The 284,636-nt window shown below is 26.6% G+C and overlaps 7 protein-coding genes and 3 long non-coding RNA genes across 38 annotated transcripts; 4 read left to right on the forward strand and 6 right to left on the reverse strand.

Annotated features, from left to right (window-relative positions):
* Positions 1 to 48,870: 48,870 nt before the first annotated feature.
* On the reverse strand, positions 48,871 to 62,552 carry LOC135927248 (uncharacterized). The gene is made up of 3 exons (XR_010572014.1): positions 62,413 to 62,552; positions 62,303 to 62,372; positions 48,871 to 49,136 (listed from the first exon to the last, which is right to left on the reverse strand). It is a non-coding gene; the product is annotated as an uncharacterized LOC135927248 (long non-coding RNA).
* A 33,372-nt stretch (positions 62,553 to 95,924) lies between these two features.
* Positions 95,925 to 96,707, forward strand: LOC135927144 (uncharacterized). Its single transcript, XM_065463094.1, has 3 exons — positions 95,925 to 96,105; positions 96,147 to 96,411; positions 96,497 to 96,707. The coding sequence occupies exons 1-3, from the start codon at positions 96,033 to 96,035 to the stop codon at positions 96,633 to 96,635; spliced, it is 477 nt and encodes a 158-aa protein (XP_065319166.1). The 5' UTR covers positions 95,925 to 96,032; the 3' UTR covers positions 96,636 to 96,707.
* An 18,044-nt stretch (positions 96,708 to 114,751) lies between these two features.
* On the reverse strand, positions 114,752 to 192,196 carry LOC135927626 (PP2C-like domain-containing protein CG9801). 9 transcript variants are annotated; one of them, XR_010572126.1, is made up of 14 exons: positions 191,225 to 191,285; positions 190,750 to 191,066; positions 174,980 to 175,509; positions 151,638 to 151,760; positions 148,459 to 148,643; positions 148,168 to 148,294; positions 147,963 to 148,073; positions 136,319 to 136,553; positions 135,677 to 135,759; positions 124,086 to 124,252; positions 118,521 to 118,575; positions 118,409 to 118,477; positions 117,568 to 117,674; positions 114,887 to 114,928 (listed from the first exon to the last, which is right to left on the reverse strand). XR_010572126.1 is itself a non-coding variant. In XM_065463737.1 (13 exons), the coding sequence occupies exons 2-13, from the start codon at positions 191,055 to 191,057 to the stop codon at positions 114,786 to 114,788; spliced, it is 2,286 nt and encodes a 761-aa protein (XP_065319809.1). In that variant the 5' UTR covers positions 191,058 to 191,066; positions 192,141 to 192,196; the 3' UTR covers positions 114,752 to 114,785. The 9 variants fall into 9 exon arrangements, 8 of the variants coding, with proteins under 8 accessions (XP_065319809.1, XP_065319807.1, XP_065319808.1 ...); XM_065463737.1 differs by lacking the exon at positions 191,225 to 191,285 and adding an exon at positions 192,141 to 192,196 and having other exon boundaries at positions 114,752 to 114,928; positions 118,409 to 118,575; XM_065463735.1 differs by having other exon boundaries at positions 114,752 to 114,928; positions 118,409 to 118,575.
* LOC135927627 (uncharacterized) lies at positions 191,253 to 192,276 on the forward strand. Its single transcript, XR_010572127.1, has 5 exons — positions 191,253 to 191,384; positions 191,444 to 191,531; positions 191,580 to 191,621; positions 191,670 to 191,711; positions 191,760 to 192,276. It is a non-coding gene; the product is annotated as an uncharacterized LOC135927627 (long non-coding RNA).
* A 703-nt stretch (positions 192,277 to 192,979) lies between these two features.
* LOC135925873 (uncharacterized) lies at positions 192,980 to 196,127 on the forward strand. 10 transcript variants are annotated; one of them, XM_065461416.1, is made up of 12 exons: positions 192,982 to 193,150; positions 193,193 to 193,360; positions 193,415 to 193,474; positions 193,612 to 193,671; positions 193,809 to 193,868; positions 193,961 to 194,020; positions 194,075 to 194,119; positions 194,161 to 194,220; positions 194,272 to 194,301; positions 194,341 to 194,379; positions 194,424 to 194,483; positions 194,527 to 196,127. In XM_065461416.1, exons 2-12 carry the CDS (start codon positions 193,279 to 193,281, stop codon positions 195,138 to 195,140), a joined length of 1,170 nt encoding a protein of 389 aa, XP_065317488.1. In that variant the 5' UTR covers positions 192,982 to 193,150; positions 193,193 to 193,278; the 3' UTR covers positions 195,141 to 196,127. The 10 variants fall into 10 exon arrangements, with proteins under 10 accessions (XP_065317489.1, XP_065317493.1, XP_065317488.1 ...); XM_065461417.1 differs by lacking the exon at positions 194,075 to 194,119 and having other exon boundaries at positions 192,980 to 193,150; XM_065461421.1 differs by lacking the exon at positions 193,961 to 194,020 and having other exon boundaries at positions 192,980 to 193,150.
* A 1,817-nt stretch (positions 196,128 to 197,944) lies between these two features.
* Positions 197,945 to 199,399, forward strand: LOC135926875 (uncharacterized). Its single transcript, XM_065462808.1, has one exon. It carries the CDS (start codon positions 197,945 to 197,947, stop codon positions 199,397 to 199,399), a length of 1,455 nt encoding a protein of 484 aa, XP_065318880.1.
* Positions 199,400 to 203,463: 4,064 nt separating this feature from the next.
* On the reverse strand, positions 203,464 to 205,689 carry LOC135926421 (uncharacterized). Of its 3 annotated transcripts, none has more exons than XR_010571865.1 (6): positions 205,554 to 205,689; positions 204,524 to 204,598; positions 204,104 to 204,475; positions 203,976 to 204,047; positions 203,758 to 203,874; positions 203,464 to 203,712 (listed from the first exon to the last, which is right to left on the reverse strand). It is a non-coding gene; the product is annotated as an uncharacterized LOC135926421 (long non-coding RNA). The 3 variants fall into 3 exon arrangements; XR_010571863.1 differs by having other exon boundaries at positions 204,104 to 204,452; positions 205,554 to 205,681; XR_010571864.1 differs by having other exon boundaries at positions 204,104 to 204,452; positions 205,559 to 205,574.
* A 244-nt stretch (positions 205,690 to 205,933) lies between these two features.
* Positions 205,934 to 210,538, reverse strand: LOC135926429 (zinc finger MYM-type protein 1-like). 10 transcript variants are annotated; one of them, XM_065462307.1, is made up of 11 exons: positions 210,429 to 210,538; positions 209,966 to 210,220; positions 209,712 to 209,885; positions 209,601 to 209,660; positions 209,433 to 209,510; positions 209,341 to 209,394; positions 207,910 to 208,223; positions 207,578 to 207,867; positions 207,384 to 207,534; positions 207,040 to 207,341; positions 205,934 to 206,995 (listed from the first exon to the last, which is right to left on the reverse strand). In XM_065462307.1, exons 2-11 carry the CDS (start codon positions 210,218 to 210,220, stop codon positions 206,649 to 206,651), a joined length of 2,025 nt encoding a protein of 674 aa, XP_065318379.1. In that variant the 5' UTR covers positions 210,429 to 210,538; the 3' UTR covers positions 205,934 to 206,648. The 10 variants fall into 10 exon arrangements, with proteins under 10 accessions (XP_065318379.1, XP_065318380.1, XP_065318381.1 ...); XM_065462308.1 differs by lacking the exon at positions 210,429 to 210,538 and having other exon boundaries at positions 209,712 to 209,756; positions 209,802 to 209,885; positions 209,966 to 210,355; XM_065462309.1 differs by lacking the exon at positions 210,429 to 210,538 and having other exon boundaries at positions 209,715 to 209,756; positions 209,802 to 209,885; positions 209,966 to 210,354.
* Positions 210,539 to 211,197: 659 nt separating this feature from the next.
* On the reverse strand, positions 211,198 to 216,769 carry LOC135926876 (uncharacterized). Its single transcript, XM_065462809.1, has 4 exons — positions 216,620 to 216,769; positions 216,094 to 216,468; positions 215,760 to 215,985; positions 211,198 to 211,325 (listed from the first exon to the last, which is right to left on the reverse strand). Exons 1-4 carry the CDS (start codon positions 216,767 to 216,769, stop codon positions 211,198 to 211,200), a joined length of 879 nt encoding a protein of 292 aa, XP_065318881.1.
* LOC135926877 (uncharacterized) lies at positions 216,766 to 219,123 on the reverse strand. Its single transcript, XM_065462810.1, has one exon. It carries the CDS (start codon positions 219,121 to 219,123, stop codon positions 216,766 to 216,768), a length of 2,358 nt encoding a protein of 785 aa, XP_065318882.1.
* Positions 219,124 to 284,636: the final 65,513 nt, after the last annotated feature.

Genomic DNA, 284,636 nt, shown 5'->3' on the forward strand with positions numbered 1-284,636 from the left:
TTTTGGGATTTTAAAAATATTTTATTTTTTTGACTCATTTGGTGTAAACTAACTTATATTAACATAAAATGAAAAATTTTTTAAGTTTCCATCATTATTTATGGAGTTATGATGTGGATTCTCAGTTTAGTCAATTTTTTAATTTTTTTTTAGATTTTTGGGATTTTAAAAATATTTTATTTTTTTGAGTCAAAAAAAATAAAACATTTTTAAAATCCCAAAAATCTAAAAAAAAATTAAAAAATTGACTAAACTGAGAATCCACATCATAACTCCAAAAATAATCATGGAAACTTAAAAATTTTTTCATTTTATGTTAATATAAGTTAGTTTACATTAAATGAGTCAAAAAAAATAAAATATTTTTAAAATCCCAAAAATCTAAAAAAAAATTAAAAAATTGACTAAACTGAGAATCCACATCATAACTCCAAAAATAATCATGGAAACTTAAAAAAATTTTCATTTTATGTTATAATATAAGTTAGTTTACACCAAATGAGTCAAAAAAAATAAAATATTTTTAAAATCCCAAAAATCTAAAAAAAAATTAAAAAATTGACTAAACTGAGAATCCACATCATAACTCCAAAAATAATGATGGAAACTTAAAATATTTTTCATTTTATGTTAATATAAGTTAGTTTACACCAAATGAGTCAAAAAAAATAAAACATTTTTAAAATCCCAAAAATCTAAAAAAAAATTAAAAAATTGACTAAACTGAGAATCCACATCATAACTCCAAAAATAATGATGGAAACTTAAAAATTTTTTCATTTTATATTAATATAAGTTAGTTTACACCAAATGAGTCAAAAAAATAAAATATTTTAGAAATCCCAAAAATCTAAAAAAAAATTAAAAAATTGACTAAACTGAGAATCCACATCATAACTCCAAAAATAATGATGGAAACTTAAAAATTTTTTCATTTTATGTTTATATAAGTTGGTACCAAATCAATTAATCCAGAGCGAAAAATTATGCTCCTATAATTGATATTATTTTTAATTAAAAACTAAAATTATAATAATTTACGCCATCTAGCGGAATTTATTTTATGATATATAAAATATTATGGGTGTTTTATTTTCTATATAATAGATCTGTTATACATATTATAAATTTATAAACTACAATATCTTTTCTATTCTAATTTATATATTTAAATAATTTTAATTTTGGATAAATTTAATTTTTATAATAAAAACCTTTTTTTTTAAAGTTTTTAAAATATAATTGATAGGCCATAAATAAATTTTACCTGTTAATTCTCAGTTTACCTGTTAATTCTCAGTTTAGTTACACCCATTCAGTTTAGTTACACCCCATCACAAGATACTTTTTTATGATAAAAATCTGCTAAATATTTTATTTTTTTTCTATCACCATCTGAAAAAGGTTGGGAAGGCTTTGGTGGAAGTAATATCTGCAGATTGGTAAGTGCTGCCTGATGAATTCAAAACCGTTCATTTATTTGGGTTATAAATGTATCTAATAAAGACATTTATTTTATAATACTCTTCTACTAACCCTATATTAATGTTTGGACGATGAGTTTGCCTTGCTTCAAGTCGAAGGAGACAAATATTAAACTGGTATAGCTCTGCTTTTGACTCAATAGTAACATATAAAATATGAAATTCTTCATCAACATTAGCCTTAATTTCCTCGAGTTCTAATAAAATGCTCTCCTCTATTCTCATCGTCTCAATCAAGTCAATGTCGTTTTTGAAAAGTATTACATAAAGTAGTTGTATAATTAAATAATTTATTAATGCATTCTAATGAGAGAAAAAATTTAGTATAAATCAAATAATTTGCTAGCTTCTGAAGAAATATCTATTTCAGGCCATTGTAATATTTCAGTATAAACATTAATAATCGTCTCTTAACTCCATAAAAGTTATTACTGCTTGATGGTGAAGACTCCATCTCGTTGGACAAGCTTTTTACAATTTCTTTCTCCTTGTTGGACAAGGAGTTTCAGAAATAATTCTGTTTAAAATATTTTGTAGCTTGGGGTATTCCATTAATGCAAAATCCCCTAATTCTTTAAATTACAAGACCACGAAAATTCTTCATTATCATTATTATTGAAATTCAAGCTTCCTAAATCCAAATGGCTACGTAATTCTAGGCCATACAATCCACAATATAGAATGACCGCAATCGTTAGTTTGATCTTACTTTTTCTATTTTAATCCTATTTTTGTCAATATGTAATGAAATGAGAATCATAACTCCACTTTGAATTAATTTGAAGAAATCATCAACAACTTTTGTGATAATTTGTTTTTTGATGATTGTTAAAGATTTCTCCAGCAACTTTATACTTGTTGAATGGAGTCTTAACAAGATGGTTAAGCTTAAATAAATTTCTTCCATCATATCTTGGGCCAAACATGACACATATCTTGCAATCCAATGTCTCAGATAGAGTATGCTAGCCATCTATTAAAATAGCTGTTTTGAAATTTTAACTTTTTATTAGCACATAAAGTTTGTGAATATTGAAAATTAAGGGGTAAATCTATTATTAAATAAAATATTTATCATAGGTATCTTTAATACCTTTTTAAGAAATATATGTCTTTCATAGGCTAAATTAAATGTTATAAAATTATTTGTAATTTTTTGCTTTTTTGTAAGATAACTAGAATTTTCATCATCATCAATAGGTTTAAAATTTCTTATATCCATAATTATTATTTGACTAGAAATTTGAAAATGATAGATAAATATTACGCCACTAGAAATTGGAAAATAATAGATAAATATTACGCCAAGGAAAACTTGAAATGGAAATTAATTGATAACATAACTTAGTAAATGAAGGTGATTAATTTAATATATATTTAAAAAGAAAGAGATAGAGATAAATATTATAAAATATAAAAACAATAATATTTTGTCTAGAGTGTGATCAGAAATTATCTGATTACCTTGCTAAATAATTTTTGCACTTGAGAGGTGGTATTTAATTTTCTAAATCTGTTTTATGTTTATACACCCAAATATTTTATATCCCAATAAATTAGATTCTTTAATGCGGTAACTCTTTATTATTCTTCAATTAAAATATATTTAATTTATTTCCACTTTTAAAGACGCGTCAAAAAAAATATAATTTACAATCCAAAATTCCAAATATAAAATTCCAAAAAAAATATAAAAAATAAATTCCAATTATGATAATTTTCCCTTTTTTTTTGTCTTTTATAGATTCACAAAAATAAATATATATTTATTAATAATAAAATAGAATAAATTAATTTCTAAAACAATGATGACTCATCTAAATACAATATTAATTTATATAGCGATGATTCATCAAAATTACAAATTTATTTTTAATCCTATGATTAGACAAATAATAAAACAGAATAATTTGATAATTAATAAAAATCTTACCCTTCTTGACACGCCCCCTTTTATAATGAGCCCAAGTCCCCCTCATCGCTCTCTCCTAGAATCCCCTCCAGTTCCTCATCCGTTATGAGGAAATTCAATATATCACCCACCTCTCTGCTGAATATTCCATCCGGGTCCCGGTCTACTCCCTGCGCCTCTTCCGTCCTTGAGTTCATGGGATAGGCATCCACCAACTGATTTCCCCCCGAGGTTTCTTCCGAAATGTCCACCACGGGCCATTGCATCTCGCCCAGAGATAGCGGAATTGGGTCTGCTAGCTCTCCCTCCGTTTGTCGTAGGATATCTGCCCTCTGGCCCACAATCTCGGCTACCGGTCGCATCTCCGCCGCGGCTACCAATCTGATAGGACATGATACCCGGTACTCCGTTTCTTCATTTCCGTTTCGACTATCCAGTGGGCACCTACTCCGTACATGGCCCCTTTGTTGACATCTGAAGCATCTCCGTGGATCCTCCAATGGCTGTACCCGGGAAGATGTTCTTCTTGCCGTCCTGCGTTCAAAATTAGTTCGAGGCCGAATTATTAGCTGGATCACTGTATCCCAAATATACCATATTTTATTTTTCGCCATTTTTAAGAATTCGGATATTTGTATCAGTTTTTCTCCACCAATAGAATTTCCAGTAATTACGAGAATAAATTACGAAAATAAAAAGAAATATTATTTTATTTTCTTTCAAACTAATTCTAAAGTGAATACTCGTAAACAAAATTTTTTTTTATTACTTCTCCCATATATACCCACGATTATTAAGTCATTCCCCCTTTTTTTAAACTTGGCACTGACATTCCCGAATTTCGAACATTTTTCCCAAATCTTTGACACATTCTAAATAATTTTGTAATTTATGATCTTGGCCTTTACCACATCATTCTTTTTTTTCTTTACTTGGCAATGACATTTTCAAATCTCAAACATTTTCCTCGAATCTTTAACACATTACCGATAATTTAATAATTTATTATCTCGGCCTATAATTACTTCATAATAAAAATTCTTTTTAATTGATCGATTTTGCCAACTATTCCGTTGTCTTTAATTTTTAAATCTTTCATTCCTTTCTTCGCAAATTTTTATCTTTATTTTATTTTTTATTATAACTTTTTCCACCTGCTTCCCCAACTCATCTCCTTTAATGAGCCCATTTATAAATTTATCTTCTTCTTTTTTTTTAACACGCTATTAGACGGCGTCATTTTCACAGCTTGGTATATATTGCGCGTTAACATAGAACATATTTTTCCTGCCCAAATTGAGCACTATAAAAATATTACATCCCAATACCTATTAAATCTCCCTACAGATAACGATTTCCCAAATTTATTCCGGGCTTCTTCCAGGATACCTATTCCATTGCACGTATATATTGAGCGCTATAATAGAGCAATTATTTCCTCGCCCAACTTGAGCACTATAAAATATATTATATCCCGATACCTATTAAATCTTCCTTTTAAATTTCAAATTCTTTTATACATGTATTTCTTTTCACTCATTTTCGATAATATATCGCCCAACTTCATACCCCCGATCGTAATCTTCCGGGCTCCACACCTCTTTTCAACTGATCCCGATGTCGTACTCCCTCTCTTCCATCGGCGAACCATACTCGACTTAACTTGTTCCCAATGTTTTCCACGATCCTCCCGGATTCCCATTTCCTGGTAGTTCCATATACTCTAGCCCACACGGTTTGACCCACTATGAATTCCAACATCTCAATTTTCTCCTCTTCCACTTCTTGATTCGTGTCCCGTTTTAATAAATCTAGTAATATTCTTGTTCGTCTCCCCAAAAACCTTTCTGCCGGAGATTGTTCCTCTCCCTTTCGACAGTTGTTGTAATAAGCTACTGCTACCCAAATTTCCTCCAAACTTTGATTTTCTTAACCAATTTTTGACAATCGACACCATTCGTTCCGCTTGACCGTTCGAGCTCGGATGATATGGTGGCGTCAAAATATGTCTCTCCCCGATTTCCGCACAAAAAGACTTGAATTGTCCACTTATGAAGGCCGGTCCTCCATCCGAAACTATTATCTTAGCTACTCCGAATCGAGCCCACAGATTTTTTAGCATCTTTACCACAACCTGAGTTGTCAATCCTCTCACTTCCTCGTATTCTACCCACTTGGAAAAAGCGTCTACCACTAGAATATATATTTTGTTTTCGAAGTCGAAGAAATCAACATGTATGCGCTCCCAGGGTCGTGTAGCCTTGGGCCATACACTTTTCTTGTCTCTGCGAGGCATCGGGGCCCACAAATTACACATCTCACAGCCTCTGGTTATATCCTCAATTTCTTTATTCATTCCGGGCCACCATACATACTCCCGACCCCACTGTTTCATTTTCTCAACGCCCTGATGTCCGGCATGAATCATCTTCAACACCGCATCCCGTAATCTGAACGGTACTATACCCCGATTCCCCCGTACCACGCAGTCATCTACTATCGCTAATTCCTTTTCTATGTACTTGTAAGATTTATCTCCGTCTCGCCAAGATCTGCGCCCCTTTATGCATGCCTTGACTCAGGTCAATTCCCGATCTTTCAAGGTGGCCCCTTTCAATTCCTCCCACGTTACCGGTCCTCCTTTGTTATTTTGACCATCGTTCTAATTAATCCCTGCTCCATCGATTCCTCTATCTCTTTCAATTTTCCTTCATCTCCCTCTTCGCCCGCCCCACATCTTGACAGAATATCGGGTAAATTAATTTTCTCTTCCCCGCCGATATTTGAACTGCTACGTCAAAGCTCCCTACCAGCAAAAGCCATCGTTGGAGTCTTGGCGACAACATGAGCTCTTTGTTATCTTTCCTGAACAGATGCACCAAAGGTTTGTGATCGGTATAAATAACAAATCTACACCCAATCAGATACTCCCTACATTTGGTCAATCCGAATATTACCGCCAACGCCTCTTTTTCGATCACTGAATACCTTGTCTCCGCCGCCCTAAATATCCTCGAGAAGAATAAAACCGGTCTTTTTATTTCATCCACATAATGCAATAACGCCCCACCTACTCCCTTGATCGACGCGTCTACGGCCAGTAACACTTCCAGGTCATTGTTAAAGCACATGAGAATGGGTTCCCTTCCAATTCTAGACTTCAATTCCTCAAACGCATTCTCTTGCTCCTCTTTCCAGTCAAATCTTTCTCCCTTTTTTAACAGAGTATACAATGGCGCTGCGATCTGAGCGAATCCCTCGACAAATCGGTGATAGTAATTCACCATTCCCAAAAATGCCTGGACTTCTAATTTATACTAGGCCTCAACATATTTGTAATTCCGGTCATATTTTTATCCAATGGTCGCACCTCCCTTCCCGTAATTTTGTGCCCCAAATATACGACCTCCTTCACCCCTAACACACTTTTTTCGGCACTCGCTCGCAAACCTTTTTCTTTAATCCTCCGGAACACCTCTTCCAATCTTTGTTCGTGTTGCTCAGGAGTTCTACCCATCACCAGTACATCATCCATGTAATAGAATACCCCTTCCATTCCTTGAAAAACGGCCGCCATAGTGCGCTGAAAGATAGGAGCGGATAGACTCAATCCAAACGGCAATCTACAAAATGCAAATAGCCCTTTTGGGGTCGTAATAGTCAATAATTTCCTTACCTCCGGCCTCACTCGTACTGTAAGTATGCATTGGAAAAATCCACTTTCGAAAAATATATACTCCCCTTTAAATTGGCCAATATTTCTTCAATTCTGGGTAACGGATACTTGACCTCTACTACCCAGGGATTTAGCGTCACTCGAAAATCCACACATAAACGGAGTTGGCCATTGACTTTCTTCACGGGAACCAACGGAGTCGCCCATTCACTATACTCCACAGCACATACGATGCCCTTTTGTACCCATTGCTCCAATTCAACTTCCACTTCCTTCCTCTACTCAAATGGTACTCTCCGCAACGCGCAAAATTTCGGTACACATCCCTCCTTTAATTTGATATCCACTTCATAATCTTTCAGACAGCCCAACTCCTCATCAAAGATCTCTTGATAAACATCCACCAATCTCCGTATTCCGTCTTGCACCCGGATCAATTCATCTTCTAATTCCTCACTGCTAAACTCTCGATCATTCTTCTGATTCTCCCTTTCCATCACCTCCTGCGACTCGATTTCCTCGTCTCTTGTTTTCCCATATATTATTGCTCGATCGACAGTATCCTGAATATCGGTCCACTCCCATTTCTTCTCTTCTTCCCTCTCACGACCATTATAAATCGACTTCCCTAATCCTTCCCGATAACCCCTCTCCACTTCCCTATGACTATCCGCCTCGATTTCTATCCTATAATTCTTCGCCCCTATTTCCCCCTTAGAATTATAATTATTCGCCCCTGTTTCCCCCTTAGAATTATAATTATTCGCCCCTATTTCCCCCTTAGAATTATGATTATTCGCCCCTATTTCCCCCTTAGAATAATAATTATTCGCCCCTATTTCCCCCTTAGAATTATAATTATTCGCCCCTGTTTCCCCCTTAGAATTATAATTATTCGCCCCTGTTTCCCCCTTAGAATTATGATTATTCGCCCCTATTTCCCCCTTAGAATTATAATTATTCGCCCCTATTTCCCCCTTAGAATTATAATTATTCGCCCCTGTTTCCCCCTTAGAATAATAATTATTCGCCCCTATTTCCCCCTTAGATTTATTTGCCCCGATTCCTCTCATATAATTATTCCTTCCTCCTCTTCCCCTCCCATTCTCCCCAAAGTCTCTACTCACATTATCTCTCCTTACCTCCTCCTCTCTGACCCCTACAGCCCTACTTCGCACGTCCCTCCTCATCTCCCCTCTTTGTTCCTCAACCCCATCTCTTTCCCGATAAAAAATACTCTCTATTCCCGGCAATATTCCCAAATTTTCATCGACCTCCCTCTCATAATATATATCCTCACTAGTCATGGGCACAAATATCCCCCACCATGAAAATACTCCCAAAAAACTATACCATGGACCAATTCGTGTGATCCACTCCCATCCCAGCACCGCTTCTACCCTCCTATTAATGATCCATAAATCTAATATTTCCATCTCCCCTTCCCTCATCACCTCTATTTCAACTCTTCCCATTACTGCCACTTGTGACCCATCGAACTGCCGTATTCTCAAACCCTCATTTGTTATCATTTCCTCAGGCCAAATACTCCTATACCTAGCATAACTCATCACTGAAATAGCCGCCCCAGTATCAAAAAGCATAGGTACCATATTCCCATTAAAATCTATCATGACCCTCGGACAAGGATCATGTATTATCTCCTCCTGCATCATATTTACGCATCCTGGTACATTTATTTTTCCTCGTGAACACACCTCCACGGCTCTTAATACTCGGCACGCCTTGACCTGAGTCGCTATTTTTTTACTATCATATAGTCAGCAATTACTGCAATCTCTCGCTACATGTCCCTGTTCCCGACATCTAAAACATTCAGCGGTTTACTCTCCAACTCCTTGCATCCTAGGTACCCTCAGCCCCTCCACTCTGGCTCTTTCAATAGATCGCACAGTTGAAGTACTTTGTCCCGTTCCTCGTTGTGGAAATCCCCATCTGGTGTTATAATTCCCCGTATTACATTCTTCTTTATTATGACCAAATCTTCCACAGGCACATCGTAATTTCTCTTGTTTACCCGGACAATAAGGGGATATATGTCCAAATTTTCCGCATTCGAAACACTTTGCTTCCCGACAATCCCTGACCATATGTCCCTGTCTTCCGCAATTATAACAATTCATTCTCCCCCTTACTCTAGAATCAAAGTTGGGTCTCATTTCTCCTTTCCTTCCTTGAGAATTTTCTCTAGGTCCCCTATATGTCCCCAATCTCTGATTAGTATATGAATCTCTCCTTTCAGGCCTATAAGTTAATTTATCTAATTCGCTATCCGTCCACCCATTAATTAACTCCTGCACCGGGAACCATGTTACCTTTCCCATAACATCTTCTTCTCCATTATGTCCTTCTATTGTCAGTGTCTGCCCCTTTATTCTCACACTTCGACTTCTCCTCATCCTTCTTCCCCATATTAAGCTACACATCCATATTACTAGTATAATCAATGCCCCAAAAATATTATGCTGTATTTCTCAGTATTTTACAAATTTTAAACTCCTCATCATCACTCTATAAAAAGTTTATGATCAATTTCAAAATAAAAATTTTGGTTATTTGCAATGTCAACAGATAAGATATTATTAAGAGTGTAAACAATCCAATGATGCACATGTACATCTACAGTTAATAAGTTTAAAGATATGACAACAATTTGGGCAAATTTTGTGTAACAAATTCACAACTTGTAAAATTTGGGCAGTACTTTCGTACGATAATAGTTTTTTTCTTTTTTGTCAAAAATGGACAGAATTTACGTGTAATTTGACCACTCTGTGTACTTTAAAAAAAAAACGTGTTCCACAATCCTTCAACGCTTTCCCTATCAATTAGGTTTCAACGTTATTCCGTATATACAAATTTTCCTATTTTCAACGTTATTCCGTATATACAACGTTTTTCTTATATTCAACGTTATTCCGTATATACAACGCTTTTTTTATTTTCAACGTTATTCCGTATATACAACGTTTTTCCTATATTCAACGTTATTCCGTATATACAACGCTTTTTTTATTTGCAACGTTATTCCGTATATACAACGCTTTTTTTTATTTTCAACGTTATTCCGTATATACAACGCTTTTCCTATTTTCAACGTTATTCCTTATATACAACGCTTTTTTTTATTTTCAACGTTATTCCGTATATACAACGTTTTTCCTATTTTCAACGTTATTCCTTATATACAACGCTTTTTTTATTTTCAACGTTATTCCGTATATACAACGTTTTTCCTATATTCAACGTTATTCCGTATATACAACGCTTTTTTTATTTGCAACGTTATTCCGTATATACAACGCTTTTTTTTATTTTCAACGTTATTCCGTATATACAACGCTTTTCCTATTTTCAACGTTATTCCTTATATACAACGCTTTTTTTTATTTTCAACGTTATTCCGTATATACAACGCTTTTCCTATTTTCAACGTTATTCCTTATATACAACGCTTTTTTTTATTTTCAACGTTATTCCGTATATACAACGTTTTTCCTATATTCAACGTTATTCCGTATATACAACGCTTTTTTTATTTGCAACGTTATTCCGTATATACAACGCTTTTTTTTATTATCAACGTTATTCCGTATATACAACGCTTTTCCTATTTTCAACGTTATTCCTTATATACAACGCTTTTTTTTTATTTTCAACGTTATTCAGTATATACAACGCTTTTCCTATTTTCAACATTATTCCTTATATACAACGCTTTTTTTTATTTTCAACGTTATTCCGTATATACAACGTTTTTCCTATATTCAACGTTATTCCGTATATACAACGCTTTTTTTACTAATTAGTTTTCCCACGTTATTCCAAAAAAAAAATATATTTTCCCGTACACGACGTCTGGGGTGCCACTTTTATGTTTATACACCCAAATATTTTATATCCCAATAAATTAGATTCTTTAATGCGGTAACTCTTTATTATTCTTCAATTAAAATATATTTAATTTATTTCCACTTTTAAAGACACGTCAAAAAAAAATATAATTTACAATCCAAAATTCCAAATATAAAATTCCAAAAAAATATAAAAAATAAATTCCAATTATGATAATTTTTCCTTTTTTTTTTGTCTTTTATAGATTCACAAAAATAAATATATATTTATTAATAATAAAATAAAATAAATTAATTTCTAAAACAATGATGACTCATCCAAATACAATATTAATTTATATAGCGATGATTCATCAAAATTACAAATTTATTTTTAATCCTATGATTAGACAAATAATAAAACAGAATAATTTGATCATTAATAAAAATCTTACCCTTCTTGACAATTTGTATATAAAAAAAATTATCAAAATTGTTCATTTGAGTATTTTAGGTTTAAAAATGCGTCAATACAATTTATTAGATAATGCATCTTTGTTGAGTATTCATTAACAACGTTACCAATAGCCTATTTAACTTCTCCAATTAAATTAATAAAAGATTAGAACATAAATATTTTATTTTGCTTTCATAAATCTTAATAATCTTCTGTTGTACAGTTGTAAGAGCCGTTTGATAGATTTAATATCAGACTCTTTCATTTTTTGAAAATTATCCAATATTCTTGCTATTAATTTACCTTAGTCATATCATAAAGGAATTATTCACAAGAAAATTTGCTGAACTGTATGAATTATACAATTATTATTTTTTATCAGCTAATTTTTGGACACCTGCTACTGATGTTGTAGGATTAATCAACTCATAGGCGTAGCTGGAGGGGACCAAGGAGAAATTTGCCTATCGTAAAATTTTAAGATAATAAAAATCCCCCACTCCCTCTCTCATACATAAATGTATACCTATATTACTAAAAAAGAATTTAAAGCAGAATTAGTAAAAGTTATTAATATTTACAACGACTTTTCAAAAAGAAAAAAAAGCAATTCTATAAAAAAAATAAGTGAAAACCCATAACAATTTTTATAAACATATAATATAACAGAAGGACAACAATAAATTGACCTAAAGACTTCCAATAAAATATATGGTGTAAACCCTAATAGCCACCCCTTCCCCTAAGCAAAATCCTGGCTAAGCCTTTGAATCAATTTAGTTTATTAAATTTAATGGATTGAATATGGCCTCTTCTAGTAAATCAATATTATCAAAATATTATGGGCGCACTAGCCTTTATAATCCCAGGGAGCAACTAAAACCACCCTTATCCCCTATTTTCCCATTTTTCCCGGCCTTCAGGACTTTTTAAAAATATATTATTTTTAAATTGAAATTTGCAAACTGAACTAATATTAAATTTTATATTTTGTCATGTATTATCCATACATATTAATACTTTCACATAAATAAAACAATACAAGACATTTGGTAAGCTAAAATTATATTTTTTAATACAAAATACTTATCTATTTGTTACTATTAAATATTTGCGATTGCAAATATATCAAAAAGCAATAAATATTTGTGATTTCGAATATAAAAAACTTTATTATTAAAAAATACTAAAGTGTTTCCCCTTCATTATCCAGAATACCATTATATGGATTGTTGATACTGCCAATCAGGCTATAGCATTTTAATCTATGCCTATATTTAATCTTATCTTTAATTACATTGGAAAATTTATTAGAATAAGAGATATCTTCAAATTGAGCCTCACTTAGCTTATATTGTTTCACAAATGAAATATCTTATATATTAATTAATTTACCTATTTTCTTTCTCTTAAATTTTTTGCTTTCAATGTTTATAACTCTCAGAACTACAATTACCCTTCTTTTAGTATCTAAAGCATAGTTTGAAATTGCAAAACTGCATTTTAAATGTACTTTGTTCAACTCAAACTCTATCATCGCCTCCTTCCTATGTTTAAAATATTATCAACATCAATGCTTCTATTTCCATTATTTAATGCATATCAAAATCAATAGCTCTTCTTTCTTCAATATCTAATTGAAGAAAGAACGAAGGACGTCGTCGGAGAAGAAGTATAAATATTATTTTATCTCCTTTTATTTCTCTTTTTTAATCAACTATTTATATATTTTTTACAAACTAAAATTAGAATATAATATTAAAAAGTTTAAGTTATAAAAATAAAAGTATCACTAAAATAAAAATATAATTTGAATAAGTTAAATGAATGCGCGTTACATAATAAACATATACTATTTAATAACCAAAATATATAATATTAATTTCTATTAACATTCTCCCTCTTCTAAAAAGCCTTCCCATAATTTCATCTAAGAAGTCAGAGAGTTTGTTGTCCAAGTGGTTTATCGTTTTGGTCATCAAGTTGTTTCATAAGTCATTGTAATCGTTGGCTTGTCCCAATCGTTGGTTTGTTTAAATCGTAAGCTTGATATCCTTATCGTAAGTTGTTTCCATAAATAATGATTTTGTTATATAGCTTGCTTGGTATTACTCAGTTGTTATTATTATCATTTTTCAAAATTGTTATTATCAGTAAGTTGCGAATAATGAGAAATAATAATTCATCAAGTTGATATAAAAATTTTTTGCGTTTTAGTTATTTTTTCGCGTTTTAGTGTTTAAATTTATTTTTATTTATAAATTAATATTTTCAATCCTGAGGTTAAAATATTATTCATATTTCCCTCTCTTTAAGAAAAATTTTTAATTTCACACCCTAGTTTTAATTCAGTAAGTGTTTTTTTTAAATAATAATTCTTCATAAGATAATTTTTAGAAAATGATTTTTCTAAAATGATGATGTTTTACATTGTTGTCTTCAAGCCTTTAAATTTCAAAATCTTTTTATCACATTTATTACTTATTATTTTAATTTTATAATTTTCTAATATCTGCATTATTCTATTTTTTTATTTAATCATGATTTTTATATATTAAATCTTTTAATTCATGTTTCAATTCAATTACATTTTGATAAATCATATTTCTTGTTTAGGATTTTAATGGTTTAACTTTGTAATATTTTTAATTATATCTAAGAATTCATCTTTAGGTAATTCAGTTAATTTACACAATTGGTCATAATTCAAGAAATCAAAAATATGAAAAATATCAATAGGCATTTCACTAAGAAATTCAAAATATCAATAGGCATTTCACTAAGAAATTCAAAATATCAATAGGCATTTCACTAAGAAATTTAAAATATCAATAGGCATTTCACTAAGAAATTCAAAATATCAATAGGCATTTCACTAAGAAATTCAACTGTTAATTCATTATTAAGTAAATATTTTTTAAGGCTTTTTATGTATTCAAATATGTCCATTATGATTGATTTACATTTAAGTTATTTTAATAAGTAAATTTACAACATGCCTTTATCTCGGCATAAAATTTTAATTTATAATAACTTTTCTTCTTGCGTTGATTTAGAATTATTAGTAAATCATCATTGGTCTCACTATATAGAATTCATAACCTAACGTGCAACTTCCATTGGTTCTTTCTAGGTTGTCACATTAGATTAGGTGTTGGTCATCATATTGCAGTCCACCACCCAGAGCCAGGACACCATGAAGAAGCTTTTGGCGTGAAAGAACGTGCTAGGGAATTTTCTTGGTTCTTGGTCATCTCATTAGGTTAGGTAGTCATCTCGTTCAAGTCCACCGCCCAGAGCCGGGCACCATGAAGAAAGAAAGAAAGGAGGACGTCCTTGGAGAAAAAGTAAAAATATTATTTTATCTCTTTTTATTTCTCTTTTTTAATCAACTATTTATATATTTTTTACAAACTAAAATTAGAATATAATATTAAAAAGGTTAAGTTATAAAAATAAAAGTATCACTAAAATAAAAATATAATTTGAATAAGTTAAATGAATGCGCGTTACATAATAAACATATACTATTTAATAACCAAAATATATAATATTAATTTATTAATTTCTATAATATAACACTAATAATTATAAAATAAAGAATAAAAGATGTTTTAATTAAACATACTTTGTTCAACTCCAACTCTTTCATTGCTCCCTCTTCTTTAGTCAAAATGTCAACATCAAAATTTTTCCATTTTCATTATTTAAAACATTTATCTCAAAATCAATATCTCTTCTTTCTTCATTATCTAATAAATATAAAATAAATAAGTAAAACATGTTTTAATTAAATCTAATTTAACTCCAACTCTTTCATTGCCTCCTCTTCTTTTGTCTAAAATATTATCAATATTGCTTCCATTTCCAATATTTAAAGCATTCATTTCAAAATCAATTCCTTCTATCATTATTATCAATGAGTAGAGTTATAACAAAGTAGTTTCGTATACTGGTTTGGATCCTATAAATTTTTTTAGGAAGAGGTATAGTAAATGAAATTTAAAAATGAGTAATATAGTTGATTAGTGATTTTGAACTCGGCTAACACAAATCACAATATTAAATTGGATTTATATTATTTTCAATTAATAAATGATTATATTTATTTAATTGGGGTTATTTTAAATAAATTAGGCTTCAACCAGCGTATGCATGACAGGGTTTTTACTGGAATCAAACCCTCCTCAAAAACCTATATTTACCCCCCTAAATTTTTTTTGCTATATTCCCACATTATTAATTACATTTTTTATATTATAATGGTACTCCATTCATAAATTTTTAAAGAATAATTTAAAATATGAATACTCTACTACCAACTATCAAAATATTAAGAATCGAGTCATTTTTTAGAACTTGAATTCAATTAATAATCCCCTCATTTACAATGAATGCATTATTATAGTATTTGGTATAAATGAGTTTATTGATAGTATGCATTAGAGGTGGGCGTGGGCCTAATTTTTTATTCACGACCCGCCTGCTCACGGTGGCTTTAAAAAAAATTTACGCCCATTCATACTTATCATTAAAAAAATTTTGACCCGACCCGCCCGCTCACGACAAGCAATATTTTGATTCACGTTGTCACGCCCGAAAATCCACGGTTTTTTAAATTTTTCAAAACTATTGCTATAATTTTACACTTTTTTGAATCCATTCTATTTATTTCCTTAATTTCACAATCCATATTAATAACAAAAAATAAATCCAATCTATAAATCGAAATTTATTTAGAAAAAGAAGAATGTCCATCTATTTTTATTTCAATTGTGTACGCCTTTCCTTTAATGAGAGATTGGCTGGAGAAAATAACCTTTCACTAGAAGCCGAACTTGCAGCTGACAAAATTTTACTCGATTATTTTCTCAAAAAAGGAAAATTCCTGCTTCCAAAACTTTAAAATATTGTCTTGTTATTTATCTTATATAAATCTTTCAAGTTCATTCTCACAGCTTTCATCTGTGATGTTAATGCATCATCAGAACTAAAAATTCTCTAAATTTTTTATTTAGAATATACGGTCTTTTATGAGTATAGGATGAATTAGCAAAGTGATAGTTGGTATTGATCATTTAGAATATACCGTTTTTTATGAGTTTAGTAAAAGTCAGAAAAGTTATATATGATAGTTAGCATCGACTTATGCATATCATCTAATTTTATATCATTTAGCATTTTTAAGATTGTGTTATATATATCATTTTCTTCTTTTATTAAAAACTTAAGTCTTTTGAAATTCGGATCTATGATTAGCCTAACTTATGTAGTGGTTGCATAATAATCTTTTAAAAGAAATCTTATTCTGTATTTTAAGGTTATTATAATTGTATCACGTTCAGAAGGTTAACAAAATTTTATTAATTTATGTTTCCATAGATAAACTTCATTTATTATGGGACGAGAATCTGCTCAGATGATCCGAGCATTCTTTAAATATTGATAAAAATTTATCTAACTCGCATATGATGCTGATATCATTGTGGCTAATCTATTTAATTCTTGCTTGCTAAACAAGTACACTTGTATTTCAGAATATGATTTAAAGAAACTCTGTATCATGATACATACAGAGTTCCATATCGTTATTCTTGCTATTACATCTTGTTTAAGGGTGTTGCTTAGTTTGCTATTAGCTGTAGATTGTTTGAAATATTGTACTATTTTTTTTACACCATTTATATTTAAGGCTATTTCAGTTAAACAATTGTCAAAAATATAATGCATAATATTATTTAGTATATGGCATATACATGCTAGCGTTTCGTCATCTCTGAATGCACTTTTTGCTCCGTTATCACTCACAAATTGTGTTGTTAAACGGCTCGTTTTGAGCCGATTTTTAAAAACGGCTAATTCAATATTTTATTCAGAAAAATATTGCCTAAGCCTTGAAATTTCGCTAATTGATGTCTGGACCTTTATGCTATCTATGAGCAAAATCTTCAGGCTTGCGTAATATTATTTTTAATAAAATATTGAGTTAGCCGTTTTTAAAAATCGGCTCAAATCGAGCCGTTTAACAACACTACTCACAATTATACATTTATTTAATTAATTTTCTACTTCTGTATATTTTCCTTAAATAGTATTGACTACACTTTTAATTTTGACGTTTTTTTCATCTATTGCCCTTGTAGCCAAAACAAATGTTTTTAATTAAAATCCTTAATGATATCCTATAATGGTTAAAAAAACTTAGATTTTTATAGTCATCCGTCCAAATATCAGTGATTAAGTAATTATTATTGATCATGCTTTTAATCTTAAATTTTATTTCATGGTATATTTTTTGACCTATAGTATTCATGAGAGTTTTCCGGTTCACAACTTTTATATTTTGTTATCCATATGTAACACCAACATTTATCTCTTGGCCTAGCTTGTAAAATCCTTCACTTTCTGTTGCTTATAAAGATTGAAAATCTTTACAAATAAAATATAACTGACTTTTCTGTAAAAGGTTTAAGCAAAATTTAGCATAAAGTCTCGCGATAAAAACACATAAACATAAAAAGAAAATAGAACTAACGAAATGAATGCAGAAGATTTTTAGTTTTCATAAATTATTCTATTTTTAAAAAGAGCTAAATTAAATAAGAAAATACATAATATAATTATAAAATTGCAAATTTATATTTATAAAATAATAATTTTAAAAATTAAAATTTCCGTGATTCACGGGAATTTATGTTCACGCCCGATCACGCCCGGGAATAATTTTGGAAAGGCCCGTCACGCCCAGTCACGCCTTGGAATTTAAAATTTATTCACACTCACGCCGTACATGACCCACCGTGCACGATGGGCACGCCAGCCCGCGCCCACCTCTAGTATGCATACCCCCCTTAAAATTAAATTTAAAAGAATAGCATGATATTTATTCTTTTAGAAAATAATGTCTTTGATTGTGTGTATATATAGATTTGGTCGATTATTAGCAATATCATTTTATACAAATAAGTCTTTAATAAAAGTATTAATTTATACAGCAATACATTTGCCTTATTTTATCTAAAAATTTAATAAATAACACCCCAATAAAATAATCCTACCCCTAGCATATCCCCTTTATAAGCCGACCCCCTACCCCCCTCAAAAAAATAACATGCAAACTGTTCCTACCCCTCCTCCCCTCCCCCTCCCCGTTCATAACTGTTACTACCTGATTGATATTTATACATTATTATGTATATAAATACTTTTTATTTGTAATATAATATTTATTTAGTATCAAATTTTAAAAACTATTAATTTTATAATATGAAAATAAAATGATTAATTCTAAAAAAAATATATATATAAATAATATAAAATTATTATAATTATGAATGATATTGATATTCCATTTAAATACATAGAACTTGATTGCAATTCTTAACGTAGTAAATCTAATAAATATAGTCTTATTAATTTTTTAAAAATAATATCAAATCTATAGATAATCCATAATTGAATTCTAAAAAAATGGTTCAGGGGGAAATTTTAAATTTTTATTTCGTTCAGAGGGCTATTAGGAAACCAATAGAAAAATTTCATTTAAGGATATATTCAAATTTTTGAAAGGCCTGAGCTCCTGTGTACACTCCCCCAGTGACGCTACTGCAAAATATCTTACAATTTCTAAAATTTTAGGTGTGGGCATTCTATAATTTAAAAAATTAGATAATAATTTTATTATAATTATGTATCTTTACATATTTTTTAAGTTGAAGCTATTTAAATTATTTGAGCGATATTGTCCATCGCTATTTCACGCATCTAATATTAAATTAGGTTCAAAAAATTGTGAAAATTTGTAGAGAATAAATCTTTAAGAGCATTTTTATTAAAATTTTTGGTTAGAATCTGTCTCAAAATTATTTTCCAATATTGATTGACGATGTTTTATATTTTAAATAATTTGATAAATTATAAATTTAAATCAAGGCCATAATAGAAAATTTATAAAAATATAAATAAATCTTAATATTTTTTTATAGTGAATATTTATTATATGTTAAAAAAAATAGCGCGTTATCACTATTTTTTTTAGTGTACTATCGTTATCGCTATTTTTTTTAACCTAAAAAACGCGTTATCGATCGATATCGCTATTTTTTTAAAGTAGCGCGCTATTTGCCAATTGCCAAAAAAAGAGTACGCTATCCCTGTCACTATCTTTTTTAAGTATTAGCTAAACGCTAAAAAAAGAGCGCGTTATCACTATTTTTTTTAAGTAGCGAGTCATTAGTTACGTTAATAAAAAATAAGGCACTTAGTAATTCATCAAAAAAAAGGAAGAAAAGAATTTATACATGCTAGAGGATATTTTAAGAATACGGAACGGAAAGTAACAACTAATTGATTACAACTGTTTTTTAATTTTAATATTTAATAAACATGTTTAATATTTGTTAAAAAAATTTAATAAAGGGGATGGGGGAGAGAAAGTCAAAGAATTTTGTATTTTCCTGGCTCGACCCATAATAATTTTAATTTCGAATAAAAATATTTCATATTTCCTAGATCCTTTTTCACAAGTTCCCCACCCTGACACGTAAAAATATTTTGCAGAAGTTGTGATGCAACTACGCATCTTTTAGTTTACATATGTTTAATCCTGTTGCTCTATTGAATACCCAGTATCTACTTTTCACCGAAAAAAATATATGATATAAATAAAAATATCTGGCGTCAATGACTGAATTTTTATGTCAATCAGTTTCGTTAATATCCTTTTAGTATCATGGACAAATTTAAATTTATATTTTTACCAATTCGTAGTTATTGTATTAGTAATCCAATTATTCAGCTGGATAAAAATTTGCCTAATTCATTATTGGAAAATGAATGCTTTTCTAAAATTTTGAAGAACAAAGATCCTAATCGACTTCTGCTTCCGCGCGTCGATTTAAAAAATTTAATGCAGAATAAATTTGAATATATAAAATCTATTTCTAGACGTTTGACTGTTAATTTTAATTCACAAGGAATTTTAACTTTAGAACAATTTAATTATTTAATTAATGTGTGTATTCCACAGTATTTAAAATTAAGTAAATTATATAAAAAAGAAATGAAAAAGTATAGATTTACTAATGTTCCTGATGGTTATCATGAGAATATAAAAAAAGAAGCAGATGCCATTGAATCTCTTGTATTCTCTCTTGCTTTTAAATTGCCAAATATTCTACTTGATAATTTTAATCATGTTGATGTACATCTTGATGAAAAGATTGAACTTAATTATAATATTAAGAAAATAACAAATTATGTTTTAAATAATCAATATGGGGATAGAGCAATGTATAATTTAGAATTGGAAGATAAAATAATTAAGTATTTTATAAATAAACAATTTAATGATAAAGATTATAGTAAAAATAACAAATTTAATTTCATTTCTACACCTGATTTGTTAAAAAGGACCATTATTGAAGCATGTGGAGAAAATATTTTTGAAACCATATCAGAAACAAAAAATCTGGATGGCATAGTTATAGATATTGGTAAATATGAAAAGGAATATAATATCAATGAAAATCATCCTGAAAACTCAAATCAAAGCAGCAATATAGTATATAGAGAATCATTTTATTTAAGTCCTTCCATTTTATGTCCATTTGCAGCCTTTTTTGCTAAATCAGCATTTACAACCTCAGAAAAAAAATGGCCCATAGCATTTTTCAATGTTGCGAATGTTTATCAAAATCATATACCTACCTATGAACTTAACAAAAATAATGAAAACTACACAAAAATATGCCAAAGCATACCATTTCAAACAAAATGTGCAGGTTTATTTGTCATTTCTACAGATGCTGTTATTAATCAGAATGCTTACCAAACAGCCTTCTCCATTATGAAAGATTTTTATAACTCCTTAGGAGTGAATTACAGAATCAAAAAAGCACATGTAAATAGTATGAAAAGCATAGATTCATTCAAGTTAATATTCCAAATAGATCTCAGGGGATTGATGGCTACCCCAAATTTACAAAATATGACAAGCAGTCATGAAATGTTTATAGATGCTGGATATTTATCATGCATAGGTGATCATGTTAGTCAAAGACTAGGGATGATGGGGAAGCTTACTCAAGCAAGTCAAGATCTTAAAAGTTGTGGCCACAAATCACCATATTTTTTTTTGCATTGTGTTTATGGGCAAATAGTTAATATACCTCTCTTGGCCGAAGTATTGTTTTCAGGATCTAAATAGTCAACCTTCCACTTTTATATTAAAAAACTCTTTGATTTTAAGTAAACAGATAAAACTACAAAAAAATTTCTTGTTCTTAAGGGTTAAAAATCTTTTTTGGCAAGGGTTTAAAAAAATATACCAATTTGGCATTTTATGATTTGTTTTTCAGTTAATATGAAATCTTTTCATATAACTTTTAAAATTAACTTCTTTATTCAAAAGGAAGATTAATTTTATACCAAAGAAAAGGAGGATATTTTTGATGAAATATATTTTAGTTTGTAATGTATGCTTGATTGACAAAAAATAAAAATTGTAACTATTTTATTTACCTAATAAGTAAAGCTAAAGTATATATTAAGAATGTATAAAAAATGTATAAAAAATTACCTGAAATATTAGTTGATGCTTAAATATTAACTATTTTTTCTTTCCAAATTAATAACTATTTTATTAGCTAATCCGCAAAGATTGAAGGGTGAATCAGATTTTCCCTTTGTTTGATGAAAGATAAATCAGAAATGTTACTTCATCTGCAATTTTTTTTCACTCATGACCAAAAAAATTAATATTGAGTTTGCATACCTTATTAACAATTAGTTACTACTCTACAAAGCCTGCTTATTATTATAATAGAAATTACTATTTTATGTATAAGCTAAAGATGATAAATATTAGGGCTCCCAGATGCTTCTGTTTAGTTGGGATATCCCCATATTTTTATATGTCCATAGGGGATAACAAAAATGCACCTTGCTCCAAGATATGAGTGAAAAAATTTGTCATAAAACTATGCTTCATTTACACCCAATTAACAACTTTGTTAAATATTTTAAATTTATTTACAATTATGAATAGTTTTTTTAAGTCCCTCTTGTTTATATGAAAATTAAAAAGTTTTTTTTTACGTTACTCTTTTGCTTAAATTACATATTAATTAAAACATGGCTTTTGTGTTTTCTTTTAATCATGGGTTTTTCATACTTTTTGGGATTCCTTAGTAAGGTATTCATTAATTATAAACTAGATAGTTAGGTACCTGAGCTCCTCCTGTATCTGATGTATAAATAGTTACAAAAGGTATAGGGTTGGGTTTGTTTTATGTTTATTCCTACTTATATAAGATAAAAATAACACAAATTCTCTTCAAAAAACGTTCTTTTTTTAGGGATCCAAACCGAAACGAATATCGGTTCAGGTTCGGATAAAAATAATGGTTTAAGGTTCGGTTCGCAAAAAATAAAAATATCGGTTCGGTTCGAACCTCTAAAAACCGGTTTACATTAGGAATATGTATCAGGAAAATTTTTTTTTTATTTCATAATTAAAATAAAAACCATCATTTTTATTAATTGCACATTATAAAATAATATTTAATTTATAAATATAACAAATAAATATATCAATGATTAATTTAAATATGAACAATTACTTAAATTTTTTTTATTAAGCTGCACAATTAATATATTTTCAAAATTCGTCTCACTCAAATTACATCTATAAGGAGATAATATAAATTTAATTGTTGAAAAACATCCTTCCACACTAACTTGGGTAGCTGGCATTGCCAGTATGATATCAGATTTGATGTGTCATTTATAATACTATATGTAAATAATTTATATATTAGATTTAATTTTTTTCATTATAATTTATAAGCTTAAAATATTTAAAAAATATTGCAAAATGGCAATACACTAAAGTTTATAAAAATTATGACTGACGTTTATCAATCAAATGTGATTGATAATAATTTTTAAAACAATTTGAATATAATTAAAATATTTGCAATATACTACTAGTAATAACTTACACATTATTTTATAAGCATAAAATTATGAGACTCGAACCGGTTCAGAGGCATTTTAGCGGTTCAGTTCAGGTTCGACTAGAAATTTTTAGAGGTTTAGGTTCGATAAAAAATACAGGTTTTTAGCGGTTTAACGGTTCAGGTTCGGTTTGGATCCCTGCTTTTTTTCACTTTACCTCAATTTTAATTTATAATTGTGCTTTTTATTTTCCATATAAAAGGGACTAAATTTTATATTTAAACAATCTTATATTTTGTATGCTTAATTTTTTATAATGGTAATTAATTAATTTTTTTATTCGTAAATTTAGAAAAAGTTTGATAAAGTTAAAATTATTTATGCGTAATTTTTAATTAATAAATGCTTTAATTCTCAAGTTTAATAAAAGTTTTATAAGTCAATCGTTTTAGTATAAATAAATTGCGTTTTAAAAGAAATTCTTAATGACTCAATAGATCTCGAATGGACAAGGATAGAATGTCTCCTACACCTAAAAATGAAACTCCGCAGCATTGCTGTTCGCTCCCCATGTAAAACTAGGAGATGGGTTTTGGGGGAGCAAAGAGAAGGAAGAAATAAAACAAAGATATAAGAAGAATTCTAAAAAAATATATAATAAACACTTTTTGTAGCCACATTGGCATATCTCCATAGCAATTATTATTGCCAAATCACTTAGACCTTAATTTCACTTCTCTGAATGTCAAAATCAGTATTTATATAAATTTTACCTTCCTCGTTATTTTTAAAGTTATTTGAATTTTATTGACACAAATGAGCAAAAATATACATTGCTAATATGTTAAAATAAAATTTCAGTGAAGATGTACCATAGATAAGTGACAATTGTCATAATCGTTATTTTTAAAGTTTTTTGGCGCAAATGAACAAAAATATAAATTTGATATGTTAAAATAAAATTTCAGTGAAGATGAATCATATTAAGTGACAATTATCATAATCATTTTTAAAGTTTTTTTGAATTTATTTCACGCAAAAAGGTTAAAATATAGATTTTAAACTGTTAAATTAAAATTTCATGAAGATGTAGCATAGAAAAATGACAGTCATATTCTTTATTTTTAAATTTTTTGAAGCAAATGGGTTAAAATATAGATTTTAAACATGTTGAATTAAAATTGAAGATGTACTATAAAGAAGTGACAATTGTCTTAATCGTTTAAAGTTTTTTGACGTAAATGGGCTAAAATAAATTTTTCTAACATGTTAAAATAAAATTTCAGTGAAGATGTTCTCTAAATAAGTAGTAATTGCCATAATCGTTATTTTTAAAGTTTTTTGAATATTTTTGACCCAAATGGGTTAAAATATAGATTGTAAAAATGTCAAATTAAAATTTCATGATGATCGAACATAGGAAAATGACAATTGTTAATCGTTATTTTTAAAGCTTTTCAATATTTTTTTAAAAAATCATTCAAATAAATATTTTGTTTAAATTTTATTGAAATAATTCAGAAAAGTGCCATCACAATCTACGTTCTTTAACTTTCTTATTTTTTTGAGAAATGTGTTGGTACCATTTGGCGAAACAAAAAAACAAATGGCAATCACTCATAATCGTTATCACTTTTATCCTGCTTATTATTTGATCAAATATGCAAAGTGATTACTAAGGTAGGTTGTAACTCATGTTAAATTCTAAACTTTTAAGTTATAGATTCACAATCTTATTCCTTTAATTAATAAATTTTAATTCTACATCTATTAAAATATATAACCTCGCATTCACAGTTAACAAATTTTTTGTAAACTCACGGCGAAATCGTGCTGAGTCTTCAAGGTAAGATTTTTATGAAAGGAACGTAAAAAGTATATGAATATTATTTTTATCAATATAATATGATACAATCAACTTCTTATAAATTTAATGTTAAGATTTTGAATTTTATAATAATATGGTAAAAATTGATTACAGTCTGTATTTCTATCCATTTGCGTCGAAAAACTTTAAAAATAATGACTATGACAATATCACTTTTCTATGCTATATCTTCATGAAATTTTAATTTTACATGTTTACAATCTATCATTTTACCCATTTCCGTCAAAAAACTTTAAAAATAACGATTATGATAATTGTCACTTATCAATTATACATCTTCATGAAATTTTATTATAATATGTTTAAAATCAATATTTTTACCCATTTGCGTCAAAAAAATTTAAAACTTATTATAAATATGAAAATTTCACTTTTCTATGGTACATCTTCATGAAATTTTAATTTAACATGTTTACAATCAATATTTTTAACCATTTGCGTCAAAAAATTCAAAAAGCTTTAAAAATAATGATTATGACAATTGTCACTTATCTAGGGTACATCTTAGCTGAAATTTTATTTAAACATGTTAGCAATACTTATTTTAACCTATCTTTATCAAAAAATTCAAAAAAAACTTTAAAAATAACGATCATGGCAATTGTCATATTCTATGGTACATCTTCATGAAATTTTAATTTAACATGTTTACAATCTATATTTTTACCCATTTATATCAAAAAAACTTTAAAAATAAATGACGATTATGATAATTGTCACTTATCTAGGTACATCTTCACTAATTTTTTAATTTAACATGTTAGCAATACTTATTTTTGCCCATTTGCGTCAAAATATTCAAAAAAATTTAAAAATAACGATTATGACAATTGTCACTTTTATATGGTACATCTTAATTGAAATTTTAATCTAACATATTAAAAATATATATTTTTGCCCATTAGCGCCAAAAAATATCTAATATGTTTATAAGTACCGAATATGATAATTCTCATTTTTCCAAGGAACATCTTCATTGAATTTATAATTTAACATCCTTACAATATAAATTATATTTTTACCCTTTTGTGTCAAAAAATTTTTAAAAATAACGAATATGACCATTGTCACATTAAGATAATACCCTTAAAAATATCATTTAAAATAACATAAAAAAATTTAATATAAATATTTTAAAAAATTACTTAGAAAAAACCACCTCTTTTAATATACTTAAAAAGATAGATAATTTTACAAAAATGATAAAATAAAAGATTTACCTAAAAGATTGTTTATTTATAATATAATTCACAAAAGAATTTCTCAAAAAAGATTTATTTACAAAGAAGATTTAAAATGCTTATCAAATCAAAATATGTTCAAAAATCTTTTTGAACTTCAAAAAATTTTTTTTTGTTTAAAATTTTGGGCGTAAAAATCAATTATAAATTGTAAAAAAATAATATTACAATAGCAGCATATCATTTTTTGGTTATATCACTTTGGGAGGTATAATATTTTTATATGTAATTTTTTTTATGTTATTAAAAATTTTCTACAAATTTTAAAACGTTAATACAAACTAAAAATAAAATCTCGCCGAAAGATAAAAAAAACCAATGTTATCGAAAAGAAACGATATAGTGGGGTAAAAAGTAATTTGATACATAAACATTTTAAAATTACTATTGTATATATATATATATTACATTATCATTTTAAAAGCTAAAATTATATCAATATTTAAACAGCTAAAAAAAAATATTTTGCAAATTATAGGTGCTGAACTAAGAGGGAAAAGGGAGTTTTTCGAAGAAACATTTGTAGTTCCCCTTTAAGATTTTGAATTGGATTTTTTATTTAAGAGATAGGGACTCGATTTTGACCCCTGTCCTTAATGCAATTCTTTTACGCAATTGATTTAAGAACTTTAGGGATTGGGGACCGGGGTTTCCCAGGACGCTAAAAATTAGGGGAATAAATATAAAAGAATTAGGGAGGAATCGATATTTTTTAATTGACTTCTTGGAGTTCCAAGGGGTCGGTATTTCCGTTAGCCGGAAAGGAGGTAACACACGAGGCATCCCAGACAAGTCTTTTGCCGCCGTGCCAAGACGTCAAAGACATGCCGTCGGAACGCTTACCATCCGCATTTAAGAGACCTAATGGCCCCAAACTATTGGGGAAACTGGCCGAAATCAAGCCTTTGCCTATTAACCTATTAAGGTTGTCGTGCCTCAGAAAACGGCCACTGGCTTTGAGGCAAGAAAAACAATGTCTAGAGAAGGGATCAACCTGTTTTCGACAGGTAGCACAGGTGTCCATAGAAGGGATAAGGCAACCAAGCCTATGGCCAATGGCAGTTTAAAACTCATCGTCTGTGAGTAACGTTTCCTTTTTACCACTCGGAATCGCGTCTAGCCATTCATGGCCGTTAGAATATATTTTTTTCCGTTTCTGAGCAGTTGAAGGTTAGTTAGATCGGGACACAGGCAAAGATTTTCAAATGCGCATTGAAGCATTGGGACCAGGAAGCTCTTTAGAAGACTGGAAACTGGCTGCTCGGATCCTTGGATAGCTAGAGTAAGCCACTCTTGTTTAGCTGAAGATAAAAGGGGATCGTCCAACTCGATAAGCGAGGAAATAGAATCGTTAAAGGAAATTTGAGATAAAAGAAAGCACGCAATTGCCATTAGCAAGGGGGGTGAAAATCCAAGACCACTCTGGTAAGCGGGCATAGAGGCGAAGGACCAATTTAAATCGGGAAAATTTAAGACTAAAAGGGATTTGATAAAATGTTAATTTTAATTCGAAGGCCTTAAGGAAGGGTGTTATACTGGAAAACCGGGGAAGATTTAAATATGTATAAGAATTTCGCTAGGAAAAGACATTTTTTAGTGAGGAAAAAGAACTGATGCTTGGGAAGATGAAAAAGATTCTTGAGTGAATTGAAGAGGGACTGAATCAAATCGTCAAAAAAGTTTTGACAAAAGGAAGTTGAAAAGCCGATAGGGGAACCTAAAAGACAGAGTTCCTAGTGTGGAGTAATTATAAAATCTGGGGGAGGGATAAAATTCTTGTTGTTGAGGGAAGATATTTCGTACTTCTTTCTATTTAGGGAAAGACCAATTTTAGAAACTTCCATTTCAACGTACTCTATGGCCAACAAAACATTAGATAAAGAGCTGCTAGATATCATAAATTCAGGTCTAATTTGAAATCAGATTTTAAATTTTTAATCAAATCCTGAATTTCTATGGTAAAGAGCAAGGGACCTAGTGGATCACCTTGCTGAATCCCCTCTTCAGAGGATATGGAAAATTCCCCGAATTAGAGTAATGAAGGAAATCCATAACAGGAATTAAGGAAATTACAGTATTTTGAGAAATGATGTAGAAAAGAGGGTAAGAACGCGCTCCTATGGATGCTATTAGTCTAGCTTGCAGAAAACCTTATCCGCCTCAGTATTAATAAAATACGCGCAACATGTGAGGCTACTTCATACCCACCCCTCACTCTAAATCCTAACTGTGAGGGAAATAGGAGGGAACTGGCCTTAGGCCGGATCCTATTTACAATAGCCTTGGCGAATAATCGACGAAAGAATGACCCTATGGCTATGGGTCTAATGCCACCATCTGGCTTGGTTAAAGAAACAAGACGTGCGCCAAAAAGAATAGGATGAATACAAAGAGGAACTTCGCATAAGAGGATATTATTGCAATGTTCAGTTAATGATTTCAGCAAAGGGTCAATAAAACCATTATCAAAGCACTGAATTAAATCAATAAAAAAAACCAGGTCTGAAACCGTCCAACCCACCTGTCGTCCCTTTTTTGAAGGACTTCAAGCACTTAAGTACAGGTAAAAGGAATAGGGGAAGAGGCATGCGGGTGAAGTTAAAAGGGGAAGCCAAAGGATATTTCTCGAGAAGTTGTTGAAAGATAGTAACGTTGATAGGGGAAATCGTATCATCAGAAGTCAATATTCGGGCAGCGCCGTTAATATCTTCAAGATCTAATTTTCCAGATATCAATTTACAGCGGAAAGAGTTGATTTAAAGAGTTAGATAGGATAAATTCATCAATAATAGTATTACCAAAATTAGACACCTTTTCCTTAATTGAGGCAGATAAGTTATTTATTTTATTTTTGGGTTTAACTAGGACTCGAAAACAAAACCTAATCAGGTCGAACCATAAGAGTATTGAGGAGAAATCTGAATTCAAATTATTTATAAGAGACGGGAGGAACCTTGAGATCGACTCTCGGGCAGCTATAGGAATCCTAGAAAGAACTGGGGGCTTATGCGAATTAAGAAATAAATCAATAAAGCTTGAAGAACAACAAACCGGACTGAGGTCATACGAGTGAGGAACTCTAATAAAAGGATCTGGGCGGGAGGAGGGGGAATTTTCCAGAACTGGGGCAAGCGGGCGAACCATGTTTCCTAAATACACTATTTAAATTCAGCGAAATTATTTTTAAGCATACTTGGCAACAAGAGTTTATCATGGGATGGCTTTGAAGGGGAGAACACAAAAAAAATATATTAACTGATATAACTTTGAATGGGAGAAAAAAAAACCAAAAGATATTAACAAGGGAAATGGGGGAAAAAAATCAAAATTGAAAAAAAAGAAAAGAAATATACATGATGTTTTTTCTACAAATTTTTATTTAAGATATTTTAAAAAAGTTTTTTCTACAAAATTTTGTATTAGGGGTAAAATATAGGAATTCTTAATTCCGCAGTATGGGGAAAGTAGGGGATGAATTTTGCCTACATATGTAATTTTTTTTTAAAGATATTTTAAAATATTTTTTTCTACAAAATTTTTGCCAGGTGAAATTTTGCATTTTAAATTTTTTTGGTGATAATACTATAATTAGAAGAAGATCCCATAAATAAAAAAATATTTAGAAGAAAATTACTAAATGCCTACAAAGTTTTTAAAGGGGGTAATAGGGGTAAGGTAAATTTTTGGTAGATGAAACTTTGCATTTTAAATTTATTTTGGTTATAATACTATAATTAAAGGAAGATCCCATAAATAAATAAAATTTAAGCAACTTTAGGAAAATTAGCATAACTTTTTCTGGAAATAAACCATAATCTAAAATTTGTATTAGGGGTAAAATAGACCCCACCTTTGAAGTTTAAGTGATTTTTTTAACCTTTGTAGTGAAGAGTTAAATCGAAATATAGTATTAAATGACGCGATTTTATTCATTAAATTGAAATATATTATTGAAATTTATACAATCATTAATAAAATGAATTATCAAAACGATTTAATAATCGATATTTAAAATATCTATATTCAAGAAGATATTCATGAATATTATCCCGATCCCCATGTCTTTTATAGTTTGCTTATAGATCCCGCCACAGCCTTTCGACTTTTTGGGTGTGCGATCTGTCATTTGGATCAACAAAATTTTGCGAATGATTGACCCGATATTGGAAAATTTGTTTGTTCTAACCGATTATATTTAAGATAAATAGATTTAATTTATTACCACTAAATAAAAAATTAAATTTGTATTCAAAATTCTCCTACCCCCCTTCCCTCCCACATATATAAACGCTGCAGAATTAAGAATTAATAAATTTTACCCCTAATACTAAATTTTGTAGAAAAAACTTTTTTAAAATTTCTTAAATAAAAATTTATAGGAAAAATGATTTTAAAATATCTTAAATAAAAAATTAAATTTGTTGGCAAAATTCTCCTACCCCCCTCCATCTCCCATATATAAACGCTGCGGAATTAAAAATTCCTATATTTTACCCCTAATACAAAATTTTGTAGAAAAACTTTTTAAAATATCTTAAATAAAAATTTATAGAAAAAACTTTTTTTAAATATCTTATAATAAAAATTTCTTAAATAAAAATTTGTAAAAAACTTTTTTAAATTATCTTTAAAAAACTTTTTTAAATTATCTTTAAAAAAAATAACATAAAATAATATACCACCCGAAAGTGGCAATAACCATTTTACTAAAAATAAATAAATAATAATTAATGCTAGGCATATCTTACGGAACGCTGACGGATGATAGTCGATGCAAAATTTTTGACTAATTTAGTTTTAGCCGATTTTTAAGCTAAGCCTAATTAAGTTTAGCCGATTTTTTTCACTTAAAATATGGGCTAAGCCGTTTTATAGTCGGTTAAATTAGCTGATTACGCAACACTAATTTGGTCAATTGACAAGTCAAATATGTTCAAATAAATGCTTTTCAAGATTATTAACTTTATTTTATATATAATAGTAAAAAATGAATCTATATAGGATTAAATTATATTTTTTTTGAATTCTATAATTAAAAAGGCGAAGAGATAAAAAGTTTAAAAAAATTATATTTATATGGATAGTTTAACCTTAAATGGTGGCGTTATCTTAAATAGTGATGATACCTTACATGGTGGGAATTTAGCAGATAAATGAAAATTTACGGACTTATCCATAAGATAGAGAGAGTTTAATATTCTGCTATTTTTATATTTGTGAAGCCAGTTTTCGTTTAAAAAAGGTAGTCCAATTGAATGTCAATATAAATATATTTTTTTAACATTTTTTGGCAACAAGAATATAGAGCTAGTTGATCGTTGTTGCTACCTTGATTCTATTGAAACACTATCCTTTAAGGAGATTAAGATGATATTTGAAAGGGGTAAGCATCTAATAAGGGTAAATGGGGGGGGGGGGGGGTGTAGATCTTTCAAAGACCTGCAGGCCCGGCTCTAAACTTGACCTGAGAACACTTGCCTGGCCGTATTTTAATTTTTTTTTTAAAAATACTCGTGCCAGGCCGAATATTTTAAAATTGAAAAAAAATTAAAAAATTTTTAAAAATCCGGGCCATGCAAATAGTATCTCTGCAGGTCTCTGAGATTTTATTTTAAAATACACAGATTATTGAATATCGACTAATATATTGCATTAAATAAAAAGTTCCCCACCCAACAGAAATTTAATTTTAATAAAATTTATACCGTGTTTCAAAAATTATAATATAAGACCAATAACTACAACAACTATTGTTTTATAATAATTCCCTGATTAAATATTGCAATTATAAAATTTCAATAAATGTTGATATTAATACAGTAATTGCTAATGATTTAATGGAGCAAGGATAATAATTAGACCATTATAATTAAAATCTCAGTAATTTATAGTGTAGGTAGCGAAATATTTTTGTAAGTTGGGTGAGTTTGCCTCCAGTGCATTTTATGTCACGTAGACTAGAGGTCTGCCTTTGACGGATTTTTATCACTCCCGCTCTTCTAAGTTAGGAGCGGGTTGAAATTTTTTAAAGAACGGGTGAGTTAAGAAAATAATTTAAACTATGGGTGTGCGGGCAGTTACAAAAATTTAGAACTTTTATTTGTTATTTAAAATCATTTAAGTAAACATTTAAAAAAAAATTCTCCCTGATATTTCACCATTTTTAATACCAATGGATTTGATTTGCATATAAGAATATAACATTTAGAGTTGTTAAATGGCTCATTTTGAGCCCAATTTTAGAAACGGCTAACATATTTTATCCAGAAATCATTACTCAAGTCTGAAGACTTTTCTCATAGATGGCACAAAGATTTGCATCAGCGAAATCTCGAGGCTTAGGCAATATTTCTCTGGCTAAAATATTTAGTTAATTATTTAAAATCGTCTCAAATCTAGTGTTGTTAAACGGCTGAGTCAAGCCCGCTTAACCGAAAACTCAGCCAGTTTTTAAGCCAAAAATTTGGCTCAGGCTCAAGCCGGCTCATTAACTCAAGCCTTTAGCTTAAGCCGTTTGCTCACTCAAGCCGATTATTGAGGCGAAATTTATTTATTTGAGATTAGTGTTAGTGTTGCCAAACGGCTGAGCCAAGCCGGGAAATCTCTAAACTCAGCCAGTTTTTGAGTCGAAAATTGACTAAGATTAAAGCCTCCTCATTGAGCCATTTTAGTTGGCTGGTTCAGGTCGGCTCAAGCCGACTAAGGAGTTGCCTCAAGCTGTCTTTTAAGTCAAAATTTATTTATTTGAGATTAGTGTTGTTAAACGGCTGAGCCAAGCCGGCTTAGCCCTAAACTCATCTAGTTTTTGAGTCGAAAATTGACTCAAGCCGGCTCTTTGAGCTAAATTAGTCGGACGAGTCGGCTCATGACTTGGCCCAAGCCGACTATTTAGCCGAAATTCATTTATTTGTTAGTGCTTTTAAAAGTCTGAGCAAAGCCGGCTTAGCCCTAAATTGCTTGTTTTTGAGTCAAAAATTGATTAGGCTCAAGTTAAAAGGAAGATCCCATAATTAAAAAAGATCTACGACACATATTGCATCGGTATGGCAGACTCTTGTTTTTTTTCTACCAGCATTATGAAATTGCAAAAAGTATATTGTATTCATGTGGATAATAATTGTTATTTAGGCAAAACTCATTCACAAGTTGCTTAATCATGAGTATAACACATACTTTAAGAATATTCATTTTAAAAAAAGACTATGGATATTAAATAATCGGAACCAGCCATTTTAAATATCTTTAAAAAAATGATATATTTAAAAAAAATAACATAAAAAAAGGATTGATTTATTTTTTATTTATTATTATATTGATTTGTTTAATGTAATTTTATAAATTATTTAATATTATTTATTCTTTTACCCATGCTATAAATGGAAAAAAACACAAATTTAGAATTTATAAATAAATTATTATTTAGACTCTTCAATTTTTAATAATATATTATTTTTTTGTTTTCAAATTCTATTTGTACATGTTATTTTATTTTATGGGTAAGGTATATAAATTAAAATATAAATCATTTTTTTCTTTTAAGCTAAAGATATTTAGATAAATAATCTTTCATTAACTCAACATTTAATTTCTTTATTTTTTCATAGAATTTGATGTAAATATTAATTAATTTTTTTTATTAAACATTTTTAAAGGTGATTTATATTAATATTAAGTATTATTTATGAATTTTTAAATGTGGTTTTTTTAATATTAATATCAGATAGCTACAGAGGTAATTTGCACCGCCCGAATTTTTAAAATATTAAGCAATCTTTTATAATTTTATCTATCATCTTTGTAAAATTATATATATTTTTAGTATATTAAAAGATGTGGTTTTTTCTAAATAAATTTTTTAAAAATATTTATATTTTTTTCATGTTATTTTATATGATCTTTTTAAAAATATTTTAATGTGACAATTTTCATATCGTTATTTTTTAACATTTTTGAAACTTTTTGACACAAAGGGTAAAATAATATTTATATTGTAAAGATGTTAAATTATAAATGCAATGAAGATGTTCCTTGGAAAATTGGCAATTATCATAATCAATATTTTTAAACATATTAGATTTTTTTAACGCTAATGGACAAAAATATGTATTTTTAACATGCTAAATTAAAATTTCAATTAAGATGTAATATATAAAAGTGACAATTGTCATAATAGGTGTTTTTAAAATTTTTTTGATGTGATACCTAGTTTCTGTGATATTGAACAAAATATTATAATAAGTTAACATATAATTGTAATGGTCCGGGCCGACTAAGATCAATTTTTTGGCTCTGACCGTAAGGTTTCTGCTTTAAATATATCTAAATCTGTGTTTTTTAAATTCGTCTCTCGAAGTTTCGAGGCTTCAATTAAAAGATTATATAAATTCTTGTTTATACATTTTCCCCAACTTTTAGAAATTTTAAATGTTTACATGGAAGAAAAAAATATCTTCATATCAGTTTTTTTTTTAAATATCCATTTTTACAAATTTTTAAGCATAGATTATTTTAAAAAAATTATGAAATTATTTAACACTTTCAAGAAGTTCTTTTAAATATATAATTACCTTTAAAAATGGTTGGTCATACGAATTTTTTTTCAATTAGCTGGAAAATAATAAGGATTCGTTTGACATAAATTTACTCATGTCTCAATTTCCGTTTATAAAATAATTATTGTCATAGTTTACGAACATATAATTTGATCTATATACCCGTCAATCAACAAGTATTATGTACTTTGATTGGACAGAAATAATAATAATGTATTTTATTATATATTATTGTAAAAAAAATAAACAAAGGATATTTATTCTTCATTTTTTTATATTAATAAAAGAAATGTTTTTGATGCTAAATACTTTCGTTTCGAGCCTAAATAAAGGAAGAAAATAATAGATTTAAAAATAGTAAGTGTTAATATATAATTTGAATATTTTTTACTTTGTAATTAATGACCTTTTGTAAAAATCTTTTCTTTTTTTAATGACCTTTTAAATTATATTAATTTTCGTAAATGTTAATATGTAAATAGTAATAAAATAATAATATATATATAGCTGTAAAAATTGTAAATATCTTCAGTAGTAATTTTTATAAAATTAAAATGATAAATTAAATTAAATAAAATAAAATAAATTTTTTACTTTTTCCTTACCTGCCTTCCCAGAAAATATCATGGTGGTAGAGAATTAAGACGCTACAAATTATACTGAAACATGGTGAAGCTAGACGAAAGAGGATTATGGAAAATGATTTTAATATAATTCTAAAAACACGTAAGAGATGATTAAAATATAAAATTGAAATAAAATATAATAAAATTTTAATGATGAAATATTTAAAATAAGACAATAATGATATAAAAAAATTCATAGATTAATTAGAAGATTATTTAGTAAAAAAATTTAAGGATAATGAAATACGATGAGCACGATAAAGGAATGAAGTCGCACGTACATAGATATTAGTGGAAACCGAGATACGATAATTATGAAGATTCGAGACATACAAATAATTATGAACCAAGATATAGAAACAATCATAATCCTAGAGTTTATGATAATGATAGGGGGTATAATAGGGCCAGGACCGTATAATAATTTTACAAGATTTAACAATAAAAATAATTATAACTACGATAACTATAGATATAATAATAATGATAATTACAAATATAATGAAAATAATTATAGATATTATAGACATCAGAACGAATCGAGATACATACCTAGATTTAATAATAATCAGAACAATAATCAGTCATACAACAACAGATTTGACGTAAATAGAATGGATGATGATGACAAGGCAAATGATGATTACAAAGTTACGATATATCTTAATGAATTATCAATAGTCATGCAGATCAACACCGGGTCACGATGTTCGATATTGCCGATTAATATTGCTAGAAAGATAGGAATCAAAGTCTTGAATAAATCGGATACGAAACTGACTGGCTATGATGGGAAAAGAATAGAGGTGCTAGGAATCGTTAAAATAAAAGTGAGATATGAAGACAAAACTCAAAACTTAGATGCTTTTGTAGTCCAAAATATTGCAATTCTGGGAAGGACGTGGATAAAAGTTTTTGGGGACATACTTAATAAAATTGTAAATATAATCGAGGAAAATAGAAAAGTAGATAGTAAAAATTATGAAGGTACATATTACAATAAAAAGCATGAAAATTATAATTATAAATATCATAATAATAAAAACTTGAATAAAATTGAATTATGTAAATTAATACCAAATGTTAAAAAAGAAATAAATTCTTATAAATTAGAAGAAATAAATCATTTGATAACAATTGAAGCAATAATAGTTATTAAAAACAATAATGAAATAAAAATTGAAGAAAATAATTAAATAAAAAATTTTATAATTAATAAAAAATTTAAAAAAACTTTGGAAAAGAAAATTAAAACAAAGGTGATTAAATATCCTGATGTTGAAAGAGAGATTTCGTGTACGATATGGAGATCGTATGTTGAAAATGGAAGGTTTGTTATAAAGAACAAGTTAAAGAGAAATTATGATATAAAAAAGTGGTTAAATTGAAAAATAAAGGAGTAAAATTTAAAAATAAAAATAATTAAATAATAAATAAAAAAAATTATTATATAAAATGAAACAATTCCAAATATTCTTATTCTACATTCCAAATTATGATTCTTATTCTTATGAATGATTCTGATCAATTATTTATTCCATTATCATTTCAATTATTTCAAAATTATTTTATTTGAGATATATTGATCATAATATATATTTACAAACATTGATAAAAATGATAATAAATAACGAGGTCCGTGAAGTTGTAGGAACGATGTAAGGATCAATTACCAAAACCTATGCCATTATTTAGAGTCTTAATTGATCCTAATTGATCTTCAAATCAGACATCAGCGGAATCAAAGGTTATTGAGTTATAAGCAAAATAATGAGAGTGCGAAGATTTGCAGCTGTAGGAATGATTTGAGGATCAATTACCGAAATTTATACCATTATATAGCCCGTTAATTGATCCTATTGATCTTCTATCCGGAAAGCAGCGAAATGAACCGTTACTGAGTTATGAGCAAAATAAGAAAGTGTTGGCACTTTGCCAAAATCGAAAATATAAAAGATCACGATCTGAAACTTGGCAATTATTTAGGCTTTAATTTGTGCGTTAATAATTTCCAAACCGGATAACGATATCACTAACCGCAACCGAGTTATAACCTGTTTTAAAAGCGTGAAGTTGTAGGAATTTTTTTAAAAAGTGAGGATCAATTACCAAAAACTATACCAAATTGTGGTGCGTTAATTGATCCTCCAGAATCTTTAAACCGCATATCAACGGAATAAACCGTTCGTGATTTATAAGCAAAATAGAAAGGTTTTGGCATCTTGCCAAAATTAAAAATTTGAGCAATCATTTTTTTAGTTATAGCCAATATTTAGTACCTTAATTGATCCTCCGTATTCTTCAAACGGAATTTCAAAAAAATTAAAGGCTATTGAGTTATAAGCAAAATAATGAGAGTGCGAAGATTTGCAGCTGTAGGAACGATTTGAGGATCAATTACCGAAACTTATACCATTGTATAGCCTGTTAATTGATCTTCTATCCGGAAAGCAGCGGAATGAATCGTTACTGAGTTATGAGCAAAATAAGAAAGTGTTGGCACTTTGCCAAAACCGAAAATATAAAAGATCACGATCTGAAACTTGGCAATTATTTAGGCTTTAATTTGTGCGTTAATAATTTCCAAACCGGATATCGATATCACTAACCGCAACTGAGTTATGACCTGTTTTTATAGCGTGAAGTTGTAGGAATTTTTTTAAAAGTGAGGATCAATTACTAAAAATTATGCCAAAGTGTGGTGCGTTAATTGATCCTCCAGAATCTTTAAACCGCATATCAACGGAATGTTCTGAGCAAAATAAGAAAGTGTTGGCACTTTGCCAAAACCGAAAATATAAAAGATCACGATCTGAAACTTGGCAATTATTTAGGCTTTAATTTGTGCGTTAATAATTTCCAAACCGGATATCGATATCACTAACCGCAACTGAGTTATGACCTGTTTTTATAGCGTGAAGTTGTAGGAATTTTTTTTAAAAGTGAGGATCAATTACTAAAAATTATGCCAAAGTGTGGTGCGTTAATTGATCCTCCAGAATCTTTAAACCGCATATCAACGGAATGTTCGAGATTTATAAGCAAAACAAAAAGTATTGGCACTTTGCCTAAACCGAAAATAAAAAGGATCATGTTTTGAAACTTGGCAATTATGTAGTATTCAATACGTACATTAACAATCACCAAACCGGATATCGATATCACTAACCAATACCGAGTTATAACGGTTTTAAAAACGTGAAGTTGGCGGAATTTTTTTTAAAGTGAGGATCAATTACCGAAATTTATGCCAAAGTGTAGAGCGTTAATTGATCCTAATTGATCTTCTATCCGGAAAGCAGCGGAATGAATCGTTACTGAGTTATGAGCAAAATAAGAAAGTGTTGGCACTTTGCCAAAACCGAAAATATAAAAGATCACGATCTGAAACTTGGCAATTATTTAGGCTTTAATTTGTGCGTTAATAATTTTCAAACCGGATATCGATATCACTAACCGCAACTGAGTTATGATCTGTTTTTATAGCGTGTAGTTGTAGAAATTTTTTTAAAAAGTGAGGATCAATTACTAAAAATTATGCCAAAGTGTGGTGCTTTAATTGATCCTCCAGAATCTTTAAACTGCATATCAACGGAATGAACCGTTCGTGATTTATAAGCAAAACAAAAAAGTATTGGCACTTTGCCAAAACCGAAAATAAAAAAGATCATGTTTTGAAACTTGGCAATTATGTAGTATTCAATACGTACATTAACAATCACCAAACCGGATATCAATATCACTAACCAATACCGAGTTATAACCGTTTTAAAAACGTTAAGTTGGCGGAAATATTTAAGCTGTATGAACGATTTGGGGATCAATTACTGAAACTTATATCATTGTATAGCCCGTTAATTGATCCTAATTGATCTTCTATCCGGAAAGCAGCGGAATGAATCGTTACTGAGTTATGAGCAAAATAAGAAAGTGTTGGCACTTTGCCAAAACCGAAAATATAAAAGATCACGATCTGAAACTTGGCAATTATTTAGGCTTTAATTTGTGCGTTAATAATTTCCAAACCGGATATCGATATCACTAACCGCAACTGAGTTATGACCTGTTTTTATAGCGTGAAGTTGTAGGAATTTTTTTAAAAAGTGAGGATCAATTACTAAAAATTATGCCAAAGTGTGGTGCGTTAATTGATCCTCCAGAATCTTTAAACCGCATATCAACGGAAAGAACCGTTCGTGATTTATAAGCAAAACAAAAAAGTATTGGCACTTTGCCAAAACCGAAAATAAAAAATATCATGTTTTGAAACTTGGCAATTATGTAGTATTCAATACGTACATTAACAATCACCAAACCGGATATCGATATCACTAACCAATACCGAGTTATAACCGTTTTAAAAACGTTATGTGGCAGAAATATTTAAGCTGTAGGAACGATTTGGGGATCAATTACTGAAACTTATATCATTGTATAGCCCGTTAATTGATCCTAATTGATCTTCAAGCAGCGGAATGAATCGTTACTGAGTTATGAGCAAAATAAGAAATTTTGGCACTTTGCCAAAACCAAAAATATAAAAGATCACGATCTGAAACTTGGCAATTATTTAGGCTTTAATTTGTGCGTTAATAATTTCCAAACCGGGTATCGATATCACTAACCGCAACAGAGTTATGACCTGTTTTTATAGCGTGAAGTTGTAGGAATTTTTTTAAAAAGTGAGGATCAATTACTGAAATTTATGCCAAAGTGTAGAGCGTTAATTGATCCTACAGAATCTTTAAACTGCATACCAAGGGAATAAACCGTTCGTGAGTTATGGGCAAAATTGAAAGGTTTTCTCATTTTGCCAAAATTTAAAATTCGAGCAATCATTTTTTAGTTAAAGCCAATATTTAGTGTTTTAATTGATCCTCCGAATCCTTCAAACGGAATGTCAAAAAAATAAAAGGAAAGTGAGTTATCAACAATAAATATTTCAAGGTCAAATTTCGACCCGACAAATTATGGATATTATTAAATTTTATCGATTTAAAAGGCCAATGATAAAGCTCGAAAGCCTATTATATTTATAAAAGTATATTCCTTTTTTATTGATAGATCTTAACTATTTTAAAAAATATTAGAAGAATGTAAGTAAACTTGAATTACAAGTAGCTATCTAGAAAAATTATGTATTATTTAATTTAGCCAAGTATATCGGCCTTTATGGCTTGTGTACTTGTCGTTATATTTTAATCTGTCGAAGATTTTTTATGTAATATAATAGTGAAGGAATGGTGAATAATATTATGTACGAATAGTAATATATAATATAAATCAGAAAAAGCAGCAACAGTATTATTTGTTTTAATCACGATATATATTTATTATAAGCATGGGGGCGTTGTGTTCTAATTAATTAATGTTGTTGTGATTAATATCATTTTTTTATAATATTAATAAATATCCTAGAAATTATTTTTTTATTAATTATAAAGTTTAATTAATTTTAAATATTAACCAGATGTGTTAATAAATAAATTTTTTTCATTAACTAAAATTCTTTTAAAAATCATAAATAAATATTCCATCGTAATTAAATTTGGTAAGATTTTTAAATTTTATTTTTTAAATTATATGGGTACATTTAGTACAGGGGAACGTTAGGGCACTCTGATTATAATTTGAGCTATTATTTATAAGACTGGAAATTTGAGCTTAACATAGATAATTACGTCATACATGATTAGCTAAAAAAGTTTTGAAAAATATTTAGTATTTTAATTTTTACAGAAGAAGTTTTAGCATACCAAAATTAATATAAAATATTTGCCTTTATCGTTTCAAAAATCATAATAAATAGATTTTAGGAAAGTTTAAACCTATTTCCCAATCTGGCAAACTTTTGGAATCAATAAACATGAATTAATATGATTTTGGTTGATATTTATAAAGTTAGTGGGCTCGGTCATAGTTAGTCATAGTATAGTTGGGATACGCCATTTTAGCTCATTTTATAATTTTATTATTAATTTAGTATTTTGAATAATGAATAATTAAATACTTATCTTTCACTATGTTTATGATTAAATGAAATTTTTTTTTTACAATTTTTTTTTTCTCAAAATAAATTTCCTAAATTTTGCTAAAATTTTTTTTATATAGTTATTGATTATGAATTACACTATCAATAAAATCATATGTGTCATATCTAGTCTTACTGGATTATTGATTTAAAATTTTTAAATTTATTTAGACCTCTATTTCACGAGTGTCCCAACTATCACATATGTGTGTCCCAACGTACACAGAGTCTGTCATGGTTGCAAAAAAAAATTTTTTTTTTTAATTAAATTTTCTAAAAAAATATAATCTTTATAAAATATATATTAATTATTTCAAATAGCCAATACTTCTGGGATTCAGAAGATGTTTTAATTATTCAGATTAGTCTATTAATATTAAAATTATTAAGGTTTGAACGAAAAGTGTCCCAACCATCCCCGCTCTATTATCATTCAATAAGCAGGCATATTAGCTAATCTTGTTAAACGGCTCGTTTTGAGAACATTATATTTATAATAACTATATATAATCATTATAACCATATCTATTGACGAATATAATAATTCATTTTAGGCCCGACTTGTTTTTTAAAAAATATTTATCACTAAATATTGGCTTTAACTAAAAAATGATTGCTCGAATTTTAAATTTTGGCAAAATGAGAAAACCTTTCAATTTTGCCCATAACTCACGAACGGTTTATTCCCTTGGTATGCAGTTTAAAGATTCTGTAGGATCAATTAACGCTCTACACTTTGGCATAAATTTCGGTAATTGATCCTCACTTAAAAAAAAAATTCCGCCAACTTCACGTTTTTAAAACCGTTATAACTCGGTCACGGTTGGTGATACGGATACGCGGTTTGCAGATTATTAATGTGCGTATTGAATACTACATAATTGCCAAGTTTCGGATTATGAACTTATATATATTAGTTTTTGGCAAAGTGCCAACACTTTATTAGTTTGCCCATAACTCACGAGCGGTTTATTCCGTTAGTATGCGGTTAAAGATTCTAGAGGATCAATTAACGCTCTACACTTTGGCATGAATTTCAGTAATTGATCCTCACTTTTTAAAAAAATTCCTACAACTTCACGCTATAAAAACAGGTCATAACTCTGTTGCGGTTAGTGATATCGATATCCGGTTTGGAAATTATTAACGCACAAATTAAAGCCTAAATAATTGCCAAGTTTCAGATCGTGATCTTTTATATATTCGGTTTTGGCAAAGTGCCAATACTTTTTTGTTTCGCTTATAAATCACGAACGGTTCATTCTGTTGATATGCGGTTTAAAGATTCTGGAGGATCAATTAACGCACCACACTTTGGCATAATTTTTAGTAATTGATCCTCACTTTTTAAAAAAATTCCTACAACTTCACGCTATAAAAACAGGTCATAACTCAGTTGCGGTTAGTGATATCGATATCCGGTTTGGAAATTATTAACGCACAAATTAAAGCCTAAATAATTGCTAAGTTTCAGATCGTGATCTTTTATATTTTCGGTTTTGGCAAGTGCCAACACTTTCTTATTTTGCTCATAACTCAGTAACGGTTCATTCCGCTACTTTCCGGATAGAAGATCAATTAGGATCAATTAACGGGCTATACAATGATATAAGTTTCGGTAATTGATCCCAAATCGTTCCTACAGCTTAAATATTTCCGCCAACTTAACGTTTTTAAAACGGTCATAACTCGGTTGGTTAGTGATATCGATATCCGGTTTAGTGATTGTTAATGTACGTATTGAATACTACATAATTGCCAAGTTTCAAAACATGATCATTTTTATTTTCGGTTTTGGCAAAGTGCCAATACTTTTTTGTTTCTTATAAATCTCGAACGGTTCATTCCGTTTATATGCGATTTAAAGATTCTGGAGGATCAATTAACGCACCACACTTTGGCATAATTTTTAGTAATTGATCCTCACTTTTTAAAAAAATTCCTACAACTTCACGCTATAAAAACAGGTCATAACTCAGTTGCGGTTAGTGATATCGATATCCAGTTTGGAAATTATTAACGCACAAATTAAAGCCTAAATAATTGCCAAGTTTCAGATCGTGATCTTTTATATTTTCGGTTTTGGCAAAGTGCCAACACTTTCTTATTTTGCTCATAACTCAGTAACGATTCATTCCGCTGCTTTCCGGATAGAAGATCAATTAGGATCAATTAACGGGCTATACAATGATATAAGTTTCGGTAATTGATCCTCAAATCGTTCCTACAGCTGTAAATCTTCGCACTCTCATTATTTTGCTTATAACTCAATAGCCTTTAATTTTTTTGACATTCCGTTTGAATAATACGGAGGATCAATTAAGGTACTAAATATTGGCTATAACTAAAAAAATGATTGCTCAAATTTTTAATTTTGGCAAGATGCCAAAACCTTTCTATTTTGCTTATAACTCACGAACGGTGTATTCCGTTGATATGCGGTTTAAAGATTCTGGAGGATCAATTAACGCACCACAATTTTGTATAGTTTTTGGTAATTGATCCTCACTTTTTAAAAAATTCCTACAACTTCACGCTTTAAAAACAGGTTATAACTCGGTTGCGGTTAGTGATATCGTTATCCGGTTTGGAAATTATTAACTCACAAATTAAAGCCTAAATAATTGCCAAGTTTCAGATCGTGATCTTTTATATTTTGAGTTTTGACAAAGTGCCAACACTTTCTTATTTTGCTCATAACTCAGTAACGGTTCATTCCGCTACTTTCCGGATAGAAGATCAATTAGGATCAATTAACTGGCTATACAATGGTATAAGTTTCGGTAATTGATCCTCAAATCGTTCCTACAGCTGCAAATCTTCGCACTCTCATTATTTTGCTTATAACTCAATAACCTTTGATTCCGCTGATGTCTGGTTTGAAGATCAATTAAGACTCTAAATAATGGCATAGGTTTTGGTAATTGATCCTTTCATCGTTCCTACAACTTCACGGACCTTAAATAACGAGATGAACAAGCTAGAACGAGATGACCAAGCTAGTGTGAAGATGATGTTCAAGCGAATGATTAGATGATAAGGATAACAAGCTAAAATTAATGAAAAGATATGACTGAGGCTAAACAACAACAAAATATCAAATGAAAATTCTACAAAGGAGAAAAAAATTTTAGAGGTGGAAGAAGTGAACAAGTTCAAGTTCAAAATATTCAAAGTCAAGTTCAAGATTCGAAAATTCAAAGTTAAATTCAAAATTCAAAGTCAAGTTCAAAAGCGAGAATATGACCTACGACATAGAAAATGATTGTTATGAATAAATAAAATTTTGTAAAAAAATATATATATAAAATTTTGAAAGAGAAATGGGATGATCAATACAAACAGCAAATCAACAACAAGCAATGTTCAACTAACGACGTTTCAACAATGATGTTCAACCAACGATGTTTCATGATGTTCGATAATCGATTCAACAAACGATAATCAGATGGTCAAACAAACAATCTAAAGATATACAAACAAATGACTAATGGAGCAATTGAGAAACAAATGACTGGAAGTGACGATAAGAAACTGAGGAAAGAAGACATAAAAAGGGGGGGGGGGGGAATGTTAAAATACAATTTGAATATTTTTTACTTTGTAATTAATGACCTTTTGTAAAAATCTTTTCTTTTTTTAATGACCTTTTAAATTATATTAATTTCGTAAATGTTAATAAGTAAATAGTAATAAAATAATAATATATATATATAGCTGTAAAAATTGTAAATATCTTCAGTAGTAATTTTTATAAAATTAAAATGATAAATTAAATTTTTTACTTTTTCTTTACCTGCCTTCCCAGAAAATATCAGTAAGCTATACATTAAAGAGACTAAGAAAGTTATCCCTTTAATTTTTTATCTGAGCAATGTAAAAATAGTCTATTGTAATCGTTTTATTTTCATCTTAACCACTCCACCATAATTTGGTGTCACATTTTCTTTCCAAAATGTCAAAAATCCATTTGAATACTTTTTATAGTATCGCTGCTAAATAATAGAGTATCAAAGATGCCAACAGATTTATAGAGTATCATATTTTAAAATTAACTATTTAATCGCTCAGAATTAAAACTGAAATGCCCTTAAACATTGAGAATATTAAAAGTTCAGAAAAAAATCGAAAAATGAAATTGCCCAGACGGATATTCAGTTTAAAAGATAAATTGCTCAGAAAAATATATGAAATAAAATAATATTTTCTATTGATTTAAAAAAATAGTCACTATTAGCAATTATCGCGGTATTGATTTCGTGTTAAATTGACTTTGCGATTTGATTTTACCTTCTTTGTAAGATTTTCGTTATTATAAATTGCCGATAAAAGTTTCGCTGTTATGTATTAGCTCTAAAGAGATCTCGGTAAAAGCTCTGCTATAAAAAATTCTCGATATGGCCTTTGCTGAATAGCATGCAAATCTGGACTCGCGACATTTATCTATAAATCAATTTGCTTTAATAAACGTTTGTGATAAAGGTTTTGCTATGGTTTGTTAAATTTAAAACTTTTTAAGTTGAAAAAATCTTTAGAGTTATTGAGTAAAAATCTTTGAGGATGAATTTTTAATATAAATTGCAATTTCAACTTGAGAGAATGTAAAGAAATTGAAAAATATTTAGTTAAATATAAAAGAACTTTTATAAAAAAAAATTATTAAGGGATTTTTTTTTCACTTTTATCTTCCAGGGTAATTATTTTCCTCTTACCGTCTATTCCGCTTTTTTTTTAAAAAAAATTTATCAAAGGGCGCTCTAAATTCTGATTTTGCTAGAAAGAAAATGTCGTGCCCACCCTTAACCCTCACTGCTAGTCATGATGACTTTTGGCGTCCCTAAATAAAAATATATTTGACGGCCCTTTAAAAAAGGAATTTATCTAATTTTGAAAGAAGGTAAAATAAAGTGGCATTTGTAAATAAGTAGCTTAGAAGATGAATTATGTAATATTTATGCAATGACTCAATTGTATAATTAAGCATAACTTATGTAATATTTTTATTTTTTTAATTATAATTCACTTTTATTATATAAGAAACAAAATTTAACGGCCTCTAAAATATTCTAATTTTTGTCCCAGGGCTGCTGTCCCACAGCCCCACTTTTCATAAGATTTCTGCTGGTAACCATAGGCCTACAGGTCACTTTAAAATATATAAATAATTTCGTTCAAAATTTAATTATCACTAGAACGTGAGTCCTGCAAAGCTAGGGGTAATATCGGGCCCGGCCAATAGCCCGAAAAACATTAATGTTATATTTGTTTCTCATTCTTCATTTTTTCAAAATTATAAGTTTTAAAAATCGGAAGATGGTCACAACGAACCGAGCCTAGATTTAAAAGGTGGGTAGTGTTGTTGAAAACCCCGATTTGGGTAGATTTTTAAAAACGGCCCGATTAAGATTTTAGCCAGAATAATATTATGTAAGCCTCAAAATTTAGCAAATAGATGCCCAAACCCAGGGGTTCGAACCGAACCGAACCGCAAAACCGGAATGAACCGTTATGATTTTCTGAACCGTAACCTTAACCGAACCGTTATGAAGAAAATATTAAAAGAGCGAACCGAACCGTTATAAATATTTTAACCGGTTCAAAACGGTTTTAAAAATAATTAATTTTAAATTATTAACCTAAATTTAAAATTTTAATTTTCCTTGGAGGCATTTTTTAAATTGGTGATTTCTTTTCAAATTAAATATTTCTATATTATCAACATTATATATCAAATTAAATATTTTTATATTATCAACATTATATATCAAATAATACCAGGTTTGTTGTTTTTTCTTTAAATACTTAATTTATAAGAGATTAGACAATTTATCTATTAATTAGATAAGATATCTTAAAATCATTAGTGACATATTAAAAGCTTTATATCCAGCTTATGTTTTGACAAAATATTTACAAAGTGAACAATTGACAATGGGCGATTTTTATGCTGCGTGGATCAAATGTCTCATGCAAATAAAGTAGACACTCCATTTGCCAGACTTTTAGTTTCTACGATGAAAGCACGAGAAATAAATTTCAAAAATGAAGTTTTTTGCTCTGCTATTTATCTCGACCCTAGATATAATGTATTTTTAACTTTTGAAGAAAGAGAGATCGCCAGAAAACATCTTTGTAAAACTTGGAACTTGATACAAAATCTAAATAATCAGAATATTGAAATTCTAAATACTATGCCTACGTGTTCGTATTCGAAGAATAATTTAGATGATGATTTTGAAGATTTATTAAAGTCGCATGAAAGTCTTAATAAGAATAATTCTCAGGGCATCGAAAATTATAATAAATGTATAGAAATAGAATATATAATTCGGTCATTTGATAATATAGAGAGATTAGAAAAAGATACTAATCTTTTGAATTTTTGGGAAAATGTAAAGAATAGTATGCCAGAACTTTATAAGTTAGCTTTACTGTGCTAGCAGTTCCAGCTACGCAGGTCTCCGTAGAAAGAGCATTTTCAAGCCTTGTTTATACTCTCTGCGCAGAGAACTAAATTAAATCCTGAAATATTAGAAAATATTTTAATTATCCGTTCGAATTCTCTTTTTAAACCTAAATAGTATAGTATACATATTATTTTATTCATTATTGTATTTACGCATGTTTGTTTTTATCTTATTTATTTATGAAATAAAAAAAAACTAATTTGTCTAATTTATATTTCCTAAATTTAATAAAAATATCTATTAGATTATCATGGATAAATTAAATAAGAAATTATAAACTAAAAAGATTTTTCTCTAAAATTAATATATACATGGTTAATGATTAATTTTTTTTAAAATTAAATTTATAAAAACCGGAACAAACCGAAAAGAACCGTTATAAATTATAAACCGAACCGATATGATTTTTTTTAAAAACCGAAATGGAACAAAACCTTTATAAAATTTTAAACTAAAAACCAGAACGAACCGAACCGTTATACTAAACGGTTCGAAACCCTGCCCAAACCTTTCTGCCAGCTATGAGCAAAATCTCCAATATAATATTATTTTAATTATAACCAATCGGACCGTTTTTATCGACCCGGGGCTAAAAATTTTCGATTTTACAGCTAATAAATTTTACTTGGCTTGGCTTCATATTCGTATGTCTCCTATTTATATTTTTGTTCATTTAAAAATTCCATATTGAGTTTTTATTTAATTGCAAAAATAAATTGTAAATAATAGTGCTTACAAAGGACTGACTAACATATTTGTATATATTCAAATAAAATTAATATGCATATCATCAATACTATAATGATATAATATATAGTTATAGTAAATATTTATAAAAATGAAATTAAACAACTTATACATCAGTTTGTGCGTATATAAGCGGCCAATTTTAGTTAAATGAATAAATTTTATTTGTATGATACATTTTAAAATATTATTGAAACAGACATTAAAATCCATTGTCGTTATCATCAAACAGATCACCAAAGCCTATTTAAAAATAAGAGAATATAATGTACATGGATAAAAAATAAATCATATAATTTATTTATGGATGCACCAAGTACTTTTCAGTAGTGGTCCGATATTGCGATTGCAGGATTAATATGGATTAATAAAATAAATTATTCGTATGAAACAATTTTTTTAAAATAATTTTTATAAAAAAATGCATTTATTATTTTTGGTGGACAGTTTAAAAAATTAAGACAATTGTATAAATTTGATTGTATTATAAGTTATTAGGCAAAACTAATTTTTTTAAAATTATATTAATTCTTGCAATCTCATATATATTAGCCCAAATCAGGCTTTCATACATTATAGAACTATATTAAAACAATTAACCCTAACCCATATCTCTCTAACTTTCTGATTTTAATCCTAATTAGTGTTTTTAAATGGCCCGATTTTTAAAAACGGCTAACCCGATATTTTAACCAAAAATATTACACAAGCTTGGAGATTTTGTTTAGATAGCAGAATGTCGTGGACATACCAAATCTCTAAGTTTGCGTAATTTTTTTGGTTATGAATGACTTAGATGCGGGTAATTCCATACCAAATCGATAACTTTTCGGCCCGACCTTTTTAATTTCGATAAAATTTTGTATGCTCAGAGAATATCATTTGAAAGCATCGAATCCAAAATTTTAGCTTCCTAGTACTCATAGTTCCAGAGATATCAATGGTCAAAAGTGCCAAAAATGACCTTTTTTCGAAAAATACGATTTTTTGAAACTGAGATAAGTTAAAAAATAATGATTTTAAAAATATAAGTTATATGTCATTTTGTAACTCTATTAAAGGCCTTTTATTAAATATTAAGGATTTTTTTGAAATAACATTGTTACGGTTTTTATTTACGTTATAAATTTTAAACATAAAAATTCCAGGTGTTTCGCTTTCCAAATTTTTTTGAATTTAATATTTTCTTATTCTCTAACCTTATATCTATTCATAAAAAAATTTAAACTTGGGACAGCCATGGGTTTTTTAGTTATTACGATTTAAAAAATCAAAAAATAAATATTTTTTTCAAAAATAGATATCGCTCTTTTATAAAATAACGTGTTTTGTTATAATTATTATTTTTTAAAACTTTATTCCACTTTTAAACATAAATAATAAGATTTTCCAGCATTAATATCATGAAATGAGATTATTTAGCGGCGGTTATAATCATTTTTTTTTGTAAAAAATTTTAATTTTAAAAAAATTATTTTATAAATTTTTAAGATATATAGGATAAATTAAAATTCATGAAAGATATTACCTATTTTCGGTTTTTCATTAAATTTAGTTTCTTTGACGCCATGAAAATTTCGTTTTGCGATAAATTATATGTAAGCCCAGTAGCCGTTGATGGGCTAACTATTGTTAAAATATTATTTTTTGGTATGAAAAGGATGTTTTGTGCAGCTGGATAAATAAAAGAATTTGCTGGTCCTTTAGAGTGAAGAAATTTTTTACTTCATCTCTAATTACATTCACTTCTTGTACAAATCCTAACCACCAATTGTTTTCATATGCACATGTTACATATCCTCTAATCGCATCGATTATCAGATCCTCAATCAAATATATTCACGTGGATATATTGACATTCGTTGCAGTCACCAAAATAACAGGTGGGTAACGGGGGATTGCAAATCATTCTGCCTATAACATCTCTATAAGTTGTTAATGTATCCTCAACATTTTTAGTCAATGTTGCTAATTACAGCTTAAAATCATAAGTTTTATATTCTGATGTATGCTACAAACGCATACATGATGTGTTCCGCTAGCCCCTGCTAATATACAATTTTTTGGTCTTAAGCTAGCAAATTTCGAAAATCCAATTGTTAAGTTTGAATTACTCGCCTTAAAATGATTATATAATTCTTTCAAATTATTAAGAACTAACCTTTTTTGAGCGTTCACTCGTTCCCCCTTTTCAATGATAGATATGCAATCTTTTTTTCTTGGTAATATCTACTAACTTTATCAATGCAAAATTTTTTTTAAACAATATCAACTGTTTTTTTATTGAGATATTTTGCAGGCTTTCGATTTGGAGTTGAAAGACTCCCCTTTTCTTCTAAAATGATTTTGGAATTATATGCCATATGATATGTAGCGTTGAATGTCGTTTTTATTTTATTTGCGCTCCAATTAGGAGGCAGAATGGTCAGCAATTGATATTTTTTATTTTTAGATAAATTGGGATATTGTAATTTCATGTTATTGAGTATATAATTATTATCTTTCGTATCCGAATCTGGATTGTTAATTATTATATCTGTAATCGCTTTTGTTATTTTTGCTGCCTTTTTTTGAATAATTTTTTTCGGTTAGTTTTTTTTTCTTAATAGGAGATATTCCTATTTCATTTAAAGTTATTTTGATTTTATCTATTGATGTTGATGCTGTTATTTACATATTCACTATCAGAATTTATATTTTTATATTTTTTTGTGATAACCTTGGCATTTATCACAAATATAATGTTCCGCCTCAATGTTTGGATATTGTGTCATCCTAGTCATGACTTTGCGCTGGTTCTTTTTATAATTAAAGTGTTTAGATTCTTTAAAAGGATTTACGCATTATAATTAATATCAAAATATTTGCAAAATAAAAATTAATTAATATTAGGGCAGGTACATGAAAACTAGCTTTTATCTTTCAACAATTAATTATTATATTTTCTTGTATGAGATATCGGAATCTTAACTATCTTTTTAGGTAATTTAATCATTTATTATAAAAACTATTTACAAGTTATCAATATAGCAATAATAATAAGTAGTGATCTGCATCGAGCCTAATTTTTCAAGCCCGGCCCGGCCCGAAATTTTTTTAAAAAATCGCCGCCCCGGCCCAAACCCGAAATTTTTTTTTACCCGCCCCGGCCCGAATTTATTTAAATATAGGAATTAATTTTTATAATTACTCAAAATAAAAGACATATGTTATATGTCGTTAAAATCAAATATTTTTATTTTACATAAAAAATTCAATATAAAATTGATAAATTTATATATATTTAAAAAAGTTTCCAAGGTCCGACCCGGCCTGAATTTTAGGCACAAAGCCCGTCCAAGCCGGGCCTAACTTTGCAAATCTCTAATAATAAGTAAGCCTATCAAACGATCTATATAATATATTTTCCTGATTGTAATGCTGGAAAATCTTATTATTTATGTTTAAAAGTGAAAAAAATAATAATTATAAAAAAATACGTTATTTTATAAAGGAGCGTTATCTATTTTTGAAAAAAATATTTATTTTTTGATTTTTTAAATCGTAATAACTAAAAAACCCATGGCTGTCCCAAGTTTAAATTTTTTTTATGAATAGATATAAGGTTAGAGAATAAGAAAATATTAAATTCAAAAAAATTTGGAAAGCGAAACACCTGGAATTTTTATGTTTAAAATTTATAACGTAAATAAAAACCGCAACAATATTATTTCAAAAAAATCTTTAATATTTAATAAAAGGCCTTTAATAGAGTTACAAAATGACATATAACTTATATTTTTAAAATCATTATTTTTTACCTTATCTCAATTTCAAAAAATCGTATTTTTCGAAAAAAGGTCATTTTTGGCACTTTTGACCATTGATATCTCTGGAACTATGAGTACTAGGAAGCTAAAATTTTGGATTCGATGCTTTCAAATGATATTCTCTAAGCATACAAAATTTTATCGAAATTAAAAAGGTCGGGCCGAAAAGTTATCGATTTGGTATGGAAATTACCCATGCTGAATACCTTTAATTTGAAAGGCATAGAATGTTGTTAAATGACATGAGTTGGGTCGATCGGGCCCTTTTTAAAATCGATCTAAATCGAGCCGTTTAACAATACTACATGGAAAACACTTAGCGCTAATATTGCCTATACTACCAGTCATTTCTATGTAAAATCTAAAATACTTTTTGAAGCTTGGCTAATTGTTTTGGTAATACTTTTAGAAAGGTATATTACATTTTCTACTTCATCATTTGAATATCGTCCTCATTAAAAGACGAGTCAGAGTCAGAATTCATATTAAATTTTTTACATATGCGTAGCCAGAGAGGGACAAAGGAAAATCCTCTCCCCCCCCCCTTCGGAAATTAGTCTATTCTAGTAAATATCATTTTAAGCTAATAAAAATTCCTTCCTACACATCACCATGCTCCTCTCTCTCCAAAATATATTTAATATATCATATATAAAAATTTTAGAAAAAAGTGAAAAACCATAATTATTTTTATAAAAATATAATTTGGCCATACTACAAAGGTGGACCTACCAATAAAATTTATGGGGCAAACACCCTTATAATAATATTTCCCCCTACCAAATTCAGGTCTATGGCTATGATTTTGTATCTGTCTGATTCATTTATCAATATTATTAACTATATAAAATAGGCCCGTATGCAGAATCAGATATTAATCAAAATTTTAAATTAATAAGTTTATTTTAAAATTAATTTATTATAATATAACATTTAAAAATATAATTATTTGAAAATATTTACAACTATTAATTATCAATTTCGAATATCGACTACTGTTATCGGTTAAAATTGGATGAATCGGCATGGATACAAACTAATACCATGTGTATCAGTGCATCTCTAATTTTAATACTAACTAGAGATGGGCATGGCTGTGAAAATCTCCGCGACTCAATAACAGGTAAAAAAAAATTTATAAAGGTATAATTTGATAATTCTAATAATTAAAATAACCTTTTAAAGTCTTTATATAGGTTCTAAAATATAACCCTTATTATGGTAGGAATTTTTTCAGACACATGCAGAGGTCATTAAAGTTATTTCTTTTGAAATTTTCCCAGTGATAGCTTTGAAAAATAGGCCAGTCTGGCTCATTTTATTGTTAATCGGCTTAGCCGAGTCGGCTCGAACAGAGGTGACCTAAATTTTGGGTCGCGTTTTTTTCGACTCAGACTTGAAGCTTGGTTGTTTTTTTCGACTCAGACTTGAGGTTTATTTTTTTAAGGCCAATGTGTAAAAATATATTTTGCAAACATGTTAAATTAAAATTTCAGTGAAGATGTACCATAGGAAAGTGACAATTGTCTTAATCGTCATTTTTGAACATTTTTCAATTTTTTTAGACAAATACAAATGGGTAGCAAACATGTTAAAATAAAATTTTATTGAAGATGTACCATAGGAAAGTGACAATTGTCATAATCGTCATTTTTGAATATTTTTAAGGCAAATGGGTAAAAATATATTTTGTAAACATGTTAAATTAAAATTTCATTGAAGATGTACCTTAGGAAAGTGACAATTGTCATAATCGTCATTTTTAAACTTTTTTGAATTTTTTTTAGACAAATGAGTAAAAATATATTTTGTAAACATGTTAAATTTAGATTTCAGTGAAGATGTACCATAGGAAAGTGACAATTGTCATAATCGTCATTTTTGAACTTTTTTCAATTTTTTAAGGTAAATGGGTAAAAATTAGTGATGTTAAAAGTTACTTTTGAAACATAACTAGTTACAGTTATATTGGCAAAAACATAACTAGTTACAGTTACTAGTTACATTTTTACAAAAGTAACTAGCTATTAGTTACAGTTATTTACAAAAGTAACTAGTTACTTACTTTATACATCCTTCATATGCGCATTATTTATTTATTGAATGCATTTATTTAATATAAAAAAAATTAGGATAAACAAAGTATAATCAGTTATTTAAAATAATATACAATTTATTTATATAAAAAAATATCGCAAAATTGAATATTTACATCCAATATAAAAATATATATTTGCATTGAAAAAAAAACATTTATTTTTCATAAAAATTAGAATCTAATAAATGTTTATTTGCTTTTAACAAAGTTATTATCTAGGAGACGTGCTCGTTTATCTCCAAAAACCAGCTTACCTAGACTGAATAAGCGCTCTACGGGAGCACTTGATGTTAGAACAACATTATATTTAATAAAGAGTAATTTTAACTTTGGAAAATCGTTATATAAAGTAAAAGTGTTGTCATTAAATTTGATAAAGTTTTCTATAAGTTCATTATCCAGAATATTTTGGCGCTTTAGGTCAAAAAATCCAACTACATCAAGTGATGTTGGTTTTGAACATGATTCATTCGTCTGGGATTCACTTTGAGGTATTAAGGTATTTATTAAATTTAAAATTTCCTCCTTTTTTGCTTTATTCTTGCCTAATCCAAGGCCAGTCAGTTTTAAATAAAGGGTGAAGAATTGCAGCAATGATGTTGTCATTATCATAAAGATTATTAAACCTATAACATGTTATTATTAATTTATAAATAATTATTTGATTTTAGTTACCTTTTTTCAATACTAGCTAATATAGTATCCTTTAGAGGTTGACAATATTTTAATCCCTGCACATCTGCCATACATATAAGTATTTGTGTTATTGTTGGGAACAATCAGACATTTTCACAAAATTTTAAATTATTAAATTTAATTTAAAAAATAAATTTAATTTAAAATTAATTTATCACAACATATTAAAAATAAAATTAATTATTTGAATATATCTTTAAAAGTAACTAGTTACGTTACTTTTGGCAGTTATATTTCAAAAATTTTAACTAGTTACAGTTACTAGTTACAATTTTAAAAATATAAGTAGTTACAGTTATTTTTTAGCCAAAATGTGTAACTAGTTACAAGTAAAAATATATATTTTGTAAATATGTTAAATTAAAATTTCAGTGAAGATGTACCATAGGAAAGTGACAATTCCCATAATCGTCATTTTCAAACTTTTTTGAATTTTTTTAAGGCAAATGGGTAAAAATATACTTTGTAAACATGTTAAATTAAAATTTCATTGAAGATGTACCTTATGAAAGTGACAATTGTCATAATCGTCATTTTTGAACTTTTTTAAATTTTTTTTTAGACAAATGGGTTAAAGTTATTTTGTAAACATGTTAAATTTAAATTTCAGTGAAGATGTACCATAGGAAAGTGACAATTATCATAATCGTCATATTTTAATTTTTCGAATTTTTTTTAGACAAATGGGCAAAAATATATTTTGCAAACATGTTAAATTAAAATATCGTTGAAGATGTACCATGGGTAAGTGACAATTGTCATAATCGTCATTTTTGAACTTTTTTCAATTTAATTGAAGCAGATAGATAAAAATATATACTGTAAACATCTTAAATCAATTTTTCAGTGATGAAAAACCTTGAAAAAATTAAAATAGCCATGTTGAAAGATTATTTTTAGAAACCGTCAGGTCAATAATTTAGACAGAAAAATAATGACTAATCCTCAGATTACGATAAGTGATGTCTAGACCCTTATACCATCTATGAGAAAAATGGCTCTCGTAATATTCTTTTCAATAAAATAGTGAATTAACCGCTTTAAAAATCTGCTCAAATCGCGCCATTTAACACAACTATAGGGAATTAACGCCTGAAAATAAGCATAGAGCTCTATTTTAACAACATTCGTTCAAAGTTAATCCCAGTATAAATTTTAATGTGTAATTTTTCTTAAGTGTTCAAAAACTATTTTAGTACAAATTTTAAGTCAAATATTATTAAATCACTCATGTTCTCCAGTATTCATAAAAAACAACAGCCTGAAACAAGAACACTATGCTCAAAACATCTAAAATCTTTGATACATTTATAGTTTAAATATTTTTATTTAAATTATATATGATATTTATTAACATACATCCCTGTTACAATGATATGTAATTCCTTCCTGATATCGCCATAAGGTATTTCATAGTGAGATGTGCAGGTAGGTTTTATCATAACTAATAGCTTCAACGAGGAAATATTTTTATTATAACATTAATGTTTAGTCCTATACTTAATCTTTAAAATAAAATATGAATCAAACATAGATGAGTTTATGTGATAGTTAATTTTATGACCCAGTCTCTGACCATAAGATTTTTAATAATTATATTTTAAATAAAAAATACGTTAAATATAATTTTATCATCTATTTTAAAAATTAATATGTGGATGTTTGTCACCCAAGTTTCAAGCTAAATGTCCATATATTAATGAGAGTGAATCTAAGGACATTTTAGTAGGCTAATGATAAAGCTAAATAATAGAATACCTCACCAGGATACCTTAGCTATCTAGTATAGAAGATTCTTTTAGAAAAAAATATACTACTGAAAATACTCTAGCCGCTATATTATAAATCTAAAAAAAATTTAAATTAATATTTTTAATGATTTTTCTATAAAAATTTTAATATATAAATTAAATAAGAAAATTTATTTATTCGGAAATTCGGATTATACTTTCTCATCGCTAAAGTTGGGGATGACACTATATTATTATTAAGATACAATAAAAAAATATATATATTTAATATTTTAATCATATTTATTTTATTTGTGGAAATAGAGATATTTAAAAAAAATTTCAAGTATTGTAAAAAGTGGTTAATAAGACGCTACTTTATTGAAAAAATAGCGGACACTCTTATAAAAACAGGCTTTGAAATATTAATTATAATTAAAATCAGTTTTCCAAAAATAAATAAGTATTTATATGAGATAGTTTGCCCCATGAATCTTTTTCTAGGGTTCTTCTACACTAAGATATTAATATAACATGTTTTACAAAAAAGATTTTTACTATTTGATTAAATAGAGTTTAAAAATAATTATGACTTTTATCACTTTTCTATGGCTTTTGTTGAAATTTTAATCAACTAGTTTATAATTTATATTTTAACCATTTTCTTCAAAATATTCCAAATAAATTATCAACATGGCTATTTTAATTTTTTCAAGGTTTTTCATCATGAAAAATTGATTTAACATGTTTACAGTCTATATTTATATCTATCTGCTTCAATTAAATTGAAAAAAGTTCAAAAATGACGATTATGACAATTGTCACTTTCCTATGGTACATCTTCACTGAATTTTTAATTTAACATGTTTACAAAATATATTTTTACCCATTTGCCTAAAAAAATTGAAAAAAGTTCAAAAATGATGTATGACAATTGTCACTTTCCTATGGTACATCTTCACTGAAATTTAAAATGTTTACAAAATATATTTTTACCCATTTGCTTTAAAAAAGTTCAAAAATGACGATTATGACAATGTCACTTTCCTATGGTGCATCTTCACTGAAATTTAACATGTTTATAAAATATATTTTTACCCATTTGCCTTAAAAAAATTGAAAAAAGTTCAAAAATGACGATAATGACAATTGTAGTCGAAAAAAACGATCAAACTTCAAGTCTGAGTCGAAAAAAACGACCTATATTTTGGGTCGAGGTCGTTTTTCGGCTTGGACTAGGGTCGAGGTCGAAAAAACGACTTGAACTTTGGGTCGGGGTCGCGACTCGCGGCGTTTTAACAACACTAGCTCGTTTATTATTTTAGACTGGGCCTAAAAAAATTTACAGACCACCAGGCTGTATTTTAATGTATAATTATCAGAGTTGTTAAAGTATCTAGATATAAAAATGTTGTATCTGTATCTGTTTTTATATACTTTTAAAATACATTTTGATATACTTTTATTTAACGTTTTTTATATTATAAATAAAAATACTTGAATGTGAGAATGTAATTTAAATATATATATTAAAAAATATTAAGACTACTATAATAAAAAATTATATATATATAAATTCATTAAATATTATGTAAGAGTTTATCAATAAACTTGATATTACAATCCATCTCAAGGAATCTGTCATTTTTATTTTCAATGGAATTGGTTAATTTTATTTTATTATACTAATTTTAATTTATTTTAGATTAGTGTTAATAGTATTGAAGAGGAAGAAGTAATAATCAATGAAGCATCAAGTTCAGTGTTTTCCATTGCCAATTTATAGAGCATACTTTAAAATAACATCTCAAAATAAAGAAAACAAATCTCTGATAGTAAAATGTTTGCCATGTCTACCAAAAAATACGATAGGCTCATTGTCCATTGATATTTTTTGCCAAGAGATCTCAGACTTTAACCCAAACCACAGATGATTTAATAACTGCTTTTATTATATCTGGAATTCAACCATTTTCTTATTGAAAATTTTTCATTTATAAAAATGATCAAAACATTAGCTCCACAAAAAAATATAATTTGCCAACAGACAATGGTTGGTAGAATTTCACAAAGATGGGAAATTGAAAAGAAAGAAATCATAAAAAGTGTAATAGAACCATTGCTAATATGCACAATAGCAGATTGTTGGAGTGCCTATCGCAGGTATAGCTAACATTTAAATCTGTATAAAAATTAATTAAGAACAAATTATTTGAGCAGTTTTAAGAAATGTTAATTTTTAGTTCATCTTCATACATAGGAGTCACTACACACTATATAGATCCAACAAGTTTGGAAAGAAAAAATGTAGCATTGGCTTTTAAAGAATGACTGGTAGTCATACATATGCTAAATAGCAAAGAATTTACAAGATATTCTTATGCAAAAATTTTCTCAAAGTAGGTTTATTTTATTATAAACATAATATATGATTACTTATTTATTATAATTTTCAAGCCAATTGAAAATACTAGTGAATTCATAGATGATCTGGAAAATGAAGAAGCAGTTGTACCAATATCAATATAATGTCTTGATACTACTGCTCAGGATTTTGAAATATCAGAATAATATAGTTTACCTAATCATCAATGTTGTGCCAGTCACACATTAAATCTTGTTGCCACTATGGATGCCAATAGAACCATGCAGTGTAAACCATATCAGAGGGTAAAATTATAATTTTAATTAAAATATTTAATATTTTATTCATTAAATATATTGCACAACTTTAGTTAAAGAATATCCTGATATAAAATTGTTATTCATAAAATATAACACCACATTCCCTTCAAGCACCTTGGTAGAAAGACTTTTTTGTGTAGCTAAAAATGTCTTTACAGATAAACGAGGATGCCTTAATGACCAAAATTTTGAAAATATTTTATTACTGAAATCTAATAATTATTTATAATCATTTAATCATATATTTTCATATATTACATTAATATATAAAAATCTAAAATATTTTATTTATATTTTGATAAATGTGGAGTCAATAAAATTTTTAGCTCAGATCATGAATTTTCACAATAGAATCCTAATTTAGGTTTATGCAAACCTTAGATAAGAGTATAATAAACATTGTATCTGTATCAGGATACATTTTAAAAATTGTATATGTACCAAGATAACTTTTTAGACAATGTATCTGTATCCATTTAAAAAGTATCTTTTAACAACTCTTAATATTTTGTATATCACTTTTTAATACAAAAATCAGAAAAATGGGTTGAGTTTTAAATGCTTTTAAGTTCCGATTTTCATTGGGTTCAGAAAAATGCCCTTAAGCCAGGTTTGGCTCAGAACTCTAAAAATTTAAATATTTTAATTAAAATTATAATTAGTATATAATAAAATAAACTATTAAAAATAATTAAATACACTTATTTTTTAAATAGTTAGCTCATTGGATATTAAAATATCCAATTACAAATACTCACCTTAAAAATGTTAATTTATTTAAAAGATAGTATTTTTGTTGGTATTATATTTTCTTTTTAATAATACAAATTTTTTTCCCAGCAGTTATTTCTGGCATTCATTCTCATACTCACTGGCATAGACAAGAGGAGGAGGGGGTTTGGGGCCCCTCCTCCCCACATTTTTTTATTGCGAAAATTTTATTTATATTTTTTAAGAAGCGTAAAAATATTAATAAATGGTAAAAATATACAAAATCAAGCACCAGAATTACAAGCTTTTAGAATAAGAATAGATGAAATAGAAAATGATGACAGTATTTTATTTTGAAATGGCAGATTAATCATTCCATACTCACTTCAAAAAAGAGTTTTACATATATTGCATATGGGACATCCAGGTATTACATCAATGAAATCCATTATGAGACATTATATATGGTGGGTCAAAAAACTAGTAAACAGCTGTAGGATGTCAAAAACAATGCAGAGATATACCAAGTGTTGCCGTATACCATGGAAATCCGCCATCACAACCCTTGAAAAAAGAAAGAAGAAAAAATCGGCTCACTTGAAAAAAGTTTTACATATATTGCATACGGGACATCGTATTACATCAATGAAATCCATTACGAGACATTATATATGGTGGGAAGAATTAGATAAAGATGTCGAAAAACTTAAGTGTTCTTCACTTAAAAAAACGAATAAAATTTTTCATCAGCCCACTTATATTGACTGGCATGAAACCCCACTCAATGCAGACCTCTAATTTATACTAAAGTATTTTAATAATAAATAAAATCTATAATGAAATTCTCTGCAAAATTGTTATATGCAAAAATTTAATTAATAATTATTTTTAACATAGAATAAGATATATTGAGTGATCACAAAAAATGAGAAGTTTGGGGGGGAGGGGAGGGCAATTTTTTTCTACACAGAATGGATTAAACCAATTTAGAATTGAACACTAAATGTTGATAAAATTTTAAAATGCTTTCAGTCACCTATTAATCACAAATTTGGCCAAAATTTTGTTATTAATATTTTTTCATTAATGCTGGCTACAGATACTAATAAGGCACAAAATATTGGTAAATTTTAGAATTAATATTCCCAATGTTCAGCCAATTTTAACAAAGATGATATAAAAATAACTACCAAAAAATTAATTTTATTTTTTGATGACTCAGCCAATGGCCTGGAAGAAAAGAAGTTTGGGGGCAAAGCTCTCAAAAAAATTTTAACCCCCTCTCCCTATGGATAAATCCTGGCTACGCCATTGCTCGTACTATAAATGAGGCTTGTTCAGATTAAAAAACATCTTATTTATTAAATTAACAATAAAATATATTGAGGGTGGATGATTTTTCAAAGAGTTTATAATATTTTTAGTGTTTTCTTGAATCAGTAAATAAAATTGTGTAAATTATTGGTTAAAAAAAGTGATAAAAGCATATCTTTGCTTTAAAGTTTGGATACATAATGAATTTCACATATTTTGGTATAATGAATTATTCTTATTTTAATTTGTTTTTAAACAAACTGTAAACTTATATTAACTTTGTAATTCAAATTTTTCATTACAACGTATAGATAGATGAGATGTCATAATATAATCATAATATAAGTTTTAATATAGATTAATTACTGTTATCAAAATCGATATGGATCATCTTTTCATTATTAGTAAAATCTGTAAGAATATTTAAAGCCATATTCTAAATAAAAATAATTATATGAGTTGTTTCGCTAGTCAACTTCTGTCTCCATAAATGAATTAGGTCCATCAGGAAACATCTCGTCTATAACAACCATTGATTTCATTTAGTTTAAGAAAATCACACCGCCGCGCCGCCGAAAATATAAAATATGTGGATTTTAAAATAAGGGATAGTAATAACAGGTTTTACATGACATCTGTCTACAATCGAGGTAGTCCAAACGATAAGATGTTTTTTTTATTTTTAATGACTAAAGAATTTTGAATATTATTTTTCTTTAATTAAATAATCAATTTTGAAACTTTCTAAGAATAAATATTTTGTAAAATATATAGCTATATATTATAATAATGAGTCCATTCTGCATATTCTCATCAACAATTTAAAAACATTTTTTTAATAAAAATATTAAACTATACCATATGCGTAGCCAGGATTTTCCTAAGTGGGGTGGGGAATTAATAAATTTCAGGGGGTTTCACCCCTAGATCCCATTTTTAGCGGGCCTTCTGGGTTTCTTTAGTCTATATATAATTATGAAATATTTTTACAAAATAGGTTATTTTTAATTTTTAAAAAAATTATCTTTATTTAAAATATACTAAATTGGTAAAGAGATTATATCAAAAAATAAGTCTGGAACAAATTGGATATATGTTTTTTATTAGTTTATATAAAATATAATAAATGAGCGCTAAGTCATTTAATCTATTTTGCGAGGTAGTATTTCGCAAATATATTTTTAGCCTTCGTAAATTCGACAAGGTTTTTTCATTAGTACATGTCGTAATAGTGAGGCATGCTAAAATTTTGAAAAGTTTATTAATATGTGTTTACAAACACTGAGTGAATTCTTAGGAATGTCCATTCTTTTTCCAATATTTAAATTTAAATTACTTTCAATAAGTCCATACTATATCTTACAAATAAAACGTATATAAATAGTGAATTGTATTTCTAATCTACCGAGATGCTTACTGATAGAATAGAGTATAACAAAATTTGAAAGTTATTGAGCAACAGTGTATGATTCAATAAGCGTTTCTAATTTGAGTTAAAAATGTATCCATAAGTGGTATAAAAATAGTAAATCTGTAATACTCCTCAATTGATTATGTGAAATATTATTCCTATATACTTGTCTTGATCTTAGCATGTTTATTATCATATTATATGAATGTACCTATTTTGAACCATGTTAAAAATCTTGCTAAATTCACAGTCAGCATTCTTTCTTAAAATTCCTAAAATAATTATATACATATTTTTAAAATATAAGTAAATTTAACCAGATTGCAAATTTGGTACTTTTGAATGTATTATCTATAAGATAGTATAATTGATCAATAAATTAATATAATAAAATTTACTGCAGATCTTACATCAACATTCACTTAGAAAAAAATATAAATATAATGTTAAAATACACTACCTCATTGGCGTACGCAGCGGGGGGGGGGGGCAAATACTCCCTCGCTCAAAGCCAAAAAATGCAGATGCCGGATATATTTTTCAAAAATATTATTGTTTATATTCATTTATATTTTATTATATTTATTCATATCTCTTTCTTTTTAAATTTTTATATTATTACCTTTTTTATTTACTAATTTATTTTATCAATTAATTTCATTTTCAAGTTTTCCTTGGCGTAATATTTATCTATTATTTTTAAATTTTCCGGTATTATATTTTTTCACCATTTTCAAATTTCTAATCATGGATACTATACTTTTTTTTAAAAACACTGAAGATAGTGAAAATCATACCAAAAAGCAAAAAAGTATAATATAATAATTTAATAAAATTTTAACTTTAAAATATTTTTAGCAATTAAACCCCCCCCCCCCATAATAGCAAATAATGAAAGAATTGTTGAAAGAATAATTGAGAGTCAGGATATAGAGCCATCTAAAGGTTAGTTATTCTAAAAATACATTTGGGCAGTTTTATAATAACTTAGCTGGTATTATTTAATAAATAATAATTTTAGATATTTAATTTAGTAAAAGAATGAGATTGCAACAATGTGCAGCAATAATTTTTTTAAAAATAATTTTAATTTACATCTCAACATTTAGACATAAACTTAAAACTAAAATCTTTATACAAAACTAGAGATGATCATCCATATTATATAGCTAATTTTTTAGATAAAGATAATATTAGCCTAGAAGAAAGACATATACTTCTAAAAAACGTATATATTAAAGATATCTATGATAAATATTTTATTTAATAATAGATTTATATTCCACCCCTCAATTTTCAATATCCCCAAACTTTATGAGCTAATCGAAAGTTAAAATTTCAAAATAGCTATTTTACTAGATGGTTATGGCTAGCATACTCCATCCGAGACAGTGGAGCTTATTGCAAGATATGTGTCCTATTTGGACTACGATATGCTGGCAGAAATCTAGTTAAGCTTAACACTCTTGTTAAGACTCCTTTCAACAAATACAAAGATGCGGGGGAAATTTTTGACAATCATCAGAAAACAAATTATCACAAAAGCTATGAACTGATGATTTCGTCAAAAGAATCAACTCAAAAGGGGGATATGATTCCCATTTCATCACTTATTGATAAAAACAGGGTTAAAATCGCAAAAGAAAATAGATGTAAGATAAAACTAACTACTGAGGCATTTTATATTGTGGCTTGCAAGGCCTAGCACTACGTGGCCACAAGGATTCAGGAAGCTTGAATTTTAATAATAATGATAACAAAGGTAATCTTTGTGGACTTTTAAAATTTAAAGCATTAGGAGATCCTGTATTAATGGAGAGCCTCATTAGTGGCAATAAAAATGCTACTTATCTTAGCCCTAAGATACAAAATGAGATAATTGATATTTGCAACAATATCATTTTAGATAAATGATTGCTGAAATCAATTCTGCCCCATGCTTCTCAATTTTGGCAGATGAGACCACGGACATTGCTGGTGCTGGCATTGAGCAGATGTCACTGTGTGCGCGATTTGTAGATACTCATAATAACATTATCAAGGAAATGTTCCTACAATTCATTCCTGTTTCAAGCATGACTGGGTCTGCTTTAGCTGATGTAATATTTGAGAATCTTAAAAAATTAAAAGTAATAATTAATCTTATTATAAAATTATTTTAAAAAATATAGCTAAATATAAATATAATACGTGGGCAAGGGTATGATGGAGCACGTACAATGAGTGGACAATTCTTACGACTTCAGTCATTTATTAAAAAAAATGTCCAACAGCTATATATGTCTACTGTGCTGCCCATTCACTCAACTTAGCAAAATCAGATTCATGTTCTTTACCATTGATATCAAATTGCTTAGGTATAATTTTAATTATTTAAATTGAATTTTTTATATTTATATCAGGTAAAATATCTAGCATCTATGAGTTGTTTAGATACCCCAAACGTCAAAATATTTTGAACAGAATTATATCTGAAACTCATTGCCCAACAAGGAGAAAAAAATTGCAAAAAGCTTGTCCAACAAGATGGAGTCTTCGATATCAAGCAGTAACAGCTTTTATGGAGTTTGAAGAGCCAATTATTAATGCTCTTACAGAAATATCACAATGGTCTGAAAGAGATATTTCTTCAGAAGCAAGCAAGTTACTGAATTCAATACTTATACCAATTTTTTTTTCGCATTAGAATGTATTAATAAATTATTTAATTATACAACTATTTTATGTAATACTTTTCAAAAACCTGATATTGATTTGGTTGAGATGATGAGAATAGCAGAGACAATTTTATTAGAACTCAAGGAAATTAGAGCTAATGATAATGAGGAATTTCATATTTTATATATTATTGTTGAATCAAAAGCAGAGCTATACGAGTTCAATATTTGTCTCTCTCGACTTGCAGCAAGGCAAGCTTATCATCCAAATATTAATATAGGGTCAATAGAAGAATATTATAAAATTAATGTCTTTATACCTCTTTTGGATACATTTATAACCCAAGTAAATGAACGGTTTTTAATTCATCAAGCTGCACTTACCAATCTGCAGATATTACTTCCGCAAAAGCCCTCTGAACCTTTTTCAGATGGTGATAGAAAAAAAAATATTTAGCAGATTTTTATAATGAAGACGTTAATGTATCTTATGATGCTTTATTAGCTGAATGCCAACTATGGTATAAAAGATTAACTATGGTTGATATAGTCCCAAAAAATTGAAACATCTTTTAGATTATTTTCCCAATATATTGAAATTATTATATATATTAGCAACTCTTCCCATTAGTACTGCAACTAATGAGAGAACATTCTCTTCTTTAAGAAGATTAAAAACGTCGCACCTAAGAAGTACAACTTCTGAAAGTAGATTGAATGGTCTGGCCCTTTTGAATATTCATAGGCATTTGACGCCAAGCACGGATGAGATAATTGAAAAATTAGCTCAATCCCAACGAAGATTGGATTTTACATTGTAAAAATATAATGTTTCTATAATATTTTTTTTGCAATCATTTTTAATGTCTTATATATTTTTCTTTTACATAAAAAATATAATTATTCATATTTCCAACATTTAAATTTTTTATACTTTATATATAAATTTTAAAGGCTTAAAAAAATTTAAATTTCTATTATGGGTTATTTATTTTATACTCATATTCTGGTTATATCCACTTGATATTTTATAATTCAGATTTATTTAAAGTATTTATATGCCACCGGTTATATCCGTTTAATATTTTTTAATTCAAATTTATTTTTATATACCGGTTTATATATTTAATTTTTTATAATTCATATTAATTTAAATTTGTATTTATTAGTCCTAATAAATTTATGTTTGATATTTTTAAATATTTTATTTAAAAAAATTTTAATTATCCCCCCCCCCACACCAAATTCCTGAGTACGCGCATTCACTACCTAATGGGACTATCTGAATGATAGAATCATTTTTCTCTAGACAAGAATAATCATTATTGTTTCAATAATCAAGAGACAAAGCTATAAACGCCCATCCCATGGGAAATAAGAGGAGAGGTAAAAAGCCCATGCCTGATTAAATAAATTGATTATAGAAGAGTGCTATGTTAATATTACTTTTATTTAGCATTATGAGAACCTAGAAATAAACATATGATTAAATAAAATAAAAAATACTAGTATAATAAATACAATAACTTATCAATAAAACTAGTTCTTTATATCCAACTTTGAAAATAATCAACATTCAATATCTATCATACCAATTTATGATTTACATTAATAAATTATAATAATAAAGAGAATTGATACTGGGTGAACTAAAATTTTAAAAGTTATAATCATTATGTTAAAATGAATGTAGCAATGTTTTGTTCTTGTAGAAAATTAAATATTAATAGATATGTTTATAAATTTAACAAATATAGAAATATTTTTTTCATTTAAATTCTTTAAAAGATATTTTATGGTATCCATATCAATATTTTATCATCTTCTGTAAAGTATATAATTCACTATTGGTAAAAATTATTTGATTGTCATACGGTATTAGATAATATTAGATATACTGTAAATCTACGACACATAATTGTAACATTTTGATGTTTTTTTAAGGATTGAGGGATTAGAGCCGTTGTTAAATAAAGAAAGTTTAGAACTAAAATGATACTAAATGTTTATTAAATAATAAGATAAAAACATAATCATAAATTAATATAAATTAAAATTAAAGATTAAAAAAAATTAAGTTCGTAAAATCATGATCTAATCCTTTATTCAAAATTATAACATTATCAAATTAACAAAATTATAAAAGTAAAAATAATAAAAAAAATTAATAAAAAATAAAAAAAAATAAAATACAAAAAAGTTAATAATTATAAAAGATTATTTTGTATGGTAAAAATTGGCCTTTTTATACTCTTTTCAATCTTCTTATAACTAATATTCATAACTATTCAAATATAATATTTTTATCACGCGTTATAATAATAAATCCAAAAGAATTCTTTATGCAAATTAAATATAAAGTACAACAAAATCCAAAAGAATTCTTTATGCAAATTAAATCTAACATTTACAACAATAATAATCCACTGTATTGTGCGTTAATTTTTTTTAACTTAATTTATAATTTAATTTTATCAATAATTTTATAAACAAATTATACTTTTATTAAGAAAAATAAATCAGAATTATTCCCTTTATAATTATATTTGATATTATATTATTTAATAATTTAATGGATCTATTAATAGTAATTATAATGAATTTCACTTTTGTCTTAAGACTTTTCTTTGGCTTATATTTCATTTCTTAAAAACATTTTTGGTTTCATCTTTTTTATATATAAATGCTTATTTTTAAGAAAGTAGGAATTATAGTCAATAGTTTTAGTTTAAAAAAATATTAACTTTAACATTCTTTCTTTAATTATTGTTTAAGATATATGCATAAATTCTTGGGGTACAACGCAGGGTTGCCAGGTCAAAATTATCAAATTGCGGGAGTTGGTATTATGCGGGAGAAATATGAAAATTGCGGTAGAAATATAAAAATTGCTAAAAAAAAATTTTTTTGCGGGCCTATCCGCCTATTATTTTTTATAATTAGTTTATATAAATACAAAGTCGGTAACTATTTTTCAAAATAAAATTATCTTGATTTATTAAAATATATTAATTTATAAAAAAAACCAACGATAAAAGAATGTAAACAAGATAAAATTTTATAAAAAAAAACGATTTTAATTTTACAATTAAAAAAATATTATTTGCGAATGTCCCGCAAAACTACCGCAATTGTAAATCTACCGTGTGTGTGTATAACATTATAGGGATAGGCGCTTAATTATCACTTATCACGTTTAAATACATAATAAGGTAAAGAAATAATACAGATGCAACTACAGTTGCTGTAATTGTAATCACTTACAGTGTTGTGATGATTTAATGAAACATATTGACGATTAAATTAAAACCCATCCATATAAAATTATAATCTTTGCAAAAATAATTAAAATAAAAAGGAATAAATAAAAGAAATTTCAATAATGCTTTGTCTATATTTTAATTATTTTTGCAAAGATTATAATTTTATATGGATGGGTTTTATAATCGTCAATATGTTTCACTAAATCATCACAACACTTTATCTTGTAGTACAATGTTCACAGAGAAATGTTGGTAGAATCTTTTCCCCATAATATTTAACAACTCTAATATAAATGAAAACTATACTTGTAGAACAAAAATGAGCAAGACTATCATCAATGTTTTAGTACCTAAATCTAGGAGGTCAATTCTTGACGATTTGAAAGATGTGCATACATATGCAATTCTAACAGATGCATCTAATAAGGGAAATATTAAAATATTTCCCTTGATCCTCAGCTATTTCAACAAAATTAAGGTCGTTTCAATAAAACTATTAAATTTTTTCCCCTCAAATAGTAAAAAATCCAAAGACATAGCTAACCATATAATAGTAAATATAGCAGATTCGAGATTATCAATAATTTGCATGTCAGTTTTCTGATTTGATAATGCCTCAGTGAATTTGGTAAAAACAGAGTGTTTTACAGAATTGAGTCAGCTCAATGTTGGTTGTGATATGTTCCTAATACCCGCCATCGTAGAATTTTAAAATTTTATAAACCGTTAAAAAAATATTTCTTAAATAAAGATTATAAAACATTTTGAAAATTTTTTTCAATAATGAATGGCAGAGGTATATTTAGGAATGATTTTACAAGTAGGAAATCTATTACATGCTGTTAATGTGTAGTTGCAATCAGAAGAATCTTAACAAAGATTCACAAAATTATGCTGCAGATGTGTTCATCTTTACAATTAATAATTGACAATAAATTTTATGGCGCCATTGCTAAAACTTAATTATATTTTATTTGAGATTTGAATAATAGAATTCAATGTTTACCGTCGTTATAGAGATATTTATAAAATTTCTGGCATGACATATTATATATTTGTTTAACCATTAGCTCGGCCTCTAATGTTGTTAAAGCAAACCGATTTCTCTCCTTTTTCCAGGCAGTCCACATCAGGCTAAAAGTGCGCTCGGATGAGGCATTAGAATAAGGTAAGAAGAAGACATACTCGCATATTTTTTCCAAGCATGGGGATTTATTGTTACTACGAAAAAATTCTACCCATTACTCCTCTGCTTTTAGACTATCTATTTAAGTATTTTGGCCAATCATAAAAAATAGAGAGAATTACAATCTCCTCAAACAAGACATCAATGTCTTTCGGTATTTTTAATATATTTATTAAATTATAAAAATAATCAATTGATGGTTTCTGTTCCAAGGTCATGATATTTACACATTTGTAAATAGAGTTATTAAAATCAAATTTTGATTGTAAATATTCTAAAATTGTCTTAATAAAAATATCTGCTTCATATAAAAATGTATTAATTAGAGTATTATTTGAACATTTTAATATAATATTTTTAGAAATAGCGCCATAAAATTTATTATCAATTTTTAACTGTAGAGATGAACAGAGCTGTAGCATGATTTTGTGAATCTTTTTAATAAAGAATATTCTGATTGCCACTGAATATTAAGTGCATGAAGTAGATTTCCTACGTATTAATTCAATATTTTGCTGCTCCAATTCGGTAATTTTGCTTTTTGCCAAAATTTACAGAGGCATAGTGTTGTTAAAAAGTCGAGTTCTTACGACTTGCGACTCGAGTCGTAGTCGTAAAAAACGGCTCCGACTCAAGCCGATCAAGGAGCCGCATGAGTCGGCTCACTTAGTCGGCTCGCTTAGTCGGCACACTTAGTCGGCTCACTTAGTGGGCTCAGAGGGTAGCTTGAGTTTATTTTAAATTTAGAGCCAAAAATTATTTTTATGTTATTGAGAAATTTTAAATAATAATGTAGAATTTTATTTATTTATTTTTAGTAAAATAATTTATTTTATTTATATTTTATTTAATGCAAATAATATGTTTTGATTTGATTATAATAAAAATGGATTTATTTATTTGATTTTTTTTTAAATAAAAAAAAATTAATATTTTTGAGCTAAAAATTTTAAGCAAAAAATATTTTTTGAAGTACAAAAATATTTTTGAAACATATTTTGCTGATTTTTTGAAGAAATTTTATTCTATTGTTTTATCATAAAATTTTATTCTTTTTTTAATTATATCATAAATAAATAATCTTTTAGGTCAAATCTTCTATAGTTTTTTTATATTATTTTTATAAATATATATATATTTTAAGTTTATTATTAGAGGTGGCTTTTTCTAAATATTTTTTTAATAAATATATTTATATTTTAAGAATATTAAAAGAGGTGGTTTTTCTTTTTCTAAATAATTTTTTTTTAAAATATATCTATATTTTAAGTATATTAAAAAAGGTGGTTTTTCTAAATTATTTTTTTATTAATATTTATGTCAAACGTTTTTTTAATGTGACAATTGTCATATGCGTTATTTTTTAAGATTTTTGAAATTTTTGGACACAAAAGGGGTATAATATAATTTATATTGTAAAGATATTATATTATAAATTCAATTAAGATGTTCCCTGGAAAAATGATAATTATCATAATAGATATAGGTATATTTTTGAACATATAAGATTTTTTTGTGACGCTAATGGGCAAAAATATGTTTCTTTAACAGGTAAAATTTAATGTAGATGTACCCTAGATAAATGACAATTGTCATAATAGTTATTTTTAAATTAAATTTTTTTGACGTAAATAGGCTAAAATAAGTACTGCTAACATGTCTAAATAAAACTTCAGTGAAGATGTACCCTAGAAAAGTAACAATTGTCATAATCGTTGTTTTTAAAGTTTTTCGAATTTTTTGACGTAAATGGGCTAAAATAAGCATTGCTAACATGTTTAAATAAAATTTAAGTGAAGATGTACCCTAGATAAGTGACAATTGTCATAATCGTTGTTTTAAAAGTTTTTCGAATTTTTTTGACGTAAATGGGCTAAAATAAGCATTGCTAACATGTTTAAATAAAATTTAAGTGAAGATGTACCCTAGATAAGTGACAATTGTCATAATCGTTGTTTTTAAAGTTTTTCGAATTTTTTTGACGTAAATGGGCTAAAATAAGCATTGCTAACATGTTTAAATAAAATTTAAGTGAAGATGTATCCTAGATAAGTGACAATTGTCATAATCATTGTTTTTAAAGTTTTTCGAATTTTTTTGACGTAAATTGGCTAAAATAAGCATTGCTAACATGTTTAAATAAAATTTAAGTGAAGATGTACCCTAGATAAGTGACAATTGTCATAATCGTTGTTTTTAAAGTTTTTCGAATTTTTTTGACGTAAATGGGCTAAAATAAGCATTGCTAACATGTTTAAATAAAATTTTAGTGAAGATGTACGATAGATAAGTGACAATTGTCATAATCGTTGTTTTTAAAGTTTTTCGAATTTTTTTGACATAAATGGGCTAAAATAAGCATTGCTAACATGTTTAAATAAAATTTATGTGAAGATGAACCCTAGATAAATGACAATTGTCATAATCGTTGTTTTTAAAGTTTTTTGAATTTTTTTGACGTTAATGGGCTAAAATAAGCATTGCTAACATGTTTAAATAATATTTTAGTGGAGATGTACCATAGATAAGTGACATTTGTCATAATCGTTGTTTTTAAAGTTTTTCGAATTTTTTTGACGTAAATGGGCTAAAATAAGCATTGCTAACATGTTAAAATAAAATTTAAGTGAAGATGTACGATAGATAAGTGACAATTGTCATAATCGTTGTTTTTAAAGTTTTTCGAATTTTTTTGACGTAAATGGGCTAAAATAAGCATTGCTAACATTTTTAAATAAAATTTTAGTGAAGATGTACCACAGATAAGTGACAATTGTCATAATCGTTGTTTTTAAAGTTTTTCGAATTTTTATGACGTAAATGGGCTAAAATAAGCATTGCTAACATGTTTAAATAATATTTTAGTGGAGATGTACCATAGATAAGTGACATTTGTCAAAATCGTTGTTTTTAAAGGTTTTCGAATTTTTTTGACGTAAATGGGCTAAAATAAGCATTGCTAACATGTTTAAATAAAATTTTATTGAAGATGTACGATAGATAAGTGACAATTGTCATAATCATTGTTTTTAAAGTTTTTCAAATTTTTTTGACGTAAATGGGCTAAAATAAGCATTGCTAACATGTTTAAATAAAATTTTAGTGAAGATGTACCACAGATAAGTGACAATTGTCATAATCGTTGTTTTTAAAGTTTTTCGAATTTTTTTGACGTAAATGGGCTCAAATAAGCATTGCTAACATGTTTAAATAAAATTTTAGCGAAGATGTACGATAGATAAGTGACAATTGTCATAATCTTTGTTTTTAAAGTTTTTCGAATTTTTTTGACGTAAATGGGCTAAAATAAGCATTGCTAACATTTTTAAATAAAATTTTAGTGAAGATGTACCACAGATAAGTGACAATTGTCATAATCGTTGTTTTTAAAGTTTTTCGAATTTTTTTGACGTAAATGGGCTAAAATAAGCATTGCTAACATGTTTAAATAAAAATTTAGTGAAGATGTACTAAGAAAATCATAATATTTTTTTAATTTTTGTCAATTTTTCTTTAACTTTTATTTATTTTAGTTATTCCTTTTTAATTTATTTCTATTTTTTTATTAATATTTATGTCAAACTTTTTTTTAATGCGACAATTGTCATATGCGTTATTTTTTAAGATTTTTGAATATTTTGGACACAAAAGGGTTATAATATAATTTATATTGTAAAGATATTATATTATAAATTCAATGAAGTTGTTCCCTGGAAAAATGATAATTATCATAATAGGTAGAAAAACAACGATTATGACAATTGTCACTTATCTAGGGTACATCTCCACTAAAATATTATTTAAACATGTTAGCAATGCTTATTTTAGCCCATTTACGTCAAAAAATTTGAAAAACTTTAAAAACAACGATTATGACAATTGTCACTTATCTGTGGTACATCTTCACTAAAATTTTATTTAAAAATGTTATCAATGCTTATTTTAGCCCATTTACGTCAAAAAAATTCGAAAAACTTTAAAAACAACGATTATGACAATTGTCACTTATCTAGGGTACATCTTCACTTAAATTTTATTTTAACATGTTAGCAATGCTTATTTTAGCCCATTTACGTCAAAAAAATTCGAAAAACTTTAAAAACAACGATTATGACAAATGTCACTTATCTATGGTACATCTCCACTAAAATATTATTTAAACATGTTAGCAATGCTTATTTTAGCCCATTAACGTCAAAAAAATTCAAAAAACTTTAAAAACAACGATTATGACAATTGTCACTTATCTAGGGTACATCTTCACTTAAATTTTATTTAAACATGTTAGCAATGCTTATTTTAGCCCATTTACGTCAAAAAAATTCGAAAAACTTTAAAAACAACGATTATGACAATTGTCACTTATCTATGTTACATCTTCACTAAAATTTTATTTAAACATGTTAGCAATGCTTATTTTAGCCCATTTACGTCAAAAATATTCGAAAAACTTTAAAAACAACGATTATGACAATTGTCACTTATCTAGGGTACATCTTCACTTAAATTTTATTTAAACATGTTAGCAATGCTTATTTTAGCCCATTTACGTCAAAAAAATTCGAAAAACTTTAAAAACAACGATTATGACAATTGTCACTTATCTAGGGTACATCTTCACTTAAATTTTATTTAAACATGTTAGCAATGCTTATTTTAGCCCATTTACGTCAAAAAAATTCGAAAAACTTTAAAAACAACGATTATGACAATTGTCACTTATCTAGGGTACATCTTCACTTAAATTTTATTTAAACATGTTAGCAATGCTTATTTTAGCCCATTTACGTCAAAAAAATTCGAAAAACTTTAAAAACAACGATTATGACAATTGTTACTTTTCTAGGGTACATCTTCACTGAAGTTTTATTTAGACATGTTAGCAGTACTTATTTTAGCCTATTTACGTCAAAAAAATTTAATTTAAAAATAACTATTATGACAATTGTCATTTATCTAGGGTACATCTACATTAAATTTTACCTGTTAAAGAAACATATTTTTGCCCATTAGCGTCACAAAAAAATCTTATATGTTCAAAAATATACCTACCTATTATGATAATTATCATTTTTCCAGGGAACATCTTCATTGAATTTATAATATAATATCTTTACAATATAAATTATATTATAACCCTTTTGTGTCCAAAAATTTCAAAAATCTTAAAAAATAACGCATATGACAATTGTCGCATTAAAAAAAAGTTTGACATAAATATTAATAAAAAATTAATTTAGAAAAACCACCTCTTATACTTAAAATATAGATATATTTATAAAAAAAATTATTTAGAAAAAGAAAAACCAGCTCTTTTATATATTCTTAAAATATAGATATATTTTTAAAAAAATTATTTAGAAAAACCACCTCTTATTAATAAAATAAACTTAAAATATAGATATATTTATAAAAATAATATAAAAAAACTATAGAAGATTTGACCTAAAAGATTATTTATTTATGATAAAATTAGCAAAAGTATTTCTTAAAAAAGATTTAAAAATTTATAAAAAAAATCAACAAAATATGTTTCAAAAATATTTTTGTATTTCATAAATTATTTTTTGCTTAAAATTTTTAGCTCGAAAATATGAATTTTTTTTTATTTAAAAAAAATCAAATAAATAAATCCATTTTTATTATAAGATCGATCAAAACATATTTGAAATAAAATTAAAAAAAATTTTTTGTTTGATAATAATAAAATATTAACATTAAATATAAATAAAATAAATTATTTCATTAAAATAAATAAATAAAATTCTACATTATTATTTAAAATATCTCAATAACATAAAAATAAATTTTGGCTCTAAATTTAAATTAAACTCAAGCTAACCTCTGAGCCGACTAAGCGAGTCGACTAATGCGGCTCATTTAGTCGACTCGAGTCTGAGCTGTTTTATCGACTAGAAACTAGGCTCGAGTCGTAGCTAAGTCGACTCGGCTTAGCCGTTTAACAACACTTTTTTAGTTTACCCGCATACATCTCACTCCCACAAAACTCCCACAATTAGAAATCTCCCACAAAAAGCTCCCACAATTTTTTAATTTCTCCCGCAATTTTTTTTTTAGCATTTTAATGTTTTTAATATAAATAATAATTTTGAGATACAGTATTTGATTATTTTTATATTTTTAAAATAAATTTTAAATATTTATTCGAAAAATATGTCTAGTTCTTTTATTTTATTTTTCCGCTCTAAAATATATTTTTTATAAAATTCTCCAATTCTCCACTCGATATTTTCAAAATTTTTGTGTTAGAAAGAATTGAAGTTAGAATAGTATGTATAATTATTATAAATATATTTTAAATTACTTTTAGAAGTGGATATTATTCTAATCTCTAATTCTTTTAAATAAAGTTAGTGAATGAATAATATTGATTAAATAATATTTTTCACTACTTACTTTTATACTATTCCATAAAGTATATGTCAAGCAAAAGATTATAAATATAATTGATATATTATTCAACAATAGCTCAGTTATAACAAACGACAATCAATCAAATATTATCATTTAAAATATGCGTACCATCATGCAAAATGCATATGCACACCAAATAACGATTAATTATGATATAAATAAGGCTACACGACTTGAACGATTAGCAAAGCTAAAAATTTGATTGGTCAAAATTTGAAAAAAATGAAATCTCTTTCATAAACCTTACTTGCAAGATCTTGGACTGTATGCATCTATACAGCATTTATAAATGAATAAAAAACAGAAATAATACGTGATTCAGGATTCAATATCCCATATACCAAACAGATTTAAGTAATAAAATGTTCTATTTTGCTAATAATTTTATCTTACTGTAAAATTAAAATAATATATTAAGCACTAAACATTGATAAAATTTTCAGAATAAATGATTTCAAATGGCTGTTCTGGCCAAATTAATAGATATTTAATATAACTTTGCAAGAATATATTCCCAGGGTTTTTAAATAATTTTTTACGATATTTTAAATTTACAAAATTTCGATTTAAATCAATTTTTTGTTTTCATAAAAAAGATATTATTTTGGACAACACTAAATATAATCACATATGGTTTTTATGATTATCATGTCATCTTATACAAACATCCTTTTTTTAACACACATTTCTCATCATTTCATAATATTAAACGACTCCAAAATAAGTGCTAACTTTACTTCCGGTAGGACAAAAATGAGCAAGGCTATCACAAATGTGTTAGGAACTGAATCCAAGAGGTCAATTCTAGACGATTTGAAAGAAGGGCATCCATATGCTATTTTAACAGATGCATCAAATAAGGGAAATATTAAAACATTTCCCCTGATCCTTCGCTATTTCAACAAGAATAAGGGCATTTCTATAAAACTATCGAAATTTTTTTCATCCGATAGTGAAAAATCCAACGATATCGCTAACCACATAATGGTATATATAGCTGATTCAGGGTTATCAATGAGTTGCATGTCAGCTTTCTGCGCTGATAATGCCTCTGTTAATTTTGGCAAAAATCAAAGTGTATTTACCGAATTGAGGCAGCACAATAATGAATTAATACCAATTGGCTGTATATGCCATATATTGCATAATTCTCGCAAGAAGGCAATGAATGTACTATCTGTAGATGTCGAAGTAATTATGATGAAATGTTTTAACGAATTTAGTTCATCAACTAAAAGAGTCACTGAATTAAAAGAATTGGTGGAGTGGTCTGATTTGGAATGGTGTGAGTTGTTGCGATATGTACCTATCAGGTGGTTATCATTAATACCTGCCATCGAGAGAATTTTAAAATTTTACGAACCCTTAAAGAAATACTTCTTAAATAAAGATTTTAAAAGCTGTCCTAAAATTTTGAAAATTTTTTTCGAGGATGAAATGTCAGAAGCATATTTGGGATTAGTTTCACATGTAGGAAATCTACTTCATGTAGTTAATATTCAGTTGCAATCAGAAGATTCTTTATTGATAAAGATTCACAAAATCATGCTACAGCTCTGTTAATTTCTACAGTTAAAAATAGATAATAAATTTTATGGCGCTATTGCTAAAAATATAATATTAAAATGTTCAAATATTACTATAATTAACGTATTTTTAAATGAAGCAAATATTTTTATTAAGACAATTTTGGAATATTTACAATCAAGATTTGATTTTATAAACTCTATTTACAATTGTATAAATATTATGACCTTGGAACAGAAACCATCATTTGATGGTTTTTGTAATTTAATAAATATATTAAAATTACCGATAGATATTGAAGCCTTGTTTGAAGAGATTGTAATTTTTTCCATTTTTTATGATTCGCCAGAATACTTAAAGTTAGATGGTCTAAAAGCAGAGGAGAAATGGGTGGAATTTTTTCGTAATAACGATAAATCCCCATGCTTAGAAAAAATTTTCGAGTATATTTTTTCCTTACCTCATTCTAATGCCACATCGGAGCGCATTTTTAGCCTGATGAGGACTGCCTGGAGAAAGGAGAGAAATCGAATTGCTTTAACAACATTAGAGGCCGAGTTAATGGTTAAACAAAATTATAAAATGTGATGCCAGGAATTTTATAAATATCTTAATAACGACGGTAAACGTTTAGTTCCATTATTTAAATCTCAAATAAAATATAATTAACTACTATTTGAATATTTTATAAAATCTTATTTATACATTTGTATAAAATCAAATAAATTTATTTTTTACATTGTAAAATTAATATTTTGAATATTTTGGCAAATCATAAAAATAAAGAAGCATTACAATCTCCTCAAACATGACATCATATTAAATCTTATTAATAATTATCCGATAATTATCTGATAATAGTAATAATATTCTTACTTTGGTATTTCTGCAGCATAATTTAGTGAACCTTTATGAAATTATATTCTTCTGATTGCAACTGCATATTAACAGCATATAGTAGATTTCCTATATGTAAAATTCCTAAATATACTTCTGCCATTTATTTTTCAAAATTTTTTTCAAAATATTAGGACAGCTTTTATAATCTATTTATTTTTTAAAGGTTTGTAAAATTTTAAAATTCTACGATGGCGCGTATTAGGAGGAACCTGTCAACCAACATTATGCTGACTCAATTCTGTAAATACACTCTGGTTTTTGCCAAATTCACTGAGGAATTATCAGATCAGAAAGCTGCCATGCAATTTATTGGTAATGCTAAATCTGCCATATTTACCATTATATATGGTTAGCTATGTCTTTGGATATTTCATATCTGGAGAAAAATTTTTTAATAGTTTTATTGAAATGACATTAATTTTGTTGAAATAGGGGAGGATGAAGGGAAATGTTTTGATATCTCCTTATTAGATGCATCTGTTAGAATTGCATATGTTTGCACATCTTTCAAATCGTCAAGAATTGACCTTCTGGATTTATATCCTAAAACATTGATGTTAGCCTTGCTCATTTGTGTTCTACAAAGTATACTTTTCATTTATATTAGTCGTTAAATATTATGGGGAAAGATTCAACCAACATTGTGATGTTAAGTAGCTCTCTGAATGTTGTACTGCATGATAGGTATTTACCATTTCCACAACTGTAATTGCATCTGTATTATTTCTTATTTTTGAAGAATATTTTTGTTTATAGATGTTGATAGACTGCCCTGTACTTTATGCTTTGAAGATTTTTGATGCCTCAAAATATCATTCCTTTCCCCCATTGTATTAACTAAATACTGTAGAACAACTTCCCCGCACTGATTATAATTATTTTTTACATTGTAAATTTAAAATTGTTTGTTTTTTTATAAAATCTAAATCGAACGCGTTCGCGTTCAACGTTCATTGACAAAAATCGAACGCGTTCACGTTCAAATTCAAAAAAAGGAACGCGTTCAAGTTCGTGAACGCGTTCATGCGTTCAAGTTCGTGAACGCGTTCATGCGTTCAAAATTTTATGATAAATTTTTTTTTAAATTTAATATAAATAAATGCCTTATATTTTTCAACCCAATATATTAGCCATGATAAAAAATAATAGTTTTATTTTGATAATATAATTATAAATACAATATAATAGAGCGATAAAAAAATAAATTTATAAAAAATTTTTCTTATTAATTTTTAATAATAATTGCTTTTCAAAATTTTCATCTGATAGGCATGAACGCTTGGCACTTAATACAGCGTTAGCTATACTAAAAACTCGCTCAACAGGGGCAGATGAAGGGATTGCGGTGTTATACTTGATAAACAATTCTTTTAAAAGGGGGAATTTATTAAAAACATTTAATGTTTTATCCATTGTCTCAAAAAATTGAGCTATGTTATCATCCTCCAATCTGCCCTCTTCTTCCTCGTCAAAAAAAAAGGATATCTCGGAATTGATTTTAAAACAGTGAAATATTTTTGATAGGGCCATGGTAATTCTAATTCATCTAATATTGAATTTTTATTTTCAGAATCTGATGATGAAATATTTATATCCTTGCAAATTCTAATCTATTAAATTAAAATATAAAATATTCATATCTTCTCTAGCAGTAGCACGTTATGGTACGTTAATTGCAATATGAAAGAGGAAAAAGTAAAAACAGCTGATTAAAAAATATAAGACTTTTTTGTTAAAAAATTGGATTAAATATTAATTTTTCAAATAAATAAAAATATAAGACTTTTTTGTTAAAAAATGCGGATTAATATTAATTTTTCAAATAAATAAAAATAAAAAGTGTTTTTAAAATTGAACGAACGTAAAATTGAACGCGTTCATCAAAGAAAAGGAACGCGTTCACGTTCAAAGTTCGTCAAAAAAAAAGGAACGCCGTTCATCACCTTTTTTTCAAAAACAACACTAATTTTTTTACATTGTAAAATTACAATTTTATAAAATTTTATCTTGTTTACATTCTTTTGTATTTAAAAAAGATCGTTGGTTATTATTTTTAAACAAAATTAATATATTATAATAAATCAATGTTATTTTAATAATAAAGATAGTATTTAAGAAATTTTGTGTCGTACTATAATTACCTATTTTGAAAAATAGTTGCGTATTTTATTTTGGAAAATGGTTACCTATTTTATTTTGAAAAAGAGTTGGATATTTTATTTTGAAAAATAGTTGGCTATTTTATTTTGAAAAATAGTTGGCTATTTCATTTTGAAAAATAGTTGGCTATTTTATTTTGAAAAATTTGGCTATTTTATTTTAAATAGTTGATTCGAATTTATATTTATAAAAAATAATAAGCGGATAACTAAGTCAAAAAATTTTTTTTTTTAGCAATTTTCATATTTCTCCCACAATTTTTATATTACTCCCACAAAATACGAATTTCTCCCACAATTTGAAAATTTTGACCTGGCAACCCTGGTCGTGCCCTGCAAATGGTAACTCTGCAGGGCTCTGTTATTCTTCTTAAAAAAGAGAATGTTCTCTCATTAGTTTACTATTGGGAAGAGTTGCTAATATATATAAACCCTTTTAATGCATTGAATATAATCTAAACTGTGTTTGAAATAATGCAAAGCATCCATAGCATTTTTTGGGACTGTATCAACCATAGTTAATCTTATAAACATAGTTATTCAGCTAATAAGGCATTATAAGATACTTTAACATCTTCATGATAAAAATCCAACAAATATTTTTTTTTCTATCACCATCTGAAAAAGGTTGGGAAGGCTTTTATGGAAATAATATTTGCAGATTGGTAAGTGCTGCATAATGAATTAAAAACCATTCATTTATTTGGTTTATAAATGTATTTGTATCTAAGATATACTCTTCTTCTGATCCTATATTAATGTTTAATGATAAACTTGCCTTGCTGCAAGTCGAGGGAGACAAATATTAAACAGGTATAGCTCTGCTTTTGACTCAACAATAACATATAAAATATGAAATATTCTTCATCAACATTAGCCCTAATTTCCTTGAGTTCTAATAAAATGCTCTCCGCTATTCTCATATTATTAATCAAGTCAATGTCATGTTTTCGAAAAGTATTACATATAGTTATTTAATTAAATAAAACATTCTTATGAGGAAAAAAATTTGAAATAAGCATTGAATCCAATAATTTTCTTGCTTCTAAGGAAAAATTTCTTTCAGGCCATTGTTATATGTCAGTAATAGCAAATAATCGGCTCTTCTAACTCCATAAAAGCTGGTACTGCTTGATGGCGGAGACTCTCTCTCGTAGGACAAGGTTGCAATTTCTTTCTCCCTGTTGGACAATTTCAGAATAATTATTATTTGACTAGAAATTTAAAAATGGTAGATAAATAATACGCCACTAAAAATTTGAAAATAATAAGATAATATTACGCCAGAAAACTTGAAATCGAAATTAATTGATAAACTTAGTGATAAATGTGATAATAAATGTAATTAAATATATATTTAATATGAGATAGGAATAAATATTAACAAATATAAATTAATATAGTACTGTGTAAATTTAATTCAAAACATTTCCATATTTATTAATTTATTTAAAAATAAAATTATTTGACTTGTAAAAAGTTGTTAAAACTTAAAATAACATATTTATATATTCTTATCAATTTTTACAAGTTAAAATTTTTAAACGAATTAAAAAATATGGAAATGTTTTAAATTAAATCTGCACAACACTCTAATCAAAAATATTTTTGAAAAATATATCCGGCATCTGCATCCCCCCCCCCCGCTGCGTACGCCAATGCCATTAGCAATATTTTAAAATTATTTATAGAAATAGTAACTAATATTAATCTTTTAGTCTTTGTAATTTATTTTTTGTATGTTGTATTAATTTGGTTACCATAGCCAAATCATTACTAACTGCCTTCATTTCAATACAAGCCTCATGTGTACATTTCAAGATAATAATCCATCGGCAATGGAAGCTTGGGTCATTAGAATCTTTTAATTCAACTAATGATGCTAAAATATGTTCATAAACATCTAAAAAGATTTCTACAGATTTGTAGGATGATGACCAATTTCTGAAAATATTTAAGTTTCAGTAAATATATTTTATTTACCTTGTTGTGTTTTTAATTCTTTTAAGAGATTTCTTGGACTTTCTCATTTGATATTTAACAAACACACCTTGACGTCTAACTCCATTCATAAAATTATATAAATCATGTAATATTCCCTCTGCCTTTTTCATTTTAATTTTGCATCCACAAACATGAGCAACTACTAAATTTAGCCGATGTGCATGGCACCAAATATATATGGCTTTTGGAGCCTCTTTCAATATTAAAGCCTGCATTTCTTTGTATACTCCTCTCATTCCCTGCACCATCCAGACTTTGTCCAACCAAATAATCAAGAGGAAGACCAAGATCATTAAACTTAGAATAAACATGTTTCTTTATATTTTTCCCATTGGTTTCTGATGTTGTAAAAACATGTATGATCCTTTCTACAGGATGTAGATGCAGATCATCTTCTATATACCATACAAGCAAAGCTATTCATTCTTTTTTAGACACATCATATGTTCCATCTAATATGATGCTATAGGCACGATTCTCTTTAATTTTTTGAATAATGCTTTTTGTTATTTTTATCTTAATAATTTCAGTTATTTTTTTCACGTGGCCATATGACAATAAATATATATAAGGACTCGAAATTTTATCTGATTTTTTTCTCCGCAATTTTTCGTTGTTATCCATGTATGCACGTAAAGTTGGAACCGTTTTTGCCATTAATTTTATGAGGCACATAAAATTACCTTCATTCGAATTAGAACCCCAAAAGGCTATATTACATTTTATAAGGGACATAATGGCATCGATAATATTATGAACTATATTACGATTTTCCATGATTATATCAAGCTTATTTGATAGCAAATGATCTTGAATGCGCTTATTTGCAAACCAAGTCATGTTTGCATATTCACAATCTTTATGAAGAGAAGATTCTTCGTGTCTCTTTTTAAGTCACGCTTAATGTTTTTCCAATTATTTACTCCGGTCAAAAAGTATTGGACTTAGGGCCACCAAACATAATACAATATAGACAAAAGATTTTGTCTAAAGTATAAGATAGCCAATTTCTGGGGTTGAGGGAACCATCTATATTAACCTTTCTATAATAGGTTATATTCATGCTCCTGTTTAAAAAGTAAAAAAAATAAATACTGGTATAGAAATAATGGATGGGTAAAAATTAATGAAAATTATATATTATTTAAAAACTCTTGTGAGTAACAGGGTATTGAAATTTATTTGTACATGGCTGACATGGGCCTACAGCAATTATGAAATTAATCAAAATATTTATCATCCTAAATAATATGAAGGTCATTTTGTTCCTTCTTTTTGTATAGCTGAATATGACTTAGACTTTGAATATCCTCATAATTTATTCGCTTCAAAAGTTATTATATAAATTTTATTTAAATTAAATACCTCATGCACGCCTCACTGGAACTGGGGAATGGATGAGGAGATAATACAATTTGTGAATCTTCAATAACCGAGATTTTCTATAAATAAAGAGGAGTTTAATTTCTTTCCTTATGAAAAACTATATTTTTAATAAAATTTTAGCCAAATGGTACTTTTTTTCTTAACTACATTATAATTAAATTTTTAATAAATGTTGGAAATATTTGAATAACCTCATAATCATAATTTATTTCCTTCAAAATTTATCACATAATTCGTATTTAAATTAAATACCTCATCATGCAAAGTAAGCGCTTCACTGGAACTGGGGATTGGATGAGGAGATAACAATTTGTGAATCTACAATAACTGAGATTTTCTATAAATAAAGAGGAGTTTAATTTCTTTCCTTATGTAAAACTATATTTTTAATAAAATTTTAGCCAAATGGTAATTTTTTTCTTAACTACATTATAATTAAGTATTTAATAAATGTTTTAATTCTACAAGAATACATGATTGAGAAAACAGGCATTAAAAATATTATGAAGTCCAACATAAAGATATCAGGTTACAATGGCAAGATGATAAAAGTGATAGGTACAGCAGTGAATGTAGAATACAAAGGGAATTCACAAATTTTGAACGCGTTAATCATAAACATTAATAAAATGTCTTTGTTAGGAAGATCATGTTAAAACATCTTGAAAATATACTTGAAAGATTCATAGGCATGATAGATGCAGATTAATATAAAACTGCGAACACATGAAGAAATCATAAAAGAATGTTATAATGACTGTAAAAACAATAGTAAACTTATAAATAGAAAAATTACTATAAATAACATTGTGAAATTCATGATGAAAGTATATTATCTAAAGAAATTCTAATAGCTAAATAAAACAATGATATTATTATAAACATACCTAATATAACACATAATGTAAGTGGATGAAATTCACGCAGATAACATTTAGAAAAATAGTTGAATCCAATTCATATTATAAAAAAAAGTAAAAGAACTTTGAAATCTTAATTCAATTAAAGATGAAAAGATTTAAATTTAAAATTCCTAGAAATTATCATTACCTTACTTTTATTATTTTACTATATTATATTAACTTAATAAGTTTTTTTAATACTTTGGTTTTAAATTTTTATTATTAACCTATTAAACAGGGAGATGATAGACTTACGCCAAATGGCGTATTAGCAAGAAATAAAAGTTATATTTTTTCTTATTTATACGCATTTTCCGAATCGATAAAAAAGTTACGAAAATTAAAGAATCATTTAAAATTTGTATTCATAAATTTTTATATATCAGATTTTAGAATGTCACTAAAAAGTACTACCTAAAAAGTACTACCATAGTGATACCTTTTTAAAATACATAAATCTTTATATATCAGATTTTGAATTAATATTATAGTCTAATTTTTAACCTTACTATTACTTTTTGTTTTTTTGCATACAAACTTTTTATAATCTAATTTTGTAACTTTATTTTTTATTTTTCGTAGCCTTATTTTTTATTTTTCGTAACCTTATTTTTTATTTTTCGTAATCTTACTTTTTGTTTTTTTTGTTTATATTCTAATTTGATATAGTATATATACGAAGTGTAAAAATGAGAAAAGGATATATAATAAAGTTAATAAAATATATTTTTACTTACTCGCAGGTAAAGCCTTTCCTTCTTTCTTTTCATGGTGCCCTGGCTCTGGGTGGTGGACTAGAATGAGATGACTACCTAACCTATTGATATGACTGCTTAACCTATTGAGATGACTACCTATTGAGATGACTACCTAATCTATTGATATGACTGCCTAATCTACTGAGATGACTACCTAATCTATGGAGATGACTTAGAATCAAACCTTAGCACGTTCTTTCATGCACAAAGCTTCTTTCTTCATGGTGTCCTGGCTCTGGATGTTGGACTGGAATATAATAACCAGCACCTAACCTAATGTGACAACCTAGAAAGAACCAATATGGAAGTTGGACGTTAGGTTATGAATTCTATATTATGAAACCAATGATGATTACTTATTATTCTAATCCACGTAAGAAGAAAAGTTATTATAAATTAAGATTTTATGCCGGGATAAAGGCATGTTATAAATTTTTAAAATCACTAAAATGTAAAATCATAATGGATATATTTGAACACACAAAAAGCCTTTAAAAATTATTTACTTAATTTCTTAGTGAAATATTGATATTTTTTTGATTTCTTGAATGATGACCAATTGTTATAAATTAACTAAACCTAAATTCTTAGATATAATTAAAAATAAATCATTAAAAATCCTAAACAAGAAGATAAAGCTTTAATTTTAATATATTAAAATGTTATTAAAACATATGAATTAAAAGGTTTAAATCACATGATTGATTTAAATAACCCTTATAAGTTACTTAATATGATAAAAATGTCTTTGAAATAAAGCTTTTGAGTGTTTATGTAACATCTTCATTTTAGATAAATATTTAAATGATGTGATGAGATCATTTTCTAAAAATTATCTTATGAAGAATTTTTATTATAAATAACACTTTTTGAATTAAAACTAGGGTGTGAAATTTAAATTTTTTATTTAAAGAGAGGGAAATGTGAATAATATTTTATTTGCATATTTTAACCTCGGAGATTGAAAATAAATTAAAATAAATTAAAACGCAAAAATTAATTAAACACTAAAACGCGGAAAAAATTAAAAGTCATTAAGCGAAAAATTAAAACGCTAAAAATATTATATAACAATCTTATTGATTTATCATTCTTCACTTATTTTTATATCTTGAAACTATTATTTCTTATTATTCGTAACTTACTGATAATAACGATTTTGAAAAATGATAATAATAACAACTGAGTACTACCAAGTAAGCTATGATTAATGGAGACAACTTACTATAAGGATATCAAGCTTACGATTTTAACTAACCAACGATTGGGACAAGCCAACGTTATGATGATTTATGAAACAACTTGATTACCAAAACGATAAACTACTTGGACAACAAATCTATGACTTCTCAGATGAATTTATTTAGCTTTCAGAAGAGGGAGAATGTTACATTATTAGAATTAATATTATAGTCTAATTTTTAACCTTACTATTACTTTTTGTTTTTTTGCATACAAACTTTTTATAATCTAATTTTGTATCTTTATTTTTTATTTTTCATAACCTTATTTTTTATTTTTCGTAACCTTATTTTTTATTTTTCGTAATCTTACTTTTTGTTTTTTTTTTGTTTATATTCTAATTTGATATAGTATATATACGAAGTGTAAAAATGAGAAAAGGATATATAATAAAGTTAATAAAATATATTTTTACTTACTCGCAGGTAAAGCCTTAGCTTCTTTCTTTTCAAGAATGTTACCAAAAAGTACTACCATAGTAATACCTTACTTATTTCTCAATATTTAGTAAACTATAAAGCAATATAAAAATTTAAAATACATAAATCTTTATATATCAGATATTAGAATGTCACCAAAAAGTACTACCATAGTAATACCTTTTTAAAATACATAAATCTTTATATATCAGATTTTAGAATGTCACCAAAATGTACTACCATAGTAATACCTTAAATATGAAAGAAGGAGATATATTTTTATCCTATAAAGATTTACAAGATGCTATAAAGCAATATGAAAATTTAAATTACATAAATCTTTATATATCAGATTCAAAAATTTTAAAATTACCTCTTTTTGAAAAATTTAGATATAAAAGCATAAAATTTGTATATTTGGTGGAAAGTACAATACAAAATCCACAGGTCTACGCAATTACATGTCTATAAAACAAGGATGTCGATTCCATTTGCAAATTACATTCAAGAAAAACAAATTATTTGTCAAGGATATGCATTAAAATCACAATCATCCCCATGGTAAAGGCACATAATCTTGAAATTATTAAGATAAATATATAATTTAACTTAGTGATATGGATACTGGATAGGCTTATAGGGTTAATTAAATTTTGATAGAATGTATATAAGATAAAAGTATGAAATAATGTTTTTAAAACAAATGAAAAATGCATTTTTTGATTAATTTTAGATGAAAATTTATACCAATCATTACCCAGACAAAGAAAGCTTAATGAAGCACAGTATAAATTTGTAGTTGAAGCTATAACTACGGGAGGAAATAAATCCAAGATAAAAATAAACTATTTTCTGAAGGAAAGTTTATAACCTAAGAGATTTGCATAATATAGACAAAAATACAAAAAAAACTTATGAAAATGATTTAATTACAATGATAGATAAAGTTAAAGAAGATAATGATGCTAATATGGAATTATATACTGTAGATGGGAATCTAATTGGTATATATTATCAAACTCATCAAATGCAGTATATTTTTTCAAAATATTCTGAAGTAATATGTGTGGATGCAACATATCGATTAAATAATAGGCATATGCCTGTGTATATTTTGGTATCAATTGATGGAAATAATAGATAACATATTATATGTATATGGATTGTCAAATCGGAGTCATTTGATGTAGCATCACAAATGCTTCAAATTTTTATAAAACTGAATTCAGCTTGGACAGATATAAAGGTCATTGTTAGTGATAAAGATTGTGCTGGGAGAAAAGCTTACATTGGGGCATTCCCTCAGGTTCAATTGGAATTATGTAGGAAACATGTAACCAGAGTTTGGGATGGGGAAGTTACCCATAAAAAAAGGAATATTCCTAATGATATGATTAATAATGTGAAGCATCTGTTGTATAGCATGCTAGATGCACAGTCTTCTGACATATATTTTGAAAATTATCACAAATTAACTAATTTAAATTTAGAATCATTAAATAACTATTTTTCTGGCTGACATCATATCAGATATGAATGGTCCGATGCTTGGAAAAGATATCATTTAAACTTTAAACAATATACAAATAACAGGGTAGAGAGCAGGGTTGCCAGGTCAAAATTTTCAAATTGTGGGAGAAATTCGTATTTTGTGGGAGTAATATAAAAATTGTGGGAGAAATATGAAAATTGCTAAAAAAAAAAATTTTTTGACTTAGTTATCCGCTTATTATTTTTTATAAATATAAATTCGAATCAACTATTTAAAATAAAATAGCCAAATTTTTCAAAATAAAATAGCCAACTATTTTTCAAAATAAAATATCCAACTCTTTTTTCAAAATAAAATAGGTAACCATTTTCCAAAATAAAATACGCAACTATTTTTCAAAATAGGTAATTATAGTACGACACAAAATTTCTTAAATACTATCTTTATTATTAAAATAACATTGATTTATTATAATATATTAATTTTGTTTAAAAATAATAACCAACGATCTTTTTTAAATACAAAAGAATGTAAACAAGATAAAATTTTATAAAAAAATTGTAATTTTACAATGTAAAAAAATTAGTGTTGTTTTTGAAAAAAGGTGATGAACGGCGTTCCTTTTTTTTTGACGAACTTTGAACGTGAACGCGTTCCTTTTCTTTGATGAACGCGTTCAATTTTACGTTCGTTCAATTTTAAAAACACTTTTTATTTTTATTTATTTGAAAAATTAATATTAATCCGCATTTTTTAACAAAAAAGTCTTATATTTTTATTTATTTGAAAAATTAATATTTAATCCAATTTTTTAACAAAAAAGTCTTATATTTTTTAATCAGCTGTTTTTACTTTTTCCTCTTTCATATTGCAATTAACGTACCATAACGTGCTACTGCTAGAGAAGATATGAATATTTTATATTTTAATTTAATAGATTAGAATTTGCAAGGATATAAATATTTCATCATCAGATTCTGAAAATAAAAATTCAATATTAGATGAATTAGAATTACCATGGCCCTATCAAAAATATTTCACTGTTTTAAAATCAATTCCGAGATATCCTTTTTTTTGACGAGGAAGAAGAGGGCAGATTGGAGGATGATAACATAGCTCAATTTTTTGAGACAATGGATAAAACATTAAATGTTTTTAATAAATTCCCCCTTTTAAAAGAATTGTTTATCAAGTATAACACCGCAATCCCTTCATCTGCCCCTGTTGAGCGAGTTTTTAGTATAGCTAACGCTGTATTAAGTGCCAAGCGTTCATGCCTATCAGATGAAAATTTTGAAAAGCAATTATTATTAAAAATTAATAAGAAAAATTTTTTATAAATTTATTTTTTTATCGCTCTATTATATTGTATTTATAATTATATTATCAAAATAAAACTATTATTTTTTATCATGGCTAATATATTGGGTTGAAAAATATAAGGCATTTATTTATATTAAATTTAAAAAAAAATTTATCATAAAATTTTGAACGCATGAACGCGTTCACGAACTTGAACGCATGAACGCGTTCACGAACTTGAACGCGTTCCTTTTTTTGAATTTGAACGTGAACGCGTTCGATTTTTGTCAATGAACGTTGAACGCGAACGCGTTCGATTTAGATTTTATAAAAAAACAAACAATTTTAAATTTACAATGTAAAAAATAATTATAATCAGTGCGGGGAAGTTGTTCTACAGTATTTAGTTAATACAATGGGGGAAAGGAATGATATTTTGAGGCATCAAAAATCTTCAAAGCATAAAGTACAGGGCAGTCTATCAACATCTATTGCAAAACAAAAATATTCTTCAAAAATAAGAAATAATACAGATGCAATTACAGTTGTGGAAATGGTAAATACCTATCATGCAGTACAACATTCAGAGAGCTACTTAACATCACAATGTTGGTTGAATCTTTCCCCATAATATTTAACGACTAATATAAATGAAAAGTATACTTTGTAGAACACAAATGAGCAAGGCTAACATCAATGTTTTAGGATATAAATCCAGAAGGTCAATTCTTGACGATTTGAAAGATGTGCAAACATATGCAATTCTAACAGATGCATCTAATAAGGAGATATCAAAACATTTCCCTTCATCCTCCCCTATTTCAACAAAATTAATGTCATTTCAATAAAACTATTAAAAAATTTTTCTCCAGATATGAAATATCCAAAGACATAGCTAACCATATATAATGGTAAATATGGCAGATTTAGCATTACCAATAAATTGCATGGCAGCTTTCTGATCTGATAATTCCTCAGTGAATTTGGCAAAAACCAGAGTGTATTTACAGAATTGAGTCAGCATAATGTTGGTTGACAGGTTCCTCCTAATACGCGCCATCGTAGAATTTTAAAATTTTACAAACCTTTAAAAAATAAATAGATTATAAAAGCTGTCCTAATATTTTGAAAAAAATTTTGAAAAATAAATGGCAGAAGTATATTTAGGAATTTTACATATAGGAAATCTACTATATGCTGTTAATATGCAGTTGCAATCAGAAGAATATAATTTCATAAAGGTTCACTAAATTATGCTGCAGAAATACCAAAGTAAGAATATTATTACTATTATCAGATAATTATCGGATAATTATTAATAAGATTTAATATGATGTCATGTTTGAGGAGATTGTAATGCTTCTTTATTTTTATGATTTGCCAAAATATTCAAAATATTAATTTTACAATGTAAAAAATAAATTTATTTGATTTTATACAAATGTATAAATAAGATTTTATAAAATATTCAAATAGTAGTTAATTATATTTTATTTGAGATTTAAATAATGGAACTAAACGTTTTCCGTCGTTATTAAGATATTTATAAAATTCCTGGCATCACATTTTATAATTTTGTTTAACCATTAACTCGACCTCTAATGTTGTTAAAGCAATTCGATTTCTCTCCTTTCTCCAGGCAGTCCTCATCAGGCTAAAAATGCGCTCCGATGTGGCATTAGAATGAGGTAAGGAAAAAATATACTCGAAAATTTTTTCTAAGCATGGGGATTTATCGTTATTACGAAAAAAATTCCACCCATTTCTCCTCTGCTTTTAGACCATCTAACTTTAAGTATTCTGGCGAATCATAAAAAATGGAAAAAATTACAATCTCTTCAAACAAGGCTTCAATGTCTATCGGTAATTTTAATATATTTATTAAATTACAAAAACCATCAAATGATGGTTTCTGTTCCAAGGTCATAATATTTATACAATTGTAAATAGAGTTTATAAAATCAAATCTTGATTGTAAATATTCCAAAATTGTCTTAATAAAAATATTTGCTTCATTTAAAAATACGTTAATTATAGTAATATTTGAACATTTTAATATTATATTTTTAGCAATAGCGCCATAAAATTTATTATCTATTTTTAACTGTAGAGATGAACAGAGCTGTAGCATGATTTTGTGAATCTTTATCAATAAAGAATCTTCTGATTGCAACTGAATATTAACTACATGAAGTAGATTTCCTACATGTGAAACTAATCCCAAATATGCTTCTGACATTTCATCCTCGAAAAAAATTTTCAAAATTTTAGGACAGCTTTTAAAATCTTTATTTAAGAAGTATTTCTTTAAGGGTTCGTAAAATTTTAAAATTCTCTCGATGGCAGGTATTAATGATAACCACCTGATAGGTACATATCGCAACAACTCACACCATTCCAAATCAGACCACTCCACCAATTCTTTTAATTCAGTGACTCTTTTAGTTGATGAACTAAATTCGTTAAAACATTTCATCATAATTACTTCGACATCTACAGATAGTACATTCATTGCCTTCTTGCGAGAATTATGCAATATATGGCATATACAGCCAATTGGTATTAATTCATTATTGTGCTGCCTCAATTCGGTAAATACACTTTGATTTTTGCCAAAATTAACAGAGGCATTATCAGCGCAGAAAGCTGACATGCAACTCATTGATAACCCTGAATCAGCTATATATACCATTATGTGGTTAGCGATATCGTTGGATTTTTCACTATCGGATGAAAAAAATTTCGATAGTTTTATAGAAATGCCCTTATTCTTGTTGAAATAGCGAAGGATCAGGGGAAATGTTTTAATATTTCCCTTATTTGATGCATCTGTTAAAATAGCATATGGATGCCCTTCTTTCAAATCGTCTAGAATTGACCTCTTGGATTCAGTTCCTAACACATTTGTGATAGCCTTGCTCATTTTTGTCCTACCGGAAGTAAAGTTAGCACTTATTTTGGAGTCGTTTAATATTATGAAATGATGAGAAATGTGTGTTAAAAAAAGGATGTTTGTATAAGATGACATGATAATCATAAAAACCATATGTGATTATATTTAGTGTTGTCCAAAATAATATCTTTTTTATGAAAACAAAAAATTGATTTAAATCGAAATTTTGTAAATTTAAAATATCGTAAAAAATTATTTAAAAACCCTGGGAATATATTCTTGCAAAGTTATATTAAATATCTATTAATTTGGCCAGAACAGCCATTTGAAATCATTTATTCTGAAAATTTTATCAATGTTTAGTGCTTAATATATTATTTTAATTTTACAGTAAGATAAAATTATTAGCAAAATAGAACATTTTATTACTTAAATCTGTTTGGTATATGGGATATTGAATCCTGAATCACGTATTATTTCTGTTTTTTATTCATTTATAAATGCTGTATAGATGCATACAGTCCAAGATCTTGCAAGTAAGGTTTATGAAAGAGATTTCATTTTTTTCAAATTTTGACCAATCAAATTTTTAGCTTTGCTAATCGTTCAAGTCGTGTAGCCTTATTTATATCATAATTAATCGTTATTTGGTGTGCATATGCATTTTGCATGATGGTACGCATATTTTAAATGATAATATTTGATTGATTGTCGTTTGTTATAACTGAGCTATTGTTGAATAATATATCAATTATATTTATAATCTTTTGCTTGACATATACTTTATGGAATAGTATAAAAGTAAGTAGTGAAAAATATTATTTAATCAATATTATTCATTCACTAACTTTATTTAAAAGAATTAGAGATTAGAATAATATCCACTTCTAAAAGTAATTTAAAATATATTTATAATAATTATACATACTATTCTAACTTCAATTCTTTCTAACACAAAAATTTTGAAAATATCGAGTGGAGAATTGGAGAATTTTATAAAAAATACATTTTAGAGCGGAAAAATAAAATAAAAGAACTAGACATATTTTTCGAATAAATATTTAAAATTTATTTTAAAAATATAAAAATAATCAAATACTGTATCTCAAAATTATTATTTATATTAAAAACATTAAAATGCTAAAAAAAAAATTGCGAGAGAAATTAAAAAATTGTGGGAGCTTTTTGTGGGAGATTTCTAATTGTGGGAGTTTTGTGGGAGTGAGATGTATGTGGGTAAACTGAAAAATTGTGGGAGACTCCCACTGATGGGGGGAGTCATGGCAACCCTGTATATATAGGCAATTATTTTTTAGAAAATATGGATAATTATGGATTTGCAGAATCTCTAATAGATTTTAATGAAAATATTCATATTTTTGGTAAATTTCTATATAAACTTCTAAAAAATTTCTTATATTTAGAGGAACCGACATTTATCGATAGCCAAAAGGGCAAATCATTGCTCTTTTTTCAAAATTTTCTTTACCGTTATAACGGTACATACAGGAATACAATTTACTATCGTTGCTTAAAAGCTGATTGTAAAGTGACGTGTAAATATATTCAGGGATACACAATATCCAAAATGCACGAACATCAAAATCATGCTATACTTTTTCACAAATTAAAAACTTTGCAAACAGTAAAAGCAACGGTACAACAAAATCCTTTAGATACAAGGATGAATATCTATCTAAAGGCATTAAACCAACAATGCTCTGAAGATCCAGATATAATCAATTATCCAGGAGCCTTACCACCTTTTATTTCCGTTAAAAATACGATTAACCGTGTTTTAAAACAAACCAGGCCAAATATTCCCATTAGCAATGACACAATTGTATTGACCACTGAATTGATAACAACATTCAGTGGTGATAGCTTCATAATTAAAAACAATAATAACAAACTTATTGTATTTGGGTCTGTCATGTTAGTCAGTTTATCTTCTTATACAAAATTCATTTATATGGATGGGACTTTTTACACATGTCCACGTTTTTTAGCCAATTATATACTATACATATCATGTATAATCAAACGATGATCCCTATCATATATGCACTTCTTCCAGATAAAAGGAAGGAGTCCTATATTGAGCTATTTCAAATAATCGTGGAATATGGGACATTGAATGGTATCCAGTTTTCACCAGAAATGGCACAAACCGACTATGAAGCAGGAGCGATATCTGCTCTACAATTTGTATTTCCCAATATTTTAGTAAAGGGTAAAGTTTAAATTATATATAGTTGTATAATTTATTTTTAGGCTGCTTCTTCCACTTTACGCAGGCCATTTGGCGTAAAGTTCAGCATTTAGGTTTAGTCAAGCAGTATAAAGAAGAGACTGCTGTATACACTATTGTTCGAAGGATGAGTGTATTACCTTTATGCAAGAGAGAGGACATTCAAGTGGTCCGTGATTCTTGTGTAGATCTAGCAGCCAATGACCCGTTAATATTAAGTTTCTTAATATATATGGATACTACCTGGATAAATTCTGATGCAATCTTTCCTCATCAAATTTGGACCAGGTAATTATTTCATTTTTATTAATTCCTCACAATTTATATAAAAGTTTATAATATTTTTAACATTTAATACATTGTTTGGTGTTAGGTATAAGATTCAAGGTCCTCGCAGTAATAATCATCTTGAAGGATATCACCATTCCCTCAAGCGAATGGCAAAAAATGCTCATCCGGACATATATTCATTAATTCGCGTTTTAAAAGATAACCAACGCCTGACAACTTAAAGTTATACAAATCAATAACGGGGAAATAGTTACGGAGAAAAATAAAAAATATGTGATAATTAATAAAAAAATTGTAAACTTAACAGCATTATATGATATTACTTCTAATTTATTTTTTTTTATTGATAAAGTGTCTGATTTAATAAAATCATATTAAATATATATTATTAAATTTAAAATAGTTGTAGATATATTGTTAATAAAAAATTTAATATAAAATTGATAAAAAAGACCAATATACTTGGTGTTTGAAATGATACTTTATTTTTTTTTTGTTTACATGACAAGATTTTCACTGTATGTAGATATCTATCATAAATCTATATACAGCGTCTACATGAGCGGGAGAGGTAGGAACAGTTTGCATCCTATTTTTTGAAGGGGTGGGTGGTAGGCTGCCTTAATGGGGGTAGGATAAAAATATTTTGGGGTTATCTATTAAATCTTGAGATGAAATAAGACAAAATTTATTGCTGTAAAAATTAATACTTTTATTATGGAATTATTATAATACAATTCATCGACCAAATCTATATATTGCAAACAATCATACACATTGTTTTCCAAATAAACTATCCTTTTAAATGTAATTTAAGGTTTAGATATTTCAGCAAGCTCATAATGCCATAATAATTAATTCATTGTAAATAATGGGAGTTTTAATTGAATTTATTATCTAAAAAATAAATTCTTTATATTCACAAAATATCGATAGATGGTAGTAGAGATAGATTAATTTAAGTTATCCTTTATAAATTCTTTGAAAAGAGTATCAATAAATTAAATAGGTAAAAATAATAATAAAAAGAACGCATACTTAATAATATTATATATATATATTAAAATTTATTATAATATCCCCCTTAAAATATATATTTGTTATTAAGTATTGAATATAACTATTGATAAAATCTTTTATTGCCATTTAAAATATTTTTGTAAAACGCCTTGTTAATAATATAATTTGTAATTATATACTAAAATTTATTAAAATTTCTCCCTTAAGATATATATTTGTATTAAGTATTTTAACTATTGATAAATTTTTTTAATGCTTTTTAAAATAATTAAAAATTTATAAAACGCATACTTAATAATATTATATATATATATTAAAATATATTATAATATCCCCCTTAAAATATATATTTGTTATTAAGTATTGAATATAACTATTGATAAAATCTTTTATTGCCATTTAAAATATTTTTGTAAAACGCCTTGTTAATAATATAATTTGTAATTATACACTAAAATTTATTATAATTTCTCCCTTAAGATATATATTTGTATTAAGTATTTTATCTATTGATGAAATTTTTTTATGCTTTTTAAAATTAAAAATATATAAAACGCATACTTAATAATATTATATATATATATTAAAATTTATTATAATATCCCCCTTAAAATATATATTTGTTATTAAGTATTGAATATAACTATTGATAAAATCTTTTATTGCCATTTAAAATATTTTTGTAAAACGCCTTGTTAATAATATAATTTGTAATTATATACTAAAATTTATTATAATTTCTCCCTTAAGATATATATTTGTATTAAGTATTTTAACTGTTGATAAAATTTTTTAATGCTTTTTAAAATAATTAAAAATTTATAAAACGCATACTTAATAATATTATATATATATATTAAAATTTATTATAATATCCCCCTTAAAATATATATTTGTTATTAAGTATTGAATATAACTATTGATAAAATCTTTTATTGCCATTTAAAATATTTTTGTAAAACGCCTTGTTAATAATATAATTTATAATTATATACTAAAATTTATTAAAATTTCTCCCTTAAGATATATATTTGTATTAAGTATTTTATCTATTGATAAAATTTTTTAATGCTTTTTAAAATAATTAAAAATTTATAAAACGCATACTTAATAATATTATATATATATATTAAAATTTATTATAATATCCCCCTTAAAATATATATTTGTTATTAAGTATTGAATATAACTATTGATAAAATCTTTTATTGCCATTTAAAATATTTTTGTAAAACGCCTTGTTAATAATATAATTTATAATTATATATTAAAATTTATTATAATATCCCCCTTAAAATATATATTTGTTATTAAGTATTGAATATAACTATTGATAAAATCTTTTATTGCCATTTAAAATATTTTTGTAAAACGCCTTGTTAATAATATAATTTGTAATTATACACTAAAATTTATTATAATTTCTCCCTTAAGATATATATTTGTATTAAGTATTTTAACTATTGATAAAATTTTTTAATGCTATTTAAAACAATTATTAAATTTGTAAAACACATGTTTAATAATATTATTATGAATTATATATATTAAAATATATTATATTCTCACCCTTAGATTTATATTTGTATTAAGTATTTTATATAACTATTTGTTGTCTTTAATTTTTATTTTTTTAGTGGTATTTTAATTTTTAGCGATTATGACATGGCAACCCTGGTAGAGAGCATTAACAAATATTTAAAAATTAACATAACCAAATACTCTACCCTTCCAAATATGTTTACTGATTTAATTATGTCAATTAAAATGTTAAGTGCTGAAAGGGAACATGATAATTTAATGAAAAAAATTAAAATCTCATTTATAAATGAGGAAGATCAAACATTGGCTAATTATAGAAAATTGTTAATAGAATATGCATACAAAGAGTTAAAATATGAATATAATGTTGGTGATAACTGCAATCTTGTTTGCCAATCAAATATGTTTTATTGTGATTGCCCCTTTTTTTAAATATGCAATTACCATGCAGACATGTATTTATGGAAAGGAAAAAAAATAATAGTGATCTGTACGATGAAAAATTATGTCATCAAAGGTTGCACAAAAATTATTTTAAAAATCCCTCGACATTTATCAATAATTTTAAAATAGATATATTAAATAACAAAAAGGGGATTAAATACAAAAAAACCCTTTTTAATGACCAAATTTCATCCTAAAATTATTTTAAAAATTAAAATATGCTTTTTCACACCATATCATTATTGCCACCTAATTTGAAACATGGGTTTGCTCAGGCTTTTGACAAACTACATGATTTTGCTGTGAAAGGCATATTACCAATTATTTCCTCAAATAATTTTAATACAAGCTCAAATGAAAATAATGGTCAGATATTATCCAATGATAGTATAGCAAATGTATTAAATGAGGATCTTACACACTCAAACGTGGATCCTAATATACAGTAAAATAAAAATAATGTCCCAATTTTTTTAAAAAAAGATGTTTATAATAGTCAAAAAAATGAATGTATAAATAATATCATAAAAGAAATTCAATTACCTAAGAAATTAAATAAAAGCGGGAGACCATTAGGATTTACAATATTGGATTCACAAAAAAGTACATTGACTTTATTTATTGTTAATAGTATATTATATAGAAAAGGCATACAAATCCAAAGAAAATCATATAGATAAAAAGTTAAAATTTCAACAAGACCTTAATTCCCAAAACTTTGTTGACCCAAAAATAGTTGATACCAAAGGTAAATTGTTGATAAAGACAAATTTTTAAACTTTTTTAGATTATAAAAAATCTTCTTTACACCTTTTGAAGGATCTTCAAGTGGACTTAGTAGACTTTGTATACTCAGACTAGTTCAAAAATTGTAATTTTATAATTATATACAGTTAATTGTAATTCTTAAATATCATGATTAATTTAATTTTTTTAAATATCTAAAGCCATAGATGACTCACTCGTTAAAATCATTCAACATACATTTAAACATTTTTATAATCCAACTACCAATATTTGGAGGAAATATCATGCTACTCGATTAAATTTAGCGTCAGTAAAAAAGCAAGTCTCTCAAAATATAGGAAGGGTGCTAACTGCTCCATCACGATTGGAAACAATTGAGCTAGATGGGAATTGTTTTTACCGGTAATTTAAAAATAATTTTGGTTGTATTTTTTTTATTAATATACATTGAATATGGTTTTGTTTCTTTCTTTAACTTAAATTTTAATGATTATATCCTATATTAATTCATAATATTATTTTTTTAAAACATGATAGGTTTTTAGAAACAGTAACATAATTAAATTTTTTAAAAAATAATTAGATGTATAAGTATGGAGATAACAGGAAAACAAGACTCCTATGGTTTGATTAGATCACATATGGTCTTGCTGATGCTGCAAAAAATAATGATAAAAAATATATTAGATTATACTCAAGGTCAAAATACGTGTGAAGATGATGTGCAACAGTATATAATAGAAAAGGCAAGTAAGAATGGTGAATGGGCAACGGATATTGAATTACGAAGTGTTGCCACACTTCTCAATATCCCGATATTGGTGTATGCTAGGTATGGAGCTTCATTTTGCTGTCAAATGTATCCACCATTTAAATATGATGATGGAAATATAAAAAAATTTGACCAAAACATTTATATTAACAATTCTGAATCTCAAATGTTATTGATTTTGAAGATTAATTACAAATGTTGATATTTTATATTTTTTACCAAAAGTATTTTAGTTGATTGTATTTGTCTTGTTTTTATGCATATTTTTTTTTTATTTATCCTACTTTAACATATTATAAATAGATATATAGACTACAAAGATATCTTTTTTAATCATACCATTTTTATATACATTTCATTACAACACTAATACCATATAATCATCCCAATTATTATTTTACTTTGATTAATTTGTATTGCTAATACAATTTTTACATTCTAAAAATAAATTTGGAAATTTTTTTAAAATCTGAATTAATTCTCTTTTTTTTAAATCATCAACTCAAAAATGACTATATAAAAAATTTAGTATATAACATGAATATCATTTTTTTAAATAAAAAAAATTGCCACCAAATAAGTTTTAATAAAGTGTTAACACTGTCGGGGGGGGGGGGGGGGGGTATATTATTTTTATTTTTTTTATGGTTTTTTTTTAAATTTTTTATTTTTGCCTATAAATTTTTTATGGTAAAATATAGGAATTATTAATTGCGCATATTTAAGTTATATTTAGGAGAATTTTGCATACAAATTTAATTTTTTTTGTGGTAAAATATTTAAGTTATTTTTTGGAGAATTTTTTCTACAAATTTAATTTTTTTGTGGTAAAATATAGGAATTATTAATTCCGCATATTTTAGGTAAATTTTGCCTACAAATTTAATTTTTTTTGTGGTAAAATATTTAAGTTATTTTTAGGAGATTTTGCATACAAATTTAATTTTTTTTGTGGTAAAATATTTAAGTTATTTTTAGGAGAATTTTGCCTACAAATTTAATTTTTTATTTAAATCTAATTTTTATTAATTTTGCATTAGGGATAAAAAAATAGACCACACCTTTGAAGTTTAATTAGGGTTAAATCGAAATATAGTATTAAATGACGCAATTAAATATAGTATTATAATTTATACACGAAATATAGTATTAAATAAATTTTATTCATTAAATTGAAATATATTATTGAAGTTAATACAATCATTTATAAAATGATTAAAAATGTCCAATCATAAATTTTTAAAATTAAATTAATTTAGGTAAATTAATTAAGAACATTATGGGAGCTCATTAAGAGAAATTTATTTTTTAAACTCTATTTAAAAAAATAATATCAAAAGATATAATTTATAAATTTCAACAAATTCAATAAAAAAATTTATATAAAAAATGAGTAATTGTTTGTAAATTTGAAGCTTGCTAGGGATTGTTGTGTGTCAATTTTATAGAATAAGTCATTACAAGGTAAGATCTTTAATGTTTCCAAGTAACCTTTAAAATAAAACATACATTATAATTTATAAATTTCAACATAAATTCAATAAAAAAAATTATATAAAAAATGAGCAATTGTTTGTAGATTTGAAGCTTGTTAGGGATTGTTGTGTGTCAATTTTATAGAATAAGTCATCACAAGGTAAGAACTTTAATGTTCCCAGGTAACCTTTAAAATAAGACATACAATATAATTTATAAATTTCAACATAAATTCAATAAAAAAATTTATATAAAAAATGAGTAATTGTTTGTAAATTTGAAGCACAAGGTAAGATTTATTCTTTACTCAATCATTCTAAATTTCCTAATTCATAGCCATCTTAAGATTTATGTAATTTAAATTTTTATATTGCTTTATAGTTTACTAAATATTTGGAAATAAGTAAGGTATTACTATGGTAGTACTTTTTGGTGACATTCTAAAATCTGATATATAAAGATTTATGTATTAAAAAGGTATTACTATGGTAGTACTTTTTGGTGACATTCTAAAATCTGATATATAAAGATTTATGTATTTTAAAAAGGTATTACTATGGTAGTACTTTTTGGTGACATTCTAAAATCTGATATATAAAGATTTATGTATTTTAAATTTTTATATTGCTTTATAGTTTACTAAATATTGGGAAATAAGTAAGGTATTACTATGGTAGTACTTTTTAGTGACATTCTAAAATCTGATATATAAAGATTTATGTATTTTAAATTTTTATATTGCTTTATAGTTTACTAAATTTCGTCCACGATATTATTTATACATCCATTTTATTATAAATACAAATTTTAAATGATTCGTTAAATTTTTGTAACTTTTTTATCGATTCGGAAAATGCGTATAAATAAGAAAAAATATAACTTTTATTTCTTGCTAATACGCCATTTGGTGTAAGTCTATCATCTCCCTATTAAACATATTGTTAAATTGAACTTTATAAAGTATATATAGATATAAAAATAGTGTGATAAACATTAAAAAAATATTTAATAATAAAATATATAATTTATTTTTTCTATACCCTGACTACTTTAATATTAATATTATTCTGGTAAAATTTTTAAAAATCAGTTTCTATTAATTCACAAATTTAAGGTATATTTTCAATAATATTTATTGTCTTTAGTTACAATAATAAATAAAAAATATTACTTTTTGGAAGTAAGATGTTATTGTCTTTTTTTGCAACTATGTTTCAACTCCATTTGTGATATTATATAGAATATCACAATTTAAGGATACCCAATTATTATTATCTCTTTTGATGGCTACCTTTGTAAATTTCATATCAGTTGGCTTGACATGAGGATGTTTATGTTTATAATGTTCATGTATCTTGTCACTTCTTATTTTAGAAGTTTTACAGTTAAGGTAATTACACTTTACCTTAAATAAGGTTCTGTTACTTGGCATCTAAAAAGAAATAATTATAATATAATTTTTTACATATTATGTTGTTTATTATTCTTTGCTTGCTGATATATATTTTTAAGCATGACTCAAAAAATTACCTAAAATTTATCCTGCTACAATCTAGAAATTTATTAAAAAACATAATATAAATATATTAACCTCTAAGGAAAGTACCAAATAGGAAATGTTTAAATATTAACTTGATAAAATGGTAAATGAAAATGGTTGACAAAGAAAGTTTATATTATTTATTAATTGACAAATATCTTTACTTTAATTGACATTTTCAGAAAATAAACGATAACCATCATAATCGTATCAATTAATGGATTTAAAAAGATTATAATTCAAATCAAAAATTACCCCCCAAAAATCAATACATACGCCCAAAAAATTAATGCCCACCCCCAAAAAATCCATATCAACCCCCCAAAATCAATACCTATCCACAAAAATGCCAATATATTTTGGAGGCATTTGTCTCCTACCCCCCCCCCCCTCAGCCATGTAGACGCTGCTTAAAAGAAGAGAATATTTGGAATGATTATTCAGAATTATTATACTATGTGGTAAGTTAGAACTTCCTTAGAGGGCATGAGGACAAGCAATAATCAAGGAAATTATTGTGAAATATTAAATTTTTTGAAAGAGCATGACATTTTTAATGGTATATAAACCACAAGGCAATGCTCATTCTTGCTCACCTAAATCACAAAATCAAATTCTATCTGCAGATGGAAACATAATCATAAAGCGCATAGCTTCAGAAATAAGGGAGGTAGGTTATTTTGTTGTAATGACTTATGAAACTAGTGATGTTGGTTATATGAGCAATTTAGTATATGAGTAGGATATGTTGATAAAACAAAAACACCAAAGGAATCTTTTATATCTTTTGAAAAAATTGATGACTAGGATGCAGAGTCATTAACGAAGACACTAATAACGACATTAAACAACAATTCTATAAATGTTATTTGTGTTGCTCAAGCATATGAGGGTGCAAGTGTTATGAAAGGGCATCTTTCAGGAGTCCAGGAAAGATATCGCAATAATCACTAAATGTTCAATACTATGCACATAAACTCAACCTTGTATTAATCTCTGCCAGCAAATCAGTACAACATTCTAGGAAAATGTATTAGAAAGTATTCATGCCTTTTTCTCATATCTGTTGTCCAACATGATAAATTTCTTAATTTATAATTAAAATTAGGCATAAAATCTAAAATTTTTGTTACCCTGAGTTCAAAACGTTATCCCATATTAGAACGATAGAGGCAGTAAAAATGACTTCCCCTGTAATCATTTTATCTAAAAAATATAGAGCATGAAAGCAAAGGGAATTTTATACATTCTTTTACAATATGATACAATTATATGTATGTTATTATTATAAATATATATATTTTTTGTATTATTTTATCATTAGCAAAATTAATATTAGCGAGTCATCGTTATTAGTATAATAAAATATTTTTTTCCCCTCAATGCCATTATTTATGTGAGTATGGCGGCGGAACATTTTTAGGGGAGTAGTTAAAGGTTTTTGGGAAGGGTTAGCATTCAATGAATATTCTGAAATGTAGAGGCTGGATATCGCTGCTATTCGATTGATGTTTCTGAAGCAGGGTTAGATAAGTACCATTGTCTTAAAAAACTAGATTATCCTTGTATGTGGTAAGGTTGATGGCAGATCGAATGTTATCTATTTGCTTGATGTATGTTTAACTTTCATTTTGGATTTCCTTTTTGCTAAATTTTTTGTCATTCTTGGAGATGTGGCATACCGATTGAAAATAAGAAAATGTTCGTGTGCATCTTTCTGTGTAAGTAAGTTATTTTTTGAATCAGATGATTGTAGGGTGCGGAAAGAATATAATTAAAAGTCAAGCCATTGTCTAACTCATTAAAGGTTATTAAGCAAAGATGTTTCATTTATAGGTATGCGAGCTAAGACGTAAGGCTTGGACATAAGAAACAGATATTAAGGTTGCAGATAAAGGTTAAGTAGTGGCTAGGTCATACATGGTTGTGAGCAAGGGCGTCACTAGCTTTTACAATCTCAAGGGGCTCAACGCAAATTTTTTTATGGGTGGGGGACGGGTTTTATAATAATATATTATACTTTTTTAATTGAAATTTGTAAACTCTGTACAATTATTCTAAATTTTCTATTTCGTCATTTATTATGTATACAAACAAAACTCATATAAATAATGAAAGTAAAACAATACAAGTAAGACATATTTCTAAAGATAATATTTTTATTTTTATAATTAAATATTTATTTATTGCAATTAAATATTTTCGATTGATGATATAAAAAAAATTTTGCGTCTATAGAATTACAAGTGATTAAAAAAGGTTAATTAATTCATACACTTCCTCAATTAATAAAAAATACATAAGGCAATATAATTTTTAGTAACCTAAAGACAAAAGGTTATGAAATTAATATAACTCTCTGTTAACATTTTAGAAAATGTTTTATAGAATGGTCTAAAATTTGTAGGCCTAACCAAGTCAACAATTCTTGAAGAAGAGTATATAAACGACTAATCCATATGATAGAATTATATGGTGGTTAGAACTTCCCTTAGATTACATGATGGAAGCTAAATAAATAATCGAGAAAATTATTGTGAGATATTAAATTTCTAAAAAAATTATATTCCTTTTCTATGGTATATAAACGACTAGAGAAACTATTATTGCTCATCCAAATTATGCAAACAAATACTCTCAGCAGCAGGAGTAATAATCTTAAATTACACAGGTATACAAATAATAGATGCAGGTTATTTGCATTAGTATTGACACTCACGATGTAAAAACATATCAGAATTTACTATGTTATATCTAAGTAATAATTATGCAAAAATATTGAAACCTTGAGTTATTTACGCGGTAAGGATGCCATAGTAGAAACGAATCATTTAGTAACTAGAAAATATGGACCAGAGTGGTTTGATGAATGCAATTAAGATTTTATACATTATTGTAAAAGTATTCAAATATTTCTAATTAATTTTTCGCACAAACAGATTCGGTTATGTCAAAAGAAAGTATTTATTGTTGGTTTCTGATTTTTCCCAATCTCAAAGAGAAAATTTTTTCTAAGTATCATGTCTTTTAGCTAATTTTGGATAATGATAAAAAAATTATAAAAAAAATATCAAACGATATATTATTCACTGGCAGATTTTCCTACTTCTTTTAATCCTGCCAAAGAATAAACTACATACCCATATCACATAAATTCAGAGCCCCCAGAATGTTATACTGAATTTCCCAGTATTTTATGAATTTTAAGCTTTTCATAACAAATTTACAAGAAATTAACTATTACTTTCAAAATAAAAATTTTGATTATTTGTAATGTTAAGAGATAGGAAATGATTAGGACCGTGAATAATCTAATAAAACAAATATACATATTTGTAATGCCTAAAATTTATATATTACCACTAATCTCTGTATGATAAGTTAATTTACACTTTATTCTGTTTTAATAAATTATCAATGATAATTAATGTAAAATTCGTTTCGAATTTTAGCATTTTAAATATTATTCAACACTAATAAACTTTTAATCTGCCGTAATTTCTAACTATATATAATATTGATAAACACAATTTGGCGTTCACTTTTCTTCATATTCAAGTTTACAATAATTTTCATCCACAAAGTTTTAGCGTTTAATTCGCTAAAAATTTATCTACAAAGTTTTAGCGAATAAACTTATCCACAAAGTTTTATTGATTATTTTGCTATAAATATATCCACAACGTTTTAACGATTATTTCGCTATAAATATTTACAAAGTTTTAGCGATTATTTCACTATAAATATATCCATCAAAGTTTTAGTGATTAACTCGCTATACATAAATATATTCACAACGTTTTAGCGATTATTTCGCTATAAATATATCCACAAAGTTTTAACAATTATTTCACTATAAATATATCCACAACGTTTGAGCGATTATTTGGTTATAAATATTCACAAGTTTTCGCGATTAATTCGCTATATATATATCCACAACTAGCGATTATTTCGTCATAAATATAAATACTTTTAACCCCAAGATTCTAGCGTTTAAATCGCTACAGGTTCACGGCATTTCTTAGTTCAAATTTATAATCTTTTTATTAATTGGTTTCTCTTTCCCGGTTCTTACTTCTTATTTTACTATTTCTTTATCACAATGTGAGGAGACCGTTAAAAAAATTTGTAATATATTACTTTTTATTTTCCAGAAAATAAATAATCCCTTTTATTGTTTAAAATATAAGTTTTTACATATTTTATAATTAAAACAAAAAAAAATAATATTGAGAAAAAAAATAATATTTTATTATTATAATAACGATGACTCTCTAATATTAATCTCGCTAATGATAAAAAAATTATACCTTTTAATGATATTTGTACTCCCTTCATAACTTAAAAAAGAACTTAAATGATTACTGTTTTACTGCCAACAACTATCAAAATATTGTGTATGTAAAGAGTTATATTTTATAACATGAATTCAATTAGAAGCTCTCTCATTTACAATGAATGCATTATTATAGTATATTGTTTGACACGAATATGAATTTACTAATAGAATATTTAATCATTTAAAAGGATAGCAAAAAATAATCCAGAAATAGATTTATTTGGAAAATAATGTCTATAATTGTAAGAAAGCCATATAGATTTGACTGATATGTTTAGCAATATCGTGGTATTATAATAGGTTTACTAGTAGAGAGCCAGTCAAAAATGAGGGGAATGAGATTTTTATTCATTTTTTTACGATAGATGTCATGCCAGATACAAGCTCACAATATTAGGAAGCATATAATTATTAAAAAGTTTATCCAGCCCAGCTCAACCCTTAATAATTTGTTAAAGATATTCCCATGTCAGGTGCAAGCTAATATAAATTTTGAGGTTCCAAGTCCAGTCGTATCCAATATAATTTTGAAAATTTTTTCCCACCTCGGATATAGTATTTTAATTGATTTATCATCACATGAAGGGGAATTATCTGATTTACCAATTAGTTTAAGATGTAAAAAAAACATGTGAATTCCGTATTAAGGGAAACTAGGAAGGTCTGAGCAAACCACTTATTAGAGAATCATGACAAGTAAAATAAAAATAACCGACTCTTATACTTTTTGGTAATATGATCAATTATAATTATATATAAAAATAAATTGTTGTTTATTATATAGGGTTATTGTAGCTTTTCGGATAAATTTAATGTATGGTCTTGCATTTCCCAAATTATTTGGCTATATTTTATATTAAGTAAAAAAAAATGCTAAAAATATTAATAATTTGTAATATTTAGTAAATACTGTATTACATTGACAATTGGTTTTAATATGGCCTCCTACAGTTGCACTAATTTTGAAAAAAATCATGTGAATTGGTAATAAGGGAAACTGAGAAAGCCTGAACAAAGCACTTATTAGAGAATCATGACAAAATAAGGTCTGCCCTAATATTATTTATGTTTTTTTTTTACATTTTAAACTAATGGGTAAATCAGATATTTACCCTTCATGTGATGATAAATCAATTAAAAATTTAACTATCTCCGAGGTGGGAAAAAATTTTCAAAATTATATAGGATACGACTGGGCATGGAACCTCAAAATTAATATTAGCTTGCACCTGACATGGGAATATCTTTTACAAATTATTAAGGGTTGAGCTGGGCTTGATAAACTTTTTTACAATTATATGCTTCCTAATATTGTGAGCTTGGACCTGGCATGACACTATCGTAAAAAATGAATAAAAATCTCATTCCCCGTCATTTTTGATGGGCTTTTTTAATAATTTGTAATATTTAGTAAATAATGTATTACTTTCCTATGTATAAACATTGGTATAAAAGAGAATCATGACAAAACAAGGTCTACCCTAATATTATTTATGTTTTTTTTTACATTTTAAACTAATTGGTAAATCAGATATTTACCCTTCATGTGATAGTAAATCAATTAAAAATTTAACTATCTCCGAGGTGGGAAAAAAAATTCAAAATTATATTGAATGACTGGGCTTGGAACCTCAAAATTTATATTAGCTTGCACCTGACATGGGAATATCTTTTACAAATTATTAAGGGTTGAGCTGGGCTGGATAAACTTTTTAATAATTATATGCTTCCTAATATTGTGAGCTTGGACCTGGCATGACACTATCGAGGTTTATAATAAAAGTATTACTTTTATTTCTTCTAAAAATTTAATAGATAACCCCCAATTAAATTTATCCTACCCAGAGTCTAACCCCCCTCCCCCCTTTAAATCTTACTCACTACCCCTCTCAAAAAATTTCAATGCAAAATGTTCCAACCCTCCCGCTCATGTAGACGCTTTTGATATCAATAATTCAGTTCATCCTACCACGGCAGTTATTAAGAAAGTGATACTTTTCGGACATATCAATAATTGAGGGAATCTGTACATCACTACTTCTGCTATCACTTAACAGATATTTAAAAAATAACCCAGCACAATAATAGACCTAAGGGGTATTCTCTCAGTTATTTCCAAAATTATGTATGGGGCCAATTACAGCTGATAAACCTAAAAATGACGTTAGACCGATAGTCATTAGCATTACCTGGCGTCGATAACATGCCAAAATAGTAATGAGCGGGAAACTGTTTATAATATCACGCAATATATGTATCAATCAATTATAAATTAATGTTAGTCGGGTGTGGACATGGCCAGAATGTACATAGATACCAATACAACAGATGTCCGTCAAAATCTGATGTAGGGAATTCCTAAAGTCTGTTCACTCTTATTATCCAGAATTTTCCCAATTCTTGCAGAACTGTCACTCCAGGTTACACTTCACTTATGGAAATTAAATAATTCCATCATTAGAAGGCATTCAGAGTGAACTGCTTGGACCAATTATCTTGTCTTGGAAAGACATCATTCACAAATGCAAGCTCAATTTACATTATAGTATATAAATGATAGAAAAATTTGTCTCGCCAGACCAAGTAGCAGGAGAAATAAAATCCTATGATAGGTCTATAAATAAATCCGCTTAAGAGTGAGTACTTAAACATAATATTCAAAATGATTCTTCAACCGTAATGAGAAAGTTCCTCATACATTGGCGTAGCTAGGAATTTTTCTTAGAGGGGGTCCATACATATAAAAGCCTGGGAGGCTTCGCCCCCCAGACCCCAATTAACGAGCCTTCGGCCCTTTTCCCCGACCTTCGGCCGATTTAATCTTACAAATCATAACCATATCTTCTATAATATATAATAAATACATTTTTTAAATGTATCAATATGTTATTATAATTTAGTAGACCATTCTCAATGACTTTATAATAATACTATCCAGAATAATTTCAATAGTAATATAATCCTTTCACAAACATCAAAACCAGAAAAATATAAATATTAATGGCATTTATTTAATATAAAGTCACTTTTAAGTCTTTTGAACGTATATTCTAGAAAAAAGATTTAGCTCTGGGAGGGGTCCAAACCCGAAAACCACCCCCGTAGCTACGCCACTGTCCTCATATATGTAGGTCAGCCTAAAAAATGAAGACTCCTCTGGATTTTTTGGAAACAGTTCATTATACATATGACGAGATCCTACTGCGTCTCCGAGCATTTTTCCTGAAAAAATTTCCTTATTATTTCTAAGATTTTTTATATCTCACTATTAGCACGTATTTTTCAATCCTGCCAGCCTGCTCATGGATAAAAATCTTGATAGAATGAATAATTAATTTTAAGTTCGGAGAATTATATTGACTATAGCCCACCCTACCCATAGACAGAATTGGTATACGCTCACTTCTCATACGTGCCACAATCATCAAGTTTATGACATATCAGGCCATCGACCTTTGGAAAGAAATAAAGATCCTTCTTTAGTCAACCCTTCTTAAAGCATTGCAGAGACTGGGATTTATCGCTGGTTTACAATTCTGTCGCATTTCTTAAACCGAGAATCCGACCTCTTGAACATTTCCTTTTATTTTCAACTTCTGAAAGCGATTATTAATTGAAACCATCTCTTCAAATAATCTTGCCTTCGTCACGCAATTGGATTCAGACTTAATTTCGATATAGTCAAACCCTGCCCGTCCGAAAACCCGGCCTTCAAGCAAGGAAAATTAAAAAAATTAATGGGAGGATCGAGCAATTTTTTTCAAGCCGTACAATTTAAATTAAATAGGGCCTAGCAAGACATCAAAATTTTGATATACATTTTTTAAAGCTAATATTTTGATTAATACTATTTTAAAATAAATTACAATATGGTTATATCTTTGTATTTTAAGATCTGTCTAACTAAAATAAAGAGGGGTGATGTAATATACACTTCAAACTATTTCTATAAATAATATATTAAATTCACAAAAAATACTATTTTAAAATAAATTACAATATGGTTATATCTTTGTATTTTAAGATCTGTCTAACTAAAATAAAGAGGGGTGATGTAATATACACTTCAAACTATTTCTATAAATAATATATTAAATTCACAAAAAATACAATTTATTAATGACATGAACCAATTACAAATATAGATATCAAATACAATTGATTTATAAAAAGTTGTTTTAGAAATATAGTCATAGAGAGCCTAATTAATATCGGAGAAAAATTAGATATAGATATTAAAAATACGATGGCCAGAAAATTCGTACTAAAAAATTATATAGCCGGTCGGACTGGCCGGCCTTAAATTTATTTTTGTAAAATTTTTATAGGCCGAACAACTTATGCAAAAATTCTCATCGGGCTGAAGTAGTCCGGGCTTTGCAGAGCATTGTTAGTAATACACTCATATTCATTATTTAAAACTCCTGTTAACTCAAAAGGTCACTAAACCCTGCATGCGAAAATGAAAAGACAGATTTCTTAGATATATTAAATGCAATGACACTATATCTTATCCTTGTAATCTTATGGAATTCCTTCTACCCTCCAACTGACTGGACTTAGCAACCAGATGGTAAACGTCTTGATTGCTCATCCAAGATCCCATAGAAGAGTAATGAGTTCTTAATCTGGAACTTTTCTTGTGTATATCCATTAGCATCCTTCAACCAAAATCATGATGCTATAGCTGAAGCAGAATGGAGCAAATGTATCAACTATTTATGCGTTGTCCCAATCATTTATTAATATTAATAATTGTTATATCTCCAATTTTATTTGGCACCCTAACTTCTTCCGGGATCTAGGGTATCACATTATATCTAAGACCTAAAATCGAAACTGTAAAAATCATATCTTGAGTGACTTAGTTAATGTAAAGTCTATTGTAATCAGATTGAACAAATAGAATAATGTCATAAAAACGTTTATCCAATAAAATTGCGAATACAAATATTATTATAATGTCGTAAAAACGTTTATCCAATATAATTGAAAATACAAATATTAGTGAACAAAGATAAATCTTAATATTCCCAGAAATCGAATAATTTTTTGCCAATTATAAAAAAAGTCATGAAAACGTCAGTCACGTCATAAACGAAGGCCCACAAAGAGCCGTAATTAATATAATACAAGCTAACTATATTAATTTTATATTCTTCGTTGATGGTTAAACATTCATTAATAAGTAGAGTCTTTAACCAATTTTACGTCACATGACCTCCTAATATCGGGCAACAACCATTATCTATCAATCCACGTTCTAGGCTTAAAATCCTATCGAAAAACCGAGTTCAAAAAAATGCCCCCATATACCTTCTTGTACAAATTATATAAACTTCATATTGCCACTAATTTTGCAAAAAAAATAGTGAATATAATTATATGTACAAGTATTATACCTCAAATAAATTTATATTTTTCATTTAAAAAGTATAAATATTACATAATTATACGTAAAATTAGTTATATCAGGAGACAAACAGTTTTTTAAAGCATATTGAAACATGGGGATTAGAAGCTCTTTAAATGGCTGGAAACGAGGTGCTCGGAACCTAGGAGAAGTAAAGTGAGCCAGGATTATTTGTTCAGTCGAGAAATGAATCCTGAGAGGAAATAAAATCATTAAATTGTTCACATAATATATAATCAAGATTTATTTACAATTATTTATATTTAAAAAATTTGGCGATATTATGCAACTAAATTTTTATACATTTAAATAATGAGCTTCGTCGATTGTGGGCTAGAAATATTTTTTGGATGGATAGAAGTAAAGTTAAACATTAAAATTTTTTTGAATAAAAAATATTAAACATATATTAATCTATATAATAGATACTTTAAAAAAATATATACTACAGGGTTAGTACTTTAAACTATATTATTTGTAGCGAATTCTTATTTTTAAGTTTATCATAAATGCAAATATTGATAAAATGTAAATGTATAAATAGGGAAATATTTGGTATTGGTGTCATAAATGATAAATAATAGATTGCACTTGCCTTAACGCCAGGCCATATATTATGGCAAAATCTTAAATAAATAAAATGGTAGATATTTATAAATAGAACCAAGATTAAAAATAGTGAAATATAAGATGAGACTGCTAAAACGAAGTTCAATAACACTAGTTGAGACAGAATAATAGGATTTTAGAAAAACAAAGAGATAGATTTAAAAAACTAAAGTATATATTTATAGAAATTATTTGGGAGATATCAATTTTTATAGGTGTTGGTGATATTTATCATTATCCCTTATAATAAAATTACCTTATTTATTCATATTATTAACCATATATTCTATTAGAGAGGAAGATCTAACATCAAGAAATTTTGTTACTTAAATAGGTTTGTTACTCCATAGTTAAGAGTTTTCATTAAAATTAGTTAGGCAGCGATTCAGTGATAATTAAAAAAATGATGATCATATAATATTTTAAGAATAGTTTTGTATCAGTAATCATCGTCAGAAATCAATTTTTATAAATGTATCTTATAAGCCACGATTGTTGCGTGATCCAATTTTCCTGGGGCAGCAAATAACTCTCTTCTAGCCATTTTTCGTCTAGCTCTTTGATATTCAAAACGTCGTGATTCGTCCATATCTTTAGTGTTTCCTAGTTCTTAATTTTAAAAAGGTTTATTTAAAAGGTTTTTTGTTTGTTTAGCTTCGTCATAATATAAGCTAAAATCAACTGGTCATAAGAAATTTAGATATTCGGTTTACAATCTAGACTTAAAATGTAATTTTCTTTCCATTTAGAGCATTAACCATTTATTTTATGAAAAACAATATTTTTGCTTATTTATTATACTATCTTCCCTTTTTCTATATTTTCTCAAAATGTTGGCTTTTGCCTCAACGTGGGAGGAAGGAGATAATATTTTTGAACGAATGGAGGTTAAAAAGTCTCTGACGTGGGTGAACTGATCATAAGGGCAGATGGGAAAAATGCCACGAGGCCAGGACAAAATTCAGATAATTTTTGGGGCTGATTGAAGAAAATGTTATATTAAAAAATTCATTAAATTTTATATAATAAACAAAAAAAATGAATCAAAAACTTTTCATAACATAGGAATTACATTCACATGCATTTATTTGTAAATATTAATTTTGTTAGCTCAGGTTTTTTATTTTAAAAAAGTATTTATTATATTATAAGTATCGATGTTTACATAAAGGTATTTTATAATAATGGCAACGGACAGAATATATTATTATCAGAAAATCTATCAGCTATTAATTATTTGGATTATTATAGGCGGAAACACCTCAATTCTATAATGATCAATAGGGTTATTAGGTCGTTCGTCTCTACATTTTGAATATATTTTTGTAAGATTAATTCTGTGAAAAGATCATTCACATTCCATAAAAATATTCCCAGGTAAAATTTTATCAGTTAATAGTTTATTTAATTTGAGTGCCATATCTTTTGCTTTACTTTCAATTGAAATAAAATTGAAATTGATAATTTGGCAAATTCAACCATAGTCTATGCAGTAATAATATCAATATTTTTTGTTTAAGTAGTGCGATAATGACCCAATTATTTCAAAAAAAGTGTACTATTATAATGTTTTTAAATTATAACAAGTTTTCAATAAATGATTATGCCTCTGAATAAGCTTTAACTTCATACGATTGTGAATCTATTATAAGACTCTTATTATAACAGGTTGCAAGAATCTTCTCCATATATTCATGTATCTGTATTTTAATCTGCTCCCAAAATTATCTATATTTTAATAGACCCTTAAAATTATCTGTATTTTGCCCCGGTCTCGTGGGCATTTTGCATATCCACTTATGGCCAACCCTGTCATCATGGATTTAAGGACATCTGCTAAATGAAGGGAATATATGTGATAGTTATGTCAATTGTGGCAAGGTGGAAGGATCTTGCTAGGTTTAAAAGGGAAGGGTGGTTGGAGAAGTATGCTAAACCCCCTCCCCCCAATTGCCCTGTTTATGTAGAAACTGGAAGTGACTCTAACCATGAATTGCAGAAAGGTATGATTATTATTGTTCAAATGAAAAGTGACTCATGTGAATATAAATCATACTGAGCCTAAATTCATGAAATAGACATTTTGTAGACGTAGAGAAGTTGTGTGATAGAGTACCGCATAAAGTTACAAATGAGAGTCAGGCGTAGAAAATTGGTTCAAAGAATAAGAGCCATGTACGTGGAGGAACACATGGTGGTCAAATCAACGGATGGGGATAGTAAAAGTTTTGAACAAGGTTTTGTCTAGAGCACCTTGTTATTTATCATAGTAATGGAGGTGGTGACTAGAGAGATACGTAAAGTACTTCCATGGGAGTTCTTGTATGCAAATTATCCGTAACGATGAAGAAAAGTGAAACGAACTTTAAGAATAAAATGCCTATTTTTAAACGTTATTTAAGAATAAATAGATAGAACCATACTTTAAAAGCTACTTTTGCTACTTAAAAAATTATTTAAATCTTAATTACTATTCTATGATATATTATATAGATAATAGTCAGAGACCTGCAGCGGTTAAATTTTGAAGCCTGAACACATCATGGGGTTTAAAAAAATTTCAAACCCGGGTAGAATTTTTGTTAAAATATTTGTGGCCCGATCCCAGTTTTCCTAATTTTAAGCCCTGGCCCCGAACTTTCAATATTTCGTTTGTTTAAATTATTTTAGAAGTATTATATAAATGGTTACAAAGTGAAACACAAATATAAGCAGAATGTTAAATGATCCATTATATAATCCAACTAATTAATTGATTTACCTACCTGATTTGTAATTATTTATAAGCCGGTCCCGATTTATTAAATGATATAATTTTAAATCGGCTCCGGACTGGATTTATTTATTTTCAGCTGATATTTTAAATTTCCCCTAGAAACATTTTACAAAATTATTATTAAAAATTACGAATTTTTAAATATATTTTTTTAGAAAAAATTCAGCCCGAACGTGAAAATGGGAAAAATTTAAATCTAGGCCAAACCTAAAAATTTGATTTCTGCAGGTCTTTGCAGTTGATACTTATTATAATTAATCTAAAACAAAAAGTAGCGCGCTCCTAGCAAAGATAGTTAATAGCTCTGGATAGATTATGATAGCGCATGTGAAATCTTCGAAACCACAAATAGTAAACAATTTCATAAAACGTTTATACTCTCATTAAATTATAAACAATTTCATTCACGAAAAATAAAAATGCAATCCAAATAACAAAAGGAAAAATTAATTTTTATTGTACTATTTATAACCTTCTATAAAATTTTTAGGGTTTTCCAAAATTCGCCTCTTGCTTTCGGTCACTTTAACGCAGTAATTGAGAAGTCTAGCACAGAGATCTCTAGCCGTTAATGAGTTTCTGAATGGTATATAGGTAGTAAAACACATTCAATAATATTTTTTTATTTTCAAATCGTTTTGTTTATTTTGTTCTTCTTGCTATACCTAAAATGAAATATTCGTTATTCAATTTTATTCGATTCGATAACAACATTATTCGATTTGAATAAGGAAAATATATTATTCGTGAAATAATTTTTTATCCATTATCGGATCGAATTATTCAAAATTATTCGTATAATTTAAAATTATTTAAGTATTTAACATGTTCCTTATATGGAACATTTTATTTTTTTACTTTATTTCCCAACAACTATAAATGACTTTAATTTTAATAATTTAATTTTTACAGAGTTTGAAAAATTTTTTAAAGAAAAAAGATTTTTGATCAAAATTTACCTAAAATTCCAAATAAGTTTAATAATTTTTTTTTTTAATTTTCATGAATAAAAAATCTTTCAAAATGAAATCACATTTTTGTTAAATGTGATTTTATCATTTTTAAAAATATTTTTAAAGAATTTATTTTTCGTATCGAATCGAATATAAATAAGGAATTATTCAGTACAATTATTCGATTTGGAAATATGAATAATGCAAATATTCAATTCAATTTGTATTTTTGTAGGTATACTTCCTACATTTTATATTATTCACTTTTAAAAATTTATTTTTGCTTCCCTGAATATTTTTTCATAACAAACTTTAGTCAAAATTAATAAGGTTAGCAAAATTTTATTTAAATCATGTTACCCAATGAGGTTATTAGGTAGAAATACGTCTTCCTCAATGGGATCTTGCAGATTCCATTCAAGATTAATCCTAGATAAGTCTTTATATGCTTCCTTTACATCATTAATATTACCGAAATATTTTTCCAATTCGCCTATGTTTTGTATATCCAAAATTATGCACCCCATCTGTTTTATAATATTTGTTTATTATTATAAATTTAAATTTTAGCTAATTTTCAAAAAGAAATGGTTGTCTATATTTAAAAGTAAATCTTTGAGATATGAAGCAATTTATATTTATATATCAGGGACCTAAACTGTTATCTATAAAGGTTCCGGCTTGGTTTGATTAAGGTTCAGGGGTAAAAAAATTCCGGTTTTAAAAAAATAATAAATTTTTTATATTTATATAAATTTTTCTTAAATAAAAATAAGAAAAACACTCAACATGAAATAATACTTGATAAGAATATGAGTGTGTAAAGATTAAAATAAATATGTGTAAGAGGGCGATTTAGGGTTAAAGCCTTTAGGCTTATTAATAATAAAAAAAACTTGCATTCAATTTAATAAAACTAAATGGATTACCGAAAGACTAAAATAAATTTAGAAAAAGCAATAACAATTTAAGAGTTAAATCCTATCTATCTTCTCCAAAGTTTAAAAAACAAAAAACTAATCACTATAACTGAAAAATAAAAATAGAGTGAAGAATGTAAAAAAAATAATAACTAACTAGGGAAAGTGTTACTTATCAAATATATTGTTTTAAATTACCCATATATAAAAGAAAACGGGTTTACACCGGTGCATATAAATTAAGTTCGGTTTGCTCTGTTTGGCGATTTGCTATAAGGGTTTGGTTATTTGAGAAAATTATAAAGGTTAATTCTGCTATAAATCGCTCCGGGTCCCTGATATTAATATTGCAATACAAAGTACAAATATAATCTAAACTCCAATCTAATAGTTTGATGTGTTTGTTGTACACTTTTAATAAAAATAATTGTAATTTAAAGCTTCACAAAATATCTTTAAAAAAATACTAGCGATAAACGTCGAATGAGTACTAGAGTGATCTTAATCATATTTTGAATTTAAGATAATCGATGTCTTAAATTATAAACTAATAAAAATATCAGAGACCTGCAGAAGTACCATTTGTACAACCCGGCCCGAATTTGTTTTCAAAATTTTTTTCCAGCCTGACTCGGGTTTTCAGGGTTGTATTTTTTAAAAAAAATATATTATATTTATTTTTAAATTTATAGCTAATAATGGCGATTTAAAATATTTGGTTTTAAAATATAAGGGCCCGGGTATTTTTTTAAAAAATTTTCAGGCCCGGCCAGGGCATATTTAAAAAACACCGCTCGGACCGTATAACCGGGGCGAGCCTGCAGGTCTCTGAAAACGATCATAGTTTTTTTTAAGTTTTGTACAATAATAAAATCCATGAATCTTAAGGTCTAATCAAAATCAATAATATATTTTTTAAAATATTGTATACATAAGTGTGTTTTAAATTTAAGAAAATATTTAAATATCTGTGTGAAAAAATATGAATGCAAGAGGAATATCTAAACCATATTCATTTAAATTAATTTTAACATTTTGCTAGATATAATAATTCTTTATTAAAAACGAATTCAATTTAAAATGATGCATAATTTATAATAAAATATAGGCTTTTTAAAATAGGGATATCTTGCAGTTTATGAAAATGTTATATTTCTTCGAAAAGTATTTAATAAATATTTGCATTTTTCGGCTACGAGGGGGAAGGTGGCCCCCTTCTGACTACTTGCCTGACTGCTAAATAAATGTTTTAATACTAATATTAATATAATTGTATAAAAATATAAATTATGATTTGGTGTCACTTTCATGCCACACATTATCACGCCAACATTTTATCAAGACAACACTTTATCGTACATTTGGTCACATGGCACTTGATAACGTGACATCTATACATTTTGAAAATCAATTATTTTTATTTAAATAAATATTTGTTCACTCAAATTCCTTTATCTAGGACGGGCAAAAATTTTGCCATTTAGGATAAATTGCTAATAAATTGGCCCATAAAAAAAATATAAAATCCAGTTCGATCAATTTTTTAAAAATATTGTATAATATTATTTAATCAGTAATCATAAAATAAATTATTTAACATTCATATTTTCAATTTACCAAGTGAATTACTTCACAAAATACAACCAAATTGATTTAAAATAACGAAATTTTAAAAATCCAGGCCATAAAATGATCAAAATGTTAAAATCCAAGCCAAGGAAAAATAAGCCAGACTAGTTTTTAATTTTTTAAAAAAAAATATTACAAAATTATTAAATAAAAATGAATATATATATATAAGTATCGAAGGTTCTAAAAAGAGCTTAATTTAGTAATGAGTGTGTTCCTAAAAAACAAGTATAATTATGTTTAAAAGTTTCAAGTTGAAGTTTTTAGAAATATAGATGGTATTCGTTTTTCAACTCTATCATGTCTCTGATTTAAATATAAAAATTATTTGTATATTTCTAGTATTCTTGAGTGAAATTTAGAATTTAACTTCATGAATACCTATTTAAATAAGATATTTCTCAACTGTAACGAAATATGATTGACCAATTTGCTGAACTTTTAAGCTCCGTCACGTTGGCCGAACGATTGGAAGCACTAACGATGAATCATATGCCATTTTTAATGCTTCAATCCGTATAGAAGCCGAATTTAAGGAAAAAAAGTATAAGCAAAAATAAAAACTTGTGCCAACTTCACGTTTAAAAGTTGATTGAAAGCACTAACGATAAAATATATAAATCATTCTTTTGCTTTGTTAGTAGAGGTTAGTGCTTCAATCACTATTGCAGCTGAATCTAAGAATAAAAAATTATTTGCGAAAAAAACAAAAATAAACAATAAGGCGGCTAACCAAAACAAAAACTATAGTTGTACTAAACATCCGTTCCCAATTATTTAGTGCTTCAGTTACTAATTTGGTAAACCGCTATATGGAAAAATAGTTATATGCTAAATAAACGTTTTGAGGTCAAATTTTGGCCAGCAAAACTATGGAAGCACTAACGATGAAATTTATTTCATTCTTTAGTGCTTCGTTAGTATAGGTTAGTACTTTAATCAGTTTAGTAGCCCCTGTTAAAATAAAAGTTATTAAGGAAATAAACAGAGGTCACACACTAAAACAAAAAATAGAGAAACAACAAACACTCTATTTCGCCATTATTTATTAATAATTAGTAAATTAAAAATCAGTAATTAATTTAGTTAACCGCCTTATAAAGAAAAAGTTATTCAAGGTCAAATTTTGATCAGCGAAATTATGAAAGCACTAACGATGAAACATTTATCAATCTTAAGCGCTCCTAACATTTTAATACTCAAATATGGTAAATGATCTTCGGAAATAATTGATAGGCTAAGTGCAAAAGGTCAATAAGCATTTTTAATTACTTGTGACTTTTTATAGGGTTCCCAAACTAACGGAATTTAAATTTTACTAATTAAGCACTAAATAATGGTTGAAATAAGATGTTTGTCGCTGATATATTTTTTGTTTGTTAAAAATTTTTAATTTAAATTCGGCTAATAAACTGATTCAAGCACTAACCTTACTAACAAAGCACTAAAGACTTATATAAGTTTCATCATTAGTGTTTCCAATCGTTAGGCCAACTTCACGCCTAAATCGTAACGTCATAACTTTTATTTAGCTTATAACTTTTTTCTATAAAGTTTAACCAAATTACTTGCAAAATTTTAAATTACTAATTAAGCACTAAATATTAGCGTAAACCGGATGTTCAATACTACTATAGTTTTTGTTCTGACACGTCGCCATTATGTTCTTTTTTTTGCAAATAACTTTATTCTTAAATTCGGCTACAAAAATGATTGAAGCACTAACCTCTCCTATCGAAGCACTAAAGAATAATATAAGTTAATCGTTCGGCCAACTTTACGCCTAAATCATGACGATATATTTTTTATTTAGCTTATAACTTTGTGCAGTTAACTAAATTAGTAGCGGAATTTAAACATATTAATTAAACACTAAATATTGGCGAAAACTAAATGTTTAATGCTTTTATAGTTTTTGTTTTGGCACATTTGTTTATTTTTGTTTTTTTTAACAAATAACTTTTTGTTCTTAAAATTCGGCTACAAAAGTGATTGAAGCACTAAGCTCTACTAACGAAGCACTAAAGAATGATATAAGTTAATCGTTCGGCAAACTTTACGCCTAAATCATGACGATATAATTTTTATTTAGCTTATAACTTTGTGCAGTTAATTAAATTAGTAGCGGAATTTAAATATATTAATTAATCACTAAATATTAGCGAAAACTAAATGTTTAATGCTTTTATAGTTTTTGTTTTGGCACATTTGTTTATTTTTGTTTTTTTAGCAAATAACTTTTTGTTCTTGAATTCAGCTATAAAAGTGATTGAAGCACTAAGTTCTACTAACGAAGCACTAAAGAATGATATATATTTCATCATTAATGCTTTCAATAAACTTTTAAGCTTGAAGTTGGCACAAGTTTTTATTTTTGCTTATAACTTTTTTGCCTTAAATTCGCCTACTATACGGATCGAAGCACTAACAAGCACTAAAAAATGGTATGATTCATCGTTAATGCTCCCAATCGTTCCTTCATGGAGCTAGATTTTTAAAATAATTCAATTTTTTAAGTTTAATTTCTTTTGAAAAATAAATAATAATTTTATAATATTTAAATAAGTGTCCGGCAGAGGTCAAATTTTAAGTCCTGGTTTAGATTTTAGAATATTTTTGCCCGGTCCAATTTTATAAATATTTTAATTTAAATAATTTTGGCAGTATATTTTGTAAATAATTTAAAAGTGAAATTAAAATGTGAGCAGTAAATGAATACTAAATGATTCTTTTCTTTATGTGTTTTTCTCCTGATTAATTAATATAATTTAAAATTATGATAAAAAATTTGGCCACCACTCTCGGGTTTGTATTTTAAAAATATAACCATTTTATGAGTATTCAACCTAACAAAATTTTTGGCCCTTCTTAGAAAAAGAAATCTGAGGACAAATATTATTAAATATTTGTAATTAGAATGTGATTAAATATCGTGAGGCGAAATGTCTGCGCGATAAATTTGAGCATAATGATGTATACTGTGACGAAATATTACCAACTGAAAATAAAAGCTCTTACTGAAATCGGAAAAATTATATTTTGATTTTAAAAAATGGAGGGGTTTACTGAATCCTAGGCAATTATATTTTTAAGAATATTGACAAGTATTAAGAAAATTCACAATTTAAAAATACAAGGAAAATAAAGCTTTTATAATCTGCAAGCTCTGATAAGAATAATAAACTTGATATTTCGAAATTTACTTTTAAATTTCAGCTTTACATACTTAAAAAATATACAAAATATGTTAAGATAGTTTCAACAGATATTTTTTTTTTAAATTTAACATTCAAAAATAAAACTTGCATTTTTTGTTTAATAAAACATTCTTTTTATCAACATAGTACAAATTTAACCATGCTTATTTTAGACAAAAATTCTCATATTTTTTTTATTAGGACATACCCTTACTAGGCAATGAAGGGTTAAATAACTCGAATACTTAAACGACGTCAAAGCCAAGTAAAGGTGGGTTGGGGTAATTTTACGTGTAATAAGGTTAATCTGTGCCTTTGCAAAGGTGATATATCGGGTTTGCAAGTAAGATCGATGCTTGGTAGGAGATTATTATCCCAATCTATTTTATTGGATTTCCCGGAGCTCCATATATTAGACCAAATTTTGCTGTAATTTATGACCAAATTATTTTTGGCATCTGCGAATATATTTTATCAAATAAATTTATATATTAAACTCGATTTCCAAATCTTTTTCTTTTAAGTTAATTGGCATTTAATCCTTATTTATAACTCTCTAGCATCGTATTAATAAATTTTTACTAGTGGGAGGAATTTTTCAGATATGTTAGACACCAATCTCTCATCATGAAACAATTACTTTTTATGTGATAACAAATTCTACAACCAAATCGAAGGATCTGACTTTCTCAAAATTTTTTAAAAAAAAATCTTTAATCCAATCTCTCCAAGTCCTAAATATTGATAAAGATATACTGACGATACATTTATTGTTTAGCCACATGATCATAAATCTCTTGAAATTTTTAAAAATAAAATAACAATATTCATCTTATCATTAAATTCACTATGGAAATTGAATCCAATGACCAAAATATTTTCTTAGATATTATCAAATAAGGAAAGCTTGATGGTTCATTCGAATACCGCGTTTACAATAAGCCTACAAATACTAACCTTATTTACATCCCAATTCTTATCATCCTTCGCTAAAAATCTCAATAATCAAATCCCTTTTCCATCAAGCCTACAAATAAGTGTATTTTTACCTTTAGAATTAAAAAATCGAAATAATATATACTTATAAAAAAACGAATACAGTTCAAAAACTACAAATAAAGCGTCAAAAAATCAAAATAATATATCCGAAAATATTTGAGGCGAATTATATATCAATCCCTATATTAATAACATATCTAAGATTAGCAAATTACTAAAAAAAAACATTTGGCTATCAAACCAAACCACCACCAAAACTTATGAATTTTATTTTCAATCCCAAATGTCCCATCTCAGTCACCTATAATGACCAAGTTACATTTTCTTGTAGTAAGTTCAAACCTGTCGCACAATCAAAACGCGATCAAAAGAGCATTAATATCACATAAACAATATTCAAGTCTCAGCCCTAGCGGAGTACATACAATATACACTTATCCTAATTAGGGCTGTACAGATCAGGGTCGGTCAAATACGTTCGGTCAATTAAACGATATTTGACCAGTCAATTGACCGACATGCCAAACCTGGTACAGATATTAATATCGATATAGAATAGGAGCCGATATTAGACTTTTTAAGAAATTTAACCGCTACCGATTTTATACATATTTTTATTTAATTTTAATAAACATTTTTATTTATTTTTGAACTAATTTTCCTTTCTCGTAATAAACCTTCATAACTCCCATATAAAAGCGTGAAGGAAGGGGTCACTTATAAAATAAAAATGTTTAATGTTTACTTTACATTTTTTAACGATAGAAGTAAAGTATATTAAAATAAACTAATATAAAAGATTACCAAAAATTTTTGTGTACTTTTATTTTTATTTTGTTTTTATTAAGAAAGAACTTATAGTAAATAAAAATCATTCGAATTTAAATTTATCAATATTTTCTCTCCAAATTTTAATTATTTCATTAATTGATATTCATGTTTAATTTATTTTTATTTTAATAAAGATTCATAGTTTGTTAAACAAAAAATTCCACTGGCGTATCCAGGATTTTGCTATGGGGGGGCACTATTAGGTGAATTTTTTCCCCATAAATTTTGTTGGAGATCATTTAGTCCATATATGGTAGATCTTTTGCTATATTAGATTTTTATAAAAATAATTTTGGGTTAAAATACCTTAATTTAAAAAATTTTGAATTATAGTCGTTTATTTTAAAGAGTGATTAATATTACTTTCAAATTCTTCATTATAATGATATATTGTATATATTTTTGGAGAAGTGAAGGAAGTGAAGGAGAGAAAATTTTATTAGCTTATAATGGTATTAACGAAAATAGGGAGATTTGCGATGGGGGGGGGGGGGGTAATTTCCACATTCCCTACCCCACCATGCCTGGAAAATTCATATAGTATATAAATTTATACTTATTTGTTATTTTTTAAGGGTTATAACTTAATAAAATATGACATTATTCTAGGAGTCATTTAAGAATAACTTAAGTTTCATAAATTGTTAAGACTAGTGACTAGTGTTATTGAACTGCTCGAGTTGAGCCGATTTTTAAAAACAGCGAACTCAATATTAATATAACGCAAGCCTGAAAATTTTTCTCATAGATGGCACAAAGTTAGGACTTCTATTAACGAAATCTTAAGGCTTAGGCAATATTTTTGTGGCTAAATCTTGAGTTAGCCGTTTTTAAAAATTGGCTCAAATTGAGCCATTTAACAACACTACCAGTGAATTGACATTTTTTAATACACTAATTCAAATATGTATTAAATGTATATAATCGGCGTATAAATCATTATAAAATAAATGTCTCGAAAAAGGACATTGTAAGGATAAAATTTTTAATAAAATTTGTTAAATTTAAATAATATATAAAATTAAATATTGGAGATATAGATTAATGCACGAAAATATTCTTAAGAATTATTGCATATATAAATTTTCAAAATATTCATAAAAAATATGGTGTATCTAAAAATTAGTTTTGTTATATGGCTGATTTGAGCCAATTTTAAAAACAACAAACTTAATATTTTAGCTATAAAAATTTGCCTAGATCTTAAGATTTTGCGAATGGGTGTTCAAGCCTTTGTGCCATCTATAAGCAAAATCTTCCGGCTTATGTAACATTTGTCTGGATAAAATATTGAGATAGCCGTTTTTAAAAATCGACTCAAATCGAACCGAACAACACTACTAAAAATAGTAAAAAAATAAGAGAAGTATATTATAAATTTATAATGTAAAAATCAATATTCTCGGGATTAAGCTAATTTTTCAATGATTTCACCAGTGCTTGGCGTTAACTCCCTCTCATCCAATCTATTTTTAGAGGTAGTATTTCTTACATATTGTTGTAGTTTTGTAATATTATGATATATATTTGTGCATATATATTATAAAATGTCAATCAAAAAGAATATATTTTATTTATTAGTTATTTTATCGAGAATTGATATTCAAACACTTGGTATTTTTTTGTTTACTTTTTTACTTTTGACTTTTGATAAATATATTATAAGGGATTAATTTTTTATGTTTTATTAGAAAAAACAAAAACTTTTATAAAAATGGAAATGATTTAATTTGATGTTTTACTTTGAAAATAGACTATTGGAAATTTTGTGATTTGAATAGAAATATTGTTATATTTGAAAAATATATATATAATAGATAGAAATAAAGAAATAGAAAAATTAAAGAAATATTAAATTGGTGCCGTGGATTTGTGGATAATTTTGCAAAAATAACAGCTCCATTATATGACTTATTAAAAAAAGGCGTTAATTTTGAATGGAAAATTGAACAAAGAAATGCTTTTGAAAATTTAAAGAGAAAAATTGGTGAGGAACCAATTTTAGTGTGTTTTAACAATGATTTGGAGATAATTCTTGCGGTTGATGCAGGGGCGGACTGGCGACGCTACGGCTTCGTGGGCATTTTTTATAGCGGCTTCATTTATATGGGGGCTTCGCCCCCTTCCCTTATATGGCTTCTTCGATTTACATGATTTTTATTACTTCTTATTTTTGAAAATAAGTTCAAAAGATTTACATTTTTAGTAAAAAAAAGAATAAGTATTTATAATTTATTTTTAAAAAATGCACATCTAAAATCATATTCACTACCAATATAAAATAATATTCATTGCACATATATATTTTTTTATATTAGATTTATAACGATATTGCACTATAAAATCAAATCATACATCTGTTAAATATAAAAATACATACTTAATATATCAAATCTATTAATTTTACACATATAATTATTGCAGTTATACAATATTACAGCGTATAAAATTGCTGCACTTATAAAATCAGGCACCGATCATATTGTAAATAGATATTAATAAAATTCAAATAAAAGAATTAAGGAAATATATAATTTTTACGTTAATAAATCTCTCATTAATTTTGAACCTTTACGCAAATATACAGGAATATCTTCTAGTTCAATCTGCGCCAATGGTTCTCATTCAACTGACATCATTAAAAACGCTTCTAATTTTTCTTGGTCAATATTAGATCTCAGCTTATTTTTGTAATTTTTAATTTACTAAATGTTTTCTCGCAATTAATTTGCGTAAATGACAAAGTTAAAATGTATTCATATGCCAATAAATTAGTGTCACTTGTATGCATATTGCATCTTTTAAAAATTTCATACGTGCATATTCAACATTTGTTACACTTATTATCACACTCTGAGTTATTATGATATTGTAATATTCCTTCTTCTTCATTTGGCTCCTCACTTGTTCATACGATCATCTTCCATTTCATTTATTCTGCTACCATATCTTTGAATATACTGGCAAATGAACGTTATTCGTTACGTAATTTAACACGCAATATATATATCTTTACTATTTATTTCATCAAGATAGAAATCCTGAAATCATACTTCCCAACCTCATCGGATTTTTCACACATTTTAAGAGGAAATTAAAAATTATTCTATCTGCTGAATATCCTCAGCAATATAAGATTTGCAATCTAAATTTTAAATAGTTAAACATTTTAAAAGGGGGTATATCATTAAATTATTTTTCTGGCATCCCCTTCCTTTAGAGCCTGGCATAATTTCCTTCTTTTTTCTTTTTTTCTCTTTAGCTTTCACCTTTTCTGGTGGTAAGCTCCTTCAACATCTCTCTCCACTTTATGTTATTCATACAATCTCTTATATCTAATTTATACTTCTTTATATTGGCTCTAACTTTATGGCCCCATTGAAGTTTTGGCCTTCCTCTTTTACGTTTGCTCATCACTTCCAAGCTCTCAACCTTATTTCCTATGTAGTTAGGCCTTCTCATTGTGTGCCCATACTACCTAAGTCTGTTTACCATTAACTTAGTCTACCTTTAAACTACTTAGTATTCTTGTACTGCGCACTTTATCCTTTCTTGTTACCCCAGCAATCATCCTCAGCATTCTCATCTCCATAGTTTGTAGACTTCTCTCGTCTGATTCCTTGGTTGGCCATGTTTCCGAACTATATAGAATAGTTGGTTGTATTATGGAACTGTAAATTTTTCCCTTTAATTTGTGTGGGATTCTTTTGTCAAATAGCACTTTTAACCACCCATGATTAATTTTATTCTTTATATCTTTTTGCCGTTTGTTTGTATAGTGGAGCCCAAATATTTGCAGCTTTCAATTGCCGATATCTGCCATTCATTTATATCAATACTCTCTGTTTCATCTCCTCCTATCACCATATATTCCGTCATTTCTCTATTTACTTTTAGTCCGTGCTTTTTTAGGATATTTATCTAATTCACTAATCTTTCTTTTATTTCATCCTTGGATTCGGCAAGTATCACAATATCATCTGCAAATATAATATTCCACAGGACTGTTTGAGGTATAGATTGTGCTAATACATCTATTACTGTAATGAAGAGAAGTGGGCTGAGAGCCGATCCTTGATGAATTCCTTCGGCTATTGTGAAGCCTGCTGAAGTACCTGTTGTGCTACGGACCATTGTTGTATGGCCCATATACATATCCTGTATTATTCTTATATATTTTTCGGGAACCTTTTGTGGCGTAGCGCCCACCAGATAAGTTTTCCGGGATTCTATCGAAGGCCTTTTCTAGATCGAGAAATTTTTTGCAGCTTTCTCCACTTATTTTAGCCAGATGAATTATTCTGTTTCACCCAAGCATCCATCCTTTAATCTGATTCACTGACCTGGATTTTATTTGATTTCAATGAATTAAGAACAAGAAATGTTGGCTATATTATTTCTACAATAAATCAATGTATAAAAATGTAATATAATGAATTAATCAAAATTTAGCTTTCACTCTACTCAAACGGAAGCGTTTTTACTTGAAAAAAAGCAAAGAAAAAAACGAGGTAATGATGTATAGCGTCAAGCGACGTTACTGGTATTTTATGCATTAAATTATAGTAAACGACATGACAATTGTCAAGGAATGTGATATTCAAATCATAGAGATATCATTAAAAATAAATAAATAGTAAATAATGTGAACATAATAATATATTTTTTTTCTAATCGGCCTCTTTTTTGATATTTTCCTCTGATCGGCCTCAAAAATCGACATTTAACGCGGCTTCGTGGGTAAAATGCCCACCTGGTCTTATGGCCAGTCCGCCCCTGGGTTGATGCATCCAATAAAGGTGTAGGAGATGCATTATTACATGTCATTGATGGTTTAGAGAGACCAATTATTTTTTTTTTCGAGAATATTTCATGAAGTTGAAACAAAGTACTCTGTTATAGAACAGGAGGCCTTAGCGATTATTTTTGGATTAACCAAATGTCGCGAGTATTTAATCGGGAAAAGATTTGTGATTTATACAGATCACAAGCCATTAATTCATTTGTTCAAGAAAGATAAAATTAATGATGTCTCCGAGGTTACAACGGTGGTTGTTACTTGTGGGAAGTTTTAACGTAGATATAAAATATCGGCGAGGTAGAGAAAATCATTTGCCAGATATATTATCGAGATTAGGGGCAGGTTGTGCTACTCCTGAAATAATTGATAACATGATTATTGAAGATAGATGCATTAGTGCGTACTCTATCATATATCTTAAAAGGAGGTCCCACAGATTGGGAAACTCTTAAAATGAACACTCTAAAAGATAAAGAATTGAGTCAAATAAAATTATTCTTGTTGGGTAAAAAACCGTGGGGTAATAATTATAAAAAAATTGAAAAAGAATTGTCCGTGGTGGATGATTGTGTAATGCGAGGAAATATAGCTATAATTCCTTTGAAATTACGCATTAAAATTGTGAATTTATTACATGCCGGACATCAGGGTCGAGATAAAATGAAATCTTGGGCTCGTGAATATGTATGGTGGCCTGGTATGGGTAAGGATATTGAAAAAATTACAAGGAAATGTGTTCCATGTAATACATGTGCAAATATGCCCCGCAAAGAGTTAGGACAACTATGGCCTAGATCAAAGAAACCGTGGGAACGTATTTATATAGATTTTTATGATTTGGATAAAAGATCATATTTTTTAGTGGTGGATTCATATTCAAAGTGGATAGAATATGCAGAGGTACATGGTTATACAACTAAAATTGTCAATAATAAATTAAGTGAATTATTTGCAAAATTTGGTTTGCCGGACAAAATAGTGTCTGATGGCCAGCCTTCATAAGTGAAAATTTTAAACAATTTTGTGATGAATTAAAAATACAACACATACTTACTCCACCTTATCATCCTAGCTCTAATGGTCAAGCTGAAAGGATGGTAGCTATTGTAAAAAATTGGATAAAAAAGGCTAAACAAGAAAAAAGTGATATTTGGTTAGCGCAATTATTTTACAATAATTCAAAAAATAAGGGAGTTACTCCTGTAGAGTTATTTTTGAATAGGAGAACAAGATTTCTTTTGGATTTTTTAACACCAAATGGAAGTAATAAAATATAACCTTGTGAAAAGGCCATTATAAAATTTCCGGTGGAAAAATTAATATGGGGTCGTATTTTTGATAATAAAGATCAGAAATGGGAGAAAGGTATTGTACTTGAAAATTTTGGAATAAAAATGAGTAAGGTTAAATTTTGTGACGGAAATATTGGGATACATCATAACGACCATATGAAAGTAAGGAATTAATAGTAAATATATTATTGTTAATTTTTATTTATTATGAATACCATATAAATGTATATATTGGTTATAAATCATTAATATTTAAAAAATACTCTATTAAATTAGATATATTTATTATAAATTATTAATTATAGGGAGAATATTAGTGAATATAGCTCCAACAAATGCTTAATTATTGAGAAAAATTAAGTTTAAATTGATTGGGAATTTAATTAGTGATTTATATATATATTGTGCATATATGTATTAAATTATGAAAATTTCTTAAATGTTCTCCATTAATTCTAAATTATTAATTATTGGGAAAATATGAGTAGATATAGTTTCAATAAATGCTTAATTATTGAAATTTATATAATGTTTTCCATTAATTATGGAATTATGTTTTTAAATATGTGATTTAAAATTAATTTTGAGAAAAATATGAGTGGATATATAAAAAATACTTAAAATACAAACTTTTAAATATAATTAAATTCATATTTTTTAAATTAACATGTGCAAAAATGAGTTAAATAAAAGAAAAATTTTCCAGTGGGAATAGTGAATTTAGTGAGATAAAAATTTATTAATATAATCTTTGATAAAACAGTTATAATAGAAAATAAAAAAAAACTTAAATAAGATAATCGATCTCCAGTGGTGTGAAAAGAAATAAATATGAGTGTATATATATTTATTTTTGTTTTTTAAAAAAAAGTAGTGTTCATAATTGGTTTAAAGGACCAAATGTGAAAGAAAAGAAAATATTAAAATATATTTAACAAAATAAGTGTATATATGTCACAAAATTGTATTTACAAATGTTAACAAAATATTATATACATGTCACAAAATTATATTTACATATTATTATTAAATTTTACAACATTATATTTACATAATTATATTGAATTTTAACAAAATAATAGCGTAGATCACAAATTTATTATAATATGTAGTTTAGTATAATTATGTTAACAAAATCATTTTTTTTTATAATACAAATGTAAATGAAAATTCTAATTTCATTTGAGACCAAAATATTGAGTAATTCTGTTGGGAAAGAAGTTATATTTAGATTCATATATTTTGATTATAATATTTTGGAAATATATTTATCATATATGTTACATATAACCCGGATGTGTTGGAAGATAAGAAAATGATTGAAATATGGGAGTAATGTTGACCAAGAGCTATGACACAAATGAAAGGCTTGAAGATTATGAAGGAATGATATCAAATAAATGAAGATTTGGAGATTATGAAAATGAAGCGAATATATGAAATTATATTTAGGGATAATGGAACACGTGGCCTATGAAGGGTGGGCGTGTTGTAGTTTTGTATTATTATGATATATATTTGTACATATATATTATAAAATGTCAATTAAAAAGAATATACTTTATTTATTAGTTATTTTATCGAGAATTGATATTCAAACACTTGGTATTTTTTTGTTTACTTTTTTACTTTTGATAAATATATTATAAGGGATTAATTTTTTATGTTTTATTGGAAAAAACAAAAACTTTTATAAAAATGGAAATTATTTAATTTGATGTTTTACTTTGAAAATATACTATTGGAAATTTTGTGATTTGAATAGAAATATTGTTATATTTGAAAAATATATATATAATAGATAGAAATAAAGAAATAGAAAAATTAAAGAAATATTAAACATATGTTGTGAAACGGCTAAATTTGAGCGATTTTTAAAGCGGCTAACCCAATATTATACTGAAAAATATTACGCAAACCTGAAGATTTTTCTCATAGGTGGCACAAAGGTATTTTAACCCGCCCGCCCATATATCGTGCGGGCGTTGTCAATTTTCTAAAATATTTTTAACATTGAGCGGATTACTGGCGAGTTAAAAAAAATTTAAAAGGCGGGCGTTAGCAAGTAAATTTTAATATTTTTCAGGCGAATTGAGCAGAAAAGACTTCAATTTATTGATATACATTAAAATAAATAAATAAGAGCCAACCAGCCATTAAAATAATTTTTTTTAAACATTAAGCGAGCGGGTTAAATAAATGTAGATAAATATGCGGGTGGGTAAATTTTTTAAAACAAATTATAAGTGGGTGGGCGGGTTAAAAAATTATTTAAACAACGAGTGGGTGGGCTTTTTGGTTCCCGTCCATTGCAGATAGTTTGGACATCTATTAGGAAAAAAACTTAGTCAATCTTTCCAGGCATGATTTTAATCTTGTTAAAGAAGGAATTGTTCTTTTATTGGTAGAAAAATATATATTAGGAAAATAATCTTAAATGAGTGAAATTATGAGAAGCATTTATAGCATTATCAATCATATTAATCTTTTATAACATAGTTTGAATTCAGGTAGTAATGCATCCTGGAATACTTTAGCATCCTCATATTTAATTTTTCTCTAACAAGATTTGAAATAGATTTGGAAAGATTCTGCGGGAATACTATTTGCAGATTTGTATGCCTGATTAATTAAGGTCCTTTCATTCAGTTTAGTTATTAAAGTATCCAAGAGGGGGATAAGGAGATTTATTCTATAGTATTCTTCAACTGATCCTATATTAATATTTGAACGATATGTTTGCCTTGCTGCGAGTCGAGGTAGATAAATATAAAATTCATACAACTCTGCTATTGACTCAACAATGACATATTTATGAAATCCCTCATCTACATTTGCCCTAATTTCCGTAAGTTCCAATATAATGCTTTCAGCTATTTTCATAGTTTCAATAACACCGATATCATATTTTTGAAAAATTTTACTGTAGTTGTGCAAAGAAAAAGTTTCAAATGATTTGATAAATTATAAAATGGTAGATAAATTTAACGCCAGGAAAATGTGAAATCGGTATTAATTATTGAATATATTTTTGCTGTGAATGTGATATATAAATGTAAATTAGAATTTATAAACAATAAGTGTAGTTATCATTAATATCTTTGAAAAATATTTGTTAGCATCTGAATTTTTTAGCTTGGGGAGATTTATTCGCCTGTACCCCCCCCTCCGCTGCGTACGCGCCTGTTTCTACAAACTTAAAGATAAATCATATTTTTAGAATTTTAAGCTTTGAGGGTGTCCCGACTAATAACTAAACATCCCTAATCGACTTAATAGTCTAAAAACAAAAGAAAAAATTTCAAAATAAAACAAAAACGAAAAACAAGGAAATAAATACGAAAAATAACAATGTTACAAAAATAAAAATAGGGGGTGTCCTAGTACAAAAGCTGTTTAATCTAGGCTAAAATGCAATTAAGTATCAAAATTAGGTCGAACTAGGACATGGCCTGAGACCTTTTTTGATAGTTTGACCAATGTATTTGAAGCTATAAAAATAAAAATTTCATAATTTCAATTTTTTACGTTTCTGGTGATGTGTGAGTTTTCAAAATCTCACAGATTACCCTTTCACACGTGGTTTCCAATACTTCTTAAAAGTAGTTTCAGTTCCTTAAAATTTAAAAAATCGGTTCTATTCTTAGATTTGATGAGGTTTCCAGGTTTTGCTCCTCAGTGAAAATTTTAAAATTGGTGGCTACGGTTTCTAGAAATTCTAAGGAGATAAAGGTTCTGGTTCCTAGATTTTTCCCCGTTACGAGGGTTGTAGACCGATTCCAAACTCTAGTTATGGCTCTGGATAACAGTCACAGAGGGAACTAATTCATTTTAAAGGAAACTATTGTAATAAGATTAAAATGATAAGGATGTAGAACTAATGGAAAGTGAAAAATTTTAAATCTTATTGAAAGAAAGATATAAAATATGTTAGAATTTGTTTAAAATAAAAATTTTACCATAATTTAGTAATCCATTCCTTTCCAACGCATCGTGATGAGGCCTTTCAATGAACTTATTAGAATTCTTTTCCAAATTCACGCTAATTTAAAAAGAATAAATAATATTAAACTGTTGTAATAGTAAAAATATATAGATATATAAAAAAAAATAATTATTGTAAATGTCAATCTCAATCATATTAAATTTTTTACATTTTTACGAGATTTGATAACAAAGAATCATTGATTGGAGATTTTGATTGAAATATTTTGAATAAAAGAAATTTATATAATTGTGTTGAATATTGATTAGATATATTATTATTGATAACTATTTTATAAACATGTTAAGTTTAGCTATATTCGAGGTTCCGTCTTCTTAGTGATACCCTTCCTATACTTTCTGATAGTGGTCATGCTAAATTATAGTAATTGATTTTTTTTTAATAAATTCAATTCATATAAAATGGGTAGATATGGCAACACTAGTAGAGAATGCTAAAATTTTAAGGAAAAGTAAATGCAAAAAAGCCGAATATGGACCTACCTAATTAAGGGATTGAAGTAATAGATCTAATATTCATTTTTATTTTAAAATTTTGGCAGTTAAGACACGCTATTATTACACAAACGAAAAAAATATAATACTAAAAATTAAACTTCTCTCCTTTTCTTGCGTTAGCTTGTGGAGTTGTCATCAAAGCCAATTTTCTGACAACCGGATCCATATTATCTGAAACTCCATCTGTCGTTAGGAATACTATTTGACCAGAACTTAAGGTGGTTTGAGATAAGCTCAAATTATGGAGCTCTGGGTGAAGGCCGTTGATGGCCGGTCCTAATGCCCCTTCCGCGTCCCTTAAATTGCGCGTGGACCTTCTCACGTTTCTCGATTCTTTAAATTTTAGCAAATGATTATTGATATTATTGTTATATTTTCTATTAAAATAAGGAATTTTATAACATGTTAACACTACGACTATTGAACAATTATTTCGACGACAAACGCGTCATTGATATCCGCCAACTCTTATATTTTTTAACAATATATTTCAATTTATTAATTAAAAAATAATCATGAAAGCACAGTGAATAATAATAAAAAATTGCAATATCGTTGATTTTAATATTTCTTGTCCATTTTTCCCAACTGTTCGGGCAAGCGCTTTTAAAAATTTAAATATTCATTTTCAAATGATATCTAACAACTTATCATAACTTACCCTAAATAATATTTTCAGAAAACTTATTTTTATCCATTTGAAAATTACAAAGGTGTGTACTTTTTTCTTTTTTTAAAATTTATATAGTTTGTTTCAAACATCAATAGTTTATTTCAAATATCAAACAATATGTAAAATAAAAATAGTAATAATGATCTTTAAAAAAACTATATATATAGTATTTTAATAAATAAAAGTATTTGAATAATAAAATCAAAATAAGGAAAATAAAAGTAGTGTTGTTAAACGGCTCGTTTTGAGCCGAATTTTAAAAACGGCTAACTCAATATTCCATCCAGAATACTATCATGCAAGCTAGAAGATTTTGTTTGCAGAAGAAACAAAGGTTTTGGACATCTATTAGAGAAATCTCGAGGCTTAGGCAATATTTTTCTGGCTAAAATATTGAGTTAGCCTTTTTTAAAAACGGCTCAAAACGAGCCGTTTAACAACACTAAAAGTAATAGCTATTCACAATTATGTTTTCTTCGTTAAACAAATTAATTGAAATAATATATTAGTGAAAATAATAAATTTACAATTATTTCATTTGTAACGGAAAAAATGGACATGGAAGAAAAAAATTAATCTGATCGTCAATAAAGTGAAAATGTTCCATATCCAAAAATAGAAAGCTTTTATGATAAATAAATATTTAAGTTTTAAATAGATATGAAACATTTTAATTACTAAAAATTAACAAAATAAAAAATTTAAAGTTTTAGTTTTGAAATAGCCGCCTTTTAGAAATCATATGACTAGATATTTTTAATCAATTTATTATAATAATCCTCAAAAACCGTCAATCAAATTTAGCCAATAGTGTTCTTTTAAAATATATTTGTCCAATAAAAATGATCATAGCATAATCGGTCCAATAGTAATCACCTTACAAACTAAACATTCATTCAGTCATTTCTATTTATATCATATGGAAACTCTGAAAATATTATTATGATACTCATATATATATCCAGATTTCAGAATAAACTTGATGGAAGATTTAAAGACTCAACTGTTAATATTTAATATAAAAATTTAAGGTATATCATTGCATTTAATAAAACTCGATACCCAAAAGGGGGCATATCCAGTGCAGTGAATTTTCATCCACTGTTAGGCAGTAAAATTTACCCTACTGTCAGGGCCCATTTAAAAGAAGGATGATGGTAACTGATCCACTAATTGAAAGTAATTTACCCTACTGTCAGGGCCCGACAGTAATTTACATTGTTAAAAATTGAAAAATAAGAAAATATATAATTAATAAATAGTGTGCTTATCTTTTTAGAGTATTTGTTTCAATAGATAAGTGAATTTTTGTAACAAAATATTTGATGGTAAATCTAGAAATAACATTAATGAATGATTACAAAAACTTTAATTTCAGTGCAGTGAAGGATGATCATACCTGATCCACTAATTGACAGTAATTTACCCTACTGTCAGGCCCCGACAGTAATTATATTGATAAGAATAAAAAAATAAGAAAATATATAATTAATAATGTGCTTATTATTTGTTTCAATAGATTAGTGAATTTTTGAATGATTATATGAATCCATAATTGTAACAAAATATTTGATGGTAAGGGTAAATTTTACTGCCAAACAGTGGATGCAAATTCACTGCACTGGATATGCCCCCTTTTGGGAGGAGGAAGCCACTTAATTGTGTGTTTCTGCAGTGAAGGACAAGACAATCTACCAGTTCTAACACATTTTACCATGTATGTCTCTAGAAATTTAGGAATAAAACAATTAATAAAATATTCTCGTTGTTATCAAAACATTTTCAAAGTAGACTTTGAAAATATCCATGTTATTAACATGATATATTTCTTAAAAAATCAATTTTATTATTATTCTAAAACTGGAATTTTTTATTTTAAGAATAATTATTCTATTTTTATTTTCCAAACAACTTCTCTTTAAATCCAAAAATTTTTTAAAATAATAATTACTATTTTAAAAATTTTAATATATTTTAATAGAATGAATAAAAATTATGGTAATATTAATTTTCTTTAAATAATATCAAATATCAGGATCTTTATATGAAACCATAGGGTAATTCCATACCAAATCGATAACTTTTCGGCTCGACCTTTTTAATTTCGATAAAATTTTGTATACTAAGACAATATCATTAGAAAGCATCGAATCCAAAATTTTAACCTCCTAGTACTCATAGTTCCTGAGATATCAATGGTCAAAAGTGCCAAAAATGACGTTTTTTCGAAAAATGCGATTTTTTAAAATTGAGATAAGTTAAAAAATAATGATTTTAAAAATATAAGTTATATGTCAATTTATAACTCTATTAAGGGCCTTTTATTGAATATTAAAAATTTTTTCAAAATAATATTGTTGCGGTTTTTATTTAAGTTATAAATTTTTAACATGAAAACTCCAAGTGTTTCGCTTTCCAAATTTTTTTGAATTTAATATTTTCTTATTCTCTAACCTTATATCTATTCATAAAAAAATTTAAACTTGGGACAGCCATGGGTTTTTTAGTTATTGCGATTTAAAAAATCAAAAAATAAATATTATTTTCAAAAATAGATGGCGCTCATTTATAAAATAACGCGTTTTGTTAAAATTATTATTTTTTTTAAACTTTTTTCCATTTTAAACATAAATAATAAGATTTTCCAGCATTAATATTATGAAAATATATTATTTAGATCAATGACTTACTTATTATTATTATTACTTTATTGATAACTTGTAAAAATTATTAGTTTTTATAATAAATGATTAATTTCCTAAAAAGATAGTTACAATTCCTATATAAGAAAATATAATTAATTTCTGAAAGATAATAACAAGTTTTCATGCACCTGCCTTGATATTAATTAATTTTTATTTTACAAATATTTCAATATTAATTTTTTCTTAAAATTATTTATGTATAAATATAAATGTGCAAATCCTTTTAAAGAATCTAAACACTTTTATTGTAAAAAGAACCTGCGTAAAGTTACGACGTGGATGACACAATTTCCAAACATTGAGGCGGAACACTATATTTGTGATAAATGTCGTAAGCGTTTATCACAAAAAAATATTGAAAATATAAATTCTGATAGCGAATATGTAAATAATATCCCCACAGCATCCGCATCAATAGATACAATCAATTAAACCTTAAACGAAATTGGAATATCTCCTATTAAGAAAAAAAAACTAGCTGAAAAAAATTATTCAAAAAAAAGATAGCAAAAATATCAAAAGCTCTTTCAGATATAATAATTAACAATCCAGAATCGGACACAAAAGACAATAATGATATACTCAACAATATGAAATTACATTATCCTAATTTATCTAAAAATAAAAAATATCAATTGCTGACCATTCTGCCTCCTAATTGGAGTGCAAATAAAATAAAAACGGAATTCAACGCTACATATCATATGGCATATAATTCCAAAATCATTTTAAAAGAAAAGGGGATTCTTTCAACTCCAAATCGAAAGCCTGCAAAATATCTCAATCAAAACAGTTGATATTGTTAAAAGTTTTTTTTGCAGTGATAAAGTTAGTAGGGTATTACCAGGAAAAAAAGATTGCTTATCTATCATTGAAAAGGGGGAACGAGTGAACGCTCAAAAAAGGCTAGTTCTTAATAATTTAAAAGAATTATATAGTCATTTTAAGGAGGGTAATTCAAGCATAACAATTGGATTTTCGAAATTCGCAAGCTTAAGACCAAAAAATTGCATATTGGCAGGGGCTAGCGGAACACATAGTGTATGCGTTTGTAGCATACACCAGAATATTAACTAATGATTTTAGGCTGTGAATTAACAACATTGACTAAAAATGGTGAGGATATATTAACAACTTATAGAGATGTTATAGGCAGAATGATTTGCAACCCCCCATTACCAACCTGTTATTTTGGTGACTGTAGCGAGTGTCCTGGCTCGACACTCTTAAAAGAACGCATTGAAAAATTATTTATAAAAAATGATATAGCTCTTATTACGTTTAAACAATGGGTTTCGGTAGATAGAACAACTCTGGAGACTATTTCTCAATCTTCAGACGAATTTATTAATTAAGTAATATCTTTCATGAATTTTTATTTATCTATTATATTTACAAATTAATAAAATAATTTTACGAAATTTAAAATTATTAATGCTGGAAAACCTTATTATTTATGTTTAAAATGGGAAAAAGTTTAAAAAAAATAATAATTTTAACAAAACGCGTTATTTTATAAAGGAGCGCCATCTATTTTTGAAAATAATATTTATTTTTTGATTTTTTAAATCGCAATAACTAAAAAACCCATGGCTGTCCCAAGTTTAAATTTTTTTTATGAATAGATATAAGGTTAGAGAATAAGAAAATATTAAATTCAAAAAAATTTGGAAAGAGAAACACTTGGAGTTTTCATGTTAAAAATTTATAACTTAAATAAAAACAGCAACAATATTATTTTGAAAAAATTTTTAATATTCAATAAAAGGCCCTTAATAGAGTTATAAATTGACATATAACTTATATTTTTAAAATCATTATTTTTTAACTTATCTCAATTTTAAAAAATCGCATTTTTCGAAAAAACGTCATTTTTGGCACTTTTGACCATTCATATCTCAGGAACTATGAGTACTAGGAGGCTAAAATTTTGGATTCGATGCTTTCTAATGATATTCTCTCAGTATACAAAATTTTATCGAAATTAAAAAGGTTGAGCCGAAAAGTTATCGATTTGGTATGGAATTACCCCATATATCAGTTAAAAAACTCTTAATTCAATACTTGAAAATGTTTTAAAGAATCAGAAAATAGGGATATAGAATAGTCTATTACTAGCTATAATTTATTTATGAGTTAAAATTCTTAGATTTTTTTATGTAAATAGATTAATATATTCTTAAATAATCAATCAATCAAAAATAATTATTGACAAAAATGGAGATAGAATAATCTTTAACTCAGGTGACAAAATATTTCAATGAGGGATGCCAGGTATAATATATTTACTAACGTGCCTGGGCCAGGGGAGGGTTTTTGATAAAAAGCCTAAAAAATTTTCATTTAAATTTAGCCTATTAAACTGTTCCTAACTTACAGGGCTTCCCATTCAAAAAAAAGAAAAATCCCAATCAAAAAAGGAAAAGGTCCGATCAAAAAAGGAAAAGGGTCAATCATAAAAGGAAAAGGCCCAAACAAAAAAGGAAATGTGTCAATCAAAAAAGGAAAATTCCCAAAAAGAAAGGAAAAAGTCCAATCAAAAAAAAGTGTCAAATAAAGAAGGAAAAGGTACAATCAAAAAAGGAAAAGTGTCAAACAAAGGATAAGGTCCAATCAAAAAAGGAAAAGTGTCAATCGAAAAAGGAAAGGAAATTCCCATTCAAAAAAGGAAAATCGTAATTTTAAAATTTTTTTAAAAAATATTATAAAATTTTCAATTTTTCTTAAATTTTTTTTTATTTTTGTCATTCCTTCTTATTTTATTTCTAACTTTTTGCTATTTCTTTACTTTATTTGTATCTTTTCTCAATTTATTTTTCTTACTATCTTTTCTCAATTTTTTTTCATCTAATTTTTGATAATTCTTTTGTATTTTTAAAAATAATTTATAAATTTAGGTCCATTTTTTTAACAATTCTTTACGTTTTTTTTCATCATACATACAATATTCTTTTTATGATTTTTTCATTGTAATCTTTTACATACATTTCTAACCTTTTCAATCTCTTCAAGTTATTTTTAATCTTTATTTTTTTGAGCATTTCTCAATTTTTTTCTTCTCATTTTTGATAATTTTAAAAATAAGAATTTAAAAATGATTCTATTTTATTAATTTACATATCGTTTGGTATTACAGTTCAAACTTATTTAATTTTAAAAAGGTACATTATAATCAAACGATTAATTTAATTTAGCAATTGTAATTATATTGTCTGCCAAAAACATTAAATATAATTTTAAAAATAATTATCAAAAATGAGAAGAAAAAAATTGAGAAATGCTCAAAAAAATAAAGATTAAAAATAACTTGAAGAGATTGAAAAGGTTAGAAATGTATGTAAAAGATTACAATGAAAAAATCATAAAAAGAATATTGTATGTATGTATGATGAAAAAAAATCGTAAAGAATTGTTAAAAAAATGGACCTAAATTTATAAATTATTTTTAAAAATACAAAAGAATTATCAAAAATGAGAAGAAATATAAATTAAGAGAAGATATAGTAAGAAAAATAAAAGTAAAGAAAATCGCAAAAATTTAGAAATAAATTAAGAAGGAATAACAAAAATAAATAAAAATTTAAGAAAAATTTAAAAAAATTACGATTTTCCTTTTTTGAATGGGAATTTTCCTTTTTTGATTGACACTTTTTCTTTCCTTTTTCGATTGACACTTTACCTTTTTTGTTTGACACTTTTCCTTTTTTGATTGAACCTTTTTTTTTTGTTTGACACTTTTCCTATTTTGATCGGACTTTTTCCTTTCTTTTTGGGAATTTTCCTTTTTTGATTGACACTTTTCCTTTTTTGTTTGGGCCTTTTCCTTTTTTGATTGAACTTTTTTAATCGGACCTTTTCCTTTTATGATTTAAACTTTTCCTCTTTTGATTGGGACTTTTCCTTTTTTGAATGGGAATCCCTGTAAAAATATATTACATTTTTTTTCTTCTAATAATAATAAATGTCAATATTGCAAACAAAGTGATTGCCTAAATACACATAAATATTGTTTATTTATTCATTTAAAACAATAAATTAAATTTTTGGATATAGGCTTGGGCAAAATTTTTGAAACTTATGATGAGCTTGGATTTGAATATTTTATTAAATATGGACTGGGCCTGCAAATTATTTTTACTGCTGACCTGGGCTGGAGGCTGATGAAAATCAAGTCCCGTGAAAGTCTCTAATTTCAATAAAGGAATTATTTCATTTTCAATCTGACTTTATTTGAACTTAAAGGAATAATCAAACCACAGATATGCCTTATTTAAATCATTTGCAAAAAATTTCTGATAATTGCTGGATTCAAGAAATTGTTGTACACAAGGAAATAAAGAAAGCCATTGTGAAGTGTATATATGGAAGAAATATTAATCCTTTTTTATTTTAACAGAAATAACAAAAAAAATAATGCCCATTGTGACCTTTCCTTTTACATATATTTTAGGGATTTTTTAAAAACCCGTTATCAAAAATATAAGTTACTAGCTGATTGCCTATCAAGAATGACGGGGAATCAGATTTTCTTCTTTATTCAATTATAGATGAATAATAAATTTTCCTTTATTTGATGAATGAATCAGAAATTTTCCTATCTTATGTGATTCAGAAATTTATATTTATTTAGATGAGGAGTTATTCTAAAATTTTTCATTATTTTTTATAAATTATGTTTATGAAGTATATGGTTAGTATTTTAATCTATGTGCACAATAAAAAATATTTTAAACTAAATTTTTATTCATTTGTATTTGTAATTTATAATATAAAAAATATATTCTTGCTAGATGAGTTTTGTGTAAAAATAGGAAAATTTATTATTTATCCATCATTAAATAAATAAAAAAATTCTGATTCCCCGTCATTCTTGATGGGCTATCAGCTAGTAAAGTAATATTTTTCAAATAGCAGAATCTGATATATAATATTCTTAAATTATTTTTTTCATATTTTTATTGTGGATATAATATCATACCAAAGAATAGATTTATTGAAAAATAAAAAATCTATTTTGCCAAAAAGTTGAAATAGAACATAAAATATTGACACGCCGAAAGATAAATTTTTATTAAGATAAATTATCATATTTCTCACACGCGTAGCCAGCAGAGGGTGACAGAAGAACAAATCTCCACCCAAAGCCAATAAATATAGTTCTTTAAAAAGTCTTCGCCATCAAGCAGTCAATAATTTTTTGAATTAGAGGGGACTATTATAAGTGTTCTTAATGAAATGGCAGAATGGTGTAAAAACAAGATCTCCTTAGAAGAAGACGCCGTATTGGACTCAAAGAAGACTAATATCTTTATAATCTTACAATAATCAAATTATTGATATAGTGATTAAGTGTATATTAACCATTAAATATAAAAATAAAATTATAATAAATTTAAAATGTAAAGAGGAATAAATTTGATAGACAGACCCATTAAAAAGATTACATCTTATAAAGATTAATAGCCCGAGGATCAATGTAGGTTGGGGTTGGGTAACAGGCAACATATATTTTAATAATTATTTACAAATAAATTAGATTTCGTAAAAGGATTTTAAAGCACATTAAAACGAAACCCCAAATAATTTTGTTTTAAAAGCAGCCCGATAACATTTGGATAGAACTTTAAACTCTTCAACAGCTCTAATCCATCGGAGTTTCAGAAAAACTAAAGTCCAAATGTCTCTCCAATTGCGTTGTGCTTAAAAAAGATGTAAGAGACAGATAGAGATAAGAAAATATTGATGTCAGATTTTCTTTTAGTAGAAATTAAATTATAAAGAACGATCTCTGTTCTCCTTCCTTCATTCATTCTTTTATTTCTCTAACATGGAGACATCTGTGAATGTGCGTAAATTGACTAAGATGATTTGGCTACCAGTATTATCAGATAGAAATGCTTTTATGTATATGGTGAATTCCATATCAAATCAACTAACGTTTCAACCCGACCCCCTTAAATTTTTCTTAAATTTTGTATACTGGTAGTATAAAAATGAAATTTTACCTTCCAACACTGTTTACCCGCTAAGATATGGCCGTTTAAAGCGCGGAAAAATGGTCAAGTATCTCGAGAAATAATCATGTTAAAAAATAATTTAAATTTTATTTTGTAGCTTAATAAAAGTTCTTTAAAATGACATAAAAATAAATATGATGGACATTTTATTAATATCGAAAATCGGATGTGTAAAACCGAAAATAGCCATAGAAAAAAAAGATATTTTTTTTTTCAAAATTTTTTTCTGTAGATAGATATCACACTGCTTTATATTTGTTCAAAATCCTAGACTGGGATGAACATGGGTTTAGGAGTTATCACTCTTTATATGGCTAAAATTGAACAAATTTAACATTAATATCATCATATTTTAATTTAATGAATAGTTATGAAATAATGTTAATTTAAAAATTATGTCTAAAGATAGGTCCTTACTTTTTTTTATCTTTATCAAAATTTTTGAGAAGTGGCTGGAATAATGAGCTTTGTTTAACACTTTAGTTAAATTTTGTCTCGAAGTTACTTGACAAAATAATTCTAAACATATTTATAACTTTATTTGCCTCAAATTGCATTACATACAATCAAAAATTTATAATTAAAATATATCATATATTATAATCATCCAAGGAATTTTAATAAATTATGACTTTTATTTTCGTCTAGGGGAATAAAAGCTTGGAACTTTGTGTTCCAGAAATTTTCTTTGCTCTCAAAAACCTGCTTTCAAGATGACTTTTGTTCATATATTCATTAGTGCTCACAAATATATAATTTACCCCATAGATATTATTTCTTGCATAGTTAAATAAATCTATTGTTGTTAATATGTGATGTTCATATGGACGTTGCAAGCTTGCTCGAGCTGCTAACCGTTTAGTAACGGCCCCCAAGTCATGGACTTTTACCTTGTGCGGTTCAAAAAATGTCACTTACCCTTTATCCCAAAATCATTTTCATGATTGTAGAGATTAATGAAATCTTTTATTTTTATATTGGTTTGCTCCATCAGAAAAATAATAAATTTTAGCCACTCTATTAAATCTTTCCTTCAAGAATACGATTAATTTTTAAAATAAATAAAATGCACATGCGTTGTGCTTTAAACAATCTGATATAACCACTAAATTTACATGTTTTATTATGTTGTTCTTACGGTAATAAATTATAAAAGAGTTGATAGTGGCTTGATTATTGGTCTGATTACATCCTTGTGTATGGTTCTGCACTACAAATGCATAGTCTTCTGAAAAGTCTGCAATGACTAAGAATTCGCCAACATTTAAATTGAATTTTAAAAAGTTTCGAATTAATGATTATCGTGAAGCTATAAACAAATGAGGAATTAAATTGTTTAATTATTCAATTATAATCTACAAATTCGTCAGCAGATTTTATCAGTGTTTCAAGGGTAGTTCGATCAACTGCTATCCATTGTTTGAATGTTTTATTTTCAATTTTGGCAGATTATTTTATGCTAAATAAAATATTTAAAATTATTTTGTCAAGTAATTTTAATTTCGAGATAAAATTTAACTAAAGTTTTAAACAGCTCATTATCCAGCCACCTCTCAAATTTTTTTTATAAAGATAAAAAAAAGTAAGGGCCTATCATTTAGACATAATTTTTAGATTAACATTATTTCATAACTATTCATTAAATTAAAATATGATGATATTAATGTTAAATTTGTTCAATTTTAGCCATATAAAGAGTGATAACTCCTAAACCCATGTTCATCCCAGTCTAGGATTCTGTACAAATATAAAGCAGTGTGATATCTATCTACAGAAAATTTTTTTAGAAAAATACCTTTTTTTTCTATGGCCATTTCCGGTTTTACACATCCGGTTTTCGATATTTATAAAATGTCCATCATATTTATTTTTAGTAATTTTAAAGAACTTTTATTAAGCTACAAAATAAAATTTAAATTGTTTTCTAACATAATTATTTCTCGAGATATTTGAAAATAAATGAAGTGCATTTTGTCAAAAATTTACCATTTTTCCGCGCTTTAAACGGCCATATCTTAGCGGGTAAACAGTGTTGGAAGGTAAAATTTCATTTTTTATTTAGTTATAGCATATACTACCAATATACAAAATTTAAGAAAAATTGGGGGTCGGGTTGAAAATCGACTTTTTTTGTTGATTTGATATGGAAATCACCATATATATTATGCGATGGGCATGATTGCCTCTTTAAAAAATAGTTGATGTATATAGAATTTAACGATCTGACCAGAAAAATACGTGTTATAATTCACAAAAAGCAATTTAAAATAGATAATTTTACCACATATGTTAAATAAGTGCCTTTTTATAATAATTTTAAATTTAATTATAAATGTATATATTAGACCTTGAGTTAAATCGATGACAAGACCAGTTTGAGGGTCAAAGGCGTAAGCGTTACTGTCTCCAACTTTGCATATGCATACCGTATATTCCTTATTTTTTTCATCCTTATTTTCTTAGAAAAATATAAAATCATAAATAATTGTTTCATACAGACTAAGGAAGAATGGATTGTGAAGTTAGAAGAAAAGAAAAAGGTGTCAAATAACCTGAATTCAACGTGGTTTTTATTGATTCACAAATAACGGCTATTGTTAAAGTGGTAAGGCCACCATTATTTTTGAGAATTTCTATATGGGCGGCGGTGAAAGATCTAAGCAAATAGTCGAACATTACCTTTTTAAAATATGAGGATTTGTATATAATTTTTTTTTTAAATAAAAAATGCGATAATAATTTTTCTTTTCTTTCATTATTAATTTCTTCCATTTTTTTCTTTATCTAACTTTCTTTTTTTCTTTCGGACTTTCTTATATTTTAATATTAGTTTCTTAATTAACTAGAGTTGAACTATGAGTGCTATTCTTCATATGACCCACTGAATGAATGATTGAATGTAAAGATGCTTTAACAGCACATTGTGCAGCGAGTCTAGCTTTAATGCCCCAATTAACGCCATCCGCTATGCTCAATATACAGAGGTTACCGGTTTTGTATATGGCAAAAACATCAGCATTAGGATCTCCTAATAAATAATAATTCTATTAAAAATTATTTCATTCATTTATATATTTTTTATTCCTTTATTTCCCCCTTATTAATTTTTTTCATTCATTCTTTATTCGAAAAAGGAAATAATTAATACATAAGTAAAAATCGATAAGTTTCAAAATTAAATCCAACGATTTTTTTAAAATGATATATTTTATTTAAAATAAAGAGTGATAAAAAAACAATAATAATTAATAAATAAATTGACACCACAAATTAAATGATGTTTCGGTATATAAATTTTCACATTTTAAACATTCGGAGAAATATGAAACTTAAATAGTAAAAAATAATAAAAATTCAACCTAATTTCAAATATAAAGCATTCTAGCATAAAAGTTATTTTTAGTCTAGGGGTATTCAATGTTAGAAGTTTAAATGGGCATTAATTAAAAAAAGCTCCTAATTTAAAAAATGATACTAATTAGTAGGCTTGTTTAAAAACGAGTCGAATATTCTTTTCATATCAAATAATTCGAGTCGAATTGAATATTAACAAATATGAATAGAAAATTATTCATTTTGTGTGAATCGTTAAATGAATATTCCGATTATTCAAAATAATTATGATATATGTTTAAATAAAATTTAGTCCTTCTATTGATAAGCTATCAATTTGAAGTGAATGTTAAAGTATCCCATGATGCATTACTAGCTGAATGAAAACTATGGTATAAAAGGTTAAACATGGTTGATAATAATCTAAAATTTTTTATAGATACTTCGAATAATTTCAAATAAATTTTAGACAATTTTCCAACAGTGGCGTATCTAGGATTTTGGCCCCCAAACCCCCTTTAGCTGTCTTTCGGCCGGGTCATATGTTTGAGCTATTCTATATTTTTAGCTTTTATTTACTAATTCGTGCTTATGGATATTTAAAGAAGAAAAAGGTTATATATAACCCAATTTCTTTATTATTTTAAGTTAGGTGTATATTATATTTAATAAAAAAAAATTTAATGTAAAATTTAAATAAAGTTTAGTGACATTTTTTAAATAAAATTTGCTTTAAAAACTAGCTTCAGCTTAAATTCTCATACAATATAAGTAGAATAAAAAAAATATACTAATTGTAGTGTCTATAAAATATTGACTAGAAAATAATTTAATATCAAGTTTTTATTTCTTTCAAATAAAGTATTATAAAAAAAATTTATTAAAACTATAATTACAATTTGATTTTAATTTTCGTGGGAAATTTGCCAATTCATCAAGAATTTCGTTTGTAGTTGGAATCAAATCTCTGTGGAAATTTAACAGAGCTAACCCATTTAGCCGAGATTCGGTAGTGTTTCGTTAATAAATTTTCAACCTTCACAAGTTGGAATAGGTCTTTTATTCGTACATGTTGTAATAGGGAAACATGCAAGAATATAAAACAACTTCAAAATATTTGGAAATTGAGCCAAGGTTTCCTTACATCGATTGAGCGGATCAATAGCATGCTCAGGTAAAATAACCAGAAGTAGCAAATATTTATACCACAATTCGAATTCACTGTTCAGTATCAATTTACCAATAGTGGCATCAGAAAACGAAGAAGGGTCTTTAGGTAATAAAACTGAAGATTGCTAAAGACTTGTTTATTATCTAAAACCATACTTTTATTTGCGATAAAAAAGTGATGAAAATGGATATCTTATAATATTCTTCAGTTAAATCAACATTTATATTACATCTCGATAATTATCTAGGTGCTAGACGAGGTTTAATTAGTGTTATATCATAAGATTTAGCTTTCGATTTAACGTCTAGATAAATATTATTAAAATATTCATCTACATATACATTTTCCGCCAAATCAATAATCTGAACCAAATCTAAATTTGGTTTTTATAAATTTCTACAAAGTAGTGAGCTATAGAAAAATATGCAACTAGCAGCAAAGATAAAATCTAATTGATATTTCAAGATTTAAGGGGGGGGGGTAAATTTTTATTCGCTTAAAATGATATTTATGAAAACAGTCAAATTTGCGATGAGGAGGGAGGAATTTCCTTATTTCCCTTATTGGTTACGAGCTTGATTAAAATTATTATATATTTTAGCAAATCTGCCCTTAGTACTTCTACCAATGAAAAAACATTTTCTTCGTAGTGAAATGGCTCGATTTGAGCGGATATTTAAAAAAGCTAACTCAATATTTTAGCCAGAAAAATATTATCTAAGCCTCGAGATTTCACAAAATAGATTTCCAAACCTTCGGGTCATCTATAAGCAAAATTTTAAGGCTTGCGAAACTTTGATATTTGACATTGAAACCTAAATGTATATTAACAAGAAGTGTTCACTCAAAAATGTGCGTGAGAATTAAATGCCAATTTAAATTTTAACATGTCAAAAATAACTTTTTAATTTATTTCATTTTTAACTAATTATTTTTTTTATAAAAGTTACTCAGACTAAATATCAATTTTAAATGATAAAGTAATCATAAGATCACTAAAAGCCACGAGTTTGCTTAGGGTCACATAATATGAAGAAGGTTGACTTATTTTTTGTAAATTATACGAAGTAACAACAAGTTCTTCCAGGTGATTTATATAATATAAATGAACCCCATTCTATCTTGCCTTACAAATCGTAGAGGATATAAAACAAGAGGATGCTCCTAATTTTCCTATTAGATGTATATATCTTGAATAATCAATGAATCACCAACTTCAGTTTTTCAACTGACTTGATTAGCTTAAATAGAAAAGAAGAGGAATGAATAGGATATACTAATCCAACATTTAAAAAAATAAAAAATAGATTGATATAACTTCCACATAACAATTCGTATAAAAATATTACTAGATATATTTCATTTACAAAAAAAATTAATTAATACAAGAAAATCATATTGAATAGGTTAAAATTATAGTGATCGAATATATTTGAGATTTTCAGAAATAAATCTTAAGAACTTTTTTTGTATTTAGTTAAGAGGATAGGAAAGCTAAAATTTATTAATTTGTAGAACCTGAATAATGGGTTCCGTCGGGATATTGCTCATATAAGGATATGGATATCCCATAACAATTATCATCGCACAATAGATCCCATTTAATATTTTTGTTTGAAGCGTCTATAGCAAATTCATTCTCTAAGTTTTCGTGATAAAAAAAATTTAGAAATTTAATTGCTTCGGTTAAAGGGTTTATGTATGTTTAACACACCCATCTTCCCAGATAAAGGAAACAAAAAATTGTAAATAAACAATTCCTTATATTGTTATCGAATTTGATATTGACTTTTAAAGAAAATATAGGATAGGGCCAATATTTTCATAAACCGACCCGATACCGATTTTCCATATTAAACATAATTTGTGCATAGTATTTAGGATGTGCCGATTTTTCATTGTACCGGATCGGACCAATTTTTGCATTTTTGAAGTATCGGTTATCATATTAAATTTGTCAACATGATCCGAAAATGGCGTCTATTATTTTTAAATTTATTAATATTTTAAAAAATTTTTCTAACAGTTTAAATTGATCATAACTTTACTATTTCGATCTCTTTAATTTCAACAGGATAGAAAGACTTTTGGAGCTAAAAATTTACAACAATTTCACTATATAAATAAATTAGGGGTGTAGCGATATTTTTTATCGGATCAGGCCGATATTTTATATTTTTTTAATATCGGTTATTGGCCTATATTATAAAATTTTCTGATCCTATAAAATCGCATCTTAATTTTAATATAATTTCTTTCAAATTTCATAATATACACTTGTTTATTACTTTTATGTAAAAGATTAATGTTATTATATAAATAAATGATTAATCAATAAAAATATTTTATATACTTTTAGACAGGGTTGGCATGTCGGTCAATTGACCGGTCAAATTCGGTCAATTGACTGGTCAATTGACCGGAGGAGTATTTGACTGGTCAAATACGGTCAAATACTCTAAAATATTAATGGCGAATAAATATTTTGATATAATTAACTAGTATGCATTAAAAGCATGTTTATCAATCTTATTATTTTTTTATTAAAATATAAATATGTAATTTTTCTAAATATAGTAATATTTTAAGTTATTTTTTTGCCTAATCATTGCCGTTTCTTGCCTTCTTTATTTTTTTCAATTCATTTTTCTTAAAAAAAATAAAAATACCCGATTTATTATAATCATAATATAATTTTTTCATTCTTATTTTTTAATAAATTTAAATTTTATTTAATATTTAGCCGAGTATAAATTATATTAATTCTCATTTGTTTTACTTACACTTGCTATATTTGGTTTTTAAAATTAATTTTCATTTTAATTGTTCTGGTCAGATTTACGGAATATTCAATTCTGGTAAAAAGTTTATTATATTATATTTATAATATTAAGAAATTATTGGAATAATTGGTCGATAATTATAAAATAGTTAAGATTGATTAACTTTACAATAATCAAAATCATTTTTTGTTAAATTTTATTATATTAGGGATTATGGTCAAACCAAAGCATCATGTTTGGAAACATTTTCAAGAAGTACGCGATGGTAAATCAGTTAAAGCGGTGTGCAAGTTTTGCAAGATGTCCTATATCACCCACGTTGATAGAATGGTCAAACATTTATTAAGCAGCTGTACTATGTGCCCTGTTATAATTAAGGAAAAATTTTATTCAAATTCCAAAATATCAACCTCTACAAAAAATATCACAAATGTAATTTGTAATACTTCTAAGTCTAACTCTAATGAAGAATTGGGTGAAATTAGTGAGAATGATTATCAAATGAACAATATTTTGTCTTGTGACTCAGGAGAATTTGATTCCCTTATTTCTAATCAATCTACAAGCAAGGCGATTAAATATAAATCTCAATCTTGTATAACCGGTTTCATAGATAGAATTAATCCCAAAGAAAAAAATGAGCTGGATCAATTGTTTGCAAAGGCTGTATATGCGAGCAATTTACCTTTCCACATCACTGAAAATCCCTACATCCAAGAATTTTTTAAAAAAATACGTCCTATTTACACATTACCCAGGAGAAGGCAGCTGGCTGGATATCTTCTAGACAAAGCGTCAGGTGATATGGAGGTGAGAGTTGCAGATATAATAGATAAAGCTCCTTACTTATCAATTGTATCAGATGGCTGGAGCAACATTAGAAACGAGAGTATTATTAATTTTATGGTGATGACGCCTGTTCCAGTGTTCTACAAATTTCTAAATACTGAGGAAAATCGCCATACGGCAGATTATATTGCCCAGGAATTTAAAAATGTAATTCATGAATTGAATCCGGTAAAAGTATATTCTTTAGTTACTGATAATGCCGCTAACATGAAAGAAGCCTGGAGAATTCTAAAATCTGAATCTATTTATAATCATATACAATGTTATGGTTGTGCAGCGCATACATTGCAGTTATTCTTTCACGATTTTGAACGATTGGACGCCTTCAGTGACCATATTTCAATAATTAAAAAAATTGTTAAATTTTTCAAGAATAAACACATACCAGCTGCAGTATTTTCCCGTAATAAGAATCTTCATGGCATACCATCTACATTAAGTACAATTAGCCAAACAAGATGGGCATCGTCAATAAAATGTATGGAGCAAATTCAAATATGCAAGAAAGCTCTAAAAGCATCAGTTGTTGAAGAAGCTGTTTGTGATAATTGTCCCATAGAAATTACCAATAATATATTAAACGAAGAATTTTGGATGAAAAATTTAAAATTTTTAGCTATACTCCAACCTTTAGCTACCTCATTGTTGAAAGTGCAAGGGGATAAATGTACTTTGGCCCAAGTAAAAAACGAGATGCTTAATTTGGAAAAACACATAATACAATCATGCCATGATTCTATATTTTCTCCATCTCAAGAAAAAAAAATTAAGGTTATGTTTGAAAAGAGAAAAACTGATATAAATACATGTGCTCACCATGCTGCTTATTTATTGGACCCCCAATATCAAGGGGAGCATCTTACTAATACTGAATTTGATGAAGCATGTAATATAATACAAGAATTGGGTATTTTACAAGGTGGTGATAATCAAAATATTTTGAGTAATATAGTAAATTTCAGAAGCAAAAGCGGTATATTTAATAGCCATAATATGTGGAAAGTTGTAACTTCCATAAGAAACAATCAAATTTCGGCCTCAAGTTGGTGGAATGCATTTTGCCCACCTTGCCTATTAAGAGAAGTCGCTAATATTTTACTAACATTTCCTAGTTCGACTTCTTCTGAAAAAAATTGGTCGGTTTGGGGCAATATTCACACGAAAAACAGAAATAGATTAAAGGCTTCTACAGCAGGAAAATTAGTAAGAGTGTATCATAATTTAAGATTGATTAAAAATATTAAAGAAAATAATGATATTGAATATGAATCGGAACAAGACTCTGCCACGGAGGGTGAAACATTGACTATAGAATGAATTAAAAAATATTATGATATTTATTATTATACATAGATTTATTATAATATTATATAAATGCAAAATAAAGTTAATATTGGTGTAAAAAACATTTATTTGAATTTGACCATATTTGACCGTATTTGACCATATTTGACCGGTCAAATATCGGTCAATTGACCGAATTGTATTTGACCGGTCAAATGCACAACCCTGCTTTTAGATCATGAATATAAAAAATAAGTAATCATTATAATCTATTTAAATGTCTTATGTTGTCTTGTGGTATAGTTATCTTATAAATGTTATACCACTAAAAAGTATGAGATGAATAGATGGATGCATAAAAATTAAAACGATTATTAAGTTTTACAAAATTAAATATGATTAGGGAAGTAACATAGGGGAAATTTCTCCTATAGATTCCCCAATTTTTATTATATGTTTTTTAAAAAAATAATCAGGATTTTTATCATTTTGGAAAAAATAATTTTCTTGGTTCATATATCACAATTGTTTGATTATGTATGTACGTTCTTTTTGGATAATATAATAATAGCTTAACTATAGTAATGTTCATCGAAGGAAATGTTTTTATTGAATGAAATATTAAAATTTTTAATAATAACTGAAATAAGGATAAGGAGTAGGATTAAAAATTAAAATGGACTAAATTCCTCTTCTAATTTTAGCTCAGCTAATAATAATATAAATTTCTAAAAAATAATTTAATGAAATATTGATAATTTCATTCCAAAGTGGCTCTTTTTTGCACCTATGAGCCCCTATATTTCGGGAACCAGGTGTGTTAGAGAGCTAAAATAAATGGCTCATCTATCTAAATAATTCTAGAAATTTTTAATATTTAAAAGGGGTCAGGCGCGTACGCAGCGGGGGAGGGGGTGCAAGGGGACAAATCTCTCCCCCAAAGCCAAAAAATGCAGATGCCGGATATATTTTTCAAAAATATTATTGTTTATATTAATTTGTATTTGTTAATATTTATTCCTATCTCATATTAAATATTTAATTACATTTATTTATCACATTCATCTACTGTTATTTTATCAATTAATTTCGATTTCAAGTTTTCCGGCGTGATATTTACTTATTATTTTCAAATTTTTAGTGGCGTAATATTTATCTACCATTTTCAAATTTCTAGTCAAATAATAATTATTTCTGAAACTCCTTGTCCAACAGGGAGAAAGAAATTGCAAGCTTGTCCAAAAAGATAGAGTCCTCGCCATAAAGCAGTAATAGCTTTTATGGAGTTAGAAGAGCCGATTATTTGCTATTACTGAAATATCACAATGGCCTGAAAGAAATTTTTCCTCAGAAGCAAGAAAATTATTGGATTCAATGCTTATTTCAAATTTTTTTCCTCATAAGAATGTTTTATTTAATTATACAACTATATGTAATACTTTTCAAAAACATGACATGACTTGATTAAAAAGATGAGAATAGCGGAGAGCATTTTATTAGAACTCAAGGAAATTAGGGCTAATGTTGATGAAGAATTTCATATTTTATATGTTATTGTTGAGTCAAAAGCAGAGCTATACGTGTTTTAATATTTGTCTCCCTCGACTTGCAGCAAGGCAAGCTCATCGTTAAACATTAATATAGGATCAGTAGAAGAGTATTATAAAACAAATGTCCCCTCTCTTAGATATATTTATAACCCAAATAAATGAATGGTTTTTAATTCATCATGCAGCACTTACCAATCTGCAGATATTACTTCCACAAAAGCCGTACCAACATTTTTCAGATGGTGATAGAAAAAAAATATTTGTTAGATTTTATCACGAAGAAGTTAAAGCATCTTAAGATGCCTTATTAGTTGAATAACTATGTTTAATTCTCTTTTTTAAGAAGAATAACAGAGCCCTGCAGAAATACCATTTGCATGGCACGGCCCGTATTTTTTTTTAAAATTTTTTACTGCCAGGTTCGGGTTTTTTTTTAAAAAATTTCAGGCCCACCCCGGCTTTTTAAAAAAAAAATTTCAGGCGCGGCCCGGGTTCAAAAAAAATAAATTATATTTTTTTTTTGATTTTTATAGCTAAATAACGATTTTAAATATAGGCTGTTTTAAAATATACAACCCGGTCCGGATATTTTTTTTAAAAATTTTCAGGCCCTGTCCGGGTGTTTTTTTTAAAAAAAATCGGGCCCTGCCCGTGTATATTTAAAAAATTAAAATGGGCCTGCAGGTCTCTGAAAAACATACCAAGAAGTACAACTTCTGAAAGTAGGTTGAAAGGTATGGATCTTTTGAATATTCATAGGTATTTGACGACAAGCAAGGATGAGATAATTGAAATATTAGCTCAATCTCAGCGAAGATTGGATTTTACATGTATATATAACTTACAAAATACAATTATTCCTTGTAAACTTTTTGTGTATTAATTAATATTTCCAACATTTAAATTTTTTTATATATAAATTTTAAAGGCTCAAAAAATTCAAATTTCTATTTTAAGTCATTTAAGTGATTCATATAGTAGTTATATTCACTTTGTATTTTATAATTCACATTTATTTTATAGTTTTTCTATACCGCCAGTTATATCCGTTTAATATTTTTTAATTCACATTTATTTTATAGTTTTTTATATGATGGTTTACACATATAATTTTTTTATAATTCACATTAATTCAAAATTGTGTATTAGAAATAGTTATTAATTCTAATAAATTTATGCTTGATATTTTTAAAAAACAATATTTCTTAAAATTTTTTATTATCCCCCCCCCCTCAGACCAATTCCTGCGTACGCGGCTGAAAGGGGTCGGCCGATGTGACTTTTTTGATTGATTTGACATGAAATGGCCCAACTCCATTTTAAATATTGCAACGTGTATTTGGAAGAAATTATTTCAATCTGTAAAAAAAATTTTAAACAGTAAATACGAAAGGATTAAAAATATAATAACCGAAAGATAAGATAAAAATTTGACCCTTATTAATGATGGGTGGACAAATATAAGAGTGGAATGTAGTGTTGCTAAACGGCTCGATTTGAGCGGATATTTAAAAACGCTAACTCAATATTTTAGCCAGAAAAATATTGCCTACCTCTTGATTTCGTTTATAGATGACCAAACCTTTCTGCCACCTATGAACCAAATCTCCAGGCTTGCCTAATATTTTTCTGGATGATATTGAGTTAGGTGTATTTAAAAATCGGCTCAAATAGAGCCGTTTGACAACACTAGTGGAATCTATAATAAATTTTATTAATGCAATCCCAAACCCCATTTTCTCTAAATTAATTGAAACATACAGGAGAACATATTTCAGGTGAATTTGTTAAAGTAATTGAAGAAATAAAATAAAGAATAACATCATAATAGAGGATAATGCAAGTAATGAAGAAAACCTGGAGACTTGTGAGAAATAAGTATCAAATTATCGAATGCATTGGGTGTGCATCTCATGGCCTTAATTTGCTTTTAAAGGATCTAGCAAATAAAATATTGTCAATTTAAATTTTTATCATAAAAGGCCATAAATATGTAAAATTCAACATTCTTTTACACATTTAGGGAAATACATCTACTTAAAGATAAAAATAAGATTGTTTCCTTAAAGTTGCCTAGTTCACCCAACCCTATGGATAGTATAGTTTTGATAATTAAAAAATAAAAATATTCTACGGCAATACTCGATATTTTTATAGAGATAAGAGACTAGATCTTCTTAATAATGAAGTTTTTTAAATGATCTTGCACAGCTATACAATCTTATAGTCATTTCTATACAAATAGAGGTAGTGGAAGCGGACAAATCAAATTTATCTGACGTTCCTCAAGTATTTATTCATATCAGGGAGATTTCTTAAACGAAATTATAGAGATCGAACGATTTATAAAAAAACGGGAAATTTTTTTGTTGCCAGGACATACATATTACCCTGATCATATACTTGAGCCAAGATTTCAAAAAGGAAGAGTATCAAAAGGCTTAGGAAAAAGTTTGATCAAAAAAGAAAAAGTGTAAAACAAAAAGAAAAGGTCAGATCAAAAAAGGAAAAGTGTCAAATTAAATAGGATAAGGTTCAATCAAAAAAGGTAGTGTCAATCAAAACAGAATCAGTCTGATAAAAGGAAAAGTGTCAATTAATAAAGAAAAATTCCTATTCAAAAAAGAAAAATCTTTATCTTTTTAATATTTTCTTTTTCCATAAATATTAAATTTATTTTTTTAAAAACGGTTTCAATTTAAAGATTAAATACGTTAGAAACGATATCAAAATAAAATATACAGGAAATCATAAAAGAATAATGTATCAAAAAAGGAAAAGGCCAGATCAAAAAAAGGAAAAGTGTCAATCAAAAAAAGAAAAAGCCCAAAGGATTAGGAAAAAGTCCGATCAAAAAAGGAAAAGTGTCTAACAAAAAAGGAAAATCGTTATTTTTATTTTTTCTTAGCCCAAAATCTTTTAAAAAAGTTTTGCTTCCAAACGATGTATAGAGTCGTGGTGATATTTTATTTCCAACTTTTTACAATCTCTTTAAGTCATTTTTATCTTGATTTTTCTTATCTTTTCTCAATTTATTTTTCTTCTCATTTTCGATAATGCTCTTTTGTAGTGTTGTAAACGAACGCGTTCCGAAGTTCGTTTTTTTTGAAAAAAATGATGAACGGCGTTCCTTTTATTTTTGACGAACTTTAAACGTAAACGCGTTCCTTTTTTATGACGAACGCGTTCGAATTTAACGTTCTTTCTATTTTAATACTTTTTATTTTAATTTATTTGAAAAATTTAATATTAATTAGAATTTTTTAAAAAAGTATTATATATTTTTTAATCGGCTGTATTTCCTTTTCACATTTCAATTTTTTTAACACGCCATTATTATAATTTATTAATTTGAATTTTATTGTTTATATTTTAATTTAATAGATGTAGCGGAGATATTTTTTCAAAAGTATTTAATTGTTTTTTGTTATCAATTTTTCTTAAATCTTTGATCTTTTTAAATTTTCCTTCTTATTTTATTTTAACTATTTGCGAACTTAGATCATTTTTAATCTTTATTTTTCTTTCCTTCTATTCATTTTTGATCATTCTTATTTTTGTTTTGCCTGTTTAAAAATAATTTCTTTATTTTACCTGTCATTTTTCTATAATTCTTCATTTTTAAACATTCATTTCTTTTATTTTCACCTTACATAGCAATTTTTTAACTTTTATGATTTTTTTCTCTTCATATTTTATTTTACTTTCTTTTTGGAGATAAAATTTTTTTATTTCTTTGCCTCACAAAACTCTCATCTAGCAAAAAAATATTTTTTAGATTATAAATAACAAATACAAATGAATAAAAATTTAGTTTAAAAGATTTTTTATTGTGCACATAAATTAAAATTACTAAATATATACCTCATAAACATATTTTTTTTTAAATAATGGAAAATTTTAGAATAACTCCTCATCTAAATAAATATAAATTTCTAAATAACATCTCATAAGATAGGAAAATTTCTGATTCATCCATCATCAAATAAAGGTAAAATTTATTATTCATCCATTATTGAATAAAGGAGAAAACTGATTCCCCGTAACTTATATTTATGATAATGGGTTCTTAAAAGATCATAAAATATCTGTAATATAAGGCATGGTCACAACAGGCATATTTTTTTTATTATTAATCATTGATTTATTCGTCCATATATAGACTTCACGATGGCTTTCTTTATTTCCTTGTTGTTCTAGTTTGTAATAGTTATTGTTAATATTTAATTTAATAATTTAAAATGTCAATCAAAAAAAATCATTTTTATTTTATTTTGTTAAAAAATCCCTTATGTGTTTTATGATATAAATTATGGGAACATATTTTCTTCGATTAACAAAACAAGATATATTTTTTCGTTTTGAGTTTTGTTTTTATTGATAAAAGATCGTCATTATTTTTATATTTAAAGAATATGTAATTTTTTTATATAGGATAATAGATCATGATTAATTTTTTTATGAAAACATTAATTTTTCTGGATTAGGTGAATTAATTTTTTTGATATAATTAATTTGTTTTATTGGATTAATTTTTTTTGCAATCAATTATTTTATATAAATTAAATAAAGATATTTAGCTATGAAAATAGTGTATGTTTCAAGGGTTTAAGTTTAAATCTTTTACTTACTATTAATTAACTTTCTTTAAAAAATATTAAGCTTTGAAAATAGTGTATGTTTCAAGGGTTTAAGTTTAAATATTTTACATACCATTAATTAATTAACTTTTGTAACATCTTTGATATTTTATATTGGTGCCGTGACCTGGATATGAACCTGGAGATTCAAGAGTTATTCGTTATAAAAGGGTAAAAACCATTTTTTTCATATAATTTTGAATTTTAGTGTGAAACCACAACGCAAGTACTATCCATAAATATTTTTGATTAATTAATTTTAAAATTTGATAAAATTCTAGATTACTTAGTTTTTATAAAGTAAAATTTTTTTTAAAATATTTTGAAATTTTCAAATATACGCTAATACATTTTTAAGGTAATGAAATGGGTTATGTTTGATTTTGACGCTAAGCCCAGCTTGTTTGATAAACTTTCGGAGTATCCGAGTATCACTTATCAAATGTTGTATAAAACTATTGATAAATTTGATTTTAATAATTTATTAGTGACAATATTATTATTGGTCATAATATATGAATTATTTGTTTTAGTAGAATTTTTAATAAAGAAGTGTATCTTTGTAGTGACAAAGATATATATTGGTTTGAAAAAAGACACTGTGGTGTCAAATAATTCTTGTAATTTTCAAGAAGGTGTGGAGAGATCAGTGGTGGTCCTCCAAGAATTAAAAGAAATAAATGAATCAATTAAAGAGATATATAGTGATATATCTAAATTGATTAATATGAGTAATCAGATTGATAAAAGACTATTTAAAGAAAAATAGTTTCAAATGGAAAAACACTCTTTCCAAAAACTGTTGGAGAAATGATTTATAATCGGTGCGGTTACAAGGGTCATTTTTCTAAAACGTGTGTAGTAAAAGAACAGAATTTAAAATGAGTTTCCCATTACCAAATTCTAGTGTAGAAAATTACCAATGTGAGGAAAATTTCGGGTCTAGATAAAAATAAAGTTAACTCAGTGCAATCAAATCATGATGGTCCCTTTGTGTTTTAAATGTAACAGAACGGGTGTGGCCATAAACTGTACGGAGAATTGACTGGGTAGGATACCTAGAAGTCTAAATTTTAATAAATTGTATAATAAGGCTGAAATGAGCTATGATTCTCATAAAAGCCGTGATGTTAATGGAAAGTTTTGTTTTCATGATGATAAAATTAAAAGTATTAAAGGTAGTAATAATTTTAGATGGGATATCCTAAGGATATTGTTAAATATTCTGATAAAAAGGATGTTAATAATTTCAAAATATCCTGGTGATATTCCCAAAGAATATAGGAATATTATTAGAGAACCGCTAAATTTCGAGTTGAATTTATGTTCAAATGTGAATTCTAATGAAACTGATGTTTCAAATGAATTAAATATTGATCAGTCAATTAAAACATATGAGATTGTAATGACTGAGAGATTAGTTGAACCTTGTCCTTGTCCGAGAGTTACCGTAAGAATTGACTCGAAGGAAATTGACATGTTGTTCGACACTGGTGCAAGCATTTTTATAATGTCTTGTGAAAATTTTTATAAATATGGTTTGATTATAAAGGAAAATATGTGTCTAAAACAATTTGATGGTTCGAAAATTGAAGTTTTGGGTAAAACTCAATGGGATGCGGTTTTCCCTGATACTACCATAAGTTTAGATTTATGGATAGTAAAGAAAAAAGTGGAAACTATTATGGGGTGGGATTGGATTACAAAAATTGGACCCTATAATAATTATTGGGATTTTTTTATTATTGATAGCAAATTGGCTAGAGATAAAGCTGAAAGAAAATTAATCGCTGATAGCTTTCGAAATGAACTTCAAAAAAGGGAGATGTTTGAATTATTGAACGATGAAAACAGACTTGTCGTTAATAATAATTTTATTGAATATCCCAAAAAAGTTAGAGTAGAATCAAATAACTCTGACATAAATATTGAAATTAATAAAAGTCAATTGATAAATTGTGAAACCATTGAATTAAATAAAATTAATAGTGCTATATCTATTTTAGTTAAAAAATATAGTATAATTTTTGAAGAAAACTTAGGACGTTTAAATGATTATCAAGTAGACGTTAAACTTAAAGAGGGTTTTTCACCCATCTTTTTGGCTTGCCGAAGAGTTCTTTTTGAGTGGAAAAGGGAAATTGATGAGGAATTAGATCAATGGGTTACAGATGGCATCATTATACCAATTGACTATAGTGAATGGGCCACCCCATTAGTTCCTGTTAAAAAAATCAAACGGAAAGTTAAGGCTATGTGCTGATTTCCGTGTAACCCTAAATAGATGGGTAGTGGAAGTAAAATATCCATTGCCTAGAATTGAGGAAATTTTGGCCAATTTAAAAGGTGCCAAATATTTTTCCAAAGTTGATTTTTCTTCTGCGTATTTGCAATTACCTTTAAAAGAAGAAATTCAAAAATTGTTTACAATAACGACTCCTAAAGGTTTATTTGACTTTTGCAGGTTACCATTTGGATTAAGTGTGTCAGCGCCGATATTTCAGCGTACCATGGCCTCAGTTTTCCAAGGCCTTGAAGGAGTTTATTATTATATGGATGATGTGTTGGTTACTGGTATAACACCGGAGCAACATAATCAACGTTTGGAAGAGATTTTCAAGCGAATTAGTGATAAAGGTCTAAGGGCCAGTAAAGAAAAAAGTGCCCTTGGGGTAACAGAAGTTACCTATTTAGGACATGGAGGTGAAACCTCTTGAGAAAAATTTAAAAAATATAACAAATATGAATCCTCCAAACAATAAAGCGGAGTTACAATCATTTTTGGGTATGATAAATTATTATCATCGTTTCGTGGAGAATTTTGCAGAAGTGGCATCTCCATTGTATGACCTATTAAAAAAAGGCGTTCATTTTGAGTGGAAAATGGAACAAAAAAGGCCTTTGATATTTTAAAAGAAAAAATTGGTGAGGAACCGATTTTAGTTTATTTTAACAATGATTTGGAAATAATCTTGGCAGTGGATGCATCTAACAAGGGAGTTGGAGGGGCATTATTGCATTTAGTTGAGAGTATGGAAAGACCCATTATATTTTCCTCAAGAGTTTAGACGTGGAAACAAGGTATTATGTAATTGAACAGGAGGCCTTGGCTGTTATTTTTGGTTTAACAAAGTGTTGGGAATATCTGATTGGAAAAAAATTTGTGATTTTTACAGATCACAAGCCGTTAATCCATCTATTTAAGAAGGATAATCGGGAGTTAATGCTATCGTCCGGGATACAACGTTGGTTGTTGTTGGTGGGCAGCTTTAACGTGGAGATTAAATATCGTCGAGGCAAAGAAAATTGTTTGCCAGATATTTTATCCAGGTTGGGATCCAGTGAGGAAGATCTTGACTTTAACAAAAATATAACAATGAATAAAGAAAAATCATTAATTTGTGCTTTATCACATATGTTAAAGGGTGGTCCTACTAATTGGGAGGACCTGAAACTCAATACTTTAAAAGATAAGGAATTGAATCGAATCAAATTATTTTTAACAGGGAAAAACCCTGGGGAAATAATTGTAAATTGTATAAGAAAATTGAAAAGGAATTATCCGTGGTGGATGATTGTCTTATGAGAGGCAATAGAGCCGTAATTCCTTCTAAATTACGGGGTAAAATCATTGATCTATTACATGCCGGACATTAGGGTCGGGATAAAATGAAATCTTGGGCTCGTGAATATGTATGGTGGCCGGGTATGAGTAATGATATTGAAAATTGCAAGGAAATGTGTTACATGTAATACCTGTGCCTCTATGCCCCGTATAGAAGTACGGCAATTTTGGCCTAAATCAAAGAAACCTTGGGAACGTATCCATATTGATTTCTTTGATCTTGATAAAAAACATATTTTTTAGTGGTAGATTCGTATTTTAAGTGGATAGAATATGCAGAAGTACATGGATATACCACAAAAATTGTTAAAAAATTAAGAGAATTATATGCCCGGTTCGGGTTACCTAATACAATAGTATCTGATGGAGGTCCAGCCTTCATCAGTGAGGATTTTAAACTGTTTTGTGTTGAGTCACAGACAAAACACATTCTTGCTCCACCATATCATCCCAGCTCTAATGGACAAGCTGAGAGGATGGTAGCCATTGTTAAAAATTGGATTAAAAAGGCTGGAACCCATAAAGATGAGGTTTACATGTCTCAATTATATTACCTCAATTCTCGAAATAAAGAGGGAATAACACCTGTAGAATTATTCTTAAGGAGAAGAAAAGTGTCCTTAGATTGTTTAAAGCAAAAAGTTAATATGAATATTTTACCCTTAGATAATATACCTTTAAGTTTCCAGTGTGGACCAGATTGTTTGATAGTAAACATAAAAAATGGGGAAAGGGGACAAATATTAAAAAATTGTGGACACAAATTAAGTCAGATAACTCTAGATAGTGTTATAATGGTAAGACACAACGATCACTTAAGGATTCGTGATTAGACTCCATTTTGTGTACAAAAAAATAAAAAATATATAGAGATTAAAGGGAGCATATAATTCCCCTAACGATGGTATTCTTAAACCCTTATATATATATAATGATTTGATAAGTATTATTGTAAGAGGGTATTCTTAAACCCTTATATACCAATATATATATAGAAAATTACCGGTTATGTTAACAAGGGTATTCTTAAACCCCTATATATATAGAAAATGATTTGAGAAGTATTATTGTAACGAAGGTATTCTTAAACCTTTATATATAGGTAAAATATTCTGATACTGGGTATCCTTAAACCCTATTATTTAAGTATTGGTGTTTGGAATTAATAATACCCCATTTTTTATCTGGGAAATTGATGTGGTTTGATGAGTATCAAATCAAAAGGATATCAAAAATTTAATAAAAATATGTGGGGTTAAAAGATTTTTTCTATACCACTGATAATAAAATGACGGTTTATGGTATGGATAAAAGAGAAGATTTGAAATATAATTTTGTTATTTGTTAAAAATATAAAAAAAATGTAAATTGTGTTTACCACGGATAAAATGACAATTTTTATTGTTTATGATTGTAGATAAAAAAAAATTTTTGTTAGTACAAAGAGACATTGTTGTTGAACAATGTGTAAAATTTATTTTTTTTAAAATATGTAAAAAAATAAAATTAATAAAAACTTTCTCAAGAATCGGTCAATGGTTATGGGTCAAGGAAACAAAATGGGATGTCTGATGAACAAAAGAAGGACTGATATCCTGATAAAAAAAATGGAACAAGATAAGCCAGATGAAAGGAAAAATGCAACAAACCTAAATACCCAAAGATCAACCTAAGATATGGATCAAGATCAGAAAACCTACATTTCTCCCATTGACCAACAAATTCAGGCCTGGGAAAAATTGATACTCGATGGCGAAGACGAAGAACCGGGTACATCAAATATCCAAAATTAAAGAAAGTCTTTTAATTATTTTGTTAATATGAATATTATAATAATTATTATTAGTATTTGAATATTTAAATTTCATTAGGGAATGTCTGTTCTAGTTTGTAATAGTTATTGTTGATCATAGGCGTAGCCAGGATTTTCATAAGGGGGGAGGAAATTAAAAAATTACTGGGGGCTTAGCCCCCAGACCCTAAAGCCTGGAGCAAATATGAAATATATTTTTATTAGTTTATATAAAATAAAAATATAATAAATTACTTGTATTGTATATACCTTAATATAAAAGCATGGTAATAATTTATTCCAAACAATTATAAGAAATTTATTTATAAAAAGTAAGTAGACATATAGTTGATTTTACTCTATTATATAGAGTTAGTTATAAAATACTAGGCAAAATTCCACTTTTACAGACATATTTGACAATTAGAGAATATATTACAATTAATAATTTAACAAATTTTACTAATCAATGTTCTTGATATTAAATATAGCAATAATTTGCATTCAAACGCCATCTATTTATTTTAAGTAAAAATGATATTTAAATTTAATCTTCATATTATTTATCCCACAATGTCTTTAAAAGATATTTTCTGATGTCCTTATCAATATTTTATAGTTTTCTGTAAAATATATAATTCGCTATATTGGTAAAAATTACTTGATTGTCATTTGATAATTAGATATACTGTAAATCTACGACATATAATATTCCACTGTTTGTATTGTGCTTTAATATTTTTTAATTTATGACTTAATTTTATCAATAGTTTTATAATTATATTTAACTTTTATTAAGATAAATAAATTAAAATTACTCACTTTATAAAAAATTATATTTGATATATTATATTATTTAGTAATTTTATGGATCTATTATTAATAATTATAATACATTTCACTTCTATCTTAAGACTTATTTTTGGCTTATATTCCATTTATTAAAAAACATTTTTGGTTCATTTTACATATTTATAAATATATTTTCCCAAAAATCTATAAATTATGATGAATAGTTTTAAAAAAAAAATCAACTTTTACATTCTTTCTTTTAAATTATTATTTAAGATATATGCATACATATTTGAGGGTCAGGGAGTGGGGGGAGGACTAAGGCGGATATTTTTTTATTAGCTAAAAATGATTTTTACAAAAAGTGTTAAATTTCTGGGGGGGGGGGGGGGGGATTTCCCCTTGCCCCCCCCTGGCTACGCCTATGTTGTTGATATTTAATTTAATAATTAAAAATGTCAATTAAAAAAAATCATTTTTATTTTTTTGTTAAAAAATCCCTTATGTGTTTTATGATATAAATTATGGGAACATATTTTCTTCGATTATCAAGATATATTTTTTCGTTTTGAGTTTGTTTTTATTGATAAAAGATCGTCATTATTTATATATTTGAAGAATATGTAATTATTTTATATATGATGATAATAGATCATCATTAATTTTTTTACGAAAATATTAATTTTTCTGGATTATGTGAATTAATTTTTTTTGATATAATTAATTTGTTTTATTGGATTAATTTTTTTGCAATCAATTTTTTTATATAAATTGAATAAAGATATTTAGCTTTGAAAATAGTGTATGTTTCAAGGGTTTAAGTTTAAATATTTTACTTACCATTAATTAACTAACTTTTGTAACATCTTTGATATTTTATACTTGTATCCAACAATTTCTTTTGAAATGGATGAAGCATTAAAATCGTACCTTTTTTCAATTAACAATTCATTAATTATCGGAAATTTTTTTTCAAATGTTTTAAATAAGGCATATTTTTTGTTTGCCCATTCCTTTAGGTCAAATTAAGTCAGCTGAGAAATAAAATAATTCAGTTGAAATTAGAGGGGCCTTGATTTATTCATCAAGCCCAGCCCAGGTCAGCAGTAAAAAATAATTTATAGGCCCAGTCCATGTTTATAAAAAAAATCTAAGCCCAAGTAGTAATCTGCATCGGGTCTAATTTTTCAAGCCCGGCCCGAACCTGAAATTTTTTTAAAAAGTTTTGCAGCCCGGCCCGAACCGGAAATTTTTTTAAAAAAAATTCACCGACCTGACCCGGCCCAAATTTATTTAAATATAGAAAATAATTTTTATAATTACTCAAAAAAAATGACATATGTTATATGTCGTTTAGTTTCAATAAAAAAAATCAAATATTTTTATTTTACATAAAAAAATTCAATATAAAATTAATAAATTTAGATATATTTAAAAAAAATTTCCAAATTTGACCCGGCCCGAATTTTTTTAAAAATATTAAGCCCGGCCCGAACCCGATTATTTTAAATAAAATTAGGCCCGAGCCCAGCTCGAAGCCCGTTCGGGCCGGGTACGGGCCTTACTTTGCAGATCTCTAAGCCCAAGGCCCATCATAAGTTTTAAAGATTTTTCCCAATCCCAAATCCAAAAATTCAATTTGTTTTTAATAAAAATAAACAATATTTCAGTGTATTTAGGCAATCAATTTGTTTGCAATACTAAAATTTATTATTGTTAGAAGAAAAACAAATGCAATATATATTTAAGTTAGTAATAGTTTAAATAAGCTAAAATTTAAATGTAAATATTTTAGGCTAAATTTTTTTTATCAATAACCCAGGCCTGGCCCAGGGATGTAATGAAAGATTTATTGAATACATAGACATAGAATTTTATATTATGCTCTTTAGTCAGAACCTCTAGAAGAATTGGAATGTTTCAAATGGAAGGAAATTAAAAATGTTCCCAAGTAATCAGATTTAGAAAAATCTATAGATTTTAAAAAAAATAAAAATGTTTCTTTAAATGAGTCAAAGTTGTTCAACCAATTTTGCAACTTTAAATTGTTTATTACAAATAAAATCAGATGTGTTGAATATGAACCTGTTCTTTACCAAAAATGGGTCTAATTTCTTTACCTATCCCAATACTTCAACAATGTAGGGAATTGCTATTATAGCAATCTATTTTTTTTTTCTAATCAGCTCATAATGCCAACGTTGAAAGAATTTTTTCCTTAATCAATAGTCAAATGATAGGAATAGATTATCCGTATTCATTCAAGATTTCTAATCTTTAGAGAAAAGGCTTATGGAAAATATGGAATAAAAAAATATGATTTGTGAGTTATAATTTTTCACATCCAGAAGCAATGATTTTTGCCCTCTCACTTCGTATAAAATCTACATTCGTCATAAAATTATTTAAATGCTTTTAAAACCTTCCTAAATACTCTAGAAAGAGTTACCATCATAGATTCGAATCAATTATGGGGGCTAACCTGATTATCTCACAAACACTGTAGTGGTATTTACCCCATTGCAATTGGCTATTTAGAAGATTATTAGCAAAAATAATTGCCATGGGTCAAAACGCAAGGTCTAAACTTATTAGGTAAACTTATTAATTAGGATTTGGTGTTAAGGGAGACACATGCCATTTTTTGTATTATATCCAAAATCCTCCTAACATGACTATTATCAAAGTAGATCTTAAAAATGCTTTCAATAACAATTTCGTGAACATTTCTTAAATAGTTTTTATCCCAAATTTCCTGATTATTTAAAATTCCTAGAGACATACTGTGACAATTGTTGTAATCATAGAAATAATATATATATATATATTTATATTAAAAAATTAGAAATGTCAATCATTATATTGAAAACATCTAATAAATAAAATGCGATTATTGTTATTTTGGTGGTTATTTTATTGGTGACCGTGGTTAACAGGATTTGAATTTTAATTGGGAAAAATATTTGAAAAGAGAAAAGATTCTAAAGGAAACTATTCTTATCAGAATAAAAGAAATTTTGTTTTAATATATATTTATAAACAACGCAATTGTAATGGTAAAATTTTATTTTAAATATTTAAATAAGAACATGGTTTATTTTTTTATTAGTGATAGGAATTCTACTTTTTATAAGATGCAAATTTATAAGAATAATATTTTTAAAATCTTTAATTCGAGTTTTGATAAATTGGATGTGACCAATTGTGTGGTTACAGCTTTAATTTTTTTCATCTTATATATATCAATGATTTTTATTATACAATTAATTAAGAAGAAATATTTTACGAATAAAGTGAGTAAGTTAGATGATTCAAATGTTGTGGGTGTAATTTCTATGACATTGCTAAGTCTTTAAATTTTTCTGAAGGTATAAAAAATATTTTAAATTGGATTTTACTTGAACTTAGAAATTTAAATATTCAAAAAATAAATAATTCCAGTGGGAATGAGGAGTCAAATACTAGTGAAGTACCTCTTATTGGTAAAAGTATTATGATGTCGAAAGATATAAATGATAGTTTAAATTCATTTATGAGTGAAATTAAAAAGCAAATATCTGAAATTGTGATAGTTAAACCTGTGGAGGTTAGAGGTCTGTAAATAACAACATTTTCAGGCTCAAGGGAATTTATTTAATGCCCATCCCAAGTTTTGCTTGGTCTAATTTCAATATTTTACTAATGCCTGACCTTTTTTATATACATATATATTTGCTGAATTCTGATATTTTATAGAAGTGATAATTCATAAAGTATAGTGTTTTTAATTTGACAACTCCCCAATATTATAAATAGTGTTTATTTTATTTTGGTGTTCAGCAATATATATTTTGGTATAAGCCTTATGATTAATATACAAAATCCTCACCTTAGCACGATTAAATAATATTTGAGTTCATAAATAAACAAAATTACAGAAATTATAAAATTAATAAAAACGTGTCCTCGTCGGTCTAGAATTGGAGTGCTCCACTTGCGCAAATGTTTAAAATGAGAAAATCAACATTAAAGTTTAAAATAAAACATATGAAAAAGTTATTGATCAATTAAGACAATTTGGCAAAAATTAATATCTTTTAATCTATTTTTATTTTTATATATATTAGTATAAATAAGTTATTATCCACTTCTAATTCAAAAATTTTGAATGTTTAAAATGAGAAAATCAACATTAAAGTTTAAATAAAATATAGGGAATTATTGATCAATTTTGACAATAACTGGCAAAAATTAATATTTTTTAAACTAGTTTTTATTTTTATATATATTGGGTGTAAATAAGTTATTACCCTTCTAACTCAAAAATTTTGAAAATGTCGAGTGAAGCACTCCAATTCTAAACCGACGAATGTTTACATTGAAGGTAGTAAATATATATACTACATTAACATTTTTTATAAAATAAAAGAAAATGATTCATCTATCATCAAATAAGGTGAAAATTCTAATTCCCTATCATATAAAAACAAATATTTATTTATATAAAGAAATTCATGATAAAATATGAATAAAAATTGCCCTTTTAATATGTTCAGAAATTTAAAGATTGTAACAGATATATAATTTTATAAAATGCAAATATTTATTAGATAGTGGGAATATTTATAATGGAAGGCACGAAGCATTCCTTGTAAAATGTTTACCAGAGTTTTGACTAAGATTGAAGCATCTTCTCAATTAGATCCATAAATCACAATTTCTGATGAAAAATGAGAAAGAATGTTAAAAAAAATAACAAAAAATAGTGGTTATATTTCTTAGTTTGAAATTTCTATTTATTTATCTAGATAAAATTTGTTAAAAATTATACTTTTGAAAAATGAATATTTCACCTGCAGCTAACTTGTCATTTTTTGCAGTAGGAAGAAAAATTGGCAAGATTTATGAATGACAAATTATTAATTTCATATCATTTTGAGATCCAATGTGAAATATTTATAAATAAAAAATAGTGTTGTACGAAGTTCGTTTTTTTGAAAAAAGGTGATGAACGGCGTTCCTTTTTTTGACGAACTTTGAACGTGAACGCGTTCCTTTTCTTTGATGAACGCGTTCAATTTTACGTTCGTTCAATTTTAAAAAACACTTTTTATTTTTATTTATTTGAAAAATTAATATTAATCCGCATTTTTTAACAAAAAAGTTTTATATTTTTATTTATTTGAAAAATTAACATTTAATCCAATTTTTTAACAAAAAAGTCTTATATTTTTTAATCAGCTGTTTTTACTTTTTCCTCTTTCATATTGCAATTAACGTACCATAACGTGCTACTGCTAGAGAAGATAAGATTAAAGTTTATTAATTTGAATATTTTATATTTTAATTTAATAGATTAGCATTTGCATGGATATAAATATTTCATCATCAGATTCTGAAAATCAAAATTCAATATTAGATGAATTAGAATTACCATGGCCCAAATATCAAAAATATTTCACTGTTTTAAAATCAATTCCGAGATATCTTTTTATTTTGACGAGGAAGAAGAGGGCAGATTGGAGGATGATAACATAGCTCAATTTTTTGAAACAATGGATAAAACATTAAATGTTTTTAATAAATTCCCCCTTTTAAAAGAATTGTTTATCAAGTATAACACCGCAATCCCTTCATCTGCCCCTGTTGAGCGAGTTTTTAGTATAGCTAACGCTGTATTAACTGCCAAGCGTTCATGCCTATCAGATGAAAATTTTGAAAAGCAATTATAATTAAAAATTAATAAGAAAATTTTTTTATAAATTTATTTTTTTATCGCTCTATTATATTGTATTTATAATTATATTATCAAAATAAAACTATTATTTTTTATCATGGCTAATATATTGTTTTGAAAAATATAAGGCATTTATTTATATTAAATTAAATTTAAAAAAAAATTTATCATAAAATTTTGAACGCATGAACGCGTTCATGAACTTAAACGCGTTCCTTTTTTTGAATTTGAACGTGAACGCGTTCGATTTTTGTCAATGAACGTTGAACGCGTTCGATTTTTTTAAAAATGTTTACAGCACTAATAAAAAATCATCTGTAACATAAATTACCAATATCTTAACATCTTCTGATAAGGCATCTTGGGTTGAGTATGTAAAATCATCGCCATTAAATAAGATATATAATCTGTAAATCACATGATAGAATTACTATTGACTTAAAATTGCTATGATGATTATCATTGGACGAATAATTTTTAAAAGAATACTATTGGCTAAATTTGATTGACGTTTTTTGAGGATTATATATATAGAAGATAGATGCAATTTAAATAAAATTTTTTTTTATATATTTAAAAATATTTCCAAGGCCCGATTCAGCCCGAATTTTTTTTTAAAATATTAGGCCCGACCTAGCCAAACTCCAATTTTTTTTAAAAAAAATAGGCCGGATTCGGGCCGGGTCTAATTTTGTAATGTAAATTAGTAAAATATAAATATTTATCTTTGAAAAATTTATACAAGTATTCAATAAGCAAGTCTTTTAAAATAAAATTTTTTTTCAAAAAATAAAATCATGAAAATATGGCAGTAACAAGGAAAAAAAACTATAATTTAATTTTACTTACATTTTTTCGTAAAACATTTAAAGCTAAAATTTATTAATTTTATTAATATCTAGAATTTTAAAAAATTAATTAATTTTCGTAAATTCGAAAAAATGATTTAGATCTTATTTTATTTTTACATTTAAAAATAGCTTATTTCTCTTCTTTCGTTAAAATTAATTAATTAAATATTTTATATTTAGGCCACAACCTTATATCAAAAAATTGGATTTAAATTTTAAAAAATTCTAAATCGTGACTTTTATAGCGTTCCAAGGGACCTTTAATATTTTTTAGGTATTTATTTCATGCCTTTTTTAAAAAAAATCTCATCGATTTGTAAAGGATATTAAATTATAAATAAATAATTTAAAAAGAAAAAAAGGTCACCTAACTAAATTAAAGGGAAGGTAAAATTAGAGTAGAATAATTAAAAAATAATTGCAATGGGATTAAATATATTAAATAATCAAGTAATGATAATGTTTAAATATTAGAAAAATACTTAATTATATTATGGAAAATGTTTGAATGATATGTTGAACCGAGCGGCTACCCGAAATAAACTGTTACAAATTCCCGAACCGTTGTATAAATTTATATGAGGTTATGATATTTTAAGTTATGTTAATTTTTATTCATGTTTTATAATAAAATAAAAAATTGAAACTATTACCTTTAATCTTTGTTTGAGGTTTTAATTTTTAATTAATTTTTTAATATAATTTTGATTTTTATTTCTAAATTTTAAAAATATTTTTTAGATTATTATAAACCAATAATTAATAAAATATATGATTAATCTAAAAAATCAAAAATTTTATAAAAACAGTAACAAAGCGAAAAGAACCGTATAAACAGATTAAATTTGTTCAAAAATAACTAAATGAAAAGAAACCTTTTAAAATTTTAAACTAAAAATCAGATAGGAGTGAAACCGTTCTACCTATCGGTTCAAAACCTGATCAAAATTATTATATTTATTTAAGAATCGCATATACCCAGCTTGTCGCAAATGTGTTGTTTGGTGTCAGGTGAAAAATGATTTGAAACGGGTTCATCAATATATCGAATACTATCTAAGATCTCGATTCTATTATAATCCGTCGTTCCTTCATCGTTGGCATAACTAGCTGATCTTTTGAATTCCTTGTTGCCAAATTTATAACTCCCTTCATCTATAACAGAGTTGACCGATGGTATGTTTTTATATGAAGAGTCTTCCGTAGCAATGCGATGATGACGAAGGAGATCATGATTATTGTCAACAACATCTGGTATTAGGCAGCAGTTTAAGCCTCTTAGATGTTCTGTACGAAAGTTTGAGTGGGAAAATTCATTTATAGGAGGCAACAAGTTAAGGTGCCACTTATGCGCAAAAGAAGTTTGATCCGTTAATGAGTCAGTATTTTCGATGTAAATACTTTGGGTAACTGAGTTTGGGATGCACAAAGGCAATTCTACCTTTTCCATACATTTGATAGTTCGGCCGGAATGAAGGAAACATATTGTATTAGTATAACCTATTTTCCTAAAAAATAATTTCTAATGTTTAATCTGCATTTGATTAGAAATTGAGTGTTAATACCCCACCTCCCCCACTCTCTTAAAGAAATAAAAAAATGTATAACTTGAAATTTTCAAAAAGACAGGCTATCATAATAATTTGTTCCAATTATTTAATGTTTAAAACTTCTTGGTGAATTATTGACTTAGCATTCTCCTTTTTTAAATTTTTTTTATATATTTGTTCATTTATTAATATATTTTTCAAGTTCTAAATAATTATTAATTAGTTTAATGAGCTTTAGACTTTGAAGACCGGTTTAACCTTTCACCTTTAATACTTATGTGAAAAAATGATGTAACGCTCTAAAATTGGGGATAATTATAACTTATACCAACAAAAAATTTTAAAAATTATTTTTTAGTGGGTATAAATTGATTTCTCAATCAAAGTCTATAGCGAATGAACCAGAGATATTCGTTAATTTTATTTGTATTATATTATAAATAACCATGATAATGTCAATCCAAACAACAGGCGCGTACGCAGGAATTTGGTCTGGGGGGGGGGGGATAATAAAATTTTTTAAGGAATATTATTGTTTTTTAAAAATATCAAGCATAAATTTAATTAGAATTAATAACTATTTTCTAATAGACAATTTTGAATTAATGTGAATTATAAAAAAATTATATGTATAAACCGTCATATAAAAAACTATAAAATAAATGTGAATTAAAAAATATTAAATGGATATAACTGGCGGTATAGAAAAACTATATAATAAGTGTGAATTATAAATATAAAGTGAATATAACCACTATATGAATCGCTTAAATGACCCAAAATAGAAATTTAAATTTTTTGAGCCTTTAAAATTTTTATAAATAAAATATTTTGATGTTGGAAAAATAAATTAATACACAAAATGTTTATAAGGAATAATTGTATTTTGTAAGTTATATATATACATGTAAAATCCAATCTTAGTTGGGATTGAGCTAATATTTCAATTATCTCATCCTTGCTTGTCGTCAAATGCCTATGAATATTCAAAAGATCCATACCTTTCAATCTACTTTCATAAGTTGTACTTCTTGGTATGTTTTTCAGAGACCTGCAGGCCCATTTTAATTTTTTTAATATACCCGGGCCGGGCCCAAAATTTTATTAAAAATCGGGACAGGGCGTGAAAATTTTTTTAAAAAAATATCCGGGCCGGGTTGTATATTTTAAAACAGCCTAAATTTAAAATCGTTATTTAGCAATAAAAATCAAAAAAATATATAATTTATTTTTTTTGAATCCGGGCCGGGCTTGAAATTTTTTTTTAAAAAAAGCCGGGGTGGGCCTGAAATTTTTTTAAAAAAACCCCGAACCTGGCAGTAAAAAAAATTTTAAAAAAATACGGGCCGTGCCAAATGGTATTTCTGCAGGGCTCTGTTATTCTTCTTAAAAAAAGTTCTCATTAGTTATTTTTACACTTACACCCCCCCCCCCCCGACCAAATCATATCCACCCAGACCAAGAATAAAGAGTTTCAGTCAAACCATATATAATTAGCTTTTATTTGATACCCATATCGATATTTTGTGTTGATAAAAATATTTCTGACCCCCCAAGGCCTAGACCTGCCCATTATGGGGGAGAGATTGGCCTCCAGTTGAATAGATCTTTTGATTAGCTATAGATTGATACCCTATATTAGACATATCTTATTTCATAAGGCCAAAAAAACAACATTGAAAATTAATGAATAACAATAAAATTAAAAAACGAAACGAAACGAAACGCGCGGAAAACGCTTTTAAAATATGATTCTTCTATATCATGGTTCAAACGTGATAATGCCGTAGAGTTCTTTATCCTTTAAAAAATTTAAATTTTAAAGGGATCCCTTTAAATCCCGTAAAGATCCCGGATAGTTATGATCCCTTTAAAAATTACGACATATGTATGATGAAAAAAAAGTAAAGAATTGTTTAAAAAATGGACCTAAATTTATCAATTAATTTTAAATTTACAAAAGAATTATTAAAAAATTAAGAAAAGATATAGTAAGAAAAATAAATTGAGAAAGGATACAAATAAAGTAAGGAAATCGCAAAAAGTTAGAAATAAAATAAGAAGGAATGACAAAAATAAATAAAAATTTAAGAACAATTGAAAAATTTATAATTTTTTTTAAAAAAAATTACGACTTTTCTTTTTTGATTGACATTTTTCCTTTTTTGTTTGGACCTTTTCCTTTTTTGATTGAACCTATTCCTTTTATGATTGATCCTTTTCCTTTTAAGATTGAAACTTTTCCTTTTTTGATTGGGACTTTTCCTTTTTTGAATGGGGAACCCTGTAAATCATAAATATGAAAAAGGGTTTTTATATTTTAATTTACTTTAAAATTTTTAAGGCAAGATGGTATTAGTATTAGTGCTTTTAAAACATTTTAAAAAATTGGGTTGGCTGAATAAAAAATTCTATGTAGTAGATCAGTATTAAAAACCTTTTAGGAAATAGTTTGAAATCGATAGGCCAATTTTCTTACTCCACGAGGGAAGGATAATATTTTAAATAGCTTTGTTTTAAACCGGATGAAAATCTTTGCGTGAAAAAACTGCATTACAAATATTTTAGGGGTAGTTTAAAGTTGATAGTACCAAGTTTATTTACACCAACTCCATGAGGAAAAACAAAAAATTTTAACAACTTATGGATACATGGAGGTTCTTTTGGAATTTATAAGTTCCATATGAATCAACAGGTGTATTGGGCAGGGGTATGAAAAAATATATGCCAAATTTGCGAATTTATGAAGCTCTAAACGTCTTTTCTTTAAAAGGTTAAGACACATCTTGCATAATTTTAAGTTGGCCTAATAAAAAATGGCATTTATGTTCTAAATCATCATTACAATCTTCATTTATTAAAAAATTTAGCTAATTTAGTTAGAAGATCAGTTGAACTCGAAGGCTTATAGACAATTAGAAATGTATCTTTTCGGTTTGGTTTATACAATGATATCGTGTTCAACTTCAAGAAGCTTGTTGAATTATGAATTACATTGAGGCAGTGTTTATAAATTAGAACAAAAATCAGAAATAATTTTTAACTTTTCAGTTTTGAATCTAGTATTGTCCCTAATATCTAATGTTGATATTTTTTTTAAAATAAGTTATCGTTATTAATCAGTTTGTACCTGAAACCAGAACCGGCGAAACCTGGACAAATATACAGCATCTCATGTAAAATTTATAGAGGAACTAGCATCGAAACCCAGGGATCCAAACCGAACCTGAACCGAACCGTTAAAAACCTGTATTTTTTATCGAACCTAAACCTCTAAAAAATTTCTAGCCGAACCTGAACCGAACCGCTAAAATGCCTCTGAACCGGTTCGAGTCTCATAATTTTATGCTTATAAAATAATGTGTAAGTTATTACTAGTAGTATATTGCAAATATTTTAATTATATTCAAATTGTTTTAAAAATTATTATCAATCACATTTGATTGATAAACGTCAGTCATAATTTTTATAAACTTTAGTGTATTGCCATTTTGCAATATTTTTTAAATATTTTAAGCTTATAAATTATAATGAAAAAAATTAAATCTAATATATAAATTATTTACATATAGTATTATAAATGACACATAAAATCTGATATCATACTGGCAATGCCAGCTACCCAAGTTAGTGTGGAAGGATGTTTTTCAACAATTAAATTTATATTATCTCCTTATAGATGTAATTTGAGTGAGACGAATTTTGAAAATATATTAATTGTGCAGCTTAATAAAAAAAATTTAAGTAATTGTTCATATTTAAATTAATCATTGATATATTTATTTGTTATATTTATAAATTAAATATTATTTTATAATGTGCAATTAATAAAAATGATGGTTTTTATTTTAATTATAAAATAAAAAAAAAATTTTCCTGATACATAATCCTAATGTAGGTTTGAATACAAATGTGTTCAAACCGGTTTTTAGAGGTTCGAACCGAACCTATATTTTTATTTTTTGCGAACCGAACCTGAACCTTAAACCATTATTTTTATCCGAACCTGAACCTGAACCGAACCGATATTCGTTTCGGTTTGGATCCCTGTCGAAACCAGAACCTATTTTAAAATTTCCAGGACCTTTCTAACAATCGTGCAAATAATTTATATGTATATTGCTTAAAACTTTACGTGATTCTTTTTAGAGAATTTATTTGCTGTAAATATTATTTTCTTATTATTTTAAAAAGTTTGGAACCAATCAGAACCTGGAACTATGTCAAATTTAAGAACCGGAACCACCATTTTTATAAAAACAGAACTGGAACCATTTTTAGTCCGGATTCCAAACTCTGTCATTAATTAACATAACAAAGTTTTGCTCTGTAATGGGAAATCTATGATCAAGTTCTTTCAGAATTTTTTTTTTAAGTGAAATAATCAGAAATATCAGATTGTTTCATTAGCAAAATTATTCTATTTTATTTCGTTTCGAAATAATAGGTAAATTTACATCTTTTTGAACAGAAAGGGATTCCACCAAATCTAAATGTAAAAAAGTAATTTCATCAAATAAATCCGATCTTCATCAAAGGTTTTCAGGATAGTTTCCCTATTTCATTTAGTCCAGTATTTCTCGGGTTCTTATTTGCCTCAATAATTTTATCTAGCCTAATAAGTATGTTGCACTTGCGAGTGTAGAAATTTAATTTTAATATTCTAACGTGAAATAGATGTTTCAATATATATTATCACCAATATCAAAATATTTACTAGTAAGGATCAGAATAGTCAATATGAGGATTGCTCTAATGTTCTCCTAAAACATAGGGAGGGGGGAGTGCGTTAAAAGAATGACATATATCTATTATACATTGTAAGGATACATGGTGTTTAGTTTGAATTTCACACTAAATCAGCTATTCCTGAATGCTGATATGATTTCATAATTTTATATTTAAATTTTTTTAGCATAAAAATAATATCCCTATATGTTACTTCTACTGATATTAGGGTCATCAGCTACGATTTTTATTATCTTACTTTTTAGATAAAATTCCTATAAATGTCTTAAATGTTTCTTCGTTTGCCACCCATCTTTTTATTTTAAATTTTAAATTCCTAATTTTACCTAGAACAGCATTAATAACTTTATTAACGGTTGTCTCATATAAAATTATTAGAGAAACCCTTCCCTCGGATTTTGATATATCGATATTTCAGTCTTCCTTATCTAAGTTTGCTCCTAAAATTTGCCTTCTCTAAATGGTGTCTGAGTATTTTATTATTCTTCGAAATAATTCGTATCATCTCAATGAAATTCGTATCATCTCAATGAAATTCCCATGATTTGAATTTTTTTAACAAGTAATTCATTATGATCTCATCATTTGGTTGGATACATTTTTTACCTAAAACCTTATCTAAAATATTTGTTTTGCACATGGATATTATGGTGAATCTGTCATTCTTTATTCAATATTTTAAAGCTAATTGAATTGTATTTCTATAAGGGTCATTCCATGTCAAATCAATCTCTTTACAACCCGAACATCTCAGATTTTGTTAAAATTTGGTATTAAAGTTAATAAAGTATTGTAATTGACGAATCCAAAATATTAGACTCTTAACTCTATTAAAACCGGAGATATAGGGCTTCAAAGTGGCTCGGCTTGGTCATTTTTCTAAAAAAATGATTTTTTAAAATTGGGATAACTTTTATATTATATGCACTATGCATATTTATTATGGCTCATTTTATAGCCCTAAGTAAACTCTTAAACGTATGTTAAATAAAATTAATTTTTAGTTTATATATTTTTCCTTAAATAGCGGTTAAAAATTTGTAATTAATTATTTTAAATGTTAGACTAATTTTTTTTTCTTCCAAATTTCAGATATTTTGTAAAGAGTACCAAGAACTGTTCATAAAAAAATTTCAGTGGGGCCAAGGAAAAATCTCATTTTCGAAAAATCCGCTAAATGGCGTAAGTAGTTTAAAATATCAATTTTAACAATATAAGTCAATCTAAGAAATTTTTTTTATTCCATAATAAAATATTTATCGAATAATTAATAGTAAGAGTATAATATATTATAAAATATTTAAAATAATTTTAATTAAATTTCCTTGAATTTTTATAGATAATAAAATTTATTAAGTAAGCATTAATTAAATTATCGATTTTTCAAATATTTTTTTTCCAATAATTTATCGATTTTTTTATCTGTTACTTTATCCTAAAATTTATAATTTTTAAAATTAATTAATTTATTAATATGTTTAGTACAAATCCATTAAATCTTCCAAATTACTATTCCATAAAAGGTTTAAGAAAAGTGACGCTTTGAATGACAATGTATCATAAAATTAACAAAGGAGAATAAATTTGTCCTTAGTGTCGCAAATTTTTATATAAAAAAGAAAAATAATAATCCAATTTTTAGAGGATAGCAACATCCCTACAACTTCAAATAATTTCTTAAACTCCACCGAGAAAATGATTATCCAATTAATAACGACAATGCGCTTTTAGAATCCTTAAATTCTACTTTAATCAAATGGGGCATTCCCCAATAAAAAAAAAAGAGAATAAGAGAAAAGGAATATCCCAAGAAAAAGCTCAGCAGAATTTCAACAGCAATTGGCAAAATTCTTCAACCAAAGATGAATACAAATGGTAGCGATGATTTGATAATTCATATAAAAAATAATTATCCAATATTGGATAAAACACAAAAATATCAATTATTAACGACATTACCTCCAAATTGGAGCATTAAAATTAAAAAACAATTTAACGCTTCGTTTTATATGATCCGTAATTCAAAATTCATTCTTGGTCAAAAGGGGACTTTCAACTCCTAATCGCAAGACAGGTAAAACCATAGATCAAAGCACAGTTGACGTTGTAAAAAGTTTCTATTTAAACGATGAATATAGTAGATTACTGCCCGGAAAAAATACTGCCTTTCTATAATTGAAAATGATGAAAGGATTAATGTTCAAAAACGGTTAATTCTTAATAATTTAAAAGAAATCTTTATACATTTTGAAGCTATCTACCCTTCTCTTAAAATCAGATTTTCAAAATTCGCCTCATTGCGCCCTACCAGATTCAAGTGGCACTAACTCGGTTTGTGTCTGCCTAATCAATCAGAATGTTAAGCAATTTAGCAACTTTAACAAAAAATTTTGAGATAAAGACTTACAAAGACATAATTCCAAAAATGATTTGCAATCCTCCCTGCCAACCTGTTATTTTGGCGAATGTCATGAATGTCCTGGGGACCAAGCATTAAGGGCTATATTAGAACATTTATTAATTGCACATGACATATACAGGATAACGTTCAAGCAATGGATATCTATAGATAGAACCAGTTTAGAGACTCTAACGCAAACAGCTGACGAATTTCTTAATTAGTTATTTGAAAAAATATTTATATTTATTCGCCATGCTTTTATTACTGAACAGCAAAATAGATTTCATCAGAATCTTAAAAACAGAGAAAGATCATTATTTGATTATCTGTGATTTTTCTGAAAATTACTCTTTTATACTTCAATATGAAGTTCAAAGTTATCACTGGGCCATTTCCCAGGTTACTCTACATCCATTTGGTATATATTATAAAGTAAATAATGTATTAAATCATATAAGTTAAGTGGCCATATCCGAGTCGCTGGAACATAACACTTGTTTATTTCATTTATTCCAAAAAAATGGATAAATTTTCTAAAAAATTACTTTTTATCTAAGCCAAAATACATCTATTATTATTCCGATGGGTCCGCGGCGCAATATAAAAATAGGAAAAATTTTATAAATTTGTGTTATCATCAAGTAGGCTTCGCCATCCCAGCAGAGTGCCATTTCCTACTGCCAATGGGCAAAATGTTTGCGATGGAATATGGAGAACCGTTAAATGCTTGACTGCGCGGGCCAGTTTACAACGTCCTTATGATAATCAAATAAAATCTCCCTATGAATACTTTAAATTCGCTGAGGAAAATATAAAAAATATTTATTTTTCCTATACATCCCATAAAGAATACCAAGATGAGCAAGAATTTTTAGAGGAACGATTTTCAAGAGCTTTTTCAATTCCTGGGACTCAAAAAATTCATGCAGTATATCCTGTTAATTTATCAAAATAAATACAAAAAAATATACCAATGCTATTGAAACCAAATTAGAAAAAATCCAAAATATAATAAGCGAAATATCAACTAAAGATATTAAAGGGTATGTTTACATGTTTATATGATAATTAATGGTGGGTAGTATACATTCAAGATATTATTAGAGATGCTAAAATAAAGTTAATTTTTTCCTCATCCAAAAGGACCTCCTTAGTCCTTTTATTATCAATCAATACCAGATATTCTAATTATCCCGAAAATGTTGTCAACCCCTTGAGAGCCACAGGAAGAACTTATACTTTAACTAATGATGAATCTAAAATGGCAATATACAAATTAAATTGAAAGAAATTTAATAAAAATTATTTTAAGCTTACTATTAATTATTCTATAAATATTTTATTATGGAATAAAAAAAAATTCTTAGATTGACTTATATTGTTAAAATTGATATTTTAAACTACTTACGCCATTTAGCGGATTTTTCAAAAATGAGATTTTTCCTAATTAATTTTTTTGCCCCCCCCCCTCCCCTAAAATCTTTTTATGAACAGTTCTTGGTACTCTTTACAAAATATCTGAAATTTGGAAGAAAAAAAATTAATCTAACATTTGAAAAAATTAATTACAAATTTTTAACCGCTATTTAAAAAAAATATATAAACTAAAAATTAATTTTATTTAACATACGTTCAAGAGTTTACTTAGGGCTAAAAATGAGGCATAATAGATATGCATAGTGATATAATATAAAAGTTATCCGAATTTTAAAAAATCATTTTTTTAGAAAAATGACCAAGCCGAGCCACTTTGAAGCCCTATATCTCCAGATCTAATAGAGTTAAGAGTCTTATTTTAGATTCGTCAATTACAATATTTTATTAACTTAAATACCAAATTTTAACAAAATCTGAGATGTCCGGGTTGTAAAGTGATTGATTTGACATGGAATTACCCATAATAAATTACAAAATATTTATAAAAATGTAAATATCAAAACTTGTTTTTAATTTAAACGGAAATGCTCCCTTTTTTGAAAAAAAAACCATAAAAATAGCAATATCTAAATGATAATCCTCAAGAAATGATTGAAATGATAAAATGCTAAAAAGAGAATTATAATTAAAAATAAATTTCAATATATGAATTAAATAAGAGAAAAATGTCATAACTTAAAAAAAAAAGATGTATTTATTTCTGATCCTATTTTCATAATTTTTCTAATCGGCCTCAAAAATCGACATTTTCTCGCGGCCTCGTAGGCAAAATGCTCACTTTAACCAGTCCGTGGACGCTGATGCGTTGGTAAAAGGGATAAGATAGTCAAAATTGTTAATGTAATTAATATTGAATCAATCAAGGCATGTTAATTTATATTCTCCAATATTAAGATTTATTTTATAAAGAATATATTTCAATACTACTTATTCATCAAGTGAAGATGATTTCCCTTTGCCCTGTCTCCAGTATGAAACATTTTTTAAACAAATAAAGAAAATTAAGGGTAATAAGTCTATATTTTGTTAGTTTAGCCCTAATTCAAATAGTTCAACTTCAATGTCCATCAGCTCAAAAAAACATATTAAGGTAAAAATATGATTCAGATTAAAATAGATAAAGATAATAAAAAACTTGATGAAGATCTAAATTAAGATTCTTGTGAAAATAATCGAAAAAGTTTTTTTGAAACTAAAGATCATTTTTTAAATATTTTTTATAAATTCCCCCAATTAACATTTTCATTTATTAAATATAAAACAACCCTCCTATATTCTGCGCAAGTTGAACATGTGTTTAGGAAAGCGAAAACTGTGCTAACTGAACAAAATTTTGAAAATCAACATGTATAGCAAAAATTTACAAAAAAAACTTATCTTATAATATATTATTATTGTATAAGTTTAATTTTTATTATCTATGGGGCAAAAAATAAATAAAAAGAAAATTTATATATAATCTTTAGTATTTTTTAAGTAATGAGTAATGCGAAAACTTTTTTGAATAGCCAGTAACGCTTTCATTTTTTTTAACAAGTTAAGGAGAACACGTTTCTTTTTTTCAAACGCAACGAGTAACGCATTTCTTTTCTGAAGTAACGTTTATAGCGTTAATTATTTATTATATAAAAATTTTTTATTTCGATTTCATTCCTTTTATATTTCAAATTTTTATCATAATGTATAAAAATAATTCATTCTAATCAATAGTGAGAAATTATTTAATATTTCGAATTTAAAATAAAATATATAACTTAATCTAATATGAATCTAAATATTTTTCATTTAAATTTTTCTATTATATTGTTTCCAATAAAAAAATAAAATCAGTTTGTAAAATAAAAAAATAAAAGTCCAATAATAATAAAATAAAAGTCCAATAATAAAAAAATTAAAAATCACAAATGTTTTTGAATTTATTAATAAAATAAGAAAACTATTTTGAAATGAACCACTCTAAATGTTGAAAATACTCTTGATGAGATTATATAAATAATTATTTACTATTTTTATCCTAAATTAAATGTTCCTGTGCTAACACCCATTCAATTAATTATTTCATTATTTCACCTGGGCAGATCTAGTTTAGAATAATACAGATGGCTAGTTGTTAGAGTATAGAAATTTTGGTAATCGGACAGAAGTGTCATGGAAATAAAGCCCTAGGCCAAAAAGGCATGGGATAAAAATACTCCTGGACAAAATGAGGCAAATTTTAATAATCTTTTTAAATACTTAGAAAAGGGGGAAGGTTTTCGTAAAAAAATTTTCTTCAACACAGATGTCAATCTTTACTAATAAAATTGGTTAATAATAATGTTATAGGCGCCGCTTTCGTCAGGGCAGCGGGGTTCTTGCCCCCTGAAATATTATACAAAATAGATAATATTGACACATTAATATTATAAACATCAAATTTTCTTTACAAAATATACAGCCCCCATGGAAATTCGCAGCCGCGTAGCCGCTGTGCACTATTTTTACACAATTTTTTATACATGCATATATGTGAGTAATGGGGTGATGTTTTTATTTACAATTTGAGATTACAAAAGAAAATTTGTTATAATTGATAAATATCAATTGTTTTTTTAATGACTGTCAAATTATGAAATGTTAATTAGACTGAATATGCCCATAGAAAATAATGTTTCGATAACAAATGTTGTAATTGTGAATTAAAGAGAATACAAATAATTAGTATAAATAAATTAACTACTAATTACATAATCATAACTAAAATAAAAAAAATATAATAATATAAGAAAAATTAATAATAAAAGATTAAAAATTAAGTTCGCAAAATAAAATTTTTCAAGTAAAATATCCTCGATTATATAAACTTTTCTATCTTATTCATTTACATCGTCTTTACTTAAATAATATAATAATTCGTTTCGTTTTTCTGTTTAACAGTCGATTTGAATATTACTTCTTTTTTCTCGATTTTATTTCAAAGTAAATTTACATATTACAACAATGACAACTGGTGAGTCGATGGGTTAGGAGAAATGAAGTGAAATGAAAGGTTGGCAATTCGATATTTTTTGGAACTCTCTTTTCTAAAGCTAGCCAGCACTATGCCTAAAACAAATTATTCGTTATTCAATTCGTATTTTAAACATGCATAAAAAATTTCATTCGAACGAATATGAATGAATAAGGAAAATATATTAGCTGAATAATTTCTTATCTATTATTCGATCGAATTATTCTAAATTATTTGTATAATTAAATTATTTGTAAATATTCGAAAATATTGGAAATTATTTTAAATATTTTTATTGGCATCAAGTCATCTCGGAGCGGAAAATTCGGCGCGTATCTAATATGGTTGCAATTTATTAGGATAAAATAAAGGGATCATTAAATTAAGGTCATGTTGAGGGTTGGATATCAAAAAAAAAATTAATTTAATAAACGAATATTTATACTCTGATTTCTTTGGTGGACCAATTTACTATGTTATAATATATGTTGATTCAAAAAAATTCAAATTATTTTTTAGAAGTAAGGAATTAACAAAAGGGAAGTCTCGTGCATTTTCCAATCATATCCAGCGATTGTATTAATTTAGAAAATAATTTTTGACTTAAAAATAAATTTTCCTTTAAGACTGACTCATTTTATAGATTTGTTAAAAATCCTTAAAATAATTATATTAATCATAAAATATAAATATCATTTTTAAATCAGGGTTATGAACCAAACCGCGAAACAGGAACGAACCATTATAATTTTCTGAATCACCGAACCTTTATAAAAATATAAAAAGAGTGAACCGAACTGTTATAAATATTCTTGAACCAATTTAAACCGGTTCACAACGGTTTTTTAAAATAATTAATTTAAAATTATTAACCTAAATTTGAAATTTTATTTTCTTTGGGGGCAATTTAAATTCGTGATTTCTTATCAAATTAAAATATTTTATACTTAGCTATTATCTTCATATCAATAAATACCGATTATTGTTTTTATATACACATTTAAAAGAGATGGTTAAATTAAATAAGGAATTATAAAAATATAAATCAAAAAGATTTTTTTCTAAGAGTAATATAGTATATATATATATATATATGTTTATGAATAATTTTTTTAATAAAATTAAATTTATAAAAACCGGCATGAACCGAAAAGAACGTTATAAATTCCAAACCGAACCTAAATAATATTCTTCAAAAAAACCGATATGAAACAAAATCTTTATAAAATTGTAAACTAAAAACGAACCGAACCGCTATACTTAATGGTTCGAAACTCTTGTTTAAATAATTAAATTTTTTTTATAGATCCACATATCTTATAACATGGCAAATTGGTCCACCAAAGAAATCGGTACAAATGTTGGTTTATTAATTTTTTGATATTATTAAATTTTTATTAATGTTACACATTTAGCAAATAATATTGAGATTTTTGTAAATAAAAAAATGAAGAAATAATTAATAAGACCACGTCGAATTGACTTCGCGTCGAATTGTCGCCGCGTTGAGTTGACGCTGCGCCGAATTGACGTGGAACCATTTTCATTTATTCATAAATATTTAAAATTATTCTAAAGTATTTAATGTTCCTTCAGGAACTTTTTATTTTTTTACTTTTTACATCTATATATTAGTTTTTAAATTTTAATAAACCATTTTTTCATTTTTGAAAATGATTTTAAAGAATTTAATTGTCGAATCGAATATTCGAAGAATCAAATCGAATAATGTTTTTATTATTCATATAAATAAGAAAAATAATTATTCAATTCAAAAATATAATGCAAATATCCGATTCGTATTTTGGTAGGTATAGCCAGCACAAGCAGTTAACTAAGGATTAGAGAAATAGTAGCTGGCTAGCACAGATATGGGAGTAGGGTTAAAATATATTTCAAGCAAAAGTTTATAAAAAAAATTAGATTTAATTTTTAAAATAAATACTCGATTTAAATAAATATTTTAAGGCGCCCAAGTGGTGTAATGGTTAAGGTTGGGTTAATGCTTCTAAATATTGTGTTTATGCATTTGATTCCCGTTGGGCCAATTTTTCAGATCCCCTTCTTCTGATTCATTAAGAGCAGTTAGTTAATTTTTTAAATAAATACTCAAATTTTTATGAATATTGTAAAGCCTTCTAGTGGTTTAATGGGTAATGTTAAGTTAATACATCTAAGTTATCCCGTTATGCTTTTAATTACCTGCAGGATTGATTTTTGGGGATCTCTTTTTCTGAAGAAAATTAGAACCAGTAGTTAGCTAAGAAAAGATATTGCAACAATCCAGTGTGGATATAGGGTAGAATTAATTTAGTCATTGTTTAATAAATTCAGCATTGATATAGGGGTAAGATTAATATTATAAATTAAAAAAATGGCTTAATAAAATTTAGTCATCGTTTGGTATATTACATTATAATATGAAAATTAAGATTTGTATAAATTTATAACTTCAAATATTTGATTTTTTTACCCTGAAACCTAAGTGTAAAATATTTTCAAATAGTTTTTTTAAATTCTAAGCATTTAAAAATTCTATTATAATTGGGGTATATTTTTTTTCTAGTGTCTTTTTGTCCATTGTCTTTGTCTAAGATACTTATATCTTAGATTCAGAAATTTTCATGTTCCTTTGTTATTGTTCTCACTGGTTGTTAAGTTTAAAACATGTTTAATGTTTAGAAGCTAGGTATATGCTAAGAAATATGTCAGTGTCAAATCAAGTACCTTATTTAACAAAATATTAAAGTAGATCATGGTTTAGCTATATATATTTTTAAACATTCCTGACAAACTATTTTGTCCAACCCTATCAAATGTGGCCTAAAATTTTTTATTAAATATAATAGCACCTTTTTATAGTTTAATAAAATAAAAATCCCAATTGTTCTGTCCTAATCCCACAAAGAAGTTTTAATTATTTTTTTAAAAAAAGAGTAACATTTTATTTTAGAATTAATAAGCTCATATCTGGCATGAATTTTTGTAAAATATTTAGGTATAGGTTTAAACCTGCTCCATTCTAATGTATATTGCCTTGTAGGAAAAATTTCCAGCAAACTTGACAACACAGCTAAACCAAATCTCTTATTGTGGCTAGCAAATTCTCCAATGTAGTATTGTTAAAAAGCCCAATTCAGGTTGATTTTTAAAAATGGTCTGATTAAGATTTGGTGATTTTTCTCATAGATGATCTATCTGTCAAATCCTGAGGCTTATATAATTTTATTTTACTAAAATCTTAATTGAGCCATTTTTAGAAATTGTGCCAAATTGGGCTTTTTAAAAACACTAATCCAATGCAGAGTCAACAGCTCACATCCCAACATGGAATATCAATTTCAATTATTTAAAATAAAAATTATAACAGACTCTAAATAAGGGAAATAATATAAAAAAATATTTTCCGTTAATAAGGTAAATATAAATTTAGTCCTACTTTTAGACTTGTTTTATACCACAAAATAAAGATCTCTTTATTTTAGCTCAAAAATCTCAGAAAAAATAAAATTGACTAAAATTATATTGTGCATTTTAATATTAATTTTTGGTGCCATTCCTAATTAATATTTAATTCATAATATTAAATAATTTATTAATGTTTAATAGAATTAATAATAACCTTTGAAGGTAAAAATCAAGAAGATAACATTCAATATCTGATATTTGAATAAGCTTTGTTTTTAAAGAGACTTTATTAGTTTGAGTAATCATGAATGAAGATGATTGACGCTGGTTTGTAAAAACTTTTAATTTGTCATAACTGATACAGTCTTTACTAACTTCTTCTGAATAAACTCTGCGATTTGCCATTTGTGCATAATTGGAAAAATATTCAGGCAGTGCATTTTTATTTAGATCTTTATTACCAGCCAGAATTGATAATTGCTTCAAGAGAGCAGGCGCTTCCTCATTGATCAAGCTTGACATTTATGATATCTGAAATTAAATAATAGTTTTTTATCAATATCAAATATATTTAGAAATATATTAATTTGAAAGATCAATAATATATTATAATGTATTTAAAAACCATAAATTGGACGAAAATATATATTAGATTAGATGATATATAAAAAATTTATATTATATTAAACCGTATCGTGCCGCATGATATACTTTTTTTTGTGTTTTGATGTTTTGTCGCGTGACTTTTTGCTAAATTTTGCTTAAGCTTAAAATTTGTATGCTTAATTTAACAAGCTGATTGCTCAATAATATTTTCTCCAGCATCATTTGAGACCATAACCAACCCAGGTAAATTTCAAAATATATTATTATTATGCTATCTTCTTAATTTGGAAATTTCTTCTTAGAATATATTACTAATATGCTATCTTGTTAACCTGGAAATTTTCTTCTTAGTACAATTGATAATCCATTCAGGAACTCCAACTAATCAAGGTAAATTTAAAATATGCTATCTTGTTAACCTGGAAATTTTAATCTTAGCATCACTTGATATAATCCATTTAGGAACTCCAACCAACCAAAGTAAATTTAAAATATGCTATCTTGTAAACCTGGAAATTTTAATCTTAGCATCACTTGATATAATTTATTCAGGAACTCCAACCAACCAAAGTAAATTTAAAATATGCTATCTTGTTAACCTGAAAATTTTAATCTTAGCATCACTTGATATAATCTATTCAGGAACTCCAACCAACCAAAGAAAATTTAAAATATGCTACTAGTTTTATCTGGAAATTATGATTATTCAATAAATCAATTAATTTTTTTAAAGCAAAATGCCCAATATAAATTTATAAAATCTAAATTTAATAAAAATCTACTATTTTCTAATAATTATTTATATTCTCAAAATAGAGAAAACTATTATATGTATACCAATGACATATGTCATTGATGCTTACATAGATATTTATTAATTATTAGGTTTTTACCTGAAAATTCACATCACTCTTTATTAATATTATGATCATGCTGTTAAAATTTTTTATACCAAATTTACACCATTTTATATAATATTGATATGCAAAAAGTAATTACCATAATTTTATATATTACTATTGAAATACAAATTGCAATCATTATTTTATATACCACCTATTGATATACAAATTGTAATCATTTTATAAACAATTAATATTCAATTGCAATATATACAAATATTTATACACCACCATCAATATACAGTCTTAATAAATATAATTTTATAATTGATATGCAAATTGCAATCTTTATTTTATATAACTTCATCAATATATAGTCTCAATAAATATAAATTTATATATAGAAATCTATAAAGAAATTAAAATATGAGTAAATCCGATATTTATAGGAATAATAAGTATAAATCTCTACGATAAAAATTTTATAAATGGAGTTCCTAGTAATATTAACCATATTGTATTATATATAATATTGAATTATAAATAAATTATATTAAATAGATAAATAATATTATAAATATATAAAATATGTAAATAATATTATAAATATATAATATAAATTATACTATTTTAATTATATATTAATTATTATATTATAATTAAATCATATTAAATATTATAATTATATATTACTAAAATTTATAATTATATATTACTAAAATTTATAAATATATATTACTAAAATTTATATTAAATTAATTTCAATATATTATTATATTTATTTATGTTAAATATTACAATTATATACTTATTACAATTTATATATTTTTCTTTATATCAAATTAATTTAATTACTTTAAATATTATATTAATAATATATTATGTTAAATATTACAATTTTATATTTATTAAAATTTATATTAAATGATTTTAATATTAATTATATAATTATATTAAATATTTGATTAAGGTATTTACTAAAATTTAGGTATCGTCCCTCTAATTCGTATGAAAATTTAGGAAATAGGTTTTTTGTCGTAATTGCAATAGTTCGTTCCCAAAAAAAAGCCATCGTTCCCAAAGTAGTTTGTTCCCAAAATAATTATGAAAATCCAAGAGATTAATGCTAAATCGCAACAATTATCAATAAGAAAATTGGAAATTAAAGTATATATTATTTAATTTGCATATAATAATTAATTTTTTTAGAAAACTAGTAAAAATAAATATTGCATAATTTATGCAGGATATGATTATATCTTGCATAAATATGGAAAGAACGCTATATATTACACATGCAGAAGAAGATGTGGAGGAAGAGCTATACTGAATTTAGTATCACTGTAAAACATTTAGAAACATGCAAGCCAATTCAAAGTAAATAGTTATAAATATTTTACCATATATTATCCAATTAATATTCCAATTTAGATGATTCTCTAAGTCTAACCTCTGACTTTCAAGGTCCATCTATGAAACTCCCTGTTCAAGGTAAATAATTGTGATTTATAAATTATTTTAAATACTCAAATTATAGGTATAAATATTTTACCATATATTATTTTAAATACTCAGATTATAGGTATAAATATTTTACCATATATTATCCAATTAATATTCCAATTTAGATGATTCTCTAAGTCTAACCTCTGACTTTCAAGGTCCATCTATGAAACTCCCTGTTCAAGGTAAATAATTGTGATTTATAAATTATTTTAAATACTCAAATTATAGGTATAAATATTTTACCATATATTATTTTAAATACTCAGATTATAGGTATAAATATTTTACCATATATTATCCAATTAATATTCCAATTTAGATGATTCTCTAAGTCTAACCTCTGACTTTCAAGGTCCATCTATGAAACTCCCTGTTCAAGGTAAATAATTGTGATTTATAAATTATTTTAAATACTCAAATTATAGGTATAAATATTTTACCATATATTATCCAATTAATATTCCAATTTAGATGATTCTCTAAGTCTAACCTCTGACTTTCAAGGTCCATCTATGAAACTCCCTGTTCAAGGTAAATAATTGTGATTTATATTATCTTATATGCTCAAATTTTTATTTCTTTAAGACTCTGATAGCCCTAAGAAAAGATATATATCGATATCAACACAAAGTGATTTTTATAGCTAAATATTTCATATAAATATATTTTAGCTGACAATGCTCTATTAATGGACGCCTCTACACAGACAAATATATCATTATTTTCACCAAGTATAAAAAATTAAAAACTTAATTACTGAATCATGTGTATTTATATTATAGCATCAAATGTATGCACTGCAGAATGCCAAAGTAAAATATCATATATATATTTACAATAATTTTTTAAAGCTCTTAATCTACAAGTTTTGGACATCACAAATAGTCCAAGTAAATTTCAATTATATATTTGTGCTATCAATTTTTTAACAAAGTTATGAACCCAGAGGTAATGGAAGAAATAGATGCCCATAACAGAATTATCAATAGTCCAAGTAAATAGTATCTTATAGATATTTATATCATTTTTAAACATAGCTATCATTCAAAACAATCAATATAGTTTAATAACATCAAAAAACAGCAAAAAAATGATATATTATAACAAATATTTATACAGCCATGATTTTGGCGACCTATATTACAAATGCCGAAAGAATACTTGTAAGGGTAGGGGTAAATTTGGGTCACATTTTACTGTGACCCAAACACATAACCACCTCGATGACGAGGAGTATTACCACTTTCTTGTAACAATAAATCTTCTAAAAGACCAAATAAATATAGATACTCATTTGAGTATTCTAAAAATTTATCAAAAAGTCATGAGGACAAGAAAATTAGATTTATATTGTATAAATCATCCAAAGACTTTGCCAACATTTTTGGCGGTGAAATCTATAATGGGTCGAGTTGTTCAGTCAACTAGACCTTCATTCCCTATAAATAATTCCAGTATTATTTTACATGATGAACACAAATTAACAATTGATCGGAGACAGTTTTTATTTTTTAATAGTGAAGATAATAAAATATTTATTTTTACAACTTATAAACTTTTATCACGCCTATGTTTGGCTGAAAAAATTTTTTTAGACGGTACTTTTAATGCCTCTCCTAAATTATTTAAACAATTTTATATTGCCAGATAAATATAAAAATACTTATTTAAATATGTTTTTATTATTAAAAAATCATTGTTTATCTTTAGGGTTATTTTTTCCCCCCGTTTTGCCACTATTGATTTTGAAATTGGCGTATACTTAGCCCTTAAAGTTGTTTTTCGCACTATTATAGTTAAGGGCTGTTATTTCCACTTCTGTCAGTGCGTTATTAGGCGCATTCAAGATAGTCATCTAACCCGACTATTTAGACAAAATATTGAAATAAAAAAAATTTTTCGAATTATAATGGCCATTCCTTTTTTGTTAGAAAGGGATGTGCAATTTTTAATTAACGATCTTCGGCGACAAGCTGAAGTTTTTAGAATAAATTCAATACATGATTTTTTAAACTATTTTGAAAATACTTGGATTAATTTTAATGCAAAATTTAAATATCAAATCTGTACATTTGATATTAGGGGCGTGAGGACGAATAACCATGTGGAAGGGTTTCATCGTTCATTAAGGGAATACATTCCTTATTCGCATCCTAATATTTATCTCTTTATTGACACCATAAAAATTATAGAACAAGATATGGACTTGAAATTAATCCAATTAGATGATGGCAGAAAGGTTACGGAAAGAAAAAAAAAATATTGTATATTAGACGATAAAATTAAGGAAAATATAATACTATACTGTGGAGGTTTTTTTACCCCTATAGAATATTTGGAGAAAATATCAAAATTTTTATATTCAAAAAAATCAAATCACTCTAATTTTTCTGCCATTGTCTAACTATATTGTTTTATATTGTCAATAAAGGATAACATTACTATTAATCCGAGTATTTATAGTCGGGTTTGACAGAGGTGGTATACGTCATTTTCAAAATTTATAGTTTTTAATTTTTTTTTACATATACCTTATATTGTTTCGTCATCGACATTTTATTTATATAGTTAACACGCACTAAACCATTTTTAATAAATTTCCATACCATGTTTTAATCATATTTATATAGCGTTATACTAATATGTTAACTTATTATAATCGCAATGGAAATATATTATTTTTAATATTGTTTACAAAATATATATTATATATTTAAAATTTTTTATGACATAAATAATAAATAAATCCCTAAAATTATTATTACTACTTTATGTTCATTCTTAAATAAGTTGAATTTTCTTACCAGGTAAAAGCGTGCCACTTAAATTTTAGAGTACTTATGATAAACTTCAATATTTATATAGTTTCAAAGCAGTGACGAAGCGTCAAATTCACTACTAGGGAAGCAATAGAATTTTTATTTTTAGTCAAACCATAAAAAGATTAAAATATATAAATAAGTATATTTTGTTTTTGAGTAAAATGATCAAACACAGAATTATAATAGTTATTGCTAGATTTTAGATTTTTTAATAACTTTTTTTCAATCGAAGTCAAAAATATTTTTATCTTGTACTCAGTATCTTTTTGAAATTTTTAATAAGTACGATTTGAATATAATGGGAAATTTTTTATAAATATAATACTGCAATACCTTCATCAGCTCCAATTGAAAGGTTATTTAGTTTTGGCACAATGTTAAGAATGCCGAAACGGCAAAAGTCCAATTATAAATATTTGAAAAATTTGATTATCTTATAAAATAATGAATTTATTTTAAATACTCTTTTGCAAATTAATATTTCAACTCCCATTAAAAATACTAGTCTCCCTTCATCTATGCTAAGAATGGGCTAATACTAATATTAAAATACCTGATTATTATAATCAACTTATCATTAAATATTTTAGTAATTATTGTAAATATTCATTCTTATTATATGAATGTTATGTTCTTCACAAATAAATAATAAAAACTGTATTTTACAAACTATTCTAATTTAATTGGTAATGATAATTTAGAAGTATAAAAGATACAAGTATCTTTTATCTTGTATCTTTTTGATATTTTGAAAAAGATATTAGTATCTATATCTAAGATTCATTTTTTCACAAAGAATCTGTATCTAGATTCTTTTTCCGGATGACCTGCCCAACTCTGGGTATTGTTTATAATTAATAGGCGTCATGTCTAAGCAAGGATTTATAAATTCCTTTGCATGATAAGAATATCCTTCACAATCTTGAACTGATATCTATAGATAATGGGAAAAAAATTTCTATATATGAGTTTTAATATTATATATATATTTTTTTATTATATTAGTCTTAATATTTTTATAATATATATTAATTTAAATTATATGCTCATACATATAACATAAAATTTGCATCTAAATATTTTTATTTTTTAGATAAAAAGGCGTTAAATAAAAGTATATCAAAATGTATCTTAAAAAGTATCTAACAGATACCTTTGAAATAGTATATAGATGCATATACTTTTTATACAACTCTGATAATCATAATAAATTTTCAATAACATAATTACAATTATTAAACATTAATTAAGTAAGGAAAAAAAATAAGCATTTTTTTATTTTGCTTCGTCACTGATTTAAAGATATATTTATAGTATAATCATGCTGTCTGTTATATATTAATAGATCTAGAAGAGTTTTCTAAAATATTGTAAATTATCTGCAATTTATAATATATTATCTTAATTAATTAAATTTTTTAATATATTCTTTTCTATTATTAATATAAAATATGATCATATATTTTATATACAATTATTATAATATTAATTGTATATAATCTATATTAATTACCATTTAGCAATTTACATTTATATTTAATTTTATTTAAAATAAAAAGTATATTTTAATTTATTTGTCTAATCTGTTACATCATTTCAAAATTATACAAATATTAAAATTTTTCTAAGGCTCATGGTCGACGAAAAAATGGATGTGATCGCGATACAGGAGACCCACTCAAAAGATAATAATATGGCTACCTTTAATAACTTTGAAATGTATAGTTCTGGCACCACTTCCAATAATTGGTCGGGGGTTGCTTTCTTTATCAGCAAAAGATTATGCAAATACGTGGATAAATTTGTGCCCATTTCGGAGAGATGCTGTTTACTATACCTGAATACCTGCTTCAGGCAAACAATCTTAGTTAATGTCTATGCCCCGCCTAGAAGAAACGAACGGCTCGCATTCCTTGATGACCTCGAAAACATTGTAAACTCTCTTCCTAGGAGTCGTAATTTGATAATCCTTGGGGATTTAAATACTAGGATCGGAAAAGATGACTCCTTTATTAGAGATGGGGTAATTGGGAATGCAACTCTCTCTCAATTAAACAGTGATGACAGCAGAAAGTTATTGGAGATGTGCAGGAGTATAAACCTCAAGGTCGAAAATACTTTCTTTTCACACAGCGAATTAAACACCCTAACCTTCAGTAGAAATAATATCAAGTCTCAGACAGATTTTATCATCTCGAACATCCATAGCTGGTTTATCGATGTAAAAGTAATGCCAAATATAAATATTTCTGATCATAAATTAATCAGAGCCAGTATTACTGTGAAAAATTTATGGGGAAACTCTCGGCGTCCGTCTCTTCAACCCCAGCCGAGATACCTGTCCTGGAAGAGAAATGCAACACACCTGCAACGCCCTGCAGTCAAACTACAGCTCGATCTATTCTTAAATGATAGGGAGGCAACTTTCTTATCCTCGTCGGAGTCTCAATCTGTCGAAGAATGTTGGGCGTCTTTCAAAAACAACTTGTTTGATGCCTACAATCATTTCCCTAACATCAACATTTCTCCACCAAGACAGGAATGGCTATCCGATGACACCATTCGCATGATAGCTCAACTCAAGTTACGAGGTGAGCGTGATGGTCACTTATGGACCTCAATTCATAGACTCCTAAGGAGAGATAGAAGGATCTATATTGCTAAAAAGGCTTTTGAGATAGACAGGGATATGAGGGAAAATAGAACTTTCGACGCCTACAAGAAACTAAACTATTTTTGTAAAGCCAAAATCTTCAAGACACTTCCAACTATAAGACTGGATAATAATAGGTTAATTACTGACCCCGACGAACAGATAGCGTTATGGCTTGACCACTATATGGGAGTCTTTGATTCTAGGAGGCCTACCTTAATCCCATCCACTAGTCGAAATGTTGGACAATTGGACGCAAACTTTTCATTGGCTGAAATTGTGGCCGCTATTAAGAAGCTTAGGAATAATAAATCTCCGGGTACAGATAACATTACAGGAGAACATCTGAAAGCAGCTCCCTTAACGATCTCTCGGTTCTTACTTCCTTTGTTACAAGATATAGTTGACTGGGATGATGCCAGCGGATTGGAATAAGACTATCTTTTGCAACTTCCCGAAAATTCTAAATCCATCTAAATTCAAGGATTATAGAGCCATCGCTCTCACGTCTATTGCATTAAAAGTTTTTATGGTTCTTTTAAAAAATCGCATTCTTTCCTCTACACCAAACCTTTTGTCTAAATACATTTGTGCTTACCGTCCAGGTAGAAATATAAACGAACCAATATTAGCTTTAAAGATTATAATGCAGAAATGTCAGAAGTATAAATTACCTTTTTACTTTATTTTTATCGACTTTAAACGTGCTTTTGATAATGTTAACCATGATGCGCTTTGGAAGATTTTAACCGAATGTGGCATTGACTCTAATATTATAAGGATCCTTAAAACACATTATAGTAGTCTTTTTGCCTCCTTAAAAATCAATAATAAGATTTCTCCATCTTTTAGGACAAAAAAAGGGGTAAAACAAGGATGTGTTCTTTCCCCGCTTTTGTTTAATATACTTATGAATAAAATCATAGTAGATACGCTGGCTACTGCGAATCTCTTAGAATTAAGTTCCAGTCAGTCTTTTTTCTTGGAAAATAGGGTGATATCTTATGCTGACGACATAGTTTTGATAACAAAAAGTTTGGAAGAAACCCAAAATTTGATCGCTATATTAAACTCCTTTAGTCTTAAGGTTGGCTTGGATATTAACTTTGATAAAACAGTGATAATGCCCTCGTCCCAGGCGCCTCTTTTGAATAATTTGGTGGTGGGGGGAAAGTTGGTTAAGGTGGTAGAATCTTTTAAATATCTAGGTGTAACCATTGACAATAAGGGTAGTTGTAAAGAAGAACTAAAAATTCGTTTACAAAATGCTAGGGCGGCTTTTTATAAATTTTTTAAACTGTGGAAAGCTAGAGAGATATCCGTTTTCACAAGACTCTGTATTTTCAACTCAACCATCATCCCGATTCTCTTTTATGGCGGTGATACATGGGAGATTACCAAGACCGAAACTAGGAAATTACAAACGTTTGTAAATAAATGCCTTAGAATAATAAATGGAATCTTCTACCCTAATATTATCTCAAATGAAAATCTTTGGAAGAAGTCTAACCATACCCAGGTTCACGTGTCTTTAAAAAAGAAACGTCTTACTTTCTTTGCCCATATTTTAAGAAATCATAGCAACAATAGCCTTGTTATTGATGCCATTAATTGGTTATACTCCTTTAATGGGAAAACATATTGCAAATATAAGACATTATGGTTCTACAGAGCCTTGAAGGACATAATGGATCTTAACTTAAATTTGAAGCAATTCCTAAGGCTAAATAAAAACAAAAAATCTATAAAAAAACTATTAAAAATTAAATCGAACTACCTAAACCTCTCATAATTTTTTTCTGTTATTTTTCAGGTTATTTAATTTCTTCATCTCTCAATTTTACCTCTTGATTTTGTCTTTCACCTTTTCTGTGAATTACTTACTTCACTGACTTCAGCTTTTATTTATCTTATTTTCTGAAAAAACTGCATGGTTAACATTATCAATAGCTCTGTTATAATTCACAAATGTAAAGCAGAAGGGGGTTTTGTACTTAGTTTTTCTGCATGATTATTTTTCTAAATTAATTTTTGGATCCAGTATTTTCTTTTCTTGGCCTGTATATACTTATGTATTTTGGTGTGGGTGATATGTTTTTTTTTCCATGCTATAGGATGTGATGGCTATAGCTCAATAAGCCTTAAATTTCTGTGGTCTTAGTTTTTTGGGTAGTTACTTAGGTAGGATTTTGATCCATCCCACTGCAGTTAGTTTCCGCTCTCCCATATTTCTATTAAATGAGGGCAAATAGGTAGCGATATTGTTATAGATGCTATTTATTTTTTTTGGTTTTTCTGCTGTGATATTATCTGGCCCTGGAGCTTTGCTTTTTCTTAGTGTTTTTTTTCCTTAGCCTTTTGTTATTTCATTTATGGAGAAACCAGTCGACCGGGGGGTGGCGAGGTTTGTAAATATGTTTTGTTGGTAGAGTCTTTCCGTGAGTGATAGACTATCATATAACAATCAAGCCAAAATGCCTTTTGTTAATCCTGGCCAACAATTACTTTTCCATTTCCTAAAACTTACGGAGCTGGTTCCTATTTCTGCGTCATAGTTTCCTTTCTCTCATATCTTTATCATTATCAAAGACCTTTTTCGCTATATAATCTATCTATCACTCCATAGAGTATTTTGTTTCTCTGGAAAAAGGAAAAAATAACCGTTTGTTGTGTGGTGTTCGTTGCTGGATAGTCATAAACCGATTACTGACTAGTTTTTGCCTATTCACTGGAATTTTCACCTATTTTAAACAATTTGTGGTAAACCCATTTTAGCTTTTCCTTATTTTCATGAATAAATTCTAATCTCAATTGATATGAACACATTCTCAATTATTTGTTAGTAACTATCAAGGCTTACATTAGATGTTAAACTTAAAATTAGCCACCACCCACCCTTAAAGTAATTAAATTATTTTGGCAGTTCATGGGTATAGGCTTTTGTTTTGCCCATTTCTTTTGTTGATTAGCCTATAGACGTTTAAGCGACAGTTCTCGGACTGTTGCGCATACAAGTACGTGCGGCTTGCCCATAAACGTGTGAAGGGCTCCTCATTTTTTCTCCCCTAAATTAACTATCCAGTTTGATGGATTTTTGAGGAAAACCTAGCGTAGCTCTGTTGTATCCACAACCAGAGGGCGAAAACGCTTTTATCACGTATCACGTAAAATCGCTTCAAATATATTTGTGGTCATTTTAGGTCATTTGACGTTTTTTCATAAATGTTCATACGATCTGGCGGACCCTAACCGATAGTTTTTTCTATTTAAGTATTTAATATTAAATTAATATCATTATAAATTTTGGTTAGGGTCCGCCAGATCGTATGAACATTTATGAAAAAACGTCAAATGACCTAAAATGGCCACAAATATATTTGAACTCTCGCTTCAAACTTATAGGGGCCATTTTGACAGCCATTTTAGCTTATTTGTCTTTTTGATATTTTTAAGAGTATATAAAGCGGACCCAATTATATATAATAATACCTAGACTGACGATTCATTCATTAAAGAACGTATGAATGCAAATCAGCTGGAGACGCCATTGACGCCATGTTGGTTACATCGATGATAAAATTTATAATATAAAAAAATATAATGAATATCAATTAAAATACTTTCATTGATTCTCATCTTATACTAAAATAAAAAACATATCCCCCTTTCTGGATAAATTATGATTTTACAATAATATAAAAATAAATGCTTAGCTTTAGATACATTCTTAATAATATAACATTTTTTTACATATAAATAAATATGTGGTATTTATTAAAGTATTATAGTATTTTGTTTAATCTTCTTAAAGTCCAATTCAAAATGATTTTTATATTATTCATAATATTTATTATGATTAAAGAAATGAAATACTTATGAATTTAATATTTTAAGGAGGTAAATTGAATCTTATTAACTATTTAACATTTAGCAACCATATCGCAGTTATGGAGAAAATTTAAACCATTTTTACTTTTATTAGGATATCCTTACCCATGTAAAATCTTGATCTCTTGGTATTTATTTTTTCCAATTAGTTTTATTTTATTAATTATTTTTAATAAGTTTTTATCATTCCTTTTGTAATATTCAATTTTTTATGTTTATTATATTTATTATTGATTTACTATATTTCTTAGGATAAATTCTATATTGCAAACAAGAGATATATCGCATACAACTTGTTCTTCCTTACATTATATTATCCAGTTTATTTTATCAATAAAACAATTATCATTAATATATTTTTTTTTCAAACAGATAAAATAAAGATTAATAAAAATAAAATATTTTAAGACCTCATTTATAAAAAATGACCTTAATTTTAAATCAATTTAGCTTACTCTTATCTTTATTTTTGGAAGAATGGACATATTAATTATATGATGAAAATCAATAATTTTTCAAGATACTAAAGCCTCTAATAAGATTAAATGTTGTATCATTACAAGAAATAGTTTATTATAAATTAGAAAATAGATATAATGTACCATAAATTACGAAATTCATTAATATAGCATCCATATTTTATTATAAATTAGAAAATAGATATAATGTACGATAAATTACAAAATTCATTAATATATAGCATCCATATTTAAATATATACAGTCATAATATAAATTAAAAAAGATCATGTGCCAATATATTTATTGTCCTGCGAATTTCGTCAACTTCTTATTAGCAGCCCTTAGTCCTTCCTTATCCTGTAAATTGTGAAGATTTTTTATATATTTCCAATTTATTATCTATTTGTAAAAATAACATTTAGGAAATATTTTAAAAGTAATTACAGCTCCATTATTATTATTGATTAAAAATTTTTTATCACCGAGCAGATTTCTAAGTAGCTTCATCATATGGCATACATCCAATATAACATACACTTTTGGATAACTGGTAGATGTTTTCTTAAATAAAATATTATTTGTATAATAAAAAAAATATATTGCTATCCATAAAATCAAAACATATCACTGATGTATATAGTAATTTAATAAATATGGCTCACTGGGCTATTATCTTTAACAGGCTCTTCCAAGCCTTCCACTTCTAGATTATTAATAGGTATTTCTAATTTTTTCTTAAATATTAATAATAAAATTTTTATTGATCTTTTATAAAGTAATAATATTTTACCTTTTTAGCTAAAGAGTAAATATTAGTAGCATAAGTATGATCATTTTTTTCTATATAGTTAAAATTTGTAGGAGTATTATTTGTATTCGATGGAATATTTGTTATCTTAAAAAAATATAATATTTAAAATAAATATATATTCAATATTTATATATCCTGAAGGGGTCTGGAATTAAAAATGGATGGTACAGATCCTTCCTTTAGAATAGCATTCCCTGAATGTGAGGGCATAAAACATTCAGGTTTGAAATGGGCTCCACAAAGCTTTGAAAACTTATTAGGAGTGAAATTTTCCTTATTCATTGCCTTTAGCCATTTTGATAATAAAATTTCATTCATGATAGGAAATCTTAAAAAAAATAATATTAATGTCTTAAATTAAGAAAAGAATCTTAAAAATAATAAATTAAAATATATAACCTATGAAAAGAAATTTTTTTATTAGAAGTTAAGCTTGTATTCTTGCATGAAGTACAGTGACTCATATCAATCTATCTTTAAATAAAAAACGATAATTATTAATTGAAGATATAGACAATTAAGGATAATTTTAGATGTAATTTTATCAAATAAATGTAGGGCTGGCCAATTAGATAAATATATATGGGTAGACTAGACAGATAGATAAAGTATAAATATATTATTATTTTTTTATAGTTATATTTATTTTCTTATATAATGTTAAATAAAAAAATAAAAATAATAGATATAAATAAACTATTATTATATGATATGATGAATGATAATTATCAAAAAAAATATAATATAATTTTATTTTATATTTTTATATAATTTTATTCCTTATTTAATATAAAATTATAAACTTGGGTAACCATTTCATAAAATTTTTATGTCAGCCTGGACATTTTTAGATATTTGAAAATTTAGAGCTAATATTCTTATTTATACTGTATAAAAATATATTACAATATGTACATTTATTTCTATTTTAAGAGCTATGTAAATAGAATACTAAATTTAAAAATAATATAGTTAATTAACAAAAATCAGATTAAAATTTTTATAACTTTTGGGCTAAGCATTATACAATTTGTATATATTTTTAAAAACAACCTTCAAAATAAAACAATTTCTAAATCTTGAGTTATAAAATTGATACTTACCTAAGCCCTAGATTGACTTATAATATGAATATTCTTATATAATCTTATCTATAGGTATATAATTGCACACAGTAAATAATATGCTAACTTGAATAAAAATTGCTGATGCTTACCTGCACATTATTAAGCAAAAAGCTTAAACTTATTTTATAATATATGACTATATTATGGCAATAATTTAGAAAATAAAAATAATGCTTTTGATAAAATAAAATGTTTGATTAATAAAATTAAATATAAAATTTAACAAATCATGGTAATAAAAACTAACTATGGGAAAATAATTCATATTAATATAACCATAGTATATTGATTAAAATATTTACTTAACAAATTCAAATATGCTATTGAGCAAATTATCATCGATGTAACAAATATGGTGTTTATGGCGTCTCCAGCTGATTTGCATTTATACGTGCTTAAAAAGGCATTTTAATGAATGAATCGTCAGTCTAGGTATTATTATATGTCATTGACCCGAACCCATAAAATATATGCATATATCTTAAACAATAATTTGAAAGAAAGAATATAAAATTTGATATTTTTTTATAAAACTAATATGTCGTAGATTAACAGTATATCTAATTTTATCATATGACAATCAAGTAATTTTTACCAATATAGCGTATTATATATTTTACAGAAAATTATAAAATATTGATAAGGACATCAAAAAATATCTTTTAAAGACATTGTGGTTGAATAGAATAATATGAAGATTAATTTTTAATATCATATTTTATTTAAAATAAATTGATGGCGTTAAATAATTAAATGCTAATTGTTGCTATCAGCGTCTACATGACAGGATTTTCACTGGATGTAAACCCCCCTCAAAAACCTCAGCCTACCCCCCTAAAAAAATTTGCCGCCTTCGGCGGCATTATTTCGATAGAATAAATTATAATCTTATAAATATAAGTCTGAATATTTTATGAAATAATGATATATAGATTACAGGAAGAATATTTATTGGTATAAAAATTATCGAAATTTAAAAAATTATATATTTTAATTTCCACATAATAATTTTATTTTATTTATAATTTTTTTAATGTTAAAAATATATATAACATAAGGAATATAAATATGTGTGCAGAAAAAGACTAATTATAAATAACTAACTAATACTAGTAATCCAAATTTATTCAAATAAAAAAGGGAATTATAATGCAAAATGTCTAAATTTATTGCTATTTAATATTTAAAAAAAATGGATATTATAATTGCTACATAATAATTTTTTTTAATGTTAAAGATATAACACAAGGAATATAAATATATGTGCAGAAAAAGACTAATTAAAAATGACTAACTAATAAGGGATTAGTAATCCAAATTTATTCAAATATTGAAAAAAGGGAATTATAATGCCAAATGTCTAAATTTATTGCTGTTTAATATTTAAAAAAAAAGGATTATCCAATTAAAAGATTAGATAGTCTTTTAGAAGTTAACGCGAAATCTGTAATAATATCTTCTGTTTTAAATGTATCATATATATCAATTTCACTTGATATTAATAATAAATTTTCTAAAAAAGAATCAGAGATTTTATTTCGAATACGTGTTTTAACAATTTTGACTTTACTCATAGCTCTTTCAGCAGAGCATGAGGTGGTGGGGAGGGTTATAAGATATTTATATAACGTTTTAAGATAAGGAAAAGAACTTGATTTAATTAATAATCTATATGGTAGAATAAATGAATATTTCAGCCATCTTTTTGTTTCGGTCATTTTACTATCATTTATAATGTTTTCACCTGTAAACATATATTAAAATTAAGTTGTTAATAAAATTAATAACTTTCATCATATAAGGTATCATTTTTTCTAATATTGATTAAATCTTTACTATAAATGATTGATAAGGAATCTAAGTATAATGGTCTAAAATTGGAAAATTCATCTATAATTTTCTGTGGATCAAAATTATATAAACACACAATTTCAGATATCTGGGAAATTTCTATATTCTCATTATCTGCTAATCCCGCAGGAGTAAAAATAGAAATCTGATTTAAAAAGTTTAATGATTCATAATTAAATCTTTCATTTAATTGTTCAATGATCATATTAATCACTGGGTAAAAATTTTCATTTTTATATCTAAAAAAATATATATTATTTTAAAATATACTTTTCATAAACTTTTCTTTTTGTTGTTCAATATAATTATCAAACTCTTTTTGATCCAATTTAAATATTGACTTAATATTATAAATATCGGTTGTAACATTATTCTTATCCATAAATGATTTAACATCGGTATGTAATGATGTTAATATATTATCACCATTTGCTTAATTAGAAAATGTAATTAAAATACATGAATAATAATTTACCCCTTAATCTTTGGAATTTATTTTTTGTATGTTGGATCAATTTAATCATCATTGCTAAATCATTTCCAATTGCCTGCATTTCAATGCAAGTTTCATGTGTACATTTTAAGATTATTCTTAAAATAAATAATCCTAAAATAAAATCATATCGTTTTATTCTAGATAGCAATCCCTCAGAAATTGAAAATGTGATTGCGTCATCGGAATTGCTTAACTCTGTCAAGGAGGCTATTATATATTCATAAACATCTAAAAAATTTTGTAATGCTTTGAAAGATGATGCCCAATTTCTGAAAATAAATAAAATTCTTTAAAAAATTATATTTATTTACCTTGTTGTGTTTTTTATTCTTTTGAGAGATTTTTTGGTTTTTTGCATTTGAAATTTGGTAAAAACACCCTGGCGTTTAACTCCATTCATAAAATTATATAATTCATCTAAAATTCCCATAGTTTTTTTAATTTCATTCCCATATCCACATATACGAATAACAATTAAATTAAGCCTATGAGCATGGCACCAGACATAAATAGCTTTAGGAGCTTCTTTAAATATTAAAGCCTGTACTCCCTTATTAACACCTCTCATATTACTAGCACCATCCATACTTTGCCCAATCAGGTATTCTAGTGGAAGATGTAATGCCTTTAATTTAGTTAAAACATTATTTTTAATATTTTCTCCTGTTGTGTCAGAAGTTGTAAAAATATTAATAATTCTTTCTACTGGGTGTGGGTGTGGATATTCTTGTATATACCTTATAATTAAGGCAACACATTCCTTTTTTGAAATATCATATGTACCATCTAATATTAAGCTAAAGGCACAATTTGAAATAATTTGTTTAATTATTTCATTCAATATTTTTATTTTTATTATCTCAGCCAATTTTTTAACATGGCCATAGGATATGAAGTTTATTTGTGGCCTTAATATTTTATTACCACTTTTTCCTCGTAAACTACTATTTTTCTCTAGATATGCTCTTAATACTGGAACATTCTTTGAGATCAAAGTTATAAGTCTTGAAAAATTACCATCATGAGAATTGCTTCCCCAAAAAGCAATATTGCCCCGTATTAAATACACAATAGCATCAATTATATTATGGATAATATAACGATTTTGGGTTATAATTTCCTCTCGGTTGAATAAAATGTGGTCATCAATACACCCCCGAGAAATCCATGCCATATGTGCATATTCACAATCTGCATGAACAGGGGATGTTTCATGTCTCTCCATATCCTGGACTAAATTATTCCAGCTATCTGCACCTTTATGAGTCCATTGCATGCTTGCTTGATGACTTCCAAACATAATACAGAAGATACAGAATACTTTATCCAAAATAGAGCTATATGATAGCCATTTTCTTTGAGAAAATGATTTGTCATAATTTATTTTTTTATAATAGGCATCTTTCATGCTCCTACATTAAAAGCAATATATGAATATATAATTCTTATATAATTAATAATATATAAGTAATATTGCAGCAATAATTTATTAAACCAACCTGTTATGAGTTTTTGGATAAATAAATTCATTGGAACTTGGTTGTAGTGGACCAAATTGAATTATAAAATCAATCATATTTTTTGTCATTCTAAATCTAAAAAAATGAAAGGGATCATTAGGATTCTTTTCCCTATATAAAGAAATAATATTTTCTTCATTATCTTCATATGATAAAGGAGTTATTTTAGCTTTGTTTGGTAACTGTATAATTTAAAATGTATAGATAGCTTAAGGTTATTACTTTATCTATATAAATTGATTCTAATGCTTGCATATCAATATCATCATTTTTACCCTTTAAAGACAATATTAAATAATATTTAAATTATAAACTTCTTTAATTGTTGATAAATTTCCAGATATTTTTTCTGGGTTGTCTAAATTAGAACTTCTAGGCATATTTTCGATTTTCTATATTTTGAAAAGAGAATATTAATTTATTAAATTGTAAATGCTTTGTCAGATTCTTTAAAAAAATTTTTTTTTTAAAAATTATAATACCGATGTTTCATCATCTATGAATGGAATAATTTCTGGATAGGGAGCATCTAAATGAGATTGCTAAATTTTAAATATAAAAAATGGTCATTTTTAATATTTTGAAATATTTACTACTTTGTCCTTAAAAATGAATGCAGTCTCCATATTATAAGTTTTCTTTAGATCAAATGAATAAATTATAGTATAAATACTTAAAAAAACTTCTTCATCTTGATTTAGTGTGATAATATTATGTAATGGTTGTGGTAGATTTATCTTAAGAGTATCTAATGGAGAGTCAATTTCCTTAAAAGTGTTTAAAATTATATATTGATCACTTAAATATGATATAAAAAGCATGTATAAAAATCAAAAAATAGTTTAACCTTTTGAAAATATGTTGCAATTGATTTATTTTTTTTAAATTGAGTATTGATTCCATTAGTTATTTTGAGATTATTTGCATTTGGACCAAGTTTGTTCCAAACCTTATCTTTTTTAATTGCTATTACCTCAAACTTTACATCACTATTAGGATGTCTTGTTTTGTAATGTAAAATAATTTTGTCTTTTCTAATCTTATTAGAGTTGCAGCCTGTATGCAAGCATTTTACCTTGTAATTTATCTTATTGCTTGGCATCTGATTTAAAAAATTTATATCCATTTTAAAAAGATGATTTAATAAAAATATCTATAATTTAATGATGTAATAATATATTAATAATAAAATAGATGTTTTAAAAATGGTGTAATATGATTAAAATCTACCCATGAAAAGATTTTTATTATTATTTATAAATTCCATAAAAGAAGAAAAGGCAATTATAATTCATAAATTATTAATATACTTTTTAGGAAAATATGGATGGCAAATATTTTCAAATATTGAAATATCTTTTTAAAATAACATATTTTGAAATAACATCAATTTGGATCATAAAATTGTATTATATATTTTTGTTGTTTTAATTTCAAGAAATTCGTAAATATGAAAATAATTATCCTAAATGTTGACAAAATGGCGAGTCCAGCTGATTTACTATTTTAATGAATGAACAAATATATTATGATTGTAACGTTGATGTTTAGTAATCTATCTCTATTATAATAGATCTATTATTATATTATAAATAATTAAAGCAAACTTTATTCACATATAATTCAAAAATGTAGTAGATAACATTCTAAATATTTTTACCCTACCCCCCAACTGATGCCTACCCCCTACCCCCTTTTAGGATATTTGGATGCAAACTGTTCCTACCCCCCCCCCCGCTCATGTAGACGCTGGTTGCTATATTTATTATCAAGAGCATGATTAAAATTTATTAAAATATTAACTGTAATATATTCTCTAATTGTCAAATATGTCTGTAAAAGTCATATTTTACCTAGTATTTTGTAACTAATTCTATATAAGAGGAATATCAACTATATGTCTACTTACATTTTATAAATAAATTTCTTATACTTGCTTAGAATAAATTATTACCATCCTTTATATTAAGATATATACAAGTAATTTATTATATTTTACATAAACTAATAAAAATATATTTCATATTTGTTCCAGGCTTATTTTTTTTTTATTAAAATTAACCTTAAAAAATTTTATGACTATATATGGACTAAGGTAACCCAGCCGAAAGCCGGGCAAAAGCAGGCCGAAGGCCCACTAATGGGATCTGGGGGCGAAGCCCCAGTAATTTTTTTAATTCCCCTCCTTAGGAAAATCCTGGCTACGCCTATAGATTAGATGATATATAAAAAATTTATATTATATTAAACCTTATAATTAATGTTAACTTTAATTCTTATCTTATCTAACACGTTGGTCATAGACCTACCCAAGCAAACGTGAAGGCCCACCCTTCATGATGAAAATACATAATAAATATACAGTGGGTGCATGATTTGTTGCAAAACATTGCAACACTTTGATAAAAGCTTTCGTGTAAAATTATTCTTCAAATAAGTTGATAAAAAAATATCATTTTTAAAAACTTGTTAAATTATTTTTTTTATCTGAAATAACTGATAGTAAATTAATCTGCAAACTTACATTAAACTTCTGATATTTTTTTAAAATTTGTAATAGTTTTTATTAAATGATAAATTTCAGTAATGCTAGCATTTTTTATAATTTTACTTTAAAAAATTCTACTTTTATGTTTTAAAAAAACTTAAACAAACATTCCTGTGGTGTTTGACACACCAAAGTTAGTCTAATATTTTAAATACTACTGAACCAAAATAAATGAAATTATGGAGATATATATAAGTTTTATCTACGAAAGATTTGAGAAGAAATAAAATTTAAAGTTTTTACTGCATTAAAAACTGTGGAACGATTAAACAAATAAATCATTGAGTTTATTAGTTAAATCTTGATTCTTACTGGAAATAGATATCTGGGTTGCATTAATCTTTATTGACTATTTAATATTTATAAATTCATAAGCTTTTTTTATGTAAAAATAAAATAGTGTCCTATTTCATTTTTCGGTATTTACAAAAATTGATTTTTTTTAAAAAAATAAATAAAAAAAATTAATTTGAATAAAAATTTTAGATTTATTTATTTATGAAATTTTTATAAAAATATTAGTAAGTATAATTTTTAATGCTGATAATTTTTATAAATTTACTAACCCAAACAATTATAGCCTTTTATATTAATGTATTTTTTAGTGTCAGGAAATAATTTTATGGTTAAAGGAAAATATTGATGATATTACCAAATATTCTGGGTCAAGTTTAAATTGACACAGACAAATGTAAAATATTAAAAGACAAAAATATAAAATATATTTTTATTTTAGGAATCTGAAAATTGATATCTGGGAACAGTATTATTTTATATTTGTATATAAAATTAATATATTTTAATAGGCTACATCATACCTTAATTAAATTGCTAACCCCATTAATGATATAAATATTTGGAAAAATATTGAAATTGCTTCCTTTTGATACTATAATTTCTGTACATTATATTACTATAATTTGATATTTATTATTGAACTAGTTGATAACCCGTCAAAAATGACGGGGATGAGAATTTTATTCGTTCTTTTACGATAATTCTTTTTACCCCTCCCCCACCTCCTTCAGGCCAATTCCAACCCATTAAGACTAAGAGAGAGGAATTGTCTTTTTTATTCAATGATTGATGAATAATATATTTTACCTTTATTTGATGATGGATGAATCAGACATATTCCTTTTTATTAGATGTGATTTCGAAATTTATATTTTAAATTACAAAAATGAAACAATATCTCTTATTAGCACCCTAAATACTAACATTATTTACCAGAGCTCCTGTTAGTCAGAATTACTGTTCACTCCCCACCGCGTGAAGGTAGGAGATGGATTTTAGGGGAGCAAAGAAATGAAAAAAAGAATGAAAATAAGAAGGAAGAAATAGAAAAAAAAAGAGACAAAGATATGAATTATAAGAAAATATAATAAATATTTATACTTCAAGAGTTGCTGATTATCGGGTTACAACACATATGCATTTGTAGCCATATAAAAAATATAATATAATCAATTTTATAATATAGAAAATTTTACCTAAAAAAGGAGATTTCAATCTCTTTTCTTTGCTCAAGGTGGTTTCGTTTTTAAAGATGATGTTGTGATTTCCTTGCTCGTAGTTTGTCGTAAATAACCTGAAATAAAACGTGTAAATTGTAATTAAATAGAATATACTGTTGTTGGTGAGGAAGATAGTTTAGCGATGGTGAAGAAGTTCTCTTTTCTTTGCTCAAGGTGGTTTCGTTTTTGAAGATGATGTTGTGATTTCCTTGTTCGTAGTTTGCCGTAAATAACCTGAAATAAAACGTGTAAATTGAAATTAAAAAATAGAATATACTGTTGTTGGTGAGGAAGATGGTTTAGCGATGGTGAAGAAGTTCTCTTTTCTTTGCTCAAGGTGGTTTCGTTTTTGAAGATGATGTTGTGATTTCCTTGCTCGTAGTTTGCCGTAAATAACCTGAAATAAAACGTGTAAATTGAAATTAAATAGAATATACTGTTGTTGGTGAGGAAGATGGTTTAGCGATGGTGAAGAAGTTCTCTTTTCTTTGCTCAAGTTGGTTTCGTTTTTGAAGATGATGTTGTAATTTCCTTGCTCGTAGTTTGCCGTAAATAACCTGAAAAAAAACATGTAAATTGAAATTATAAAATAGAATTTACTGTTGTTGGTAGCGATGGTGAAGAAGTTCTCTTTTCTTTGCTCAAGATGTTTTCGTTTTTGAAGATGATGTTGTGATTTCCTTGCTCGTAGTTTGCCGTAAATAACCTGAAATAAAACGTGTAAATTGAAATTATAAAATAGAATATTCTGTTGTTGGTGAGGAAGATGGTTTAGCGATGGTGAAGAAGTTCTCTTTTCTTTGCTCAAGGTGGTTTCGTTTTTGAAGATGATGTTGTGATTTCCTTGCTCGTAGTTTGCCGTAAATAACCTGAAATAAAACGTGTAAATTGAAATTATAAAATAGAATATACTGTTGTTGGTGAGGAAGATGGTTTAGCGATGGTGAAGAAGTTCTCTTTTTTTTGCTCAATGTAGTTTCGTTTTTGAAGATGATGTTGTAATTTTCTTGCTCCTAGTTTGCTGTAAATAACCTGAAATAAAACGTGTAAATTAAAATAAAATAGAATATACTGTTGTTGGTAGCGATGGTGAAGAAGTTCTCTTTTCTTTGCTCAAGGTGGTTTCGTTTTTGAAGATAATGTTGTGATTTCCTTGTTCGTAGTTTGCCGTAAATAACCTGAAATAAAACGTGTAAATTGAAATTATAAAATAGAATATACTGTTGTTGGTGAGGAAGATGGTTTAGCGATGGTGAAGAAGTTCTCTTTTCTTTGCTCAAGGTGGTTTCGTTTTTGAAGATGATGTTGTGATTTCCTTGCTCGTAGTTTGCCGTAAATAACCTGAAATAAAACGTGTAAATTGAAATTATAAAATAGAATATACTGTTGTTGGTGAGGAAGATGGTTTAGCGATGGTGAAGAAGTTCTCTTTTCTTTACTCAAGTTGGTTTCGTTTTTGAAGATGATGTTGTAATTTCCTTGCTCGTAGTTTGCTGTAAATAACCTGAAAAAAACGTGTAAATTGAAATTATAAAATAGAATTTACTGTTGTTGGTAGCGATGGTGAAGAAGTTCTCTTTTCTTTGCTCAAGATGGTTTCGTTTTTGAAGATGATGTTGTGATTTCCTTGTTCGTAGTTTGCCGTAAATAACCTGAAATAAAACGTGTAAATTGAAATTATAAAATAGAATATACTGTTGTTGGTGAGGAAGATGGTTTAGCGATGGTGAAGAAGTTCTCTTTTCTTTGCTCAAGGTGGTTTCGTTTTTGAAGATGATGTTGTGATTTCCTTGCTCACCTGAAATAAAACGTGTAAATTGAAATTATAAAATAGAATATACTGTTGTTGGTGAGGAAGATGGTTTAGCGATGGTGAAGAAGTTCTCTTTTTTTTGCTCAATGTAGTTTCGTTTTTGAAGATGATGTTGTAATTTTCTTGCTCCTAGTTTGCTATAAATAACCTGAAATAAAACGTGTAAATTGAAATAAAATAGAATATACTGTTGTTGGTAGCGATGGTGAAGAACTTCTCTTTTCTTTGCTCAAGGTGGTTTCGTTTTTGAAGATAATGTTGTGATTTCCTTGTTCGTAGTTTGCCGTAAATAACCTGAAATAAAACGTGTAAATTGAAATTATAAAATAGAATATACTGTTGTTGGTGAGGAAGATGGTTTAGCGATGGTGAAGAAGTTCTCTTTTCTTTGCTCAAGGTGGTTTCGTTTTTGAAGATGATGTTGTGATTTTCTTGCTCGTAGTTTGCTGTAAATAACCTGAAATAAAACGTGTAAATTGAAATTATAAAATAGAATATACTGTTTTTGGTGAGGAAGATGGTTTAGCGATGGTGAAGAAGTTCTCTTTTCTTTGCTCAAGGTGGTTTAGTTTTTGAAGATGATGTAGAGTTGGTGATTTGATGGTGAATAACAAAGTTGGTGACTTTTTTAAATTTCTTACAAATTATGAATTTAAGATTTCATTATATACGATATTTTGTGTGAATGTTTTATCATTTTTTAAAATTTTTCCTTGTAATTCTGATGGCAAAATCATAATTTTCATATTATTTTTAGATTTACATCTAGTAAGAGCCACATATAGTTGTCCATGGGCAAAGACGGGCTCAGGGAGGAATAAGCCTACATGATCAAAAGTTTGTCCTTGACTTTTATTTATTGTAATCACAAAAGCGGGAATTATAGGAAACTGTCGTCTTTTTAAAGTAAATGGTAACTGAGAGTCACTTGGAGCTAGATCTATTCGTGGGAGAAAAACTCGATAACCCTTATTAGTGCCTGTCAATACCTCAGCGTCGATAAAATTAATATGTAAATGTCGTATGATTAAACGGGTACCATTAAAAAGTCCTTACTTTGGGCTCAAGTTGCGTAATAGCATAACAATTGTACCAACCTTAAGTGTTAGCTTGTGAGGTGGCATACCGGATGGAGTTTGTGAATGCAAAAATTCTAGTGGAAAATTCATTATATCACCCTTATTATCGCTTTCAATGGAATCTGCACTATAATAATGTTTGATAGGGCCTGAAATTATATTAATGATATCGTTGTTGAGGGTAAGTGCAATTTTATTTTTGGTGGTTAATATTATTTTAGTAGAAAGACTATCTATATCAGCAATTTCTATAGAATTACCATACACACATTTTATTAATGAATCATTTTCAAGCAAATAAGGTGGGATTTCAACTATTTGTAGGAAGATCAGAATTGCTGCGTGATAGCACATCTCCAATTTTAAGTAACCAAGCTTTGTAATCAACTTGATCTGATGAAATACGCATATTATCAATCAAATGTATTATTTTAAAATGACTCCATAAATATGAACTTTTTATACAGGACTCTATAATATCGATTTTGAAGCCTTTAGGCACTACTGGTAAAGTCTGTCTAAAATCACCACCTAATAAAATTACTTTTCCGCCAAATGGGTGGGAATTTTTCATAATGTCTTTAAGTAATCGGTCAATGCATCGCAAAGCGTGTTTAGTCATCATTGTGGCCTCATCAATAATAATCAATTTGCTATTTTTAATATCTAGAGCTAGCGAACTATGTAAATTCATATGGGATGTAGAAGTTTCAAAGATAGGCACAGGTAATTTAAATCCGCTATGGATGGTTCTTCCCCCCTAGAATAGAGGATATGCCGGTGGTTGCAAAGGCAATACAATTTGATTTTTGCTCTTATATAACACATTAAGGTATTGTAAAGATATGTTTTACCTGAACCTCCAGGGCCATCCACGAAGAAATATCTTTCTGGAATATTTTCTAATTCAATCGCTTGTATAATTAAATCAAAAGCATATTTTTGTAATCGGTTTAATTTAGATATACGCTCGATTGAATCGGCAGCTTCAACATGGGCATCATAATGTTGTTTTGGGGGGATTTTTGTAGGTGAAGGAAGATCAAAACTTTGACAGCATAAACCATGATCAAGAAAAACGTTTTCAATGTCCATTAAAGCCATGTTTATTGCAATTACTTCTGAATATTGACGCAAATAATCTTCAATCATCATAAATCTGAACCTATTCCATAGATATGCAGGATTTTCAGGCTGACAAAAAATGCAGATAAAGGCAAAAGTACTCCGAAGTTGTGACGGCATTTGATATATTGATCCCTCTTCTAAGCATGATTCCCACTCTTTATCATCTGATAACAAATTTCTTTTAATAGCTGCCTCTTTAAAAGTAGTCATTAAAATTCCATTAATAGTTTTTAAATAATCAAAACTTGTAGCCCCGCAAACATGAAGTAATAATAATCGAAGGAAGAATCGTTCACCAGAATTAGGATGAACGGAATACATTCTCGAAATTACATTTAATCGTTTTTTTCTTAGTTTCCAATGGTAATTTGTAAACACATAATGATAAGGTATTTCCCCATAAAGATATTGTCTAGCATTTAGATCTGTCTTATTTAACTCAAACCATGCCGTTAAAGTAGTATGTTTATTTTCTGATCTCAATAAAGCATCTCTTTCATGTCCAGCAGTGAAATATACTGGCTGTTGTAAAGGTAAATGAATTCCTAAGCGAATAACAGCGTGCGAGCGGTCATGCATATTATTTTCTAATAATCTCCACATTGATTCACATGCACTCACATATCGCGCATTTAAATGTGATTTAATTTCGTCATGAATATTTATATTTGAAGCAACATTAATGTCAACATTAGTACAGTCATAGCCCTTATAAATATACTTAAAGATATATTTTACCGATTTAATAGATGTACAAATTTCCACGTTAATATGAGCATTGAATTTTAACATTAGATATCGATTATATGGAATAACATAACGATTATCCGTAGGTTTACCGGAAAGAATTGTAATACCATTATCTCGCCTTTTATAATATGGATACCCATCAATATTTGGTCTTGTTTCCATTTGAAAATCCTTCGGAAATTTTTTGGTACATATGCCATTTTCCATGCAAGGACCATGTATCATAAAATGGGTAACAATCTGAAAAAGTTTAGGATTGAGAATTTTATCTGGCATTTCGGCACAAACAAATTTATCTATAGCTTGAGATGTTTCAATTTTGCTATCATCGTTTAAAATAATAAGTATATGGGCATTAGGCAAACCTCTTTTTTGGAACTCGATTGTATATATAAAAGCCATAGATTTACCAAATAAATTTTTTTTATTTATATCGAACAATAATTCATTTAATTTCAATTTAAAAACACGGGCTATTAAATCTGGTCTATCTGTAGGACTTTGCCCGGGAAATAGATTTTCCTTAATTTCACGCCAATTAGGATTGCATGTAAAAGTAATAAACAAATCAGGTTTGCCAAATTTGAGCACAATGGCCATTGCATCGTGATAGCGTTCTCGCATATTTCTTTGAGAACCTTGAAAAGATGATGGTAATATTAGTGCTTTGCCGGGAATTATATTGTTTGACTTTGTTTCCAAGTAGTCCATTAATCTAGAATATTCATCTACTCGTAATTTTGGCTGATTTTGTCTAATAAAATTTAAATTATTCGCCTCGACCTGTAAATAGGAATCAACAAAATATTGTTGTGATAATTTTCCAGCAAAAGGGATTGGGTTGAATTCATTTTCACGAATTGCTAATCTAAATATTTTAAACTGTAGTAGTGAGATATTTGCCCTTGTACGCCCTGTATCTTCACCCTTTAAATCTGGTTTCCAACCAGGGTCACCAAAAGGAAATAATAGAGGATATACCATTGGATCAAGATTAGGGCTTAATATATTTATATTTATCAGATCACTACCATCAACTCGAGGATAGACCTTGATATCCCGTTTAAATGGGGGTTCACCATCATCATTTGTAAAAATCATAGCTACTTCATCTATATTAGGAATGTTATATCTTCGCTTGTCACTTGAGCGATCTGCACGAAAAATCATATTGATTTTTTGAACTGGACGATTTTCTTGAATAGCCCTATTTTTTTATTCTTTCTCAATTTCTCCCAAGGTTTTAAAACTAATAGAAAATGGGTTATTCTGTCTTATTAAAATATCTAATCTTTTTAAGAGATCCTCATTGCAACCAGAATTTTCTTTCATGTGTAACCTGCCATTAACAGCCTGGGTGGTCTCAAGGACATATAGTTGTGCAAATTTAGGAGGCATCCCAGTGGAAGAATATAAATGAGATGTTCGGTGATAAATTTGCCCATGAACTCTAAAACAATATGGGCCTGGGTTTAAACTATTAGAAATCTGTGCTCCCATGGATGCGAACGCAAGTGAACTATTATAAGATCTTATATATTTCATAAAGTTTGAATGAAATTCATTGTTAGGATTAGATAAAAGGTCTTGTAAAAAAGGAATATATCGGATTGATGGTATCTTAACTTTACCCTTATGACAGCAATTCTTAAATTTGCCATCTGTGGGTTTTTCCAATAAAAAATTTAGAGAATCGCAATAATCGCACTTAGTGTTGAGTAATCCACAATAATGTTCTTGTACTAATGATTGTTGTGCAGAAATATTTATCCAAAATAAATAAAATAAATTTGAGGCCTGCTAAAAATTATACATATAATTTAATATTTTTGTGATGATTCAGAGACCTGCAGACCCGATGTAATTGTAAAATCAATACCATCAAAAATCAATACGTTATTGATTTTTATAAATCTTTGATTCGACATTTATATATTGTTGCATTATGATAATTTTTATTACAATATAAATTTTATTTTTGTTATAATCTAATTTTATTTTATAAACGGCGTAACCTTACTTTTTTATATATTATTTTTACTTTTTTGTATTTCGTTTTATATTCTAATTTATATTTTAGAAAATGTATATATACCTTTAGAAAAGAAAAAGAAAGGAGTTAATAAAATATATTTTTTATTTAATAAAGTTAATATAACATATTTATTATTTACCGGCACTTAATTCATGTTACTCTAATGGAAATTTTTTTTAAAAATAAAATTTTTTTCCCTTTGTAAATATGGTTAATAAAAAAAATTATAAAATGGTACAAACAATTCTATATAAGATGGATAAAAAAAAGGGTAAGTCATTTCAAAATTATTTTCATCAATTATGTTCGCCTTCAAACTACTAAATGTACCCCATCAAATTTCCATCTACGATATTTTATTTGAGTTAACTTATAATTCCGATGTCAACTTCTATAGGATAAACGGTACGGAGGATGTACTGTTTGAATTTATGAATTTAAGAGACATGATAAATTGCTTTGAATTATTAAACGGGAAACACTATATTTACGGCGATATTGATTTCATTGAATTAATTTGTATATTCGTTAAATCATAAATAGTTATACCAAAACTTGAATTAATAAAATAATAAATGTTATAATTGCTTATTTATGTGTCTTATTAATTAAACATGGAAATTAAACAAGAATTTACACATAAGATCCCTAAGTTAGTGGGTCCTCTTACTGAAATTTATTTAGACAGAATATTAAATTACTTTTCGACCAGTACATTATCGGACTCTATTAAAATTAATACTTTGCTTAATAATTTATCAGACGAAGTTTTTGACGACATTAAGGCAATTTGTTCTGATACCGATATTTTAGATCTTAAAATTGTGATTAAAAAGTTAACCTATCTTTTACCAGCGCTAAATTTAAATACTTTAATTAATAAATTTAATCTTCTTCAACAAAACTCATCAGAGAGTTTTATGCTGTGGTACATTAGAGTATCGAAACTTCATAAGAAATGTAATTTTTTGGATGATAGTAGATTAAAAGAGAAATTACGGACATCTACTTTAAACGATAAAATTAAATACAAATTCTCAAAAAATTTTGACCTTACATTGAATCAGATGGTGGAATTAGGGGTGAAACTGGACTCTAGTAATATTAAGTATGAGGATAATGATATAAGTTATATAAATAATGATAAAAATTCCGATAAAGATAAAAATTTTTGCAGTAGAAATGATAATAATTTTAGAAATAATTTTAGAAATAATTATGATAATAGATATAGAAATGGGAATTTAATTTTAGATACAATTATGATAATAATAATTCGCGATACCACGATAATTATAACAATTATAACTATAACAATTATCGCTATAATAATAATAATCAATCGAATTATGGTAGAAATAATACATGGTATGATAATAATCAAAGAAAACAAATCCAATACGGTGACGGAAATCGTAACAATTACCAATCTTATTACAACAACTCAAATAATTATAGAGGTAATGATAATAATCAGAGAAAGCAAATACAATATAACAACAACTCAAATAATTATAGAGGTAATGATAATAATCAGAGAAAGCAAATACAATATAATAACAACTCAAATAATTATAGAAGTGGCGACGAAAATAATAGAAAGCAAATACAATACAATAATGATTACAACATGAATATTGAGGAAATTATTGAAGAGAAAGTTGATTCTACAAAGAACAAAGATGATAATGATTTTAATGTCAACAATTTATCTGGTGACGTGATTAATGACAAAGATAACGCATTTATGACTACTGTAAAAGTGAACGATGTTGTTACTTGTATGCAAGTGGACACTGGATCCAAATACACTATTATACCTCATGGTCTGGCTAAAAAATTTGGTATTAGAGATCTTAAGAAATCTGAGCTACAACTCACTGCTTATGACGGGAATTTAATCAAAATCATAGGAACTACTCAAGTTAAAGTGACTTATGATGGTATTTCCAAATATTTACAAGCGGTAGTGGTTGAATCAAGTAAAAATGCCTTGTTGGGACGTACGTGGATCAATGCTTTCAATAATATTTTAAATAAATTTATAGCAAATATTGACACTAATTACGAAGATGAAATAAAAAAATTGATTAAAGAGTGTGAATCGAAATTGACTAATGGGCCAATTAACAAAGCAAGTGTCAAGTTACATTTAAGAAGTGATGCCCAACCTAAAATTATACCGCCTAGACGCATTCCTTATTCAAAAATTAATCTTGTTAGTAATGAACTTAAAAATTGGATACATGATAAAATTATTGAGCCGGTGAATGATGTCCGATGGGCAAGTCCTGTTACCGCTGTCTACAAAGATGATGGGAGCATTAGGCTTTGCGCTGATTTTAAGGATACTGTAAACCCAGCTCTAGAAGACTTTAGATACCCTCTACCACGAATTAATGATATAATTGCTAAACTTTCGGAAGGAAAGAAATTTACGAAGATTGACTTTAAAAATGCTTTCTTACAGATTCCAATTGATAAAAGTTGCAGAAATATTTTAACCATATCTACGCATAAGGGATATTACCAATTTACTAGACTTCCTTTTGGGCTTAAGACCTCATCTGCTTTTTTTCAACAGATCATGGATCAAATCTTCGGTGACATGGATGACGTTATATTTTATATTGATGATTTACTTATAACTGGAAAAAACGATGAAGCCCACCTAAACAACATAAAAAAAGTATTTGATAGGATATCATCGTATGGGCTAATACCTAACTTTAATAAAAGTGTGTTCTTTAAAAACAAAGTGAGGTTCCTGGGTCATGATATTGACGCTAAGGGGATTCATGCTAATCACGACAAAATTAAAGCAATAATTAATATGCCAGAACCAAAATCAGCTGCTGAATTATCAACATTTCTGGGAATGGCTGGCTACTATAGAAAATTTTTGAACAATTTTGCGGAAATTGCCGATCCTCTTTATAAGATTGTCAACAAAGAAAAATGGGCTTGGAACCTAGAACACTCTAAAAGTTTTAATGATCTAAAGAAGTTAATTAGTCTTCCACCTGCTTTGACATATTTTAACCCTGAATTACCTATAGGGATAGCCACTGACGCATCAAAATGTGGTTTAGGAGCTGTACTATTTCATATTGAAAAAGATGGTAAAGAAAATACTTATAGCTTTCGCGTCGAGAACTTTATTAAAATCTGAAATGAACTATACCAATATTGAGCGTGAGGCTCTCGCTATAATATTAGCTATTAAGAGATTTCAGGAATATTTAATCGGCACAAAATTTACAATTATTACTGACCATAAGCCTCTAGTTCACATCTTCACCAAGGGTCTTAAGGATAATAGCACCATGTCGTTAAGACTCCAGAAGTGGAATATTACATTAGGAGGATATGATTTTAATATAAAGTATAAAGCCGGTAAATATAATGTTGTTCCTGATTGCCTTTCAAGATTACCACAAGAATGTCGTGATGAAACTATTGAAAACGTAACCATTATAAATGAATATGAGGATTTACCTATTAACTTTGATCAAATTCGTGATGAAACTTTGAAAGATACGGAATTAAAACAAGTCATAAATGATATTAAAAACAACAGACCTATAATGAATAATATTTATAAAAACATTGAATTGGAATTAAGTATAATTAAAGATTGTCTTTACAAAATAAAATCATAATTCCGTCTAATATGAGAAAAACTATACTACAGTCATTACATGAAGGTCACTTGGGAGCAGGAAAAATCAAATCCTTAGCCAAAGATTACATGTGGTGGCCTGGCATAAATAATGATATCGTTATGGAAGTGAAGAGTTGTGACGATTGTAATATATATCACGATAATCCTATAAAGATACAGAAACCATGGGTTTCGGCAACCAAACCGTTTGAAAGGATACATATAGATTATGCGGGTCCGTTTTTTACAAAAAATTGGTTGATAATAGTCGATGCCTACAGCAAATTTCCAATTATTATTCCTGTTAAAAATATTACGACTGATGTTACTTTAAAAGAAATCTTTAAAACTATTTCGCTATACGGAATACCTGAAACTATAGTTACTGATAACGGCACTAACTTTACGAGTAACGATTTTGAAAAATTTTGCAACAATTTTGGTATTAAACATGTGCTTACATCTGCTTATCACCAGCAATCCAATGGCCAGGTTGAACGCATGGTTAGAACGTTCAAAACACATATGAAAAGGAATATTAAAATAGACCCAGATATCGCATTTAGCAAATTTTTACTTAATTACAGAAATACGCGTAATGATACTACAGGAGTTACACCATCACAGAGAATGTTTAATCGAGATATTAGAATTAAATGGGACTTATTAAAACCGATGGAGGAGAAGGAGAATAAAATAAACGTTACTTTACCACGAAATAGAACTTTTTATGTAGGAGATTTTGTTTGGTATAAAATACAAGGGGATGATAAATGGTGCAAAGGTATTATCACACATAAAGAGAGTGATATGATGTTCCAAATTAAGACTGAGAAAGGTATTTTGAGGAGACATTTAGATCAAATAAGAATTAGAAACTGTTTTAACACAATTATTAACTATGACTCTAAGGATTCTTTTAAGGAGGGAAGTATGGATAAAAATATAAAAATTACTGATAATAACGATATAACACCTATCTCTAGACCTGTGCGAATAAAAAAAAACCTGCTTATTTAAAAGACTATGTAACTTAAAATATAAAATAAATGTTAAATTGCATAAACTAAATTAAATATTAAAACGCTTATATTAAAACGCAAAAAATTAAAACGCTAAAAATATAACAATCTTATTGATTTATCATTCTTCATTTATTCTTATGATGAATTATTATTTCTTATTCGCAACTTATTTATGATAATAACAATTTCGGAAAAATGATAATAACAATTGAGTACTATCAAACAAGCTATGATTAATGGAGACAATTTACGATATGGATATCAAGCTTGTGATTAAACAAACCAACGTGCAAAATCGAATTGATCAAACCAACGATTGGGACAAGCCAACGTTATGATGATTTATGATACAACTTGATTACCAAAATGATAAACTACTTGGACAACAAACTCTCTATGACTTCTCCGATGGAATTATCAGAAGAAGGAGAATGTTGCATTATGATAATTTTTATTACAATATAAATTTTATTTTTGTTATAATCTAATTTTATTTTATAAACGGCGTAACCTTACTTTTTTATATATTATTTTTACTTTTTTGTATTTCGTTTTATATTCTAATTTATATTTTAGAAAATGTATATATACCTTTAGAAAAGAAAAAGAAAGGAGTTAATAAAATATATTTTTTATTTAATAAAGTTAATATAACATATTTATTATTTACCGGCACTTAATTCATGTTACTTTACATATATGAATCACAAAATTTTATAAACTCAATCAATAAGGTCCATTTAATTTATTTGAATTCATAATATCATTTATAAAACTTTGAATCAACAATTATATAGCACTTCACAAATTACAAATAATGAATAAACAAATATAAAATATATAGGATATCAAGAATTGTAAAATAAATAAATTCCCTGATAAATTATATAAAAGAATAGAAAATCATATTTATCATTTTAATATATTTAAAACTATTAAATCTATTTTAAATAAAATTTTTACAAATCGAAAATGGCCGCCAATATTTATAAAGCGATGAAAAAATATAGAATAATTAAATATTTTTTAATTTTAATGGTCGCCAATATATTTGAAGCGATGCAAACATCTTAAAAATCTATACGGTATTGATTCTACAATAGCAATATATCACTACGGTATTGAATCTATAATGATATCAATACGGTATTGAAGTTACAATGGGTATTGATTTCACAATCAATACACCGGCTCTGATGTAAACATATGCCAGGCTTATAATAATTTTTTCTAAAATATTCCATGGGTAATTACGATTATGTAGCACATACTTATTTTATCTTATATTTTGCCCGTCAAGATGATAGTGAAATAAGAATTTTCTTTTTTATTAGTTGATGAAATATATTTTTTATTGTGGACATAAATTAAAATTAATAACCATATACTTCATAAATAAATAATAAATTTTGAATAACCCCTGATGATGATAAATCAAAAATTTTCTTATCTATCTTATGAGATGTGATTCAGAAATTTATATTTATTAAAATATTTGTTATACATAAATTAAAATTTTTAACTTGGTTTGTTTTTACTGATTTGGATAGATTAAGATTTTGGTGAATAGTAGATTTTGGTAGTGTCTAATTTAAAAAAATTTATTTGTTAACATAAATTAAAATTTTTAACTTCGTTTGTTTCTATTGATTTGGGTAGATTAAGATTCTGTTGAATGGTACATTTCGGTAATATGATTCGTAGAATCTAATTTAAATAAATTTATTTGTTAACATTAATTAAAATTTTTAACTTGGTTTATTTTGATTGATTTTGGTAGATTAAGATTCTGCTGAATGGTACATTTCGGTAATATATATCGTGGAATCTAATTTTAAAAAAATCTATTTGATAACATAAATTAAATTTTTTAACTTAGTTTGTTTTTATTGATTTGGGTAGATTAAGAGTCCGTTGAATGGCACATTTCGGCAATATGATCCGTGGAATCTAATTTAAATAAATTTATTTATTGTCATAAATTAAAATTTTTAACTTGATTTGTTTTTATTGATATAGGATCACTGAAAAAATTATACTAAGATATTGCACCAAAGGTATCTTGTGTATGAATCTAAAAAAAATAATAAAATAGATTTTAATGGCCCACAGTAATGTTCAACTTGTTCTTGATTTTCAGTATCTTCAAGATGATTGGATGTTGAAGCAAATTGTTTATTTCCAGTATCTTCAAGATGGTTGGATGTTGTAGGAATAAGACTTTGCTCGTTCCTTTTCTTGATACGACAAAGTGCCTGTCTCTTTCTAGCTTTCTCCTTATGTTGATTTTTTATTAAAATTTAAAAATATAAGAATTACTCAATTTTATAAAAATAAGTTTAGTTTAAAATATTTATTATTGTGGACATAAAATAAAATTACTAAATATATACTTCATAAACATATTTATAAAAAATAATGGAAAATATTAGAATAGCCCCTCACCTAATAAATATATATTTCGGAATCACATCTTAAAAATATAAAATTTACTCTTGTTGAAGCAATAATGCCTTCTTTAGATTTTGGTAGTATGAAACGTTCCATTGTTTGGTTTTGTTGAATGGTATCTTGTGTAGGAATCTAAAAAAAAATAATATAATAGTATTTATAAAAATTTTAACTTACATAGCCTATGAGATAACCTTAAAAAATTATTTAATATTATATGTATTTATTATGTAAGTTTGTATTTTGTGCAGGAATCTAAAAAAATAGTATTTATAAAAATTTTAAATTACATTGCCTATGAGATAACCTTAAAAAACTTATTTAATATATGTATTTATTTTATAAGTTTGTTTTTTGTACAGGAATCTAAAAAAATAGTATTTATAAAAATTTTAACTTACATTGCCTATGAGATAACCTTAAAAAACTTATTTAATATTATATGTATTTATTATGTATGTTTGTTTTTTGTGCAGGAATCTAAAAAAATAGTATTTATAAAAATTTTAACTTACATTGCCTATGAGATAACCTTAAAAAACTTATCTAATATTATATGTATTTATTATGTAAGTTTGTTTTTTGTGCAGGAATCTAAAAAATAGTATTTATAAAAATTTTAACTTCCCTAAATCTGCCACTTAACGTGGGTAAAATAGAATAGATAAGAATTTTCAAATATAAAATAAGATGCTCAGATAAAACGTAAGTATATGTAATGTTCAACTTGTTCTTGATTTTCAGTATCTTCAAGATTAAGATGTGTAAATTGAAAGTATATGGTTTTGCTCGATGTGGTGTCTGTTAAAAAATATAATTATTTACTGATGATTGAAGGTTTTGCTCGATGTTGTGTCTGTTAAAAAAAATATCAATTATTGTAATTATTATATTATTATATGTTTTGTAATTGTTTTTTGTATTGAAATTCTTTTTTTGAAAATGGCGGTTCAATTTGGTTTATGAATGCGTGTTTGATATGTTTAAGCCATGATGATTTTTATTGAATATATATATTATAGATTTAAATTCCTTAGCTCTTGTAGGATTATCTGCAAACATTTTTTTCATACTAATGTTCCTTCCTGCCTATTGCCTCAAAATACTTCTGAAATGCTTTCCATGATTTATAGGAGATTAAATCCATTTTGCTAATATGATCTAAATTTGCTTAAAATTGCTATGATAGATAGATAGATAAATTATAGATATATAGAAAGAACAATATATTTGACATCAATTAAGACAAAATATTTACATTTCAACTTAGAAATATAATGCTATTAAAATAAAATATAATATTATAGATGGCGCTAAATATCATGGAGATTAAAACTACAATTTAACATAACTTAAATACTTCCGAATTTGTTAATATTAATTAAATATTATTAAGAATCACTCCCTATTTAAGTAGGACAAACGTCCAATAATTAATAAAGAAGTTGAATATTACATAATATATTAACAAAATTATAATTGACTATTATCAGGTAAAATAATTGACTATATAATGTCACAGTTGTGACTGTGACTGCTATAATCATTTTGATTGGACAAATAATATTTAAAAGAAAACTATTGGCTAAATTTGATTGACATTTTTTGAGGATTATATATATAGAATATAGCTGGATCAAGATATTGCCAACAAAGAAAATGAAAACCCTCATATGATGATATTTTATCAATCTTATTTGAAAACTAATGCAATGTTGAAGATATATTTAAATTTAAAAAATTATTTTGTGAAAATTTAGCTTTATTTATCTAAAATATCCATATATTATATTATTAACTCAAATATAGTAATTTATATATATATAATGGAAAAATTATTTTCCTAAATATGTGAGTCCTTAAAAACAATTATTATTTCAGGTTTTCCAACTGTTTATTAAATATTGATTCAATTATTTACAACATATATGTATTTATTAAGTATATATATAATATTTTAATATCACCATTATCAATAATGGTTCATACAAAGTTTAATAACTGAAATATAAAATAAATACATATAAATATTTACATATCTTTGAAATGCGTCTCTTATATTATTAGAGTTCTCGTTTGAGCGATGGTATTAGGATTCAATAGAATCTGATAAAGGGCATTCTTCATTTGAACTAAGCTCTATATTTTGAATGCCCTCTATATCTATTATTACACTATATAAAAGGCAATACGCTTTAACAATTTGAATTGTATTAACTATGTTAGTTTCAGATAATTTATAAAGATACCTAAATTTGGCAGTTAAAATCCCAAAACATCGCTCATGAGACTCTAGCATAAGATAATCTATTATATTCTTAGGGCATTTAAATGGTTTTTATATGGTTTCGTTATGAAGTCTAATAAAGGATATGCATCATCTCCTACAAATATACATATGGAGATATTATGTCTGTTGAAGATAAAAAATATGAATTAGGTTTCTTAATAACTTTATTAATTATTCCTTGATAAAATTGGCTCTTGGTAAAAATGCTTCTATCTGACATAGACCCAGGAAAGCCAACAATTAACATGAATCTAGAAAAGAATTAAAATTAATAAAATATATAATAACCTTGCTCTGTGATCAGCTGCAGCTTGTAGCACAAGAGAATTAAATTTTTTATATTTAAAAAACACAGATCTACATTTTTCAGGTTTTTGTTCTCACATGCTTTCTATCAATAGCACATATATATAAGAAAAACCAGATTTCCTGAAGAATTCTGCTGATATATCAAGCATTTGTTAAACTGTTGCCAAAGAGAAATACTTGGGTTGAAGACTTATCCATAATAATCTAACAATAGTAGCTGCTGATGATTTGCCAATTTTTGTAAATAAGGCTATTTTTCTATAACTCATTCCTGTTGTCAAATATATATACAAATATTACGCTAATTTATTAAAAATAAATCATACACAAGGGTTATATAAAGCCTATATTCCATACTAATAATGTTTTTATGTATGACTTTAGGGGTCTCCATTTCTTTCAAATATGTTAGAATAACTTAAAAGTTTCCACATGCATGTGAAATGTCACGGAATTTATCAGGATAATAAGGTATAATATCAAATATTTTAAAAAGTCAATAACCTCTATAATGAGTAATATATTTATTAATATTTTAATTATAACATACAACTGAATTCCGAATATCTATGCTTAGTTCAGTCGTATAATCAAATATTATATAATAAATATCTAATAATTGAATCATATCAAGCATTTTGAATATTTTAATTTTTATTATTTAAAAACATAAATGTTTTCAAAGTGTTTTGTTATTAATTTGCGAAAATTTTAAAATTTTAAGGATTTTTTCAAAACATTTTGGACACTGCCTAAATCTATATTATAATTTTCCGATGTTATCACTACGTCATCGTGACGTCTAGTCATCGCTACGTCATGTCATCGGTACGTATTTATATTTATTTTTTTATTTGTTTATTTAATTTAATTTGTTTTTTGTTTATTTAATTTAATTAAAACAGATGATTGGATTTGATAGTGTACACATACCTAACATGGATGAAATACAATATAAGAAGATAACCAAGTATATTCAAATATTTAAATATTCTTATCCTAACCTATTTATACTTAATAACATTACATTCATCATATTCCTTTTTAACTTTTAGAATATCATAATAGGCTTGATAAGTCCCCCAAAAATTTTTTCCTGATGATAGCCAAACTTTATCAATTCCTTTAAGTTAATTTTTATTATTTTTTATAATAATTTACCCCTTATTTTTTCCCCCCTATAATCTTATTTTTTTAATTACCTTACAATTAATTAACTTAATCTTAATAACATTACATTCATCATGTTATTTATTAACTTTTAGAATATCATAATAGGCTTGATAAGTCCCCCAAAATTTTTTTTGATGATAGCCCTCCAACTACTAGAAATATGCATCTAATTTTGGCCCATCTACTGGTTTTACATTATTTTAATGTTTGTTTACTTTAAAATTTAACTAAATTAATATAACACTTTTTAAAGATCCACCATTTTGTCTGGTCCACCATTGCTCTATTATCCCTGTGAACCCTGTTTTTTCACATGGACAGCTATATGTAGCTATGTCTCGAGTTTGTTCTCCTCATAAATTAAAGATTATAATCAATGATAAAACAAGAACTACAACCAATGTGATATATCATGAGGTTATATCCGATTAATTCCGGTTTATACGAATAAGAATGAACATTATTTATAATTTAAACAATTTTATATTATTTAAGCATCCTTTTGTCGGGCTGCACAATATGCCCTTTTATCTCTAATGAATATTTTGTCTAATTGAAAATTATACAAAGTACATTTTTAAAATTTAACTAAATTAATATAACAATTTTTAAGGATCCTACTTTTTTAAAAGCTTACCATTTTGTCGGATCCACCATTGCTCTATTATCCCTGCTGATTATTTTGTATAACGCACAAAAAATATACATAGTACATTATTTTTATTATAAATTGTTAAACAGTGACACTCATGTATTTTATCTTAACTTTAAAAAATTGTTATGTTAAACAGTGACACTCATGTATTTTATCTTAACTTTAAAAAATTGTTTTTTTTTACACCCTTAAGCTATTTATGGCGTAACTTAATATATTTCAAATGTAATAAGAATTGTTTCTTTCTTTTTGTTAAAAACAACTTTTATATTTTAAAAATCAATTTGTTTATAAACTAATATTAAATTTTATATTTTATAAATCAATTTACTTAATAAACTAATGTTCAATTTTTTATTTTAACTTTAAAAAAAAAAGATCAATTTATTATAAACTACATTAAATTAAATTGTCAATACATATAGGAAACTATTTTGAATTATGTGATCATTATATTTTTTAAATTTAAATATCAATAAATTGACGTAATATACGTTTATAACATTTGATTTCTGCCTTTGATTTCTGCAACCTTTTCATGGTGGCAGCATCCTAAATTAAAATTTTCTAAAATATTAAATATAAATTAACTTCTTAAAATTTTTATAAAATCCAATACTATAAAATAGAAAAATTCAAGGATATTGTAAATTATAAATTATGAAACAGACCTCAAATAATAACGTTAATATTAATATTGAATTTCCAACATACACAGGTAATGGCGATGTTTTTCTAAGTCGTTTCGAAGACATATTCAACGATGCCTCTGATATCGAAAAAGCAGGATCCTTCACAAGAAGACTACCAGACGAAGAATACATCAAGCTCAATCGATATCTTCACTTAGCGATTTCATCAATCCATCGATATTGATTGAAAAATTTAGGTTATTACACCCGAGGAAATCTACAAGTTCGAAATTGTTATTATTCAATGCAGCTGTACAAGGTAAAAATGAAAGTTACATCAATTGGGTAAGTAGATTATGTATTTTACAAAATGAATGTTCGTTAAGCGATAGTAGAGTCATTGAAAAAGTAAAAATTTCATCAAATAGCAGAAGTATCAGGCAGAAAATTACGTTGAAAGAGAATATTACGTTAGCAGAAGTCTTTAGTTTAAGAGATGATTTTGAGGAGACAGAATTAAAAGAAAATATAATAGCTAAAGTTGAAAACATTTCTTTAAGTGAAAAGACTGAAGAAGAAACAAGCGTAAAACATTTGGAAAGACAAAGAGGCATAAAAGTTGAAGAAAACAAACAGGTGGTCAGATACGACGATAGACATAATCCACGATCGAATAACGATAACAGACAACGATGGACAGCAAGAGGCCATGACTTTCAAAGAAATATTTATCAAGGAAATAGTTATAACCCCAGTTACCAAGGAAATAATTACAACCCTAGATATCAGAATTATAACGCGAATTATTACAACGTCAGAGCAAACTATCCAGGATCGTACAATAATTCTTCGAGATTAGATAATAGAGCTAGTTATAATAAAAATGACTATAATAATAATATATTTAATAATGATTATAATTACAGATATAACAGACATTATAACGATTCAAGATGTATTCAAAGATATAACGATAATCATAATATTGGAAATCGAGGAACTAATCAAGTATGCAATTGTAAATATCATAACAACGACAATAATTAATCACGATATACAAATAAAGTAAACACTGTAAATATAGAAGAGATAAAAGAAGATGATAATGACAAACTAGAAAGAAAAGAATATAATTTAGACAATTTAAACATAAACAATATGGATACCGATAATAATTACACAGCTAACGATGCTTATAAGGTCACGGTATATTTGAACGACATGCCTATTTTGATGCAGATCGACACCGGGTCAAGGTATAGTATTCTACTGATTCATATCGTGAAAAAGATTGGAGTAAAAATCTTAAATAAATCAGATATTAAATTAACTGGTTATGATGGAAACACAATAAATGTTTTAGGAACTACCAAAGTCAAGGCAAAATTCGAAGACAAAAGTCAAATCTTAACTGCTTATGTAGTCCAGAGATAAGATTGCACTGTTAGGAAGGACCTGGATAGCAGTCTTTAGAAATATATTAGATAGATTTGTAAACTTAGTCGAAGAAGATTATGACAATACTATTCAAGAACTGATCAAACAATGCGAGTCAAAACTTAGCAAGAAACCAATACTACGCAATTATGTCAAACTACATCTAAAACAAGGTGCTACACCGAAAATCATACCTCCCAGGCGTGTACCTTATTCAAGAATTGACTTAGTTACAAAAGAACTACAGAAGTGGATAAGCGACAAAATAATCGAACTGTTGAAGAGGTAAGATGGGCCAGTCCTCTCACTCCTGTTGTCAAGAGCGATGGTTCAATTCGGCTATGTGCTGACTTCAAGAATACTATTAATCCTGCGTTAGAGGATTTCAAATACCCAATTCCACGCATCAATGACCTTATGGCAAAGTTATCGAAAGGCAAGAAATTTACAAAGATCGACTTTAAAAATGCATTTCTTCAAGTTCCAATACACAAAGAATCAAGAGATTTTCTCACTATTTCAACTCATAAAGGCTATTTCAGGTTTACAAGACTTCCGTTTGGATTAAAAACTTCGTCAGCAATATTCCAACAAACTATGGACAATATTTTCGGGAACATGAAAGACGTCGTGTTTTATATTGATGACTTATTGATTACTGGGGAGGATGATGAAGCTCACGTGAACAACATAAAAATGGTATTTGACAAAATATCAAAGTATGGGCTTACACCAAACTTCACAAAGAGTATATTTTTGAAGAAAAAACTACGGTTTCTAGGTCACGATATAGACGACAGTGGAATACATCCGAACGCAGATAAAATAAAGGCTATTTCTAATATGCCGGAACCTAAGACAAAAGAAGAGTTGGCAACTTTTTTGGGGATGGCGAGCTATTATCGAAATTTCTGTGCAATTTTGCTGACATCGCCGATCCCTTATACACAATAGTAAATAAAGACAAGTGGTCATGGGATAGTACACATCAAGAAAGCTTTGATTACCTAAAAAAACTCATAAGCACTCCGCCTACGTTAAATTTTTATAACCCGGATCTACCAGTGGGCATTGCAACTGATGCTTCAAAGAAAGGTTTAGGCGCAGTCTTATTTCATATTGAGGGTGATGGCAAAGAAAAACCCATCGCTTTCGCGTCAAGAGCACTATTGAAATCAGAGTTAAATTATACCAATATCGAAAGAGAAGCTTTGTCGGTAATTTACGCGGTTAAAAAATTCCAGGAGTATTTAATAGTCACAAGATTTGTAATAATTACCGACCACAAGCCACTCGTGTATATATTTACGAAGGGACTCAAGGACAATTCTTCCATATCAATGCGACTCCAAAAATGGAACTTGGCTATGGGAGCGCATGACTTTACGATAGGTCACAGACCCGGGAAACGAAATATTGTACCAGACTGTTTGTCCAGATTACCACTAATGAATACAGAAGAGATGGTACAAAAGTTAGATGACGAAATAATTGATGACAATTTTTGGGACACACCAATAAATTTTAAAAGAATAGTTAAAGAAACTAATATTGATCAAGAACTAATGGAAGTAATCAACGATATAAGGAATCATGAGCAGATAAAGAACAAAACGTATAAAAATATGGTATTGGAATTGAGTTTAATCAAAGGTTGCCTTTTTAAAGAGAATAGGATCATAATACCGAAAGGTATGAGAAAAGAGATTTTGCAAGAGTTGCATAATGGGCATCTCGGTGCTGGAAAAACAAAATCATTAGCGAGAGAGTATCTGTGGTGGCCTGGTTTAAATGCAGAAATAGATCAGGAGGTAAAGAATTGCGATGCTTGCAATAAATACGCAGACAATCCTCATAATATTCAAAACCCATGGGAAACAGCAACGAAAGTATTCGAGCGCGTACACATAGACTTTGCAGAGTTCAAAGATAATAATTTTATGGTATGTGTTGACGCCTTCAGCAAATTTCCTATTATTAGGAGAATGAGAAACACAACTACGGAATCAACGATTAAAGAATTGATGAAAATAATAAGTTTATTTGGTATACCTAATAGAATAGTCAGTGATAATGGAACTAACTTTACCAGTAAATTATTTAAGAAATTTTGCGAAGATCACGAAATCGAACACTTACTCACCGCACCTCACCACCAACAGTCCAATGGCCAATGTGAGCGTATGATTAGATCAATGAAAATGAATATGAAAAGGAATATGGAAAATAATAATAAAATAGACGTAGACATAGCTCTAGAAAAGTTTCTTTTTAATTATCGTAATACACCCAACGCAACGACCAACAAAATACCAAGCGAAGTAATGTTCTCCAGAATGATTAGGACAAAATGGGAGTTGATAAAACTGAGGGATGAAAGAGATCATATACTAAATCGCAAGATATCAATAGATAGGGATATAGAAATAGGAGACAGCATATGGTATAAAACTTTTAAAGATAATAATATGGAAAAAGGTACAATAATGCTCAAAAACGGAAATTTGTTGTATGATATAGATACTGGTAACAAAATTATAAAAAGACACTTGGACCAAATAAAAAAAAGATCAACTAATGTAGAACTTTCTTCTAATGGTGCAACAGTTTTTAAAGCGAATGTTAATAATAATGCATCACCTTATACATTGAATTTTAGAAGGGGAGGTGATGAACCAAGAAACCAAAATGTACAAGTGAATGATCAGAATCGCAACGTTCAAAGACCAGTTAGAAATAGTGTGTTGCCTAGAAAATTTGAAAATTTTATAATGAATTAAATTTGATAATAAATTTTTTTTTCTCTTCCTTATATTAAAACAAAATTAGTTTTTTTGTGTGTGGAACTAAATAGATAAAACGTACAACAAAAAAAGATCAACGAAGGGGTTAACGAGCAAGAATGACAAACGACAAAATTATAGACAGAGGGCAAATAAAAAATAAAAAAAAAAGTGTGAAATGTTAAACAGTGACACTCATGTATTTTATCTTAACTTTAAAAAATTGTTTTTTTTTACATCCTTAAGCTATTTATGGCGTAACTTAATATTGTAATAAGAATTGTTTCTTTCTTTTTGTTAAAAACAACTTTTATATTTTAAAAATCAATTTGTTTATAAACTAATATTAAATTTTATATTTTATAAATCAATTTACTTAATAAACTAATGTTCAATTTTTTATTTTAACTTTAAAAAAAAAAGATCAATTTATTATAAACTACATTAAATTAAATTGTCAATATATATAGGAAACTATTTTGAATTATGTGATCATTATATTTTTTAAATTTAAATATCAATAAATTGACGTAATATACGTTTATAACATTTGATTTCTGCCTTTGATTTCTGCAACCTTTTCATAAATAATATTATATATGATTTTTTATCTATTCCAAAAAATCTTCATTTTATTTCAATAATAATGTTTATTTATATTTTTGCCTGATATCTTTATTTGTCTAGCTAACCCAACCTTAATCCCTCACATTGCTACAACATGATGATTCTATTATTAAAGATAAGCAAAGAAAATAATGACGAATAAACAAACGCCTTACCCGTTCTAGAGTTACTGATAGACAAAATAATAAAGAACTACGCTTGAAATGAACTCATCTGGAGGTTTATTTTTTTTTTATCTTATGTTTTATATCTATGTTTATTTTATTTTCACCCAGTTCTCCAAATGATATTTCTATCACCACTACCACAATCCCTATGCCACCTCCACCTATTTTTTAACAAATATAAACATTTTTATTTATCACTAAATTTTATTATCTCATTCTTCTCTTTCTATCTCTATTATCTATTAACCACTATTTCTCAAAACCTTATCACCTTTAATTTAATTTAATTTATATAATATAATATAATAATTTATACCTTCTTTTTTCCCCCATTTTTTAATCTAATTTTTTAATTACCTTACAATTAATTAACCTTTATCTTAATAACATTACATTTATCATGTTATTTTTTAACTTTTAGAATATCATAATATGCTTGATAAGTCCCCAAAAATTTTTATTTGATGATAGCCCTCCAACTACTAGAAATATGCATCTAATATTGACCCTTCTACCGGTTTTACATTATTTTAATGTTTGTTTAATTTCAACAATAGTATATTTATATTTTTGCCTGATTTCTTTATTTGTATAGGCTAACCCTAATCCCTCACATTGCTACAAAACATGATGAATCTATTATTAAAGATAAGCAAAGAAAAAAATGGCGATTCAACAAACGCCTTACCCGTTCTAGAGTTACTGGTGGCCAAGATAATAAGGAACTGTGAACTCCTCTGGAGGTTTATTTTTTTTTATCTTATGTTTTATATTTATATGTTTATTTTATTTTCACCCAGTTGCCTCCAAATGATATTTCTATCACCACTACCACAATCCCTATGCTACCTCTGCCTATTTTTAACAAATATAAGCATTCAATTCCATACTATCATTCACTTCACTAGGAGTTATTATAAATAATACTTTATCCGATTCCCTGAGGAACTTTCATGAATATTTTCAAACGTGAATGTGTATTGCGGCTAATTTCATTGACATTATTAATGGGAAAATATGCGGTAGTTTTGTCATGGCCTTTAAAACAATACTTACGACCGTTTTATGGTTGAGTTGACAATGCCGTTCATGATTCTATTTTAGAGGGGGATACCAAAACTGACACTTTGGCAGAAATATCATTTTGCGTTCTTCTTTTACCAGTACAGGGTCTCAGCTTTATCAGGACGCAATGGGTGTTGTACACTGCTTTGATAATCCGTCATTATTCATTACTTTCACCTACAACCCTAAATGGGATGATATTATACATTTATTATTTCTTCTGCAGACGACTGCCCAGATTTATTTTATCGCTTTTTCCATCAAAAATTAAAATGTCATAAAGGATTTGCTCTTAATTTTACCAGACACACAGAATATTTATTAATCCTCATCATTTTTTAAAAAAATTACCTAAATTTATATGGCAAGAAAAACAAATTTCTCAAAAATATATAAATAATTTGCATATAAGTTTCATTAGTATTGAATGGCATTTTTTTAATTTAAATAGATAGCCACTAATTGGTAAATCCGAGATTTCCCCTTCATGTGTTGATAAATTATTTAGAAATTTAACTATCTCCGGGTTTGGGAAAAAGTTTTATAAATTAATATGGGATGGATTGGGCTTGAAAAATATTCCTCAAGATTAATATTTGCTTGCACCTGACATGGGAATATCTTTTATAAATTATTATGGACCGGGCTAGGAAAAAATTTTCAAAATTATTATGGGTTGAGCTAGGCTTGAGAAATTTTTTTAAAATTATAAGGTCTTGGACGCTTGGAAATATTTTCCAAATATTATGGAGCTTGGACCTGGCTTGAAATTTTAATGTTAAATGTTAGTCTTATGTAATCAGTAATATATTTACAAAGAATTTTGGTATTGGGTACAAGCTCATTTAAATATATTTTGACTCAAATAATAGTTTCCACTCTTAGTCCTAATGGGTTGGACTCAATGACATTGCTTAGACTTGATCTAAATAGGGAGGGGGGTTTAAAAATAATATAAATTAGATATGATTTTTAAATAAAAGGTAACATCTTTCTTAAAAAAACGAATAAAATTCTCATTCTCCGTCATTTTTGACGGGCTATCTACTAGTAATAAAATAAAAACTTAAAAAATTACAATAATCATTTGTTTTTGTTATTTATTTTTTTTATTATTATAATTTTTTTTGACTAGCTCAATCTCCCAAAATAAATGTCTGTCCCGCGAAGAAAAACCCTAAATCCCACGAAATTAAGAAAAATAAAAAATCCCGCTGAATAGTCATATATCTTATAATTTTTATAAAAACTAATTTTTTTAAGAAATTTACTTAAGAAATGTCTAAGAGATATCTTTCCTTTCACCTGTTCATTAGTAGAAAAATATATAGACATTTTGAGTTATTTTCTCTAAAACATCCACTAATAATTTAAAATTATTCTTCGAAGACCAATTAGCAGAAGCCTATCTTGGCTTTATTTTAATTGTATGCGGTATTAGATGAAATGATTAAAATGTTTAAATTCAATGTAATTATAATCTATTTATTATTAATTATGGAGGATATGATAAGAATAACTATATCAGCTTGGATTTTACAGTTTGTAAAATCGTTTTTAAATAAGTGTTCTGACCAGTGGTGTAGACAATGGGGAAGGGCTAAACCCCTTCCCTGGAAGATGTTGAAATAGAATGATCATGAATAATAAATTTTATATATAATTTTTATATCTATATATATTGTTAAATTAAATTTTTTGTACATTAATAAATATATATAATTTAAATAAAAATATTTAAACTATAAATGTATCAAATATTTAAGATGTTTTGAGCTTAGTATTTTTGTTTCAGGCTGTTGTTTTTTATGAATACTGGAGAATATTAGTGTTTTAATATTATTTGACTTTAAATTGATAACTAAAATAGTTTTTGATATTAAGATATAGAATTTTGAACACTTGAGAAAAATTACACATTAAAATTGATACTGGGATTAACTTTGGACCATGTTATAAAGCGCTTACTTTTTTTCAGGCGTTAATTATTCACTATTTTATTAAGAAGAATATTATGAGAGCAATTTTTCTCATAGATTATATAAAGGTATAGATATCTATTATCAATTTCAGGATTAGTCAATATTTTTCTTGCTAAATAGGGTTAAAACGAGAGATTTTAAATAATAAATGCATATACAAATTATTAAGATATATCTATAATTAATTCTAGCATCTTAATCTTTTAAATTAATATTTAGAAATCTACACAATCTAGTTTCCAATATAATTTAAAATGTCATCGATAGAGATTGATAAAAAAGATATGGGTGCAGATAATATATACAAAGTTATTTCTCTGTACAATGATAAGTAATTTCCTTCATGAGATATCGCATAAAATTTATTATCGAAAAAAAAAACAAGTATAAATATCATTGTAAGATGTGCCAAGTAAATTTTATCCATACTAGTAACTTCAAAGAGGAAATATTTTTATATCCTCAAACTTAAAAATATAATATGACATAGATGAGTTTATGTGATAGTTGATTTTCTAACCCAGTCTATGACAATAACATATTTAAGAATTTTATTATAAATTAAAATTACAAGAAATATATTAGCATCTCATTTTATCACTTAAAGATTATTATGTACCTAACTACTCGTATATATAATAACCATTTTTTGTCCCTTATCTGTGATACATCCTCACTGATATTTTAATTTAACATGTTTAGGATATATTTTTTTAGCTATTTCCTTTAAAAAAATTGGAAAAAGTTCAAAAATAGCGATTATGACAATTGTCACCTCACTGAATTTTTAATTTAACATGTTTAGAATATATATTTTTAGCTATTTCCTTTAAAAAAATTAAAAAAAGTTCAAAAATAAAGATTATGACAATTGTCACCTATCTATGATACATCCTCACTGAATTTTTAATTTAACATGTTTAGAATATATATTTTTAGCTATTTCCTTTAAAAAAATTAAAAAAGGTTCAAAAATAACGAATATGACAATTGTCACCTATCTATCCTCATTGAATTTTTAATTTAACATGTTTAGAATATATATTTTTAGCTATTTCCTTTAGAAAAATTTGAAAAAGTTCAAAAATAGCGATTATGACAATTGTCACCTATCTATGATACATCCTCACTGAATTTTAAATTTAACATGTTTAGAATATATATTTTTAGCTATTTCCTTTAAATAATGTGAAAAAAGTTCAAAAATAACGATTATGACAATTGTAACCTATCTATGATACATCCTCACTGAATTTTTAATTTAACATGTTTAGAATATATATTTTTAGCTATTTCCTTTAAAAAAATTGAAAAAAGTTCAAATAAAAGATTATGACAATTGTCACCTATCTATGATACATCCTCACTGAATTTTAAATTTAACATGTTTAGAATATATATTTTTAGCTATTTCCTTTAAAAAAATTTGAAAAAGTTCAAAAATAGCGATTATGACAATTGTCACCTATATATGATATATCCTCACTGAATTTTAAATTTAACATGTTTAGAATATATATTTTTAGCTATTTCCTTTAAAAAAATTGAAAAAAGTTCAAAAATAACGATTATGACAATTGTCACCTATCTATGATACATCCTCACTGAATTTTTAATTTAACATGTTCAGAATATATATTTTTAGCAATTTGCTATAAAAAAACTCAAAAAAGTTCAAAAATGTCGATTATGACAATTGTCACTTAGCTATGGTACATCTTCACTGAAATTTTGATTTAACATGTCTACAATATATATTTTTATCTATTTCATTTAAAAAAGTTCAAAATGAACCATCATAACAAATGGCTCTTTTCTATGGTACATCTTTACATAAAAATTTTAAAAAATAACTATGATGGAATAGTTAAATCAGAGCGTTATAATTTAAAAAAGCTTTAAGAAACTTTCCCGCCTATAATATTAATATCTACTAAATGTTATTTGACTTTTGGTCGAAAAAAATGATCTAGATATTTGGTTAGGTGAAAAAAAGCAACCCTAACTTTAAGGCGTCTTTAAAAAAACGATCCATATTTTGGGTCGGATTGAATAAAACGACCCGATGTTTGAGTCTGAGTCAGAAAAACGACCCAAACTTTGAGTTGGAGTCGAAAAATACGATCTAAACTTCAAGTTGGAGTCAAAAAATACGACCCAAACTTCTAGTTTGAGTCGAAAAATACGACCCAAATTTCAAGTTTGAGTCGAAAAATACAACCCAAATTTTGAGTCGGAGTCGTAAAAAACGACCCATATTTTGGGTCGAGGTCGTTTTTTTCGGCTTGGACTTGGGTCGGAGTCGAAAAAAACGACCCATATTTTGGTTCGAAGTCGTTTTTTTCGGCTTGAACTCGGGTCGAAGTCGTAAAAAACGACCAAAACTTTGAGTTGGAGTCGAAAAAAACGACCCAAAATTTGGGTGAGCTCTGTTCGAGCCGACTCGGCTAAGCCGATTAACAACACTAGCTGTAAGGTTATAAATGGTGGCTTATTATAAGATTTTTTAAATAAAATCACTATACCATCGTAGGTCTGTAAATTTCGGCCGAAGGCCACGGGATTTTTTTAGGTGGTTATGGGTAGATTTTGGAGGGGTTTGCCTCCATCAAATTTTCTGCCATGTAGACGCTGATGGCATATTTCTTTAGTCCTATGATGCATATTACACGAATCTATAATGTCAGGGGCGTTTCTTCTATCAAGTTTTTTGCAACCCTTTTCCGGCTATACCCCGATTTTATACATTTTAATTTTGTAGCTTGACTTATTCTTAGGCTCGGCGGCATATTTTCTGTATATTTCAGTGACCCCATAATTGTATAGTTCTGTTTTCCTTCTTCTTCCGACCTCGCTGTTTTATTATATAATCTGTTATAGGTTGATCATAATATTCAGGAAATGTATCCCGCTTAAAACTATGAATAGAACTAACAGATAGATTAAGATCGGGACCATTGACTTTACACAATATTGATCACCTATAGTTCTTCTAAGCGATTTTTTTATCCAGTTCAATTTTTCATCATTCCAATTATTTTATTTTTTTTGGCAGATGAATAATAGGATCAAAATTTTGTGCTTCTAATGAAAATGGTTGGTGAATATTAGAATAGATATTTATTATTTATGTCAGCCAAACATAAAAAAAGTTTTAGGGGCTTCGCCCCCAAACCCCCTTATCAAAATTTGCCAATATTTTGTGTATTATACCCAGGCCAGCATAAATATTAAAAAATATTAGAATTAAAATTTTTGCCAAATTTATAATTAATAAGCGACTGAAAGCATTATTTTGAAAATGTTATCAATGTTTAGTAAATTGTATATTAATTCAATCTATTCGATGTAAAAAAAATTTGCCTCCCCCCAAACCTTCCAATTTTATGATCAACTCAATATATCTTATTCTATGTTAAAAATAATTATTTTAATTAAATTTTTGCATATAACAATATTTTGCAGAGATTTTATTTATTATTAACTTTATTTATTTAACTATGTATTTATTTTAATAATATATAAAAAAATAAATTTCAAAATATATAAATTTTATACAGATTATTATATTAAAAATTGAATGTAAATAACTATATTTTAAAAAAATAAAATTGCAATAAAATATGTAATTCTTGCTAAAAAAATACAATTTAACAATTTTATTTAGTATAAACCCTTTATTTAACTATGTGTTTATTTTATATACAAAAAATAAATTTCAAAATTAGAAATTTTATACAGATTACTATTTTAAAAATTGATTGTAAATATCTATATTTTAAAAAAATAAAATTACAATAAAATATAAGTAATTCTTGTATGCAATTTAAAAAAATAAAATTACAATAAATATAAGTAATTCTTGTATGCAATTTAAAAAAATATAATTTAACAGTTATATTTAATACAAATGAGTATATTATATAAATAATTCTTATTGTAGGTGCAATACTATTAATAAATATAGTATAAAAATATCATGACTAAAAATATATTATAATTAAGTTTTACATATAAAAATTTTATGACTAAGAAAATATTACAATTATATGATTTGAATTTATAAAGAGAGGTCTACTTTTCTCTGAGATTTGGCTAATTCATCTAGAATCAAATTTTTATCTAGAATAATCTCCTTATAAATATTTAATAGGGCTAATAGATTTAAACGGTTTTCACCGGTGCTATTTCTTAAATAGGTTTTTAACCTTTTCAAAGTTGAAAAAGACCTTTCATTAGTGCAGGTACTAATCGGTAAAGTAGCTAAAATAAAAAACAATGTTTTGATATTGGGCAGGGAATCTAAAGTGCAATTACACATGGAAAGGGCCTGCAAAGCATTTTTTGGTCTCAAAGAGTACTCTATTCTGCCAAGATTTTTATACCAAAATTCGACATCACAAAGTAACTTATCATACGACCCTAATAAATCATCAGAATAAAACTCTGAGATGTTCTTAATATCCTCTCGCGTTTCAAGTGTAATCAACAATTCAGACTCAACCGGCAAAAGAAAATAAAAGCTTTTTAAAATAAAATTGTGACTTATAAATCTTTCCTTTAATTGAAATAAAAATGTATCAATAAGTGGAATAAAAATGTTAATTTTATAAAAATCCTCAATCATAGATGCATCAATATTTGAGCGATTGGATTGTCTAGAAACTACTCTAGGTTTAAAAATTTCAATCCCAAACATATTAGCGATCTCCTTTACTTTCTCATATATTTCGTGAAATTTTTCATCCACATTATCTCTGATATTTGTTAAATATCCTTTGCCCTATTCATAACCTCCCTTAAATCCAAATCAATTTTTTGTAACATTTTGCTAAAATCATATGTATAATTAAATAAAAAATAAACACATTGAATTGAAATTAAAAATTGAGGCTTCGTAATAGCCTGTAAAAGATTTTCCGCATCTGCGGAATCTTTTTCTTTGCGTAATATGTATGATTCCAGTGCCGCAAAAATAACCTCATATAACTCGATGAAAACCTTCACCGATTGTTGTCTTTCAATGAATCTTGTGGGACAAAATCTTTTTAATTTTTTTTTGAATTTTTTGAATCAATTTCATCGAACGTTTGGGTAAAAATCTCCCTCTTCTTGGGTGGGGTAAAGAAGTCACAAACCGACGATATTGTTTCTAAATTTTGAAAAATATATAAAAATTATATAAAGATATCTATAATACATAATAAAATCTAATAAATTTCAATTAAATCAAAATCTTTTTACGTAAACTGTTCCGGATGTCTCTAATTTCACATGCCTCAGTTATCATCATCAGGCAATGTGAACTGCAGTGAACATAAAGAGCTGTGCTATAAAGCTCTCTAATTCTTGACTGGACCTCTTTAACATGGCCACTCATCGAGGGAGCTCCATCGTACCCTTGGCCTCTCAGTAGATTTAAATTTAAATCCAGGTTTTGAAGTGATTTAATAATTTGATTAGCAATCGTTTCTGACTTAGTGTCAGGTAATTCAATAAATTGAACAAATAGTTCCTTCATTTTATAATTACCTGATTCCATATCAATAAACCTTATTGTTATGGATAGTTGTTCAATATTACCAATATCGGAAGTTTCATCCGCCAAAACACTAAATAATGGTGATGCTTTGACTTTTGAAGAAACTTCCTTTAATATAAACTGATTGCATATTGATATTATTTCATTTTGAATAGTGGGACTTAGGTAAGTAGCATTTTTAGAGGAGCTTTCAAAAAGCTTTAGGTAGTTGTCATTATTATTACATAAAAATTTCAATAATTCCTTGAAATTTCCTTCATTGTGAGAAGGGGATGTAAGTGTTAGGGGGCCAGGAGATATCCTATGAGCTCTTAACGCCAAGCCCTGCCTCCCTAACCAAATGATAGCATCAATAATTATAATTATTCTTGATCGATTTTTTGTAACAATATCAAAATTTTTTTTATTCAATACATTGGATATTGATATCTTTTGATTAATGGGAATTTTATTTCTTGGGAATTATATTCATAGATTCTTTTTAATGTTTACCTAATAGATTTTAAATAATAAACTAAAGTTAAAATTTTTTAGCCCGCTAATTGTTAAAATTTTGTAACCGATTCGCTCGCACTTTTTAAAATTATTAAGCTAGGCCGCCCATGGACGGGCTTCAGCTAAAAACCTGCTCGTTTCAGCAAATAAATTCTAAAATGATCATAATGATTATGACAATTGTCATTTTTCTATGGTACATCCTCATTTAAATTTTAATTTAACATGTTTACAATATATAATTTTATATTTTTGCTTCAAAATAATTTAAAAAAGATTAAAAATAACGATTATGACAATTGTCACTTTTCTATGGTAGATCTCCACTGAAATTTTAATTTATTATGTTTACAATATATAATTTTACCCTTTTGCTTAAAAAAAATTCAAAAAAGATTAAAATAAACGTTTATGACAATTGTCACATTTCTATAGTACATCCACATTTAAATTTTAATTTTACATGTTTATAATTTATTATTTTACCCTTTTGCTTCAAAAAAATTCCAAAAAGATTAAAAATGGCCATTATGACAATTGTCACTTATCTATGGTACATCCACATTTAAATTTAACAAGTTTACAATTTATTATTTTACCCTGTAAGTTCAAAAAAATTTAAAAAAGATTAAAAATGACGATTAAAACAATTTTACTTTTCTATGGTAGATCTTCAGTGAAATTTTAATTTAATAAGTTTACAATATATAATTTCTTCAAAAAAAATCAAAAAAGATTAAAAATAACGATTATGACAATTGTCACTTTTCTATGGTACATATTCACTGAAATTTTAATTTAACAGGTTTACAATATATATTTTTACCTATTTGCTTTAAAAAAATTCAAAAAAGTTCAAAGATAACAATTATGATAATTGTCACATTTCTATGGTACATCTTCACTGAAATTTTTATTTAACATGTTTACAATATATAATTTTACCCTTTTGCTTCAAAAAAATTCAAAAAAGATTAAAAATAACGATTATGACAATTGTCACTTTTCTATGGTACATCCACATTTAAATTTCAATTTAACATGTTTACAATTTATTATTTTACTCTGTTGCTTCAAAAAAATTCAAAAAAGTTCAAAAATAACGATTATGACAATTGTCACTGCTCTATGGTACATCCACATTTAATTTTATATTTAATAAATTTTTATCTACTTGCTTTAAAAAAGTTCAAAAATAACGATTGTGACTATTTTTACAATCATTAAAACCATCTCGAAACATGAAAAAAATATTTTCATTAACATAATAAAATAAAAAAAAATATATATCAAAAATTTTATTTTTAAAAGAATTTACCAAAAAATTTTAAGATCAAAATTTCAAAAATATTTTAATAAAGATTTCCTTACAAAAGATTTTATTTTATTATAAAATTCTCAAAATATTTTCTCAAAATTATAGAAGATTTTTTTACAAAAAATATTTTTTATTTTGCTCAAAAATCTTCTTTGAGCAAGCTCAAAATTTTTTTTAGCGAAAAAATCTTCGCAAAAAATTGATCTTCAAAGATTTTTTCCTCAAAATTTTGGGCGAAAAAAATCTTCAAATTTTTATTTGAAGATTTTTGTAAAACCCTGGTTCAAGGTCCGTATATTTTTAAAGATGGCCTATTTAGGCAGGATACTCATCTAGGTGGTTCTAGAATTTTTTAAAAAATAGAACCTCAACCTTTAACCAAAAATATAATTGTTCTTTATAAATACTATAGTATTTTAAAGAGAAGTAAAGAGTATAAACGCCGAATTTTAAAAATTAATTTTATTGAAAAGCCTAATTACGATTTCAAAGATATATATTTAGTTGAATATATAGGACAATGGCCAGGTTCCGCTTGCCATGGGAATTCCAAAAAGATTGTAAATCCTTATGTACGGACTTCAAATCAGTTATTATCAAACATTAGAAATCAAATAAAGGACAATCAAACATGTCGCAATATTTATAATAATTATATATTTCAAAAAGACCCAATTAAACCAAAAAATTTAAAACAAATTTATAACTTAAATTATAAACTTAAAAAAGATACAAAAGTACCTCTAAATTTTGCGGATAATATTTTACAAATTACTAATGATCTACATATTTCGCCATTTATCCAATCAATAATTCACATCAAAGAGAAAACACCATCGATAATTTGTTATACTCATTTTATTATTAAAACTATTAAGTTTTTGTCAAACCAATCTGACTTCTGTATATTAGGCGTTGATAAAACATTTAATTTGGGTGATCTATACCTAACTGCTATAATATTTAAACATATAGCAGTTAAGAGATATAAAACAGATGAATCCCCTATATTTTTAGGACCAATATATTTGCATGGAGATTCTGATATGACCACTTATCATACTTTTTTCTCTCATTTGCATTCTGTATTTTTAAAAAATAAAATAAATATTAAAATATCATATTTGGTAGTGACCAAGTAAAGGCTATAGTAAAACCTATTCAGGAAATATTTAAATTTAATACTCATTTAATATGCACACGTCATTTAAAAGACAATATAAGAAAATATTTGTCGGAAAAACAAGGTGTAAATGCTGTTATGTCTAAAAAAATTATACAGGATATTTTTTCTTTTAATGGGATTTTATTTTCTCGGAATGAACAAATATATAATGAAAAATTAAACGATTTATACAATTATTGTAATAATGAAAATTTAAATATTTTTTTGCCATATATTAAAAATAAATTTCAAAAAGTAATTTATGAACATGTTTACATTCCCCTAAAAAATTAAATAATAAATTGTTTATGGACAAATAACAAGCGAATCTATGAACCATGTTTTAAAATCATATATAAACTGGAAACAACGTTCTTTAAAAGAATTAATCGAAAAAATTAAGGATATCACAATGTTACAAGAAAAAGAATTTGAAAGATCCTTCTCAGGAAAAGGAGAATATTTTTTAAATAATGAATATCGCAATTATTTAATACCCGAATCGATAGATTGTCATGATACATTAAATAATTTACTTAATAGTCAAAGCTAAGATAAATTACATTCATTAGATAAAACTTTATCTGTTTTAAAACCAAAAGGCTCAAAAAAACCACATCAGCGACGTAGAAATAAAGCAGAAAGGACTCGATAAAATATTTTTTATAAATTTTAATTCCTTATTTTTCCCCAATTTTCCCCTGCTCATAATCTATTTCATCAATATATATAATTTTATTATCCTAAATGTATATTTAAATCTTCTCTGCCGAACAAATTATATTTTATGAACGCAATAATTATATTATAATAACATTATATATCAATTTGGTAAAAATAATTATGATTTATATATGAATGAATAAAATGAATTACCATCGTTATTAATTTATCTGATTAATAAAAATTGCAAAATTTAAAAAAGACTACTAATTTTTTACGAAAATATAGATAATGCTATAAAAAAAATCATAAATATTTTAGTCATCATGATAGAATATGGCGAAATTTATTAAACACATTCAAAAATATTATTTTTAAATTTTATAATAAAAAATTTAAAGACGCCATCTAGCGGATAGAATATTATTTCTTTTACTTTAATAAATAAAAAATGTTATGAACAATTTTAATTTTATAAAAGTATTGAAGCTAAAATATCTAATAGATAATTTTTTACACCTGTCCAAACCTTTATCTTATTTATAAACTAATTAATTCTCAATTAATATTAGGAAAGTGAAAACCCACTGGAAAATGTTTGGAAATTTAATACATAAATATAAGCCGAGCGATATTTAGTAATAAAAAATTTATTATGTAATTAGCCGAGCGTATTTTAAATAATAAATGATTTATTATGTGGTTAGCCGAGCCACATTTCCCAATCGAGCGATATTTAGTAATAAATGATTTATTATGTGGTTAGCCGAGCGATATTTCCCAGTCGAGCGATATTTAGTAATAAATGATTTATCATGTGGTTTGTCGAGCGACATTTACTAGCCGAGCGATATTTAGTAATAAATGATTTATTATGTGGGTAGCCGAGCGATAAATAGACCCACCGAATCTTCCCATTTTTTCATATATTAGGATTAATTTTATACTATAATTCTTATTATTTCTTGTAATATATTTACTAAATCTTAATTGTTTAATATATATTTTTATTTTTTATTTATATGGAAAGCTGAGAAAAAATAAGTTAACAAAATATTTATATAACAAAAAAATAAAATATTTATAAGAATTAAATAAAAACTCTAGTATATTTTTTTAATAAACGAAATATAATAATATAAAAAAATCTTAATTTCTTTATTTTCAATTTTCAAATAATATATAAAGTATTAAAAAAATCGAAAATATAATATTTTATGTTTTAATATATTTAAAAATGTTTGAAAAATATATAATAATACTATTAAAAAAAAAGAACGGAGATGGTGTCACGCAGGGAAACAAAAATGAAAAAAATGTAATATTTTTTTTAAAAAAAAAGAAGTAAAATATATAAACTGTTGATAATGCAATGGTCTGCAGATAGTGAGCTTGATACAATAACAATATATCGTTGCGCACGACTCAAAATCAATAGCATTTGACTAAATCTCGCATCTACCTCAAAAGGTTTGGTCATAAAAAAAGCCCAGGAGTAAGACAAAATTAAAATAATTTTTATTTTTATAATGTTAAAATAAAATAATATCGAAAAAATGAATATTGGTAATTATATTTAAATTTTCTCCCAAAACACAAAAAGAAGCAGAATTAGAATAAATAACGTATTATATTAAATTGCTAAAAGATATAAAACGAATACTATAAGAAATAATTAAACGTTTACTTTTAAATCGATTTTGAACATTTGGAAAGAAAAAAATTTGCTGAAATTGTGTTTAAGGGTAAATTTCTATCAAGGTTAGTTTTTCTCATTAATGTTAAAAATTAGCGCAGATATTCAAGAATCTCACTTAATTTTATTTCTTCTAATAATTTCCTTTCTATCGATATCATTAAAAAGGCTTCTAAATAATCCTGCCCAATATTTACTCGCAGCCCAGGGGCGTCACTAGCCTTTACAATCTCAGGAGGCTCAACTAAAAAAACAAATATGTGGGGCTTCGCCCCCCCCCATACCCAATATTGGCCGGGTTTTATATTAATATATTATACTTTTTTAATTGAAATTTTCAAACTCTGAACAATTAATCTGAATTTCATCTTTTGTTATTTATTATGCATACAAATAATAAAAATAAAACAATACAAGACATTTTTAAATATAATATTTTTTTAATACATCCATTTATTACAATATTAAATATTTTCGATTGCGAATCTAAAAAAAACTTATGTAGAATTACAAGTGATAAAGAAGGTTCAATTGATAATGGTTTTTAAAAACCGCACAGGGTGATATAATTCTTAGCAACCTACATTGACAAAATGTTATTAAATTAATATAACGTTGTGTTTCCATTTTAGACAATCTTTTATAAAATTGACTAATAAGGAGAAATTTATAGGCCTAACCAAATCAATAATTCTTAAAGAGGATTAAACGACTAATCCAAATCATAAGACTATATGGGTTAATGATAGATACTGCCAAGTCAATGTATATCAATTTTCTAAATACTAATCTAATTTGCTAAATACCGACCAATATTTATTAAATTTAATATATTTTACATATATTATAACGGAATCACCTGGTCGAGTTCGGCCTCCTATATATCATCCCCCAAGGATAGAACCATCAAGTTCGAATAAGAAAAAAAACATGATCTTTGTTGAGATTCGAATATATATTATAAATAAATTTGGTAGTACTAATGAAAAATAAACAAAATACAAATTTGATAGGTCTACCTTGAGGCAGTATCTATCATTAATGGACTATATGGTGGATAGACCTAGATGACATTATAAAGATAGATAAGTAATCGAGAATTATTGTGAGACATAAATTTCTAAAAGATTATCTTCCATTTTTAATGATATATAAACGACTAGACAGTTGACTATTATTGCTCATCTAAATTTTGCAATCAAATGCACTTAGCAGCAGGAGTAATAATCTTAAATTACATAGACAAGCTGGTTGATTTACAGTAGTGTTGTTAAAAAGCCGAGTTTTATTGGCTCCGACCTCGAGGTCGTTGCTAAAAAATTTGCTCAGGTTCAAGCCGGCTCAAGTTTTGGTTCAAGCCGGCTCAGGATATGGCTCAAGCCGGCTCAGGAGTTGGCTCAGGCCGGTTCAAGAGTTGGCTCGAGTCTTATTTTAAGCCAAAATTTATTTATTTAAATATGTTAAAACAATATAATATATATTTTTTTTTTTCAAACATAATAATTTATATATTATGAAAATAGTTTATTGATTTGATGTTTTTTTAATAAAAAAAATAACATGCTGCTATTGTTGTATTGTAATATTTTTTTTTTGTTACAATTTATTAGTGATTTTCACGCGCCTAAATTTTTAAGCAAAATAAATTTTTGAAGTTCAAAAATAATAAGAATTTTAAATTTTCACTTGATAAATTTTTTGGAGAATTTTCTTATAAATAAACAATCTTTGAGGTGAAATCTTTTATGTTTTTTTTAATCATCTTTGTAAAATTATTTATTTTTTTGTATATAAGAGGTGGTTTTTTCTAAATAATGTTTAAAAATATTTATATTAAACTTTCTTATGTTATTTTAGGCCTGTCCAGGATTACATACTATAACTATATATTCAGGGCTGGCTCGTCCATCTTTCAGTCGTTTGAGTTGATTATTGATATTTCTATCTTCAATATCAACAAATATTTTAACTTATAATAATATATATACATTTTGCTCCTTTTGGAAAATCCTCTCGTTGAGCCACATGAATGGCCTCCAGAACTCTTAGGTAGCTCACATGCTTATTTTTAACTATAAATATTAATATAATTAAAAATTCTTCCAGTCCAGTCTTGTAATTTTTAATGGATATTTTTAATATTTTAGTTTTTAAAATAACTTATACATTTTAAAAAATATTAAAAATACAATACATCTAGGATTAATTTTTCTTTAATGCCGCTACGTCTATTTGTTATATAAGTGAATTAAATAAAGAATGCATATATTTATAAACTGCAGTAATAACCTAGTGTCGTAAACGCTCATTTTCAGGTGATTTTTAAAAACGGCTAACTCAATTTATCCAGTAAAATATTACGCAATCCGGAAGATTTTGCTTAAAAATTTTAAATTTATATAAAATCGGGCTGGGCGGAAAAATTATTTATATATTGGGTCTGACTTTTCGAAACAAATTAAAAACTCATTCCGGATAGGATATATTTTTTAAAAAAAATGGGTCGAGCTTGGCTTATTATCAATAAGTTGTGTCAAATTGAGATCTATATTGTAAAAATATTTCAAGAAACAAAGCACTAATAATCGGGCTGGGCGGAAAAATTATTTATATATTGGGTCGGACTTTTCGAAACAAATTAAAAAACTCATTCCGGATAGGATATATTTTTTTAAAAATATGGGTCGAGCTTGGCTTATTATCATTAAGTTGTGTTAAATTGAGATATATTGTAAAAATATTTCAAGAAACAAAGCACTAATATTTTTCAATTTAAAAAATTTTTTTTGGGCTGGGCGAAAAAATTATTTATATATTGGGTCGGACTTTTCGAAACAAATTAAAAAACTCATTCCGGATAGGATATATTTTTTAAAAAAATGGGCCGAGCTTGGCTTATTATCATTAAGTTGTGTCAAATAAAGATCTATATTCTAAAAATATTTCAAGAAACAAAGCACTAATATTTTTCAATTTATATAAAATCGGGCTGGGCGGAAAAATTATTTATATATTGGGTCGGACTTTTCGAAACAAATTAAAAAACTCATTCCGGATAGGGTATATCTAAATATTTTTTAAGAAATACTGGCCAACAAATGGCTCTGCAGTTATCGGATATAATAATTAATATTAAAATAAACCACATTTAAAAATTTATAAACAATACTTAATAATATTAATAAAAACCACCTTAATGTTTTATAAATATTTACATCAAATTCTATGAAAAAATAAAGAAATAAAATGTTGAGTCAATAAAGGATTTAAAAGAAAAAAATTATTTATATTTTAATTTCTATTCTATACCTAAAAAATAAAATATGTACAAAAAATATTAAAAAAACAGGATGTATGTAACTTTGCCTTTTTTATTTATGGCATGGCATAAGCATAAATAATTATAATAATAATTTTAAAAAATTACATTCAACGATAAAAAAAAAATAGGAACTTGTTGTTGTTGAATCCATTATAAAATTTATTTTTTTAAATAATAATAATTTATTTTTATTTGTAATTGTATGTTTAATTTATTTTTTTCATTTATAAAAGAATAATTGAAAATATAAGATAAAAATAGCTCCGTGAAGTTGGCCGAACGATTGGAAGCACTAACGATGAATCATATGTCATTTTTTAGTGCTTCGTTAGTGCTTCAATCCGTATAGTAACCGAATTTAAGGGAAAAAAGTTATAAGCAAAAATAAAAATTTGTGCCAACTTCACGCTTAAAAGTCGATTGAAAGCACTAACGATGAAACTTATATCATTCTTTAGTGCTTCGTTAGTAGAGGTTAGTGCTTCAATCCATTTTGTAGCCGATTTTATGAATAAAAAGTTATTCACGAAAAAAACAAAAATAAACAAATATTAGCGACGTGCCAAAACAAAAACTAGAGTAGTACTTAACATCCGGTTTTCGCCATTATTTAGTGCTTAATTAATGTATTTAAATTCCATTATTAATTTAGTTAACCGCCATATGGAAAAAAGTTATTAGCTAAATAAAAATTATGACGTCACGATTTAAGCGTGAAGTTGGCCGAACTTTTGGAAGCACTAACGATGAAACTTATATCATTCTTTAGTGCTTCGTTGGTAGAGGTTAGTGCTTCAATCAGTTCCGTAGCCGAATTTAAGAATAAAAAGTTATTCACGAAAAAAACAAAAATAAACAAATAATGGTGACGTGCCAAAAAAACTAGAGTAGTATTTAACATCCGGTTTTCGCTATTATTTAGTGCTTAATTAGTATATTTAAATTCCGTAATTTATTTTGTTAACCGTCATATGAAAAAATTGTAACACGCAAAAGAAATTTTTAGAGGTCAAATTTCGGCTAGAAAATTATGAAAGCACTAACGATGAAACTTATATCATTCTTTAGTGCTTCGTTAGTAGAGGTTAGTGCTTTAATCAGTTTTGTAGCCGAATTTAAGAATAAAAAGTTATTCACGAAAAAAACAAAAATAAACAAATAATGGCGACGTGCCAAAACAAAAACTATAGGAGTACTAAACATCCGCTTTTCGCCCTTATTTAGTGCTTAATTAGTGTATTTAAATTCCGATATTAATTTGGTTAACCGTCTTTATAAAAAAATGTAATACGTTAAAGAAATGTTTAGAAGTCAAATTTTGGCCAGAAAATTATGAAAGCACTAACGATGAAATTTATATCCTTCTAGATGTTAGTGCTTGAATCATTTTTGTAGCCGAATTTAAGAATAAAAAGTTATTTGCGAAAAACGCAAATAATGGCGACGTGCCAAAACAAAAACTATAGTAGTACTACACAACCGGTTTTGTCATTATTTAGAGCTCAATTAGTAATTTTGAATTCCATAATTAATTTGGTTAACCGTCTTTATAAAAAATTGTAATATGTTAAAGAAATGTTTAGGAGGTCAAATTTTGGCCAGAAAATTTTGAAAGCACTAACAATGAAATTTATATAATTCTTTCGAGCTTCTTAGTAGAGGTTAGTGCTTCAATCAGTTTAATAACCTAATTTAAAATAAAATAGTTATTAACAAAATAAACAAAAAATCTATCAGCGACAAACATTTTATTTTCACCATTATTTAGTGCTTATTTTGTAAAATTTAAACCCTATTTAGTTTGATTAAAAACCCCAAGTAATTAAAAAATGCATATTGTAACCAAGTCACAAAATATTATTTCCACTACTGTCTAAATAGGTCCATTGAACCCCATTCTTGTGTAATAATTATATAATTTTTATTATTTTATTGTAACAACTACATTTTTTCTCCAGCATCTATTATTCTGAGGTGTCATTGAATGATATGGTTAAAAACATTCTCAGAAATTTTTTATTCTTAATTCAAATTGTTCTTTTTACATAGTTTTATTTTATTCGAAAAAATTACTCATATATTTATTTCTATCATAAATTTTAGTTATATTAAGATCACAATATTATAAAGTACCCGTCGAACCGTGCTCAGACCTAATTTTTTTAAAATAAATCGGGTTCGGGCCTAATATTTTTTAAAAAAGGGCCGGGTAGGGTTGGGCCTAGAAATTTTATTAAATATATCTAAATTTATCAATTATATATTAAATTTTCTTTGTAAAATAAAAATATTTGATTTTATTTATTGAAACTAAACAACATATAACATATGTCTTTTATTTTGAGTAATTTTAAAAATTATTTGCTATATTTAAATAAATTCGGGGACGACCGGGCCGGGTCGGTAAATTTTTTAAAAAAAATTTCTGGTTCGGGCTAGACCGGCAAAACTTTTTTAAAAAAATTTCGGACCGGGCTTGAAAAATTAGGCCCGATGCAGATCACTAATACTTATGTAGGAATTCTGAGAGTTCCTGATTTGATAAATTACTGACATATTAATCCTTCAAATTTTCTGACATCTTTCTCGACGCCTAAGAAAATTTTAGACCAAAACATTAAAAAATTATATTCGATTCATAAATTTGACATTCGTCTTTATTAAAGTTTTTTAAAAAATTTTTTTTAAAAAATTATATCAAAATCAAAATGTTTTTTACATTAATTATGGAAAGTTATTTAACTATATAAGAATGTTTCACATTATGGAAATGTGTTACATACTATAAAAATTTACAAGTAATCAAAATTTTTTGAGTAATATAAAAAATTAATCACAGAATTCCCCACATGTGATTAATAAATCAACACTCCGCTGTAAACCATATAATAAATAAAAGCCTAACAGCTGCACACATTACAAACAATCTTGAACCATCAAATTTATCTCAAGTAGATGGTTTAAGACCTGATGGTATGACAACCATACCTTGGGCCCTCGGCAAATCACTCATTGGGACTACACGTGTGTCTCATCATTCCCTTCAAACATAAATTGCAATTTAATAACACAGGCAGAAATTAAAAAGACAAACAAATACAAAAATTTTAAAAACTTCATATTCACTCCAGTAGTGATTTCTACTAACGGGCATTTTTTGCCTTCAACATTTATGTTTTTAAAAAATCTGCGTAATAAAATACGACTTTTCACAAATGAACCAAGAGAATTCCTTTTTATTCGACAAAAAATTAAAATAGAAATTTTTAGACACAATTATGGTTCATTTTTGAGGACACAATTATAGAGAATTTTATTTTTAATTATATAATTATAAATTATAATTTATTAATTAGGTTTTATTACATATTTTATAATTTTATATATTTTCATAATCCTTAGTGTATTACAATTTTTTATAAAGATGGTTAACCAAATTAATTACGGAATTCAAATTTACTAATTGAGCACTAAATAATGGCAAAACCGGATGTTTATTACTACTATAGTTTTTGTTTTGGCACGTCGCCATTATTTGTTTATTTTTGTTTTTTTCGCAAAAATCTTTTTATTCTTAAATTCGGCTACAAAAGTGATTGAACCATTAACCTCTACTAAGGAAGCCCTAAAGAAATGTATAAATTTCATCGTTAGTGCTTTCATATTTTTCTGGCCATAATTTGATTTCTAAACATTTCTTTAGCGTATTACAATTTTTTATAAAGACGGTTAACCAAATTAATAACGGAATTTAAATACACTAATTAAGCACTAAATAATGGCGAAAACCGGATGTTTAGTGCTCCTATAGTTTTTGTTGTCGCCATTATTTGTTTATTTTTGTTTTTTTCGTGAATAACTTTTTATTCTTAAATTCAGCTACAAAACTGATTAAAGCACTAACCTCTACTAACGAAGCACTAAAGAATGATATAAGTTTCATCGTTAGTGCTTTCATAATTTTCTAGCCGAAATTTGACCTATAAAAATTACTTTTGCGTGTTACAATTTTTTCATATGACGGTTAACAAAATAAATTACGGAATTTAAATATACTAATTAAGCACTAAATAATGGCGAAAACCGGATGTATAGTACTCCTATAGTTTTTGTTTTGGCACGTCGCCATTATTTGTTTATTTTTATTTTTTTTGCTAATAACTTTTTATTCTCAAATTCTGATACAAACCTGTTTAAAGCACTAGCCACTACTAACGAAGCACTAAAAAATGATATAAGTTTCATCGTTAGTGCTTTCATAATTTTCTAGCCGAAATTTGACCTCTAAAAATTTCTTTAGCATTTTACAATTTTTTCATATGACGGTTAACAAAATTAATAACGGAATTTAAATACACTAATTAAGCACTAAATAATGGCGAAAACCGGATGTTTAGTACTCCTATAGTTTTTGTTTTGGCACGTCGCCATTATTTGTTTATTTTTGTTTTTTTCGTGAATAACTTTTTATTCTTAAATTCGGCTACGAAACTTGAAGCACTAACCTCTACTAACGAAGCACTAAAGAATGATATAAGTTTCATCGTTAGTGCTTCCAAAAGTTCGGCCAACTTCACGCTTAAATCGTGACGTCATAATTTTTATTTAGCTAATAACTTTTTTTCCATATGGCGGTTAACTAAATTAATAATGGAATTTAAATACATTAATTAAGCACTAAATAATGGCGAAAACCGGATGTTAAATACTACTCTAGTTTTTGTTTTGGCACGTCGCCATTATTTGTTTATTTTTGTTTTTTTCGTGAATAACTTTTTATTCTTAAATTCGGCTACGAAACTGATTGAAGCACTAACCTCTATTAACGAAGCACTAAAGAATGATATAAGTTTCATCGTTAGTGCTTCCAAAAGTTCGGCCAACTTCACGCTTAAATCGTGACGTCATAATTTTTATTTAGCTAATAACTTTTTTTCCATATGGCGGTTAACTAAATTAATAATGGAATTTAAATACATTAATTAAGCACTAAATAATGGCGAAAACCGGATGTTAAATACTACTCTAGTTTTTGTTTTGGCACGTCGCCATTATTTGTTTATTTTTGTTTTTTTCGTGAATAACTTTATATTCTTAAATTCGGCTACGAAACTGATTGAAGCACTAACCTCTACTAACGAAGCACTAAAGAATGATATAAGTTTTATCGTTAGTGCTTCCAAAAGTTCGGCCAACTTCACGCTTAAATCGTGACGTCATAATTTGTATTTAGCTAATAACTTTTTTTTCCATATGGCGGTTAACTAAATTAATAATGGAATTTAAATACATTAATTAAGCACTAAATAATGGCGAAAACCGGATGTTAAATACTACTCTAGTTTTTGTTTTGGCACGTCGCCATTATTTGTTTATTTTTGTTTTTTTCGTGAATAACTTTTTATTCTTAAATTTGGCTACGGAACTGATTGAAGCACTAACCTCTACTAACGAAGCACTAAAGAATGATATAAGTTTCATCGTTAGTGCTTCCAAAAGTTCGGCCAACTTCACGCTTGAATCGTGACGTCATAATTTTTATTTAGCTAATAACTTTTTTTCCATATGGCGGTTAACTAAATTAATAATGGAATTTAAATACATTAATTAAGCACTAAATAATGGCGAAAACCGGATGTTAAGTACTACTCTAGTTTTTGTTTTGGGACGTCGCCAATATTTGTTTATTTTTGTTTTTTTTCGTGAATAACTTTTTATTTATAAATTCGGCTACAAAATGGATTGAAGCACTAATCTCTACTAACGAAGCACTAAAGAATGATATAAGTTGCATCGTTAGTGCTTCCAATCGACTTTTAAGCGTGAAGTTGGCACAAATTTTTATTTTTGCTTATAACTTTTTTCCCTTAAATTCAGCTACTATACGGATTGAAGCACTAACAAGCACTAACGAAGCACTAAAAAATGACATATGATTCTTCGTTAGTGCTTCCAATCGTTCGGCCAACTTCACGGAGCTGATAAAAATGCTATAAAAAAACAAATTATATTAAATAAAAAATAAAAAGAATCAGCGCAGACTTTGCAAAAAAAACAAAAATTGGTAGAGAGAATGGTGTAATCTGATGAAAATTTTATTTGCTGTTATATAAAATTTAACAAATAAATATATTTTTGGTATCGCGTAATTACAGAGAAACCATTACAGAGAAAACAATTATAGTGAAACTTTTACAGAGAAAACAATTATAGAGAATGTCGTTTATAGAGAATTATTTTACAGAGAATGATTTTATAGAGAATTTTTTATAAAGAATTTTATTTAAGGAATGATTATTTTATAAAAAATGTTAATCTATTTTGTATAAATTTGTGTAATTATTACTTAGGTAGGGTGCGCCTGCGCATAAATAGGGGAAAAAAATACACTATTTGTATTAATGTTACATATTATAATTACCTTATATAAGAGAATAATTGGGTATTTTTTATTGTAATGAAATGAAAGGTTATTAATCAAACAATTGTTAAAATTTTTTATAGATGTTGAGGAATTTATCAACATTCTCTAACAAAATAAATGGGAATTAATTGAATATATGTTTAATTATTAATTAGGTTTTTATTAAAATCTTATGATACTATTAAAAATATAATATTTCATTATATAAATTAACCTTCATGCAATTTTATCTTCATAATATTCATTTAATAACTTTAAAAAAAATTAATGCTAATAATAAAGTAAATTACAACCTATATATCCTGATACACCAGAGTTGTTATGATACTTTTCATATTTATCTAGATAGATACATGGTCTAAAAAGCTTAATATACCAAGATTTATAAATACAATTTTTTATTTTAATCATGTAAGATGAGTGTAAAATATCAAAATAAAATTTATTCAGTTTGATATTTTATATATAAAAGAAAATTTGTTTATTAAAACAGTTTTCTATATTAAATCCTAAATTATGCTATTATTTTTTTTTTACATAATATTTTATTTCTAAAGATAATATTGGCTGTAATAAGCCAAGAAGCCAGCTTGGGTCAACCGTTTAACAACACTAATCACAAATAAATTAATTATTGGCTTAAAAGTAGGCTTGAGTCAACTCTTGAGTCTGAGTCAAATTTTCGATTCAAAATTTGACTGAGTATAGGGATAAGCCGGCATGGCAGCCAAGAAGCCGGCTTGGCTCAGCCGTTTAACAACACTAGTAAGCCAAGAAGCGGGTTTGGATCATCCGTTTAACAACACTAATCACAAATAAATAAATTTCGGCTTGAGCTAACAGCTTGAGCCAACTCCTGAGCCGACACTCAGCCGGCTCAATGAGCCGGCTTGAGTCTGAGTCTAATTTTTGGCTCAAAAACTGGCTGAGTTTAGGGCTAGGCCAGCTTGACTCAGTTTTTTAACAACACTAATTTACAGTCCATACCCATGACACTCACTATGTAAACTCTATCAGAATTTATTATGTTATATAAATTGATAAAACAAAAACAATAAAAATCTTTAGAAGAAATAATTATACAAATATATTAAAGCCTTTAGTTATTTACACGGCATAGTAGAAATGAAAAATTTGTAATAAAATAAGGATCAGAGTGATATGATGAACAATTTAGATTTTATATATTTTTGCCGCACCACTTCTAGTTGGTATATTATATCTTAAAATAATAATAGTTTGTAATAATATCAAAAATATACTCATATTAAAAGTTTAACTAACAACTGTTTTTCAAATAAGAAGAAAATAGCTTTCCTTAAACCTAAAAAAAAAGAGAAGAAAAGATATCTAATAAGATTACACCCATTGTGGGATGAATAATATGATGTTTAATTTTTAATAATATTTTTAATGAATAGATGGCGTTAAAGTAATGAATGCAAATTGTTACTTATTTTATTATCAAAAGCATTTATTAGTAAAATTTCTTAAAATGTTAACCGTAATATATTCTATGACTACGTCTGTAAAAGTAGCATTTTACATAATATATTTTATATTCAATTTTATTTGGACCTTGAAAATATTTTTAGGAAGAGGCATGGTAATTAAATTTAAAAATGAATAATATATTTGATTAGTGATTTTGAATTCGGCTAATTACAATAATAAATTTGCTAATTTTCAATTAATAAATAATTATATTTATTCAATTAGGGTTATAAAATAATTTAAATAATAAAAACCAATTGAGCTTCAAATGTTAATGATAAATTAATATTTAGACATTATGAGTGATATTGATATTATATTTTTAACACGAATTTGATTGCAAACTGATAAATGAATATTATTTATATGTATGTATTAATCTAATCTAATAAATAAAATTGCACTTAATAAGTCAGATAGTCTTACTAATTTTTAAATAATAAAATATAATTTATATGAATTAATCTAATCTAATAATTAAAATAGCACTAAAAATTTAGATAGTCGAATTAATTTTAAAGAATAAAATCAAATCCATATATATATTACTTAATATAATTATAAAAGAAATCGTTCAAGGTGCTATCAAAAAAAATATTTTTAGTTCAAGGGATTAAAAAAAAGATTTTTTTTCGTTTCAGGGGGCTATAGCCCCTGCGCCCCCCCCCCCCTAGTGAAGCTACTGTCCGCAGTCTATTTTTAATTATTTTTAATTTGCTTTGTGAAAAAGATAAAGTGAGTAGATATTCATATACTATATATAAATTGGTATATGCAGATATATGCATATTATATCGGCATAAGGTCTCATATATACATATCAAACATTGCTTAAATTGCATTTGTTTAAAAGACTCCATTGCAACATTCTTTCATAGGATCTTGAAATTCTTCACCTTCACTTTCTGTGTAATCAATAGTGTTGTTAAAAAGTCGAGTTCTTGCGACTCGAGTCGTAGTCGTAAAAAACAGCTCCGACTCTAGCCGATCAAGGAGCCGCACGAGCCGACTCACTTAGTCGGCTCGTGTATTCGGCTCGCTTAGTCGGCTGTGAGTTGAATCGCTTGGTGTGCTCAATATTTTTGTGTTTTTATAAAATCTGGTAAATTGCTAAATTTTGGGTTAATGATTAATGTGAACAAAATTATAATAAGAATATTCATGTCGTAACTAAAAATGGCTCAGGACCCGAATTCGGCTTCAGGGATTATCTATATTATAATTTTCCGATGTCCTCACTACGTCATCGTGACGTCATGTCATCGCTACGTCATGTCATTGCTACGTCATGTCATCGTTACGTCATGTCATCGTTACGTCATGTCATCGCTACGTCATGTCATCGGTACGTATTTATTATTATTTTTTTTATTTGTTTATTTAATTTAATATATTTATTGTTTATTTAATTTAAATAAAACAGATGATTAGATTTGATAGTGTACACATCACTAACATGGATGAAAAACAATATAAGAAGATAACCAAGTATATTCAAATATTTAAATATTCTTATCATAATCTAATTATACATAATAACATTACATTCATCATATTATTTTTTAACTTTTAGAATATCATAATAGGCTTGATGAAATCTTTTTATACTCATATTTTTCTTTCATAACTAATAATTAAGAAGATAACCAAGTATATTCAAATATTTAAATATTCTTATCCTTATTTATACTTAATAACATTACATTCATCATATTATTTTTTAACTTTTAGAATATCATAATAGGCTTGATAAGTCCCCCAAAAAATACACATTAATGAAATCTTTTTATACTCATATTTTTCTTTCATAACCAATAATTAAGAAGATAACCAAGTATATTTAAATATTCTTATCCTAACCTATTTATACTTAATAACATTACATTCATTATATTATTTTTTAACTTTTAGAATATCATAATAGGCTTGATAAGTCCCCCAAAAATACACATTAATGAAATCTTTTTATACTCATATTTTTCTTTCATAATTAATAATTAAGAAAATATCCAAGTATATTCAAATATTTAAATATTCTTATCCTAACCTATTTATACTTAATAACATTCATTCATCATATTATTTTTTAACTTTTAGAATATCATAATAGGCTTGATAAGTCCCCCAAAAATTTTTTCCTGATGATAGCCAAATCTTATCAATTCCTTTAATTTAATTTTTATTATTTTTATAATATAATAATTTATACTTTATTTTTTCCCCCCTTTAATCTTATTTTTTAATTAATTTACAATTAATTTACCTTAATCTTAATAACATTAAATTCATCATGTTATTTTTTAATATCATAATAAGCTTGATAAGTCCCCAAATTTTTTTTGATGATAGCCCTCCAACTCCTAGAAATATGCATTTATTTGAGACCCATCTACCCGTTTTACATTATTTTAATGTTTGTTTACTTTAAAATTTAACTAAATTAATATAACAATTTTTAAGGATCCTATTTTTTAAAAGCTTACCATTTTGTCTGATACACCATTGCTCTATTATCCCTGTGAACCCTGTTTTTTTACATGGACAGCTATATGTTGCTATGTTTCGAGTTTGTTCTCCTCATAAATTAAAGATTATAACCAATGATAAAACAAGAACTACAACCAATGTGATATATCATGAGGTTATATCCGATTAATCCCGGTTTATACGAATAAGAATGAACATTACTTAGTATGATATTATTTTATAATTTAAACAATTTTATATTATTTAAGCATACTTTTGTCGGGCTGCACAATATGCTCTTTTATCTCTGATGAATATTTTGTCTAATTGAAAATTATACAAAGTACATTTTTAAAATTTAACTAAATTAATATAACAATTTATAAGTACTTTTTTAAAAGCTTACCATTTTGTCGGATCCACCATTGCTCTATTATCCCTGCTGATTATTTTGTATAACGCACAAAAAATATACATAGTACATTATTTTTAATATAAATAATATTATATATGATTTTATATCTATTCCAAAAAATCTTCATTTATTTCAATAATAATGTTTATTTATATTTTTGCCTGATTTCTTTATTTGTCTAGGCTAACCCAACCTTAATCCCTCACATTGCTACAAAACATGATGATTCTATTATTAAAGATAAGCAAAGAAAATAATGACGAATAAACAAACGCCTTACCCGTTCTAGAGTTACTGGTAGACAAAATAATAAAGAACTACGCTTGAAATGAACTCATCTGGAGGTTTATTTTGTTTTTTTTATCTTATGTTTTATATCTATGTTTATTTTATTTTCACCCAGTTCTCCAAATGATATTTCTACTACCAGTACCACAATCCCTATGCCACCTCCACTTATTTTTTAACAAATATAATCATTTTTATTTATCACTAAATTTTATTATCCCATTCTTTTCTTTCTATCTCTATTATCTATTAACCACTATTTCTCAAAACCTTATCACCTTTAATTTAATTTATATAATATAATATAATAATTTATACCTTCTTTTTCCCCCCTTTTTTAATCTAATTTTTTAATTACCTTACAATTAATTAACCTTTATCTTAATAACATTACATTTATAATGTTATTTTTTAACTTTTAGAATATCATAATAGGCTTGATAAGTCCCCCAAAATTTTTATTTGATGATAGCCCTCCAACTACTATAAATATGCATCTAATATTGACCCTTCTACCGGTTTTACATTATTTTAATGTTTGTTTAATTTCAACAATAGTATATTTATATTTTTGCCTGATTTCTTTATTTGTCTAAGCTAACCCTAATCCCTCACATTGCTACAAAACATGATGAATCTATTATTAAAGATAAGCAAAGAAAAAAATGGCGATTCAACAAACGCCTTACCCGTTCTAGAGTTACTGGTGGCCAAGATAATAAGGAACTGTGAACTCCTCTGGAGGTTTATTTTTTTTTATCTTATGTTTTATATTTATATGTTTATTTTATTTTCACCCAGTTGCCTCCAAATGATATTTCTATCACCACTACCACAATCCCTATGCTACCTCTGCCTATTTTTTAACAAATATAAGCATTCAATTCCATACTATCATACTTCACTAGGAGTTATTATAAATAATACTTTATCCGATTCCCTGAGGAACTTTTATGAATATTTAGAGAGATTTTCAAACGTGAATGTTATGCGGTAGTTTTGTCATGGCCTTTATAACAATACTTACGACGGTTTTATGGTTGAGTTGACAATGTCGTTCATGATTCTATTTTAGAGGGGGATACCAAAACTGACACTTTGGCAGAAATATCATTTTGCGTTCTTCTTTTACCAGTACAGGGCCTCAGCTTTATCAGGACGCAATGGGTGTTGTACACTGCTTTGATAATCCGTCATTATTCATTACTTTCACCTACAACCCTAAATGGGATGATATTATACATTAATTATTTCTTCTGCAGATGACTGCCCAGATTTATTTTATCGCCTTTTCTATCAAAAATTAAAATGTCATAAAGGATTTGCTCTTAATTTTACCAGACACATAGAATAATAATTTATCCTCATCATTTTTTAAAAAAATTACCTAAATTTATATGGAAAGAAAAACAAATTTCTTAAAAAATAGTTTCATTAGTATTGAATGGCATTTTTGTAATTTAAATAGATAGCATTTTTTTGTACTTAACATAAAGATATAGATAGCCCTTATCAAATTTTTCGATAAAAGGAGTAAACCCACTAATTGGTAAATCTAAGATTTCCCCTTCATGTGTTGATAAATTATTTAGAAATTTAACTATCTCCAGGTTTGGGAAAAAGTTTTGAAAATAATATGGGATGGACTGGGCTTGAAAAATATTCCTCAAGATTAATATTTGCTTGCACCTGACTTGGGAATATCTTTTATAAATTATTATGGGCCGGGCTAGGAAAAAATTTTCAAAATTATTATGGGTTGAGCTAGGCTTGATAAATTTTTTTAAAAATTATAAGGTCTTGGACGCTTGGAAATTTTTTCCAAATATTATGAGCTTGGACCTGGCTTGAAATTTTTTAATGTTAAATGTTAGTCTTATGTAATCAGTAATATATTTACAAAGAATTTTGATATTGGGTACAAGCTCATTTAAATATATTTTGACTATAATAGTTTCCACTCTTAGTCCTAATGGGTTGGACTCAATGACATTGCTTGGACTTGACCTAAATGGGGAGGGGGGGGTTTAAAAATAATATAAATTGGATATGATTTTTAAATAAAAGGTAACATCTTTCTTAAAAAAACGAATAAAATTCTCATTCTCCGTCATTTTTGACGGGCTATTAGTATATCTAATTTTTATAACACAATAATGTAAAAATATAATTTATATTGTAAAGATGTTAAATTAAAATTTCAGTGAAGATGTACCTTAGATAAGTGACAATTGTCATAATCGTTATTTTTAAAGATATTTTAAATTTTTTCACGCAAGTGGGTAAAAATATAGATTGCAAATATGTTATATTAAAATTTTAGTGAAGATGTACCCTAGATAAGTGACAATTGTCATAATCGTTGTTTTTAAAGTTTTTTAATTTTTTTGACGTAAATGGGCTAAAATAAGTATTGCTAACATGTTTAAATAAAAGTTCAGTGAAGATGTACCCTAGTTAAGTGACAATTGTCATAATTGTTGTTTTTAAAGTTTTTTTTAATTTTTTTTGACGTAAACGAACTAAAATAAATATTGGTAATATGTTTAAATTTAATTGAAGATGTACCCTAGAAAGTGACAATTGTCATAATCGTTATTTTTAAAGATTTTTGAAATTTTTTGACTCAAGTGGGTAAAAATATAGATTGTTAATATGTTATAATAAAATTTTAGTGAAGATGTACCATAGATAAGTGACAATTGTCATAATCGTTGTTTTTATAGTTTTTTAATTTTTTTTGACGTAAATGGGCTAAAATAAATATCGCTAACATGTTTATTATATCGATTAAAGTTTTTAATAAAAAACGATAATACTTTTATTTGTAATTCTTTTGGTATATATACATTTATATAATTATCCAATTTAACTTCTAATAATATGCAATTTGATTAACCTCGATAATATAATATTACATGTCGGAATAATATAATATACAAATATAAGGTGACCTTTAAATATATCTTACAATAATAAATATTCAAATGTAACAATGTTTAAATAAAATTTCAGTGAAGATGTACCCTAGATAAGTGACAATTGTCATAATCGTTTTTAAATTTTTTTAAATTATTTTGACCTAAATGGGCTAAAATAAGTATTGCTAACATGTTTAAATAAAATAGTGAAGATGTACCATAGATAAGTGACAATTGTCATAATCGTTATTTTTAAAGATTTTTGAAATTTTTTGACGCAAGTGGGCAAAATAAATATTGCTAACATGTTAAAATATAATTTCAGTGAAGATGTTGATTTTATGTGTATTATTTGAAATCTACCTTGCTAGCTATAAGTTATTTATTAACTGAATCTTTATGCTGTTGTCACTCGATGCCATTAGAAGGTATTCCACTGCTTAGATATGAACAAATAAATTTTCATGAATTTCAACAACATAATATATATGTTTAAAATTGGTACACCCTTTTAAAAATGAACTTTTATAACCAGCAAAAGCTACAAATTGAGCAGTAACTAGTTTTAATTTCGTGTTTAATCATAGCAACTGAAAGCCAATTTCATGATCTTCCATAACTACTCTATAATACAAACGCGATGTATTTAGTCTCAGATTCACGGTTTGGATTGGATATTTCTGTAAAAAGGCTTTTTATAGAATCGTTGCATTTGAATTTAAATGAAATAAATTTGATATAATAGGTGTGATATTTTTCTTTAAATTTGCTACTTCTGTTTACGAAAAGCCAGATATTCGATTAGAATTTATAGATGTTGGTTTGTAATGTATATAAAGATGAAGGTTATTGTAATGTAGATAAAGATGAAGTTTCCTTTATAGTTAGGGATAGAATAGGAATGCTATTATCATTTGAAGGAAATGATATTAGAATATCTGTTGAAATTGCATTATTTTGTAAAGATAAAGAGGAATCTGGAGTCTCTGAGCATATTGTTTATGCAATTGTAGTAGAAGTTATATCTCTTGTTGTTAAATATGCTAATTTTTTTAAATTTGTGGTTTGAGTATAAGAAAAATCAGATATTATATTAGAACATGAACAAAAACTTATGATGAAGATACTTGTAATAAACATAAAGATGGATGATTTTTTTTAAGATATGATTAATGTATACTTTTTATTGTATGAATTAAAATGTTAGGCAATATTGCATTATCACGTTTTATGGAGCAAAAAGGAGAGTCCGAAAAAGTTTCAAGAAATTAATATGTTTTTGATAAGTTTGTAGTTGTTATATTGAAAAAAGACAACTTTTGCTTTGGATTTTTACCAGCTATGTTCTTTACAAGATTTATAATGAAGCTTCTCCGCTCCACATTTGTATTTTCTTTTTTATTATTATATATTGTATGCATGCTAATATAAAAAATATAGATTTTAATTTAAAATTAGAATTTATATTTAATAAATAGCTATCAAGATTATCTATATATTTTTTTCTTTATATTTAATGATCTGTTAGATAAAATGTTGATGTTATGTTTGAATTATAAGATCATTAATAAGTACCGTCACTAGGAAGGGGCGCACAGGGGCTCAAGCCCCCTGAAAAATTTGAATAGCCCCCTGAAAATTTTTTTTTTAATAACTCCTTAATACCACCCTGAACTAAAATAAATTTTTCTGATAGCACCCTGAACGATTTCTATTATAAAATTTTATTATTTAAAAATTAATAAGACTATCTAAATTTTTACTAAATGAATGCTATTTTAATTATTAGATTAGATTAATACATATAAATTATATTTTCACTATGACAGCTTGCAATCAAATTCTGTGTTAAAAATGGAATATCAATATCACTCATAAGGTCTAAATATCAATGTAGCATTAACAGTTGAAGCTTAATTAATTTTTATTATATTATTTAATAACCCTAATTAAAAAATATAATCATTTATTATTTGAAAATTAACAAATTTAATTATGTAATTAGCCGAATTCAAAATCAGTAATCAACTATATTATTCATTTTTAAATTTAATTACCATTAATGCTGTAAACATTTCTAAAAAAAATCGAACGCGTTCAACGTTCATTGACAAAATTTGAACGCGTTCATGTTCACTTTCAAAAAAAGGAACGCGTTCACATTTGTTCAAAATTTTATGACAAATTTTATTTAAAAAATTTAATTTAATATAATTAAATGTCTTATAACAGGGTCGTCGCTAGCATTTACAATCTCAGGGGGGCTCAACTAAAAAGAGTTTATGGGGGGGGGGGGGGGGTATTTGCTAACTCTAAACAATTATTCAAAATTTTATATTTTGTCATTTATTATATTATGCACACAAAATAAACTAGCAAATAAATAATTAAAACAATACAAGACATTTCTAAAAATACTATTTTTTAATACAACATCTATTTATTACAGTATAAAATATTCTCGATTGCTGATATAAAAAAATTGATATTGGTTTTTAAAAACCAGATAATATAATATAATATAATTCTTAGCAACTTACATTGACAAAAGGTCATGAAACTAATATAAATCTCTGTTACCATTTAAGACAATGTTTTATAGAATGGAATGGACTAATAAGTAAAATTTTATAGGCCTAACCAAATTAACAATTCTTGAAGAAGTGAATATAAACGACCAATCCAATTCATACAGCTTCCTTTTAGATAACATGATGGAAGCTAGATAAGTAATCGAGAAAATTATTGTGATATATTAAATTTCTAAAAAATCATCTTCAATGTGATATATATAAACGACTATACAGTTGACCTTTATTGCTTATCTAAAATATGCAATCATATGCTCTCAGCAGCTGCAGTAATAATCTTAAATTTTAGCTACACAAATAATATATGTTGGTTAATTTGCAGTCATAGCCATGACACTCGCGATGTTAACTCATATCAGAATTTATTATGTTAGATAAATTGATAAAACAAAAACACTAAAAATCTTTAGAAGAAATTTTGCAAATATATTGAATCCATAAGTTATTTATACGGCATGGATGCCATATTAGAAATGAAACATTTTGTAACTATAAAATAAGAACCAGAGTGATATGATATGATGAAAGCAATTAAGATTTTATATATTATTCTCGCACCACCTCTAGTTGGTATATTAAATCTTAAAATAGTAGTAGTTTGTAATAATATCAAAAATATACTCGTATTAAAAATTTAACTTAAAATTGTTTTACAAATAAGAAAAAAATAACTTTCCTAAAAACACGTAAAAAAGAGAAGAAAAGATATCTAATTTATTACATCCATTATATGATGAAAGTGTTGTTAAAAAGCCAGATTATGACGATTTTAAAAAATGGCTCGATTAAGATCTTAACCAAAATAACATTACGTAAGCCTAAAGATTTTGCTCATAGCTGGCAGGAATGCTTGGAAATCTATTGGCCAAATCTCGATGCTTACCTTATATTATTTTGGCTAAAATCTTAATCGGGCCGTTTTGAAGAATCTATCCAAATCGGGCTTTTTAACAACACTAGTAATATTTTTAAAAAAATAGATGGCGTTAAAGAATTGAATGCAAATTGTTACTTATATTTATTATCAAAAGCATTTATTAGTAAAATTTATTAAAATATTAACTGTAATATATTATATAACAGTTAAATACGTTTGTAAAAGTGCCATTTTAACTAATATTTTATTACCAATTATATATAATAGAGGATTATAAACTATATGTCTACTTACTCTTTATAAAGAAATCTCTTATACTTATTTGGAGTTGAAAACATTTTTAGGAAGAGGCATGGTAATTAAATTTTAAAATGAATAATATAGTTAATTAGTGATTTTGAACTCGGCTGATTACAATATTATAATTTTCAATTAATAAATGATTATATTTATCTAAATTATTAAGGTTATATAATCATTTATATTATAAAAGTCAATTAAGCTTCAACTGTTAATGCTAAATTAATATTTAGTGAATAACACAGACTTTGACTGCAAGCTGACATAATGAAAATATAATTTATATGTATTAATCTAATCTAATAATTAAAATGGCATTTAATAAAAATTTAGATAATCTTATTAATTTTTAAATAATAAAATTAAATCTATATATTACTTTAGAATTAAAAGAAATCGTTCAGGGAGCAATCATAAAATTTATTTTTAGTTCAGAGGATATTAAGGAGCCATTAAAAAAATTTTTTTGCTTCAGGGTGCTATTCAAATTTTTTAAGGAGTCTTGAGCCCCTGCGCGCCCTCCCCTAGTGACGCCACTGTCTTATATTTTTAACACAATATATTAGCCATGTTAAAAAATAATATAATTTTATTTTGATAATAAAATTATAAATATAATATAATATAGCAAATTATATTTTTATTTATAAAAGATTTTTCTATTTATAAAAGTTTTTTTTATTAATTTTTAATAATAATCTTTTTTCAAAATTTTTATCTGATAGACAGGAACACTTAGCAGTTAATACGACATTAGCTATACTAACGTATTAACTGCTGGGGCAGATGAGGGGATTGCAGTATTATACTTAATAAACAACTCTTTTAACGTGGGAAATTTATTAAAAACATTTATTGTTTTGTCCTTGCTTCAAAAAATTGAGATAAGTTATCCTCCTCCAATTCACCCTTTACTTACTCGTCAAAAAAAGGATATCTCAAAATTAACAGTTCTTACATTATCATTTCTAGGGTTTTAAATGCATTTTTTCAATAACGTTATAAGTTTATATAGGTTCGTTCTGTGGAAGTTTTATCCATGGCCATTGAAGCTTGAATACTGGTTATATAATTGTAGAAGAACATATTGATCATCATATATAAGTTTAAATCTTTAAAAAAATAAAATATATTTAATTAATTTGATAGTAGTAGGTTTAATATCTTTTATTAATCTCCTTTAATACTGCGTCTATCAATGGTTGACCATATTTTAGGCCACTAATTTTTTTAAATTTTATAATAATTATCGTTATTTTAGAAATAGCCATATGCATTTTTTCTTCAAATTTAATGATTTTACCAGTGTTGTTAAACGCTACTTTTACAAGTAGCGCGCTATCGCTACCGCTATCGTTTTCAAATGAGTAGCGCGCTATTAGCTACTTTTAAAAAAAAGTAGCTAAAGCTACTTTTTACGCTACTTTGATTTTTTTTTAAATATTTTTTTTTACGTAACTTTATTTCCACAAATAAAATATTGATATAAAAACATGACTATAATTTGTTACATATATATATATATAATTTATTTATTATTGCACTTTAATAATAATAACATTTCGGTACTGTCATCCCCAAGTCTAGAGCGACGATTAGAAAGTATAAGCTTTGCCATACTAAATAATCGTTCAGCACTAGCACTTGAGGGCAACGCAGTATTAAATTTAATAAACAAACTTTTTATATGAAAAAAATCATCAAAAATATTTAAATTAGTCTTTTTAGATTTAAAAAAAGCATTTAGAGGTTAATTAAAAATACTTCAGTATATTCTTTAATAAAGGTATGCTACTCCACATTAAAATACTGTATTCCCATTTGATACAATATATAATTCATTTCCATTTTTTTCTCATCTTGAAACAATGCTAAAAGTTTCATAGCATTGTAAACACTATTCCATCTTGTAGTGTTTGGTGTCAATAAATAACGTCCTAATTTTTTTTTGAAAATATCAGACGTCTTTGATGACTTATTTTGTTTATTCCAAAGAGCTTGGCATTTAGGCTCTAAAAATATGTATTATAAATCAGAAAATAAACATTTTTATCTTCTATTGTGAGTACAGCAATCTGCCGTTGTACAGACATAGGAGACATCTGATAGATTTAATATCAAAGATTTTTTCATTTCCTTAAAGCTTTCCAAAATTCTTGTCATCAATGTCTGCCGGCAAAATATCTTGGTCCGTGGAGAAAAAGTGTTTATCATCTTTATAAAAGAATCATTATCCACCAAGGATAATTGTTGAACTGTATCTATTATAAAGTTCATAATGACTTTGTCAGCCAATTTTTGGGATACACCAGGTGTTGATGAATCCAAATTGGTTAATTTTGTTTGTATTAAATTTGATTTGGAAGTGTGTTTATCTTCTTCCATTACCCCAAAACTTTTGAGATATTTTTCAATCTCTTTATAATTTGAAGTGTGCACAGTCTAAAATTATAATACTTAGAATAAAAATTATGTAGGAGATAAGTACATAAAAATGATTGAAATAACTATTTTAAAATGTTTTAAATAATTTAGATAAAATTTATGAATATATAAAAAAAAAATTGGTTTTTGATTTTAATTTATTTTAAAAATTAAAGATTAGCCTACACATTGATATTAAATTTATTTAATATATTACCTTTAAATGTTTTTTTCAAATTAAAGCGGCTCGTATGATTTGAAGAGATAATTTTGCGGCACATCTTGCACCGAAACTGATATCCAGTATTAATTTTTTCTTCAAGGTTAAAGTATTTCTTGAATTTTGGGAAAGGATCATCTATATTTTCCTCATTTTCCAAAGAAATTTCAATATCTTCAACAATCTCACACATAACAAGATTAATGCTTAATATAAAATGTAAAATGAAATATAAAATAAGATAAAAGCAAGGACTTACCAATAACGGAATTTCAAAAATATATAATTTAATGAATGAGCGAAATATAAATTAAATACAGATTGCTATTTAACAATTGTTTATATCTAATATATAACAATAATATATATTTTTAAATATAAATATAAATTTCAAAATTAAATTAAATAAAAGGATTATAATTTTAGATTTTATAAAAATTATATTTAAATAATTTTAAGGCGCTACTTTCTAAATTAGTAGCGAGCTACCGCTATCGCTATTTTTTTTTAAAAGTAGCGCGCTATTTTAACAACACTGGATTTTACATAGTTATATTATAAAAAAAAAATAATATTACAATCAAATGTCGTTTTAAACTGGAACTTGAAGATTTTGAAACTGGTATAATACTTTTGGGTATATTTTACATTTGGTAAGTATTGAATTAGTTTCTTCAATATAAGATGTTACTGTAAAATAATTATTATATTTGGGCCATGAGATGATGATGAAATAAATATATCTGATATGAATACCGATTTTTTATTATTTTTTTATTTTTTATAAAGAATATTATTATCGGTATGACTAAATATTGCATTGCTAAACTGCATTGCTATAATGCATTGCTAAAAAGCAATTATCATAATCAATCAAAATTTGATTATATAATATATTTTTTTTAAATAATTTTCATAAACATTTTTTTAATGTACATAAATCAATTTTTTATTAGGTAAAAAATTGAGATTAAATATCAAATAATTTATAATTCTATTTTTACCTAATATTATTGGAAAAAAAATATATTTACTAGCTTATTACAACAATTTTATTTTTCAATTGTAAAATTTAACAAATATATATCCATAAGATGGCGTTAAATGCATAAATATGAAAATATATTCTTAGGAAATCAGAATAATTATTAGATATAGCTTTTTTTTATATTTGGGTGTAAATACATGTAAAAAACCTAAATTTTTTAAAAAAAATATAGGTTTCTTTGACATTTAATTAATTAATAAGTAGATTTAGAATCGAAAAATAATACAAAATTTGTAAGGAACATATTGCTGGCGTTGTTGATCAAAATCTCTTCATTTTTGGTTTATACGTGTATATTTAGGTGTTAAACATTATCCTAAAAAATATTTTGAAAATATTATGATTTGACCGAATGGCAAGCTCAAAACCGACCACTTACTAAATATTCGATCGACCAAATTTGGTATTAATATTATTTGGAAAATGATCATTTTTAGTATTTTTCTATAAATACGTGTAAATCATTATCCGAGAAAATATTTTAAAAATATCGGGATTTAACAGATAATCGATTTGAAACCGGGCCAATGACTAAATACTGCATTGCTGGCGTTATCCAAGGAAAATTCTTCATTTTTGGTTTATACGTGAACAACAACGTGTTAAGCATTATCCTAAATAATTTTTTGAAAATATAATGAATTGACTGAATGGCGAGCTCAAAACCGACCACTTACTAAATGTTCGATCGACCAAATTTGATTATTTGGAGCTCAAAACCGACCACTTACTAAATATTTGATCGACCAAATTTGGTAGTAATGATCATTGGAATATGTTCATTTTTGGTTTATTTATCTATAAATACGTGTAAATCATTATCCGAAAAAATATTTTAAAAATATCGCGATTTGACCCATAACCGATTTAAAACCGAAATACTGCATTGCTGGCGTTATCCATTGGAAATTCTTCATTTTTGGTTCATACGTGTACATTAACGTGTTAAGCATTATCCCAAAAAATATTATGAAAATATTATGATTTGACCGAATTCAGAGCTCACAACCAACCACTTATTAAATATTTGATCGACCAAATTTGGTAGTAATATTAATTAAAAAATGTTCATTTTTTTATATATCTATAAATACGTGTAAAACATTATCCCAAAAAATATTTTAAAAATATCATGATTGACCGATAACAACATTTTATGACCTCGGCCTGTAAATTTGTATATTTCATTACCATGAAAAATTTTCTTTGTATTTTTATAAATTTTGAAAATATGATCCGAAATAAAAATTTAAACCCTCCATTATATGATTTTCCAGTTATTGAATTGATATTTATTAAATCCATTCTTTTAAATTGGCAAGGTTGTTTAATTTAATAAGATCTTAGGACCGGTGCATTTGACTCAGGACATGGGTATCTTGTATAATATTAAAGAAACGATTAATAAATCAAGTAGTTTGAAAAATTTAAAAAATATAATATATATCATCAAGTCTATCTAACAATGAGTGAGGGGGAGTGATCAATTTATAAAATATTAAAATTGGTATAAAAATTCTTGTTTTCATCCATAAAGATAACCTTTTCAACTAAATTTTTATTTAAACACCTTATGTTTGGAAGAAACTCACGCTTAAGAGGAATTTAAATAGTTTCTGTTCGAAAACAAAGGATGACTATATAACAAATACAAACAATATTATATATATATAAATTATATTTAGTCTCTCTTAAATAAATACATTTTGTATATTTAATGTATTTTTTGGCTGCTTTTACATGGATATAGCTATGTTATTTCTTTCAAGCAAATATATTTTTTATAGTTTGTTAAAACGTAACATCGTGTTTAATTAGTTAATAAAATATTAAAATCATAAAATATACAAAGATGCTTTCTACAATTTTCATAAAAATAATAAAGATTTATATAAATCATTATTTAATTATTGTCATTAAATTTTATAAAGTTTGTGGCTAAAGTTAAATAGATTTCATAATAGAAGGAATGACGCTTTGCAATGCTCTGCATCTATAATTACGTAGAGAATATCTTCGAAAAATATATGATTGAGTTCTTACATGGATAATTAAATTATTTGAAGATCGACCTTTTCACTAGAGATTAATTAAAATCAAAACGAGGGAAGAAGTTGATTATTTCAAGTATCGGGATTCTAATTTACATTTATTTTGATCATAAGTAACTCGATACTAAGAAAGCGTATTGGTTAAAATCTATACCCTCTCAAAGAGTTCATAGTGATTGTCTTAGAAGTTCTGGCCATGCCTACCACTATCATATTCGGTTGCAGTCTCTAGGTTCTATTCAAACTTCGCACATAATGTTCATGTAATAGAAATCTTTAAATATATATTTTTTATAAATATCTATTCGCATGTTAAGCAAATATCGAATATTTTATTTTATTGTTTTCTATTTCAAGTGTAATAAATTGCTGAAATCTTCATCTATTAAATCATTGATAAACTGGTATGATTAGAAAGAAAAAAGATGAGAGAAGATATAAAAAGTAGCAAAAAAGAAGAGAGAAGAAAAATTCATGAAGAAAGAATCGAGAAGAAAAATGCATGAAGAAAGAATCGAGATGAAATAAGATAAAAAAAAATCTAAAGAAGTAAGACAAAAGAAAATATGTGGTCGGTTTCGGCATTCGGTCAAATCAAAATATTTTTTAGGATAATGCTTACCACGTTATTGTACACGTATAAACCAAAAATGAAGAATTTTCCATGGATAACGCCAGCAATGCACTATTTCGGTTTCAAATCGGTTATCGGTCAAATCACGATGTTTTAAAAATATTTTTTGGGGTAATGTTTTACACGTATTTATAGATAAATAAACCAAAATTGAACATTTTCCAAATAATATTACTACCAAATTTGGTCGATAGAATATTTAGTAAGTGGTCGGTTTTGAGCTCACCATTCGGTCAAATCATAATATTTTCAAAAAATTATTTAGGATAATGCTTAACACGTTGTTGTTCACGTATAAACGAAAATAAAGAATTTTCCATGGATAACGCCAGCAATGCAATATTTAGTCATTGGCCCGGTTTCAAATCGGTTATCTGTCAAATCACTTTATTTTTAAATTATTTTTTGGGATAATGATTTACACGTATTTATAGATAAATAAACCAAAAATGATCATTTTCCAAATAATATTAATACCAAATTTGGTCGATCAAATATTTAGTACCCCGTCGGTTTTGAGTTCACCATTCGGTCAAATCATATTTTCAAAATATTTTTTCGGATAATGTTTAACACCTAAATATACACAAACCAAAAATGAAGAGATTTTTATCAACAGCAATATGTTCCTTTCAAAATTTTTATTATTTTTCGATTCTAAATCTACTCATTAATTATATGTCAAAGAAACCTATATTTTTTAAAATTTTTTTAGGTTTTTCACATGTATTTACACCCAAATATAAAAAAAGCGCTATCCAATAATTATTCTGGTTTCCTAAGATTATACTTTCATATTTATGCATTTAACGCCCTCTTATGGATATATATTTGTTAAACTTTGCAATTGAAAAATAAAATTTAAGTTGTAATGAGCTAGTAAATATATTTTTTTCCCAATAATATTACGTAAAAATAGAATTATAAATTATTTGATACTTAATCTCAATTTTTTACCTAATAAAAAATTGATTTATGTACATTAAAAAAATGTTTATGAAAATTATTTAAAAAAAAAGATTATATAACCAAATTTTGATTGATTATGATTAATTGCTTTTTAGCAATGCATTTTATCAATGCAGTTTAGCAATGCAGTATTTAATCATTCCCCATCATTACCGGATTCTGGGAATTCATTTATAGATTTTTATTATTTGTTTTGTTTTAAAGATATTATTGATTTTATTTTCTTTTAAAATTTTTTTTTTTCGATTCGGGGAATGATGAAAAATTGTTTTTGTTTTATATATATGTTAATTTTTTTTCTCTGAAACATGAGAGAGATAATATAATAAAAACTCAACATAAAATTGAGATGAAAAATCGTTTTTTGAAAATATAGATGTAGAATAAAATTTAATAGTGTAAAATGAAAATATAACATAATTAAAATATAACACTGATAACCAAAACATAATATTATCCATGCTTATGCTAATCTATTAAATTTAAAAAATGTGAAATAGAAAAAACAGTGATTATAAAATATAAGACTTTTTTCTTAAAAAAATCGGATTAATATTAAATTTTTCATATAAATGAAAGAAAAAGTGTTTTTAAAATTGAAAGAACGTTAAATTCGAACGCGTTAAAGGAACGTCGTTCATCATTTTTTCAAAAAAACGAACTTAGTTCTCCGCGTTCAGTTTATTATACTAATTACCATGCCTCTTCCTAAAAATATTTTCAAGGTTCAAACAAGTAAAAGAAATTTCTTTATAGAAAGTATATAAAATAAGTAGACATCTTGATAATCTTCTTTTATATAGGTTTGGTTACAAAATATTTGGTAAAATGCCACTTCTACATACAGGTATAGAATATATTACAGTTAATATTTTAATATTCCTTACTAATCAATGCTTTTAATAATAAATATAATTAACAATTTTTAATTCTTAAAATATTATTAAAAATTAAACATCTTTATTTATCCCACAATGGATGTAATCCTTATTAGATATCTTTTTTTCCTTCTCTTTTTTACGTGTTTTTCGGAATGCTATTATTTTCTTCTTGAAAAAACTGTTTTGAGCTAATTTTTAATACGAGTATATTTTTGATATTATTAAAAACTACTATTATTTTAAAACGTAATATACCAATAGAGGTGCTGCAACGATGATATATAAAATCACAATTGCTTTTATCATATCAATTTGGTCCGTATTTTCTAGTTATTAACTTTACTCCTAATATGGTATCCTTATCGTATAAATAACTCAAGGCTTCAAAATATTTGCATAATTATTTTTTCTAAAGATTTTTAGTATTTATGTTTTATCAATTTATCTAACATAATAAATTCTGATATGAGTTTACATCGTGAGTATCATGGTTATGACTGCTAATTAACTGGCATCTATTATTTGTATGGCTATGTAATTAAGATTATTACTCCTTCTGCTGAGAGCTTTGATTGCATAATTTAGATGAAGAGTAATAATGGTCAACTGTCTAATCGTTTATATATCATTAAAAATGGAAGATAATTTATATAAATTTAATCGATCTAGCTTCCGTAATGTCATCTAAGGGAAGCTCTAACCACCTTATAGTTTTATGATTTGAATTTATATTATCTTCTTCAATAATTATTGATTTAGTTAGGCCTGCAAATTTTTCCTTATTAGTCCATTCGATGAAACATTGTCTAAAATGGTAACACAATATTATATTAATTTCATGACCTTTTGTCAATGTAGGTTACTAAGAATTATATTTCCTTGTGTGGTTTTTAAAAACCACTATCAATTGAGGCAGTGTATGAATTAATTAACTTTTTTTCTAACTTGTAATTCTTGAGACGTAAAATTTTTTTATATCCGTAATAAAAAATATTTAATATTGTAATAAATGGATAAATATTTTGTAATAAAAAAATCTTTAGAAATTTCTTGTATTTTTTTACTTTCATTATTTGTAATTGTATGCATAATAAATAACAAAATATCACCCCCCCCCCCACCCCCATTTTTTTTAAATTAAGCCCCCTGAGCAATGACATTAATACTATAGACTACCGATCTAATGATAAAATCAAATTTGATGCGCAAAAATTGAAGTGAGTGGTGGCCATTTTGTGTTTGGATCTTTTACGAAAGAAAAATATGATAATTTAATAAATTTCAGGTATATTTTTATTATGTATTATATAAATAAATATTATTTAAATAATTTTTTATAGATAATCAATAAAGAAGCTTTGATCAATTCAATCAGATACCATCCTTGTCTTTATGACAAAAGATGCATATGATATAAAAATACACAGAAGAATAACTCTATATGGAAATCTATATCAGCTGAAAACAATATTGAAAGAGGTAATTAAAGAGTATATTAATTAGAAATATATTTCTCTTGTAGTAGAGATGGCAAAATCAGCATGGAAAAATCTCAGAGATTGCTTTATTAGGGATCATATAAAATTTAAATCTTTAAAGAGTGGGTCAGGGCCTAATCACACTCCCACTTGGCAATTATATCATAACATGGCTTTCCTAATTCCAACTATATAGCCAGGGATTCAGTTTACCAATTTGAAAAAAAAACAAATCCTGTTATATCTAGAATTAATGAAGCAAATATAACTAGAGCAATGTTTGTGAAAATGAGTGGAAATGAAAATTATCAATATGAAGATGGTAAATATACTAATTTTTGTTAAAATTTTATTATTACACAGCTGTTAAAATCTCCTGCATAGAGACTAGTCAAAGTTAATCAAATTTAAGGAATGATTGTAATTATATTTTATATAAATTATATTATATATATTTAGTATTACCATTAACTAGTATAGGATCAAATGTATTTTACAAAAAATTAATTAAAAATTGATCAAGGTAATTTGCATTTCTAAATATATTTATATTTTATACTAGATTTATTTAAGCAAATTCTTAATTTAGAAAAAATGGATGAAAGTATATTATCAACAAACTCTTAGATCAATGTTATGCTTGAGAAAACCCTTGCAAAAAGATCAGAAAGGAAAAATAATAAGCTTATTTAAATCATTTTTGATATATTATTTAATTATGAAAGTGATCCAGAATAATAATAAATATTATATTGCATTGTTATTATTTCAATGGAGGGCTTTTCTATTATTTTAAAAATAATTTAATCTCAAATTGAAGACACATAAAATAACACTACAAATATACTTTAATTATATCAATTATATAACAAGACAAAAATACAGTAATATTTTTAAAATTGATTAAATTATAAAGTTATAATTGTCATGATAATTTATTTTCATAAAAATATTCAGAAAAGGCATCTCTAATATCTTTAGAAATATTAAAGGTTTTTTTTAGATTGAAGATTCCATAAATAATTATTTTGTTTAGGATCTTGAGTATTCCTGACGTGGAGATCTATATTTTCTTTATCAATCACCAACAAGTTTTATAATTGTTTCACGATTGGTAACATTAACTTAACTTTATAAGGTTTCATTATATAATATTTTAATGGGTAGGCATCATCTGCAACAAAAACATGTGACAGAATTATATTTGAATTTGGTAAATTTTTAAAGATGGTGGAATACCTAAGTCTCCTTTCTCATTCATTTTTGATAATAAAGAATTTGGGTACACACCTCAATTTGATTCACACCATAACTGCCTACAGCAATTACCATAAATCTACCTTTACCATCTACTAATGCTTGCAATATCTTAGATAAATATTGTTTATTGTAATATATGCTCCCAGATTTAGGATTTTTAATCTCAATGTGCTTGCCCTCAATAGCTCCAACACAATTTGGAAAGTTTCAAGACTTCTCATATTGATCAGCAATTATATTGAAGTCATTTTAATTAGGTGATTTCAAATGGATATTTTCATATTAACATTTAAAAAAAAATAAAAATATGCTTGTCGCAATTACTATGAATGCTATGTCGCTTACAACACATCAGCTGCTACAGTCAAAACTGTTTAATTGCGAAAGCTTGGGACCGAAATATTTAAAAATTTCGCAATTATCCGATTTTTCGCAATTATACGATTAAAATTTAACAATTTATTTATTAAAAATCAGTTTGTGTTTTTTATAAAGATATTTATCATCTATATATATTTTAATCATATAAGCCATTAAACTTTGCAATAAATACAATTTTTAATTAATGTAACCAACGATATATTTTAATTTGATTAAGTCATGTAACGAATAAAAAAACTAAATTTTAAAAATTTATCTTATTTGTTGAAACATATGATCATAGCTTTTTTTCTTCCCACCAATAATCCTATATTTTTATCGTCAATTCATCAAGTTATTATTTTATAAAAAGTATTCAATTAATTTAGATCAATCAAATAATATTAAAATATCTGAAGCACTTGAAAGTAATGTGATATATTTTGATATATATATTTATATTTTCTTTAGATCTAGACATGGTTATAGACAGAAAGGAACAAAGAAAACAAGACTTTTAATTATAAAATGATTGTAATTATTTATGTATTAGCATTATAGTTGTTAATAAATTATTTTTTATTGAATAAAATTATTTCAATTAAATTTGTTTACTTGATTTTATCTCATTTTTTATTTAAGATATGTAAGAATTAAAGCAAAAAAAAGCTTTTGTGGAAGATAATAACATTTTTTCCTTTACAATACCCTAATATTTATTTCCATTAATTTTAACTACTTTTGTCATTTTACCTTCATTAAATTTACTGAAATATAATTTTACACAAATATATTATCACTTTTTAAATTCTAATTTATTATTAAAGCCAAATTTTAAAATATTTTGCTTAAAAAACTGGAAACAATAAGATTAATATAAAAGAATTTAAGTTTATTAAGTGTTTTGTTTTCATTCACATGATATTTGATTTAAAATCCTGTACCTATTCAAATCTTATGAATTCTAATATTATAAATGTAAATGTATTAACAGACCATGCTGGAATGAAAGTTTATTAATGCTTTGTTAACATAAGATTTTATTTGAACTAATTTTATTATACATGCATCACAATTATTATAAAG

Source organism: Gordionus sp. m RMFG-2023, chromosome 3 (assembly GCF_954871325.1).
Source record: "Gordionus sp. m RMFG-2023 chromosome 3, tfGorSpeb1-WG-v2, whole genome shotgun sequence".
NCBI classification, from domain to species: domain Eukaryota; kingdom Metazoa; phylum Nematomorpha; class Gordioida; order Chordodea; family Parachordodidae; genus Gordionus; species Gordionus sp. m RMFG-2023.

Excerpts from the sequence above, each read along its gene's own strand:
- LOC135925873 (XM_065461416.1), top strand. The coding sequence starts at position 193,279 with ATGCAGAAGAAGATGTGGAGGAAGAGCTATACTGAATTTAGTATCACT. Across the intron at positions 193,361-193,414 it reads AACATGCAAGCCAATTCAAA|ATGATTCTCTAAGTCTAACC; the intron begins GTAAATAGTTAT and ends ATTCCAATTTAG. Across the intron at positions 193,475-193,611 it reads TATGAAACTCCCTGTTCAAG|ATGATTCTCTAAGTCTAACC; the intron begins GTAAATAATTGT and ends ATTCCAATTTAG.
- LOC135926877 (XM_065462810.1), bottom strand. The coding sequence starts at position 219,123 with ATGATTTTTCGTGCAGATCGCTCAAGTGACAAGCGAAGATATAACATT.
- LOC135926429 (XM_065462305.1), bottom strand. The coding sequence starts at position 210,244 with ATGGATATAAATTTTTTAAATCAGATGCCAAGCAATAAGATAAATTAC. Across the intron at positions 207,868-207,909 it reads AGAATAAAAAACACAACAAG|AAATTGGGCATCATCTTTCA; the intron begins GTAAATAAATAT and ends ATTTATTTTCAG. Across the intron at positions 207,342-207,383 it reads ATTGAACAACAAAAAGAAAA|ATATAAAAATGAAAATTTTT; the intron begins GTTTATGAAAAG and ends ATATTTTTTTAG.
- LOC135926876 (XM_065462809.1), bottom strand. The coding sequence starts at position 216,769 with ATGAATTTACATAGTTCGCTAGCTCTAGATATTAAAAATAGCAAATTG. Across the intron at positions 216,469-216,619 it reads CCCACCCATTTGGCGGAAAA|ATCAAGTTGATTACAAAGCT; the intron begins GTAATTTTATTA and ends GTATTTCATCAG. Across the intron at positions 211,326-215,759 it reads ATATGTGGCTCTTACTAGAT|GCGTAGCCAGGATTTTCCTA; the intron begins GTAAATCTAAAA and ends TCTAATCTATAG.
- LOC135927626 (XM_065463737.1), bottom strand. The coding sequence starts at position 191,057 with ATGTCAAGCTTGATCAATGAGGAAGCGCCTGCTCTCTTGAAGCAATTA. Across the intron at positions 148,644-151,637 it reads CGACGGAACCCATTATTCAG|GAGATCCTAATGCTGATGTT; the intron begins GTTCTACAAATT and ends ATTATTTATTAG. Across the intron at positions 136,554-147,962 it reads TGTCATCGATTTAACTCAAG|AATCGAGAAACGTGAGAAGG; the intron begins GTCTAATATATA and ends TAAAATTTAAAG.
- LOC135927144 (XM_065463094.1), top strand. The coding sequence starts at position 96,033 with ATGGCACAAACCGACTATGAAGCAGGAGCGATATCTGCTCTACAATTT. Across the intron at positions 96,106-96,146 it reads TCCCAATATTTTAGTAAAGG|GCTGCTTCTTCCACTTTACG; the intron begins GTAAAGTTTAAA and ends ATTTATTTTTAG. Across the intron at positions 96,412-96,496 it reads CCTCATCAAATTTGGACCAG|GTATAAGATTCAAGGTCCTC; the intron begins GTAATTATTTCA and ends GTTTGGTGTTAG.
- LOC135926875 (XM_065462808.1), top strand. The coding sequence starts at position 197,945 with ATGGTCGACGAAAAAATGGATGTGATCGCGATACAGGAGACCCACTCA.